At 45.5% G+C, this 288,358-nt stretch overlaps 1 protein-coding gene across 1 annotated transcript; it reads right to left on the minus strand.

Moving 5' to 3' along the window:
- Positions 1 to 51,885: 51,885 nt before the first annotated feature.
- Positions 51,886 to 227,352, minus strand: Zswim6 (zinc finger SWIM-type containing 6). Its single transcript, XM_045138951.1, has 15 exons — positions 226,917 to 227,352; positions 226,515 to 226,838; positions 121,843 to 122,199; positions 104,072 to 104,220; positions 100,652 to 100,802; positions 76,560 to 76,739; positions 72,207 to 72,383; positions 71,787 to 71,933; positions 68,347 to 68,493; positions 66,046 to 66,306; positions 61,552 to 61,687; positions 58,553 to 58,710; positions 57,762 to 57,925; positions 56,017 to 56,098; positions 51,886 to 54,587 (listed from the first exon to the last, which is right to left on the minus strand). The coding sequence occupies exons 1-15, from the start codon at positions 227,350 to 227,352 to the stop codon at positions 53,725 to 53,727; spliced, it is 3,732 nt and encodes a 1,243-aa protein (XP_044994886.1). The 3' UTR covers positions 51,886 to 53,724.
- Positions 227,353 to 288,358: the final 61,006 nt, after the last annotated feature.

Raw genomic sequence — 288,358 nt, forward strand, 5'->3', positions numbered from 1 at the left:
AATGAACAGCTGAACGTCTTTCTGGAAGAATGTGGAGCGATACATATGAATATGTCCCCAGACCACATCATGTTTCTAACAACTGACTTAAAAGCAGGAGAGGCATGGTTTATACTTTTTATATACTCTCCCTGCCCTTTGACCCTCAAATCCTTGTGCTAACAGGGGCAGCTACAAGATTTCTGCTTCTCCTCCTGTGTCTCTCTCTGTATCTCCTCCGATGCCTCCAGTAGTGGTTTCAATGTGAATGTATGCCCCCAACATAGCCTCAGATATTTTTTGATTAAGATTAAGCTTCCTGCCTAAGTGCCCAGCAGCTTGCTAGAAGATGTGTCCCCTGGTGGATGGATCCTGGGGTCCAGCCCTAGGATGTTTAGAGGCCAGATCTTGATTCCAGCCCAAAGGCGGGGAGAGAGTGGGTCTGGTAAGTTTGTACTTTCTTGTGGTGTCGACTGTTGGTGGTGTCTCTGATGGAAATCCCCTGGACTCTGTAAGCTTGAAATAAATCCCTTCCTTTCATAAACTGGGTCTGGTTGGATGTTCATTTCAACAACATGGAACTGACTACAACACCTTCCTTCCAGCCAAGCTACCTGACTCTTCTTTTTTAGAGATCCTCCTCTGTCTTCCTTAATTTGGGGACCCCCTTCCCACTTCCTACTACTTTCAAACATCTGTGCCTTTACCAGGGCCTTAAAAAAAAACCCAAACCACAGCACACCACTCTTCTATAATTTGCTAGGCTAGTAGCCTAAAAGAGAGACTAAACATTCCCTTTTTTGTTCTTTTAAATGATCTGTGAAACAAACCAAAGTTGTGGTTTTGTTTTCCAGAAACAGTTCGGTAAGCCACTTTAATGCAGAAGCGAAGACTATATTCTCACATAACTACATAATTTGAAAAGAAAAAAAAAAAAAACTTCTTCAAGGAACCTAAGATTATATTCACTTCAAGTGCAACCAGACATACACACAAGAATAAAATGGGATGGGTGGGGATAAGCAAACCCAAGCACAAGAGAGGTTAATCTTGGAAAAAATGCAACAGAGGAACCGCCAAAGGCACAAACATGAATTTATTTTCTTTTTCTTGTTTTGTTTTGTTTTTCGAGGTAGGGTCTCACTCTGGTCCAGACTGACCTGGAACTCACTCTGTAGTCTCAGGGTGGCCTCGAACTCACGGCGATCCTCCCACCTCTGCCACTGCAGTGTTGGGGTTAAAGGCGTGCGCCACCACGCCCGGCTAAGAATCTGTTTTCATAGGACCATAGTGTTAGGTATAATTTTTTCTTTTCTCTCTTTCTTTTTTGTTGAGGCAAGTCCAGCAGACTTCCTTTTCTTATGCAAGAGAGAGAGGGAGAGAATTGATGCAAATCTGAACACTACCAGGAGTTACAGCGAACATTTCAACAACACAAGGACCAGGTGCGCTTTTCAATGCTTTATAGTTATCAGCTCATTGAAAGGTATTTGAACTGGGGGCCTGGAGAGTTGTCTCAGTGGCTAAGGCAACTTCCGGCAAAGCTGAACAAGCCGGGGTGGGATCCTCCAGCGCTCATGTAAATCCCAAAACAAAACAAAAGAGAGCACACACGTCTGGGCTTCCTTTGTGGCACCTGGAGCCCCTGATGCGCTCAGTCTCTCTGTCTTCTCTTTATCTCTCTCTGCTTACAAATACATACATTTTTTTAGAAAATTTTATTTATTTATTTATTTGAGAGCGACAGACACAGAGAGAAAGACAGATAGAAGGAGAGAGAGAGAATGGGCGCGCCAAGGCTTCCAGCCTCTGCAAACGAACTCCAGACGCGTGCGCCCCCTTGTGCATCTGGCTAACGTGGGACCTGGGGAACCGAGCCTCGAACCGGGGTCCTTAGGCTTCACAGGCAAGCGCTTAACTGCTAAGCCATCCCTCCAGCCCAAATACATACATTTTAAAAAATCAATTAAAAAAGGATATTGGGGGGCGCTGGAGAGATGGCTTAGTGGTAAAGCTCTTGCCTGTGAAGCCTAAAGACCCTGGTTCGAGGCTCGATTCCCCAGGACCCACATTAGCCAGATGCACAAGGGGGCACATGTGTCTGGAGTTCATTTGCAGTGGCTGGAAGCCCTGGTGCGCCTGTTCTCTCTTTTCTCTCTCTCTCTCTCTCTCTCTCTCTCTCTGCCTCTTTCTCTGTCTGTCACTCTCAAATAAATAAATAAAAATTTTTTTTTAAAGGATATGGGTGCTGAATTGTGAAAGACGTCTAGAAGTTTGCGGGCATAGAAGAGAAGTCAGGGTGGTATTCCAGGCACAGAGGCATGCCAAGGCTCTGCGAACTGTGAGCCCATGTATGAGAGTCAGGAGCTCCCTGCAGGCAGCGACAAGGGTGGTAGGAATCATTGGAGGCAAGCGTGGAGAGAAAAATGCAGAAAAAGCAACACAGCTTTGGAGAAGCGAAGGTAGAATTTCATGCTAACTGCAAAGTAGACTGGCTGAAGCAGAGCTTAGAGCGGCCCGGTCCTTCATCGGGAGCCGCTGCTGAGGCCCGCCAGCCAGTCCAGAGGTCATGGCTGTCTTCTTGGAATTCATGGGAATTGTTGTTGTTGTTGTTGTTTTTAATCTGTCCCTTAGAACCACCCTCAGAAGCGTACGATGTCTACTGTGATCGTTTTCTGTATCAACCTGACTGGGCTACAAGAGTGCTCCTGGCCCTCGGTCATCGCTGTCCCGGCAGCGTTGTGTGTGGACAAACACTTGGTCTGATAGACCGGATAGAGCAGACTGCTGTCCAGGGAGGGGTGGCCCTCAGCCTAGGGTCTGAATGGAGCTGACAGGCTGACCCCCGTCGTGGGTTTAGGGGGGTTTCTCCTGCTGTTGGATTGGAGATGAAGCGGCTGACTTGGTTCTCCAATGTGCCGACTCACCCTGCAGATCTTGGGACTTGCTCAGCCTCAGTCACTGCATGACGCGTACTGCACATCATAAACCTCTTCCTACATACATACACAGACTGTTGGCCCTGCCTCTCGGAAGACTGATACAATCTCTGCTCACCTCTGGGCATTGGGGTGAGGAGGCAAGAAGTGGCAACTTAAGGAACTCAAAAGAAAAAGGAAGGAGGTGGGAATAGGAAGGTCGAAGATGGAGAAACGGGGCCGATTAGCCAGAGAGCTCCGTCTCCAATTCATCCCTAGAGATTTCTTTAAAAAAAAATACTTATTTTTATTTATTTATTTATTAGAGACAGAGAGAGTGATTTGGAGATGGAAAGGAGGAGAGAGAGAGAGAGAGAGAGAGTTAGAATGGACTTCCAGGGCCTCTAGACACTGCAAACAAACTCCAGATGCACGCGCCACCACGGGCATCTGGCTTACATGGGACCTGGAGAATTGAACCTGAGTCCTTAGGCTTCTCAGGCAAGCTCTTTAACCACTTAGCCATCTCTCCAGCCCAGACTACATTTCTTCACAGCACCCTCTAAACCCCAAGCCCTTCCCAAGGACAAGGCTCCTGGCAAGAAAGGCAATGGCTAGCAAGGAAGAGCGCTAAAAACCTTGGAGGGAGATAGAGCACTTCTCAAAGAGGCAGTGTATGTGGGGGGGGGGGGGGCAGGGATGTGTGGCTGGGGACAGCAAACCAAGACCTGCTTTCATCTCTGCCGTCGCTGTGCGTCCTGGGGTGGCTCTGGCTGGCCTGTCTCCTGTGCTCTGTGACACGGTATCTTCTGTTTCCCTCTGGGTCTCATACTTAGCCGACAGGCTGTCCCTGTGCCAAGTCAGATTAATGATCCTCCTGGGAGCACCCAGCTCAGAAGGAAAAGAAAGACAGGACTTTCGGGACGTGAGGATGGGCTGCCCCTGTCTTGCATCTGGGACCTGCAAACGGGACTCCGTGGTTTGCGTGAATGGACCTGTACGTATCTTGAAAGGGGGTTTTGAGGAATCATTGCAATAATAGTGACAACGGTCAGATGAGCAGCTAGCTCATCCAAAGGGATCTACAACCTCTGAATGGCCACAAAGTCTTAAAACACAGAAGAAGCATTGTGTGTGTGAGAGAGAGAGAGAGAGAGAGAGAAGAAGAAGGAGGAGGAGGAGGAGGAGAAGGGAGAGGGGGGAGGAGGAAGAAAAGAAGGAGAAGGAAAGTTCTTAAGTATACGACGTTTACAGTCAGCAATCCTGTATTTCAATTCAATTCATTTGTGGCTCTTTCCCCACAAGATCACTTTTAAAGCAAGTTAATTTTGGGTAAATTACGTCAAATGAGGCTCAAAATACTTACTATGGTAGACTTAAGATGGCCCCAAATTCTCTGCTATTTTTCCCACTGTAGGGGACAGTTTTCCTCCCCCTCATATCAACCCAGCCTCTCTGACCTTCTTGGGCAATAGACTACAAAGGAAGTGGCCCTTATGATCTGCCATGGGTAAATTACACTGTGTGTGGTCTCTTGGAACGCTCATGCCAGGGATCTAACCACTGCATTTAGAGAAGCCAGATCCAGAGGAGAGGCTGTCTTCAGACATTGAGGACAACCACCCCGAGGCCCCAGCCAATAGTCAGAACTGACTGCTGGTCATGGGAATGTGCCATCCTAGATAACAGGCCCTGAGCGTTGCTAAGTTGACCACACAGTAATGGATTATTGGAATACGTAACTTCCACGGCAAGCAGAGAATTCACAGCATGTGAGACTATGGTCATTATTATAGACAAGTACCTCATAAGCCCTGAACATGAGCATAAGCAAGGCTCATTATTAACGTCAGCGTTTCCTACCCTGCTTTCCTGCTGTGTGCAAAAATAGCTCTGGGCCCTTGCCCCGTGTGACTTTCTGCCTTGGTTCTTAGGTTTTGTAGGTGAGTGTTTAAAGAGTGGTCACAACGGCAGAGAGGTCTCTGGGGGACCTTCTGGGTCTGCCTACACAAGGGTCTTCACCTCCCTGCTTCCTCTCACAGCGGAACACTTCAAATCTCAGGGAAGAGGGGCCCTCAGTGCTCAATGCTATGTGTGCAGACGACTCCTGAGGACAGGTGTTTGCTGCCACCGTGCACAATGACACAGATGATCACAGCGACCACAGAGAGGATATACGACTAGAATCTGCTCGCTGTGGTTTCTTAATGACCTTAATTAGCCCACTGCTAGAAAACTGTGAGATTAATTCTCCCACAGAATTAAATCATTGACCCAGATCCCTTGTCCTGAACCACTTTCAGTAGAAGCCTCCTTTATCTTGTAAAATGTTCTCACTATAGAACACCAAACATGAGAAGTGATAGAAGATTTTTATTTTTATTTTTAGAGAGAGAGAATGACAGAGGGAGAACGCAGAGGCTTGCGCCACCTAGTGGGCATGTGCGACCTTGCATTTTGCTCACTTTTGTGTGTCTGGCTTACGTGGGATCTGGAGAGTTGAACATGGGTCCTTGGGCTTTTCAGCAGGCAAGTGCCTTAACTGCTGAGCCATCTCTCCAACCCTCATCTTTTTATTTTAATTAATTAATTTACTTATTAAGGTTTTTGAAGCAGAGTCTCAGTCTAGCCCAGGCTGGCCTTGAACTCATGGTAATCCTCCTACCTCAACCTCCCAAATGCTAGGATTTAAGATGTGGGCCACAACACCCATCCGTTTTCTGCTCCTCCTTTGGTTCTTATGACATGTCACATCCCATAAACAAATACATGCATCGAATTCTGTATTTTTGACCTATCTAACATGGATTATATTTTCTTTATGAGGCTGCTACTATTCAATAGTTCAAAGCAACTCTAGAAGACACTTCTCACTGCCCATTCAACTCATGCTTTCCCCTGTGGTGGTTTGATTCAGGTGAACCCAATAAGCCTAAGTGTTCTGAATGCTAGTCTGCCCAGCTGATGGCAATTGGAAATTAGCCTTCTGGAGGCAGTGTATTGTTGAGGGCGGGCCTATGTGAACATGGCACACTGTGGCTATTGTCTACCTTATGTTGTCCAGGAGGTGATGTCCACCCTCTGATCATGCTATCATCTTCCCTACCATCATGGAGCTTCCCCTTGAGCCTGTAAGCCAAAATAAACCTATCTTTTTCCCACCAGCTGCTCTTTGTCAGGTGATTTCTGCCAGCAATGCAAACATGGCTGCAACAGTAATGTTGGTATAAACAGTGGTGTCATTGCTGCTAGACACCTGACTATGTGGCTTTGGCCTTTTGGAGCTGATTTTCAAGAGGAATGTGGAAGGATTTGAAAACTTGGCCTAAGAAACACCTTGCAGTGCTGTAAGTACAGCTTAGTGGGCTATTCTGTCAGAGTTGAAAGACCTGAATGCAGTAAGAACTATGGACCATGAGGTTTGGCTTATGACGATGAGAAAGAGCTTTTCCTGGACTGGGCTAGAAGCAGTTTGTGTGAGAGACTTGCTGTTATGCCTGTGTCTCAGAAGTTGTGCAGGGTTGCATTGTATAGAAATGGACTGGTGTAAGCAGAGAGATATGGCACAGAAAAAAATGAAATCTTTGGGCCTAAACAACTGTCCATTCACCTGCAAATGTTTGAGAGATTACAACCATTGAGATTGGGCCAGTTGACCCGCTCCGGAACAACAGGAAGAATGTAGATTCTTTTGAAGGGGCCTGAGTGCTCAAGGAGTGTTCTATCTTCAAAGTCTGCTTTATTCTCCCCTGGATTAACAAATTGGCACCCTACCTGGTATTGTGGAGTATAAGAAATTCAGGAAAGAGAGTGTCATTGAGTTTGCAACATGGTTTTCTATTTTGAAATGGCCATGGGCAGTGTGAAGAAGGTTTGCTGAATGTCTGCATGGAGACCAGATGGAGCTGTGAGAATGGACCATAGGTTGCAGTGGAGATGCTGGGACCATGAGATGGTTGCCAAGGAATGCTGCCAGCCCTGGGTGAAGTTTTCCAGGACTATGAGTAGCCTAGCTGGAGGGGCAGAATTGGAATTTCAGAGATTTGTTGCAGGTTAGAATTATTGGACTTAGAGATTTTTCCCTGACTAGAGTCATTGGACTTGAAACTATAGAGTTTGATGTTTGCCCTGTTTAAATTTTGTATTGGTTGAATATTTCTTTGCTATGTCCAATGTCATCTTTTGCAGTGTGAGTGTTTATTTTGTGCCTTTATGGATTTGGGGGGAATTTTTTTTTTTTGGTATGATGGCTCAGTTAAAAGACCTTGGATTAGGGGGCTGTTTGGACAACATCAGGATTGATAAAAATAAAATACAGGGACCCTGTTTTATATCATGTATGGATATCAGTTTATGGGGACCAGGGGCGGAATGTGGTGGTTTGATTCAGGTGTCCCCAATAAACTGAGGTGCTCTGAATGCTAGTCTTCCCAGCTGATGGCAATTGGAAATTGAAGCCTCCTGGAGGTGGTGTATTGCTGGGGGTGGGCCTATGGGTGTTATAGCCAGTTTCTCCTTGCCAGCATTTGGCACACTGTCCTGTTGCTATTGTCCATCTTATGTGGGCCAGGGGGTGATGTCCACCCTCTGCTCATGCCATTGGTTCCCTCTGCCATCATGAAGCTTCCCCTCAAGTAAGCCAAAACTAATCCTTTTTTCCCAAAAGCTGTTCTTGGTTGGGTGATTTCTGCCAGCAATGCGAACCTGACTACAACACCCCCCCCCACCCATCTCTCATATAAACCTCAATGTTAATCAACAAATACTCTCCCAGTATCTTTTTTTAAATTTTTTAACTTAATTTTATTTATCTATTTGAGAGCTACAGACAGAGAGAGAGAAAGAGAGAGAGAGAATGGGTATGCCAGGGCCTCCAGCCACTGCAAATGAATTCCAGATGCATGCGCCCCCTTGTGCATCTGGCTAACATGGGTCCTGGGGAATCGAGCCTCGAACCGGGGTCCTTAGGCTTCACAGGTGAGCGCTTAACCACTAAGCCATCTCTCCAGCCCTCTCCCAGTATCTTTGTAGACAGGGGTAACCATGTGACCATTTTGGCCAATGAAATATAAGTTTTTCTAAAATTTCAAGGGAATTGTTTTCTTTCCTAATAAGATGAAACAGGACTTTTCCAGCCTCTCCCCTAGCTGGAGTAGAAATGTGATGCTTGAAACTACAGCAGCCCCTTACATCCGTGAGTCAACAAACATGAAAACAAAAAGTCATGCTCCGGGGATGTCGCCGTGGAACTTGAGCACAAGGTCGTGGTGGCACGTGGATCACGTCCCTGAGGTCCAGCCTGAAGTCCAGCTTGGGCCTCACTACGTCTTTGTTCCGGTACCAAGCTTACAACAGTCCCGAGTTCCAGAGTCTCCCTTGTATCTGGTTCTTTTTGGTAATTTTCGTCTTACTTTGACCACACAGGATCATTGACATGAATTGCCCAGCTCCTGCTCAGCAGTTTGCGCACACACACACATATACACACACACTCACACTCACACTTACACTCAAGCAAGCATCTTCAAAGAGTAGAAGAGGCAGGGGCTGGAGAGATGCCTTAGCGGTTAAGCGCTTGCTGTGAAGCCAAAGGACCCCAGTTCAAGGCTCAGTTCCCCAGGACCCACGTTAGCCAGATGCACAAGGGGGCACACGCGTCTGGAGTTCGTTTGCAGTGGCTGGAAGCCCTGGCGCGCCCATTCTCTCTCTCTCTCTCTCTGTCTCTCTCTGTCTCTTTCTCTCTCTCTCTGTCATTCTCAAATAAATAAATAAATAATGAGCAAAATATTAAAAAAAAAAAAGAGAGAAGAGGCAGATTGAGAAAATGAACGAGGGCTCATGCCCAGAAGGGAGGTTGCTGTAAAAGGGTGCTCCAGGAGCCCAGCACCCCTTTTCCAGCCTCTCCACCCAACTCTCACTAGCGTCTTGGAGATAAATAGGATGGAGTAGGTCAGGGCCGGAGGAACTGGGTCGCGGCCAGTAAGACAGCACCGTACATCCTTTCCTCTCCACTTCGTTCCTTGTTTCTTTCACCAAAGTTGGCCCAGGAGCCCCCACCCCCACCCACCGCCGGAGGCCACCCCACACTAGCCACTGTTGTTTTTGGCACCAGGTCCCGGGCAATCAGTACCAGCCTTGCCAAGCCAGCCTCCCTCTCGGGGTGACGCCTGCTCCGGCTTTAATTAAGTGCACATCTCATTCTCGCAGAGGTTATACAGCTGTTGGGCTCCGCTAATATCTTGGAGCCAGATTGGAATTTCGGAAACCTTCAGCATTCATGCGCTGAGCTGAGCTAGCTCGTCTCCCCCCCCCCCCCCCCCCGAGGCCATGATGTTCTAAGGAAGCCTGGCCAAGAGGCGGGCAAAGGGTCACTGGTCAAGTGCACATGCCTTGTTAATGAGGGTCCTATTTGTGAAGAAAGAAAGGGAGGGGATGAGAACCCTCATTTCACTCCTTAGATTTGTTGTTTAATCAAATCAAATTCTTAATTACATTTGGCTGGAATGAAATTATGCCTCTGAAGAGCTTCCAGATGGAACTAGGAAAGTGACTTTAGCTGAACTCTGCAGCCATTTGGGTCAGTATTCAATGCTTTTTATTTTTTATCCCCCCCACCCCACCCCGGAAGGAGCTGCTCTGAGAGACAAAGGGCATTTCTTCACCAATGCTCTCTCCAAGGGCTGCTGGGAGACTTGGGTCCTGCATGGGCTGGGAGAGCTCTATGTTCTGCTGGAGGGCACTTTAAGAAAGATTCTCCAGCAAACAGCTTGCAGGGGTGATCTCACAAGTCAGTGTTGAAACCTCTCCACCCCTGAGCAGCTGCGTGAAGAGGCAGAGGGCCACGTCTCTGAGCCTGACTTTCCTCTGTAGACGCTTCTCCCCTCGTAGTACTATTGGGAAGATTAACCCAATATGCTTCGTGATTCGTTTCGAGTTCTCTTTCTCGCCTTATGTTCATTAGAGAGAAGCTGGACTGAAGCCTAAGATGCTGAGCCCTGCCTTTGCGGATCCACTGATCTTGGGACTTCATGAAATGGACAAGCAAACAAGATGTTACTTTTTCTCAAGGGCCTTTGGTCACTGAGCCATCTCTCCAGTCCTAGAAATTTTGGTCTAATAAGGCAAACATAAATCAAGACTACTGATCATGTAGTTTCCAGGATCTCCCATTCCCAGAAGACACTCCAGAATTGCTCCCTATGGGGGTCAGAGAGGTGGCTCAGCAGTTAAGGTGCTTGCCTGTGAAGCCTAAGGGCCCAGGTTCGATTCCCCAGTACCCATGTGAGCCAGATGCACAAAGTGGCTCAGGAGTCTGGAGTTTGTTTGCAGTGGCTAAAGGTCCCTATGCATCCAATCTTTCTCTCTCTCAAATGAATAAATAATAAAAATTAAGATTTTAAAAAGAATTATTCCTTGCTCCATCTGAGCCCACTGAGCAAGTGGGGGGAGGGGAAGCATGAGGGAAGCAGGTCTGGCGTATGGAGCAAAGACAGCTCACATTTGAACCAATGGACTCATGGAACGGGGTGATTAACATACATGAAACGGAGGCGTCCATCTCGTCCCTCCAGCCCAGTAGTGTGCTTCTTAATCAAACATCGTGAAAGGTCCTATTGAGATACCTAGCTGCTTTGGGGTAGGCTATTATTAATCTTTGATGTTAACTCATTAACAGAATAAAAACAGCATGCATGATATGACTCCTTGTCCTTCAAAAGTTCCAAGATGGTTTTCAGAGTGTGGTAGCAGATGCTGTGGGATGGCTTACTAGATATCCAGTCTTTGAAGATTTTAATTCAATTTATTTATTTGAGAAGGAGAGAGAATGAGGCAGAGAGAGAAAGAATGGGCACACCAGGGCCTCTATCCACTGCAAACGACCCCAGTACCTTGTGTATATGGCTTACGTGGTTACTGGGGAATCGAACCTGGGTCCCTAGGTTTCACAGGCAAGCACCTTAACTACTAAGCCATCTTTCCAGCCCTGGATATCCAGTGTTACTCACACTTTCCTTAACTTTCTCTCACACAGTCTAAAAAGCAAATACTGCCTGCACTTGTGTTTCCCAGCCATGTTGTGGTTAGCAATGGCCATATTCTGGCCAAGGAGACACCAGTGGGAGCCATGGGAAGCACTGCTCTTTCTATATAGAAGGATCGAGCTTCTCCAGGGAAAGGCTCTGGCAATTCCATACTTCCTGTCTGGAAGAATGTCTGACTTGCGAATGGGAACCTCAGAGCTGCATGCCAGGAATGGTAGCACGTCAGGGCACAGAGGATCGGCGAGCGTCACAGAGCGTCAGTTCCAGCCCTGGGCAGCTGGCCTCCACACTTCTTGCCATGGGAGTAAAATCAAGTCCAACTCAGTAACTTAAGTGTCTTAAAGCTACTCTTTCTGTTGTTAAAAACAAAACTTGGCTGGAGAGATGGCTTAGCAGTTAAGGCACTTGCCTGTGAAGCCTAAGGACCCAGGTTCAATTCCCCAGATCCCACATAAGCCAGATGCACGAGGTAGTGCATGTGTCTGGAGTTCATTTGCAGGGGCTAAAGGCCCTGATGCACCCATTTTCTCTCCTTCTCTCTAATAAAGAGATAAATAGAATACTTTTTAAAAAATCACTTTTAAATTCTAAAAATATGGGCTAGAGAGATGGCTTGGTGGTTAAGTGCTTGCCTGTCAAGCCTAAGGACCCCTGTTCGAGGCTCGATTCCCCAGGACCCACGTTAGCCAGATGCACAATGGGCACATGCATCTGGAGTTCCTTTGCAGAGGCCCTGGTGTGTCCATTCTCTATCTGTCTATCTGCCTCTTTCTCTCTCTGTCTGTCGCTCTCAAATAAATAAATAAATAAAAACAAAAAAATTTTAAAAAATTCTAGAAGTATGATCCCACAGAGACACTGAAGACTTGGCATATTGCTTCCATTCTGTGCCTTCTTTGTGGAGGATGGATCAAAGAAAAGGAGTCAAGGGATGGAGTGATGGCCTGGTATTTAAGGCACTTGCCTGCGAAGACTAAGGACCTAGGTTCAATTCTCCAGTATCCATGTAAGCCAGATACACAAAGTGGACTCTGTGTCTGGATTTTGTTTACAGTAGCTGAAGGCCCTAGCACACCCATTCTCTCTCTCTCTTTCAAATAAATTATATATATATATATATGTTTTTTTTTAAGTGAAGGTTGGAGAGGCTTAATGTTTAATGTTTAATGTTTAAGGCACTTGCCTACAAAACTTAAGGACCTGGATTTGATTCCCCAGTACCTACATAAGCCAGAATATAAACTGATGTATGCATCTGGAGTTTGTTTGCAGTGGCTAGAGGCCCCATTCTCTCTGTGTCTATCTGCTTCTTTCTCTCTTCTCTCAAATAAATAAATAAAATAATTCTTTTTTTTTAATATCTTTTGTTCATTTTTATTTATTTATTTGAGAGTGACAGAGAGAGAGAGGGAGAGAGAGAGAGAGACGGATAGAGAGAGAATGGGCGCGCCAGGGCTTCCAGCCACTGCAAACGAACTCCAGACGCGTGCGCCCCCTTGTGCATCTGGCTAATGTGGGTCCTGGGGAATCGAGCCTCGAACCGGGGTCCTTAGGTTTCACAGGCAAGCGCTTAACCGCTAAGCCATCTCTCCAGCCCAAATAATTCTTTTTTAACTATATATTTTATTTATTTATTTGAGAGAGAAAAAGAAGGAGGGAGAGAGAGAGACTGAGAGAGAGAGAGAGAATGGGCACGCCAGGGCCTCTAGCCACTGCAGATGAACGAACTCCAGACGTGTGCGCCCCCCTTGTGCATCTGGCTTACATGGGTCCTGGGGAATCAAACTGGGGCCTTTGGCTTTGCAGGCAAATGCCTTAAGTGCTAAGCTATCTCTCCAGCCCCCAAAATAATTTTTTTAAAAAATGTGAAAAGGAGAAAATCTTTTTTAAAAAAAAAAGTCAAAAAACATCCGCAGTCTCTGGAGCTGGGCTTACAGCTGCTGGCTTTGGTTTCCAGCACAGACTTCCTATTCTGGGATTTTTCAATTTTGATCTTTAGAAAGCTGGATGAGATTCAAGTCTCCTGACATAAAAACATGAATGGTTTCACTTCTAAAACATTTCAGTCGCATGTTTGTTCAAGTTTTTATCTCAGGGAAACTATTTGCTGGAGTTCTAATATTGTGCAAAATACTGCGGCAAGAATTCCCCCAGGGGGATTATACTACTATAATGACTATACTATTTAGTTTTCTTTAATTTTCTTTTCTTTTTTGGGTTTTTCGAGGTAGGGTCTCACACTAGTCCAGGTTGACCTGGAACTCACTATGTAGTCTCAGGGTGGCCTCGAACTCATGGCGATCCTCCTACCTCTGCCTCCCGAGTGTTGGGAGCCACCACGCTCGGCTCAGCCTGTGTCTTTGATTGCAAATGACAAGCCATGAACAATGCACACAGTTCTCTAGCAGCGCCTCCCAAGCTACACAGCCTGTTGCCTCTGGACTCTGGTTTAATACTGGAGCCTCAGTGGAGCCTGGTTTCTGACGAGCCAGATGCATTCTGGGATGGCCAGTTCCTGTGACTCTTTAAAGTCAAGAATACCACCACGAAATCTCAACTATCAAGAGGTGACTGCAGTTTCCAAAAGAATGAAACTAGAAAACTCCAGAGAAGACAATCAGTGAGTCTCCTAAGGGTAGTCTTGGTTATCTATAAGTCCAAAAGTAAGTGTCTAGACCTTAATGGTGGATTAATCAACATCTATTGTATGAAAGGATGGAAGGATGGATGGATGGGTGGGTGGGTGGATGGATGGGTGAGCTTCCATAGGAGATTTTGTAGAATGGGCTCAGCAGTTAAAGGCACTTGCTTACCAAGCCTAACAGCGCAGGTTCAATTCTCCAGTACTCACAGAAAGCCAGGCTTACAAAGTCACACATCTGGAGTTCATTTACAGTGGCAGCAGACACTGGCTTACTATTCTCTCTCTCTCTCCTTAAAAATAAAGAAGAGTATTTTTTATTATTTTGTTTACTTATTTGAGAGAGAGAGAGAGAAAGGCAGATAAGAGAGAAAAAGCATGCCAGGGCCTCTAGCCACTGCAAATGAAATGTGCCACCATGTGCGTCTGGCTTACCTGGGTCCTGGGGAACTGAACCTGGATCCTTAAGCTTCACAGGCTTAACTTTCTGAGCCATCTCTCCAGCCCAAGAAAAATAGTTTCTTAAAAAAAATTCTGTTGAAATAGAACAGCCAAGAGTAGAGACAGTAGTAAATAAAAGCTTGATCATAAAATAGTATGTCAGGAGAAACTTCACAGAAGTGGAAGAGGAAATGAACATTACATAGCGAAAGGAGAGCATAGAGATCCCATTTGCTTGAAGCTAGGGCAGGTTCCCTGTCCTAATAAACATTTCCATCATCTCCCTTCCTTATTTGTTGTGAGTTCACAAGGGAATGTTGTGCGTTTACCATCAACACAAATATAGGACAATCTGGCACTCCCCTTGACCAGTCTTCTGAATCTGTTTTCCAAATACCTCATCGATGAGCTGCAAAGTGCAGCCTCCAAGCTCCTCCTATAAGTCACATTATTCCTTGACTGAGGCGGGCAAGCATGGGGGGTAAGTAGTAACCTGGGGTGCCGCCCAGCTGGGGCACAAAGCGTGCTCCCTTCCTCACAAAGCACCTAGCAACCTCTTGGTAACCTAGGACCCTCACCTGCAAGACCTTGCATATGCACCCCACTTGGAATCAGGTACTCAGCAAGCCACTGAAAATGCTCCATATCTCGCCAAACACTTTCCAGGATGTACCTGGGATCGGGAGACAAGGGCCTGCTCTATCCCAGACTGGTTTCAGATGCAGACACGGTAAGGCAAGCTGGATCCTCCGGGTGAGCTTGTAGGGAAAACCCAGTACTTACCATCTTATGCCCGTGCATGATCGGGTGCATAGAAGATTAAAAGCAGACACATCGCGGGCACAGCTGTGCCTAGTAAAGTTCACATGTCCACAGCCTGTCAATAAAATCACAGAACCACCAAATGATGCCCCATAAGAACCAGCTTCCCCTTTGCCTAGATCCCATAGAAAGCAGCCCAAGGGCTGCAGAGATTGCCTAGTGGTCAAGGCATTTGCCTGCAAAGCCAAAGGACCCAGGTTCAATTCCCCAGGACCTATGTAAGCCAGATGCACAAGGTGGTGCATGCATCTGGAGTTTGTTTTCAGTGGCTGGAGACCCTGGCATGCCCATTTTGTCTCTCTCTCTCTCTCTCTCTCTCTCTCTCTCTCTCTCTCTCTCTCTCTCTCCCTCCCTCCCTCCCTCTTTCTCTCTCTGTTGCTCGCTCTCAAATAAATAAATAAAAATAAACAAATTTTAAAAAATTCTCAGGGGCTGGAGAGATGGCTTAGCAGTTAAGGCACTTGCCTGCAAAGACAAAGGACTTTGATTCAATTCCCCAGTACCCACATAAGCTAGATGCACAAGGTGCCACAGGCAATGGACTTTGCAGTGGCTGAAAGCTCTGGTGCACCCATTCTCTCTCTCTCTCTCCCCCTCTTGACCTCTCTCAAATAAATAAATAAAAATAAAATATTTTTTTAAAATTCTCTTGCTGCTTTGCCCTCTTTGTGAACTTACTCAGCTCTTTGAATAGAGACACGCAGGCAGAGGTCACTGCTTACATGACTGAGTTTTAACATTTCTGAGCACTTCTTTGTCTAAAAACATTATTTATGTATTTATTTATGAATAAGCAAAGAGAGGGAGAGAGAAGTGATAGAGAGAAGAGAGACACAGAGAAAGAATGGGTGCGCCAGGGCCTCCAGCAGCTGCAAGCGAACTCCAGGTGCGTGCGCCCCCTTGTGCATCTGGATTTATGAGGGTACTGGATCATGAGGCTTTGCAGCCAAGCACCTTAACCACTGAGCCAACGCTCCAGCCCTCCGGCTGCTTCTTAAATGCCCTCGTGAGCTCATATCTTGATTTCTCTCCACTCTTTTGCTCTTTCTCTTATCCTGTGTCTCCTCAGTCTCTTTCTCGGGTCTGCTGCCTCCTCTTAATGATCTCCTTTCTCTTCCTTTCTGCTGTGACATCCCCCAATGGTCTCGTTAACAGCTACAACTTCTAAGTGCCTCCCCTTTGTAATGATCCCCTTGTGACATCTTTGATTCCAAAGTCTAGACTGAACATCACCATCCACCCACTAATTCATTAATCAAATACTTATAGAGATTTTATCATGCATGAAGTCTGTGGCTAAAAATTGGATGTGCCATATATATATGGCTTTTTTAGAGATATCAAAGTTTAGAGGAGAGGAGAGAAGTAAATTGACACTAACTAATATAGGATGATAATTGCCACCGCAGAGGAGAAACCTCTAAGACCCAGGGGAAGACTCTGAGGAGGGCTGCCTAGCACGTGTGTAGGCGAAGAGCATTCCTGGCAGAGGGAAGACCAAGGATATGAGGATTCAACTGGCACGGAAGGGCTTCCATCCAACGCCGTCACTAGGCCGGGTAGCTTCAGAAAAGCAGTCTTACCTCGTGTTTACTCAGTGATTACTAAGTGTCCAGCCTTCTTTCTTTTGAGTACTTTTCATGTAATATGTTACTCAGTCTTCACAGGACTCTCGAAGATAAATGTTACCAACCCAGTTCACAGATGGAGAAATTAAAATCCATGCATACAGCGAGCTCAGACACTTGATGACAGCTTTCGATCGCGAACCAACACTGACAGGGCTTAGGGACATCTTAGCACTAGGTCACACTCGTCCAGCTAGCGTAAGCAATGGCGATCTGCTCTGAGGTTAGCTTGGATGGCGTGGAGCCCGGAGGGAGAAGCGAAGGACGGATCTCATATGAAGAGAGAACTCGTCAGTGCAGTCTTGTAATTCTAGCTGCTTAGGAGGCTGAGGCAGGAGGATGGCAAGTTCAAGGTCTGCCTGGGACACAGAGGGAGTTCAAGACCAGCCTGGGAAACTTAGTGAGATCCTCTTTCAAAATGAAAGTTGAAAACAAGGGCCTGGGATATAGCTTAGTGGTAGAGTGCTTGCCTAGCACGTGTGGAGCCGTGGGTTCAAATCCCAGTACTTCAAGAAGCATGAACTGGGCTGGAGACCTCTCAGACCAAGGCATTTACTTCTCTTTGCTTTGTCAGATTGTTCATCACTTCTCCTGTCTAACCACACACACACAGGGAAAATGATGACATGAGCAGAGGGTGGACATCACCCCCTGGCCAACATCAGGTGGACAACAGGATCAGGAGAGTGTGCCAAACACTGGCAAGGGGAAACTGAGTATAATACCCATAAGCCCGCCCCTAACAAGACACCACCTCCAAGAAGTGTTAATCCCCCAATCTCCACCAGCTGGGAACCTAGCATGCAGGACACCTAGGTTGATGGGGGACACCTGAATCAAGCCACCACACTGGGTGTCTGCTCTTGATCTCATCATGATCTGTGGCAACATCATGGAGGCTCTGAGATGGCTCCTTGTTACCCCATCTTTCACATCCAGTGGCCACGATGACTGTGCTACTCAGATCTCCTAATTCTAAACTCCAGTCTGACTAGCTCGATTCCTATCAGTTCATAACCCCTGACCCCATCATTTACGGACAGAGTCGGTGGAGTAGGCGAGCCAGGGGGTCAAGCACGGCTGCAGGAGAGGCCACTGTCAGAGAAAGATCCATTGGCTGGGCAAACAGCCCCCAAAACGTGTCTCTTTATGGTTGATCTTCTTGCAGGTATTCTGAGTTTTCCTTATTTTTCCTTTATTTTTTTCAAATATTTTTTTTATTTATTTACTACTTACTTGAGAAAGAGAGAGGGGCAGGTAAAGAATGAATGGGTGAGCCAAGGGCTCAAGGCGCTGCAAACAAACTCCAGACACATGTGCCGCCACCACCTCTTATGTTCATTTTGTTGTTGTTGTTCAATTTGCTTTTGCCAGATGCACAAGGGGGCGCACGCATCTGGAGTTCATTTGCAGTGGCTGGAGACCCTGGTGTGCCCATTCTCTCTCTCTTCCTTTCTCCCTCTTTCTCTCTCCCTCTCTCTCTCTTTCAAAAAAAAGGGGGGGACTGGTTAAGCGCTTGCCTGTGAAGCCTAAGGACCCCGGTTCGAGGCTCAATTCCCAAGGACCCACATTAGCCAGATGCACAAGGGGCACACGCATCTGGAGTCTGTTTACAGAGGCTGGAGGCCCTGGCGTGCCCATTCTTTCTTTCTCTCTCTCTCTCCCTCTCTCTCTCTCTCTCTCTCTCTCTCTCCCTCTTTCTCTCTCTGTCTGTTGCTCTCAAATAAATAAATGAAAATAAACAAAAAATTATTTTTAACAATATGGCATTTAGCTTTTGTCTGTTAGTTAAATGTGAACCAATGAGATGAATGAAAGGAAGAGAAAGAAAATGAGTCAACACTGGAACAGGGCTGGCAGAGGGTAACCAGTAGCCAAGCAAAGGAGCCAGCAAGATCAACGTACTTAACCACAAAGCAGAGCCAGCCAATCTGGACGCCCCCAGCAGTGAGCTGGCAAGTGTGGAACACAGGTGCTCCTGGGACAGGACTAAGTCACACCAATTTCTGTGCTGTGAATGCTCCCACCACGGCCAATGCCAAACTCCCCACTTACTTGAGTGAGGGACCAGCTCACGATGCTTGCACCAGCTCTCGGGAGCAATGGCACCTGATGCCCTACTGGCCAGTCCAAGCTTGCTGGCTGTCAGGAGGTCCAGCAGTTAGAGGGCATCTCATTCCATCCAGATAAGAGCCCCTTATCTGAACCATATGAACCCACAAGGCGCTCTCTTTTATTTAAAATTAAAAGCACTCTAAGATCAAATGCCGCCTTCCATCTTGTTGTAAATCAACTTATGACTCAGTAGGCATGTTAACAAATGTGCAGAGCAGACGGAGGTGCGGAAAGGAAGGACAGAGGACAGAAAAATCCTGTTGACATGGAAGAGTTGGCCTGGACATGTGGACAGGAAGAATGGGAGAGAAGGAGCAAGCGCAGACAGAAATAACAGGTCCAGGCTCCCAGTGAAACAGGGGAGACCTGTCTTGGGAGTGGTGGAGTCAAGTGGCAAGAGACTGGGGAGCTGTGGGTGGGTAGAGAGTGAGCCCCAAGCCTGTCTGTCCGTGTCAGCTTAGCCCGGGGGGCATCCTTTGGCCACAGAGTGGGGGCTGGCTTAGTAGAGATCATTCTGGAAGGAGCGGGGTCATTGGGCAGGGATGGCAGGTCAGTGAGTGTGTGGATACCCATGAGTGTGTGTTGCACACGCATGCTGGAGGTGTGGTGAGAGCAAATGTGAAAAGATGGCTGGCAGAGACATGAGAGAGTGGGTATGAGAGGTTCAAGAGAGACAGAAGGACAGCAATGGATGTTGGAGGCCTTAATCAAACAGCAACTTAGGCAACTGATCAAGATTACAGAAAAGAATAAGACTCTCCAAAATAAATGAAGAGAGAGAGAGAGGACAAAAGTGTCTAACCAAGGTTCCCGAGATGGCTCAAAAGATTGCTCAAGGTGGGTCGCTGAAGGACCTCTAGACGTGGAACATCCCCTGAATCATGTCCCTCGTCATCAAGGCCACAGCCAGGGGTCAGGCTGGCGGAAAGGCATCCTGTGGGTTTGCATCTGGGCACAAATCTTCTTGATTCTTCTGCTGACAGTCAGCATTTGGATCCAACAGCACTTCCTCTTTGATGTTCTTTCTTAAGGTCTACTTGCATCCATAGAAATAGCTGCCTTCTGAAAAAACTCAGTAGCAAAGGCCAGTAAGTTAAAAAGGAGATATAGGGCTGGAGAGATGGCTTAGCGGTTAAGCGCTTGCCTGTGAAGCCTAAGGACCCCGGTTCGAGGCTCGGTTCCCCAGGTCCCACGTTAGTCAGATGCACAAGGGGGCGCACGCGTCTGGAGTTCGTTTGCAGAGGCTGGAAGCCCTGGCACGCCCATTCCCTTTCTCTCCCTCTATCTGTCTTTCTCTCTGTGTCTGTTGCTCTCAAATAAATAAATTTTAAAAAATAATCTTTAAAAAAAAAAGGAGATATAAAGGGAAGAGAAAGGAAGGGAGGAGGGTACTTAATAGGTTGGTATTGTATATATGTAAGTAGAAGAATAGATTAACGGGGGTGACAAGGCCCAAAGTGAGGTCAGGGGAAGAGATTGAGTAAAGGAAAGGTGGAGGGAGGGCTAATCAAAATCTAAGAGGATGCAGATAAATCATATGGAATCCTCCGGTTTCGGACAATGGAACACTCAGGAGCCATAGATTGTTGTGAGAAAATTTTCAGTGCCAGAGGTTTTGGCCAGGGAGGTCCCTGATGCCCCCAAAACATTATAGACCATTGCTGAGGCCCTTGGTTTCCCACGTGAAATAGATGGTAAGACCCTATTGCTGAAGACTCCACATACTTGGGCTGCAAGGCCACTGAGAAATCCTGCAGAAACTGAGCTGATAACCTCCTCCATGTAGACCAGCTGACAGAAAGCTGGAAGAAGCCATTCTACATGTAATTCAATGGGAAAAAGAGATACCACCAGTGAAGATACTCAACAGTGGACACTGCAAGCCTTATAATTGGCCAGCCAAGCCAAATGAGCCAATGGGTGCAATAGTGGCGTGTCTGTCATGGTGGAAACCAACTGCTCTCCAATTGGACTGGAGGCCCACTCCATGGAAGGGAAAACATCCCTGATTCTGAAAACAAAACAGGGGTAGTCATGAGCCCTACAGGTGTAACATCTGCTGATGTCTGGAAAAATGTATATACTATGCTTATCAAACTGCCCAGTAAGCACTTCTCTTAATGTTCATACCCATATATTAATGCTACTCTCGCTTTGAGTAGAGAATCTTCTCTTTGCAGATGGCAGTGACTTTGGGATGACTCAGAAGGTATCATAGTGCTGGGAAGAAGTGACTGGAGTACTGAGTAACATCTCAATCACACCTTCCAAGGCTCAGGGTCTAAAGAAGAGGTGGCAGAAAGAATGTAAGAGCCAAAGGAAGGGTAGGACTCCTTACAACATGCTCCTCCAGAAACAAAATGGCCTGGATATCCATGACCTCACAGTGCCTGACACTACCTACACAAGACCATCATAAGAGGAGGAAAAGATCATGACATCAAAACAAAAGGGAGACTGATTGAGAGGCGGAGGGGATATGATGGAGAATGGAATTTCAAAGGGGAAAGTGGGGGTGGGGAAGGGAGGGTATTGCCAGGGGATATTTTTTATAATCATGGAAAATGTTAATAAAAATTGAGAAAAAAAAATTTTTAAAAATAAAAAAAGAAATAGCTGCCTTCTTCTTTAAACAAACTCCCTCTCCATCTCTTTTTTTTTTTTTTAATTTTTATTTGACAGATAAAAAGAGAGAGAGAGAGAAAATGAATGGGTGCACCAGGGCCTCCAGCCACTGTAAATGAACTCCAGACATGTGCACCTCCTTGTGCATCTGGCTAATGTGGGTCCTGGGGTATCGAACCTAGGTCCTTTGGCTTTGTAGGCAAACGCCTTAACTGCTAAGCCATCCCTCTAGCCCTCCATCTCCTTTTTGTTTAATAATTTCTTTTATTTATTTGATAAAGAGGGAAAGAGAGTGAGGGGGAGAGAGAGAGAGAGAATGGGTACACCTGAGCATCCAGCCACTGCAAACGAACTCCAGACGCATGTGCCACCTTGTGCATCTGGCTTACGTGGGTCCTGGGGAATTGAACCTGGGTCCTTTGGCTTTGCAAACAAGCACCTTAACCATGAAGCCATCCCTCCAGCCCTCCATCACCTTTTTAACCCCACTTCTCACATTCTTGTGGTGGCTTCTTTAGCGTATCACTGCCAGTTGTTTTGCCATTCCATTCCCACTATACCCCACCGTGTGTGTACATTCAACAAACACCCTCACACTCCTGCGTACGGCCAATGAGCACATTCCTTGCACAGTTTGACGCCCCACCACCACCACACACACAACGAAGCCCTCCTGCGGCCAGAGGAAGCTGTCCAAGCCAGGCTGGCCCACGCTGTCTTTGAGCTCACCCTCTTCCCGCCCGCAGCTCCCAGCTCTCTGGCCACTTGATTCCACCACTGCCAACGCGGGCCCTCCCTGATTTGCTGGAAGCCTGGATCCAGTCCCTCTGCCTGGGATTGATCATTTCCCTCCTTCCACCACCTCTTCAGATCAAATTCCATCTCTTTCATGTCAATGGGGCTTTTTTTGTTTGTTTGTTTTGTTTTTAGAGGTAGGGTCTTACTCTAGCTCAGGCTGACCTGGAATTCACTGTGTCGTCTCGGGGTGGCTTCGAACTCACGGAGATCCTCCTACCTCTCCCTCCCGAGTGCTGGAATTAAAGGTATGTGCCACCACGCACAGCTGCTCAACAGGGCTTTTTTAAAATAATTTTTTTTTACTCTGTTCCTCAAGTGTCCTTTTTTGAGGTCTACCCTGCACATTTGGTATTATGTACACAAGGTCACAGTCCCCTCAAATGAAATGAGCCTATGGTGAATGGGGCCCTCCTCACTTCTGCTGACACAGCCCCTATTTGGCATCTCACACATATTGAAGATTCAAGATAGAAACTGCCTTGTACCCCCTCTCTCATATCCGCTCTACTTCCCTTCTCCAAAGCTGACTTTCAGCTGAGCTTCTGGTCACCTGGAAAAGGCTACATTTCCCGCCCCCCCCCCCGCCCCACCGCAATGCTAGGTCATCTCTGGATCTATGTGCATGCCAACAAAAGTGGCCCGAAGGGCCTGTGCCTCTTCCACAGATTTTCTTAGAAGGAGCGTGCTCGCCCTGCCCTCCAATCCTCCTCTTCTCCAGCTGGAATACAGCTGTGCAGGACAGCTAGGCCAGTCCAGCATAGGTGAGCAAAACATGGGAATAAAAGAAGAAAAAAAAAAAAAAAAGCCCAGGGCTGGCAAGATGACTTAGTGGTTAAGCTGCTTGTCTGCAAAGCCTAAGGACCCATGTTCGAATCCCCAGATCCCACATAAGCCTGATGCACAAGATGCACGTATGTACAAGGTCACGCAAGCTCAGAAGGGGGCGCACACATCTGGAGCTTGATTGCAGTGGCTGGAGGCCCTGGCATGCCAATTCTCTCTCTCTCTCTTTCTCTCTCTCTCTCTCTCTCTCTCTCTCTCTCTCTCTCTCTCTCTCTCTCTCTCTCTCTCTCTCTCTCTCAGCTAGCTAGGCTCCTTACACACAGGCCACCAAACAGAAAGCAATACTCTCCACTGGATTTGACCACTATTACTTCAAGTCCAACTTAGAACAGCTGCATTCACATTCCAGCTAATTTGAGGCACTTAATACATGTTTATTGAATGAAATTCATGGCCGGTGGGTTCTGGACTTATATAGGTAGTAAGAAAGCTGAGGAGATCTCAGTTTTAAGTTTTAGGTTGCCTCACCTTGGCCTACCAAACAAAAGACTCTTTGGAAACAGAGCTGATTCTGCACTTTCGTGACTAAAGACCCTCCAAAATCAGACATACCCTTCTTGCACGGGCATGTACTTGACTTTCAGGACTGGCTGAATGTGGTTCTTCTCCTGGCCTGAGAGGGTTTGCCTCTATGGAAAAGGTAGATTTTAAAAAAAAGAAGAAGAAGAAGAAAAAACAGGGCTGGAGAGATGGCTTAGTGGTTAAGGCATTTGCTTGCAAAGCCAAAGGATCCTGGTTCAACTCTTTAGGACCCATGTAAGCCAGAGGCACAAGGGGGTGCATACATCTGGAGTTCGTTTGCAGTGGCTAGAGGCCCTGGCGCGCCCATTCTCTCTCTCCTTCCCTCCCTCTCGCTCTCTCTCTCTCCTTCTCCCTCCTTCTCTATGTGAAATAAATAAATAATATATTTTTTTAAAAAGAAAAGAAACCTTCCTGTCAACAGTGTGACCAAGAATGGCTGTTTAATCAAGGCCCCTGCAAGTATTTTCCAAAAACGCCTTCAAACCCACCAATGTCCTCTGACATTTTTCCCCCCTGTGTTAATCTTTGGTTTTTCTCAAATGATGGATCCCCAGGTGTCTAACCTTTACACTGACAGAGTCCTTCCCTTGTCTATGGAGTCACTGGAGCCCTTACCCTTCAAGATGCTGGAAAATAAACCCACTGAATGAGGAACCAAGAAAAAGACATGTGCCTTGTCTCTAAGAAGAAGTCAGTGAGGCCTTCTGGAATTGGCACCTCCCCTAACCACTAGGCTTGCACCATGCTCCTTACAGTAACTGCACACCACATGTCCGGGGAAAGAGGATATACAGGAAATGAGCTGGATTCCTGGGCTCCAGGGAGGGCGACTCCTCCTTAACCAGAGGGACCAGAGCAGCCACGCAAGGCAAATGGAGCTCTTGGCAAAGAGCACAAAGGGAGGCCATGTCCACCCATTCTAGGGACGGGTTAGGGCTTGGATTCCAGAGAGCTGACTTTGTTTCTTTTTCATTAAGCAGGAAGCATTGAGAAGTCAAAGTGGTTTCAGCCAGCGCGTGCATGGGTGCATGTTTTGAGCATGACTGGGCATCTAACAGTCTGAGGATCCTGCAGATAGTTAAAAGGCGAAAATAAATAAATAAATAAATAAATAAAAGACAAAATGAGCTCACACAGCAGAACAAAGCCGCCAGCTCCAGAAAGATATCCAAGCAGGCAGCCTGGGTGGTACCCTGACTCAGCAACTCAACCGCACACCCAGTGCCGCCCAGTCAGAGCCTCGCCATGGCGTTAAAGTTGGATAGCGGCACCCCAAGGAGACGGGGTGTCAGCCTCAGATGAGGGCCTTCGCTGCCTTATCCTCTCCTACCTCCTCCTCAGACTCTAACCAATTAACCCTGGGCCTCAAACCCTCTTACCTTGAAAAATTATATATATAAGAAGCTGACCTAAGCCCTTGCACTTGTCTGAATTCTTCTCATTGCTTATTAATCTTCCTTTTGGCACCAAAGCATGCATGCACAAGGCCCCGGTTCCCCTAATGGAATTGGAACCTTCTTTTTCTTGTGGTGTTTTTCTTTTTTCTTTTTTTTTTCTGTTTTCCAAGGTAGGGTCTCACTACAGCTCAGGCTGACCTGGAATTCACTATGTAGTCTCAGGGTGGCCTCGAACTCATAGTGAACCTCCTACCTCTGCCTCCCAAGTGCTGGGATTAAAGGTGTGTGCCACCACGACCGGCTCTGGAATCTTCTTTCAACAAGGCTTCTGCCGTCACTGTCTGACTTGTTACACGCTGCCTCACATATGCAACTTAAGAAGTATTGGACAAGCTAGGTGGGTTTTCTGTGGGAGAATTCCTTTCCTGTCTGTGCTTTGCAAGACCAGATGATGACACATTCCAGTCACCCCGGGACTCGATCCTGAGGCCCTTTTCTGCCCGCTGGCTGTGAGTTCCCAGTGTGGGCAGAGATGAGCACAAGCCCAGGGTCACCTTCCTGTGGCCCAGAGCAAACTTCCTTCCCCTCTCTCCCCAAGCCCTCCTGCTTCTGGAAAAGGCCAACAAACAACTCAGCGAGCTACACTGGTAATGGCAGGAAACCGAAATGTTAACAACTTTCTCATTACTAGAAAACTCTAACACCAGAAGTCCTCTGAGATCTCGGCAGAACAAGTCAGTCTTGGGGTAATGTAGGAGAGGGCGTCCCATGGGATCTGCTCAAAAGACTGCCTTCTATAGACACACACACACACACACACACACACACACACACACACACACACACACCCTGTGGCTTCCTGCTCGAGCTGCAGGATTTAGGAACTTTGTCTGGTGGCATCCGAATAACCCTGGCCTCCTGACCTTTCCTCGAAATGACAGAATCCATTTCCCAAGTACGTCCAGAAAGCATGGCCCACAGGCGCAGCCCATATCAGAGGGCGGCCTGGTGTGTTTCCTGGAGGTGTTCCTGGCCGGCCCTCCTCACGGGGCGGCAGAGACCGGGCACCTGGCTTCTGCAGAGGGTGAGCGTTCTGGCACCACTGGGCTCTTGTGCCCAGTCCCACGTGGCGGGCATGCCCTGGGCCCTGAGCCTTCGCCCCTGTGCCCTCTGCCTGGAGCATGCTGCACAGGTGCCAGGGCGTTCCCCTCCCTCACCAGGTGTGGCTCAGATGCCCCCTCCGACAGAGCAAATTCCCAAATTCACCCCTACGCCCTACGCTGGTTCCATCCCCTGTTGCATTGCATTTCTCCCCACAACCCTTCACTGCCTGGTGACTATCAACCACTCACACACGTTCGTTCCTGGTGTCCTTTTCAAGTCCAGATCACAGTTCCACGAGGAACAGCTCACGCCCCTGGAAATCTTCAGTACCTAATACAGAAATAGTAGATGCGCAGGGCTGGCGCAGAGAGCTCCGCCAATCAAGGTGGTTGCCTCCAGAGCCTAACGACCAGGGTTCAATTCCCCAGTACCCAGATGCACAAAGTAGCACAGGCATCTGGAGTTTCCTTGCAGTGGCTGGAGGACTCATTCTCTGCCTTATTCCTTCTCTCTCTCTCTTTCTCTGAATCCTTGCTTGAAAGTAAATAAGATTTAAAACAAATAGTAGATGCTCAAATGTGCTTTAAAAAAAAAAAAAGAGCAAGTAGCGTGGTGGTGCACACCTTAGGAGGCAGAGGTGAGAGGATTGCCGTAAGTTCAAGGCCACCCCGAGACTCCATAGTGAATTCCAGGTCCCTACCTCAGAAAACCAAAAAAAACAAAAAAACAAAAAAACAAAACAATTTGGACTGGAGAGATGGCTCAGTGGTTAAGGCACTTGCCTACAAAAGTTAACAACCTGAGTTCGATTCCCCACTATTCACGTAAAGCCAAATGTAGAAAGTGGCACAAGCATCTGGAAGCGGCTAGCGGCCCTGGTGTGCCAATATTCATTCTCTCTCCGTCTCCCCCTCTCTCTGCTGGCAAATAAATAAATAATAAAATTAACTGCAAATAAATGGGGAGCTATGGGTCCCATGTTGGGTGCGTCAGCAGATGCATTGATCTGTCCCGACGCGCTCTCGGGAAGGACACGCCATGTGATCCAGAGGCTGAGCTTGTACCACGCTGTGTTGGTTCGCCAGGATCACCCTGGCAAAGGACCAGCAGGCACTTTCTGTCCTACAGTTCTAGAGTGGGTAGCTCTTGAATCCCGGGGTTGGCGGGCCTTCTGAGAGTCTGTCCCATGCTTCTGTGAAGCTCCCCAAGTTGGCTGGCAATCTTTTGCCTCCTCACTCCTGGGGGGCATCACCCATCCCTGCCTCTACCTTCACGTAGCATTTATACCCAAGTCTACTTTGCCCCTTTGCATAAGGACACCAGTCATCCCGGATTAGAATCGTCCCTAAGGAGCTCATCCTGACTACTGACATCTACTTCCAAAGGAGGACAAATTCTGGGGTCTGGGAGCTAAGGGTTTGAATTCGTTTGATACAGGAATTTTAGGTGACCCAGTTGGGGTGCGTACACTATTCCACCTATCCCTCCCCATCGAGTGTGGAGACAGAAAGGTTGACTCCGAGCAATGTCTTCTCTACATTTTTTTTTTTTCCCTCTTTATCTCAAAGGAAAGAACGTGGTGATCAGAGTTGGCCCTGGACCAGCCTAAAAGCCCATGTTCATCATCTTTAGACCTTCTCCAAAGATGACATTTATCTGGTCATTGAAGACTTCCAGGGCCCTGCCCCCTGTGGTCCATGAAGAGTCCAACCCCTAGACCAGATACAAACTGGTTGACCAGAAAAGCTGACTCCAGGCCTTTCCACGGCCAGCTACAGCCCCTCCCTGGTTCCCACCAGTGAATCCATCAGTCCTGAAATCCCAGACTTGGGGATAAACTCAAAAGAACCCTGTGGGGAGCACAGGGACTGGGGGGGGAGGCTGACTGGCTACAGGCACGTGCTTGCAAGTTCGATTCCCCAGCACCCATGTAAAGCTGGACTCAAAGTTGCACGTGCATCTGTGACCTCAATGTGTCTATGACAAAGGGAGGCGAAGCCAGGAGACCCCAAAGCCCACGGGACAGCCAGACTGGCATTCATGTGCAGTGCAGACAACTTGAGCTTGTCCTTTGACCCCCACATGTGCACACACACACACACATAGATAAATAAATTTCTTTAAAAATAAAAAGGTCTTGCAGTCAGTGAGGGCTCAGGAAAGCTACTCGCATACCTGTACATGTGGTAACACACACCACTACCACTGGCGACAGACGGGAAATCTACACACATCCTGGACAGGTAAGGCCACCGCAGCTAATGAGGGCATCCACACACAGCCCCTGCCGCCGATGCCTTGAGAAGCAGAAATGACAAGACTGCACCCCAAGCAGCGGCCAGTAAGTACATCCTCTCCGAAATGCCCCCGAGTCTTCCAAGGCCTGGGTGGGGTTTATTACAGAGCTTCGTGCCCGACGGCAGCGGCACCTGATAGCCGTGTTATCACCAGGAGCCCCGGTTCTGGGTGTCATGAAACGCACTGCAAGCCCCCCAAAGCTGCACTCACGCTCTCATCGACCACGCAGGTACATTGGCCTACCCCCCTCCCTGAAAGATCACCCAGATGTTGTGCTCTTACAACATGCGTCAGAAGAAAAACTGGAGCACCCAGTGAGATGTGTGGCCTCAATAAATCCCCAAGCCCCGACGTCCGAGGACCAGCCAGAGAATTCTACCTCCTTTATTCATCCACTCTGGGCGTGAGGCGTCCTGCGCAAGGAGGCACTTGTTAAAGGCAAAGGGGGTTTTGGAAGAAGGGACACGCAGCACCCTGCGCTAGCCCCCTCGTCCTGTAGGCCAGAGGTGCCCACTGCGGTGAGCCGTGCCAGCTTCCCCCACCCCTCTCTCTCTCGCACAGTGAGTTCCTAACATCTTTTCTCCTTCCCAGATTTTTTTGTTTGTTTGTTTTTGTTTTTGTTTTTTCAAGGTAGGGTCTCACTCTGGTCCAGGCTGACCTGGAATTAACTCTGTCATCTCAGGGTGGCCTCGAACTCATGGCGATCCTTCTACCTCTGCCTCCCGAGTGCTGGGATTAAAGGCGTGCGCCACCACGCCTGGCAAGAGTTTTATCAGAATTTCTTTACATTCTTGCCAGTTGTCAAAGAGTTTTCACTTTTTTTTTTTTTTTTTTTTTTTTTTTTGAGGTGGGATCTTGCTCTAGCTCAGGCTGACCTGAGGTAGTCTCAGAGTGGCTTCAAACACAGTGATCAGTGCTGGGGTTAAAGACATGCGCCACCCTCCCCCCTCCAAAAAAATAGCTCTGGGGGAGCCAGAGGAAGCTCACAAGAGTACCAGCATGCCAAGGCCTCGCCCTTTCTTGTCATGGCCGTGAATCTGTAATCGTTAGCTTCTGCGTCAACTCTTTTCCCGCGTGGAGGTGGGCCCTCCTCAAGTCCTGCCCTGGGGAAGGAAAGCTGTGCGCAGTGGTTATAGACAGGGCTTTCAGTGTGAAGTGTGTGTAAATCCTGTTGTCTGTAGACTTGTCTGCAGTACTTTCTGTTGAGCGGGAGCCCGGTGGCTCTTTTAGGCAGTTAGGGTGACTGGGCCCCTGAAAGTAAGAACAGGAATGTCTTTGTGGTCTGTCTGCACGTGCTGGAAATCAAAGGATGATCGCACTTCTTATCTCTTATCTAGTCCCCTAGACTTGTTTTCTTTGTTTGTTTGTTGTGTTGTTTTGTTTGTTTTTTTGAGGTAGGGTCTCGCTCTGGCCCAGGCTGACCTGGAATTCACTATGGAGTCTCAGGCTGGCCTCGAACTCATGGCGATCCTCCTACCTCTTCCTCCCAAGTGCTGGGACTAAAGGCGTGCGCCACCATGCCTGGTCTTGTTTTGTTTTTTTGTTTTTTTTTAATAATTTTTACTGGGAACTTTAATTTATGAACATATTCCTATTTTTTAAGATTTTATTTTATTTATTTATTAGAGACAGAGAGAAGGTGAGGAAAAGAGAGAGAGAGGAAGAATGGGCACACCAGAGCCTCTAGCCACTGCAAACGAACTCCAGACGCATGTGCCAACATGTGCATCTGGCTTACATGGGACCTAGAGAATTGAACCTGGGTCCTTAGGCTTCTCAGGAAAGCACCTTAACTGCTAGGCCATCTCTCCAGCTCACTTTTTTTTTTAAGTTTCTATTTTTATTTATTTATTAGAGACATAGAAAAAGTGAGAAAGGGAGGGAAGGAGTTTTTGTTTGTTTTTCGAGGTAGAGTCTCACTGTAGCCCAGGCTGACCTGGCATTCACTATGTAGTCTCAGGGTGGCCTCGAACTCATGGCGATCCTCCTACCTCTGCCTCCTGAGTGCTGGGATTAAAGGTGTGTGCCACCACGCCCGGCCTATATATATTCTTTTCTTTCTTAAACAACCTGGGCCCTTCCTGGGAGAGAGGTCTTTCCTGGGATTTATATCTAACCCTAACATTGTAGTTGGTCAAGCTTAGATCCCAGAACTTGGCTGGCCTCTTCCTGAGACAGCCCCTAACCCTAACCAGTCAACTGTCCCTGGGGCTCAGCTGAGCCGGAAGGCAGAGCCCAGCACTGTAAAGCTATCAATATGCCTGTGGGAGAGGACACTCTCTCTGAGCGCCTAAGAACCGACAGCTGCTGGTGCGTTTCCCCTTGGCTCAGTCCATGCTCGACTGAGCTGAGCAGAGGGGGGGTCCCCAAACCCCTACTTTCTACATGGGCTGTTTCTCCACATGACAAGAGCTCTTTACACTTTCTTTTCTGTCCTCTGATCCAGGCCTATCACACGGGCTCTCAAGCCAGGAGAGTGTGCTCATTCTCCTGCCCTTAGTTCTGCGCTTTCCTCAGTAAATATAATATTTTTTTATTTTTTTAAAGATTTTTATTTATTTATTTGAGAGTGACAGAGAGAGAAAGAGGCAGATAGAGAGTGAGAGAGAGAATGGGCGCTCCAGGGCTTCCAGCCACTGCAAACGAACTCCAGACGTGAGCACTTCCTTGTGCATCTGGCTAACGTGGGTCCTGGGGAATCGAGCCTCACACCCGGGTCCTTAGGCTTCACAGGCAAGCGCGTAACCGCAAAACCATCTCTCCAGCCCAAACATAATAATTTGATGGTTACCTTCTCAGTCTTATTTTGCTCAATTCTTTGATTGACATGAACCCAGGGCTTAGCATTTGAGGACTTTTCTGAACCCCCAGCACCTTGTTACACTTGGGTTCTCACCAAAAAGTAAGTTTATCTCTGCATTTCTGGAAACATTTCAGTGGTGTCGGCTCCCACGCATTACTACACTACCTTTCTGCCCACAGCTTGTGGACATGGGGAGGAGAAAGCGTCCAACAGGAAACTTCAGTGGGAACAATGGTTTCTTAATATCTTAGATCCATAGTTCAAGGATTTGGAGGGACAAGGAGGTGTTTTTTTTTAATCCCCTGACTTGTGTGTCCCAGCTTTTAGATCCTTGTCCATTCAAAGAACTGAGGAAAATGGATTCCGAAAAGGTTAAATTACAAGGTTTATTTGGGGAAATTGATATCCAGGGGGAAGGCTGGCACGGTGAAGGGGATTTCCAGGGAAATTGAAAGAGGCCAAAACGTATACAAACGTGCTTACATTCACACCCGTGTGGGAAGTGGGGCGGTGGGAAATTGTGAAAGAACACATATACTCCACGTGGGAGGTGGGCCAGAAGGGCGTAGGCGCTTTCTCCTTCACATTACGAAGAAAAAGACAAAGAAAGAAGAGAGAGAGAAAGAAAGGAAGAAAGAAAAAAAGAAAGAAAGACACTAAGAGATCAGTTAGTAAAGGGTCCCATAGCTTAGAAGAGAGTAATAAAAACAAGGATGGCCGGGTGTGGTGGCACACATGTTTAATCCCAGCACTTGGAAGGCAGGGGTAGGAGGATCTCTGTGAATTGGCCGCCTGAGCTAAACCAGAAAAACCAAAAAAAAAAACAAGAAGGAAAAAAAATTTCTCCCCACTCCCAATCCAATCAGCCAGGCTGGGATGGGGGAGGGGCTTCCTGGAACAGGGACCCTGAGGTTCAAAGGGTGAAATCAACAGCCAAGACCCCCCTTTGCCCACCAGGAAAACCTCCTTATAGCTGACTGGAAGGGGCTTTACCTGCAGACCCAGGAGAGTAAGAGAAAAAACTGGTTTTTTGTTGTTGTTGTTGTTTTTTCAAGGTACGGTCTCACTGTAGCCCAGGCTGACCTGGAATTCACTATGTAGTCTCAGGGTGGCCTCGAACTCATAGCGATCCTCCTACCTCTGCCTCCTGAGTGCTGGGATTAACCACCATGCCCGGCTCTCATATGGCTTTTGAGGAGCCTTTCCTCGCAGGGATCTAACCTGCGAGGGGATGGCGTAAAGGACTGAAGAAAGAGAGGGAGCGAAGGGCCGGGCAAGAGCTCTTCAGGAAAGACGAAAATGTTAATTCGAGAACAGTCATGTACTCACCACCTTGAGCCAGACGTCTTTAGCAATTAAAAGGAGGAATTCTGGGCTGGAGAGATGGTTAAGTGGTTAAGCCTAAGGATGCAGCTTCTATTCTCGGTGCCCACGTAAGCCAGAAGCACAAAGTGCTGCATGCATCTGGAGTTCGTTTGCAGTGGCTAGAGGCCCTGGTGTGTTCTCTCTCTCTCTCTCTCTCTCTCTCATAAATAAATAACTACCAGGAATTCCATTTTTTTTTAATTTTTTATTTATTTATTTGAGAGTGACAGACATAGAAAGACAGATAGAGGGAGAGAGAGAGAATGGGCGCGCCAGGGCTTCCAGCCTCTGCAAACGAACTCCAGACACGTGCGCCCCCTTGTGCATCTGGCTAACGTGGGACCTGGGGAACCGAGCCTCGAACCGGGGTCCTTAGGCTTCACAGGCAAGCGCTTAACCGCTAAGCCATCTCTCCAGCCCCCAGGAATTCCATTTTGGCCAGAGTCATACCCAGTCTAATCAAACTGGCATCTATGGGACCTTGAACCAGTCACCCAATCCATGGGAAAATAACAGGAACATTTCAAATTGCTAGTCCTTGAGTCACAGAGGAACCGAGAAGTCACCTTTGTGAACTCTCAGCTGGGATAGACACTGCTCCCCACATGGCATCACAGCTGAACGTTGCCTCTGCCTGAACGTCCTCATGCTGGTGCTGGGGCGGGCTCCCTCACTGCAAGACCTGCCACCAGTGTTAACTCAAAGGTCCTTCCTGGGCTGGAGAAATGGCTTGGAGGTTAAGGCCTTTACCTGCAAAGCCAAGAGACCCAGGTTCGATTCCCTAGGACCCACATAAAATAGATGCACAACGAGGCACATGCATCTGGAGTTCGTTTGCAGTGGCTGGAGGCCCTGGTGCACTCATACTCCCTTTCTCCCTGCCTCTTTCCCTCTCTTGCTCTCAAGTACATAAACTTCTTTATAAGGCCCTTCCTAAAGGTAAGTTACTATGAACTTCCTAGGAGGGTTCACTCATAACTCACAAATTCCCTAGCCACAGGTCACGCTCCTGCTCTTTGAAGGCAGACACTCTGTGTCCTACAATGCCCACCAACCATGGATACTTGCTCACTCATCAGAGAATGTTACTTTTGCGCACTACTGCCAAGCTCTTTCATATACCTGGAAGTATTCAGTTTTCCAAGACTCACAAGGGAAATTGGAAAAGGTTCCACTGGAAAGAGGGATACTGCTTTGAGCCTAGAAGAATGAACAGGAAGTCTCTTATCCCAGAGGAGCTCTACACCGAGGGAAAGGATGTTAGGAGACTTGGTGCGTTGAAGAGCTGGAACTGGCAGATCTGGGGAGAGCAGTGATAATTTCTCAGCTATGGGAAGTTGCTTCTCTGGGGACATTTGGGAATGAATATAAACATTCTTTTTTGTTGTTGTTGTTACAGGTGGGGATGGTTAGTGCCATGGTTTGAATGTGAAATGTCCCCCATAGACTCAGGTGTTTGAATACTCAAGTCCCAGATGGTGGCGCTATTTCAGAAGGCTGTAGGCTGTGGAGCCTCGCTGGAAGAGGTGTGCCACTGGGGACAGGCCTGGAGCTGTTGCAGCCTCTGTCTCTGCGTCCTTCGTGCTGATGCGATGGGTGAGCTGGCCTTCTGTTCTTGTGCCCCCCCTACCACAATGGGCAGGTCTCCTTGAAACTGGAAGTCAAAAGTCAATCCCTTTCTTACCTAAGCTGCTTCTGGCTGAGCATTTTGTCCCAGCCAGCAGCAACAACAGCTGGTACAGATCTGGCATGTGGAGCCAGTGATGTGAACACCCTGCAGTTCACAGGGCAGTCCCCACAAGAAACCACGACAACTCAAACTTTTCAGTCTTGCCAAAGTTGGGAGAGCCTGAGCTAAAGCCTGCAGGAAAGACAGGAATGGGGGGCTGGGGGAGCAAGCACATTGGGACTAGGTTCCAAAGGGCCAGGTTAAAAGCTTTAATATCCTGCATGACCCTACAAGGGCCTAGATTTGGTAAGAAAATTGAAGATTTAGTTTGAACCAAATCCCGAGGCAGGTGGATGCTTTAGGAGAATTTGGGATTGGCCATTCATTTGGGGGTTGTGTTCGTCATTGATTAAGCACTTAATGAATATCTGTCTATTGTGTGTAAATCCTAGGATATAATGATGACTAAAACAGACCTGTCTCTGCCCTTGGGGGGATTTATACTCTGAGTGGAGAAGAGAGGAACTATTGAGATAATCCCATAAACGTGTATTCACACTGGCAAGTCCAATGAGGCAACAGCAAGGGAGCTGAGACCCCTGTCATAAACGAATGACAGTTCTGGGAGATGTGGGGTGAGTAGGCAGACCCCTGGCTCCTGGCTCCTCCCAGCGCCCTGGTCTGCGTTCCCCGTGTGGCTGTGTGCGGGCGGACGAGGGGGAAAGGAGATCTGCTTCTCTGTTTCAGATGGGAGCTGGGCCTGAGGAGATAAAGGACCCAGTGCCCTCCAGCCCGGCCCCAGCTGAAACCACAGAGGAACTGGGGAGATGAGCAAGAGTGCTGCTTTCTTAGTGAGTCTGGTATCAGCCCAAGGGTGAAGGAGACAGACCCTGAGGACACTCAACACCTACCAAACCAGAGATCCAGAGGCTCCTAAGAGCCCATCACTGAAGTAGACTTAAAATGGCTCAGGAAATTTTGTGGAAGAGGGGGCGGAAAGATTGTTAGAGCCACAGGTTGGGACATTTTGCACAGAGACATTGTCTCTCCCTCATAACTGACTGCTGCCCCCAAAATGCATGACCCACAATCCCCACGGGGTTGACCTGCATCCCCAATGAGGAAGAAAAGGTGCAGGGAGGAGGGAAAGGATGGTACCCACGTGTGTTGTTTACATGCTCCATATGTCCACGTCTGATAAAAATAAATTTAAAAATAATAATAACTACTAACAAATGTGGATGAGAAAAGGTTCCAAGAAAGGCTGAAAACGAGCAATCCAGGCAAGAGATAAAGATTAGTCTTCCCTGGAGGAAGTGCTCAGAGGATGTAAAAATCCAACATAATTTGGGGGGGCACAATTTGTGGGGCTTTGGAGTCTTGTTATGGGTGTGTGAGAAGTCAGTATCCTGCTTGGATTTGGTTCCAGCAGTGAATCAGTGACAGCGACCACAGCACGACGTGGCAGAGGAGGTGAGGAAGACATGGTGGCTGGGGGGGGGGGTCAGAGAGGCAACACCCAGCCTGCGAGGGGACTCCCAGGACGCAGCAGGTCCCACACCCCAGTGGCCACCCTGAAGCGATCCAGAGACAGCCACTTGTTAAGAGGGCCCTTTTCCGACTATGGCTTATTTACTTGAAGCCTGTTGTTTCTGGAAAAGCTTGCTTTGACTGATAGGTGAAGCAGTTCCTACGGCCACAGAGGGGAGGGTAACCTTCTGGCTAATGGTACAGACAAAGTGGTTCTAAAAACCTTAACTTGCCAGTCGTGGTGGTGCACACCTTAAATCCCAGCCCTGGGGAGGCTGAGGTAGGCGGATTGCTATGAATTTGAGGCCAACCTGAGACTACATAGTGAATTCCAGGACAGCCTGGGCTAGAGCAAGACCCTACCTCAAAAAAACTAAGACAATTGCCTGGTGTGGTGGCACACGCCTTTAATCCCAGCACTTGGGAGGGAGAGGTAGGAGGATCGCCATGAGTTCAAGACCACCCAACCTCCCGTGTATGCTTGAGGTGGTTTTATTTATGTTACGCTGTCCCACTTCCTAGCAGGATGACTCTAAATTAGTTAATTAATTAAGAAAGAGAGGGCCCAGCCCTGAAAAGTGAAGAGGGCAGGATTCCAACAAGAATTTGGAGATAATGACAAACTTGAAGCTTACCCTGACTCCTGCAGCCTGATGTGACAACTTGGGCCCTTTAACAACTCCCAAATTCAAGACTCAGAGCTAACCGACAACCGAGCAATGACAGCAAGCCTTAGACTAACAGAACCTCAGATAATCAAATACCTCAGCCTCCACGATGCCTCGTTCTCCCACTGCAGAGTGGGGAATGTCAGAATCAGAGATATAAGATGGGGTGCTTTCAAAGCGAGATACCCAAAGACCTGAGTAAATGTTAGTCCTTGAAAGATTTTCTTTTTCCCCAAATTCCAAGTGGCCACTTGAATCTGTAGAGACATGTTTTATTGTTATGAGAAAAAAAGATATGGAGAAAGGAGATGGCCCTGTTTATATCTATAGCTTCAACTTTTTCATTCACCTCATTTATTCCTAAAGAGTCCTGTTCCCACATCAAAATTCTAGGTCAATGGCCCCTGAATGCTCATTGTCTCCCAGGCCAATGAAGGCAAAGAAAGAGGTTCATTTTTACCTTCCGTTCACACGTTGTCATTCTTTCTCCTATCACGTCTTTAGTGCTTGCTTGGTTTTGTTCGTTTGTTGTTGTTGTTTGTTTGTTTTATGTATTTATTTTTATTTTTTGGTTTTGGGAGGGAGGGTCTTGCTCTAGCCCAGGCCAACCTGGAATTCACTATGTAGTCCCAGACTGGCCTCGAACTCACAGTGACCCTCCTACTTCTGCCTCTCAAGTGCTGGGATTCATGGTATGCACCACCACACCCAGCTGTTTTATTTTCTCAGGGGGGCGGGCAAGGAAAAAACAGAGCAAAATCATACAGGTTTATGGTTCAAACCTCCGTTCCTGATTTTCAATTCAATCAGCCCACTTAAGATTCCAGAATAGCACCATGCTTAGGGATGTGTGAGCCAGAAATGAAGTTAATAATAGGTGCCTCAAAGCTCGCTGCAGACAGAGAACGAGATGGTAAAACCCAGTTGAACAAACTGTACATGTCGAGTCAGGTAGGAGACAGACCCACGTCTGAAACTTCTTTAAACCCCAAACACCAAACTCAAGAAATAAGACATGCAATGGGGCATAAAATTCCTGTGCCGTGTCTGGCCTTGATCAGTCTCAGCAGAGCGGGGGAGAAGTGGAAGCCTTTGCAGACATGGGTATGGTGGAGCTCAAACAGCAAGGAAGACATGGCCAACTTGGAGCAGCTGGGTGACAGGGGTCCTCTTGCACACGTCCGTGACTCAGTCTGACCACCTCAGGGCAAGGGTGATCCTGGGTCCAGACCTCAAAAAGTGAGGCATCTCCTCTGTCCTGGATGGAAGCTCCGGCAGGGAAAACGACACACCCACTGTGTTTTCAGCGGGAAGAACGCAGACATGCTCTCCCCGAGCGGAAGCGGCCAGTGGGATGAGTGAGGAGAGGCGGGGGTGAGCTACACACTGACAAGTGCGCGTCACACACGCAGAGGACCCGACTCCCGGCCGTGAGCGGTCGTATTTGACCTTCCTGGGCAGCCGCTGCTCCATGGGCCCATCAGAAAGCTCAGGATTCTGCAAGGCCCATTGAGATGCAGTGTTTGGAACAATTCGCCAACAACTCTTCTGGGCCCATCGGGTCCTGGGAATCAATAAGAAGGAGGCCAGTGCCCACAGCCTAAGTCTATGCGCACATTGGGCCTGCCCCACTATATTGTGGGCTTTCTGCAGAGAGAAGGAAAGAAAAAGAAGAAGGAGGAGGAGGAAGAGGAGAAAGCCATTTTTTTCAATTTTTTTAAAACAATTATTTATTTATTTGACAAAGAGAGAGAATGGGTGCACCAGGGCCTCCCGCCACTGCAAACGAACTCCAGATGCGAGCGTCCCCTTGTGCATCTGGCTAACGTGGGGCCTGGGGAATCGAACCTGGATCCTTTGGCTTTGCAGCAAACATCCCTACAGCCCAAGACAGCCATTTTTATTAGCCCTCTCTGTGGTCCTTAGCTCTTTGCCCAGCTTTCTTGGCAACAAGTAACTTTCATCTAATTGTTCGCATTCATCTCAGCAGCCAGAGAGGAGAGCCTTCCCTTTCAAGGCAGGGTTCCCAGCAAGGGACTCTTGGTGAGCTCACTGGAAGGGTGATGTTGAGACCAGAGAGCCCCACTGCACGTTGATGGTGGATGGTGACCGGTGCGTGTCTCTTCATGTGGGTTCAGGCGGGTCACCTAGAGCCAAGTGAAGGGAGCTCGACTATCTCCCATATCTACGTGCCTGGGAAGCAGAAAACACAGTGACCCAGAAAATGGGTTCAAAGAAGAAAACTGGGCCAGGCATGGTGGTGCACGCTTTTAAGCCCAGTACTCGGGAGGCAGAGGTAGGAGGATCGCCATGAGTTTGAGGCCACCCTGAGACTCCATAGTGAATTCCAGGTCAGCCTGGGCTACAGTGAGACCCTACCTCAAAAAATAAAAAAGAAGAAGGAGGAGGAAGAGAAGAAGGAGAAGGAGGAGGAGGAGGAGGAGAAGAAGAAGAGGAAGAAAGGTGTAGAACTGAGGTTCATGAAAATGTATAAAGGTCTAAGTAAGAAAAAAAGACAAAAATAACTCACTGAGAATTGGTGGCGCACACCTTTATTCTCAGCACTTGGGAGGCAGAGGTAGGAGGATCGCTGTGAGTTCGAGGCCACCCTGAGTCTACATTGTGAATTCCAGGTCAGCCTGGGGTAGAGTGAGACCCTACCTCACAAAGCCAAAAAATAATAAAGTAAAATAAAATAAAAAGTAATCTATTGAATTGTTGATCTAAGGCATAGTAAAAAATTCTGAAGATAAAAGTGAAAAGAAGTCTCTTCTCCTCCTGCATCTTAACCAAGGAGATGTACTTTGTTGAGGGGAAAGCTTATCAGAAATTTCTTATATAGTGTTCGAGATAATCTATGATACTATATTTGTTACTTGTTCATATTTCACGCAAATTGTTCTGACTTGCTTTTTTGCCATTTAACTAAGTGCCTTACAAAGTTATCCAGTAACTAATTACTTACAATTAAATACATTCATACTACTATCATTTACTAGCTTTAAAAACCATTATTTGAAGGCTGGAGAGATTGCTCAAAATTGGTTAAGGCCCTTGCCTGCAGAGCTTAATAGCCCAGGCTTGATTCCCCAGGACCCAGGTAAAGCCAGGCGCATAACCAGGCGCAGGCGCGTGGCCAGCGGGCCCGGCGCCCACACTCCCTCCTCCCTGCCTGTCTCCCGTCCTCTCTGTGCTTACTGAGTAAATAAACCAATACAAATTTTAAAAAGTGAAATGATTTGACTTTCAGCCCTAAAATATTTTTGGCTTCTTTTTCTCTTCCAGCATCTCACACCTTGATGACATAGTATTATTTCCAGATTGAAAAGGCACATTTGCGCCTGGCCTTGTGCATTTCAGCCGTTGTTTTCGCAGGTGTCTTGGTGCTGAGCTCCCAGCTGAACGGAGTGCGCGCTCCACGGTGTGCTTGCGGTCAACAAAAGCTTGGGGCGAGCATACCTGGAGAAGCTTGTCTCCTACTTTACACTGAGCATGTCTGCTGGCTATGACGTCCTCAGAGTCCCGCGTGGTTCCGGTCATGATCTGGAAGGGTGTTGGTGCTGGGGAGCAGTTTGCAACCTCTGACCTCCATGTCGTTTCCTCCGAGTGAGTCAGGATCCTCCGCATTTGCGGTGCAATTGCTGTGTGTGATCTGATGTTGACAGTGTCGGCTTTCCTTGGGCATGGTACGCCCTCGCACAGTGTAAATCCAACCCTTGTTTCTGAAAACGTTCTTGAAGAAACCGAACATTTATTCTCTTCTATTTGCAAGTCCTTTTCTTTCTTTCTTTCTTTCTTTTAAAATATTTTATTTTTATTTATTTATTTGAGAGAGGGAAAGAGGCAGAGAGAGAGGGAAAGAAAGAGAAAGAGAGAGTATGGGCACACCAGGGCCTCCAGCCACTGCAAACAAACTCCAGATACATGCGCCACCTTGTGCATCTGGCTTACATGGGTCCTGGGGAATTGAACCAAGGTCCTTCGGCTTTGCAGTCAAGTGACTTAACTGCTAAGCCACCTCTCCAGCCCCTGAGAGTCCTTTTCTATAGAAAAACTTGTTTGTGGCGCTCAGTGGATTCACGTTCCTTGTTGGTATTTCCCCCTAGTGCCAAACTCATTTCCATTCCAACTGTGCTGCAACCCTTTTCCTTCCTGTCTTTCCTGTGTTTTCTACAGTGTTTATTCCCCCCTGTGCTCATTCAAAAGGGGTGCCGTCTGTCTTCTCTGTAACCACTCCCAAGTCCTTGGCAATGCCACAGGGTGGACAGAGGTGAAAGCTAGGAAGTTAGGGTGGCCAGGGTGTAATTCTGGTCACATTGCTTGATTTGGCTTCTTTATTATTATTTTTAAATATTTTATTTATTTATTTATTTATTTTTAAATTTATTTATTTGAGAGCGACAGACACAGAGAGAAAGACAGATAGAGGGAGAGAGAGAGAATGGGCACGCCAGGGCTTCCAGCCTCTGCAAACGAACTCTAGACACGTGCGCCCCCTTGTGCATCTGGCTAACGTGGGACCTGGGGAACCGAGCCTCGAACCAGGGTCCTTAGGCTTCACAGGCAAGCGCTTAACCGCTAAGCCATCTCTCCAGCCCAAATATTTTATTTATTTTTACATTTATTTTATTATTCATTTGAGAGAGAGAGAGAGAGGGTGAGCACATCAGGGCCTCTTGTTACTGCAAAAGAATTCCAGATGTTTGTGCCATGTTGTGGGTCTGGCTTTTAAGTGGGTCCTGGGGAATCAAGTCCCAGATTGGCAGGCTTTGCAAGCAAGCACCTTGAACTGCTGAGACGTCTCTCTAGCCTGTCTTTACTTTTGAAATGAGCAAAGTGAGACACTCACCTAACAGGTCCTTTGTAAGGGTGGATGAATTCATCCATATGATCACCCTGAACCATGTTAAAAACCACGTTAAAACTGAATTGACAAGAGGAGCTAATAATAATGGCAAGAGCAGCTGCTGCTCCCCCAAGCTTTGCATTCTGTTGTCAGCTTTCAGACCAACGCACTATAGTTTCAGTTCATTTATTTTTTAAAGTAGGGTCATTATTTTTATCTACTTTACCACATTTTTCTGGGTCCTGACTTATTTTTATTTTTTAAACAAGTTATATATTTACTAGATAGATAGAGAGAGAGGGAGGGAGAGTGGGCATTCCAGGGCATCTAGTCCCTGCAAATGAACTCCAGACAAATGTGCCACCATGTGCATCTGGTTTTCGTGGGTACTAAGGGATTGAACTTGGGCCTTTAGGCTTTGCAGGTAAGCGCCTTAACTTCCAGCCCCCTGATTTTTTTTTTCACTTGTCTATTCTCTTTCAAGGAGCCTAGCTCCCCTAGACCACCAGTCTTTTGCAAGAGATTCCCATGGACCAGGCCAATCTGTGCTCCAGGCCAGCAAAAATTCTCTGCAATAATTGTACAGCTGTGGATATAATTCATTTTGGCAATCAGCAGTCATGAGACTGTGTCTTGCTTGGAGTCCTTCTTCGTCATACTCTTCAACAAATTGACTCCCTCAAAAATAATTTACATGTGGGGCTGAAGAGATGGCTTAGCAGTTCAGCGCTCGCCTGTGAAGCCTAAGGACCCCGGTTCGAGGCTTGATTTCCCAGGACCCACGTTAGCCAGATGCACAAGGGGGCGCATGTGTCTGGAGTTCGTTTGCAGTGGCTGGAAGCCCTGGCGTGCCCATTCTCTCCTCCCAGTCTCTCTCTCTCTCTCTCTCTCACTCACTCTTTCTCTCTCTGTCGCTCTCAAATAAATAAAAATTAAAAAAAAGTAATTTACATGTGTTCATTTGTTCTTGTGTCTCTTTAATTGCTGGCACCAAACAGGGGTAGAGATGGGACCTTCTTATACATTCTGTCACCACCGTTTCAAACAAGAGAAACGGTTCCCTTCGGAGTGTGGAGTATGATGACATGAGCTTCATTCTCCCTCCCTTCTTTACCCCCTCTCTCCCTCTTTCTCTCTCTCTTACTTTATTGCTCTTTTCCTTTCCTTTCTTTCTTCTACCTTCCTTCCTTTCTCTCTCTCCCTCTCCTTTTCTCTTTCTTTCTTTCTTTGTCTCACTGCATAACCCAAACTAGAGTTTCCCCTCCCTGCCTCCTCTTTCTTTCACTCATTCTTTTCTTTCTTCTTCTTCTTCTTTTTTTTTTTTTTTTTTGGAGTTAGTATCACTGCATAACCCAGGCTGGCCTAGAATTTTCTACATTGCTCAAACCAGAATCCTTCCACCCCACTTATAAGATTATAGACATATGCTATCAAACCTGGCTATTCTTTTTATTTTTATTATTTTTTGATGGAGGTAGGAATCAAGCCTAGTGCTTTATGCCTGCTGGACAAACACTCTTGTCATTGAGCTCTGTCCCCAGCCTCTATTTCTTGGTTTTCTTCTTTATGCCTGGTGATGTTGTGGCTTTCATGGCTTGAGAGAGGGCAGAGCCCAGGCAGCGACTGTCTCCAACAGCTGGAGTGAGAAAGACGAGAGCTTAGACCCTGCGCTGCGGCTCCATCCGGGAAGGGAGGTGTGGGTGGTTTGATTGTGTGCACCCCACAGGCTCAGGTGCCTTATTAAAGCTCCTAACTTGGACCTCCAGCTACTCGGCTAGAGGAGGTATCACTAGGGGGGGTCCTGGGGTCCAGCCCTGAGGTGTGTTTGGGGGCAGATCTGATTTCCAGCCTAAAGCTGTGCACAGAGGCCTGAGCTCTGCCTGGGTCTCTGCTGCTTGCTGCTTCCTGGTGATGGCCTTTTTTTCTGCATGTGGATGTATGGAAACAGTTTCTTCTGCCACCTACAGAACTTCCCCTGGATCTGGAAGCTTGAAATAAACCCCTTCTTCCCATAAACAGTGTCTGGTTTGGATGTTCGTCCAAGCGCTGTGGAGCTGACTACACCAGGCGGCCTTGGAGGACTCACAAGAGACGGAAGGGCCTCTCGGCACCGTCAGTGAAGGACAGAGGCCTTGACACTGCTTTTACAGTCATCCTGAAAGCCCCACCTGGCCGCCCTGACAGCGCTTACAGACTCCACATGTGAAAAACCATCACTGCTTCAACGGGAAAGGAGACGAGCCAGGCGCCTTGAGTGACTAGGTGTTGAAAAGTTACACTCACCCCCGACTAGCAAACCCAGACTCTTGGCATGCTGGGGAGTGGCTAGATCCAGACACCCAAAGGGGCTGGACAACAGTCAGAGGAGTGTTAGAGTAGATCAGCAGCATCGGAGAGTCTTGGCCACCCTGTGTCACAGGCCAGTGAACGCACCAACAGAATGCAGGAAGTCATCTGTTACACACGGGTGGAAATACCTTGGGAATACAGGACATCTTTCCCTTTTTTTTTTTCTATGAAGGTTCTGTGCACAAGACAATGTCCCATCCTGTGTCCCCAGAAAGGCTTTAGAGGGGGCCAACCCCTGCCTCAAAGTCATTCCTTTATAAAGCGCGGCAGAGCGTCTAAGGGCTGTCAGGCACGCCGCACAAAGAGGCGCGTGGAGGTCGGGAAGGCAGAAGCTCACCTCCCCCACTTCAGATTCATCCGAGCCACCAGGCAGGATGCTTAGGAAAGCCCACGGGGGACCTGAAGGGCAAGGAGACCTTGAGTATGAATCTCTCTGCCCGGCAGTATAAAGAAATGTTCCTCAAGACATCATCATCCATTGTGCGCCCCCTTCCCTTCCCCACCCCCACCCCCAGATCTTCGAGAGTGACAGCAATCAAAATTGATTTGGTGGAATTTCATCACAAATTAAATTTCCCAGTTCCCAATATGGAAGGCTCAGCGGCTTTGTTTAGCTGCCAGGGAGGAGATCTGAGGGGTTGAGGCATGACACGTTTAAAAAAAAAAGACAAAACAAGAAGGCATTTGATCATCAGGCGTGATTGAATTGGATGGCTTGAAGCTGTCGATGCAGATGCGCGCTCAGAGGCAGGCTGGGCGATGCCCTGCACACCCCCTGCGGCTCAGCCGGCCTTCCGCATTTATCCTCACCACACTCACGTGGTTCTCAGGTGCACCCAGGTCGATGCACAGATTGCCCCCAGGAAGCCACCCACCTCAGATGTCGATCCAGGCACGCTTTCACTCGGTGTTTTTTGGTTTCCTCCACAGGAAAACCTGTCCCAGTTGCATCTCTGCATAAGCATGCTCCCTTGCCTCTGGACAGTAATTACTACGTCCCTGGCTGGCAAGTGGGGTACCAGTAGAGAGAAGTGCAGGGAAGACAGCCACGCTCTATGCACAGGGCTACGAGCTGCCTTTCCCCAGGTCACTCTACATACCTATTCGCCCAGGCCATCTTGTTACCTATGTAATCCACCCTGCATGTGACATTTGCAAAAGTTCTGTCAAGAGCAAAATAAAAATGATCCCTAAACTGAGCTTTCCTAGATTTCTGTGTGTTCCTACTAAAAGTTCAAGATGGTTGAGTCTGCATCGGGGTGGGCAGGAATTAGCATATCTGACAAGCTTGTGGGTAGTTCTAATGTAGGTGGTCCATGGGCTGCACTCTGTTAAACTCTGAGGGGACTACGCAATGTAAGTACTGAAAAAGGATGAAGATGTCTTCTGCTAATGTGAAGGTATTTCAGGGCTGTTCACCCCTGCACTCTGGCTGGACCGCAGACATGCTCACCAAATCTGGATTAGTCCAGTCTGGACCCAGCAATGGAAAAGAAAACATGGTTGTGTTCAGAAGTGCCTAGCTGTGGAGTGTTGGGTGAGTTTATATGCTTCTATGTGATTTCAAACACACACACACACACACACATAGGCAGAGGGAGGGATAGGAGAGAATTTTCCCTGATTTGGGACAAGATAAAGAGTTCTATCCACCTTGTTCAGCCATTTAAAAATATATTTATTTATTTATTTGTTTGTTTATTTATTTGAGAGAAAGACACACACACAGAGAGAATGGGCGTGCCAGGGCCTCCAGCTGCTGCCAATTTAACTCCAGATGCGTGCACTCTCCCCTCTTTTGTGCATCCGGCTTACATGGGTCCTGGAGAATTGAACCAGGATCCTTTGGCTTTGCAGGCAAACTCCTTAACCACTAAGCCATCTCTCCAGCCCTTGTTCACCCATTTTAAAGTGTTTTTCTTGTTGTTGTTGTTTTTTGGTTTTCTTGGTTTTTTTGTTTTTTCGAGGTAGGGTTTCACTCTAGTCCAGGCTGACCTGGAATTCGCTACGTTGTCTCAGGGTGGCCTCGAACTCACGGCGACAGGGATCCTCTTACCTCTGCCTCCCGAGTGCTGGGATTAAAGGCGGGTGCCACCATGCCCAGCTTTTAAAGTGCATTTTGTCAGTTAAGATTGGAACCATGCCTTATGCTCCATCTCCCCACAACACTAAAGCCAAGACTGTACATGATCAATAAACATACTTCCAGAAAGAGCATGAGGCACTTATGAGTGTGCTTGGAAACAGTTCCCTGGGCTTGTACCTGTCCCTTACTGTGTCTCTGGATAAGCTTCCTGTCTCTGTTTCCTCATGGGTAAAAGTGCAATGATAAAAATGCATATCTCAAGCCGGGCGTGGTGGCACACACCTTTAATCCCAGCACTCAGGAGGCAGAGGTAGGAGGATCGCCATGAGTTCAAGGCCACCCTGAGACTACAGAGTTAATTCCAGGTTAGCCTGGACCAGAGTGAGACCCTTCCTCGAAAAACCAAAAAAAAAAAAAAAAAAAAAGCATATCTCACAGGACTGTCATGCAGAACGTATGTGTTTATCCATAGGAAGCCTGTCTACCTCAGCCACGACTGTGATTGTCACAACATTGGCAATGAACAAAACCGTATTATAGAACCAAAATGTGCTAGCACTGGTCCCTAACTTCCCCTCGTTGTTTGTGGACATGGGCCACGCACTATTTAAAATGTAAGCAGGGCTCCAACTGTCCTAAAGGATGTTTCATTCGTTTGGAATTTGTACTTCTCCAAGAAACACAGTTACAAGGGAGCAGCCCATTGAAAGAAGCCGTCCACGGAAAATCAAATTCCGCTGAACGGGCCTGTGTTTGAAGGTCTTTATCCTTCAAGGTAGGATTTATCGGTGGAACTAAAGGTTTTCTCTTTCTCTGCTTTATTTTTCTGATTGTTAATACATACTGTATTTTTTTCTCTCTTTTTTCTATTTCTCTCTTCTTCCCTCAGTAGGAAAATATGGTGCTTTGCATGTGTATGTATGTCTCCCACAGCCTCAGGTTGTTGTTGTTGTTATTTATTTATTTACTTGAAAGCAACAGACAGACAAAGAGGGAGAGAGAAAGAGGCAGAAAGAGGGGGGGTGGAGAGGGAGAGAGAATGGGCGTGCCAGGGCCTCCAGCCACTGCAAACGAACTCCAGATGCGTGCGTCCCCTGGTGCATCTGGCTAACGTGGGTCCTGGGGAATTGAGCCTCGAACTGGGGTCCTTAGGCTTCAAGGCAAGCGCTTAACTGCAGGTATTTTTGATTTAGTTTAACTTTGCCGCTTAGGTGTCCAGCTGCTTGAGATGTCACTGCGGGGCAGATCCTGAGGTCCAGGACTAAGGTGTGTTTGGGGATGGTGTCCCCTGGACTCTGTAAGCCTAAAATGAATCCCTTCCTTCCATATACTGTGTCTGGCTGGGTGTTCACCCCAGCAATGTAGAGCTGACTACAATAGAAAGTGTCTCCCGTTTGGCGCTGAGGGCAGAGTGAGTAGGAAAGAGGACATTTTCTTCTTCTGTGTTCTAGATCTGGGCATGTCATGCGGCAGGTACTGGTCTCAGCTGGAGCCTGGTGTCCAGGACTGGTTCTTTAGACCTAGTTAACAGTGTCGGTCACCAAAACACACTTCAGGCAATGTAGTGCATGTGGACATTTAGGAAAGGAAGCCTTTCATTTGGTTCCTCTTTTCACAAGCCTGGGGTTCCGACTGACCTAATACTTGGAAATCACGAAACATTCATTCTCCCTAAACTATAGCTCCTGTTTTCAAATAAAATCCCAAATAAAGGCACCAATTAGGAAGCTCTTTCACCTTTTAACTATCTTGTATGTTTGAAAACTTCAGGATGAAAAGCTGAGAAAAAGAAAAATTAAAAGTAGGGATGAATTGGGCCTATTGCTTCTTTATCATACACTTTCAAGCACCAAAGATTCTCCAACATGTAGAAAGCATAAATTCTCCCCAAATGACAGCAGAGGAAACATTCATCTCCCCCCCGCCAAAAAAAACCCTATAGCCCTTATTTTCAAATTCCAAACAAAGGCCCCAGTTAGGAAGCTTCTTTGCCTTTGACTGATGTTAAGTTTGTTACTACTTCCATTTCTCCTTCCTGTTATTCAAATTTCAAAGTCTCAAAACCTTTTCTAATGCCAGCCCTCTCAAGATGATTAAACACACAGAAAACTAGCCAGTTTGTCTACTGGATGGGAAATAACAAAGAAGCAAAGGCCTGGTGTGCAAGGACATTGGCTGACATGGGGAAATGTTAGCATTATCTCTTTCTGTCACTTCAGAGGGAAAATGGTGATGGTAAGGTCTTCCTATAAAGACAGCTAACGAACACTGGTTCATTTCCACAAGGGATCATCAGTCTTGGCTAGTAGAAGGCACTTTTCTTCTCCCCTTGTAATCAGAGAGAGACAGACAGGGTGGGGAGAGAGAGAAGAGACAGAGAGAATGGGCACGCCAGGGCCTTCAGCCACTGCAAATGAACTCCAGATGCCCACGCCACTTTTTGCTTTGTGTGGGCACTGGGGAGTCAACCCCAGGTCATTAGGCTTTGCAGGTAAATGCCTTAGTGGCTAAGCCATCTCTCCAGCCTCCACACCCCTCCCAGTTGCTTTTTGGCAGTCCTATTCATTAGGGAATATTCCAGTACCTTAGTGGATTTACATACATTGATATTTGCCCTTTTTTTAAAAAATATTTTTGTTCATTTTTTATTTATTTGTTTGAGAGTGACAGACACAGGGAAAAAGACAGATAGAGGGAGAGAGAGAGGGTGGGTGTGCCAGGGCTTCCAGCCACTGCAAACGAATCCAGACGCGTGCACACCCTTGTGCATCTGGCTAACGTGGGACCTGGGGAACCGAGCCTCGAACCGGGGTCCTTAGGCTTCATAGGCAAGCGCTTAACCACTAATCCATCTCTCCAGCCCGATATTTGCCCTTTTAAAAAATTAACTTTCATAAAACTAAGTTTGAAAAAAAAAAGTAAAACTAATCATGACATAAATCAGTACCACAGACACCTACCTCTTTGTTAGCTAACTTAAAAGATGTCATTGTCACAAAAAGAAAGAAAAGAAAGATCATTTGAAAAGAAGCGTCCTGCAGGGGTGGAATAAAGCTTTACTGTAACCATTAGGCTGTTTTTGCTAATAAAGTCTGGTGCCAGGATTGGGTTCCCTCTACCCACTGTGAGCTGTTGGTCAGGGAGGCTCATGACAGCCCTCACCCTTCCCCACTCAAAAAAATGCAGACCTTTGCCAAAGCACTTTGTTACCCAACAGAACTAAAGGTTAAGACCCTATTGCTGAAGACATCTCAGGTTGCAGTGGGAAGACACTGAGGGACCATGTTGGAAGCGAGATGGAAGCCAGCTTCCTGCATGCTGGCTGTCGCAGTGCTGAAAAGCACTCTGTGAGCTGCTGGGGCTACATGTCACCCACAGCATGAGTAAGCAGTGGATCCTGCAAGCTACAGAAGTAAACAGCTAGGGGCCTGGAGAGATGGCTCAGTGGTTAAGGTGCTTGCCTGGGAAGCCTCAGGACTTAGGTTCAATTACCCAGGACCCATGTAAGCCAGATGCACAAGGGGGCGCAAACATCCGGAGTTCATTTGCAGTGGCTGGAGGCCCTGGCATGCCCATTCTATTTAGCTGCCTCTCTTTCCCTCTCTCTCTTAAGTAATTAAAAAAAAAATAAATAACCACCTAGGCAAGATATACCCGCTGGTACAATAGTGGCATACAGGCTACTCTCTGATTGGCTATTGAGGCCTGCTCTGTGGGAGTGAATACACATATGCTGCTTATAAGGTTGCAAACCCTACAGGGAAGCGACCACCATTCTCTGGCCAAAAGCAGAGGTTGTGCCTGTCCAAAGGTCTTCTAAATGTCTATGTTTCTCTTTTGATCCGTGCTTCTCTTAGTCTTGGCTAGAAAATCTGTTTTAAAGATGGCAGCTGGCAGCCAAAGCCAGGGAGACCCAAAACCCATCCGAATGACAACATAAGCATGATACGATAATGACAAGCAGCCAGCTCCGCATCTTCTCTGCCAGGGCCCAGCAAACAGTACGGAGGCTGTGGGGGGTCAAACACGAGGGCTGCTCTCACTGCTGGCCTGACAACCTCCTCCAAGGAGATGGTGGCAGACACTGAGGAGACTCAAAACTCATCACAGACGAAAACCAGAGGCACCACGAGCTCAACACTAGAGGAGACTCCTAACACACCCTCTAGGGCTCAGGGAGTATTGCAGAAGAGGGTCAGAAAGGCACTGTCCCCATAAGGGTGTACAGGAGGGTGTGACTGGTATATTCATGACCCACAGTGAATACCAATAATCATACTGAGAGGATCCACAGTGGAATGGAGGCAGGAGAGAGGAGATACATAGCCCAAATACAACCGATCTGGGGTATGTTCCTATATTAAAGTTCTCAGTTTTAAAGATCATCTATATTCGAGCCAGGCGTAGTGGTGCACGTCTTTAATCCCAGCACTCAGGAGGCAGAGGTAGGAGGATCACCGTGAGTTCAAGGCCATCCTGAGACTACATAATGAATTCCAGGTCAGCCTGGACTAGAATGAAACCCTACCTTGAGAAACCAAAGAAGAAAAAACAAAGACTATCTAAATTCAACTATCAACCTGATGGATAAGAGAAGGTAAGGTATGGGACTGTCAAAAAATAAACTTAAAAATTCTTTTAAAAAGAGGGTCAGGTATGGTGGTACACACCTTTAATCTCAGCACTCAGAACACAGAGGAAGGAGGATCACTGTGAGTTCAGGGCTGCCTTGAGACTACATAGTAAATTCTAGGTCAGCCTGGACTAGTGAACACCTACCTCAAAAAACAAAACAAGGAAAGAAAGGTTGCAAAGTAAAAAAGAACCAACCTCATACCATTTTATAGGTTTTATTTTTATCTCTACTTGGCATCAATTGGATTTTAAATGTCACCATGGATTCATTTGTCTTCTATTATTGGCTTACCCTCCTGACATTTGGAATTTATCTTTAAAAGTAGGTGCTCAGAAACTTTTAAATATTTTAGAGGAGAGATTATTTTGAAAATTAGGGATTTAAAAGAAAAACCTGTTTGTCAATTCCATTTTTGGGCATACATCCACAAGAATCGCAAGCAGGTTTGCAGAGGTATTAAACATCCATGGTTCACTCAGCACTGTTAACTGCAGCCAAGAGGCAGAAGCGACCCAAACGTTGGCTGATGGACTGATGATAGATGACTGAATAAACAAGGAAGATGCAAACTATGGGATACAGTACAGCATTACAAAGTAGGCAATGAGCGAAGATGTGCTGTTGAACCTCCGCCACCCAGCAGCCGTCAGTAAGGACTCCAGAGCCCTGGTACTCAGTGGGGTAGGGTAAGCAGGGCTCAGATGCAGGTGAATGCCAGGGAGACCCAAAATTCATCAGTAAGCTTCAGGGTTGTCACAAGAACAGAAAGCTGACTGCCTAGCAGGACATGAACTGTCTCTGTCATATCTACCAGGTCCCAGGAGGTGTCACAGAGGAAGAGAGGGACTAAACACAAGTGCTACTCTCACTGCTGGCCTGAGGACCTCCCCCAGGGGGACGGTGGTAGACACCGAGGAAATCATTGAGACAGAAAATCAGAGATGTCCCGAGCTTAGCACCCACACGCACAAGGGGGCGCACGCATCTGGAGTTTGTTTGCAGTGGCTGGAGGCCCCGGCACAGCCATTCTCGCTCTCTCTCAAATAAATAAATATATAAAAATATTTTTAAAATATACTATGGTATTCCACAAATCTGGGTGCGTTTCACTTATCTAAAGTAGCTCATTTGTAAAACTAGGAAGTAGACAGGTGTTTACCTGGCACTAGGGGAAGGAACAGTAATTTTAGCTCTGCAAGTGAGAAAAGTAATATAAATACACTGTACTCAACTATATGCTCGACAACAGTTAAAATGGTGTATTTTGTGCTCTTAAAATAAAAACCACACACATGCAAATATATCCATCTTTTTTTTTTTTACACAGATCTTTGATTGGGGAGGGGGTAGAAAAGGTATCCATATTGTATAGATAGAATTTACCCCTTATAATGTAATTTCCTTTTAAACCACATACACACAAAAGCCTTGCACAAGCTTAGCATTTATTAAGCATACCAAGTACTTAGCATACTAAATTATGGTTTATTAGTCAAGGAGAAACGACCAAGTGTACAGACTGAAAGCAATTTAGCCAATTGGGCTGTTTTCTCTTTGTGATCACCTGATTCACATCTGTCTTCTCTAACAAGCAGACGGAAGACCTCAAGCTCCAGCTTTGCTCTCTGCTACATCTCTAGGCCCTCGACAGCGGCTGGAACGCAGTGCAGCCATAGTCACTGAATGAAAGTCTATAGCTTGAGAGAGGTAGAAACACCCAATTCAAAGGTACTAAGAGACATACCATAAAGGAGGCAGAATCAACTTTCAAAAAACTAATTTTAATCAAAAACAAAAATTGTTGATCATTAACAAGTTTATAAAACAGTGATTTTAGTTACATAAATAAATTGATATCAGTGTATCAAATCTTAATTACTTTCAACTTCATGAGCATGTTTACATGAGAGATGAAGTACAACCTTTTTTTTTTCTTTTTACCTATTATAATAAATAAAATGGAGCGCATGAAATAGTCCTTCTAAACAAAAATACCTACAAACATACCTCTAGCATGTTCTCTAATGAAGGAACAGGAGACACTGGACAACTTTTGCACCAAAACAGAAAAAGAAAAGAAAAACTGCTTCAAAAAGCACAAGGTTACAGAACCATCAGCTAAAGAAGAGACACTGTACTGTAACCAAAGTTGGTATTTTAATAATATATATAATGAACAGTTTGGTAGTTAGATCTCCAGTTTGGTTATTTTAAAGCATTAAGACAAGGCAAGATAGAAGGCTGCTTTTGTTTGAGTAATTCTAGAGAAAATAAAATGTATTAAAAAAAAGAAAGAAAAGAAAGAAAACTGAGAAGTAGAACATCATACCTACACAACTTTCTGTCCTGCACAAAGTCAAAATACCTATGCAGAAGAGATATATAATATATATAATGTTATTTGTGCACAAAGGCTAGCTTATTATTAGTTCACTGCAAAGGCGTCATGTATCATATGTCAATTGTTTTGGAGAATGTTTTGCGTTTTGTGTCAAAAGGATATTTAGGTTTCCTAGGCTAGGAGGCACGAACCCCAGTTCTGGCGTACTGCATCTTCTTAATGCTAAGGCTTGCTGCTCTGGCTGTCCACTGTCCCTCTCTGTCCTGGTGCCCGTTACAAGCATGTGTGGTGGGTGGTGGGTGGGAGGTAACTGGGTGTCTGTGTACACGCATACAGGAGCCGTACAGATACCTACACGGACAGAATTCCCCCCAAGGGAGCTTAGTCCAACTCTGCAATCTGAAGGTGGCTCTGCACAGATGGTCACTGCCTGAGCCAAGCCCGAAGCAAGGCGCACTTTTCGTCCTTCTGATAGGTTTTCACTCCGTTTTTTTTAATTTTGTTTAAAACCAAACTACTGCAGCTTCAAGTATTTTGCATTACATAGAATATTTTTTATAAATTAGTTAATGTTATATTTTCAATATTCAGACATATACTATAATATATATACAGTACAATAAATGCTCTCATTCTTTTTTTTAATTTTTTTGGATAAATCCCTGAGAATGCATGTTGACAGTCGCTAAGTTTCCACATGCACAGGCGTCGTGTGCCATGCTTCCGGACGAGCAGCTGCCCAAAGCCACGCGGCCAGTCGGCCGCCACTCGCGCTTCCCTCTGCGGTCTGTGAGATCTGCTGCTGAGAGTGTAGGGTGAGTTACGGAGGAGTAAAGCTGAGCCCATTCGAGGTACTTATCACAGGATGGAGGTGTTTGGTTTGGTTTTTAAAGCCATTTCAATTATTTTGTTTTTGAGGCTGTGAACGTATACAGAAAACAGGAGAGCTATGTGGACTTTTGCCACTTGACAACATATACTCAGTGTAAACCAAACCTTTTTAACTTTAACCTCTCTCTCATACAAAACTAATTTAAAAAAAAAAAAAAGAATTGAAAAAAATCAAAAGGAAGAAAAGGGAAAAACTGAAAAACACACAAACTTCCACAACGTGACAGTTTAGTCTGCAAACGCAATAACTATATACATATAATACCGGTGTGGCTCTGTTCTTTAAGTTAAAAAGGTACAAAGGCAGGCTCAAGTAAAAACAAACCATCCCTCCCGCGCCCACCCCCTCCCATTCACACAAGTTCCATCAACCAAACCTCTCCCGAACCAACATCATCAGTTTCTTTTTGCCTTTGTAGATTTGTTTCAGGTTGTCAATAAACTGTGTAAACTGGATGTGCCCATCGTGTGCCATGAGAAAGGTCTCTCGGGCCTTGCTGAGGAACTCGATGAACTCACTGTAGTGCCGAGGGCTGATGTGGGTGAGCCGGGAGTGCGTCGTGTTGATGTAGGCCCCGATCGTGGCATCCAAGAGTTGCCGCAGGGGGGCTTTGTCCAGCGACATGAGCTTCCCCGAGTTCCTCCGCCCGTGCAGCCCCACCATGCCGGGCGTGGTCAGGGTGCACCTGCGCAAGATGTCCGACAGCACCGTGGCGCACTTGACGCTCTTGACCACCAGAGGAATGACAGCCGCGAGCTCGTTCTTACCCAGCGAGTGGCTGAGCGCGCAGGCCCACAGCACGTCGTTAATGGCAGGGTGTGTGTCCTGATTGTAGCTCAGGTTGAGGTGGGTCATGGCCAGGGTGGCCAGCTTGTAGGCCCGCATGGGGTACCCGCGGTGTTCCATGTACCGTGCTATGGTGAAGAGCTGCGTGTAGCTCATGCCCGTGGCGGCGGCGTCGAGGACGATCTGGTAGGCCGTCTCAAAAGCGATGTGGTCCTTCTCGCAGAGGGTCAGGGCCGAGAGGGCACAGTTCTGCGGGTCCTTCATGGCGCACTGCAAGGCGAGCGTCCGGGCGCTGCTGGCCAGCTTCTCCTGCTGGTGGCAGTCCAGGTGCAGGCGGACGATGGTGCTGTTGGACATCACGGTCGTGGCGACAATGCTCGTGGCCTCGGTGGGGGTGAAGAGCGTAAACCAGCTCTGCATGACGCTGTCCAGGGCGTAGACACCTACGGGGAACCACACGAGCCGTTACTGGCGCCGAGGCTGGCCGCGGGGCGCACTTCCACGTTCGGCCCGGGGCTCACGCTGTTCACCACGCCACACCACATGAACCTGCCGGGAGGCCTGGAGGCCCTGGGCCGGGAGCGGCGCGTGGAGCAGCCTTACCACGGCTCGTTCCTGGGCGAGACGCCTGAAGGGCACCCGCGCTTCCTATCATCAAGCAGCAATCCTCTGGGCGGCTGCTGTTTGCTCTGCCATTTCCGACAGGGCCTGTTTGCTGTAAGTGCCAGTTGGCTGGGGCCTGCTGTGAGCTACCAACCATAGAACTTGAAGGGGAAAAAAGTGCGACTTTCACCCAAATCGGGTTGTCATTTACGTGATGCGGTGTAAGTTACAGAACAAACTAGCGGTTAAGGTGCTTGCCCGTGAAGCCTAAGGACCAAGGCCTGACTTCCCAGAACCCACATGAGCCAGACGCACAAGGCCATACATGCCATGCACGCACAGTGGCACATGTGACTGCAGTGGCTCGATGCCCTGGCATCAATTCACTCTCTCTTGCTCTCTCTCTCTCATAAAAAAATAAAGAAAGAACACACTATTCAAAACCTTAAGGCATATAAGCAAGAAAATATCACCCCATAATCAAGAGAAAACGTTGGTATAAGTGGCCTGCTATGACTCAGATGCTGGAACTGGCTGGCAGATGTAACCACCTCAAGCTCAGGTCTCACATGCCTCGCCCGTGGAAAGCAGCGACGGTGCGGCGCCGGGCCTCACAGAGAGATGAGGCGTGCGTCTCGGTCCAGAGCGGACGTGCACGCCTGCACCGCGCGGGCCTTTACTAACGCAGGCACGGGTCCTACCCTGGGATCAAGCACTCTCTCCCCGCAATAGCACAATATTACACACGAGTAAACGAAAAGTGAGAATGATTTTACAGTATCTGCTGTGTCAGCATCTAGACACTGAGACGGCAGTGTCTTCCCAGCAAGAGGTGTGCATCCTTTTCTGGTGCAAACAGGAAGAAAGACAGACAGTTTAACCAACACGCAGTTTAAATAGCAACTGCTGCGCTGTGCTGCGCTCTCTGTGGGCACATGCAGGTTTCTTGGCCCTATCTACTGCTGCAGAGGGGAAAGCTGGGCACACCAACTCCCAGTGACCACCTTCCTCGGCTGCATATTCAGATGAAGAAAAACCGAGAACAAGTCTCTCATTGTTCCTTTTAAGTGAGACTGGGGCTCCACAGTGTGATGGTTCAGAGGCTGAACAGCACCAATGTCTATGACGGAGGCTGGGGGTGGAGGCCATAAGGAAACGCGGTGGCCTGGGTGGAGCCTCGGGGAGGTCCAGGTGAGCGCGGCACGCTATGACCAACGGATGGAAAGTCTACCGTGCGCACCGGAGAAAGCCTCTCCCCACTTTACCTACCAACTTCAGTAGCACACGTCACCAGCCACCTCACCATCTCTCGCCGTCGCCAATTTAAGGTTGACAGTGTCATTCGCATGACCTGGAAGATAACAATACGTTTTCAGAAGATAATATTACATCAGTAGGAAAGCAAAAAACAAAACCAAACCACCAACTCATTCCAAGATATACAAGACTCGGCAGATTCCACTACCAAGAGGCCAGAAAGCACCTTATTTCAAGTAAAGATCTACATTTCTAAAGTTTGCTCCCCTCCCCTGGGAGGCAGGAGGCCCACTTTCGACTCCTGGTGGTCCACAAGGCAGATAACTGCAGCAGCCTTTCTGGCCTGGGAACCCAAGGACTGCGCTGAAACACTAAACAATCCAGGCCCCTCTCTCCGGCCAGCATTAGTAGTCTAGTGCTTAGTTTTAGGGGATTCTTAGGAATTCATTTTTAAAAAAGGGCCTTCGGTGGGCTAAGAGGAATTTGAAAGCAGTAACTTCAGCCACTCCTTCAGTCTCTGGCTGGGGAGATCACCCAGCCCATGCAAAGAGACCCCCTTCGCCAGCACCAGGGCATCAGTGTGCCTGTGTTCTGACACGCACCCCCAGTGAGCCTGTGGCCTTCACATGTGTTTAAGACTCAGAATACTAGTGACATGATGCCCCTAACCCCTTAGAAAAGCCAGGCAGGGTTCCTTCGTAGATTCTGGAAAGAATAAGGCAGGGAGTAAGCTTTCACTCATCTTACAGAATTCTACCCAGAGTTCCAAAACCCCAGAGAGCTCACATTAGCATTTCTTTCTGCATCATACCTTTAAGATTTAGCAAATGATAACAAAAATAAGCCAAATAAGAATTTACTGTAGCCATTCTAAATGGTACAACTTCAAAACAGCCTCCTTGATGCTTGTCTGTGGAAGCACTTCCTGTTACAGAAGCAGCTGTATTCTCCTATGGCCCAGTTCATTAAACTTTACTGATCTCACTGACAGGAAGAATCCATAAGTTAGAAACAAAGAAATAATCTAATCAGGGAATCTATTTCCCATGCTTTAGGTCATTAGAATAGAATTTTTTAAAATTTAAGGCATCATTTCCCATGCTTCAGGTCATTAGAGTAGAACTTTTTAATCGCTGTTAGATCAACGTGCGAGTCCTGCTCGGTGTGGCCGTCGATCCGAGTGGACACAGGAGGCCACGAGGACGCAGACAGCCACTGTGTGAGCAACGCAGGACATCCTGCGGGCTCCATCCTGCTCGCCCCAGCCACCACCAGCCCTGCTGCCGCCCGGTAACCGTCCTTGAACAATTTTCTCAGGGTCATACAAGAGAGACAGATCAGCCAAATGCAAGCACCAACAAAAACTCATCCTTCCTCTAAAAAGTCAACCCTCACAACAGAGTTGTTACTATATGTACTAGCTTTTACTCATCTCTCGTTAACAGTGATTCTCCGTTCCTTCAGAGGAGAAATCCCAATGAGAAGGTTGTCATTTGAAATGTGTATTTTTTAAGTTGAGGACCACCAAAAAAAAAAAAAAAAGCTTTTAGAAGCTGAGGTGTGCAGTCCTGCACCTCCAGCAGCATCTGGCTCAGCTGAAAGTGACCACAGATCTGAGAAACACTCCTCTGGAAGTCTACGCTGGACTCCACTGAGCCACTTACCTACACTAATAAATCAACACAAATAAAACCGCCCTCAGAGGCGCTGGTCCCCAGCAGTCTTTGGCGCCCCAGGAAAGAGCACGGGCCACATACCTGCAGACCCAGCTCCAGAGACACTTTCAAAAGGGTGATGTCTGGCAAGCTGTCCATGAGAGTCGCTATCTTAAATGCGTCTTGGGCAAGCTTGAAGATGTGGGACGAGGAGTGAATGTTTTTCTGGATGGATTCTAATACTGTTTCCAACCTCCGAACATCGCCTGTAATGAACAAGGGAAAACCACACCAGACCGAATCAAGAAATCCAGATGTCCCCACATAGCCAGACCCGAAGAGGGGAAAGGACAGGAGACAACCGAAAGCTCAGGTCATTCACCTGGCAGGTCACAGCGGCACAGATGGTGGGACTAAGTGTCCCACAGGCTCTGCAGTCTCTGTGACTCTCGGCTCCCCAAAAAGATGGGCCCAGACACAGCCTCAAAGACCAAGAGCGCACGTAAGCCAAGGCCAGCGGGAGACGGCAACCGCTCTCCTAGCTTCTGCCACTCTTCCAAGGGCATCAACTATGAAAGTGCTGGAACCCGCTGCTCTGATTCTAAATGCCAATCATTTAGCTTTTTCTCTTTGGGGCAGAACATGGTGACTGGCCTTAAGTCCACTAGTGGCACGTTTAATGATCTGGACAATGCCAGCCTCTGGGAAGTAGTGTCAGCTTTGCTCCTTGGGCACAACTTGAAGCAACTATCTAAAGAAAAAGATCTTTCAATTTATCTGGCATTAGCACCACTATGGAGAATTGGGATTTACAGAAGACTCTTAGGGAGCAAAAAAAAAAAAAAAAAAAAAAGAATGAAAAAGAACCCAATGAAACCAGGACCTTCCAGTACCTTTGGCTGCAGTTAGCATGGTGGACGCCAGCTCACACTGCTGGGACTCAATGTGGCTCAAGGTGAACCAGCGGGGATAGCGGTTGGGCACCACTGACGCGACGTGGTGGGGGCGGCCAAGGTCTCCCGGCGGAGCACTAGACTCCAGGACCAGTAACCTGCAATGAGAGGCAGGGAGGGCGGCACTGTCATTACTGCCCAAAACTTTGCCCACAGTGACTGGCCAGAGCAGTGGGTAGGTGCCAAAGGAGGCAAACTGGCCAGGGGTTGATTCGAGAAGGACAGTCCTCTGTGGTCTGCATGCATCACCTTGTTAACAGCTGGTCGCTCAAAGCTAAGCCTTCCTTTCTTACTCCGAAAACAGAAATACTCGGAGAAATTAAGACATAAACACTGAAGAATTCTGAAACACAAATCTTGATCTTTTCCTATTATTTCAGAATAGCACTCAATTAAAAAAAATCACCAATAAACAAGAGCAAAATGGATATTTAAGACTGCAGTTATAACAGCCAGGGTTCAGCAGATCAAAATGCTTAATTAAATCCAGTAAATAAGGGGAAGTAGAACAAAAAAGGCTTCCTGTTCATATATTCACCTTTCGAATACAATTAGTTGCTATCACTTCAGAAGAGTGGAGTCAAGAGTGTGTTTCACAAATACATCACAGATGCGCAACTGACTGAAATCATCTGCTCCTTTATGGTTTTACATGAGCTGTGATCTCTGATTTCAATCTGTCTTTGGTTAAGAATATGTTGACGTGGGCTGGAGAAATGGCTTAGCAGTTAAGGTGCTTGCCTGCAAAGCCAAAGGATCAAGGTTCAATTCCCCAGAATGCAGGTAAAGCCAGATGCACCAGGTAGTGCATATGTATGGAGTTCGTTGGTGGCTGGAGGCCCTGGTGTGCCCACTATCTCCCTATTTGCTTCTTTGTCTCTCTCTCTCTACCTCAAACAAACAAAAGAGTATTGACAAAAAATGTGAAAAACAAATGTGATGCTTAGTGGCCTCTTGTAAACTCTAAGTACCAAAGAGAGCAGGGGACAGTATAACAGAAAGGACTCCAAGTAATGGGCACACTGGCCTCATTCAAGCCTCCATCCAGGGTGAGGGATGTAGTGACGGCGGGGTCAGAGCAGTCACTGCTCAGGTTAGCCCATCGGTTCACTCTCCTTTATCTAGGGCCAACGAGAAGCTAGTATTAGAGAGGGTAGCACTCAGGTAGGCCACGATGAAGCAGGCAGAGTTTGGGCAGGCAGCTGGTTTTAGAAGCTCTGAATGCCCGTTTGTGGGCAGATCTCGCTGGAGGTACTAGACAGGAAACCTGACAACATCCTTGGGAGGCGAGAAGAGGCCTGCAGAAGACACCCTTCCTCCCTGTGCCCCTCCAGAGCTAGGACACAGGCAGGGCTCAGCTCTCTTCCTTGTTTCCCTGGCTGCCTTCTATGGTGGGCCTTCCGCTGGGGCAGGGAAGGCAGACAGCGACCGCCCGTGCGTGCTGATATTCCCCAGAAGAACACGTCCAGGGAACAACCCCAGAGCACATGGCGCTTCCAGCACCCACCACACGAGCTGCAGTTCTGCCCGCAGACACCGTGACGTAAGCTGGAACCTGGCGCGATTTTGCCCTCAGTGTTACAGTGGTAGTAGCAACAGCATCTGGTGGCTTCATGACATTAGCACCATGCCTCTAAAATGGGATGGGCGTGTGGCGTTCTTAGGATTGGACTAAGTATAGAGTTGAACATCTGTCCTCAGAATACTTCTGCTATTTCAGCTTCCAATGACGGGAATTTGAATCTACTTATAAAAGTATGTTGTTAAACACAAACCAAATGGTATGAATGAATTTGACAGAGGACTGTTGCTTATCTTAGCTTTTTTTTGGGGGGGGGTACTTTAGAAATCAGAATGCTTATGCTTTTCTGTTACTGAGATCTCCTGCATGTCAAATGACCTATCAGCCTTAAAAGTTACTAACAAACAGACGTGTTTACACACACACATAAACACACAGCCCTACCCATTCCTGCATAAATACAAGACAGATGGAAGAGTCACTCTGGAGACATTGGTAAATTTGTAGGAAGACCTGGTGTTTGAATCCATCCCACCTTCTTAGAAAGTTTCCTCTTGTAAGATCAAACTATTCAATATACTCAAGCTTAAGCAACAAGAACATATTGTAACTGCTATGACTAAAAAGACCAGATGAGGAGATGGAAGTAGGCAGAACTGAGGCCAACAAATCCCTGGATTACTTCAACACAAAACACACCCCCATCTCAGTCTCCAGCTGATCCAGCGTCCTGGTGAGACAGGCAAAGCTTTCCTGCACTATTGCCAGTGTGTGGCATTCCAACAGGTATGAAAGTCTTCCTCAATTCTCACGTCCAATCGAGGACACTGATTATTTTCTGTGGTTTTGAAGTTCAGATTCTTTTAAAAACAACTGCTTATTCAGGGGAGAGTTCAACTGTTGTCTTATGACTAAACACTGAAATTCCCTTTAATCCCAAAAGTTCTAAGTTTAAGAAGTCATGGAGGATGGAAAGATGGCTTAGCAGGTTAAGGTACTTGCCTGCAAAGCCTAAGGACACAAGTTCAATTCCCCAGCACCCATGTAAGCCAGATGCACAAGGTGCCGGCATGCATCTGGAGCTTGTCTGCAGGGCTAGAGGCCCTGATGTGCCAGTTTTCTCTCCCTCTGCTTCTCTCAAATAAACAGATAAAATAAAATAAATTTTGAAAAAAGAAGTCAGGGAAAACCGTGTTGTTTCACAGTACAGAAGCATTTCAGGAAATAATAACTCTCTTCAGAACAAAATCCAAACAGCCCCACCAACAACCCCCTCCACAGCAACCCAGGAAGTCAATCAACAGCATGGTTAGCTCTGCCGCTGCGCGGGAGCAACGTGGGGGCAGCGAGGGCCGTGAGCGGTCGCTTCCCAGCGGGCAGCTGCGCTGTGTCCGCCGGGCTGCCTCCGAGTACGTACCGCATTGCTCTCAGTGCAATTTTGTATGCCAGTTCAGCATCATGAGGTAGGAGAGAGGTGAAGAGATACTTGGCAAATGTGTGCATTGGAACACTCTCCCGATGGATGATTTCGCCTAAACCACTATATGGTCCAGCTGTGGGAAGAGAGCAGACACATTTTATATTCGTAAAATATGAACGAACACTCTTACGAAGTGCATTTAACATTTTTCTGTCAAAGTAAGACATGTACAAGTTTATCTAGTAGAATGTGCACTGTGACAATAGAAATAAAGACCGCATGGCAAAGTTTGTAGTACACTTCAATTTATGAGCAATTCTTCCAGTGTCCCACAGAGAAAATGACAACAAAACCTGGGTGGGGTCCACTCACAAGACGAGCACCTCAGAGAGAGGCCCTCTGATGCACGGCTCCTTCCTCAACGCGTGGAAGATGCCGCGCACGCGCGTGTGTGTGACAACTGAGCGAGCTGCTGGGAGTGCACAGGTGGCCTCTCGCTCAGCTATGCAAGTGTCTTTGGACCCGCACGGTGGCAGGGCATGCGCATGCCAGCTTTGGAGAGGGGGCTTTGTCTCCGGGTCTCAGGCTGACTGCTTCTAGTAAGCAGAAACAGATAGTAACTCCATAAGGTGATTAACAAAGTTATCCATTTGGTACTCACCCTGAGTGAAAGAAAACATCTAAAATAACTAAAATGTACCGCTCTGAGCTCTTTAAACCATCACAATTCATCTCTTAGGGAATCTGGACAGGCAAAGTGGCAGAGGTGACCTCCCCAGAGTACTCCTCCACTGCTGCTCACAGAAGGGAACAGGGACTTAAAATAAATTTTGAAAGGAAACCACAGTGGTTAGTTCAAGCACTCTGCACTTAGGTGCTCCGGGGTTTAGTTACTGTAAACTGCTTAATAAATTAGTTTCCATGTCACCTCTGGTAACATCTGTTTCATGGTTTCGAGAGTTATGAATCATACACCATCACTCAGAGGACACAATGCTCTCGTTTTCCACGAGAAAAATCAGCCTGGCAGAGTTTAGAATTTAAGAAATGCTGCCCAGAAGAAATGGTGAAACGAGTTTACTTTAACTGGGGACTGGGTAGGAAAAGGATATATTCTAGATTATTCAATGGAAATTATATACTGTACCTAAATTTTTACATTATTACTTTTAAGTTAGTCACTATTTAAATATTTTGAAAATCATCAGAACTTAAATTTTAACGTAGACAAACAAAAATCCACCCTAAATTTCTAGTCTTAGGAAATTAATCTTTTTAAATACATTTAAAAATACTTCATAGGGGGCTGGGGAGATGCCTCAGTGGTTACAGATACTTGCTTACAAAACCTGACGGCCTGGGTTTGGTTCCCCAGTGTCTACACAAAGCCCGATGCACAAGAGGCACGTGTGTCTGGTGTTTATAGCAGCAGCCACAGGCCCCGGCATGCCCACTCTCATTCTCTCCCCCTCTCTCTCCTCGCTTTCAAATAAATAACTAAAATTTAAAAAATAAATAAAAATGCTTAGTAATCTGATAGTCTTTAGAAGCTAATAAGAGTATTACGCGTGGACTTTTGTTGGTGTTGGCAAGGCTGCACTGTTACCAGCTGTAACGAGCTAAATGTGTACAATTGCTTCCAACTCATGCACTGAAGTTCCCCAACCCAAGGCGGCCATATTATTTAACTGAGCCCAAAAGAAGATGGCATTCATGCAACAGATCAGATAGTAGCGAGCTTGCTCTGCCTCTCAGCCGTGGCGACAGACGCTCCTTGAGAAGCAGACCTGGCTAGCACCTGGGTCTTGGACTTCAGTCTGAGAAACTGGGAGAAATAATTACCTCTTGTTCAAGTCACCTTATCTATATCATATTTACCTATAGAAACCAGGTGATTAAAACCCGGATTGGAGCCGGGCGTGGTGGCGCACGCCTTTAATCCCAGCACTTGGGAGGCAGAGGTAGGAGGATCGCCGAGAGTTCGAGGCCACCCTGAGACTACATAGTGAATTCCAGGTCAGCCTGAGCCAGAGTGAGACCCTACCTCGAAAAAAAAAAAAAAAACCCGGATTGAAGGACTAATTATAGCATCTACGTACTTGATTAATAATTTCCCCTGTATTTCCTTTCAAGGTTTCCCTTTGGTTAGTAAGTTACCTGTTTGTATTATTCAGAGAGAATCCAGGATGTATATTTGGCATTTCATTATGATATCTCCCAACAAGGAAAACATTAAGCCAGGTATTACAAAATTATTTGGTGATTAAAAATTAATATAATTCCTGATCCCAAGTGTACCAAACAACAAAAATCTGACATATGGCACTAAGTGTCCCCAAAGGTAATTTTCTAATATGCAACCAATCCAGCCAATATCATGGCCAGGAGAGACTAACACCCAGCCACAATACAGTCGCTGCGCACTCTTTCCAGACAGCTAGGCCTGCGCACCCCCACATTAGCAGAGTTGAAGCGCACGGAGAACTCCTTTCCCCAGTGCAGATGATTCATTCATGGAGCTCCTGTCTTCTGGAGTGTGTAGAATGGTCCCTTGCCTTCCACTCCACTGCCTTTGCCCTGAACACCCAATCCTGGCCACTTAGGGACATTAACAGAGTATTTCTTAGACACAGTTCTTATGAAACGTGTTTGATGAAAGGGGTGGGCTAGTTAAAGACTAAGATAATACTTTAAGAGCCATGAATAATAAACACAGACATGCATTTTAAAAGTCGGGTAGGGGATGTAGCTAGGTACTAGAGTGCTTGCCTAACATGCACAAAGTCATAGGTTCAATCCCCAGCTCTACAAAAAAATGGATGAGTAATAAGCAGAGACCACATACTATCAACTTTGAAAATCACGTATCTGCCTGAACTTTACCAAAAGGAAAATCAAATCAATACCAGAACTGGGAGATTGCTCAGGCATTTCCTTGTAAAGCCTGCCAGCTTGGCGCAATTCTTTGTTTTTTCTCTCTCAATTTTTAACATTTTCCATGATTATAAAAGATATCCCATGGTAATGCCCTCCCCTCCCCCACTTTCCCCTTTGAAATTCCATTCTCCATCACATCCCCTCCCCATGTCAGAAAGTGGTGCAAGCGTCTGATGTTCCTTTGCAGCGCCAAGAGGCCTACGTGCACGCACACGAGTGAATGAACGAGCGTTCTCAGTCAGCACAACCACTGACAGCATCAAAACCAGGTCTACAGCTAATAACACCATTTACATATCAAAATGATTTATATGGAAGAAAATAATAAGCAACTCATTCTTGTAATTAACCAAGGTGGGCTTTTTGTCTTTAGGACACAATTAAAAAAAAAATCTACAATAACAACAAAACAAAACAAGACAGAAAACTACTTCTGAAGTTAAAATTTGGAATCTTTACCCAAAATGAAGCATGATACTAAGGCGCATCTTCGAACATTTTCCCTTTTAAAATGCATTTTGAAGAAATAAAATGTGATTTTTTTAAAGCTTTAGACAAATCAGAGACTTTTTAAATGTTCTTTTCTCTGAAGTATTTAAAAATAAGGGGTATAGGCCTTTAATCCCAGCACTAGGGAGGCAGAGGTAGGAGGATCTCCGTGAGTTTGAGGCCACCCTGAGACTACACAGTGAATTTCAAGTCAGCCTGGGCTACAGTGAGACCCTACCTCGGAAAACCACTCCCCCCAAAGTTAGGGATATAAACTGATACTGCCCTTTCTGGCCAGTCAGAGCAAACTTCCATGATCACTGCACATGTCATATTAAGAGAGAGAAGAGCAAGTTATTAATTAGGTCCCTCCTAAATTTGCACACAATTAGGTTACAACAATAATTATTACGTTTACCTTTTTGAGAAAAAAAAATTCTGAAAAACAATACCAGTCAAAAGTTTGTAAGGTCTTTTTAATCTTTCCCTTGTAAACTCAAGAGAATTAGATTATGCTTTAGAACACAGTCTATATAACATTTCCCGTGGCAAATCCACGCCCAACAAGTCCTGGGAAATAATGCATATAGTAGAAACTCATCCTGGTAATCTTCAGCTCTTTGTTGGCAGGTGCAAATAACATACTAAAAAGCCAGATGTCATGTGATAGCCAATAATCTGCAGGAATGCCAACCAATTTCTATTTTAACTCATCAAGCAAATAAGGGCATGGATACCTATTGCAATGCTCAAAAAGTCAACACTGCAATTCTCTCAGGGAATACAGCTTAAATAAAAAACAAATCATTTACAAAGCAAGTGACATCAAATGGGCAGATTTCAAACAGACTATCCTATATGACAAAATAAATCAAACGATACAGACGTAAACATGGGTACTTTAATCTGGTGATCTAATTTTTGGACAGCTGACATGTCTTTGACACTGCAGCCCCATGTTTCAGGACAGCTGCCATCAACACACACACACAGTACTCTTAACATAAGAAAGATCAGCACCTAAGTCAAATTTGCTAAATAAATTTAAAAGCGTCTTCAAGTTACCTTCTAACAGGAAGACTGCTTGCTTGCGAAAAATTTTCACCAGTGTGTCATCCAGTTCAATTTCCTGAAGCTTCGAAATGAGCTGCTCCTCGTTCCGGCCAACCTTCTCCTGCGTGTACAGCCCATCAGGCATGATGCGCTGCTGGCCCAACCCTATCAGGGCCACTTCCACGGCCAGGGTGACGTAGGACTCGCCTTCTTCGAAGAATTTGTGTGCGGGCAAATGCTGGTAGTCCCCAGACTTGCACTGCCCCACGCTTTCTGTAAAATGCCAAAAAAGAAATCGCCTTGAATGACGTCTGTAGGTACTTATACACTTTCCCCAGGACTAGTAAGTGATTAGCTTGATTACAGGAATAACAGAAAATACAATTTTTAAGTGACAATGCACATTTTTTTGAGGCAAGCCCAACAGACTGATCTTTATTTTTTATGAGGGAAAGAGCAAGAGTGAGAGTGAGCACACGCAGGAGAGAGAATTGGAGCACCAGGGCCTCTAGCTGCTGCAATCAAACTCCAGATGCATGAGCCACCTTGTGCACATGTGTGACCTTGCTCATACATCACCTTCTGTGTGTGGCTTACATGGGATCTGGGGAGTTGAACATGGGTCCTTAGGCTTCTCGGGCTAGTAACATAACTGCTAAGCCACCTCTCCAGCCCTCCAGTATCTTTTTTAAAGTGACTATTATTTGGCTGGGTGTGGTGGCACACGCCTTTAATCCCAGCACTAGGGAGGCTGAGGTAGGAAGATCACTGTGAGTTCAAGGCCACCCTCAGACTACACAGTGAATTCCAGGTCAGCATGGGCTTGAGTGAGACCCTGCCTTGAAAAACAACAACAAAATGACTATTAGGCACAGTGCAGGAAAGCACCCAAATCACCAGGACACTGGATCAACTGGAGACTGAGATGCGGTGTGATTGGTATTGAAGGAATCCTGCTGGATCCTCCAGGATCTGCTTGCCTCAGTTCTCACTACTTCCATCTCATCTGTTCTCAGTCACAGCATAAAGCTTAAGTATACTGAAGAATAGTTTCATCACAGAAGAAGAAACTTTTCATAAAAGAGTATATGCCTGCTGGGTGTGGTGGTGCATGCCTTTAATCCCAACACTGTGGAGGCAGAGGTAGGAGGATCGCCATGAGTTTGAGGCCTCCTTGAGAATACATAGTGAAAGCCAGGTCAGCTATAAAAAAGACCATACCTTGAGAAACCAAAAAAAGGGTGGTGAGATGTTTATGTTTTGTGGGATAGAATATTAGAAATATTTTTCTGTCACTTGAAATGAGTTGCCATGGAAGACTATAAATCTAAGAAAGCATTATACAAAGGATAATGAAAAAATATTTTAAACAAAAGAAAGTTATATCTTGTAAAAGTGCTATAATGACACCCTGTACAATTAATATATGCTAATAAAAACACTAACCTTATAAAAAATTACATGATGACTATAGTAACAATTTTTTAAGACTGGCATTAAGAGTCTCCATAATTTAATAGCAACACTGAAATTTATAATGAAATCAGTAGAGAACATAGCATGTGCAAGTCAATTTCAAGGTCCTTTTTGTTATCTAGGAGTCATCAGTTATCACCCAAGAACAATTCTCTTGTCTGTTTAACCATTTCTACTGGAAATCGTAGCTTCAATCAGCCAATGCCCAGCGTGAGTCAATTCAGATTCTCACCTTCGACATGACGGAGCTCAGCTCACCTCTAACCCCTGAAGGAGAAGGGAACCCTCCTTCCAGCTGCATCCCGCCTCCAGGGAGCAAGAGCACAGTCCTCACTCCCACCCTCACCTCTCTGCCTTGGGCAATCTTTTGAGGGCCGATTCTGAATTCTCAGGGGACCAACGAGAAATCTCAAAATACCTCTTTAAGTAATGTGCGATGTCAAACATTTAAATGGCATGTAATGCACCCCTGAAACTATTGCAGTCACTTCTGACACAAAGACAAATGTGAAAAGCAATACAATTTTCTAGCTCTAAATGCTATAAAATACAGCCTACGTTTTTATCTTGCTGTTGGAAAACAGTCATAAGATGCTGATAAATCACAAGTCAGAAGAGAAGAAACATTCATTCAGGTTCTTGACACACACATCTAGCTGTTGACTCAAGCAGGGAAGCCTGCCTGAAGCTTGGTGCCCACTTCCTATCTCTCTTGCTAACAACAGATATTGTTAACTACATTGTTTTATAAAACACACTGTAGAGCAAAACACAGGCTGTTGTTTCTTAGGCTTTAGAAAAAGTGAAAAAATAACAAGAAAGTGCCAATGGCTTTACCTATACAGTCTGAGAAATCAGAGTAGTTTTCCTCATCCACGTGACAAGCTTCCATGAGGCTACTGAATAGAGTGCCCACAGGGTCGAGGGGGTGTCCAACCCAGCCTTCCAGAGTGGTTATCGAGGTTATGCTTTTATGGGGTAGTTCTGTGTAAAAAGGGGAATGAAGAGATGGGGGTAGAAAGGAGATGAAAAGAGAGAAGTGAGAAAAAGGCAGGCGTTGTGATTTAATCGAAGTATCCAGAAGTAACAGTAATGAATTCACATGGAAATGCCTCATTAGATCACCAACTTGTAGACTATTAAGTTCTAAAAGTCCATCTTTAAAATATTATCAATGGTACCAAGTTCCAAGAACAGCTCCCAAACGTCTACTGAATTGGTGTATCTAACATGAACTAACATGCTTCCCCACAGTCTTGTCGTATCGTACGGGGAAGACGCATTCCAAACCGTCAGTCACCTGCCCCCACCCAGGCTTCCTTAGGATGGCAGTAGGCGGGGTAAAGAGGATTGGACTTCCTGGTCAGGTGACTCTACAACTGTGTGGCGGCACTGTCTGTGCGTGTGCAGGCGCTGGGCCATCTACACTGAGAACTTGACGGGGTGGCATCCCAGGTTAGACTTGAGCTCGTATGAGCATCGTCCCGTTACCTATATTGGTTCACAGTAGTCTTCCATACCACGGACCTGTGTGTCTTTTATAAAAGGACCCCATCGCGAAGGTTCCCAAACAGTCCCTTCCCTGCCTTCATGTCTTTGGGGGGAGTGCTGAGGTTCACTGGTGTTCTTTCATGAGCATGGGCGTGCAGCCACTCACTGGAGCGCGGCCAATTCCATGTTAAACCAGAGTGCTAAGAAAAAAGCTGCTAATATTTTAAGATATACTTTTTTATACTTAAGATATACTTTATTATTATAAAACGTTACTTATTTCTGCTTACTAAATAATAAAAACAGTAGCTCCTTTTTAATGAAAATACATGTATTAAAATACAGGGGGCTGGAGAGATGGCTCAGCAGTTAAGACACTTGTCTGTGATGCCCAATGATCCGGGTTCAATTCCCCAGTACCCACATAAAGCTAGATGCACAAAGTGGTGGATGCACCTGGAGTCTGTTTCCAGTGGCTAGAGGCCCTGGCATGCCCATTCTCTCTCTCTCCTCTGTCCCTGTCTCCTTGCAAATAAATAAACAAAATATTTAAAAAATGTACATAAACTGACCTAGTCATTTCACAGTTTAACATTCCTTCAGAAGTCTTATAGTTTCACACCATTAACTATCAGTACATAAAAATGGCACAACACGTTAAATTTGTATTTTTTAAGTGGTATTCTAGATTCCTTGGATAGGTCCTTTCCTTTGGTTTCTGTCATTTTTGGAATAGCTAAGTATGTGTTCTTGGAAAAAAAAAGCATGGATATGGTTAAGGGAACTGTTGAGTTCTTCATACAAATTTACTGTCAGGTAAGAGGAAGTGAAGAAATGGAAGAAATGAGGGAGAATGTTTGCTTTTCAGTATCAAGAAGCTAACAAATCATGCCAAATAGTGCCCAAAATATTAAGACACTGTATTTACTAATCTCGGCCCATAATATCAAATGGTTATGAAAAACCTAGTCTTTAAATATAAATAGCCTGCATTTCTTAGATATTATAACATTTTTATTAACACAATTTTAAAGCCCATTTCAATAAGATGTATGGTATGATTTTAAAAACCAGATGGCCATAAGCTAATTCTTCCTGCATTTTAAAATGCTATACATTCTCTTAACTTGAACGCCATCCTGTACATTACTGAGAAGTAAATACCTTTGATCAAAGATGTGCGTTTAGGGGAAGATGGATTTCAGAAATATTTTCTAAGGGTCTAGCAATATATTACTGAACAACGTAATCATATGTCAAAGCTATTTACATTCTAGTCCCATCTGAGCTTCCCTTTCTTTGGTTCAAATCATAACTTTGCATTTTTTCCCTGTATAAATGACAGCAGCACTATTTAACATTCACAATACTTCCTGTTGAAAGGAATAAAAATTTATAACAATGCATGCTCCAACTTCTAGCCTGTTTCAACAACTTTTCATAATTTATTTGTACAAAAGGTTCTACATATAATTACCAAAAGGTTAAAAATAAAAAAAAAAATATAACAAAGAAAAAGGCCAAACAGTAACTAAATTTATTCTTTTCTTGTTGGTTTTTGGTTTGGGTTCTTTGCAGTAGGGTCTTGCTCTAGATTAGGCTGACCTGGAATTCACTCTGTAGTCTCAGTGTGGCCTCGAACTCATGGCCATCCTCCTACCTCTGCCTCCTGAGTGTTGGGATTAAAGGTGTGCGCCACCAAGCCTAGCTTAAGGTTATTCTTGATAAAGACAATTACAGAGTAAAACCAATCAGCCAAATAAACATCTACCTACAATAAAAACAAGCAGTCCATAGTCAGGAAAAGCATGTGCACTTTGTACCTGGTCAGAGAACTGAGGAAGGACACGACGACACCCACCTACCACTTGTGAGCCCTTGTAAAAGCTCATGCAAAATGCAGCGCTTAGGAACTGTGTCCTACCAGCCGAGAGCTCATCAAGAAGCACTGACAGAACGTGAGAAACGCAGGGGTCTCTTCTGATCATTGCAAGTAACGCTTCCTGGTGCACAAGTTCTTGTCAAGTGTAAAGGAACAGGGTGCTGAGTAATGATGCCAGGCCTTATTTTACACACTCTACAGACAGAAACCAGCCAATCTCAGTAGCTCTGAGAGACAGGCCTGCGGAGGAGGACTCTGAGTCACAGAAGAAGTCAGGTCATTCATTTATCCCCTCACACTGCCCAGCTGAGATCTACCATGGAATTCAAGGACAGTCAGTGTACTACACTGTGTTTTGTTTTATTGTTTTGTTTTATTTGAGAGGGGAGAGAAAGAGGGGCAGGCAGATAGGGAAAGAGAGAGAATGGGCATGGCAGGGTCTTCAGCTGCTGCAAACAAACTCCAGATGCATGCACTACTTTATGTGGGTCCTGGGGAATTGAACCTGGGTCCTTTGGTTTTGCAGGCAAGTGCCTTAACCACTAAGCCATTTCTCCAGCCCTACCACCTACTTCTTACCATTCCATCTAAAATATACTTGCACAAAATATGGTGCTTTACTTTCAGTTGAGATGATCCAGATCCATTAGTATTCAAAAGTAAAAGTATTCTCCTTAAAGCATTATGTGGAAGATGTTTGTAAAAGCCTTTTCTTAAAACATTCAATGAAGGAGGCTTGGGTTTTTTTTTAAAGACAAATTAACAAATGTTGTAAGGAGAGTGGTGAGTAAACTTATTTTTCTGGCTATGGTTTTGGAATCCATCTCTCCTAGAAGAAAACAAAACCCCGTGCCACCATCACCAAGGATCCCATTTCAATGGAAACAGGCGCTTTCACACTCACCTTTCTTTTGAGCGCGGAACATTTCCAGCTGCTTCTGCTGCTGCCGCCGTAGCGTGTTGACGACGGCTATGGCCAGCCTCAGCGCCTCTCTGGGGCACCCGTGAGAACGCAGCGCGTCCACTCGCGCACAGGCCGTGGGAACGGGCTCTAAGACAGAAGCCACAGGAGAAGTTGCCACCGTCAGGCACCTCTAGAAAAGCAGGCCACAACAGGAAGATGCTTCTCCCCCACACATGCGACTAGCCAGACAGGAGAGCCACCTCTGAGCTGGGAGTGGAGTGAAAGCCTCAGCCTGCACTGCCAAGCGTCCAGCCACCAGCCATGGAAATCCCTCAGCGCGCTGTTTCCCACTCCAGCAACGCCATGGGAACCAAACAAAGGAGTAAGTCATGGGAATGCCTTTCCGGTTTGGCCACTTACCATGCCAGAGGGGCCACCCTCGGGAGTCGAAGAGAGAGTTCTCCGTGTCGTCATGGCAACAGTAGCTGGTGTACAGGTCACTGCTGATGATGTGCTGCAAGTGGCTGTCCTGCCAGTGCAGGTCGCACGCCTCGATGGCTCGCGTGAACACTGTCCGATGGGGCCTGCTCGATGAATCTGTTTTCCCCAATTCAGAAAGCCGTGTCAGCTATCATTCACACGTGAGTAAGTCAGTCCCACCATTCTGTGGCCAGAGGCTCATGAGCACACCCCCACACACTGCCCTGCACCCCAGAAAGGGTCAAGGTGAGTAGGTGCTTCGTCCTAAGTGCTGGGAGGCAGTCAGCCGAAGGGCCGCCGCTCACTCACGGGTCTCTTCAAACACACACATTCCGTAGCCGTTAAAGCTCAGGTTAAAAGCGTCCTGCAAAAAGAGCTGTCAAGTCTCATCTCCATGCCAAATACACTCAACAGAGACACTCGGCAACCACAAGAAAACACTGTTCCCCACTTCTGAGGAGCTGTGATGGACTGTCCTGGGGGATCAGCTGCTCTCACAAATGCTATGCAAGAGATGCCACACCAGCCATGGAACCTTTCAGGAAGACGCAGTCAGCCTCAAAAATACGCATAGGGTTGTGCTTTTGGTTGTATTTTTTAACTATATTGTGCGGTTTTGCACAATTAAAACTATTATGCTTCTTGGGATATAATGATTCAATGCCACTTTATATCCCAAAGGGCATAAATGCATATGATTAACGTGTCACAAAGCCACACAACATAGCTACAAAACAAACCAGCGCACTTACCTCACCCTACAGGCTGCCTCCTGACTCCCGGGCAGGTTGCATGACTGGTGTGATGCCCAGCATAGCGTATGCCGGGCATCGCAAGAGAGCAGAAGGGTACGCTCCGAAGGGGATGCAAGTTTCAGGACCTGACAGAGAAAAGAAATGTTTGGGGAATAAAGGATGGTCTTTCTCACCTCAGCTCCGGGGAGTGTTCAATTCCTAGAGTCTCTGACACTCCCACCCCGGGGCCCCCACTGCAAACTTACCTTCAACTATGGCACAGATCTTAGCAAGCCTCACTGAAAATCGGGGAGGCAAACTACCTTTATTCTCGTATGCGTGACTTAGCTCAAGCACCTTCACAGCTCTGAGATACAACTAAATGAGAAGCAAAACCTCAACGGTGCTTCCTTGGGTTAAGACTTCACAGCCCTGTCCCTGGACCTTTGGCAGACGTCAAGCGACAACTGAGCTGAGCAGGACATGAGGGAGCTCAAGTGGTCTCTTTACCCTTCTGTTGGCTGAACTGAATGGCAAAGGAACGAAAATGTCTCCCACGACCCCACAGTCAGGTGCTGTCAGGCTCAACCACACCTTCTAATTTGGCTCATTCGGCTGCTCACAAAGGTTACTGACAAATCTTCAGCAGAAACATGCCTTCAGCTTTGTCTCAGGTCAGCTTAGACATCCATATCTTAATGGCAGGCATAGCAAAGCACACGGATGGCAAATGATGTAAGAGGAACAGACCATGACGCGTCTGCCATGGTCCCTGGCTGGAGTCCTTCCCAGCAGTAGACAGATGTGTACACAGCCAAGTAGAACGGGTGGCCTCTATTTTTAATTCCTTTATGAACCTAAAAACGTGTCCATACCTAAGAAGCAACTAGTTTCATGGCCTTTCACAAAGTATCAAATGTCCTAAAATCCAAGTCACAGATAACTATTTTTAAGTGGCTATGTCACTTATCTTGTTTAGCTCAAATCATGGAATTAGGATGGAACACTGAAGAAAGACTTTTAAACAGTGACTTAGTATTACACATGCCATAAAAGGATTAGCTGGAGTCCTCTCTGACAATCGGTAGTATCTATGATAGTATCTATATACTGCCAGTAAAGCAAGCTGCAAGGCTGAGTTCATTACACAAACAAGCGGCACCCACACGTGGAAACTGTCAAAAGCACCCATGAACTCTAACACCGGCCAGCTCTCAGAGATCAACAGAACCAACACAACAAAAAGGGCTAAATTTTCTTCAAATTGTAGTGAAATGAAGGCTATATGACATAGGAAGCACAAAAACTGATTATGCGTTAACACAGTAACTGAAAAACTGTGCAGGTGAAAATATGGTTTGATTGTCAAACTTGATTTTTATATTGGATGTCGAGTTATTCAAGTTTTACAGAAAGACTGAAAAAATGCAAAAACTATCCTTACCAAATTTTTCAATAAATATAGAAATTTGTAAACATTTGAAAAATATGTAGCATTAAACGTTAAATTGAAAACAAGGAAATTCTTAGTTTTTTTTTTTTACATGACAACCCAGAAATTGGCTTTCATTGTGTTATACATTAAACAAGGCCTCCTTCAGAGCATGTGGGTTCTAATATTGCCCATCCATTCCAATGAAGTGCCCCAGCAGAGGGCTAACCTCACAAGGCCCGCAGGCTCACCCGGGCAGCGCAACCATGTGGCTGCCAGTTATAAATGCCCCCCCAACTCTCCCACTAGAAGACAGTGTGGGGACTTCGGGTACCATTACAGCCACCTCTTCCGGGAGGGAGGGCTCCTCGGGAGGCTACGCATGCCCTGCTGAAAGCAGAAGCCCTCTTGCCTTGAGACACACAGCTATGAACACTGCCTTCAGAAACGAGAACCACAACCAAACCGTATGTGTAGTGAACTGTGGTGCAAGGAAGCCAGACCACTTCTTAACCAACTTTCTAAGGCCTATGGAATTATTTCCACTTAGCCAAGGGTAACACAGTAAATGGGAAGTAAAAAGCAGAGTGTAGTATGCTCAAGTGGCTGTCTCAAAGGCAACAAAAAGAAACTCCAAGCATAAAAATGAAAGATTCATTAATCTTCCTACCTATGTAGATAGATACTCCTCTCTGGCAAGGGAGAATAAATGCTGAACAACTAAACTTGACAATATAGGAAAAACTGGAGGTTATGAGGGCATATTCATTTTCTTTGAAGTTATTAAGTAAAATCAAGAGCAGTAAGGACAGGAGATCTCGAACGTTGAATTCCCAAGGCAAATATCTCTAGACTAAGAAGAGCCTGACAATCATCTTCCCTGAGTCTAAAGCCTTTTTGTGACGGGACAAGTCCCTGGGGGCAGATTCTCTGTGCAGAGGAGCTCTCTGACCACACTCGGACTCAGCACACCGCCCAGCTCTTTCGAAGAAATACCAACTCCATGATGAACACAATACTCCTGACTCTCAGTCTTTATGTCTACTCCCTACCTCGATTCCATCGTGGCTTTAAATGAGACTTTCAAGTCCCCCTTCAAGCTACAAACTCACGCAAGAACACGGGGATGAATTACTGAATTGAAGTATATTTGCAAGAGTTAACTACTTACGACTCTGGTTCTGAAAAAGACCAAAACATTCTATAGCAGCCAGAAGAGAAAGTGAAGCCACAGGAGTGAAGACACAGGAGGTTTGAGATGAATGAATGACTCTCAAAAGAGAGGCTGAAGGGCTGGAGAGATGGCTTAGCGGTTAAGCGCTTGCCTGTGAAGCCTAAGGACCCCGGTTCAAGGCTTGATTCCCCAGGACCCACGTTAGCCAGATGCACAAGGGGGCGCACGTGTCTGGAGTTCGTTTGCAGTGGCTGTAAGCCCTGGAGTGCCCATTCTCTGTCTCTATCTGCCTCTTTCTCTGCCTGTCACTCTTAAATAAATAAATAAATAAACAAAATTTTAAAAAAGAGAGAGAGAGGCTGAAGACGGGAACACAGGGAAAAAAAGATGTCTTCTTTTAGAAACCTCGGGAGCATTTCCTGGCTGTCTCAAAGGTGGAAGCGCGTTATTTGTCACAGATGTAGACAATCCTTTCCAATAAAGAATTTTCCTAGTCCAGTACCTCATGTCCCTCAGTTTCACCATGAACCATTTCTTTGCTCTATGCTAAAACTAAGAAAGGTTAACTAGCTACACAGTAGCCCAAATATGAATTAGCCAACAGAGATTAAGAATACACACTTTCCTAAGTCTCTCAATATTGTTTTGTACACTGATATATTATCATCCTACTCCCTATTTTAATATGAAGAAAATTCAAATTAAGTCATTGATGGGTCATCTTAATGCATACAAATATGAATGAGAGCTAGGTCTACCTGCATGCTGAGAATTCTTAAAATATACAGTGGTCTCAGTTAAAATTAAAACACATGCACAAATTCAGTCACGGCGTTCTGTCCTTGAGCTGAAGTATTAAAGTGGGTAACATCCACTCCCCACATTCACTATGACGAGCAAACAGAGCAAACGCGCACAAAGATGATAGAGCGAGGACGCGGCTGAGCACTCACCTTGGTTGGCGTTCACAGCCTGAGGGAGAGCGTGGGTTAGGTTGGGGAGCTCGCTGCCATGATTCCCGTCTTCCCAGGGGCAGACATCAACACTGTTCCATTTCTTCAGCTGTTTCAGCCAGCTGGCCTTCTGCTCCAACTTGCAGTGAGGGTTTAAAACTATACACATCCACAGAGCACCTAATTTAAAAGGAGAAAGTAGTAAATTTCAAAAAAAAAAAAAAACCCAAAATATGAAAATGTATAATGTTAACAGATAAAGGAATGTTGAATCATTTCAGGTCGGACACAAGCCTATCAATTTTCATAACACAATTTTCTCAATATAAGCCACAGAGCAAACGTAAAAGTTAATAATAAGGAAGACAGCAAAATCTATGTTTGCATCAAAGATTTAGGTATTGCTGTGTAGAAAGACGGGCTGTGTTTCAGAAGTGCTAGCTGTAATCTCCTTCCTATTGTATCAAGTTTCACACATAAAAGTCAACCACATACAACCCTAACGTTCACTTTAAAGAGACGGTAGCCCTTTGGCTTTCTTGCTACCTGGGGCATGCACCCTGCTTGCCTCTCTCCCTTCTTTTTTTTTTTTTTTTCTTCACTCTCTTGCTGTCTTCCTGGAGCACATGGCTCTCCCCTTCCTCCCCCTCCCCCTGCCTTCCCCTCTCTCACTAAATCCTTCTCCCTCTCACTCATTATGATAGTCTTAAACTTAAAAATGTAAGAAAGATTTTATACATGGATGCTGTAATATACTATTTCAGATTCTGTACAAAAATTCAATCTAACTACAGAGTTAATTCCAGGTCAGCCTGGACCAGAGTGAGACCCTACCTCGAAAAACCAAAAAAAAAACAAATTCAATCTACTTTCTAAAATTATCTTTGTATAATAAGGCCACAGAATGGACACAAGTAATTTTCTATTCTTCCTACAAAATTTCAAACTATATTTTATTTGTATCCACCTATATTTCACACATGTACATACAAACATATATCAATGAAGTACAAATAGTTTTGGCTTAAAATGTAAAATCAATCTCACAAATTAAATTGAAAGCCAGGCAGTGGCATACCTGCAATCCTAGAACTAGGGAAGGCAAGGCTGGGGGATCACAGGTTGAGGCCAGACAGCTGGACAGTGAGCTCCTCTCTCAGCACTCAGGGCTGGAGGAGCTCTGGGGTTCCAGTGGCTGCTGCGCGGCACGGGGACCGCAATTCCGAGCCCCAGGCCCCTGTGACTCCCCGAGCCGTGCAGGCAGAGACAGAGGCTCCTGTGTAAACAGCGGGGCTCACTGGGTAGCGTGTCTGCTCATCAGTGAGCTCTTGGTATGGAAGGAGACTCTGTTTCCGACACCCAACACGGCCCCATGACAGCCTTAGGCAGGTACACGCACACCCATGTACACATGAAAATGCAAACACACAAGCGTGCACACCACACCACACATAGGCAAGTACACATGCACACGCGCCATACACACATGAAAACCAAACACACATGCGTGCACACCACACCAAGCATATGTAAAGGATGACAGAACAAAAAATGGAGAACCAAAGTCACTTTAACACATTTTCCTAAACAATTTAGTTACATACAACTGTTGTGTATGGACGTCACGAAATCTAAGTCTTTGTATAAATAAAACATATCAAAATTAGGCTAGGTTTTCAAAGAAAAGGCAATACTAACAAATTCAGAAGGAAAACTTACAATTAAGATAAGGGTTGGTACATTTAAGTATTCCTCTCCACAGTTTTCAAAGTGGTAGTTCACTCAAGCAAATATTTCACAAACTTTAAAATGTTACTTTTCAAACAAGATGACAGTAGCCCAAGCCACCCACAAGACTTTGTCTGTAGAAAGGCATGTGTGCATCTCTCTGGATTTTAATTATTTTTATTAGTAAATAATGGGAATGGCTAAATAATGGGAATGGATACTATCTGTTTTATTTGCCCCAAAGAGATGCTTTACAGTCTTTCATATTTACAGCATGTGATAGTTCAATATAAAATAACTCCCACCAACGTAGGAGTAAAAACGGTCACAGCCTCTCGGCTGTCACCGCCAACACTGGAGCCTCGGCCAGTGAGGAAGAAACAAGGCAGGCTGACCACGTTCACCGACTGCTTGCTTTAATTTTCTTTTCTTTTCTTTTTTAATCTGTAGAGGATTTAAGTAGAACTCTGGCTCTCACAATACTCAAAATGTCCAGGACCTAAAATTATTTGGCTTACAACGACATGGGAAAATGTGACAATTCTCAAAGGGAAAAGGCAACAGATGTCAAGCCAGATGAACAAGATGTTAGATTTATCAAAGATTTTATAGTAACTAATAAACTATGTTCCATGATATGAAGACAAAAGATATGTTCAAGGCCACCCTGAGACGACAGTGAATTCCTGGTCAGCCTGGGCTACAGCATGACCCTACCTTGAAAAAAAAAAGGAAAAGACCGAATGTGAAGTAAAAGTTTCCTGAAGGGAGCTGGGCAGAGGACAGAGGACAGGGGAAAGCCAGTGAGCATCAAAGGTAGAAACTATCCAGCTCATTGGACGAGCACAAAAACACCTACAAGACATGAAACAGGCCCCTGAAAGCAGGTGGGACAACATCTGAGGTTTATTAACATCTGCGACATTAGACTTCAAGAAGAAAATATGAGGTAGAAAAATCTACAAGAAATAGTGACTGAAAACCTTCACATTTCAAGAGATCTAAGGACTTTAGCCAGCCTTACAGGGAGTAAACTCAAAGAAAAGCATTACCAAAACATATGTCAAGCAAAATGAAGAGAAATCTTAAAACTAGAGAAAATGAAAACCACATAAAAAACAGTGATCCAAGCTGGGCGTGGCGGCGCACACCTTTAATCCCAGCACTTGGGAGGTAGAGGTAGGAGGATCGCCGTGAGTTTGAGGCCACCTGAGACTATATAGTGAATTCCAGGTCAGCCTGGGCTAGAGTGAGACCCTACCTCAAAGAATAATTTTTTTTTTTAAGTGTGGATAATACAAATGAGACTTTTTGGGTAATTTTCCCCCAGTGGCGACCATCTTTTTCATAGTAAAGAAAAACAACTGCAAGATGAGAGTAAATAGCTTAATGAAAGAGCTAAACACCTTACTTACCTATAAATCCCATGACAATTTCCTCCCTAATATTATTTTCTACTAATATTTTTGCACGATGTATGAAGAAATTTTTTTCTGGGAAAAAAATATGCTGCTGGGCATGATGGCACATGCCTTTAATCCCAGCACTTGGGAGGCAGAGGTAGGAGGATCACCGTGAGTTCGAGGCCACCCTGAGATTACATAGTGAATTCCAGGTCAGCCCGGGCTAGAGTGAGACCCTACCTTCAAAACAAAAAAACAGTGATCCAAACAATTACAGTTTCTCCTTGGAAATCAGAGGACAGAATACAGTGGAACCATTTCTGTAATGTGTTAAAAGAAAGTGAAAAGCCAATCCTGAATTCTACAGTGAATAAAATGGCAATTTATAGACATTTACAAAACAGGAAAACATGCAGTATTTATTACTAAAAGATCTGTTCTACAATAAATGCTAAAGCAAACTTTTCAGACTGAAGAAAAAGAACATGAAAAGGGAAGTGGAAAATTCTGGAATAGAAGAATGTGATATATGTCTAAGAAAACAGGCTGATTCTGCTTTTGCTCTTTAAAAATAGGTATGAATGTTCAAGACAAAAATTCAAACCTTTACAGATTCTTAAGTGCATATAAAGCAACTCACATAATGCCTGTAACATCTATAACATGGCAAAATGTTAACACATACAGATACATTTACTGTAAAACCATTGAAAAGCTGATGCAAACAAAAAGGATAACTAAAGATCAATTAGATACAAATTAAATTAAAAGCGACATTTAAACTGGGCACGGTGGCACATGCCTTCAATCCAGCACTTGGGAGGCAGAGGTAGGAGGACTGCTATGAGTTTGAGGCCACCCTGAGATTATATAATGAATTCCAGGTCAGCCTGGACTAGGGCGAGACCCTACCTAATAAATAAATAAGTAAATAAATAAATAAAAATAGGGCTAGAGGTATACTGAGCGGCTAAGGCATTTGCCTGCAAAACCAAAGGACTTAGGTTCAATACTCCAGGTCCCACATTAGCCAGATGCACAAGGGGGGGCACACACATCTGGAGTTCATTTGCAGTGGTAGGAGGCCCTGGCACACCCATATTCTCTCTCTCTCTCTTTCTCTGTCAAATAAATATATATCATATGTATGTGTGGGTGTATATATATGTATATATTCATAAAGCAAGAGAAAACAAAACCAGCAAAGTGGGAGATCTAGATACTAAACTAAGATCTAAACTTTGTAAGATCTACATGGTCTGTTGCTAAGGATGCAGTTCATCACTTGCCTTGCATGCTCAAAGCCCTGGGTTCAATCCTCAGCACAGTAAAAACAACTAATAACATACACATATATGTGCTTATAAATATATAAATAAATATGTAGGATTACATTTGACCTCAACCTAATAATTAAAAGGTATCAGATTAAAAACAAAGAACCAATTCTATGTTGGATATAACAAACCCAGGGTAAATATGGCATATAGTAAGTATACAAGAATGAAAAAGATATCTCATGAAAACACCATCAAAATAAAGTGAAATGGCTTATATTATAACAAAGTAGACTTGAGAATGAAGTATGAAATGTGACATTATGTAATAATATAAATTCTCCCTCAAACATAACAATCTTAAAATGAGGGTACTATACTTATTAAAGCTTTAAAACACATGAGGAAAAAATATTTAGAAGTGAAAGGCAAAGACAGACACATGACAATAAACTTGGGGATTTCACTACTCCCTTCTCAAGAGCTGATACAACCAGTGGATTTATATACATGTACAATACCTTGTAAAAGTGGATCACAGACATAAACAGAAAACTTAACGCCATAAGGATGCCACTAAAAGAAAACTGTCATGAGCTCGAGTTGGGCAAAAATATTATAATACCAAAAGCATGATCCATAAAAGAAAATTTGACAGAGTGGGCTGCATCAAAATCAAAATCTTTTGCTCTATAAAAAATACCAGGAAATGACAAGTTATAAATTGGAAGAACATGTTTGCAAATCATGTATGTAACAAAGGACTTCAACGCAGAATACATAAAGCCCCTCCAAGCTTACAGAGACATGAACGAACCAACAACTATGCCCCGCCCCGAAAGAGCGCGCCGTGCAGAGAGAGCAGCACATCTCGTGAACACTGCTAAGTGAGAGAAGCGAGTCTGAGGCCTGAGCCTGTATCAGCACTGTCTGATCCAGCGGCTAACTACACAAAGCCAAACTATGGAGACAATGTTACAAAACAAAAACAAGACAAAATACAAAATATCAGTGGTTAGCCAGGAGTAGCGATAGAAAGGGATTTATAACAGGAAAGGTAGCGAGCAGAAAATCTAGGACAGTGGACCTCGTCCGAGCGTAACATACGCCATTGTACATTCCCCACGCACAAGGCCTAGAGTGGCTGGGAGGAGAAGGGAGGTATCACTCAGCAACTTCCCAGAGAAGAATCATTTCTACTTCCAAGTTAAATTTCTTAGTCAATTCAGATAACTACAACAAAATATCAAACCGGGGGCTGGAGAGATGGCTTAGCAGTTAAGCGCTTGCCTGTGAAGCCTCAGGACCCCGGTTCAAGGCTTGGTTCTCCAGGACCCACGTTAGCCAGATGCACAAGGGGGCGCACGCATCTGGAGTTCGTTTGCAGTGGCTGGCAGCCCTGGCGCACCCGTTCTCTCTCTCTCTAACTGCCTCTTTCTGTCTGTCACTCTCAAATAAATAAATAAAAAGTTTTTAAAAATCAAATGGGATGGCTTATAAATAGCAAGTCTTACACTCAGTTCTAGAAAGCATAAGTCCTGATTAAGGTGCTAGCAAATTCAGTACCCGAGGAGGGCGCATTCTGAATAGACGGTGGTCCCATTGTGACCTGTCCCAGGCCTCTTTCATGAGACCTCATTTACCGGCCCACCCTGGAAAGGCTCAAGCTTCTAATACTGTCACTTTGATGGTTTCAACATGTGAATTTGGGATGCCAGAAACATTCAAACAATAGCAACAACAGAAATAAAACTCAGAGGGCGTCTGGAGAGATGGTTTAGTGGTTAAGCAGTTGCCCATGAAGCCTAAGGACCCTGGTTTGAGGCTCGATTCCCCAGGACCCACGTTAGCCAGATACACAAGGGGGCGCATGCATCTGGAGTTCATTTGCAGTGGCTGGAGGCCCTGGCGCGTCCATTCTCTCTCTCTCTATCTGCCTCTTTCTCTCTCTGTCTGTCCCTCTCAAATAAAAAATATATATAATTTAAAAAACCCAAAAAACAAAACAAAACAAAACAAAAAAACTCAGAGGGGTGGTCTTTAAGGCAAGATCCTAAAATTCTGGGCCAATTTTAACCATGATTTCTATGTGACCAAGAAAATAGTATTTCATGAAACTCGGATTTTCATGCTTACATTTCTCTAATTAGAAAATTTCCATTTTGCAGAAAGAGAAGTTTTTTTTCTAAAGGCAAGTCCTTTGTTAATGTTCCTGCAACATTCTTTCCTTGCTCATCTCCCTAAAGAGCGGTTCCATCCTGAAAGGGTGTTCTTAATGTGGGATTCAGGTTTAGCGCCACAATAGATATGGCCTTTTATCTCAGCAGTCATCATTACAAAAGCTGTAATTAGCCTTAATAACCAAGGTAACCAAACTGAGGAAGTTATTCTCCAAGTTTTATTAATTCAGGGTCTCACTTTGGGAATTTATCCCCATTCTTCTAACATGCTGAGAAATGTGTGGCTTTAAGAAAAAAACTCCTTTGATGAAACACTTCATTCTGCTCTTCCTCTGAAACATTAACCCTTTTGAGAAGAATCTGGTTAGAAGTCAGTGTTTTCAACACCTAACAGAGGTCTTCCCAGGCATGGTTAATGATTTGTTAGGAATTACAAGTTCAGTACTTGTAAATTGCTTTTGAGCTTCAATGCCTCCAAGTCAATAACGCCCACACTCAATCATGGGTGGGTGCATCACCCAGCTTCAGGATTATCCACAAGGCATTTCAGCTCTAGCTTTTATTCACTGCCCAACGTGAACGTACTCTTCCATTGAAGTATTCAACCTCATCTGCACTTCATTACTGATCCCAGCTAAAATATGAACTTCCCCGTGAAGCAAAATCAACCGAAATGAGACAAGCACCCTTCCCGCAAGGAAAAATATAAACACTTTCACGTGAGGGAAACGCTTCTATTCAGTGGTCTTAAGCTTGTTCACATCCACGCCTGGCAAAGAAGTTGAGCTGCGGGCAGGACAGCAGGGACTTCCGCCAGTAGCAGAGTGGTGGCCCTGGATTTGTCTACGCTCAAAGTAGGAGCAAGAGTCAAGTGATCCCGGAAGGCCCTCGGATGTGTGGGTTACCACGGCCACTTTGCCCCCCACCTTACATATTTACTGCTTTGCATTTCCGACAACACAGTTTGGATCAACACACTCTGGTCTACAATGCCAGCGTGTGACTTTGGGCACATTCACTCAGTCCTTTGAGGTGGCATTTCTCTCAATGAAACCATAGGGATAGTAATTTCCACCTACCTCCGAGGTAAGGATTTGGTGACTAATTTGACTCTATCCTATTACCAAGAAGGAGTAAAACTTACTAGTCATGAAATGGAAAACTAAACTTCAGCATTTCATATATATGAGCTTTCTTATTAAATATGTTTTATAATGTCTTTATTTTTATGTAAACACTTATTATGGTCATGTTTGAAATTATAAATTAGCTGTTCATGATTAAGAAATAAATTATTTTATCTATAAGACTTCATAGATCAAATATTTAGTTATTTGATCTATCAACTTACTGATCTGTACATTTACAAGCTTTGTAAGACAAATTATTTCTTCATGATTCATTACCATATAACATTTAAAAATAATAATGCCATCTTAAGATGCCAATTTAAAAAATGTATCCATGGTTAAGTTTTTTAAAAGTACATTAACGGCTGTAGAGATGGCTTAGCAGTTAAGGTGCTTGACTGCAAAGCCAAAGGGCCTGGGTTTGATTCCCCAGAATCCACATAAAGCCAGACACACGAGGTGGCGCATGCATCTGGAGTTTGTTTGCAGTGGCTGGAGGCTCTGGGGTACCCATGCTCTCTCTCTCTCTCTCTCTCTTAAAAATTACATTAATTATAGTACAATTCAAAAAATAACATATCCATATTGACAACTTGAATCTATTTACCATAAAATTAGAATTTCTTATGGTTGGTTTTCTCCCTCTAAAACATGGCCATCACTTTTTTAAAAACTTTTTTATGAATTAGTTTTGTATTCAGCACATACAGTCAGTTTGGTACCATTATTAGGCTCATCCATGACCTACCCTTCCCCTTGCCCCTCCTTGTTGAGGTATATGGGTCATGCATTCTGGAGTTAGCCCACAGTTATGGGTAGAACTGTCTCTGCATATCATGACCCAACACGTGGCTCTGACATTCTTCCTGCCCCTCTTCCGCAAAATTTCCCTGAGCCATGGTGGGTTCATTTTTGGTCTGCTTCAATGACGAGGTGTTGGGGGCCTCTGGGTCTGTGGCTCTCTGATTTGACTTTTATAACCGTAGTTCTCAGTGAGGAGTGACTCTGGCCGCCACCAGGAGCCATTTGGCAGTGTTGGTGTGAGTGTGGTCATGACAGAATGGGTGTGAATAGGGTTTAGTGTGCAGAGCTCACATATGTTACTACCCAACCTATGATACATAGAATGGAGCCTCTCAGCCAAGAACAAATGAGCTGCAGACTCACATAAGAATGTTGTTTGATAAAATAATCAAATCCAAATAAACCATTCAACAGATGAAAAGAGCTGTAAATCCAGCAAAATATCAAAAGGTTCCAACACCTTGTATCATCATTATGTACTGCTTTGTATGCAAATTCTTACCCCTTCAAGGAAAATCCTAACAATATCGTCACATATGTTGGGTTTCTAATTAGATTCTACATTTAAGGTTTTACAATGCCTATCTTCAGGGCACAAACTGCTCCATCTAATTCAACTGACATTTCTAAAAGCGAATGGCACCTATGCATATTATTACCTAACAATAACTGCCGTCCTCTTTACTGAATTTTTAGTGCACATGAACCCAGTTTAAATAGTTTGCATCATCATTCATTGTTATGCTGACAGAAAGCACTGTGTCATAGGTATGGAAAGTGAGGTTCAGAAAGAAGTGGAGGGTTGGTGCTTCTAAAGAAGGGGGCAGGATCTGCTCCAAATCTCATGTCCCCCTCAGATCAATATCCTTAAACACTGGGGTGCTTAGCCTATTATCTAGCTCATGTGGTAACAAGGATTTTTAAGTTGGGATTCACATCTGCAAGTTTCAAGACCAATGACAGTCTGTTGAGATAGAATTTTTACATTTCATTGCAGCAGTATAAACAAATAGTAAATTTTTACTTTTTAAAATTATCAACAGCTAATAAATAACCTGTACTTTATTTAACCATAGGCTCTTATACATTTAGACCATGTCTCTCTCATGTGTAGAAAAGTACATTAAACAAAAAGCTTAGGTCTGGGCTGGAGAGATGGCTTAGCTGTGAAGGCACTTTCCTGCGAAGCCTAAGGACCCAGGTTTGATTCCCCAGTGCCCATATAAGCCAGATGCACAAGGTGGCACATATGTCTGCAGTTTGTTTGCCGTGGCTAGAGGTCCAGAAGTGAACATTTTCTATCTGCCTCTACTCTCTGTCTCTTTCTCAGATGAACATTTTTTAAAAGCACAGGTCCAAGAAAACTGCCTTTTTTAAGGACTGCCAGGTATAACAAATAAGTAATAAAATAGTAGATAAACAAACAAAAGCTGAATTTATGATTCAAGATTGATTTGGCAAGTCAGAGGGCATCTGTTTTCTCTGGAAACATTATGATCAGCTCTGCTAGAGTTAAGCCTGGGTTAGCCTGTCTGGGGAAATGTATGCTTACACACCCAGCACACTTGCTGCCTGGTGGATATTGCTGGATGGAGCCTTATGCTTTGTGATGGAGTAAGTCAGCTAGCCATTCTCTTAATTGCTAACTCCACACTCAATAAACGTGCTCTTCAAGTGCCTTTTCCTGCATGTTCTTTTATGAATATCAAATCAATTCAGTAATTAAAATAAAAGCCAGATATCTTGTGGGGTGTTTTTCTTTGGGGGGCTCATTAAAATAAAGCTACATCTTTTCTGTAACTGACACTGCTAGAAAACTATCTGTACGTATGTACATCTGTACGTACGCTCTTATGTTTGTATGTATTTTGGTGTGTCTGTTCATGTTTGAGGGCAGGCATGCAAATGCCATGGACACATGTGGGGGTCAGGACAATTTCTTGGGGTCAGTCCTCATATTCTGCCTTGCCTGAGGCGGGGTGTCTCATTGTTCATCCTCTTTCACCAGGTTAGCTTGCTGTTGTGGCAATTCTCCTGCCTCCACCTCCCTTCTTGCTGCAGCTGTGCTGGGATGACAGCTACAGCTTGGTACGCGGGTTCCGAGGGCCCTAACTCAGGTACTCAGGCTCACGTAGCAAGCAGTTTACATGCTGAGCCATTGCCAGGCCTGGAGGAGTTTATAAATGTTGTCCTTCCCACCTGCCGGGAGATAACCAAGTGCATATGGTATTGGAGAAAGTGCAAGGGCCCTGAAGTGGGCAGTGGAGCGGGCAACCGACACTCCTTTCTCTAGGGCTGGAGAGAAGACTCAGCAGTTAAAGGTGCTGCCTGCAAAGCCTGCTGGCTAGGGTTCGACTCCCTAGTACCTCTGTAGAGCCAGATGCACCAAGTGGTGACGCGTCTGGAGTTTGCATGCAGCAGCAAGGGGACCAAGTGTTCTCACTCTCAAATAAATAAGGAAATAATATATATATTCTAAAGACACTACTTTCTCTAACAGAAGGAGTAAGAAAGGCCAAGGGTTACATTGTTACAAATTCAGAAAAGTGAAGGCTTTATATGGGAAGTTTAATTTCTACATTTTAGTGCCATGCATATTCTCATGGAGTAATTAAACAATCATGTTTGGTATTTCCAAGGGTTCATCAGTTATAAAAAAATTTATAATATCTATCATATTTAGTTTTATTCTCAGAGGCTATTATAATAGTATACAATTTCATGCATGACCCAATTAGCTAATCATATTTATTTAGAAGCCATGAAATGTTTAATTGCAATCACAAACAGGAGCTCACTGGCATAATTAGTTGTGCTAAAAAAAAAAAAACCCGTAGTCACAAAAGTTCTCAGGTCAGCCCACATGATAGCCATGACCCTAATTATAATATTGTTATCAGTATGATACAGTCTTAATATATCAGTCCCATGTTAGGAAAATAAGTTTAACTGGTAAAAGCATTCTTCTTTAAATTTGACATGCTGGTTCTTAATTCATTAACATTTCTGGAAAAATTTCAAAATCAGACCTCAGAGTGAGTCTTAAGATTGCTTAGTGTCAAGCAGGGCTAAATTCTTAGCTAAGTGGCACACAACTTATTATCATTTAACTAAGCTTTGAGGAAAATTTAAAATAAAGTAGCTTTCATGTTGTTGTTTCCAAGAAAGAAAATAAATATTCTAAAGGGGTTAACTGGTACCCTGGATAATGTTCTTATCTGATAAACCAGTCTTCCCCTCACATCTGGCAGTCAGTATATGCAAGATTCATCAAAGGCAGCCGGGCCTCATTAGGAGCCTCATGCTACGGTTCTAGGAGAATCAGCTTTCACTTCCTTGGAGCCTCCCTCTCCTTCTCAAGAGAGGGAAGAAAGGAAAGAGATAGCACTTAGGGATGAGAGAGAGAGAAAGGCAGCATGGCAGATGGGTTCCCATTCTGAGATGGGCACAGGCGGTCCAGAGGTGGCGAGATGAGGAACCAGATAGCTTTCCACTGTCTCTGCGGCAGGCCAGCATTATAGAAGCCCCACAGTTGCCAGAGGTCCCAACTCCACGTCTACTTCGGAGAAGACTCGATTGACACGTCTTTTAGTAGCAACTGACTTCATTCAAATGTAAGACTTGTATTAGATCTTCCAAATTCTCGGAAACATATCCTCTAGTCTATGTCCGTATTTCTACAGATGTCTTGGGCTGCTGCTTCTTTCTCACTTACCCCTCGTGTCTCTTGACTAGACTGCAAGCTCACCAAGCGCAGACCCACCACAGGGTCAGTAGGCTCTTGCTAATTCGCCTCTGTTCTGGCAAAGCGCTTAATGGCCCACCAGCCATAACTAGGTCGAAATGCCGCTGTGCCACTGCCTTGCCCTGGCCATGGAGAGCCGACTTAGGACAGGAAACATTCAAGAGCCCACTTGGAGTGGATCCAGGTTACCAGTTACCATTCCAGAGTACTGATGGTCAAGCAGACACTTTCATGTCAAAAGAAGGGGGTTCCTGCAGTACTCTTAGACTGGAGCTGTGGCATTCTGTTCACAGAAAGTGTGTCTTGATGCACTGACTTTCCCATGGAGTTCACAAAGAACCTATGATGGGTGTTGGGTTTCCTAGAGAACAGAATGTTTCATTTTGCTCTAATTCATTCTATTACTGAATTCACTCTGATGTATTGGTCTTGACAAGTGCTTCATGCTGATTGTATTGTGTATGATAGTTTAATCACTCCCCATGCATTTCCCACTGGCTGGCTGATTAATGCAATAGATTACCTGCAGCACTGATGAGGAGGAATCAGTGCCCTCTGGACTCGAGCCTGTCTGTGTTTCAGCATGCACACTCGAGTGCCCATGAACAGCCTGGGCAGAGAAGCCCAGAGAATGCAGCCCCAGGTAGGAAATGAGAAACAGGGGCTCACAGTGAAGAGTGATGCCTTTCAATTCTACTATCAAAATATGCATCTGGCCGGGAATGTGGGCATACACCTTTAATCCCAGCACTCCAGAGGCAGAGATGGGAGGATCACTGTGAGTTCAAGAGCACTCTGAGACTACACAGTGAATCCCAGGTCAGCCTGGGCTAGAGCGAGACCCTGCCTCTGAAAAACAAACAAACAAAAAAGCAGCTTAAGGCTTCCAAAGTACTATACGGCTTTACACTTCAACTATCTATTCACTTTTAAAAAATATCTTATTTATTTATATTTATTTATTTGACAGAGAAAGAGGTGGAGAGAGAGAGAGAGAGAATGGGCGCGCCAGGGCCTCCAGCCAGTGCAAACGAACTCCAGACGCATGTGCCCCCTTGTGCACCTGGCTGACGCGGGTCCCGGGGAATCGAACCTTTACAGGCAAACGCCTTAGCCCTCCAGCCCTCTATTCACTTTTTATTCACAAGTATTTACTGATGACCCATTAAATGACAGGCACATGTTTTTGCCTTTACAGGGAAAAAATATCTTTTTAAAAGGTGTTTTCAGTGTTCTAAGTATTGGAACAGAGAGACATAATGGGTATGACATTATCAAAATACAAGGATTAAAAAATTCATCAGGCGTGGTGGTGCATACCTTTAATCCCAGCACTTGGGAGGCAGATGTAGGAGGATCGTTGTGAGTTCGAGGCCACCCTGAGAATACAGAGTGAATTCCAGATCAGCCTAGGCTAGAGTGAGACCCTACCTCAAAAAAAAAATCTTATAAAAACATCTATGACATGAGTGTCGATGCAATGACGACACTATTAATATTTAATGCAGTGAGTGGCTTACTGCTTTCAGAACAAACCTTACAAGATGATTCGGTCCCCGTGTTTAGGAAGAGACACCTTCAGGTATGCGCAGCCTGCTCGCTGGCAGGGCTAGACATGCCTACCTCGTCCATGACGTGTTGCAGAGAGACGCAGGTGCTCGTGGCCGCGGTGTGAAAACGTTCTTCCTACCATGGTTTTCTCTGGTTCGGCCTGGCCCTGCTTGAAATTCGCCCACCGCACGTGGAGGCCTGGTGCCTCCCATCTACCCAAGTCTGCCTGACTCCTACTCTCCATAAGACTCTTCTCTCTCCTCCCGTGCTGAGGCAAAGGGTGAAATGTATGAGAACACCCCTAAGAATGAAAGGGGCTGGGAGCCTTAACCTGGAGTCAACGAAGTCCAAAATCGGAAGTTCAGTTTTATATGAATAAAGGTTCAAATGTTAGCTCTGCGATAGATAGCAGTGTGTTGCATGAGTTGACCACATTTCAACTACTCGTGACTACTACTGATTCCTTTGTTACCAGGCCATAGTCAAAAGCAGTTTTAAGAGGTCTTACTGACTTAAGAAAGTTCATATCAGAACAACAATGGTTAATGATGGAGAGCCCTTTTCCTTCTTTCCTTTTTTCTTTCTTTACGTATTTGACAGAGAAAGAAGGGGGGGAGATAGAGAGAATGGGAGAGAGAGAGAAAATGGGCGCCTCTAGCCACTGCAAACGGACTCCAGACACATGCGCCACCTTGTGCTTCTAGCTAACAGGGGTTCTGGGGAAACTGAACCTCGGTCCTTTGGCTTTGCAGGCAAACGCCTTAACCACTAAGCCATCCCTCAAGCCTGAGAGTCCTTTTCTTATATTTTCATTTGGAATTTTAAATTAAATTGCTAAAGCACTGCTATATAACTACCAGAGAAGCTTGGAGCAGCTGCACAAAAAACTCACATGCAGTGGATTATTTGACCTTTTGCCTTCCTCTAAAGTATACGAGAAGGTTATATAAAGTCGTTCTTTGCTATCCTCCAAGAAGAGGGACTGTCTGGAGGCCTACTGAAAGGAGTGATTATCAAGTACGCATTTCTGGTTTCAGAACCCTTGGTCCAGAAGCTCGTTCACAGAAACCTAGCAAGTGAACGGCAGAAGCCTCACTGCTGGGGCCGGGGAGGTGGCTCGGGAGGTAAGGCGCTGGTTCTCAAGCACGAGAGCCCGGGTTTGGAGCCCCGGAGCCACGTCCAGCTGGCGCAGTAGTGACTGACTGGAATCTCGGCACCACTGTGATGAGACGGACGGAAGCAGGGACAAGGGAATCCCGGAAACTTGTGGGACAGTTCGCCCGGTTATGCAGCAGTGAAGGAAAGACCTCACCCTAAACAAGATGAGATGAAGACAGACCCTCCAACCTGTCTTCTGATCTCCACATGGTGGCACACACACCTGCACGCACACGTCCCACGCCGCGCTAGAGCGCTCGAGCAGGTTAGGAGCTGAGCCTCCTCTCTCGGGTCTCTGCTTCCTTCCTGCACTCTCAGGGCGCTGCTGAGCAGGAACCAAACCTTCCCGGCTCAGAGCCAAGCATGTCTCATTTCCTCAGGCTCTTCCTCTTCTGGACCTGCCCCAGTATGTGCCAGAGTCTTACTTGGTGCCAGCAAGCACCCAGAGCTGCTTCTGCCTGCCTCCAGCTTGCCTTCTTTCAAGCCAGCTCCTGGCAAGCGTGCTTCCCTGCAGAGCCCTTGAGCACAGCACACAGCCCTGGATGGGACTTCTCAGACAGCCCTAATTCTCACATGCTGCACCCCAGGATTAGATGTGGTGGAATGCAGAGGCCCAGCCTTCCTTCCAAAGCTCCTACCTCCCTCCTCCCAGGCCCCGCCATGAGCCACGGTCTAGTGAGAAGGCGCCCTGCACACACTTCTCTTTGGTAGCTGTTTCTTAAAGGATACAAGAAGCAATATTCTCAAGAAGTAGGAAAAGTAGGAAGAGAACTTTTATAGATTCTTTTAAGAAAAAATGAAGGGCATGTTATACCAAGTGTGACATTCCCAGTAGCCACTAATGGATAAGAATATCTATTAATAACAGACTTGTGTTACAGAAATGTGACATACAGTAATTTGAGCCCATCTTTGGTAAAATAATGCTACCAGCACACTGAACATACATGGCTTCACTAAAGTTTACTAACTCCCAGACAAAACTGCCACAGCTGTATTTAGAATAGTTTTAACAAGTCACACAATAAGGTAGGTAATGACCAAGTCAAATTATGTAAACAACCTAAGTTACAAATTATCAAACCATTTGTCTAAAAATTTAGACAGTAATATCTTCAAGAATTTCCAACTGTAATGGGCCCATCAACACCCTGTCACATGTAACAGAGGAAAGGGAAAAGACAGCAAATATAAGCTGGAAAGAAGGGGTCCAGTGGAAGGTGGCCAGAAGAAGGGTAATAATGGGAGGTGTGGAGTTTGATTCAGGTTTCCCCCATAACTTAGGTGTTCTGAACGCAAGGTTCCCAGATGGAGATTTGGGAATTAATACCTCCTGGAGGCCATGTATTGTTGGGGGCGGGCTTATGGGTATTAAAACCAGTTTCCCCATGCCAGTGTTTGGCACGCTCTCCTGGTGCTGTTGTCCATCTGATGTTGGCAAGGAGGTGATGTCCACCCTCTGCTCATGCCATCCTTTTCCCCTGCCATCATGGAGCTTCCCCTTGAGTCTGTAAGCCAAAATAAACCCCTGTTTTTTCCCACAAGCTGCTCTTGGTCAGGTAATTTCTGCCAGCAATGCAAACCTGACTGCAACAGGAGGGGATTATGATCAAAATACATTATGTACATGTATGAAAACTATCAATAAAAAGTTTAGAAAAAAAGTGGGCTGGAGAGATTGCTTAGCAGTTAAGGCACTCACTTGTGAAGCCTAAGGACCCAGATTCAATTTCCTAATACCCACATAAGCCAAGGTGCACAAGGTGGCATATGCATCTGGAGTTGGTTTGCAGTGGCTGGAGGCCCTGGCATGCTCATCCTCTTTCTTTCTCAAATAAATAAATTATATATATTATATATATACAAATATATATTTCCAATGTTTAGAAAAAAGATTCTCCAATTGGTTAAGTAGTACATCCAAATGACCTCAGAACTCTGCAAGGATCTCTGAATCCTGAGAATCTACTATTTCCTATGAATGTGAACTAGCAATTTTCTCTCTATTCCTGCTCATTCCCATGCAGGGTGGACTAGATAACCCAACCCAGAGGCTGCTCAAGAGGAGGACAGCCATGTGCTGAATTACATAGGAAGTACTTGTAGCTCTGCTCAGTGTGCAGAACGAACCCTCTTTCCTGACTAACGTCTGGATCAAACTAAGAATGACTCTCCTTAAAGTACAGAAACAAGTCCTCTTCCATCACCACAGCCAGGGAGAACTTGGGCCCTAATGGCCCAAGAGCACTGAGCCCTGGGTTTAAGAGACAGAAAGCCATAAAAAGGCACAGATCCTGGACCTGGTAATGAGTCGGCAAGCCAGCATTTTGCCAGCAGTGCTGGGGGCACAGTGCGACTGCCAAGACCCCTGTATTTAGGAGGAGCTCGGAATGACGGAGGGAGACAAGGTGGCAAGGCTAGAACACACCAACCCAGGCAGGGCAGGCTGTGTGCCAGAGGGATGCCAGCTTCAGAGAAAACTGAGCTGCCAACTCTGACATTGTGATTAGGGCAAAGTATAGGCCAGGGCAAAGAAAGGGTCTTCACCGGCTCCTTGCCAAAGGGGGCTGGAAAATGCCATCGAAACGCCACTGACTCAGGCAGGGCTTGGTGATAAAGCGCTCACCACTCAGGCCTCAGAACCCGAGCTGGGTCCACCCCAGACTCCACATAAAAAGCCGCCAGCTTCTGTAATCTCAGCATCCTGACTAAGAGATGGAAGGCCAAGACAGGAAAACTTCCCAGAAGCTGGCTGGGAACACGGCCAAGAATAGCAGCAGAGTGAGATCCAGAAAGAGAAACCCTCCCCTCAAATCAGGTGGAAGGCAAGGACCCACACAGAAGCTGTGCTCTGGCCTCCATACTTGTGCTGAAGCGTGCACGCACACACACACTTCACAGGACCCTCCAAGAAGAATGTACTATCTATGAAGCTATTACCTAAAGAGCCCTCAGTAGCATGTATTAAGCTAAAACCCATCAATGTGTTTGCCTTCCCAGAGAATCTGAAGTTAGAATCTCTGCAAACATGGGTGCAGATGGGTGACTGGGGAAAACTCAGCTGACCTACTGCAGCCGGGAGGCCACCATAGGGGGGCAGCAGATGGTAGCCAGGGCTTATTCACACCCACTTTGCTCTGAAAAGTGCACAAAGAGGTTTCCAACTGAATTTTTAAATCAGCTGATGTGATCTAGCCTGGTGATCACTTAAAAAAATCTTATTATTTATTTACTTATGAGAGAGAGGAAGAAAGAATGGGCATCTCAGGGCCTCTAGCCACTGTAAACCAACTCCAGACACATGCACCGCCACCACGTGCATCTGGCTTACATGGGTCTTGAGGAGTTGAACCTGGGCCCTTAGGCTTTGCAGGCAAGTGCCTTAAATACTAAGTCATCTCTCCAGCCCTTGATTATGGCTTTGAAGTCATTCACACATAGGGTCAAACCCCTGCATGGCTACCAAGACCTCAGGGAAGTCTGTGGCCTCCATAAGCTTCCCCTTTCTTACCGGGCAACTAGGACAAGTGGGGCTGAGAAGGGCACCCGCGCCGAGAGCGCTCGGGGTGCTGAGCAGCACAGCACATGCACGTAGGGCCGGACACAGCCTCGTGCGCGGCGGCACGCGTGCTATCGTGACCACCAGCGTGGGAAGTGAAATAAAGCCAGATTCTGGTCTTGTGTTGTCTGCCTCCGTCTGACAGTGGTTTGGAAAAGAAATACCCTTTCCCATGGAGCCCCCTCCCAGCACCAGCCCTCCTTCCTTCCTCCCTAGAAGTCACCACCACCATCTGCTAAGTTCTGCGTGGACAAATCTTCGCTCTAAAGAAACTACTCTACCACAGCTATGGTTTGTCAGCACCGAAGCTCGCACCGCCCTGTCCCTCCTCATCCAGCAGCAAACACTAGGCTGAGCATCTGACACATCTCTTCTTTGGACATGTTTTACACTCGCTGACATAGAGATCACAACACTTCTGGGGAGGAGGAGGATGGCACTGCCAGCCATGTGGAGTCGTCAAGCTTAATTCTCCTGTGCCTGGGCGGTGGGAGGAAGGGAAGCTGGGAGGTGGCAAGCAGGCCCTGAGAGGCAGTTCAGCAGCAGGGCATTCTCTTCTCAGTGTGGCTGTGTGCAGACGTGGTGCCCACCTCTGTGCCGCGAGGCAGCTCTGGGCACCGTCCTCCCCACGCCCCCCCCCTCGGCAGGGCTTTCTCGGGCTCAGGGCGAAGCAGGGACTCTCAACCACTCATTTACCAGCGCCAACTTGAAAACATGGCAAGCTTCAGTCTAGGCATTTACCATACAAACTAAAGGGGTCCACACAGAAGGGGTGGGGAGCGCACTTGTTTAAGCCTGCTGCTTTAAGTGACAGAAGGTGACATCCCCCAGAAATTTCTCCACAATAACCTTGAGAGCAGAACATTCAGAATCTCACTTCTGACTATGCACAAACGCCTTCTACATTACCTAGAATATCATCTCTGAGTGTGACTTAAGCATACATTTACCATCCTGCCAAGAATAATGGGGGTGGGGGATAAAGACCCATTACTTGGGCTGGGAATGGGAGATGAAATGGCACTCTAGGTCCCCGGAACGGGGGAATTTAGTATTTCACAATAATTGTGCTCCCACTGGGCAGGCTGAGTTCCTTCCTGCAGCAGTGTTATGCTGATTCCAAGTGCGCATCCCTCGGTCTAGCTCCTAAGCCTGGAATGTGATGGCTGTTTCTCAAGAGAAACATCTAACTGCATGTTCTGCTCACAGTGTTAGAAGATGTGACAAAGCCCCTGGAAGCCAACATCTCGTTCCTGTAACAAGTGACCATGCTTGGTGCAGCCAGGCCCTTGCAGGGCAGCCTGCTCTCTCCTACAAAACAGGATGCCCACAACAGGGGGCAAAGCACATGACCCAGCCCAAGAGAAAGCTAAGCATGCAAAATCAGGGGCTACTCTTATCACGAACATGAAAATCAAAATTTAAGATCTTTTTGGGGTTTTGTTTGTTTGTTTTTTTCGAGGTGGGGTCTCACTCTAGCTCAGGCTGACCTGGAATTCACTATGTAGTCTCAGGGTGGCCTCGAACTCATGGCAATCTTCCTACCTCTGCCTCCTGAGTGCTGGGATTAAAGGTGTGTGCCACCACACCCAGCTTTTTTTTTTTTTTTTGCTGTGACAAAACTGTAAATCCTATTTAACTCTTTGCTGTAATGACATCTATTTTAATTAGGTGTTAACAGACTGGTAGCTGCCACCCTATAGGTTTATAAAGCAAAATAAAATTACAGCCTAGTAAAACACTGAAGGAAAGAGACCTATCAAAGCAGAGGAGAGGTAACACTATATCCCTTCCTCCCTAAAGTCCCCTGTGGTAATTACATGTGCTGAGAAGAACAGTAGGTGTGTTTGCCTCCGATCAACATTGGGTTGATTTTTTTTTTTTTTTTTTTTTTTGAGGTAGGGTCTTACTCTAGCCCAGGATGACCTGGAATTCACTATGGAGTCTCAGGGTGGCCTCAAACTCACGGCAATCCTCCTACCTCTGCTTCCCGAGTGCTGGGATTAAAGGCGTGCGCCACCACGCCCAACTGGGTTGATTTTTTGAATCCACAAGTTATTTCTAGGATCTGCTTTCCAGAAAATATGCCTGTCGCTAAATAAAGACTGCAGGTCCAGAGTGTGTGTTCACCAGCGTGTACCAGGAGCAGGCTCTGCCCCCACACAGCCGCACACCACACGGGGCTTTCTTCGCAGTGCGGCTGCAGTCCATCCTTTCCCACAACTCTCATGATGCAACACGACTCATCTTGAGAACACCGCCACGTTTGCAAAAATGAGCATCATGTACAGAAAGTAAAATTAACACCTGAAACACCGATTCATGCACAAGATAAATGCACCTGCAATGAAGAGGCTCTGACTAGTGTGCCTCTGTGTCTACTTCGTACCGCGTCGTGAGAACCACGGGGTGAATCACAGAATGAACGCAGACCACATGAGGGCCACAGGTCCTAATATTGGAGAGAAGCTCTGGCAGTAACCAGTGCTGTCACCAGCCGTACAACGGGGGAGGAAATGGGCTTATGGCTACCAAACACAAGACTGCATATGTTTAGTTGAAAAGGAAAACAGTTAAAAATAAGTGCTTTTCCAACTAATTTTGAAACAAACATCAGCATTTTTAAATGTTCACAAATCACATAAAATCAGAAAGTTAAAAATCCTGGGACAGGGGCTAATCTGATCCTCTGAAAAGATTTTTGTCATCTGTTGGCTGACAACCTGACGGCTGCAAGTCCTCCTGCCAAGAGACGGTTACCTGGCTGAGCCGCTCTCACCTGGACACTTGCATCACATGAGAGCCTTCATGCCAGGAGTCTTTTTTTTCCGGGTGTGTTGGACACTGCCAGAAGTGGACCCATCGAGTCCACCGGTGCTAAGGAGTTAAGCATCCGAGATTTAATTTAACAGTTTCGGCTTTATTAAGCTGTCACAGGCAGCCCCACTTTGATAACAGTAGCTGCTCCAATTATGGCTTGGTTTAGGGTTGACAAGTATAATGATTCATTCGTGGCACATGAGAAGCAATAAAAGGTTGTTTTGCATTACAGCTTTAAAAATGTGGGCACTTTTTTCATTTAATTTGTCACTTAGCTTTTGCTAAGAGGACATTTAAATTGCAGTAAAAGGCAAATGGGGCTTTTAGTTTAAATGTAATCCCCATGTTTAAATGATCTGTAATGGTGCAATGTTGGAGTGGGAACACTATTGTCTCACAGTGGGTCCTGATGGTGACATGTGACATTTGTATTCAGGTCCTGTATTATCCATGTGGCTAAAGGGCTTCCAATTTCATTTCACAGCCAGAAGCCTGCAGAAAACACCAATTAACTTGCAGATCCCATTTGCCGACAAAACTCAGCCTCTTCTCAATGCCTGGCATCTGGCAGCGTTCAGCATTTAATTCCAAAGCAGAGCCTTGGAGCCATGTGAGCCTTGTGTGGGGCACAAAGTCAAACTCCACCATTTTATTATGAAGCAAACGCCTTTCCTTTTGTAGTCTAGCAGAAACTTGCGGTGATTTTTTGGGGGGAGGGGGGTAAATGAATATTAAGATGTGGTTGGCACTGTGACTTCCAGATCTTCAGAGAATTTGGATCCCATTAAAATGGCAAGTGACCTCTGCTTGCGATTACCAGAGCATACAGGAGCATTACCACCACCAAGGTAAGGATTCCAAGGTGGGGGTGGCAGAAAGGAGTCAAACACGGGGGACAAAATGTCTTCAACTCCGAAATCGGACATGTTGGGACCTGGCTCTCAATTAGAAAATGGTCCAATGAGAAGATACCACTAGAATCAGCTGACAAAAACTTCCACCCAATGAAAAGCTATGCTGTTTGGTTTTTGAGATAGGCCTTCACTCTGACCCAGGCTGGCCTCCCTCCTGGGCTGAGATCACGGCATGAGCCACCATGTCCAACTGAAGACTCTATACTTTTTTTAAAATAGTTTATTTTTATTTGTTTATTTGAGAGAAGGGAAGAGAAGAGAGGAGAGAGAGAGAGAGAGAGAGAGAGAGAGAGAGAGAGAGAGAGAGAGAGAGGGAGAGGGAGAGGGAGAGAGGGAGAGGGAGAGAGGGAGAGGGAGAGGGAGAGGGAGAGGGAGAGGGAGAGGGAGAGGGAGAGGGAGAGGGAGAGGGAGAGGGAGAGGGAGAGGGAGAGGGAGAGGGAGAGGGAGAGGGAGAGGGAGAGGGAGAGGGAGAGGGAGAGGGAGAGACTCCAGATGCATGCACCCCCTTGTGTATCTGGCTTACGTAGGTGCTGGGGAATCGAACCTGGGTCCTTTGGCTTTGCAGGCAAGTGCCTTAACGGCTAAGCCATCTCTCCAGCCCAGACTCTATACTTCTGATTGAAGGGTGGACATGTACAGTTTTCAAACTATACTTGGAAAAGTGAAGTGTGGCTATGGATTAAATGTGAATGTTGCAAAGTTCATGTGACTACATCACTTGTACTTTTTTAGTAAACAAAATATCCAAATATTGTCTTTCCAATCAGTTATTTATAATTCCATCTTTTCTAAGCACTGAAGCTCTTTACATTTTATTCACTTAATAGTAATCCAATATTTTTCCTTAAGTGAGCCCTGCATTCTGTTTTTTTAATGAGAGTCATTTTTGCCTTCCTAGGCAACAGCTCCTCTTGGTCCAGTCTAAACCTGGGATCAACAAGCATGAAGTAGTAATCTACCATCCGGCCAAGAGACGTTTCACCGAGACCATAGATTCAAGTAGTATTTTCCTCTCAATAAATTAATACAGGTATTGATACAATGTTTCTTAAAAGTTTCATTTGGGGTTAGAGATGGCTCAGCTTGCTTGCAAATCTGATGGCCCAGGTTCAATTCCCCAGTGCTCACATAAAACCAGATGCACAAAGCGGTGCGTGCACCTGGGGTTTGTTTGTAGCAGCTGGAGGATCTGGTGGGCCCATTCGCATTCTCTCTCTCTCTCTCTGTCTTTAAAAATTTTTTAAAGATTTCATTTGTCATTATAGATTTCTTTACAGAAAGACAGAAAACAAATGAATCATTCATTATTCCCCTAGCAATAAACACTGGGTACAAGACTCACTGCAACAAAAACTCACAGTATTCTCACGTGTTGTTGTTTTTTTCAACCACCTTCAATATTTCTATCTTTTAACCACCAGACATGTGAGAACCATTGCATTTTGGAATCTGTTGTAGCTTTTTCATCTCAAAACCAATAGTTCATATAAGACTACAGCAGCCAAGAAAAGCTAAACACCCAGGTCTCTGTTGAGATCTCACTGTGGGAAGAGGAGAAGACAGACTCCCAATTTTAGCGGGAACAAATTAAGTAACAAGTTCTACAATGTAAAATAGCTATTCTAAAAATACACGTTTTAACTAAATATTGAAAAGTGATTCTTATGCTTGCTTTCCTCAGGAACACTAGCCCAGTGTGCTAGCCGCTGTGTGCTGGTGACAAGTGCTGCCTGAGGGCTCCCTCTATGGCAGCACAATGACCCGTCTCACACATCCACCTGTGGCCGCATCCACATACAACTCTGAGGGGACGCGTCATTTACCCAGCTCATCCCACAGCTGCCTGTACTTGTCACTCATCGCAGTGCCTTGCTGCCTCCAGAGGGACAGGCGAGGGTCCGCCATGAACTGCTCTGTGATCAGGGTCAACATGCGGGCCCCGTTGGAGTCCCTCATCTTCAACATCTCCCGCACCTAATGGGAAAACAAGACACAGATGTTCAAAGAATAAAACAAGAGACAAAACCACTTTTTTCGTGTGTGTGTGTGTGTGTGTGTGTGTGTGTGTGCACGCGTGTGTTAAGTCTGTATCCCAGCCCTCTTAAGCAAAAATAGACACCATTTTGTATCCGAAACTGCAATTTGATGACAGAAAGCATAGTCAATTATTTTAAATTATGCTTTAGAAGCTGTGGGAGGTAAAGACATTTCCCTAACTTTTAATCTTTGAATTTCAAAAGTTTTGGGTGGGTTTTGCACATATCATTAAGGTAACTGATTAGGCTGTTTCACGTGTGTCTGGTAAACGTGTGTGTGTGAGTGTGTGTCACTAAGTTGTCACCTTTCTGCTCTGGCGTCCCAACTCAAGATTACAGGTATGTGCCACCAAGCTGGTGAGAATGTTCTAGGTGCACATCAAAGCATGTCTTCTATCTAAATCAGCACACTTTGTGGTCGAGACTGTCCTCCAACAGAATCAGCGACTCACTAAACTCATGCTGCCACACCACAAAACTTGAGATCTGGGCCTGGAAAGTGGTATCCGAACTAACCAATTCACCCAGACACACTCGGGCAAGGTGTTGCTCCTTCACAGGCGGCGTAACAACCTACAGAAAAACAGTCTGTCATGTTCCGGACCCTCCAACTGCTTGTACTTACCACCAGAGTAGCTCAGCCTACCGCAGCCCACTGGAGACTCCTCAGAAAACTTGCAAATTGACTGATAGTAGTATGGCTTTCCTGTGTCCTAGCTCACATATAGAATCATCTAGTTAAACTACACAATGCAACAGCCCTTACGTAGTCCCCGAATTGTGCAAGCCCTCTAACTTTTGAAAAATGAGGAATTTTTCTAAGTCTCTCTCACTGAGTTTCTTTTAAGTATGGGGCAGTAGCATGCATGACTGCCAAGGACCCGTGGTTCCAGGTGCTCTTGAAGGCCCAGAGACGACAGAGCGACTGCAGGCGCTGTACTAGCAGCTGGAGCGCCGCAGCACTCGGGGTGACGGCAGGGAAAGTCTGCACGTGTTCAGTACAAGGGAGACACCTTCAATCTACTGGTGGCTGAATGAGCACGGCAGACCTCCCTCTCAGCACAAGGACTGCGTGCATTTGCTCAAATGAAAATGTCTTTTGAAAGGCAAGAGGAACTGGACAGAGCCCATATGCTTAGCAAATCACTCTGTGGATGATCCTCAAGGCGAAGAGTCTCTGGTATGATAACCTAATGTGGCCTCTCAAGCCAGGCCCTCAAGCTCGACTTCTGGTCCATGGCTGTTATGCTGCACTTCCCAAATAAAATAAAAGAGAAAGGAGATAGAAAGGGAAGCTTCTCTGCAGGACACTGGACATTCCAAATAATCCATCCCAGAGCACGGTCACATAGGATCCCTTAACTGAACACCAGCTGTACCTCGGGAGGTTACTGGAGCATGGACATAAGAGGGGAGAGGAATCCTGCAGTCAAGGTTCTTCATGAGAGGCAAGTCAAGACGATGAGGACTACATCTGAGCTCTTCAAGACCAAACGCACCCCTTCCCCAAATCTCAAAGGTTCTGCTTCCAGGAGTGTCATCTCAATGACCATAAAGACCAAAAGCACCCCTTCCCCAGATCTCAAGTCTCTGCTTCCAGGAGGGTCATCTCATTGACCGAAAAGACCAAAAACACCCCTTCCCCAAATCTCAAAGGCTCTGCTTCCAGGAGGATCAGCTCAATAACCATAAAGACCAAAAACACCCCTTCCCCAAATCTCAAAGGCTCTGCTTTCAAGAGGGTCACCTCAATGACCGAAAAGACCAAACACACCCCTTCCTCAAATCTCAAAGGCTCTGCTTCCAGGAGGGTCATCTCATTGACCGTAAAGACCAAAAACACCCCTTCCCCAAATCTCAAGGCTCTGCTTCCAGAAAGGTCAGCTCAGTAACTGTAAAGACCAAATGCACCCCTTCCCCAAATCTCAAGGCTCTGCTTCCAGGAGGGTCAGCGCAATGACTCTAAAATGCTTCTCTCCACTACAGAGTCACTAACTGGTCTGAATACGGAGACCTGGGAGGGAGGAAGGAGTCATCCAAAATTTACCAAATGTCCTTCTCAAGCCTACAGCTAATAAATTTCTAGACTGTTGACTCTGGGGATTTATGAGTTCAAAATATTTGTGCACTAAGGAATGACTAAGCCATGTATGAAGTCATTTCAAAATTAAATATACTGCATTATAAACTAATTCCTCAAAACATGGCAATCTATCTATAGGACAAATCTTTCTCATCAGAGTATTATTTTCTGGCCATGTTCAATGGCAGAGTCCACCCTAATTCTGCTGAATTAAAATTAACAGAAAACAAATGAAATCCCATCAATTTTTAATTACTGTGACTATTAGAGAAACTATTTAACAGAAGGATCAAGGAACACAGTAAACTGTGCCCTTAAAAACAATTTTAGCACATTATCTATAATGATGACTATAGCCCCAATGAAATACTGATTTCGGACCATATAAAATACATTGTATTCAGAACTGAGGAACGCTGTTACTGCACCTAACACATGTCATCAGTTACGTCATCAGTTTTTAGTAGTCAAGGGGATTCTAGTAGGTGCCGCTGCACACTGCTATCACAGTTTTAGGAGCGGTCACTGTCACATTATAGAAGAAAAGCTGGCATTGTTTGGTAAGGTTTGGACAGTAGTATTAAAACATTGACGCCTACATGACTCTAACTTGTGGTTTTGAAATGAGCATAAACATGCTGACATTACCAAGCTAAATATGTACAATAAGTTTTAAGGGTTATATTTAATAAACGTTATGCTCAACTTGAGAAAATTAACTACAAAAAGAAAACCTTGAAAAGGTATCAAGTAACATTAAGCTTTTTTTTACTCCTGAAAGACGTTTTAAAAATTATACAAGCCGGGCATGGTGGTATACTCCTTTAACCTAGCACTCGGGAGGCATGAGTTCAAGGCCACCCTGAGACTGCATAGTGAGTTCCAAGTCAGCCTGGGCTAGATAGAGCAAGACCCTACCTTGAAAACCTATACAAATTAGCATCATTTTATATGAACTGAGAAAGGTCTAAGGTCATCTAAGCAAACAAGAGCTTGCATCACAACATGAAAGTTTCTCATCTGTTCATTAGCATAATGCTTTTATCTACTTTAAGTGTGATCTTATATAGTGTATATAATGTGTGCACCTGCCTGGACTCTTTTCTTGACAGACAGTGTCGTACCTTTGCAAAGAGCAGATTAAGCTGCTTCCCTGAGCCGTGGTAGCCGCCCTGGGAGAGGAACACCTTCACCTGCTCCTGGACCTGCTCCTCGTCCAGGTGCCAGCAGTTCTCGTCATCCACACTGGCACCTGCTGTCGGGTCAGGAGCGCCTAGGAGAAAGTGAACAAAGAAAACACGTGCTGGATAAACACAAAGGTTTTAGACAATAGACTTAAAAACAATTAACTCTATTTTTGCCTAGACATTTTAAAATCCAATTTCAATTCCAAATGCAAAATTATGACTGAAAATAAATGCAAAATTAAGACTTATCTGTGCCACACCAAGTGCAGATGCCTTCACACTGATCACAGACACATTTTCAGAAAGAGGTTTCAAGGGCTAGGGAGATGGCTTAGTGGTTAAGGGGCTTGTCTGCAAAGCCTACGGGTCCAGGTTCAATTCCCCAGTACCTACATAAGCCAGATGCACAAGGTGGTACATGTGTATAGTTTGTCTGCAGGAGTTACAGGCCCTGGCATACCCATTCTCTCCTTCCCCACCCCCTGATAAATAAATAAATATTTTTTTTAATTTTTATTTATGTATTTATTTGAGAGCGACAGAGACAGAGAGAAAGACAGACAGAGGGAGAGAGAGAGAATGGGCGCGGCAGGGCTTCCAGCCTCTGCAAACGAACTCCAGACGCGTGCGCCCCCGTGTGCATCTGGCTAACGTGGGACCTGGGGAACCGAGCCTCGAACCGGGGTCCTTAGGCTTCACAGGCAAGCGCTTAACCGCTACGCCATCTCTCCAGCCCTATAAATAAATATTTTTAAAAAAGAAATGAGTTTACAGGTATTCTAAACAATTAAAAAGATCACCAAAATGTCACAGTGTAAATGTGTGATGGGAGAACTATGTAACATGCTAGAAAAATCCTTTTCAAGACACTAGAAAATTATGAAACAAGTGAACTCAGCAGCACAGTTCCCTTTCCACCATGATAATCAAGAAGTGTCACCATGATCTGCCAGTACAAACCAGTCTTTAGTGGTAGCAAACTACAGACTGCGGGGAAAGCTCGCCAGGCGGGAGCAGGCAGGGCAGCTGATCACTCCCCACAGTGTGGGGTCACCCCGCGCGGCTGCGTCAATAGTTCACTGCTGAACCACACGGAAGATCACAGCTGCGTGGTGAGCCGTGTCGGCATGCTCGCCACCTGAGAAATGTCAAGCTTACCTGGATATGGAGGGGAAAAACTAAGTTTCATCTGTTTATTTTTAAAAAAAAAAAAAAAAAGCAATGGTATTTTAAGACTCAAGATGTGCAAGAAGTGAAAAAAAAGAAAGAATTAAAAATGAAAAAAACGCTGGGCGTGGTGGGGCACGCCTTCAATCCCAGCACTGGGAGGCACAGATAGGAGTTCAAGGCCACCCTGAGACTCCATAGTGAATTCCAGGTCAACCTGGGCTAGAGTGAGACCCTACATCGAAAAACCAAAAATACATAAATAAATAAATAAATAAATAAATAAATAAATAAATAAATAAATAAATAAAATAAAATAAACTTTTGGCACTGGCATCCCATCTCCTTATAAACCCTTATAAAACTGCAGAAGTGGGGCTGTAGGGATGGCTTAGTGATTAAGGTGTTTACCTGCAAAGGCAAAGGACCCAGGTTCAACTCCTCAGGACCCACGTAAGCCAGAAGCACAAGGTGGTGCATGTATCTGGAGTTCATTTGCACTGGCTGAATGTCTTAGCACACCCATTCTTCCTCTCCCTCTCCCCTCCCCCAATCCTCTCCTTTTTCTCTCCCTCTCTCCTTCACCCTCTTTCTCTCTCACACTATAGAGGTGGTTCTATACTGCTTTGTCTGTCATGTTATGATCCAATGCAAACTCAGATAGCCAAGGAAATAGTAACATCTCCTTAGATTAGGTCTTTTAGAAGGCGGCAGTGGGGAAAGAGCCTTGATAAAAGAGGCTCTCATTCCTTCAGCCAGTCAGCTTATCCACCACAGAGGACTTGGTGCCATCCTGCCCTTCCTTGACCCATAAATAGGATGATATTCACAAAAGACAAAAGTCCTGCTCCCACCAAGTTTTACAGCCTAGCGCTCAGGGGCTTAGCAAACTTTCTAAGAACCACAATCAATACACTTTCCACTACATCTAACGTGTGTGTGTGTGTGTGTGTGTGTGTGTGTGTGTGTGTGTAGATGATTATGGCTATCCACTAATCTGAAGGAGAAATTGACTGGAAAGGAGTATTTCCTAGTGGTCTGGTATTTTCCATCCCCTTCCAGTTTTCCAAAGACTTGTCCACAATCTCTTACACCAATTCCATAACACAGCTGAGCTACAGCGCACTATTTGAAAAGCACTGAGACAAGAATCAATGCCCTAGGAATGAGTACAAATACGTAATGGTAATGCTTGCTTAAAGGAAGAAATGAGTGTTCTGGGAAACTGTATCCAAACCGTGGACGTGAACCTCCGGGAAATGGCACTGTGAAAGGAGCGATACATGTGCAAGTGAGGCTAACAAAAGAACCTGGGCAAAGAGGGCTTGGGCAGGAAGAACGCGGTACACTGAGCAAACAGTCCACTCAGCCCAGGAGCAGAGGACAAGGGGAGGGAAAGAACAGTACAGGCGATTCAAGAAACAGGAACAGGGCTGGATTCGGAGGGCCTCTGCTGCTGAGGAGCTTTCTTCCTCTCTCCTTGACTCAGTAAGTGGGAATTCAGGACAAGGCTGTCTGAAGTGGAAGAGCACTCTAGACAGTAAAAGATGTTCTGTCTAGATATGCATCAATTACAATTTTCCTTCCGTGATGTCCTAATTGTGCAGACTTAAAAACAAGTGGGAAGACTTTCCATGGAAATATGTCCAGGAAACAGTATTGAATGAAAATATCGAGGGGAAAAAAAACATACATCATGTACTACCTTTCATGCCTATGACATTTTTAAAAGAACGCATCCATTAATGTCTCTTCACAGAAACTATCTGGGAAGGATACTGAAAACAAGTAGCCAAATAACACGCGAAGAGATCTTCATTTAGCTGTATTTTCACACTTCACAAATTTGTAACATCAACACATTTATGTGCTTCAAAAAAATCAACTCTAGGGGCTAGAGTGATAGCTTAGCAGTTAAGGCATTTGCCTGCAAAGCCAAAGGATCCCAGTTCGACTCTCCAGGACCCACATAAGCCAGATGCACAAGGGGCGCATGCATCTGGAGTTTGTTTGCAGTGGCTGGAGGCCCTGGTGCACCCATATTCTCTCTCTCTCTCTCTCTCTCTCTCTCTCTGCCTCTTTCTGTTGCTCAAATGAATAAATAAAATATATTTTTAAAAATCACTCTACTTGAAATGTGGGCATTAGGCTGGAGAGCAAAAGTAAAGATCAAAAGCAGCGAGGAAGCTAGTGTGGCGCTCCACAGGGGATGGTGAGGGCACCTAGAAAAGCGTGGTGACAACAGAGGCTGAGAAGCATCAGAACCTCAGGGCATAAATTCCAGACTTACAGAGGAGGCTGAGGCAACGAGATAGAAGAGACTGGGTTCTAGATAACTACTAGACAGAATACTAGACAACTGACTGGCCCAGCGAAGGGTCAGATGGGGGAGGGTAGCACAGTGCTTAGATCGTGGGTCAGTTTAGGACATGGTGAATTTGAAATTCTTTGGCGAAGACACACAGAAGGCAGAGGACTTCAAGCAGGCTTAACAGAGCGTCTGGGAGGAGCTGGCACAAGGGCGACGGGAATGAGTGCTGTGCTCTTCCACAGCGTTGGGGGACTGGCTTTCCCAGACAACACGGGGAGGAGACGTTGGTCACAGCAGGTACTGGACAACGAGGCAGGCATCCAGGCTCCAGAAGAGCAGGGATTTTATCTGCCCTCCTCACCACTGCTCCCTTGTCACCTGATCACTATCTGGCAAACTTAAAACTCACGGGAAGGGAGAAAAGGGGGAGGAAGAAAACACAACTGTTCCCCCCCCCCCGCCCCAAGAAAAGGACTCCTGAAGCCGGGTGTGCTGGCACACACCTTTAATCCCAGCACTCAGGAGGCAGAGGTAGGAGGATCTCCATGAGCTCAAGGCCACCCTGAGACTAGATAGTGAATTCCAGGTCAGCCTGGGCTAGAGTGAGACCTTGAAAAACCAAAAAAGAAAAGGAAAGGACTCCTGCTCTTCTTTGAAAGGCTAAAAACTACAGTAAAGTTTCCTCACGATGTCCCTGGAGACAGCTATAAATATTCATCTCCGATCCAGAGGAGAAACAGCACAATGGTGATGAAATGTCCAGAGCCACAGTGGTAAGTCCAGTCTTCTGGTTTCTCCCCTGCGAATGGACACAGCTCAGAAGCCTGGAGCTCAAACTGAGCCCTGATGATATCAGAACAGGGGCATGGCAAGGCTGCCAGCCTTCAAGACAGATCCATGAAAAAGAGCTGCTGTATTTCTGAGCATGACTCTGTCCTTAAAGGAAACCCAGGACAAATAATGCCATGAAAAGTATATGCCAAAGAAATTTAGAATCCCAATTTACCCATCCTGTGGAAAGACAGCTGAAGATTCTTTATGGACATGAGTCAAAAGAGACTTATAACAACTAAATGCACAGCCTCAAGTTTTTTCTAAAAGATTTTTTTGGATATTTTTTAAGCTTTTATTTTAAAGTTTTTCCCAATATGTTACTAAAACCTCTCGTGGAAATTGAATACATTCATCTTTCCCCTTCATGTGAAAAACTTCCACTAACTACAGATCATCCATCTCCACTATTTCCTCTCATCATCTGAGATAAACAAATCCCATTTCAACTCTCACAATAGATATTTTCTTATTATTTAGGCATTCTCTTTTGGGACTCCATCCCCAACAGAGCCTTGGCCCAGGCCCACGTGAACAGTGTGGATGTGCTCTGCGCGACCTTGCTGAGCTGCTCGGCAGGACTGTAGTCGGCTGAGGACCACGAGCCGCACGGCCAAGGACTGCTGGGAGAGAGGCTCAGTCCTCCAGGTTTCCCCATAAATAGCCAAGTATTGTAAGCAGATCTGAATCTGAATTGGAGATAACCCAGGTCTCTTATGGACTGAATTGGCAAAGAGGTCTACATTCAAACACCCTCTAAAGTTCCCTTCATCTTTTCAAGCTAAGAAGAAGGGGTAGAAGAACATAGGTATCACAGTGCCAGTTTCCTAGAAAACCAGCCAGGGTTTAAAATGTTACACGCTGAAATTTAACTTCACAATGCAGACTCTGATTTTTGTCACAGTAGAAAAAATAACTACTAGCAAAAGTATAAATATATGAATTGCATTTTCTCCAGTTTTGAAGAAAACGGGTTTTGACTTTGGGCATTTTATTAAGCTAGTGTCAGGATTAACTTACTTCTTGACAGTATTAAAGATTAGTATTAGCCTGGTGGTTGGGGTTCAGTTTTCCAGTACCCACTTAACACCAGATACACAAAGTGGAGTTCACCTGCAGTAGCTGGAGGCCCTGGCACATCCATTTTCTCTTTCTGTCTGTCTGTGCTCTCTCCATCTTGCTCACTCTCTCTCTGCTTGCAAATAAATAAATCTAAAAACTTAAGAAAGAAAAGTATAATTTAAAAATAGTAACTAGTGTGTAATAAAAATGTCTTCCTGCCCTGCTGGAGTAGAGAAAGCCTCCTGAAGCTTTAGGTTGTCGCAGGTGGGCCCCAGGCCAGGGAGGGGTCTCTCCCCGTGCTGAGGCCTCTAAAGCAATGCAGGCTATCCCCATGTCCCTGGTGACCACCTGGACTCTGCTTCTGAAGACACCCCCTACAAGCACTGGTCACAGGAGACTGAGAAATGCAGCTGGAGCTGAGCAGGAAGCTGTCTCCCTGCTGACTAGCTACTAGGTGCGGCTAGGGGAGGAAAGGCATCAACAAGCACAAGCAGTGGCTCCTGGAAGCTACACAATAGACCAGCCAGGAAAGATGTGCCCACAGCTGCAATAGTGGCATGAAAGATGGAGGGACCAACTGTTCTCAGTGACAGGAACTCCATGCCTGGTACTGAAAACCAAGTCAAAGCCCTCTGGCTTGGAAGGACATGGGCCCTAGAGAGAAGTTACCACTGTTCTTTAGCTAAATGGATACGCTGAGTCTGTCCGATTACCTCCTAAATGCTTATGTTTGTGTCCATTGACTAATACTGATCTCACTATGGAAGCTTCTTTTGACAGATGGGGGTGAATACTGGGGAGACCCGAGGTGATGGGAGGACAGTCCAGTCCCTGTCGCGCCTGCTGCAGCTCAGGGGCCACGGGGGAGGCGGTGGGCAGATCACGAGTGCTGCTCTAGCTGCCAACCAGAGCAGCTTCTCTATGGAGATGGCGGTAGATGCTCAGGAGAGTCCAAACTCACCCAAGTGCTGGAAAGAAGAGGCTGCTGAGAGCTCAGTGCTCAGGAGACATTTCTACCATGCCCTCCAAGGCTCAGGGACAGGGGCAGAAAGAATGGGAGGAGGAGTGCTTCGGAGCACTCTCATGTGGACCTAAACTGGCTGGTGCACTCATGACCTCAGTGTCTTACTGCCTGCACAGACTTGCACATGTCTGAGCCATCAACACTTCGGCCTAGAGGACAGAGCAGGGAAAGAAGAAGGAGGCACCCCACAGCACTACTTGGACAGAGCAGGTAGTCAACAGAACAGGGGTAGAAGTGTGGGGGGGTATAATTAAGATAAGAATATGATCAAATTACAGATGTTCATGTATTTAAAACCTTAATAGGGCTGGGAAAATGGCTTAGCAGTTAAGGCTCTTGCCTACAAGGCCAAAGGAACAAGTTTTGATTTCCCAGGACCCGTATAAGACATGGTGGTGCATGCATCTAGAGTTCAACTGTAGCGGCTGAAGACCCTGGAGTGCCCATTCTCTGTCTCTATCTATCTGCCTGCCTCTTTCTCCCTCCCTCCCTCTCTTTCTCTTTCAAATAAATAAATAATTTTTTAAATCCCCAAAAGAGTATAAAGTTACTTTATACATTTTTTAATGTGTTAGGAGTAAAGCATATATAAAATATAGTATAGGCCATGAAATTAAGCATATACAACAATATTTTTCCCCAAAAGCCTAAATTCACATATTAAACTTCAGTGCTGGGTTGGGGAGATGAATATAGCTCAATAGTACACCACCTGTTCAATCCTCAGCACCTCTGTCATCCATGAATAAATAAATTAATGTGATATACTTTAATTCTGAAATTTAACTATTTAAATCCTCATATGTCTTGATTGCATGCATTAGTTTCCTAAGTATTATATAAGAAAAAAGATTTGCAGAATTTATTTCTACTTGTAAATGACCATCTGTAATCAGACAATCTCTTAGCATTTAACTTTGAGAAGGGAATGCAAAGAAAACCATAATTCATGTATTTATACACTTGCTATTAAATATCCCCAAGTTAGACAGGAACCAAAATCACTATGTATATAAATGAAACAGCTCATTAAAATGTTTAAAAGTTATCATGTTTTGCCCTTATTTATATTTATAATTATAAATGCTATCATATTTACAACTGTATAATTAATCTTTGTGGGAATTTTATTACTAAAGTTTAACTCTTCAGTTTCAAGCCTTTAGGGAAATTGAAATTATATAGTGGGGAGAAGAAAAAAACCCTGAAATAGCTTAATTGTTTCTCATTCCCAGATGCAGATGTGTGTGAGCTTGTTCTACCTCCGACTTGCGCAGGAAGAGGCAGAGGGAGATTCACGGAGGTGGAGCCCCTGTCTAAGCCTTACCCTGCTGTAGCCCAACACCGAAACCCCCACAGGTCCCCCAGTGAAAGCAAGTCAAAAATTTAAAGGCACATTATGAAAATTAGATACCAGGCATCCCTTGAGACCTACTGAATGGGAGTTTCTTTTTTTTTAATTTTTGTTTGTTTGTTTTTATTTATTTGACAGCGACAGAGAGGAGGAGGCAGAGAGAGAGAGAGAGAGAAAGAGAAAGAGAGAGAGAGAGAGAAAGAGAAAGAGACAGAGAGGGAGAGAGAGGGGGAGAGAGAGAGAGAGAGAGAGAGAGAGAGAGAATGGGTGCACCAGGGCTTCCAGCCACTGCAAACAAATTCCAAACATGTGAGCCCCCTTGTGCATCTGGCTAACCTAACATGGGTCCTGGGGAATCAATCCTCAAACCAGGGTCCTTAGGCTTCACAGGCAAGCGCTTAACCCCTAAGCCATCTCTCCAGCCCTGAATGGGACTTTCTTACTGAGAACAGAGAAGGATGGGAGGAAGAGGATTCTGACTGGGACAGAACGTTAAATACAGTGGTATATTCTGAATCTTAAGAATAAAAAGTATTCAAGGTCTGGCCAGAGGTACTGCACAGGTATCTGCCCAGTGTACTGAATGAGCAGATTTTAAGACACACTTAGAATTTCGTGCCCGGGTACAGTCACTTCTAAGTGTCAGACCACAACAAACCATCCTGCCGATTTTAAGCCGAGCTGGTCAGACACGTTTACAAAGACTTAGGCTGTGCTTGGTCCATGCAGCGGCCACAGCTTGAGGTTCAAGTGGAGAGAGGGAAGGGTAATTCCTTCTCTTCTCTATTCTGTTATCTGCTTCCATAATTCTACCATCCAGATCATACACTTAGCTATTTATACTGAGAAGCAACGTGCCTTTTGGTTGAAACTGTCAAATTTAGTCTATTCAGTTGGAATACAGGCAGGAGAGGTCTGCACTGCTGAGGGTGTTAACTTGGTCTCTTGGACCCACGCAAGAGTGCTGTCTCCTACAGTTTTGGCGCTTGCTGTGAGCACTGGGAGACAAGACACTGAGTAGGGGACACCTGCCTAGCATGTCCCAGGCAGAATCCTGATATCAACCATAGGCGCTGGCAACAAACTAGCGACTCAGACTCAAGCAAAAATCTTTCTTTTGAATAGAAAGAAAACAAGAAGGTTACTCAAAAAAAAAAATTGCACTAGTAAATGTATTTTTTTTAGAGAAATTAAGTCTTATTCTTAATTAAATTCTGATTTCAAGCCAGGTATAGTGGCCATGTCTTTAATTCAAGCACTCCAGAGGCTAAGGTATGAGGACTGCCACGAGTTCAAGGCCAGTCTAGGACTGCAGAGTGAGTTCCAGGTCAGCCCACACTAGAGTGAGACTGCCTCAAAAACCAAAACAAAAAGATTAATTTATTAATCAACCCATTTTGAGGCAGTTAACTAATGCTTTTATTTCAATTTATGAATTTGGTATAGTTAAACAAACAGCCCCTTTCCTCTACCGTCAACTCAGCCCACATAATCTACTGCCCTGACAGATGCGGTGCCGTCGCTGGAAGTTACTGGAGGACAACCTATTTCCTTAACTGTGAGGACGCATGACGGAGGAAGCCTTGGGAGTACCAACTTCTGCCTCGAACAAGTCACCTTCCTTCAGCTAATGCCAAAGAGGTAAGCCAGTGGCCCGGAGCTCAGGAGCCACGGAAAGGCCAGTGAGCATGCACTGTTGTCCTCCGAAAGATGCATTACTTGTCCCTTATACGTATGTGAAAAAGTCATGTATCATATACAGGCAAAAAGCAGCAAGTTACTGGTGTATTTGCCAATGCTCATTAAAAATGCAGAGACTAAAAAAAAAAAAAAAAAAAAAAAAACAAAAAAAAAAAGAGTGTGAGCAGGCAAGTCATGTTCTATTGCTTATCTAATAAAGTGGGTTAACAATTACTTGGTACACATAGAAGTATTTATGCAAGTTCTTAGTCTTATTTTTGCAAACCAAATTCTTCCACTTTATCCAAAAGACCTGTGATATTTGCCAGCTTTCAGCACAGTTTGGGGCTAGGGAGAGGGCGGCAGGTAAAATGCTGGCTGCGTAGGCAAGGGAACCTGAGCTGGGTCCCCAGCGGACATGGCCAAGCTTGCCTGTAACCCAGTGCTGGACAGTGGGGGCAGGACAGGAGAGTCACTGGGCTCACTGATCAGCCAGTCCAGCAGAAAAGCAGGGCTTTAGCCGGGCGTGGTGGCGCACGCCTTTAATCCCAGCACTTGGGAGGCAGAGGTAGGAGGATCGTCATGAGTTCGAGGCCACCCTGAGACTACAGAGTTAATTCCAGGTCAGCCTGGACCAGAGTGAGACCCTACCTCGAAAAACCAAAAAAAAAAAGAAAAAAAAGAAAAGCAGGGCTTTGTGTCCGGGTTCAGTGCGAGGTGTGTCTCAAGGAAACAACAGGGAGGAGCAACAGGGGCCTGCCGGTCCCTCCCCCGGCCGCCGCGCGGACATGCAGTGGCAACCTCTCTCACGCGTGCACGCAGCACACACCACATGAACCGCAGTGCGCCTACATACTACCCACTACATACAAACATACCAGCAATCTGCTCAGATTTCTGTAAGTGATGTTATACAATACTAGTTGTGAACCAGGCATACACACCTACACTCCTACACTTACAGGAGGTTGAGGCAGGAGGATAACATGTTTGAGGCCAGCCTGGTTAAATTATATAACAAGACTCTGTGTCAAACAAACAAACAAAAAAAAAAAGGTGTGCAAATTTTTTCCAGCCATTTACCACTGTCCTTGATGCATCGCCATTGTACATTACAGCGACAGACAGTAAGAATGGGATTCACTTGTCTCACCCGTGGACTAGGTACTCTATTAATCTACGTTTTACAGATAAGAAAAGTTCTTAGTTAGGTCTGAAGAGACCAAGTTGCAGGCCCCCACGCTAACTTGAGAGCAAAGGGGCCAAGGCCGGTGGTCTACCTTAGACTGACTAACTTCAAAGCTCAAATTCTTCAATACGGGATGGTCTTACAGTGGAAAGGTATGAAAAGTCCATTTTGGGGAAGGCGGGAATAAGAAGACAGCCAAAAAGGACAAGCTTAGGGGTCAGTTAAAGGAGACAGAGCCAGATGAGGAAACTGATCACAGCTGGCAGAAATCCTTTATAAAGCATGAGAATGAGGGTGACTATAGTTATGAGAGATGAAGAGGCAGGACGAAGAATGCAGGGCTAAAAGTAGCCTGACTGTCTCTAGATTACAGCACAGTAAATTCCCCACTGGCTAGAGATTTGTGATTCCTCCAAATTAAGACTCAAGTGTTCAGACTACTGTTTTGCTGACGTGAAATGTAAAAATAATGTGGAGGGGGAAATGTGACTTATTTCCTTGACACACACAGAGAGAGAGAGAGGGAGGGAGGGAGGGAGAGAGGGAGGGAGGGAGGGAGAGACAGATAGAAAACGGGCACGCCAGGGCCTCCAGCCACTGCAAACAAACTCCAGATGCAAGCGCTCCCTTGTGCATCTGGCTTACATGGGTCCTGGGGAAATCGAACCTGGTTCCTTAGGCTTCGCAGGCAAACACCTTAACTGATAAGCCATCTCTTCAAGCCCAGAATTGTGACTTATACCTAACCAAAGAGTCCATCAATGTTTTTTAAAAATATATTTAAGCCATATGGTGGAAACATCAAATTTTAGTTACTATTTAAGGGGAAATGTAATTTTTGGAGGAAAATTTGGCAGTCATTGCAAAATACAAAGTGCATATACCATTTGTTCTGGCATTTAGAAAACTTACACAAGCTCACTACATATCAAGTGATGGTCACAACAGCCCTGCAGCTAGGCAGGAAAAGAGAGAACTACTACAAGCTCATTCAGCAGCTTAATAATGAAATGTATCCACACTGGGGACTGCCACATAGTCACAACACAACACAAAACATTAGAGACTAGTGACACATTTAGACAAAAAAATTACAAATGCAGATTTTAACTATTTTTGAATTGTGTTTAAGGTTGTGCGTATATGCACATCTGTGTATGTGGTGTTCAGGGGGGAAAGTCTCAAAGGGTGTAAATTGTGTAGTCATCAGGGATTGCCACTCTGGAACAAGCGAGGTGTTCATGACGAAGGAAGGTGGGAGCGGGGAGCCAGTAAGAACTCGGACTTGCCCTTTTAACCTTCACATATTTCTAGAACGAGCCTAATTTTTCCAAGATGGATCCTTATCTTTAAAGCCACCTCTAGGTTTCGCAGTAGTGCCCCTTTGAGACAGTATAGTTAGATCAGCTTGACTTCTTTCCTGTATAATGCACTTGCTAATTCCATTGAGTACCAACAGATCATACTTGTATTTTGCCAACTGTAGAGTGCTCTACAGTAAAACGGAGATGGTAGTGATATCAAATTATCTCCTAGGGTATTTTCAAACACTGGCTGCTAAGGTAAGCCCAAGCACACTGAATGTGGCCCTCCATGGAGAATAAAGGGGAAGGAGTGTGGTATGAGGCCTGCGTCAGATGACTTCAGCTATCACTCACTGGTGGAACTGAACATGGATGGAGATAGCTATAGTGCCCCAGTGAGATATGGAAGCCCTCACACAGATCTACATCACATCGCTAAACTTGTCCCAACCCTGATGTTATGGAAGATTATGAGCATTTTACATATGAGAAGAAACGAGGCCCAGTAAAGGTCAATCAGGAAACATAAATCAAAGACAAGAGTAAGACATTGTAATATTCTGGCTCATACATTTCCTTTTCTGGGGGATGGAGGGGCATGATGCTGGACCTTACTATATATGGAGCCCAGACTAGCCTCAAACTTGCAATCCTCCTGCTTCTGCCTCACCAAAGTACTAAGATGGGAGGCATACACCATCACTGGCTCATACACTTCCTTAACAGGATACACAGAGGGCTGGAAGTCTAAAAGTCTATCTAAGAGGGAGGTTAGTACTTAGAAATCAACATATATCGAGATAAATACTCAGCAAAGACATCAGCTTCTTTTTAGAATATGGAAGTAGCAAGTTTTATTAGGCTATAAAGACAAGAGCAAACATTTTGCATTAAAAAAAAAACCCTAGCCGGGCGTTGGTGGCGCACGCCTTTAATCCCAGCACTCGGGAGGCAGAGGTAGGAGGATTGCCATGAGTTCAAGGTCACCCTGAGATGACAGAGTTAATTCCAGGGGTCAGCCTGGACCAGCGTGAGACCCTACCTCGAAAAAAAAAAAAAAAAAAAAAAAACACAAAAAAAAACCCCTAAAACTCTGGGGCTACAGAAATGGTTCAGCAGTGAAGGAACTTGTCTGAAAAGCCTAAAGACCTTGGTTTGATTGCCAGTACCCGCATAAAGGCAGATGCACAAAGTGGCGCATGCATTTGAAGTTTGTCTACAGTTGTATAAGGCCCTGGTGTGCCCATTCCCCTTCCCTCTATCTCTTCTCTATCTTTCTGTCTGCAAATAAATAAATAATAAAATATATTTTATAAAAAATAAAAAACTGGTGGGCCATTAACATTAGATATTTTGCAGTCACCTTTACAATGGTTAAGTTTATAATGCAATTAAATATATGTGGGAAATTTTATGATAACAAAAAAATGTTTACTGACAGGCTGGAGAGATGGCTTAGCAGTTAAGGTGTTTGCCTGTAAAGCCAAAGGACCCTGGTGTGATTCTTCAGGACCCATGTAAGCCATATGCACAAGGTGGTACATGCACCTGGAGTTTGTTTGCAGTGGCTGGTGGCCCTGGCGCACCCATTCTCTCTCTCTCTTAAATAAATGAAGTTTTTTGTAATTATTTTAAAAATGTCTACTGACAAGGATTAAATTATTATGAGACTAAATCTCTATTCAATCTATCTTCCCTAGCTGTGACCAGATAAATAACCACATATAAACTAGTGCAATGACATATTTTCAATGCTTCGCTTATATAAGAAAACTGCAAAGAATAATGTGCTTGACAAAAACTTTTTCAATTCCTTAAAAGTTATTTCAAAATAATAAAAAGAAAACATCAAAAAGTTGAATTACTTTTAAGTTGAATTATGCTCCTCTTTCAAAAAGGATTTGGAAAAGCTAAACCTTGTCTGTAATGAGGCTGACAAAATCATTAAGTCTAAGTCTTATTTGAATCCCATTTATCTAGCAGGCAGAAGTGATGCTTCTCAGAAAAAAATTAAACATTCCTAACATCCACATTCAAGACAGTGTTCTCAAAGGACAAATATGTCCACAAAACAGAAGAAAGAACTGTGTTGAAAACAGATGTGATAAAGGGAGAATGTCTCTGTATAGACGTGTGAAGGCAGGTTGGACCACTGCGCGATGTTTTTAACCCCGCCCCCTAAATCATGACTCTACCAGTCACCGAGCCTCCAGGGAGCCGGTTTTCCGTTTTGTCACATAAGGTCATGCCTGTCTCCTACCTCTCCTTCTACCAGTTGTCACACCAGAACAGAAGACAGGAGGGCACCTGGTGTACCTGGCTCGCTTCCAGGCTGGGAACAAATCTGACCATGAATTAAGTGGCGAGAACACTGGTAGTGTTAACTATTCGAGGTCGCTGCACCTGTGAGCGAAAGTTGTTTGAAAATCACACTGAGTCTAAAGCCAACCTGTGCTTCGTAACAGTCCCTTCAGTGTTTTTAACAGTGTGACAAACTCTGAGAGAAATGGCATACGAATACATTCTTGCATTTCAGTAGAGACTCTACTTCAACATTAAGATGGATATTTTAAAAGTTTCTTACATAAAAAAATCTTATATTAAAATCTTGGGGGGCTACTATCCTTCAAAATAAGCAAGACAATGCAGAAAGTATCTAATTACTGATGTGGGACTTTGGTTAAACTAAAATCAGAGAACAATGGTGTTAATGAAATATCTGAAGGAAAAAACAAGAAGCTACATGGGCGGGAGGGGCAGCTCCGCGGAGGAAGGCACTTGCGCTGCACGGGCTACGGCGCGGGCGTGATTCTGCAGAGCCACGTAAACCCCGATGCACACGCAGTCCTGGAGCACCCGACCTCCTCCTCCTCTCTGCCTGCCTTGGTCTCTCTGTGTCTTAAGTACATAAGCAAAATAAAAGAAAAGAATGGACAAACGCCTGAAGAAATGCCGTATCATTAAACAATTAAACAAGAAGCCCTGCAGAGACCCCCGAAGTCTCTGGGGTAGCTGTGGCTGGCCAGGGTCTTCTCAAGGCAGCGGGTTGAGGCAGACAGCAGAGCGCAGAGGCTCCTCGCAGGCCCTCGAGGGCAGGCGCGCTCGGCCGCCCCACGCTCTTCCGCGGCTCACGCTGCTATTAGCGAGCACCGCCAGGCCCCCCAGGACCATGCTTGACGCATTTACGACAGCTGCTTCAGCCACGGCGAGCCCGGTGTGGGCAGCACCAGAGGGAAGATAACTGGACTTTCCCCAGACAGAAAACTACACATCCATTGCTACAAGGAGACTAGTAAAACAATGTTCCTACCAGCTCTATTCAAAACAGGGCCTACCGATGGTGGGGCGACCGACAGACACTGGCAGCATTGTATCTAGACATGGTAAAGCTGTCACCCGGTGTAGCAGCCACGAGTCACACACGGCGAGTGAGTCCGTGTGGCGTGGCTCCCACGGGACCTCGGATGGGTTACGAGGGCAAAAGGGATGCCAGGTTTCAGACACCATGGGGAAATTGTAAAACACACCAGGATTTTTGTGGAAGCAATCTTTGTAAGTGCTGTGTCATTATTAATATGAACATTTTAGATATGTTGAGAGCTAAGGAAAACTTTCAAATTAATTTGCCTCTTTTATATTCTAAGTCATATCTAGTAGAATATTTCAATTAATACATGTGGGTCAGATGACATTTCTAATGGACAGGGCTGTTCCAAATCAATGATAACAAATGAATGACAGGTACGTGAAACAAAACAGGTAAATTCTACTGTCATGATTTTGAGTCAGATGCATAAAATCAAACTCTATGATAAATGAAGCTTAAAAATAGAACAAAGTAGCGTGGTGTGGTGGCACATGTCTTTAATCCCAGCACTGGGGAGGCAGATGTAGGAGGATCGCCATGAGTTCGAGGCCACCCTGAGACTACATAGTGAATTCCAGGTCAGCCTGGGCTAAAGTGAGACTTTACCTCAAAATGGAAAAAAAAAAAGCAGGAGAGATGGCTCAATGGGTAAGGTATTTGCCTGCAAAAACAAAGGACCCAGATTTGATTCCCCAAGACCCACGTAAGACAGATGCTCAAGGTGATGTGCCCGCATCTGAAGTTCGTTGGCAGTGGCTGCAGGCCCTGCCACAACCATTCTTGTTCGTTCTCACTTTCTCTCTCTGCCTCTCTCTCAAATAAATAAATAAAAACATTTTAAAGAAATAGAGCAAGCTCTAGCAGTTAAAGCAGTTGCCTACAAAGCCAAAGAACCCAGGTTTGATTCCCCAGTACCCACGTAAAGCCTGATGCACAAGGTGGCACATGCGTCTGGAGTTCATGTGCAATGACTGGGGGCCCAGTCGTACCCTTTCTCTCTCAAATAAACATTTTCAAAAAATTAGAGCAAGCTAGACCAGCACTGAATGATGCCCAAAACACCACAACTGCCAAGGAAGTGATTCCCACAGAAATCAGGGTGGGCCGCCAAGGAAAAGAGAACAAGGCTGTGGTAGGGAAGGTACACAGAAGCCCTGCAGTGCTAAGAGCTGCTCTGCTGCATTTGTATCATATATACTTTTCTGAGTTTCACATCTCACAATTTTAATATTTTTAAAGATGACCTAAAATGCCTTCCTTTAAATATCTCTATTTCTCTATTAAGGAATGACTTCAAAAAAAAAAAAAAAAGAGGGTTGAATGACCTGTTCTACACCTCAGATCAGTGTGACTGAAGGAGTGCAACACGCTTGGGTCTGTTCCTCACCTCAGATCAGTGTGACTGAAGGAGTGCAACACGCTTGGGTCTGTGAGCTGCAAAACCGTGTTCCTTTCTTCTTCAACATATTTTTAAATACTCAGAAATTATTTTCAGATGTTTTAAAAGCACAAGCAACCTGTATTTTAACAATATTATCTATCCCATAGTGCTTTACTAGATTGAAAAAAGCTTGTAAGGATGCCTGTAAGGTTGCATACATTCTCAAGTTGATAGATTTGTAAGGTATGATATAAATGCTTGAATATACTTACAAATTAGCATGTTCAATCTAAGGCCAACAAATAAACCCTTTATAATTTTTGCATAAAGTAACTATTCATATTCTAAACATCCTCTCAGCAAGTTGCAAGATGTTCCCAAAGATAACTTATTTTCTAAATATGAGGCACCATGACAAAAATGTTCTCACAATGAAAAATAAATTTTAAAATAAAAATTTTGAATATGTACCAGTTAGTTTATTTAAAAATGAGAAATTAAATGATAACACGTGTTCTATTGAACCAGCGTCTAGTGTTTCATGCAATGTGAGAAAATTAACTGAAACAGTAGACCCAATTTAACAAACAAAAGGACGGCTCTGGTCAGATGCAGCATGGCGCAACAGTGACCTTAGCACACGGGAGGCTGAGACAGGATGACTGAGTTTCAGACCTACCTCCTCACGCCCTGCCATCTATCATGAAGTACCTCACAAGAAATGGGTGAAAATACAAAACTATCAGCTGGGCATGGAGACACACGCCTTTAATCTCAGCACTTGGGAGGCAGAGGTAGGAGGCTCATCATGAGTTCGAGGCCAAGCTGAGACTCCATAGTGAATTCCAGTTCAGCCTGGGCTAGAGTGAGACCCTACCTCAACACCCCCCCAAAAAAAACTAACCTATTCTGTGGACTGCATAGGAGCACTGCTGATGACCTACATCACATTTAGTTCACTCTACTATATATACATATGTATATCTAGTATACACTATAAACAGGAGGGAAATATATACAATCAGTGTTCATGCTTACCGTGAACTTGGTTGATCTCTGAATTCTGGGAAAGAATTTCATCTGCCAGTTTCTGAGCTGTGGGCAAAACCTCTGTGTGGTGCACTGTGATCAAATACTGCACAAACTTCTGAAGTTGGTCTCTGTTCATTTGAAAGAGGGTCTCTGAAATGGGAAGATGCAGCTTGACCTGATCAGGCTTGCGGATGCGGTATAAGGACAGCGCCACGACATGCGCGCAATAAAATATGTCCTTGTTTCCACAGCTGCAGGTCACCGAGGTAATCTTGCACCGGTCAAAGCTGATGGCCACGTTGCAAACAGCTTCTGGCTCCGACTGTATCGCAGGTTCTGTCACTGTGCCACTCAAGTGGAAGCCTGTGTGATGAGAGAGAGAGAGACTTTAGCTTCCATGTGCGTGCTCCGGGAAGTTCTAACTCGTGAACAGAAGGACAGCAGCAAGAACGTGACAAAGGTCCAGCTCAATAATCACCACCCATTCCTCCCATTAAGTCAAAAGGAAATAATCATCAAACATTTTCAGGTATGTTTCACAGCCATACGATACTCCAAGCAGTATGACATGGTTATACATACAGCAGTGGTTTAGTCACAAGGAGACGGTGCACTCAATCACATCTGGAGACACCCACAGCAGCTGACAGCCCTCACCATCATCACTACACCATCTGTGGAGACACCAGAGCGGCTGACAGCTCTCACCATCATCACTACACCATCTGTGGAGACACCAGAGCGGCTGACAGCCCTCACCATCATCACTACACCATCTGTGTGACACCACAGCAGCTGACAGCCCTCACCATCATCACTACACCATCTGTGGAGACACCAGAGTGGCTGACAGCCCTCACCATCATCACTACACCATCTGTGGAGACACCAGAGTGGCTGACGGCTCTCACCATCATCACTACACCATCTGTGTGACACCAGAGTGGCTGACAGCCCTCACCATCATCACTACACCATCTGTGGAGACACCAGAGCGGCTGACAGCCCTCACCATCATCACTACACCATCTGTGGAGACACCAGAGCGGCTGACAGCCCTCACCATCATCACTACACCATCTGTGGAGACACCAGAGCGGCTGACAGCCCTCACCATCATCACTACACCATCTGTGGAGACACCAGAGTGGCTGACGGCTCTCACCATCATCACTACAGCATCTGTGGAGACACCAGAGCGGCTGACAGCCCTCACCATCATCACTACACCATCTGTGGAGACACCAGAGTGGCTGACAGCCCTCACCATCATCACTACACCATCTGTGTAGACACCAGAGCGGCTGACAGCTCTCACCATCATCACTACAGCATCTGTGGAGACACCAGAGCGGCTGACAGCCCTCACCATCATCACTACACCATCTGTGTAGACACCAGAGCGGCTGACAGCTCTCACCATCATCACTACACCATCTGTGGAGACACCAGAGCGGCTGACAGCCCTCACCATCATCACTACACCATCTGTGGAGACACCAGAGCGGCTGACAGCTCTCACCATCATCACTACACCATCTGTGGAGACACTAGAGCAGCAGACAGCTCTCACTACCCTCTGTGGATATAAGATCTCCTAGGTAAGGGGAACAGTGGGCTTTTTTGTTTGGTTGGTTTGGTTTTGCAGGTACAGTCTCACTCTCACCCAGGCTGACCTGAAACTCACTGTATAGTCTCAGGGTGGCCTCGAACCTGGTGACCCTCCTACTCTGGACTCAAGGCACGCCAGCAGCATTCTGGGCTTTGAAAGGACAGGCGGTGCTTACTGAGCTTTCTCCTCAGTCAAGCGCCCCTCCTTCTGCCTTTACTCTAGGCCATCTCAAGGCTGTCTGTTATCAACACTGCTCCTCCCTTTGCAAGTTCTAACTGGAGATTCTTAAGATTTAATAGCGGTTTCTTTAGCATGGCTCAAGGGCCCCGTGTTCCGGCTCTTAGCAGCAACTTCCAGCAGCACTGTGCAGTTCACTGAATTCATCCCACGTCCAGCCTAACCACCATCCCGAGAGTTTTCTCTGCTGTTATTCAGAGGAAAGCTGGCAGAGACACACATTAAACATCTATAGATGCCACCAAGCAGAAAAGGTACTGGAGTTGGTGTACCTTCACCTTAGACCCACACACAAACCTTCACAAGCTCCATGACCAGTAGCCATGTGGACACCGCCCATCATGACCCAGACGTTCAGAACCGTCCACCCCGCAAGCCGCGGCCCTGACGGCGCTAGCGAGGTGAGGTGCGTACCAGCAGCCCTGGAGCAACCCCCCACTTCCTTTCCACTAGAGCCACCACTTGTCACTCACGGTACCAAAGGATAAACACCCATTCGGTGCCCCACCCTAAAAAGTCACACTCCTTGGCCCACAATAAACTCTTTAGGAAAAGGCCTAGGATTTTCACCACGATTTCAAGTGCCAGCACCAATGAAGCCTTGGCACTCCTCCACCTTCTGCTGTTCATGTGATTTCAGTCCAACTCTTCAGGCTGCCCACTGTTTCTTCAAGTTTCTTGTCATTCATAAGAAGAAGGCGTTTTGCCATGGGGAAACTCAGAGAGAGGTGGCATACATGCTGGATGACACCAAGAGTTCAGAGGTGAGGCACAGCACCACACGACTGATCCCTCCACACAAGCTCTCATGGCCTCCACTCCAAACAACTAACGCTATCTTCGCAATTCATATTCAGCAACGTTGAAAAGTATCTGAAGTTTTACATAATGAATCAAGTTTTAGAAAGCCCTCGTTTCAGGGACTGGGAAGGTAGCACAGTGATGTTCATGTGACACAAGCATGAAAGCCTGAGTCGAGCCGCTAGCGTCCACATGAAACCCCGGGCACAGTGTCATGCATCTGTGAGTTCAGCACTGGGGAGGCAGAGAGAATTCCTGGGACCTGTTGGCCAGCTAGTCCAGCTTAATGCATGGATTCAGCACAAGACCTTGTCACAAAAGGTAAGGTGGAGACTGACTGGCCTGTATGCCATACTTAAGTGTACCAACACATGCACAGTAATGTGCATGTACATAAACAACACATGAAAATAATCTCATTGTTCACAGTAAAAATCTGAGCATTATTATATAACATATTTGGTTTTCTTCCACAATTATCCCTTTTAAAATAGAGACTTATTCCCTACTCATCAAGATGATCCTCTGAAGGTAAGAAAAAGTACATAAAAAATAAAGTCTAAATTTGTATTTTCCCACAAAGAAAAAGTTAAGTAAACACTTAGAAAATGTTAAAATGAACGCAATCTTTCCTCAGTCAATAAATAACAGATGTGCTACAGATTTGTAATAACTAGAAATCCATGGGCCAGGCAATGATTAAGTCCCAGAAAACGACCCAGGGATCGTAAGGAAGTCCAGGAAGGTCAAGTAGAGTGTATACATTAAGTTCAAGGAAAGCTGTTTTCCAACTTTCACAAATAAGCTTATATGGGAAACAGACCTTATTATGGAAAAGGTTATAAAATTGATGGTTTATAAATTTCACTTCTTCCCATTTAACACTACTACCTTCCTCCTTGTCTACCATGTCAGCATCTTTGTCTCTCCACAAAAGCAGTATTGAAAAAGTATTGCTGTCATACACAAAGCCAAAATAACTGAGGACCCAAAAAGCAACACTGGTTAAAAGAGCCTACAAGGAGGGCGGGGTGGGGCAGGACTCTAATGTGGGTTTTCCCCTGATTTCTTTCGTCTCTACTTTTATGTAGTGCTCAAATTTCTTATCAGTTTTTATATTTTTATGTGGTTGTGTTTCTGAGAGGCAAAGAGAGAGACAGAGAACAGTACACCAAGTCCTCATGTTTACGTAAATAAACTCCAAACTTTGGTGTATCTGGCTTTACATGGTACTGGGGAACTGAACCTGCGCCATCAGGCATTGCACAGAAGCACTTTTAACCTCTATGCCATCTCTCCAGTTCAGGATTTAGATTATGTAAAGCTACTGTTATTTTTAATTCCCTTTCTTGCACACATCTAATTTGGTTGCCTACCTTTCTCATTATTGAGATACCCTTTTTTGCTAATTTTCTTGCATTTTATTTTTTCCAATTTCTAACTCTTTCCTCCTAGTCCATATGTTCTTCCATATTCCTTTTCTATTTCCTTTTATCTAACCTTGGTTTTCCTCTGTTTTTCTTCACTTTCTTTCTTTATCTAATTCCTTTGCTACTTCTATATCTACCCTAAATAACTTTTAGCTTCACAGAACACTCACATTCGTCTTGCCATGTTTTAGTCTCATGTTCACTGGGGATGTATTAGTGGCTTTAATCAATGCTAAGTGTGCCTTGTGTGGTTTTGTGTTGCTGTTAAAACCACCTCTCTGCCTGGCTCTGGAGATTAGACCCTTAAAAGCAGGTTGCTCAGTAAGGTCCACAAACAACACCAAAGGAAATGTCTAAACCAGCAGATGCACGAATTACGACACACACAAACACAAGGTAACAGACTCCTCCCAAAGACTGCAACTTCACAACTGCTTTATTGAAAGAAGCTCATATAGCCAAAGTCCAATGATTTCCAAAGTTCATTACTACAAATGGTCGATGGCTTCAAAGGAGATGCACGCCAGCAGATGAACTCAACTCAGGAAGGTGTGAAGAGGGAAAGCCAAGCCAGAAGAAAGGGGCGGCAGGTCTGATGAGAGGCAGCAATGAAAAGAAAAATGAGCATCATGGAGAAAGACTCAGCAAGAACACCGAGGCTTTGAGAAACACAGAAATGTTGGAAATAAAACTCATTGCATCAAATGCAGACACAGTGGAAAGTGTCACTGAAACAGAGAACAAATACCAGAGAAGGAGGACAAGACTGACAAAATATTACACTCAACTATCAGAAAAGATAAAAACTTAACAAATCAGAGTGACCATGATGGTTCAAGAACTCTGGGATGCAATCAAGACATGAAACATGGGAAGTCAGCTAAGATAAAAACTAAGGACATTTCCAGATAAACACAAGCCAAGACAGTTCATGACCACCAAGCCAACATTTCAGATGACCCTTAAAGGAATATTACACATGGAGGAGAAAGAAAGAAAATCCCAAGTCTGGGGAGATGGCTTAGTGGTTAAAGGCGCTTGCCTGCAAAGCCCCTCTGCCAGGGTTTGCTTCCCAGTACTCACATAAATTCATATCCTCTCTCTCTCTTCCTCCCTCTCTCCTCTTTGCAAATAGATAAAGTGTTTTTTAAAAAGACAGAGACAGGGCTGGAGAGATGGCTTCGCGGTTAACCGCTTGCCTGTGAAGCCTAAGGACCCCGGTTCGAGGCTCACTTCCCCAGGTCCCACGTTAGCCAGATGCACAAGGAGGCATACGCGTCTGGAGTTTGTTTGCAGAGGCTGGAAGCCCTGGCACGCCCGTTCTCTCTCTCTCTCCCTCTATCTGTCTTTCTCTCTATGTCTGTCGCTCTCAAATAAATAAATAAAAATTAAAAAAAAAAAAGACAGAGACTCTCAGTCACAAGAGCATAGGAAAGAATAAAAGTCATGAGAGGATAAATGAAGAAATCCATCATGTCTAACACAAAAAAAAGCCCTAATTCTAATAGGGAAGAGAGCCAACAACAAGCAACAATCCAACTGAGCAGAAAAAGAGCCAACAAAAATAGATGAATAAGTACCTTTCAGTAATAACCTTAAGCAAAAATGACCTCAACACAGCAATAGATGTAGACTAGGACTGGAAAGATGGCTCAGTAGTTGAAAAGCCCAACAACTTGGGTTCGATTCCCACAGTACCCACTTAAAGTCAGGTGCACAGAGTGGTGCATATATCTGGAGTTGGTTTTGCAGTGGCTAGAGGCCCTGGCACGTCCATTCTCAATCATATTCATTCTCTCTCCTTGTAAATAATTGTTTTTAATGTGGACTAGCTGATTTGATTAAGAAAAAAGCTTTGCTTTCTCCAATAAACACCCCTCACTGGCAAGGCACACTAGAATGCATATGGAAATCAATTACCAAACATATGGAAAGTGATATGGGCTTGGAATAGCTATACTGATATCTGAAAAAGTAGACTTCAAACCAAAGTTAGTCAGTAAAAGAGGCCACTCCAGGGCTGGAGTGATGGCTTAACGGTTAAGCGCTTGCCTGTGAAGCCTAAGGACCCCGGTTCGAGGCTCGGTTCCCCAGGTCCCACGTTAGCCAGATGCACAAGGGGGCGCACGCGTCTGGAGTTTGTTTGCAGAGGCTGGAAGCCCTGGCGCGCCCATTCTCTCTCTCTCCCTCCATCTGTCTTTCTCTCTATGTCTGTCGCTCTCAAATAAATAAATAAAAAATGAACAAAAAAAATTAAAAAAAAAAAGAGGCCACTCCATATTAACAAAGGAAACACCTCATCAAGAGTCTGTAACACTTGTAAATGTACACACACTGAAATCAGGGGCTTACTGACATCACAAGACAAACCCTAATGGGTTCAGATGGTCACACAGGTTCTGACACAGTAATGAAGACTTTACCATCCTATTGTCACCTTCACACAGATCCCTCAAACTAAAACTTCATACAGAGAACTGCACAGTTACATTACATTATAGATTTAATGGACTGAACAGATATACAGATACAGATGGATGGATGGATGGATGGATGGATGGGTGGGTGGGTGGTTGGGTGGAGAAGGGGAGGGAGGGAGGGAGGGAGGGAGGGAGGGAGGGAGGGAGGACGGAAAGAAGGGAAGGAAGGAAGGAAGGAAGGAAGGAAGGAAGGAAGGAAGGAAGGAAGGAAGGAAGGAAGGAAGGAAGGAAGGAAGGAAGGAAGGAAGGGTTGGTTTGTTTCATCTAGCAGATATAAAGTATACATTCTTAGCAGCCCAGGTAACCTTCTCTAAAGCAGATCACATTCAAGGCCACAAAGAAAGCTTAAACAACTATGAAAGAATTGATAGCAAGAGAAACTACAGAAACGATAACAAAGACTTGGAGACCGAATAATACACTCATGAATGACCAATGGGTCACTGAAGAACTTAGGGAGGAAAATCTCTAGAAGCAAATGAAAGTACAACTTACCGGATCCTTGAGATACAGATAATGCAGCACTAAGAGGCAAGTTTATGGCTATCATTATTTGCATTAATAAATCAGATTTCCAGCTGGGCATCATGGTGATGCATGCCTTTAATCCCACCACTTGGGAAACAGAGGCAGGAGGATCACCATGAATTTGAGGCCACCCTGAGACTACATAGTGAATTCCAGGTCAGCCTGAGTGAAAGTGAGACCCTACCTAGAAAAAAAACAAAAAAAAGGAAAAAAAAATCAGATTTCCTATAACCTAATGATACACTTCAAGGTCTTAGAAAACAACAGGAAAAACCCCAGAGCATTAAGTAGCAAGAAATAATAAAGAGTAGAGTAGAAATTAATAGAAACAAATGAACAATCCACAGGCTAATCAAACCAAAAGTTAATTTTTGGAAAAGATAAGCAACACTGATAAACTCATAGCCAAAGTAACCATAAAGAGAGGCTTTAATGAAGTTAGAGATGAATGCTGGAGACGTGGCTAGTGGTTAAGGAGACTGTCTGTAAAGCCTGAAAACCCAGGTTCAATTCCCCAGGACCACATAAGCCAAATACACAGGTGGCCCATGCATCAGGAGTTCGTTTACAGTGGCTGGAAGTCCTGGAGTCCCTGTTTTCTCCTTCCCTCTCCTTTCCCTTGTAAATTAGTAAACAAACATTTATTAAGTTAGAGATGAAAAGGGGTGGTTATTAGAACAGATTCCAGGATATCCAGTGGACCATCAGGAACTACTTCAAAACTTACATTCAAGGAAAGTGGAAGGTTTAGAACAAATTCCTAGACATATATAGCCTATTAAAATTAAGCCAAGAAGCTACAAATAACTTTAACAGATTGATAACAAGCAACAAGACTGCAGCACTCATAAAATCCCCCACGTGGAGTATGGAAGGACTGCTGAGTTTTGCAAACCTTGAAGGAAGAGCCAACACCAACATTCCCCAGGAAAAAAATCGAAGAGAAGGAACAATACGAAACTCATCCTACAAAGCCAGCTTTCTATGACACCAATAAGGATACAACAACATAAAGGAAACTATAGGACAATTTCCCTAATTAACATAGATGCAAATATTCGCAAACTGAATTCAAGAACACATTAAAAACATCAAACACCACCATCAAATTGGTTTCATCCAAGGGATGCCAAGTTGCCTCCACAAACCAAAAAATGAAATACAATACATAAGATAGACTTAAGGAGAAAAGATTACATGACCATCTCAATTAATGTATAAAAGGGCCCTTGGCTTGGCAGAACTCAACACCCTTCATGATAAGAGCCCTAAAGAAACTAGTGGCAGTAGGAACATGTCAGCATACTAAAGCGTATATATGATATACTCAGAACCAACATTATAGTAAATGGGGAAAAACCAAAAGCGTTTCCTCTGAGACTTAGGAATGAGATGAAGCTGATCACTCTTTGGTCTTGTTCAATATCCTGCTTGCAGTCCCGGCTGGCAGAGTAAGACAAGAGAAAGAAATACAAGGATGGAAATATTTTGTTTGTAATAGGTAAGAAATGTCACCATCTACAGATGAATGAATAAAGACATGTGGTGTATATACACAATTGAATTTTATTCAACCATAAAGAAAAATGAAGTCATGACATTTGCAGGAAAATGGTGGAAGTAAAGATTCAGTGAAGTTAAGAGATGCTGGACTCAGAAAGGCACATATCCAATACCAATTCTTACTCTTTCGTGCAAAATCTAGGGTGAGTGGGGTGGGGGGAAGGGAGTAAAAGGGGCCTACAAGAGGAGACAGAGACTTAGGGAGGCAAAGAGGAAAAGTAATGGAAAACACGGGTCCTGGACGCAAGCGAGGTGGCTTGGCGACAGAAGGGGGCCAGCAGGCCGGGGACGGGAAGATGCCGGTGGGCAAGGGAAATGGATGGGAACAAAGCGTACTGACGCAAAGTACGCAGATGGCACAAAGAAGCCCACTGCGTTGTCTAACTTAAAAAAGGACCGTTCTTTAAAGTTTGACTTTGGAACGTATAATCTATGGAAAAGTTTGTGCCCAAGAACAAGTCGTAAGGACAGTCCAGCTGGTCTATCAGCATGTGGACACCGAGCCCAAGTAAATACAGGACTCACACTCTCAGTGTGCAGAAATAGAAGGAAAATTCAGTACCGAGAGCACAGCACTGTACTGGCCTTGGTCCCAACTCAGGGTCTGTCCATGCTCTGAGCCTGGGACACATGATTTCGCTGCCCTGAGTCTCACTTTATCCATGCAAGCATGCAGCTAGAAGTGCAGGGCAGGGCTGTTTGGGGACTGACATCAACTACCTGCGTAAGGCACCTGGCGCACAGTAAAAGTGCGCATTGAAGTTTATCTCCCCTTCCTTCCCTTCCCAGCTGGAGAAACGGTGGGCGGGAGACATTCCCTTCATCCTTAACACTTTCTTTTGCTAAGCTACTGGAATCTTGGTGGGGGGAGCGGGGTCACGTTTGTGGGATGACTTGGAAAATATAAGAAATGACTGAGAATGTTTGGAGCAGGTAGTGAAACACTGGAAAAGCAACTATTTGCAAGCAAAACAGAAATTTAAGAGCCATGTTTATACCTCTGTTCAACCCACCTATTCTCCCATTTCTCTACTATGTTCTTTGCATTAATTTTAAGCATAAAACATGAGGAATGTTTTTAGCAACCACATCTAATTTTAAAATGTTATAAGGTAGTGATTCTTACAGTGTAATACTAAATTCCCAGAAATTCCCAAGTCTTTTTCAAAGGACCCACGATAATGAAATTTTTCATAATTAGACCTAAACACCACTGACCTTTTAAGCGATCTCCCATGAGTGCGTATTTAGTTTACCAGAGGTTATAAGATATGCTACTGCAAGAGTCACGCAGAAAAGCCTAACTCTCTTTTGTTTAAGGCAGACATTAAAGATATTTGCATAGGCATAAAGCAGTATCACTTTTTTCATTAAATCTTTTGTTTGTTTGGGGGATTACAGGTTTTTTTTTCTTTAAGAAAGATGTGATTTCATGCTTACCAATGTTACTTAGTAAATACATTTTTAAATTTGCTTCTCAATTTTAATTTCAAATGCAGCAAGCATGGGTGGTTATTATACACAGCCAGCATGAAGGGGCCCTCCATGGAAGTGAGCCCCCAAAGCTTCAGAGTTCAATGCTGCACTGCCAAGCACTCCTCCAAGAGGGACGGAAGGGCATTATTTGCACTTGGGACTTTAAGGCAGCAGGTCACCAGGGAAACACCCAAGGGGAAAACCTCCCAAACATAAATTCCTATCACTTACATTCATCTCTAAATAGCAAAAACTAGAGTTTCTTAAAAGCAACCCTTTACTTTTCACTGATAACCAAAATAAGCTTTTCCTGAAGATGAATTTCTCATACCTAAGGCTCAATCTTTAATTGTACTTGAAAGGGGTTAAGGAGCCCCCCACAGAAGTCACACTGGAAAGAGGACGCTGTAAAATGCACAAGCACGTTCTAAAGTGTGGCCACTTTACACATCGGAGTGTGTGCCCACCTAACTGAGGGACAATTATAAACCCATCAGAAAATTTCTAAGCTAAAGTAAACCAGCAGACATGACATAAACACACAGGCTTGTGGGCTATAGAGATGGCTTAGTGGTTAAGCGCTTGCCTGTGAAGCCTAAGTACCCTGGTTCGAGGCTCGATTCCCCAGGACCCACGTTAGCCAGATGCCCAAGGGGGCTCACGCGTCTGGAGTTAATTTGCAGTGGCTAGAAGCCCTGGCGCGCCCATTCTCTCTCTCTCTCTGTGCCTTTCTCTCTCTGTCACTCTCAAACAAATAAATAAAAATGAGCAACAACAACAAAAAAAAACTACACAGGCTTGAAACTATTCCCTTCCTGGCACATCCTCTTCGGGAGAACACGCAGCCTGTGCATGAGGTGCGCAAGCACCCAATTCTTTGTTGAGGAACTTAACAGAAGCAGTGGGGTAGTCCTTACACAAATACATCGTTTAGCCTTTTCCTAAATGAAAAGAAGCCCTGGGGAAATTGAAGGCAGAAAGCAAGGCAATGCAATGTCGTGGCTGGAAGGGGGGCCAGGGTTGTGAGAGGCTTTTTTGTATCTTCTTAAAAGCTGTGTCTAAAAATGCCCAACTGTTAACGTGTAACACTCTCATTAGCAGTGTACTCACTGGCTAACGAATCCCCCTAGACTGGCTAAACGTGCAGTAACTAATATTTGTGTGTCCCTGGTAAGCCCAACAGTGAACCCTTCCCTGCCCAGAACTTCCACACCCCATCCAATAACCCATAGGGCGGCAGTCAATTTGAAAACACAACATGTTTTAATTCAAATCATGCAGTTTCCAGATCGGCGTGCAGACACTATGGGGCCCGTGATGGAGACAATAAACTCAATTTAAAAACCAACTTATCTAAAATATCATATTCCTTCTTTAACCACATAATTTTCTCAAAGGGAAATACTAAATTAAAGAGACTGCATCCTGTGAGCTAGCTAATTAAATCTTCCATCCCTAATTTCTAATACTAAGCTTAAACAGCTTATAGAAAAACATTAGGAGATTTTGCTGTTAATTGCTAATGAAGCAGTTTCCATCTTTCTAAAGAAAACCACTGTTTTAAAGGAAAAGCATTAGTTTAGATTCACCTTCAAAATGGCTACATAGAGAGGAATCAACCTTACAGCTCATTAATGTCTGAGAAAGACAATGGAAAGTTAATGCAAAGTCCTAACTGTAGACCACCACACACAATACAAACAAAATTTTACAGAGCATGCATTGAATGAGCCTAGCCTGGGGCTCCCAGTAGCATTCTGCTCATTACTGGTTTTGTTTCCTCATTCATGTACTTTTTAAATATTTTATTCATTTTATTTATTTGAGAGCGACAGATAGAGAAGGGGGGGAATGGGTGCGCCAGGGCCTCCAGCCACTGCCAAGGAACTCCAGACGCGTGCGCCCCCTTGTGCATCTGGCTATCGTGGGTCCTGGGGAATCGAGCCTCGAACCGGGGTTCTTAGGCTTCACAGGCAAGTGCTTAACCGCTAAGCCATCTCTCCAGTCCTCGTGTATACTCTCATACTGTTTCATAGTGGGTCAGAAGTCCTATGCATTACATGTAAGTGTCATCAGTTATTTAAAATCATTTCTTAAAGTAAGGTCCATACTCACGAACTGGGCTGTCCTGCAAGGGCAACCAAGAATAGGATCAGTTGGAGAAGTGTGGACATAAGAAATTTAAAAACCAGCCCACACTTCCTCTCACCCCAGATCCTGAAGCATGCTGGGAAGAGCTCCACTAAACACTTAGGTAGAATTTGTGTTAGAATTTCTACAGCTGTAACTCTGCACGGGGGCTTAGGAATGTAAATTATTTGTCCCAATTATTTAAATTTAAGCTATTGTCTCTGATGCCAACCTTTTCTAATACAAGCAAAGACCCTGCCTTTTGCCCTCCTCAAGGGGGATTAGGCAGGCAGCTCTTTGGTAGGACCCGGGCCACCTGCAGAGTCTACACCCCCCACCCAGCATTTCACTGCACCTTCTTTTCCCTCTCCCTGGGGTCTCTTGCAGGTGTCCCCAATTTCTGAAGTGCAGATGAGGTTTATCAGACTTCTTTGTTGCTCAAATGCTGACTCTTAACACATCTGCACACCTTTGGCCTCCCAGGGCCCAGGGGCCAAGGAAGATCCTTTTACCAGCTTATTTCCTGTTGTTTGTTGCTGGTCACCACCGTCCCAAGGGCTTGGCAGTTTGCTCCTAAAGCAGTGGTCAAGGGGCGATGTGAGACGAGTCTATTTACCAGGCCAAGAGCAGAGGAACCTGGGAGCGGACAATGCAGGCCTGTGTAGCCAACTTCCGCCACCCACCCCCCACCTCAGCATGAGCCCCCACAGTGCCACCCTCACCCACTTCTAGGGCCTTACTCCATACCCAAGCCTGGGCCCTAACTTAGTGTATTAAAACCAGTATAAATTAGGCTTAATCCCCTTTTGGCAGCAGGAAACCAGGTTTTCTCAGAGGAGTAGAGGCAGAGCATACTCTTAAGATTAGAAGGAGCATACAGGTTCTGCAATCTAAATGCTCTGTCTCCACACATAAAACCTTGCTACACAGCCCCTAAACGACTCATGGAACAAACTAACAAACTAACAGACACAGACACTATGTTTAGGTCTAGGACCTTGGAGGCTGCCCCATGTTCTGTCTTCCGTCACTGTAGCCCAAGGATCCTTCACAGCCCCCTGAACAGACCAGGCCCTTGACCAACAGCAGATGAAGGAGCCACAGGGCTCTGGTGAGCAGTGCCTGCCTCCACTGTGGAAGTGACAAAAACAAATGTCTCAATCTTCAGCCTGGGGTAATTTAGCAAAAATCTGTTTTAAGAGTCCTCTCCTCTCTTAAACTCCATGCCTGATACTGAAAACCTACAACGGGGGCAGTCATGAGCCCTAGGGGTGTAAGGTCTGTTGCTGTCTGGCTAAATGTATATACTATGCTTATCAAACTGCCTGATAAGCACTTCTCTTAACGTTCATACCTATATATTAAGCTACCCTCACTTTTGGCTAGCAAACCTTCTCTTTTCAGATGGCAGTGACCTTGGGATGACTCAGAAGGCACCATGGTGCTGAGAAGAAATGACAGAGGAGTGCTCAGCACTGAAACATCTCTATCATGCCTTTCATGGCTCAGGGTCCATTGCAGAAGAGGTGGCGGAAAGAATGAGCCAAAGGAAGGGTAGGACTCCTTACAACGTGCTCCCTCCAGACCTAAAATGGCCTAGATATCCATGATCTCACAGTGCCTGACACTACCTACACAAGACCATCACAATAAGAGGAAAAGATAATGACATCAAATTAAAAGAGAAACTGATTGAGAGGGGGAGGAGATATGATAAAGAGTGGAGTTTCAAAGGGGAGAGTGGGGGAAGAGAAGAAGTTACCAAAGGTTGTCTATAATTATGGAAGTTGTCAATACAGATGCACAAGGGGGCGCACACATCTGGAGTTCATTTGTAGTGGCTACAAGCCCTGGTGCGCCCATTCTCTCTCTCTCTCTCTCTCTCTCTCTCTCTGCCTCTTCCTCTGTCTGTCACTCGCACATGAATAAATAAAAATATTTTTAAATTTTTTTAAAAAAAGACTAAACAGCCAGGTATGGTGGCACACGCCTTTAATCCCAGCAGTTGGGAAGTAGAGGTTTGCTGTGAGTTCAAGGGCACCCTGAAATTACGTACTGAATTCCAGGTCAGCCTGGGCTACAGTGAGACCCTACCTCAAAAAAAAAAAAAAAAAAAAAAGTCTAAGCTGGAAAACAATCCGTGTGAAGCTACAAGTTTCGACGCAGCAGAGGGCTGTGACCATCAGACAGGACTCCGGGAGCCGGGCTCTACCCGCCAGTGCTCTTCTTGGCGTGTGGAACGCACGGATGTGGGTCTCACACTGGAGGGGAGAGCGGCACGTGACAGAAGTGACTCGGCCGCACGCACTGGGGATCCTGCTTCGTCCCGGGGGTGCTCGAACTGCCCCTCTGAGGACCAGAGCTTGAGAAGCACTGACTGGAGGGCTGTAATGCAGCCCAGACAAGGCGCTGTGAAGCAGTGTGCCCTTGGGTAAACACAGCGAGGGAGCAGTGGGACACATGACTTCCGCCGTACAGCAGGACCGTGGGGCTGGGAGCGGCTCAGTGGTGACATGCTCGCTCACTGTGCACCAGAGAGACCGGCTGCAACGCCCACTGTCACGAAAGGAAAGAGGGCTGGGAATATAGCTCAAGAGGCTAAAGGTGCTGGCTTGCAAAGCCTGTCAGCCTGGGGTTCCATTCCCCAGTTCCCATGAAAAGCCACATGGCGCATGTGCCTGGACTTCATTTGCAGTGGCACTCTTTCAAATAAATGAATGAAAATACTTTTTAAAGTAAAGATATTTTAAGTATACAATTTCTAACTTGTTATGTAAATCAAAGGTTTTAACTCTAAGAAGTTAGGCATGCTATAACAAACTGGGCAGGTAAGGGGGTAATAATACTTTGTAGTAATATAAACTGTCACTATAATTATTAATACTTACAACTATATCATCTTAAGTAAAGTCTTCATGAAAATCTAAATCAAAATATAAAAATTAAAACATAGTGGATTTATTTTTTACAAAGAGATTGTTTTATTATACCCTATGGGGTTTCCCCAAAATTGAGGAGTTTTGCATGTGTTAGAAACAATTAATGGGAAAAATATTGGCAACTATTAGTAACCCATTCTGTGATGACATATGAGAAAGTCAGGGGAACAAAACACACATGAGGTAGCCTCTTAGAAAGAACCAGAGGGCTGGAGAGATGGCTTAGTGGTTAAGGCGCTTGCCTGCAAAGCCTAAAGACCCAAGTTTAATTCCCCAGGACCCACGTAATCCACATGCACATGATGGCACATGCATCTAGAGTTCATTTGTGTACCCATTCTTTTTCTCTCTCATCCTCTCTCTCAAATAAATAAATAAAATCTATATTTTTTTAAAAAGAACGAACCAGAATCTCCCCTTCAGACCAGTATCCCTCCGAGCTCAACATGCTTCCACTCAAGGACCTCCGGAGTTGACTCGGCCGTAGCTTTCTCTTTTGCCAGAGGGGAGATAACAGCATCCGGCTGCTGCTCCGATGAGAAGGGCTGACAACGCACGTGAAGCGCACAGCTGCTTCCATGGGACGCCTGCTACTGCCACTACGGTCACAGACGCGCCACACGCTCTGAAGCCCCAGGCCCGTGGGAGGCGGTGGGCATGCCGCCGGGAACGTCGGGCGCGGGAGCGGCCCCCATTCTGCTGTGGCAATGGACGGGCAGGTGCTGCACGAATGCGCGTCCTGTCACCGGCACACCTCACAGTTAGCAGACCAGCAGTCTCCCTTCTCCCATTCTGCACAGCACATTCACATAATGGGATCCGACTCCAAACACAGGGAAGAGAAGGGGCGGAGAGCATTTAGTTTTGCCTCACAACAACTTTTAGCTGCAACAAGTAAAGGTTTCGCGTTTTCCTTTGAAGATTTCCCTACTAAAATATGAACCACCTTTTACGCCAAATCTGTCTTTCATGCAGCATGTAAAAATTCTTCTTATAGCTCAAGTCTGGCTTTCACAGAGTAGAAGACTAATCAAAAGTAGGATGTCAGTTAGGAGACTTGCGATTCTTGAGGAAGAAAAAGTGGCCACAGCTTTACATGTTCAGCAATTCATAGCTGGACAAGGCAAGCGCTGCCCCGGCCCCTGCCCGGAGGATCCCAGGGCCATCGCCCCTGCAAGGACTGCCCGCTCCTGTGCCTTCCGTGCCGGCAGAGGCCCAGCAGAGAAAAAAACTCCTGCTCAGTATGAACAGTGAGGTGGATGTATCTGTGCCTTGAGTATGGCACATCTTTGTTCTGAACACACAGTGACCCAAGAGAGGCACAGACAGGTCACCTGTTGAAAACGAGGCTCAAATTTCTAAAGTATCACCACAGATTCCTTACAAAAGTGTAACTACTTTCATCATTTTCCTTCTTTTAGCTGAACTTCTATAATGAACTCATGTTACTTGTAAGGAAAACAAGGTGTTTTCACTAAAATTGTACAGGTGCTCAAGATATTCCTGAATACAAAACTAGACATATAAATGACTTCCGTGATGCATTTGGGGAGCCTGGTAATGAATGGCCACGTGCCCACCAGCTCCAGGTCCCCATGCATGTGCCCTGCTTACAGCCTCACCTGCTTCCCCACAGACACTCCAAGGCGAGTCTCTCTCCTCAGGCACCTCATGGCTTCGCCACAGTCCAGAGCAGACAGACAGAAGATGGCCTACATGACTCAGACAGACAGCAGTGAGTGGCTCCTAACTCCATTTTCGGCTATTATCTAATTCCAGCCCCATGAGCAACTTAATTATAATGTACTTCTTGTTTCCTCTTCTCACACTTATTAAATAAGGGGAACAGATGACTTCTTGAAAACTCTGGAGGCCATGCGGTAAAAATGGCAGGCTGTCCATGGCAAGGAGATGTCACGCATGCTCACATGGAACAAGACCTCTGACTTGCTCTGCTGCTAATCGTCATCTCAAAAGAAAACTAACTCACCCAGCCAAGCCGTGGCGGCGCACGCCTCTAATCCCAGCACTGGGAGGCGAGGGTCGCCATGAGTTCGAGGCCCCGAGACTCCATAGTGAATTCCAGGTCAGCCTCAGCTAGCGAGACCCTTGAGTCCCCCGCCACCCCGACAAAGACAACGAACTCTAACTCAAGGAAAGGGAGAAAGGATAAATATGCAAGAGGTACAGACACAAATAGTCCCTGGCATTTTTAAGCTTTGAAAGTCAATATAAAAACAAGTAAATAGGGCTGGGGAAATGGCTTAGCAGTTAAGGCGTTTGCCTGAGAAGCCTAAGGACCCCAGTTCAACTCCCCAGGACCCATGTAAGCCAGATACACAAGGGTGTGCATGCATCTGGAGTTCGTCTGCAGTGGCTGGAGGACATGGCACACCCATTCTCTCTCTCTCTCTACCTGCCTATTTCTGTATCTCTCTCTCTGAGTCTCTCAAATAAATAAAAATAAAATATTTTTGGAAAGTAAATATTTAGTTTTTACCGAAATAATTTTTACCCATCTGCCAATAATTGAGATTTTTTTAAGGTATATCTTTTTATTGCATCCTATGGAACTGATACAATCCCCCATTGTGTAAATTAATCGGACAGCATGAAGATAGACATGTAAGCTATTATCTATGCAAAATATCTAAAACCCACAAGAAACAGCATAAGGTATCCTTTTAGCTCCCATTAAGATGGAGGAAAACAATGGCCATCCTGACCTTCCCTGCGTACGAAGCTGCTGTCTCCCCTTATCAGCCAGTACAGCACGCGACAGCCAGCCGCTAACACCCTACCCGGGCAAAGGCAGCGAGAAGGCCGCCAGGCAGGCGTGTGTGAGAGACCAAGGTTCCGGCGGCAGGCCACGGGGTGCTTGATAAGGTGGTGGGTGGGAAGTCAGGCTGGAGCTGGACTCAAGGGTAAGTAGAGTCATTTTAGTATAGCCTGCCCTTCTCTCCACCGGGCTGTGCGTGTATTAACAGAAGGTGGGAAGGCATCTCCAAGGAGGTGTAAGTGGACTATGATGCTGCATAGCACCTCCTTTCGGAGGTTCAGAAAGCACATCAAAATGTCTATGCCGATGGGTCCAAGACTTACACAGTACACTACACATATTTATGCAGCACTTAATACACTGAACTCTGCTCACTAGATCGTTAATGAAGCAGTAGCAAAAGAAAACGAAAATGGCTCAAGATGAACCGCAGCACTATGGGCTCAGAGAGAGAAGTAATGCGCAGATGAGGTCGGAGCATTCAGGAGGTACGGCTGTAAACTTCAGAGCACAAGTGAGCAGGAGTCCAAGTCCACCTGGACAGGTGTCTTACAGGCTGGAGATGCCTCAGCATCGCCATCCCCCACGCCACCATGAAAGAGCCCACTGAAGGCAGCTAGGCTAGCCACCAAAACCCTGGGAAAGGTGGACATGTCACTGAAAACTGAACTTAGGCAGTTACAAAGAAAATTCACCAATGCTAGTATTATTTGCTCAGATTATATTCAAAGATTTTTCTAGCATCTAGCAAATATCTTATTTTTATTTATTTGAGAGAAGAGCGGGAGAAGGGGGGAAGAGAATGGACACACCAGGGCCTCCAGCCACTGCAAATAAACTCCAGACACATGTGCACCTTGTGCATCTGGCTTATGTGGGTTCTAGGGAAATGAGCCTGGGTCCTCAGGCTTCAGAGGCAAGTGCTTTAAACCACTAAGCCATCTATCTCTCCAGCCATAGCATACTCTTAACTAGAAATATTCTAGAATATCTGGTTAACCAGAAAGTCATACACTCTTTACAATGACCCACAAAAATGTTTAAAATACTTTACATCCAAACCCTACAAAGTTGAATGGCCAAGGTCTTGTACACCCCTTTGCAGCTCAAATACAACTTTGTGGGAGGACTTGAAGCAGACTAGGCTACAACTGTGGCAATGCTCAGGAACACAAGACACTCCCAGATTCTGTGATAGTTGATCAGGTAGTGATAAGATCCAGGTGGCACTTGAAGTTCCTAGAACTTGACATTTACTGAATGACAAAATTCATAAATAAATGAATATTCAATGGGTTAAACGAAACTAATACTGTGCCAGACTACTCTAATGGAGGTCTTTGCAAAATTGTGAAGGTTGGGAACAGATAACCTTTGTCCTGACCCAGTAAGCAAATGCATGAAGGAGTACTTACCCAGCATTAAGCCTTCATTGTAAATAATGTACCCCATTAAGCATGAGTTCCAGATTTCCCCAAATGCCACTAAAACTACACATTAATATAAGTAACAATTCACTTTTATTTATTTATTCTGAAAGTGTTTATTATGTAAATGAAAAGATATATTCCATTATAGTATGAAAGAGTCTCCTTGTGAGCCAGGCATGGTGGCACACGCCTCTAATCCCAGCTCTCAGAAGGCAGAGTTAGGAGGACTGCTGTGAGTTCAAGGCAACCCTGAGACTACACAGTGAATTCCAGGTCAGCCTGGACTAATGCAAGACCCTACCTCAAAACACATCCCCCCAAAAAAGAATATTCTGTTAGATGTTGGTGATAACATAGAAAAAAAAAAAACTTTAGGATTTAAGAAAACAAGTCAGGGTAATAGAATTCCCATGCCAATTTTTTTTCTTACTACTGTTGACTTTAAACAAGAAATATGAATGCAAATAGCTTTAAATGTCAGTCTAATTCAGTGACAACTATGTACACAGGAGGTTACATTTCAAAACCAAATCTGTGTCTAAGAAATGGCAGTACAATGGGACTTGGAACTGACTGAGAAGAGGCTGAGCTTCATCCCAGCTCTGCTATCATCAGCTCTTTACTTCACACCTTTGAGAAAGAGGCGGGAGGAGGGGATGAGTCCTCCAGGGCCCCCAGACACTACAAGCAAACTCCAGACACAGGCACCACGTTGGGCATCTGGTTTTATGTGGGTACTGGGGAATCTTTTAGCTTTACAGGCAAGCACCTTAACCACTGAGCCGCCTCTCCAACCCTACAATAGGTTTTAATAGGAATGTATAAGAAGGGGAAAAATCATAGAAAGAACTGATATTATGCATATGATCCAATGATTGATTACTACCTTATTGCATCTTAAAACTTAAATTATATACATATTAAATACAGACAAAGACACCATACTTCACAGACATAAGAACCAGTCAAAAGATACATAGGGGGGCTGGAGAGATGGCTTAGCAGTTAAGCGCTTGCCTGTGAAGCCTAAGGATCCCGGTTCAAGGCTCAATTCCCCAGGACCTACATTAGCCAGATGCACAAGGGGGCACAGGCGTCTGGAGTTCGTTGTAAACTGTAAGCTGGAGGCCGGAGGCCCTGGCGCGCCCATTCGCGCTCTCTCTCTCTCTCTTCCTCTGTCTGTCGCTCTCAAATAAATAAATAAAAATAAACAAAATATTTTTAAAAGATACATAGGGCACTTCCCTAATAAAGATTGTTATGTCTACACAAACCACTTTAATTGTCTAAAATTTACATACATTAGGTACATGGTCAAGGAAATTCCAGCTAAAACCAAAACACTATCTTAGAACTGAACTATATGGCTATTTTTCTAACTGAAATTTTTAGGAAAAGGCACAGTGCTCTCATACATTTATAAATCAAACACACATTTCAACATTTCAAATCATTTACCTGAATGACTATGAGCTCTTCTACTTGAGGTAGAAATGTAGTTGAAAGGTAGCCAGAAATTGGAAAAGCTCTAAACTCAATAGAAACTTAATTTTCTACCTCAGAAACCTATAAATGTTAGTAGAATGAAATATAAAGAGGAATAAAGACAAGTGACAGCCAGGACAGCATCTTCTTTCGGTGCAAGTAGATCTCTCACTCTCCCCTTCCCCTAACACTCCTTTCCAAGTCTTTGCACACTTCCCATGTCTGAGCACTGCGGGCCTTGCCTCTCTCTTCTTCTTCTCACCCATCAGTCACCGGCATGTGCGCGTGCACAGCGGGAGGAAATTCACTTGAAAACAGCTGCATTCCCACCATGTCCAACTCCAACCCCTAGCTAGGTTATTACTAATAGTGGAGGCACCACAGTTACTTTTGGTGGGTGTGCTTGGAGGACAAGCTTACACCTACCAAATATATGTGGTCTACTTTATTGTTTTAGAAAATGCTCTTGACATGCAAATTATGTATTAAGCATTTTCTAAAACAATAAAGTAAAAAAAAAAAGTCTGCAGAAACCAGGGAAATATTCTCTCTAAAGTAGTGTCTTTAAAACTAAGGAATCCTTGGGACTGCACAGATGGCTGAGTGGGAAAAGCACTTGCTTTCAATATGCACGACCACTGAGTTCACATCCTCAGCACCCAACTGAAAAGGGCAGCCGGTGGGCACACACCTATAACACAGCACAGAGGCAGGGGGGAAAGTGCATCACCAGGGCCTGCTGGCTGGCTACTTCAGCCAATCAGTGAGCAACGGGCACAGCAAGAAAACCCATTCCAAAAGCTAAGGTAGAGAGTGATTGAGGATGACACACACGGAGACCTCTGGCCTCCACATATACACACAGATATGTGCAAGCACACGTAGACAAGAAGCACGCATGCACACACACATGCACACACACATGCACACACAGGCATGCACACAAGGAAGGAACTTCCTTCATTCTCTTCAATGACACTTATGCAACATTACTCGTGGGGTTTTTTCCTACATTAAAACGTGAAAATCATATTCACATCTGTGTTGAAAATACCTCTCATATGCAAAATCTTTCTGTGAAACTGAATTCTCCTGGTCTTGCTAATGATATAAATTTTAAGGGAGAAAATAAGAAATGAAAGGTTCATCCCTTAAGGGAACACTAAGCTAGCATAATCAGATTAAATGAGGATCTGATTTTCATGACCATGACCTTACTAAACAGCAGTTTCACTATGCTCAAAAACTGGCTCTCAATAATTCTCAATCCAATTTTAGCCGGAACTGAGGAAAAGCTTACTCTTCAAATGGGTGTTTTCATTTTATCTTGAAAATACTCAACACTTCCCTAGCTTCCTAAACAGTATCAACAAAAATGTCTAATTTGACACTTGCTTGGTGACTCAGGATTGTCATTATGAGAAAGTAGAGCGCAATGTGTCTTCCAGCAACGCAGGGACACTTCACTCCACCACAGCGGAAGGAGCTCTACACCACCCTCTGGGCCAAGGGCCTAACCTCTGCTTTCTGGACGCTTCCCCACACAAGTCACACATTCTCACAGTCTTCTCTCTCTCTCTCTCTCTCTCTCTCTCTCTCTCCTTCCCTCCCCCCCTCTCTCCTCCTCTCTCCCTCACTGCCCTCGTTGCTGGCGTGTTGCTCAATGGCTGCAGCCCTGCTGATTCTTCTAAAGAAGCTGGCTTAAATCTTGCAGAAGCCTGAAAACAAGCTAACCAAAGATTTTCAAGTTCTGGATAACTAAACAGTGAGTGTCAATCAATGGACTAGGCGTTCTTCTGCGAGCTAAGGCCTAAGACTCAGCTTGGAGGTTAGCAAATTGGCAGCTTCAGGGTCCTTCTCCTTTGTTCTTGCTTCATTATTAACAACTGTGTCCCAGAAAGAAGTATTTGAGAAAACAAACTGTTTGTCAAAGTTTTCCACAAAAATATAACGAACGTTTAAAAAAAGCAAATTCTAAAATTTCCTCTCATTACTACAACTATGTGCTGATACAGTAACACGCCAACTAAGCTGCCCATGCTAGGAAGAAATAAAGTTATCTCTTCAGCCGTCACCATATAAATCACACGTTTCTTTCTACACAGAACAAATGGCTTTGAAGATAAATATAAAGAGCTGTACTTCTGTTTATCCCCATGGCAAACTACACCTCAGAGAACAATGTAACATCCAAATCTTGGTTTCTAAACACTATTCTTTGAGGTAAAAAGAGCCCAGGCTCCTTACACAAATGGCTGATTTTAGGATTAGTGCAAGAAAATAAGAGTCCAATATAGTCAGTAAGGAAATTATTTTTAAAATTTTAAGGAAATATTTCAATCTGAAAAGGGCAGGCTCCAACTATTTCAATAGCAAAACACACAGCAAAAATATTAGGCTATAACTCAAAAACTAAAATATCTATGGGTCCATACTAAATTAATTACTGGATGAATGAATAAATGAGAATGAACATATCTTCCTCACTGCAAGAATCCAAATTAACACATAGAGGGACTGTACGATATAAAAGCTCATCACAAAACCACTAGTAGTAACTGCAACAGGCAAAAGACATTGATGGTGAGCTACTGCACGATGTAGTAAAATCTTCAAGTATTTGTGGGTGACTGGAGGTGTGAGCTCGCATTCACAAGCGTTTTGACACTCTCCCCTGGCGTGTAGGGCGCCACTTGCCCTCCAACTGCGTGTGGGCCGGACCCACGTAACTCACATCTATTGAGAAGAGCATGACACTCCCAAAAAGCAATGCGGTGACAGTGCTCTACAAAACGGCGACCGCGTGAGGAAACACTTGTTGGCTAGATGTAGTCATTCCACGTGCAATCTTATCTGTCAGTAAAAGATCATGAAACGCCGACTATGGTAACTCTTAGGTAGAGAAAGCTGGCAGCTGTCACCTTGCGCATGTGACCAAGGGTTGACATAACCAATAGGAAGTTGTGGGCAGCTAGTACCCCTCTCCCCGCTGTGACATTCTCAAAAGTACACACATAATTTCTGTGGTAGGCTTGCAAAGAATGTGCCTTGATCTAATCCTAAGGAAAACATCAGATACCTCAAACTGAAAGCCTTCTTCCAAACATCTGCCAATTCTGGTAACTGCCAGGCTGGAAGAGGCTACGGAAACAAGCGCAAGATGGCATCCTGGGTGTGGGCTTTCGCAGAGGGTGAAACATCAGTGAAACTGTGGAGAAATGTGAATACAGTCCACAGTTTGATGAACACAACTGTGCCAGTGTGAAGCTTTGGTTTTGATAAAAAGCAGCCTGGTGCCACTCTAGAATGGTAATGTGGGATGGGGGCTGGGTAAAGGGCCTATTTCCTTGGCAGCTTCTCTTTAAATCCATTTATTTCATTATAAACTTTTACAAAAAGACAACCTGGCCAAGCTACTTAGTTGTAGCAAGCACAAACACCCAAGCTACAACTGTCTTTCAGTTTCCTTAAGGTCCATTCCTAATACCTTGACTTAAAGGTCAGAAGGGTATTTCATGCCAAGGACACAGACAACAGCACTTCTGGATAGTGACACGCTCTCAACAGCTCTGTACGAAAGCAAAGCCCGCCAGCCCAGACAGCCAGGCTCAGGAGAGGGAACGCGGCAGGGCGCTGCACAGCTGTGCGCAACCGGTAATTGTGATCATGGTCTGGATGTGGTTTGTGCCCACAGGCTCAGGTGTTGGCAATGGAACCTGTAAGGGGTGAGACCTAGCAGAAGCGCTTTGGGTCACCAAGGGCACCACCCTTGGAAGGGAGTGTGGGTCTCCTGGAATGAATTCCTCTAACAGCAGGCACGGCCACTCAATCTCCCTGTCTTCACCTGGCTCCTTACTTCTTATGCTTGTTCCCACCATGGAGTCGTCTGCTAGCAAGGCACCCAAGCTACCAGAAGGATGACATCTGAAAGGATGTGAGTGCTCCCTTACCCCTCCTGCACATGGCATCACTGTGCCAGTGTGTGTGTAAAACATTGTCAAAAGGCTAGGGGAGGAAGTTCACCTTTTATATATGGCCTATCTTACGCCAAACAGACATAATTCATTAGGTGCTGAAAATTCTTCCATCTCTGTAAGGTACAAACTTAAAAGTTCATATTCATCTTTCTTGCATAAATCTAGAAACCGGCCATTTGTACACAGCACTGGGCAGCCTGACACCTTTCACAGTCTACCACGCTCAGCTGATTAATGAAGCCCAACGCCACACTGGACATGAAAAGGCCTTTCCCTCATCTTTCCTGTCTTTCACAGTCTACCACGCTTAGCTAATTAATGAAGCCCAACGTCACACTGGAGATGAAAAAGCCTTTCCCTTATCTTTTCTGTCTTTTGGGATAAAGCGTTTTCCCTTAACAAAACGAGAAGTATGCCCGGAAAAAGCTCAGAAGAAAACCACTCAAGCTGCTTCACAGTGGCCACTACTAAGGTCAGACCAAACTTAACTCACTACTTTTAGATCTTACAGATTTTATGTCTTATTTTTCAAAAGCCACAACTTATTCATAAAATACCCTCAAAAATTAGGATTAAATGAGCCTTTTTCCTAGAATAATTGCATGGGTTATTACACATAGATATAAAATGCAATACAAGAAAAAAATCCTAAAAAGGGTATTTGTTGTAATTTTTAGCTATTCCCACAATAATAATAAAACCTATAGGTTCACTCCAGTTACAAAGTCCTAAAGTGGCCTTTGGCTTAATAATCATACTTCTAAACACAGTACTCCCAAGACTAGGGGTTGATTAGCCAAAATTCATCCATAGGACAAGAATGAGCTTTACATGTCAAAATACAACAAAAGCTATAAAGCATAACTTTGGTCGGCATCAATTTTTTAGATGTATACTGACTTATTCTAGGTTTGCTATATCCTGGCTCAGTGAATAATATTTTGTTGCCCACAAAAATAATCATTTATCTGATACATTTCAGTCAGGTCGGAACTTAAAATAATTATTTTTTTCAACCACCCAGAGAGTGCAAAAGTAACCAAGGAGGAGCTTGAAGCTACATTTCCTGTATGGCTTCAAGCTAACTTCAGTGTCTTTGACCAAAAAAAAAAAAAAAAAAAAAAAAACAGTAAATTAAAGGGAAATCAAAACAAAGTAACAACAAGTTATAAAGGATTTCAACCCTTCCTATAGGCCTCTTGAAAGACAAACTTTCTAACACTATCTTTCTAAAAGACTGTAATTTGAAATGCAAACCAGGTTTTGTTTTGGTTTGGTTTGGTTTTTTGAGGTACGGTCTCACTCTAGCCCAGGCTGACCTGGAATTCACTTTGGAGTCTCAGGGTGGCCTCGAACTCACGGAGATCCTCCTACCTCTGCCTCCCAGTGCTGGGATTAAAGGCGTGCGCCACCACGCCCAGTGCAAACCAGGTTTTAAAGACAGCAATCACCTATGACTCTGCCCATCTAGCTACTCCACCTCTTGTGTCCTGATGTCCCGAATCCAGTAAAACATTCCTGTGGTGCCGGCTTCCTGGTCAGTTGGGCTTTCTGAAGGACTAAGAAGCGCAAGTTCCGCCAGCCGAGCAGGATCCAGACGCGGCCTGGCCTCCCGCAGTCATCACCACCCCTCGGGCCCGCAGCCAATCTTCCAGCAGCAGGACCAACTTGGAGAGTAATGGGAGCTTCAAACTAGAGACCCTGGAAACAGACTCCCTGGAACCACATTATCCTCAAATAAATAAACTTCAATTCAGTAAGTAAAATTGCAGATAGCCTCAAGAAACACACTCACCTACTCAAGTGTTCCCAGAAGGACAGACACGTGGCCAAGTCCCTCCTCCCTGGGCAAGTTTATCCTGCCCAACCTTCCCCGGCTCGACTCCTTTGGCTCGGTTCTGGGGGAAGAGCACCTCTTGCTTGGTGTTCTACTAGCTGCTCTGTTGTCTCCTAAGTACACAGCCAACGGGTTAGGAAGCCCAGAGACGAGCGCCAGGTCCCCGCGACAGGAGAGGGCTTCATTTACGCACATTAGGGCAAGCAGGGCAAGCAGGCAGGTCTGCGAAGGGCTAAACCTTCTGGAAGACCATGTTTGGTGTAGTCATCATTATGTCTCAATCACTCAGAGGAGAGACATTTCAAGCCAAAGTGTATGAATCTCTGGAGTTCATTCCCACTGGGTCCCATGCCTCTCCTTGCAGGGGTCTGAAGAACGAAAGACAACGTAAGGGTCTCTGGATGCCAGAACGAGTGTTCTAATGACAGGACTTCGTGAGCTTTTCCAGCATGTCCCCTTGCAGGTAGCGGTCGAGTAGACAATGTCAAAGTATACTTGTCTCCTCCTAGTGTCTATTCTCTGTTTCTACATACGGGAGATTTTCTCAAGCACTGTAGGGTTATCTATCTGTAGTCAAAACTAACTTGACCCAATTGCCACTTCCAAGCAAGGCCATATCCTTTCTCTTCATTCCTAAAATACGCTCACTTGTGACTTCCCCTGACAAACAAATTTTCCCACCAGACCTTCATCAAGTGATTTCTTGGTTTAATGTTTTCATGTTACTGATGCTAAAAGGACCAAGTCAGAACAATAGGCTAAAAAACAAAAATCCTTTTAAATGTCTTTCAAAATGTCAATCATCATCGCCACATCTCTCCTCCCCAAAGAGAACATTTTTTGAGCATATGACTTGGTAAACTAGAGTGCTCTAATCACTTTAAGAAACAATGTTGCCATTCAACAAACTAGCTACAAAGAAGAGTGGACTGAAATAGTGAATGAGAAGAAAACTGACTTAGTACATCTATAGTCATTTGTTTAGAGCACATTTTTTAAAATGGGGCGGGGGGGTACAGGGTGTCTTTCTGCTGCAATTGAATGCCCATCTGGCATTATGTGGGTGGCTGGGGAATTGAACCTGTGTCATCGGGACTTAGCAAGAAGACAACTAACTACCCAAGCCCAACAGCATGGTATTTTAAAAACTGATTTCTAATCTCTGATCACACTGAGTCCATATATCCACATATATAAAGAAAAGGCATGGGGAACAATGAAAAGTCAAGTCCTGTTAGGTGCTATTTTATTTAATAGTCCCACAACTCAATAAAATCTGTTTTTACTCCTGTTATGCAGATATGAGAAGGGCCCTCAGAGGTCAGGCTCTTAGTGTGTCAGGACTCACTGATTCCACTGCTTCATCTTGCCCATGACCCAGCTTAATCCGTGACATGTTTTCCAACCATAATTGCAGTAAACACCAGAAGATGATCCGTAACATACGTGAACCTTGCATACACAGAAATGATGAGTCCTGACCACGTGGAAAGGCCTGGTTCTGCTTGGTCAGAGAGTGTGATCCTGGCATACTCTCAAAGTGCACCCTGCCAATCCTATAGACAGGCTGTGTGAACTTGAACAATTCATTTAACTAAATGGGTTTTATTTCCTACATATAAACTATAGAAAGCACACTAGATTTTTTTTTATATTTTTATTTGAGAGAGTATGGGTATACCAGGACCTTCTGCCATTGCAAATGAACTGCAGATGCATGTGCCACTATACATGTCTGGTTTGATATGGGTACCAGGGATTTGAACCCTGGTCAGCAGGGTTTGCACACACGTGTCTTTAGCCACTGAGCCATCTCCCTATCCCAGACTAGATATTAAGATTGTACCCACCACTCGTTGACTCTGATAATAATGTTCGACTGTATAGTTTTTGTTTTTACGAATATATAAAACACATTTGAGGGAGGATTGAAAATCACAACCCTATAAAGCAGGAACTAAAGCTCTGTATATATTCCTAACCACTTAAGTACTTAATGAGGAGCTCGGAATGATGACGGGTGAACAGAAGGGAGTCTCGCCACACTTCTGGGAGGGTCCAAGTGGAGTCTGCTGAAATGCCAAACCGGCTGAGGGAAAGAACGTAATATGTGTGTGCTTTAGCAATTAAGAAGTGAAGCAAAAGGTAATAAAATTAAACTTGGAAGCACAGCTTAAACTGCCATGATATTTAAACTTTATACATAAAGTAATCTCCTTCATGCCGATTATCTCTCTGCAATCTACTTAAAGAACACAAACCCATCAGGCTTAGGTAGAGTCTTCCGCCAAATATGCCCTTTTCTCCTCTCTCTGCACGTCTCAGTCACTTCCACGACCTCAGCAGAGTGGAGGCCACCATTACCAGAACCTCTGCCCCTCAAGCACATGGAAGATCCGCTTTCTGTTGTGCTCCAAAGTACATTTTGCAGACTATTATCACTGTTAGCACAAAACACTGCCATGAATTGTTTATATGCCTGTCTGTTCCGGAGGACAGTAGGCTGTCTTATTCATCTTTGTGTCCACAGTACCTACCAGGACCAGGCACATGGCTGGCACGCATTAAATGTTCACTGAATTGAACTGAAAAGAAAATTTCCCACTCGCTCACCCAACAGAGCTTGCAGCCTTAGTACTCCAAGCATTCATGCAGGGCCCTGACGGCAACAGCAAACTGCAAGCCATAACTTCTCACAGACCTGTGCTTAAAGGTAGTTTAAAATGCCCTTGTAAGTCCTTCTCGTTGCTTATGGGTTTGGAAGCCGAGCTGAATGTCCTCAGGGGCGTCCATCCTCTGCTGGTTGGGTCGACTGTTCTGACAGCCTTTCCCGCAGGCTGGTTTCAGGAAGCTCCACCACCACCTTCTCTTCTACAACCACGTGATTTGTCCTCCACTCTACTCAACAGTACTGTTTTCTGCTTTTATGCCTTTTCTCCTTCCTTTTTTTTTCTAGGGCAAGTGAAGAGCACCTAAGGGATTCTCATTTATTTTTATTTCGCACAAAATCTGAAAAGAAATCTGGGCCTCCTGCCAGAGTTGTCAATTTTCAAGTGAGATTACCCTACCAATCAGCCACGCTTCTCTTCCACTAGGAAAGAGATTAAAATACAATTACACTCAAAATGGGAGTGCCACATTTTAAGACCACTAAGCTTTGGTAATCTTAATATACAATCACTTCGTTCCTGCACTTTTTGCCCCATAATTAAACAAAACAGTAGAGAGTTGCCAATCTCAGAGATCCTTCCCATATTTCCTCATTTGTCAGACTAATGCAATTCAAAAAGTGAAATACTGAATCACGACTGGCAGTTCAGGTTTGATAGGACATTGAAAGCACATATTAGGTACACATAATAAATACTCTCACCACACCCTAATCAGAAAACCAGAGTATAAAGGACCTTTTAAAAATTATCAATGTGAAGCTGGGCATGGTGGCTCACACCTTTAATTCCAGCACTGGGGAGGCAGAGGTAGGAGGATCGCTGTGAGTTCGAGGCAGGTTCGATTCCCTAGTACCTACACAAAGCCAGATGCACAAGGTGTGTGGGAGTCTCAAGTATGTTTACGGTGGCTAAAGGCCCTGGTGCCCCCATTCTTCTTCCTTCCTCCACCCCTCCCTCTTCTTCTCTCTCTCCTTTTCCCCCTCCCCTACACAAACATCGTGTGTGTGTGTGTGTGTGTGTGTGTGTGTGTGTGTGTGTGGAATCAAGAAGGCTCTTAGCATAATTACCAGTGATAACTGGAAGCAACTCAAATGTCTACCCACAGTAGAACAGATCATCAAAGTCTGCTAGCAAGAGAAAACAAAGTACCACCTGACAATGGAAAAGCTCTCGGCAACACAGATGAATCACATGATGCTGAGTAACAAAAGCAAGCAGAAGGATACAGAAGAAACAATTCCCTCCTTTTGTCAACTTCAGACATGCGTGTCTGCACTGGCTGTACGTGTATTTTATATTTAACAATAAAAAGCAGACTTTTCATTTAAATACCCTACTCTCCCCATGGTCTTTCACTCAGAAGTCTTTCAACCAGACTACAAACTGCCTGAGGGTGGGCACCGGGCTCCCAGACATCATGGTACACAGCAGATACTCAACAAATACAGACTGAATGGGAAAATGAACAGATTACGCACACAAGTCCCACACAGTGAACCAATCTCCATGAAGCAGAAGAATGGAAGTCACTTGTCATCCCCTATGTGCAATTTGTGAAAGGGAGCCCCAAATTTTAACTAGCAAAATACCTTCTCAAATGCCTGCTTCTAATAAATAGCTCCACTTGGACATAGATCATTTAAGTGTGTATTTTCTCAAATGTGCATGAGCTCAGTTCAGCTGCCAAATCCTACTTCTCCTGTTTGCAATACAGCTGCCAGAGCCCTAGTTGCCTAAGTGTATTAATAATTCCTTAAATACAAAAACAGAGGCACAACCTTCTGGATGAATGTACCCCCAAGAGTTATAAAACGGCGTTCCATTAAGACACACATCTCAGCACATCCTGCTGCTCCTAGAGTTGGAATGTTTCCTCCCCCAAGTTCCTTGTGAGTCTCCCAAGGACCATAGGACTGAAATGAGCTCTTCATTACATGTGAATCAGTGCTGGCTGGAGCGAAGCCCTGCAGAGAAAGAGTGCTATTTTACATGTCAATTTCAGCACCAAAGCATCTGCCACCTTACTAATCTGCATCCTTGATGTCTCTGTATAAAATACAGAGCTATATGCTGCTCATCACCTGTTTGTTCAGATGCCATATACTCTTACATAGCATTATTCTAAATTATTCTCTTTGAAAAACATGGGACTTTCATTAGGTCTCTTCCCCGGCACTGTCTGGGAAGGAGGGCACAAATGAATGGCATATGGAATATTAAAAACCAAAAAAGTCATGACTTGGAATAACATAACCAAACCTAAGTGTCTGATCTGCAGTTACTAATGCAATTTACTTTTTATTTTCAATTCCTTACTCCTGCGTATAGATTTACATTATTGCTATGATGCGAGGGGGGAATGAATGCACAAGGGATGCTAAATTTCAACAGCTATAGATAAACCTAGAATATTAAAGCTGTTCTTTTTCTAGACAATCTACACATATTAAAAATCATCTATCTCTCATGTCCATATTTACCAGCAATTCATCCCACATAAAAGATATCAATTTTTATATCAATTGCAACATGTCACCAGGGGACAAAAGCCTTGAAATGGGGGAGTGGTAGCTGAGGGGATGTCTGAGGAAGGAAACAACATGAAGACCAACATTTGAGTGATGTCATCGAAAGATGCAAATTCTAATTGCTTTTGTTCATTAACCTTCAGATTCAGCAGCAAACAATGTTCAAGAATTAAGAACCACTCTGGCTGGCTTTATGAAACTCAGCAACTGGGGAGGCTGAAGAAGGATGATCACTTAAGCCCAACAGTTTGAAGCCAGGCTGGGCAACTCAGCAAAAAAAAAAAAACAAATCCCGAAAGGGAGAGCTGCAGGGATGGCTCAGCAGACACGGCCACTGCCTGCAGATTCGGCCCCCTGCAGCTGCGTAAAGCCACACTCAGGAAAAGATGCATGCATCTGGAGTTCTTTTACAGGGCAAGGAGGCCATGGTGCACCAGCATTATGTTATTAAGATCTAAGCGCCACTAAATTTAAAATAATGAACCAGTGCCTGTATAATTTAAGTGCCACATTGGTACAATACTGTCATTTGCCCAAGTTAGTGTTGCTCTAACTAATAAACTGTTGTGGAAGTGACTTGGGTTACTCTGGTTTCATCCACTTTAGCTCTATGAGGATGTTAGTAGACTTTGTTTTGAGTGCGGTCTGGTGCTAGGTGTAAACCCAGGTAAATAACTGGCATTGCACTATTTGCTTTTATTTACAAGTTGAAATCTTGAGTCCTAAAGATTCAGTAGTAAACTTTAACAAGGCAAGTCTGCTTTTCTCTTTGATGCAGAAGTGTGCAGTGCAGAAGTCCAGGAACCTCCAAGGGCCAGTTCTTCACGCGCCCTGCACCGTCTTTGGGGCTCCCAGGCAGCCTGTGGGTGCTGGAACAGGCTCTGCTCCCCACTGTGCCATGGCCACACCACGTGTGAAGTTCATGCAGCCTTCCCCTCCCATCAGCTGGGGGAGACAGGCAGGGCCAGGGAGAGCATGGTTCTGAGTCAACAGGCAAAAGCCACCAAGGGATCTCTACTAGAATTCTGGCGGTTTTAACACAGCTCCAAGTTCATGTGTGTCACTTTTATCATTCATCTTTCTTCTGGAAGGCAGGCTGCGAAGGGTGAGGCGCACCGATGCGTTAGCACAATGCCTATGCGTTAGCTGGTCAATCAGGGATTAGCTGTTGTGAAGGTGAACGCTGGAAGCAGGCTGAGGACCGGCATGAGCTATGCCACAACCCACTGAAGCCCGACAGTCCAGAAAAGTCAGTAGTAACTAAGGGTTCAACCGACGCATAAGCTAGTCTATGCCAGGAGCTGCAGGACGTTGGTTTGTATACTCCGTAGACGGTGTGGCACCTACTTGGCAAAGGTCTTAAACTATAACACATTTAAGACAAAAAATTTCAACAGTATCACCCTGTAACATTACAGTTAAAACAAAGGTCACTAACGTCGACGTTGCTGCCAGCACTTCATTTGCTGATCAGTAACGCCTAAAGTCACTGAGCTCAATACTTAGTGGCTCGTCTTGGAAACCCGTTCTTGTTCGTCTTGTGGTGCCAGGCATACAACTTGGGGCCTCACACGTGCTAGGCTGAGCTACATGCCCATCTCCAGATATTCATTCCTTCATCTTTTATTTAATTCCTTGCAGAATGAAGAAGGGAGGGAGGAAGGGAGGGAATGTGTGTGCCAGGACCTCCAGCCACTGCAAACAAACTCCAGATGCTCGCACCACTTTGTGCGTCAGGCTGCATGTGGGGACTGGGGTATCGGATACAGGGTGTCAGGCTTTGCAGGGAAGCGCCTACACTGCTGGGCCATCTGTCCAGCTCCAGATACTCATTCGTAACTATACAGCAGAAACTGATTTTTAACTGATGGCTTCCCACTTTTAATCAAACTTTGATAAATAAAAATTAAGTTCCATGCCATTGAAAACTATAATCTAACAACCTTAGAAAATACAATAAATCACTTTTCTATTTATTGAACCATGATTTTAAAATGTGATCCTTAACAGTTGTTTAGAATATGCATAACTAGGTGGGGGATAGCTATTCTCATTTAGAGCAAAGGCACATCTGTTTATGAGTAAGTAAATACAGTCTGACAGCCACTTGGAACGTCTATCAGAAGGAATCAACTGCAACTTAATAAGCACTATTTGTATTCTACATAATACTCTGCATTCCTTGTGGCCACTGCAGTAATAAAATACACTGGAATTCATTTGGTGGCACTAACTCCGAGGTACCTAGTACAACACCGAGAATGTCCCGGGACGGCCCCTCACAGCCAGCTCTGCACAGCGCCACCACCATCTGGCGGCTAGTCTGCATTCGCCACAACAGTGGCTGGCACGCTTCTCTGCAGCAGCTGTGGTCAAAACTTTAAACTCAATCCATTTGGCTAAGTAAGAACTCGCCGAGTGCAAAGTAAATACAGCACTTTGAATGCATATTTAAAATAAATTCCATTACTGTTTTTCCTATCATCCCTCAAGAACAAAAATAACAAGATCTTTAACATACATTTAAAACAGCTTCAAAATACCCATAAAGGCCAGGCGATTCCTCTAAGATCTGACAACGAACAGATGGGCTGTGTCCAGGGTTAGGGGTTCTCCTGGTTTCAATACCCAAGTCTTTTCACAAAATCCTTTCATCTATATTCTGAGGTCCCAGGAGTTGAAATATGTTCAACATATAGCCTATACAACTGCCATACATACATATATATATATATATATGTATATATATGTATATATATACGTATATATATGTATATATATATATGTATATACATACATACATACATACATACATACATGGCTGGATGTATTTTAAGAGCATATAGCATTGTTATAAAACATAACAGCTCATCATGAACTTTAAAACATGTAATTGTACCCCATCTGAGCTAGGAGTAAAGATCCTGTGACCTTGCTAACAGTTAATTTTACAAATACTGTCCTTTTTCATATCTTTCCCCAAAACGTTTTCACAAACCTGTAATTCAATCTTATTTCTGTGGTCAAAATACCAAGCTACTACTTTGAATCCAATGCTGACTTTAAGTAGTACAGGTCTGTCTTCTCTCCCTTCCCACAGCCCCTCCCCCCACACCTTTAAATGCCTTACCACGGGTTCTCATAAACAGAAGGACCTTTCCTAATTGTAACTATCAAATTTCCTTTCCGTTAATTTGTGTGTGTGTGTGTGTGTGAGAGAGAGAGAGCGAGAGAGAGAGAGAGAGAAAGAGAGAAAATGACTTGCTAGGGCCTCCAACCACTGTAAACAAACTCTTGTACCACCTTGTGCATCTGGCTTATGTGGGTCCTGGGGAAACTGAACCTGGGTCCTTAGGTTTCACAGGCAAAGGACTTAACCACTAAGTCATTTCTCCAGCCCAAACATTCTAATGGTATGTTTCCTAAACAAACTTCATCCCCAAATATAAATTACTACACATGTATTTTATGCCTTTGTAGAGGGGAATAAAAGACCAAAGGTACTTATATAATCTTTTGTTGGTACTAGAAATTTCTCTAATAAAACTTGAGAAAAATTAATTTTCTGCACATAATGAAGACTACTTTAAATTTTCTGCACACAATTAAAACTACTTTTAACTTGTTTCTGTTAAGAAGCCATGATTCTTGCTTTGATTGAAATGAATTTAGTTTCCCCTTTCTTCCTTTTCCATAAATGCTTTTTTAATTTTTTTTTTTATTTTAGTTTTGAGAGTGAGAGAGAATGAGAATAGGTGCACCAGAGCCTCTAGCCACTGGAAACAAACTCCAGTTGCATGTTCCACCATGTACAGCTGGCCAATATGAGTACTGGGGAATTGAACCTGAGTCCTTAGGCTTCACAGGTAAGCACCTTAACCACTAAGACATCTCCCCAGCCCCTTTTTCATAATTTCCAAGAATTAAAAACAGAGTAACAGCAATGAAGAGGCTTATCAGTTAAGGTGCTTGCCTGCAAAGCCAAAGGACCCAGGTTCAATTACCCAGGACCCACATAAGCCAGATATACAAGGTGGCACATGTGTCTGGAGGTCGTTTGTAGTGGCTGGAAGCCCTTGCATGCCCATATTCACTCATTCATTCATTCTCTCTCTCATCTCTCAAATAAACAAATGAAATATTTAAACAAAATAGGATAACCACCCACAAAAACTAAGCACATTTTCCACTTTTTTGTGAAATACTACACACTTCTACAAGAAAAAAACCTGTCATTAAATTATCTGGGATAAAGGTAGGGTGGGAATGGTTAATATTAGAGATGGACTGACTGCTCTGTTGACTTCTTGATTCCTGGCAATATTTTGAGAATCCGATGAAAACCCAAACTCAGAGTTTCTATGTACTTCTTGATATCATACATGGCGGAGGTGGGGGCTTCCATTTCAATAGACAATGTTTTAGAATAAATGGGCTACTTTCTTTTTTTTCTTTAAAGATTATTTATTTATTTATTTATTTGAGACAGAGAGAGAGAGAGAGAAAGTGTGAGAATGGATGTGCAGGGTCTGGAGAGATGGCTTGCAGTTAAGCACTTGCCTGCAAAGCCTAAGGAGCCAGGTTTGAGGCTCGATTCCCCAGGACCCACATTAGCCACACACATGTCTGGAGTTCAACTGCAGTGGCTGGAGGCAGGCCCTAGTGCACCCATTCTCTCTCCCTCTATCTGTCTCTTTCTCTGTCACAATCAAATAAATAAATAAAAATAACAAAAAAAAAATTTTTTTTAACTGAAGATAAATACACCAGGCGTGGTGGCACACACCTTTAGTCCCAGCATTCAGGAGGCAGAAGTAGCTGGATCGCCGTGAGTTCAAGGCCAACCCTGAGACGACACAGTGAATTCTAGGTCAGCCTGAGCTAGGATGGGACCCTATACCTCATAAAACAACAACAAAAGCATTCACATCCCTAATCACAGATGCCTAGCGACAACCTGCCCAGAGCTGCTACTGGACAGCAACTCATGGAGGATGAGTCACACATCAGAGGTCAAGGCCAGCGAGCCAGCTCAAAACTGCGATGAAGTCAGCCCAGTGGCCACTCGGCAGCACAGCCTCAGATCGCGTCCACAGACCCCAGCAGTCGGCAGGAACAGCGACACCCGGCTGCCAGCTCCGGCTGCGGCTCGTTTCTCTAATGCTCCAGTAACTTGGGGACCCCGTGCACACAACTAAATCCTATGGATTGTTGTTCACACTGTCAGGACTTCATGTAACCATTTGTGTATGCACAACTTTCTAGTTTAAAATCTAACGCAGGCCGAAATACAATGTTTTGGAAAAGGGGGGAACAAAATTGTTTTGAAATTCTCTTTGATAAACAGCCCGCTGTATTAGAACAAACAGTAGCTTGTTCCTATCAGTCCTTTGTTTGACAAGTCTGGGCTAGCTAGAAAGGTCATTTATGCCTCAAAGCATCAAATTAACATTTGAAGACATGAATTTCCAAAATGGCTATTTGCTTCTGTTCTGTGAATGGCTAATATAGTTCATAAAAGGAGGAAGAGAAAAAGCTTACTGCAGTTCCACCGCCCCCCGAAAAATAAACAACTCAGCTAAGTCCCCTAAAATGGAAAAAACAGAAAAAAAGAAAGCTCAAAGCTTTGCTCTGCTAAACTGCACACGGATTTCACGTACATGCTGACATAAGAGGCCTGTGACTTTAGTCGGGCTCCTTCTCAGGAGGGCAGCTGAAGGGCTCCGCTTCTGCTCAGAGCGCAGAGGGACACTGTCTAAGTGCCCAAGATGGCCGTCTTGCATGTCACAAATACAGCAACAGGGAGGCGTGGACAGGAAACACTCCGGATTCATTTAATAGTATCTTGGGTAAGGCACAGCATGTTTTCCTTACGTTCTTATTTTCACAGCACAGGTCTGTGTTCACACATGCTTGAGTCATAAGCTATCATTACTAACTATAACCTTCAACTGTATCAATATGAACTCAAGATCAGAAAATACTTTATTAGAGTTATCAAGCTAGATATCAAAATTTCCCGGTACAGCTTTAAGGAGGTCACTTTTTGCATACCCCTCCTGGAAGCGGTACAAACACCCTTGTGCAGCATCCAGGAGTCGGTCAGGGCGTGGGGGCTCGGGTCTGCTACCCCAGCATCCAGGAGTCGGTCAGGGCGTGGGGACTCGGGTCTGCTACCCCAGCATCCAGGAGTCGGTCAGGGCGCGGGGACTCGGGTCTGCTAACCCAGCATCCAGGAGCCAGTCAGAGCGCGGGGACTCGGGTCTGCTACCCCAGCACGAGAGGCTAATTCAGAGCACTGCTGTGAGCTCCAGACCAACCTGGGCTAGAGTGCAACCATGCCTCAAAAAAATAAAGTGAAACTAAATTAAAAAGTATACAATTCAGTCAATTTTATTAAGATTAAACGTAACAGTATGCCAAGCATGGTGGTGCACGCCTTTAATCCCAGCACTCCACCAGGGAGGCAGAAGCAGGAAGACTGCCATGAGTTTAAGGGCACCCTGAGACTACAGAGTGAATTCCAGGTCAGCCTGGGCTACAGTGAGACCCTACCTTCAAATAAAGAAGAAGAAGAAGAACAAAAAGAGTTAATTTAATTAGTGGGAAATAAAATGAGAAGAGCTGGAAATATGGTTCAATGGTTAAAGTACTTGCCTCCAAAGCCTAAGGACCCAGGTCCAAGTCCCCAATACCCACATGAAGGTAAATGCACAAGGTGATGCAAGTATGAGTTCATTTGCTATGGCTAGAGGCCCTGGCGTGTCCATTCTCACTCTATCTGTCTCCGTCCCTTTCTCCCTCTCATAAATAATGAAATAGTTTCAATAAACAAAAAAATGAGGATCTAGTTTCTCAAAATATTACAGAAAACTCTGAGATAATTTTTGAAATGAGGAAAAGCTTAAAGCACCATCAACTCAGAGTAGGCCGCAAGTTAGAAGGATGCACTGCTGCACAGACTTGGAAGGGGGACAAGGCGGTGGGGGGAGGCGTTGTGTTCGTGGTATATTGTCTGTACTTACAGAAGCTGCTAATAAAAGAAAAGAGCCCCATGGCCGGGCGTGGTGGCGCACGCCTTTAATCTCAGCACTTGGGAGGCAGAGGTAGGAGGATCACCATGAGTTTGAGGCCACACTGAGACTACATAGTGAATTCCAGGTCAGCCTGAGCTAGAGTGAGGCCCTACCTAGAAAAACCAAAAAAAAGCCCCAAATGAAGGCAGCATGTTGAAGAGACAATTGCAACCCCGTGTTTACTGCACTGTTGTTCGTAATAGCCCAGAAATGGGAACAACCTAAGAGTCCATCCAAACGTATAGGGAAAATGTGGTACATGCACAACGGGATACTATTCATCTAGCCAAAAAAAAAAATCAATGAAATCCTATCATTTGCAAACAAATGGATGGAAGTGGACACCATTACATTATGTTAAGCCAGGCACAGAAAGCCAAGTACCACATTATCCCATTCATTTATGGAATTAAACTGTTGACCTACCAGAACTAGAGAGTACAACGGCAATACTGGAGAATGGAAAAAGCAGGGAAGGGAAGGGAAGGGAAAGAGGAGAGGAGGGGAGGGGAGGGGAGGGGAAAGCTGACCAACAAATATGAGACACGTTTAGACAGGACTAGAACACATGGTGTTCTACTGCTGCGCTATGGGCAAGAACCCTGTCCTCCAAGACGCTGACCAGCCCACCACGACCGTGATGTCTGTGGACACAGATACATTTATCCCGATTTGAACAGGACACTAAGAACATAGGTACTGAAATAGCACAAGGCACCCACAAATTCGTATTGTTTGAGGTGCCAGTTACATTTTAAGCAAAATAAACCCCTAGAAATGTTCTACGATGTCATGAACTTAATACCTAGTTATGCCTTCACACTGATGCTTCCTTAACCACTTCACAATTTTCCTAACCACTTAAGCCCTTCCCATCTGGCTTCTGCTCTAAATATCCGTGAACTGATTCTGACCTCACAAACTGCAGAACCTCCCGCTCATGTCTTGTCCTCCTTGTTGACATCTCCATAGCGGCATCACTGCACCAGGGACACCCTTTGATTTGCCTTCTAAAGCACAGGATTGACACGATTTTGCCCCGGCACCCCCCCCCCCCACAAAGATGTTTCCTGAGAACTTTACTCGTTCGGTGCAGCCACGTGACCCTGAAATGGAGTCCTCTTTGTGGATCTACTCCACTGCACAAGTCCTGGGGTGTCATTCACACAAAAAGACCATGTAACACCCACCCCCAGACAGACTGTGTAACTAGTACCTAATGGCACTGGGCAATGGAGCAGCCCTGTTCTTGAACTGTCCTCCAGCTGCAGCAAGCAGGCTCCCTCCTCCTGGACAATGGGCCTGTCCCCACATCTTCCTGGACAATGGGCCTCCATCCCACATCTTCCTGGACAATGGGCTTCCATCCCACATCTTCCGCCAACAAAGAGACCCTCACCTCTACTTCCTCCTCCTCACACAGCAGATTTCCAAATGTGCATCTTCATCCCTGTTTCCTTCTGATCATCCACCCTCCCTCATCAGATACTTGCTAGCCATCTCCACACGGACACCACCTACTTGCAGCCACCAGTTCCTCGCTCAATGCCTCATACTTGACTGGCACATGGTACATGACTGATTTATGACCTGTCAAAGTTTGCACCATTTATAGACCATGTCAGCCTTCATGACGCAGCTTAACTACAGCAGATGCAGCCGAGGGCTTCTTTCTTACCTGTCAGCTGTTTCCCCACACACACCTCCACCCCCAATGCTATTCTCTAAATCAGGCCTTACTTCCCACCCGAAATCAATGAGCTTTCTGGCCCAACATCTTGCACCCAAGTCTAATGTTGTCACTACAACACAGAGTGGCATGGTATTGCCTGAGCTAAGACTCATGTTGGGGGCACTGCCAGACGTGAAGCTAGCATGTAACGACCTGTTTTCCAGGCTCCTCTCCCTTTCTCTCTCTCTCCTGCTTTCTCTGTGTGCAGTATGTTCAGTATGGTGTGTGTGCAGATACATGTAACCCAGGGGAATGGCAGGTGCCTGTCTCATTTTGCTTATTCGCCTGTTTCCTTGACATGGAGTCTCTTGCTAAACCTGGTGCTGTCATTTCTTCAGTCAGACTGGCCGGGCAAGGGCCCAGCGACTCTCCAGTCTCCTCCTCAAGTATTTTTAGTAAAAGGACAACAGCAACACTGAGGGCCCAGGGGAGACAGGTATCACCACAGGAGCCTTCTTACAAACGCGTTCTCTACCTTCTCACGGGTTTCTGCACCCTTGACATCTAGAAACGTCTATCTTCCCAAAACTGAAACTTCTGAATGAGACCCTTTAGGTGCTGCTGACTGCTGACATAAAGCTGTGCATCACCTTCTACCTGACACACGCAGGCACACACGCCCACAGCTCACACAGCAGGTGAGCTGGCATCTTGGCATGCATGATCTAAGAAAGCCTCCTACAAGAGCTGGTAACGGAGGGTCTCATATGGAAGAGGTGGTATATGCTTTAAAATTTTTATTTTTATGGACTGAGTCCCAAAGACTTGTTTTAAATATAAGAAGTTTGACAATTTAAAGACTTTATTTCAAATATGTTTTGATACTATTAAAAATAAGCAATACCCAGTGGAATATATACAAAACCCTAAGAAATACACAGGTGAATCGCCATACAGCCACTATGATAAAGTGCAGCTCAGGCCTCGGTCACAACAGAAGCTGAGTCTAGAGGGAGTTGTTGATGAGGAGAAGGATCTCCACGGTCCCAAAATGTCTCCACAGAGTGCTCATTAGTTCCCAGAGAAAAATAATAGCTAATTAGCAAAGCAATTGAAGAACATTTTGACTAATGATCACAATTAGTACTACCAATAAGGGGCAGATAGATTTCATGTTCATCCAGTCGTGATACCTTGAAAATGATACATTAATCATACAATATTTCAGGAAAAGAAAATATAATATCAATCCAATCATGATAAAGCATCATTTAAAAAATAAGGAATGTTATTAGAAAAAACTGTAGGGAGTTTATGCATTAAAATGTCCACTGCTAGCCGGGCATGTTGGCACACACCTTTAATCCCAGCACTCGGGAGACAGGTAGGAGGATCTCCGAGAGTTCGAGGCCACCCTGAGACTACAGAGTGAATTCCAGGTAGCCTGAGCCAGAGTGAGACCCTACCTCGAAAATCCAAAAAAAAGTCTACTGCTATAAAGGGCAACTGTCACCACGTGTGGTGGCACACCCCTTTAATCCCAGCACTCAGGAGGCAAAGGCAGGAGGATCACTGTGAGTTCGAGGCCACCCTAAGACTACATCGTATTTACAGGCCAGCCTGGGCTAGAGTAAGACCCTACTTCAAAAAACAAAAAACAATAAAGCTTTTAATAATTCTGTGAAAAAAAAAGGTACATATCTAGAAATATTCTCAAGTAAAGTAAAAAAGAGATTGGTAAGCAAATGCAGTAGCAAATCTAAACTGAATCCTGTTACTGGAAGAAGAAACAACTGGGCCAACTGACAAAACAGGAACCTGGAAGGGACAGTAGATGATAATGTGAATTCACTGAAGACGACAACTCGACTGTCTCTTGCTGTGGTTGTGCAAGAGCATCTCTACAGAACTCACTTCCAAAGTTTTAAGGTGTTGTATATTGAGGTGTGTGTGCATGCGCGTGCATGGTGAAAGCACGAAGCGTGAAGTGATCAAGTAAACTTCTTCCAAGAACCTGATGTGATATTATTCTCTGTAAGCTTAGAATTACCAAGTTTAAAATACACACACACACACACACACACACACACACACACACACACACACTTCCCGTCATTACTCTGCCTGTTGATTTGGTAAATACAGCATCAATGTTAAGGACTATGGTGAAAGTAAGATTGCGTCGCGCGCCCAGTTTTCAACCTGCGAACCACACGGTGCTCGGAGCGGAGCTGCCAGAGGACGCTTTGGTTTGGTTGCTTCAGAGGCTGGTAAAGCAGGGTTCAGGCTTCCACAGGTGAATGCGAAAGAGCAGGTCCAGCTTATACAGGCTGTACCTGGATAGTAACCAGGGAAAAGAGGAGAAATAAACTTGCGCAAATCACTGCGCGGCTTCAGACCTCCATCTGCTCACGTCTTACGAGGCAGCATGTAACATTCCACCCCACCCGCTTGGCAAAGAAGACCCATCACCATCTAGGAGGGGCTTTCTCCTCACATTTATCTGCTGCACCCAGACCCCACCTCATGGGCCCATGCTGATCCCATTTGTAACCCTATGCACATTTTGTTCCCTCTGTCCACATGTCCTTCTCTGATAACTGTCTCTTCCTGGTGGGCAGCCGTCTCTTCCTGGTGGACAGCCTTCTCTTCCTGGTAGATAAACGTCTCTTCGTAGTGAACAGCCTTCTCTTCCTAGTGGAGCCTGATCTCGGGCCTCCCAATTCTGCTTAAATGCCTCTGCCTCTTTATAGTTTGTCTTACCTACCATGACCTTTATACTCTGTTTCCAGAGAACTGCGCCTCTATTTGTAAGCTGTATGAGGATTTCTCTTTTTCTGTGAGCTTCAGCACAACTAGACCACAGGACGTCTCTCAGAGCAGGGACAATGGCTAGAACCCCAGGGTCTTCCAGACTCAGAAGTTCATAAACACTGACGAGATAACTAATGACTTCTCTACCTAACACACATCCAAGAGTAAATAAGAGCTGGGTGCAAGTTATTGACAAACACCAACTTATTCTTCCCAGAAGTCCTGAGAGAGGTGCGTCATCTCTGCGTTTCATCAGTACTATATAGATGAATCTTTTCCTCCATGTTTCCTCAGTCAAACTGAGCTGAGCTACATCCTATAGTCAGTGGTGTGGCACAATAAATGGACAATACTTTTTCTTTCTTAGTCAAAGCAATTGAAAAACACTGTGACTAATGATCACAATTCCTACTACCAATAAGGGGCAGCATTATTATCATTATTTCATGCAATATTCATGTAAGGAAAATATAATTTCAATCTAATCATGAGTCATAAAAAAATGAGGGCTGAAGAGATGGCTTAGCGATTAAGCGCTTGCCTGTGAAGCCTGAGGATCCCCGTTCGAGGCTCTATTCCCCAGGACTCACATTAGCCAGATGCACAAGGGGTGCACGCATCTGGAGTTGGTTTGTAGTGGCTGGAGGCCCTGGCGCACCCATTCTCTCTCCCCCTCTCTCTCACACACACACACTCTCTCTCTCTGTCGCTCTCAAATAAATAAAAATGAATAAAATATTTAAAAACAAAAAATGAATAAATATAGAACGGCTGGCCATGGCGGAGCATGCCTTTAATCCCAGCACTTAGGAAGCAGAGGTAGGAGGATTGCTGTGAGTTCAAGGCCAGCCTAGGACCACAGAGTGAATCGCAGGTCAGTCTGGGCTAGAATGAGACCCTGCCTCAAAACAACGTTAAGGAAAAAAAAGGATGCTATTTTCAAAATATTTATCAATCCCAGATATTTCCTCATATTACAGACACAGAAACTGGGGCAACAGGAATCATGCAGAAACTCACCGAAGTCCATCCCAGGCAGGCTGGCTCCAGCACCCCAAGAAACCCTGAAATGTCATACTGACTCCCTGAGCAAAGGACCTTCCAGCATGCAGGGGCTCCTGGCACCAGGGCTGGAGAGCCCAGTAGATTCTGCAGAGCAGTGGGAGCAGCCAAGGCAGAGGCACGAGCGGAAGTCTCCTTGACCGTCAAGCAGGACGGCCCAAGCTCCCGCTGCCAGCATCCGCTCCCTCTGGGCACGGCCCGGGTCCCAGTCCTGACTTCTTTATCCCTCACCGGAGGAAATCAAGTCTCTTCAGCCCTGCCGCCTCCCAGTGGATGCCCTAAGCTCCAAAGGAATGCAGCTGCAATTCTCTCAGAGCTACCAAAACCTTGACCTTGAAGGCCCTCCTCTGTCTTAACCCTAGGAAGCTCATCACTGATGAGTGGTTATCTAGCCTCAGCTCAAACACTACACTAGAGTAGGCCCTTTCACTTTTGGAAATAGGGAAAAATCCCATCTAAAGTTTGTAACTGCGACTCCCACGGTTGCCTTGTAAGAGCCTACATAGCAGGTCTCCCTTTCCCCCCGCGGCCGCAGTCCCTGTCTTTCAGTAACTTGCTCGTTGCACCATGCCAGCTTCAAAACCCAGGTGGCCACTAACAGAAAGGCACTGGCAAAACGGGTCAACAGCAGCCGCAGCACCTTAGGCAGGGCGCCCTGGAACAGGGCGGGGGAGAGCTCACTCGTGGGAGGGATGTAAGGAAATGGGCGGAAGAGCTGGCTTTCGAGGGATGAGATGTCAGCCTGTGTCAAAGCCCAGTGTTGTATGGAGGGGAATTGTCTTCACCGTGTCTGTCTTTTCCTGTTTTGGTTTTTGTTGTGGTTTGTCTGTTGTAGCGCTGGACATGGAATCTACAGCCTGACACAGCAAACACTCTACCACTACTGAGGTACAGCCCACCCCCGAAACTGTCAGTGAGAAGCACATGAAATGTGTTTGGTTTCCAACATTGCTGCTTTCATTTTATGATTCTGGGCACAAGACTCACAAGCTTGTATGATTCCTGCAGCTCTGAGTGCACAGATAGCCATCCCACTGACAGTGGAATGTAGGGTTGGAATAAGTGAAGTGAAATAACATCTGGAAGGCACCTTCTGATCTGTAGCAACACTGTGTGCCAAAGACGCCGTTTTCATTCCTCACGGACAAAAGGTCGCCTTGGTCACCTGGCTTCTGCTAAGGTAAGAAGCAAGCATAAGCGCCACCTCGTCACTGCTTCTCCGTGAGGGCTGCGGTCACACTAGGAAAACGCCGTCCGCTGTGGTAGCACACCAGGGACGTTCGGAACCCCTACTCCCGGTGATCTTCCGTCCATCTACTGCACAGTGAGGTCCCAGCTGGCCAGGAGCATGAGACATGTCTGTAACACCTCACACTCTGAGGTGAGATCTAAGACGTTGAGACCAAGCATCAATGGACAAGATCTGTTTGGTCATTTTCCAGATGTCTTATTGATCGGTTCGATGTGATACCTTCTAAACAAAAATATAAGAACTTAGATCTATGTTTATAAATTAAAATTTTGAAGGCTTACAGAGATGGCTCAGCAGTTAAGGTACCTGCCCACAAAAAAACTAAGGACTGGAGTTCCATTCCCAGCACCCATGCAAACCAGATGCCCAAGGTGGCACCTGTGTCTGGAGTGTACAATAGCTAGAGGCCCTGGGAGGGGGATCCATTCTCTCTGTCTCTTTCTCTCTCATTTTCTCTCAAATAAATAAAAGTTTTTTTTTAAAGAATGTAAGTTTATTTTAAAAAATTCAAGTGCCTATAGTTCCTACACTAGCTATAAAAATATTTGCAAAGGGGCTGGAGAGATGGCTTAGCGGTTAAGCGCTTGCCTGTGAAGCCTAAGGACCCGGTTCGAGGCTCGGTTCCCCAGGTCCCACGTTAGCCAGATGCACAAGGGGGCGCACGCGTCTGGAGTTCGTTTGCAGAGGCTGGAAGCCCTGGCGCGCCCATTCTCTCTCTCTCCCTCTATCTGTCTTTCTCTCTGTGTCTGTCACTCTCAAATAAATAAATAAAAAATGAACAAAAAATATTTTAAAAAAATATTTGCAAAGACTTACAACTTAGACGACACTTTCCAATTCATTTGACACACCAATTTTTTAAGATATTGTCTTCATTTTACAAGTTCAAAAAAACACCGAATGTGAAAGACATCAAACAATGAGCCCATGTCCCTATTTCTTTTTTTTTTTTTTCTGTATTTTATTTGCTTGACAGAGAAAGAGAGAGAGAATGGGCACACCAGGGCCTCCAGCCACTGCAAACGAACTCCAGATGCGTGCACCCTCTTATGCATCTGGCTAACGTGGGTCCTGGGGAATTGAACCTGGGTCCTGGCTTTGCAGGCAAATGGCTTAACCTCCAGCCCCCATGTCCATATTTCTTGCAAGATGCACAGTTGGCTCTCAATCCAGACCTACTGATTGTAATTTCTTACCTAAGTGTGCACCTGGCGCAAGCCTGGGTCACCCACCATCTGTCATGTGTTCACGCAGGGGTTAGAGGTGCACACTGTTGTAGGGGCATATCCACCCAGAGGTGCAGCACTGATGGAAAAGGAGCAGTGTTCTAGCCCAGTGCTGTGGAGCACAGGTCTCTCCAGCGAGGGAGTGCTCCATAAGCAAGCTGCTCCATACATCAGTCACCTGAAACAAAACTGAGGAACTACACATTTAATGTCACTTAAGGTGCTTGAAATAGGTACAGGTAGCTACTGGCTACTTGGAAGAACAATGCAATTCTCTGCCTGGAAGACTGGAAGGGAGGTCAATCTTCACCTCTAATGGCGCCACCCTTGAGCACAGATGAAAAGAAAATCAACTGAACAGTGAGCTCAGCTCCCAGCACGGGTTTACTCCGTTGTCTCCGGGAATGGGAATGAATGTGATAGCGTCAACTGTAACACAACCAGCAAGATAATGGCAGAATTATCTTGTGATCTCATAAACTTCTCTGGGAAGCCCATGAGTGACTGCAGAAGCCAAGATCTGAGGACAGCATTCGCCTACAAAGGACAAGGAAGTCCACTGGCTGACTCCACAGGCCACACAGCTTTCGTGGAAGAAAACTCATCACTCTGCATGTAAAGCATCCCACATAAATTATAAACATGTGTTGGCAGGTATCAAAAGCAAGGCTGTCTTGGTCGATTAAATATTATTTCTCTGATGACACTATACCCATGCCCCGAAGAACTTAGGGTACCTTAAAGGCCATCCTTTTGTCTCTATCCTTCCAGAACCACATCCACACTTCCCAATGAAACATCCGTTTGTACTTCTGCTTCATTCACTAGTAAGGCACTCTGCCACTGAACAAATTGACAAGACCTAGCATCAAATCCTTGTTTGCGTTCAAACTATTGAGCCTTTCCAAACCTCTCACCATAAGCAGCTGGCACGTCCGATTCTGTCAACACAGTGCACCTCGAAACCCTCCCAGGACTGGCCTGCACGTCACAAGTCCGCAGTCTGCGATCACATTTTCACCTACTAGGCACTCAAAGCTCTGAAAACTATGGCCTCAGTTTTCTCACTGACTCCACAATGATTAAGTCATGCCTACAGTTAAGCTCCATCCAGTTCTAAAACTACCTTTTTGTGATAGTCCCAGTGGCTTTCAGTTGGTTTCAAGGACTTGGCAGAACTTTATAATTACAAACACACACAAACACACAGAGATTATGTAGCAAAACTGTAATTATGTGCTATTTCCCCAAACAGTCCAACCATTCTCCAAAATTTTGAGTATGCCAGATCCTTAAGGGTAGGAAAAGACATTCATGTATTGATAGTACTTGAAAAGCAAAGCCCTAGACAGACGTGTTGGCGCATATCTGCAATCCCAGCACTTGTGAGGCAAAGAAAAGGGCTGGATATGGGGCCAGCCTGAGCTACATATGTAATAAGAGCCTGCTCCAAAACAAGACAAAACTAACAAACAAATACAAAGGTCCTTCCTACCAGAGCAAATTTTAAGAAGGATCTACTTGCCTATACCCTAACCCAGAGCCAAGAAAGGCACATGCCATCACGGACCTTTTGTTGTTAGTTTTCATATTTCATTCATCTTTTATGGCATTTGTACACTGCAGTCTTTAGCCTTTCCAGTTCCTGTGTTCTATGGTTAGAATGTGCCTTCCAAAACCCATGTTGAAATTTAATTACCACTGTAACAGTATTAAGAGGTAGGACCTTTAAGGAGCAATTAGGTTATGAAGTCTCTGCCCTCATGACTGAATTGATGTCCTTATCTTGGGAGTGGCTTAATTATTAAAGTATATTCTTGAGGCTGGGGGTGTAGCTCAGTGGTAAAGCAATGGCTAGTTATGCGCAAGGTACTGGGTTCAATTCTCAGAACCACATAAAAAGAAGTGGTGTCTCTTGCTACCCCCATTTCGCCAGTCACGTCGAAGCCGACTTGCCTCTCTGCCTCCTAGGACCTCCCTGGCTTCGTTGAGTCCACAGCAGGTGTTAGCTGAGCTGTGCGCAACCTCCCATCCTTTTCACTCATCCCCTTCCCTCTGCTCAACTTCAGTCCTTTTACATGGGCTTTGTGTGCTACTGGTCTGAGCAACTTTTCGGTGGTGGTCATCTTTTCAACATAGTTTTGCCATCTAAATAGGGCTCACTTGGAAAGCTGCTGGCTGTGAGTCCACAGGAGGGGGACAGCCAAACTCTAAGCTAACCACTGCGATGCTTATCTCAAGGTTTACCTGTTGTCACTCAAGACTTGTGAGAGAATCCAAAAGAAGGATCCTGTTACAGCCCTAGGAGAGCAGAGAGGCGCAGGCTAGGAGGGAGATAAAAATCAGATGGCATCAGAGAGTATGGCTCCTGGAATGTACTGCTGAGGATATATAAAACTCGTATTAAAATATTCACAACTTCTCATCATTGCTAGGGGACAAACAATGAAACTACACGAAGAGAAAGAAGCTTATAGCGGGGAAATCCCAAGATCTACTAAACAGACACATTATCGTAAAAAGATCTCCGTGAGTTACAAGGCAGAATAGCATGCTGAGAATGAAAGCTGCTATACTTCTCTGTATCCTCCACCCTGCAGGCCCTGTCCCCGAACTTGAATTGAGCAGCGTATGCACGCCCCCCTTTTCCTCATGGTCATGTACAAAGGACCTATCAAGCCCTGGCTCCTTTTGTCCCTGGTGATCTAAGCCCCCCCCAGACTTCATCTAGCCGTCCCTTGTACAAGACAGATTATGACCTGAGATTGTGTTTTGACAAGAAAATCAGATAGCTAGTATTCTAAGGCCTGAAAAGATTACCTTGAATAACTTAAGCTCCTATTATTTTTCATCGGTAAATATTTTATGAAGGCTTTTGCCTTCACATTTTCAGTTGTTAAGTAAAAAACTGAAAAACCTTTAAGCCCCAATCATTCCTTCTGGGGTAGAATTCCGTATATAGGACACTGTGTCTGACACCAGCTCACCCAGCAGCAGACACTGATCAATGGCTTTAAGCCACTGGTGATGCTTTATGAACCATAAAGAAATAGGGCCCAGAACCTGACATGGCCAATCACGCTTCTTACGTAATGTCCATCCCAACAAACACATTGTTTGGGAGGAATTGCTTTGGTCAAGCATGACTTCAAGCCTGGGTATGTGCCCAGCTTTGACATTTGGTAGCTGTGTTTCTCTGAGCAAGTAATAACTTCCCTGCAGCTCAGTTTCCTCTTACACAATTTGAAGATGCAGTGGCTATCTATTTTACAACCATCTTGAGAAGGTCAGCTTAGATATAAGAAGACCAAGCAAGGTATCAGACAGTGCAAGGCAAAGTGTTCAATGTTGATATTATCTCTATCCCTGGAATCGCTTGTTTCTAGTAGGAATGTTTGATCTTGTCACTCTGTGACAAGAAGTCTTATCTCGGGTTTCATTCAGCATTTCCAACCCAATCTTGTCCACATAACTCCACTTAGAGAAAAGACCCAGATGAAGAATTATTGTGAGGAAAAATCATATGGAGAAAGCCTGGGCCTATGAGAACCAGATCCAAACTCCATAGAAATAAAGTGTGGGGAGAGCAAAACTATACTGCAGCTTTTGAAGTAAAAACTCTAATTTAGAGGTCAGCAATTTTTTTTGCTGCAATCTATTAACTCAAAATCTGTTCATCTTCCTTGATATTAAATAACATTTAAAAGGTGGTTGAGGGCTGCAGAGATGGCTTAACAGTTAAGGCACATGCCTGGGAAGCCTAAGGACCAAGGTTCAATTCCCCAGTACGCAGATGCACAAAGTGGCGCATGCATCTAGAATTCGTTGGCAGTGGCTAGAGGCCCTGGTATGCCCGTTCTCTTTCTGCCCTCCATTTCACTCTCTCTCTCAAATATTTTTGAAAAGTGGTTGATTGACCAGGCCATACTTTTATTCAACATTACAGACTCATCCAACAAGACATAAGTCTTTCTTCAACAAAAGGTATCCCAGGAAAGATTTCACAGGAAGGGTGCTGGGGAGTTACCATGGCACAGGGTCACCTCCTCCTGGCCAGACCGACTATACTGTGCCATCACTGCGTTCTTATGTCTTGATCAAAGCTGTTGTGTCGTAAGCTCTATTATGGGAAAATTCATTAAATGTATTTCCTCCTTGACAAACCAAGACACAATGAGATTAAAAGTGAATGCCAAATGTCATGTAATTCTCCATACAGTTAATGTCATTCTACGTAGACTATGACCAAAAGATACTGAAGTCCTTAAAGTATGGTCTGATATGCTCTAAAAGGAAAACGTGAGCCGGGCATGGTGGCACACGCCTTTAATCCCAGCACTCGGGAGGCAGAGGTAGGAGGATTTCTGTGAGTTCAAGGCCACCCTGAAACTACCAAGAGAATTCCAGTCAGCCTGGGCTAGAGTGAGACCCTACCAAAAATAAATAAATAAAATGCCTAACATTATTATACTATGCACTTAGGCGCATGGGCAGTTGACACAATTAAGTACGTTACCTTTTGCCAAAATACATGCATGTTTTTGTTTTATTTTTTTCTTAGTTTACAGGATGCCTTCACATGGGTGAAATGGAAGCCTCTGCAGGTGACCACCTCCAAAGCCCAAGGCAGTGTTCTGGATCCCACAGAAGACAGCCATGAGCAAGGACGACAACGTCTCCCTCTCATGAAAGACTACAGTGTCTCTGTTACAGTTTGTGGTAATATCACTTGTATAAACTTGGGCTTTCTTCAAAGTGCTAGTCAGTCACAATTAACTAACTGCATGAGATAACTTCAGCTGGCCAATCAGGTGGAGGTTTTCAGCTTGGGTTCTGGGCAGGATCTCAGCTCTCCACCTCTGTTCCTCAATGCCCTGCCCATCCTGCACAGAACAGCCAAAGAACTCACCCATGATCACACATGAGCCAAGAACCAGAGACCAACACAACACGTGTTATGCCTAAACAAAACGATCTCGTTCCTAAACTGCCCCAAGACAAATGTTTTTATCAGTAAAATGAGCCATGATAAAAACAGAATGGGGAGAACACAGCCCTACACTCTGTGTAAGATGTCACAAAGTTTATTAGAGCCCACATTTCTCCTTAAACGCTAAAATCTCAAGAGCAATAACTCAACTTGGACAAGCTATCATGTCCAAAGGGGTTTTAATCGAGATCCATTTAATTTTGGCTCTTTTCCACAAGCTTTCTGATGTTTTGTTTTCCATAACTGCAATCGAGAGCTTCTTAGATTTCTTTTTCATACTGATTCTAAAATGAAAATAGCTCTTAGGTAAGAAAACTCAAGAACTCATCCAGCAAAAACCACCAAAAACTTTTACTGTTTTTTTTTTCTTTTCTCAAAAAAGAAAAAGAAATAGACGCTGTAATTTTATGCTCATAATTAAACAGAAATAATAAGGAGCCATCTTTTAAGAAACAGTCTTTCCCCTTACTAAATAAAGAGCATCTAAATGTGAATTTGGTACTAAGGAAAAGCAACCAGAGCCCGCCCCTCACCATCAGCCGGCACCAGGGCACCAGGAATGAGCCGGTGGCACTGACGTCAGCTGGCGGCCAGGCCGGGCAGCATTCCTGAACAGCGCAGACAAGCGCAGGGGTGGGAAGCTCTGAAAGCCCTGGGCTGCAGCGAGGAGCGAGGAGCGCGGGCTTGGCGGGCAGCCAGACTCCTGAGCTCAGCATTTTGTAATGCACTTCCTTTTGACTTAACAGTTTGCATAATGCCCTTAACCCTTCCTTACCTGCCCACTCCTTTAACCCCTTCTCTCAGGCGGCCTGGTTTTCAATGCTGGGGAAGAGGCTCCTCCCTAAACTGCTCACTTGGGGCTCCCAAAGGTCAGGAAATTTTGCAGGTTTTGATGGGGCTGGAATCTGAACCCAGGGCCTGAAATGGGCACCCATGAGCACCCTACCACGGAGCCCTATAAAAAAAAAAACCCGGTGCTAAGTATGTTCTTTCAAGACCCTTCCTTCGTAATTTATCTTTTGCAACTTAATTTTTTTAAAGAAATGCCTTCAAAACAGTCCAAACCAACCCTATGCCCCACCCCATGATAAATGTGCTCTTCTCCTTTCGTGCACCCAGTATTTTTACAAAGGTGTCCTCTTTTCTCCCTGACCTACGTAGGTTCCTGCTCTGCTTCCTTGGGTCTTTTGCAAGGGCAGGTAACCTCACGACCCGCCTGTAGGCTCGCTTATCCTTTTGCTAGTGCTGACGGTGCCACATCATGGAAATGTGTCTCACTAGACGTGGCGGCAGCTGCAGTGGCAGCCCAGCTCCCTGCCGCACTCCCCGCCACCAGGTCGACTGCTCTCCCCTCTTCTCTAGGCTGTAGGAGCTTTTCACGCCTGTGATGGAACTCTGAGTCTTGTCTAATCTATAGTTAACCTAGGCTTTTATGGCTTTTTTTGTTTTTTGTTTGTTTTTTTTGAGGTAGGGTCTCACTCTAGTCCAGGCTGACCAGGAATTCACTCTGTAGTCTCAGGGTGGCCTCGAACTCAAGGCGATCCTCCTACCTCTGCCTCCCAAGTGCTGGGATTAAAGGCGTGCACCACTATACCCATATGGCTTTTGTTATTTTATCTGACAGATTGTCACTTTTCATGTGGTTTATCAAAAAAACTCCAACAGTTACTTCTAATATTTTTATGTTTTCTATTTTCCATTTCATTATTCGGGGTTTATTTCTTTTTTCCTAAACTTTGCCCTTTAATATATTCTTTAAGGAATGTTAAGGAAAAACAAACAGGGAATGAAAATGAACTAGAACCTTCCAACTAATTTTTACCCTTCTTTCAAGTATGTCATAGATAATACACTAAGTTCCTATGAAAGTCCAAGTCTTACATTTTTGTAAGGTATCATATTGAAAAACAAGTTGATATCTTAAGTGTAATGTTAATAAGTACACATTTGCTGCCCACTTTGAGTAGATGCTGAAGTCTTTGATATGTAATGTGTGTCAGTTGCTGCAAACAGCAGAACACTGCCTTAATCACGACTTTCGAAGGCGAGGCAGGTGTTTTCCTGGAGTATGGCAGAATGTTGCGGATCTCCAGATAGAAGATAAAAGAGTCCAAGTACCTCCGTGTTAATGGGAAAAGAGAGACCAGTAGAAGGAGGAATGCTGCCAAAGCAAGAGATGCAGAAATCTGAGTCAGCCCAGGCTGTGCCCTGAATGACAGGCTATCTGTCACACGGACCTCACGGGGATTGCACGGAGCACAGGCAGGATGTCAAGGGAAAGCAACTGAAGGTATTTTTCATGTCAGAATGTGCACACAGAATTTTAAGATTATGAAACTATGATTCAAAAGACTTTAACCTTTTGAATAAGAGTTGCTGCCATAGTCATATTTATAAAGCACTATTTTAAACTCTAAACCCACTTCCTGACAGAAACTATGACAAGGAGAAAAAAGTCCAAAGAGATGATTTTCTCATCCAGTCCTCATATCTTCCACTCTTCTGTTTCGTGGAGACTGGACTTCGGTCCTGTAGGGTTGAAGCCCAGGGTTTCAGGACCATAGCTTCTGACTGTTCACATGGTCCTCTGTATGGAATCTCCTCCCACAGAGCTGTCAACCTAAACCCTCTTCCATCTCCTAAGGTCTCAGCTCAAATGCCACCGCCTCCGCCATTCCTTCTTCTACTGAGAAGTTCAGTCCCTCACCCTCAGCCAATCTCTCCATGGTGGCAATGGTGGTAGAAGTAGTAACAAATGTTTTAAAAAGTCACAAGTTTAGGGCTGGAGAGATGGCTTAGCAGTTAAGCACTTGCCTATGAAGCCTAAGGACCCTGGTTCGAGGCTCAATTCCCCAGGACCCACGTTAGCCAGATGCACAAGGGGGTATACGCGTCTGGAGTTCGTTTGCAGTGGCTGGAGGCCCTGGCATGCCCATTCTCCCCCCCCCCCCCGCCTCTTTCTCTCTCTGTCACTGTGAAATAAATAAAAATAAACAAAAAAAATATTTTTAGAAAGTCACAAGTTTAGCATTTTCATTAATGCAAAGATCAAAGAAACTGAGAAAATGACGTACCAGGTGGACTTGACAAACAAAGAGTATATAGCCTAATAGTCACGTCGGCCTGAAGTCCCACTTATGTTAATACCATATATCTCTATCAATCCCATTGGGGGGTATCAGCTTATATGCCTTGCCTTCAAAGATAGCTTTGCAAATGAAAATGAATATAAACAGGATAAAATTAATACATCTTCAAAAAGGATACCAGAAACTAACTCCACCAGCAGGTTGAGACTGGCTGGATTTCACTGTTGTCTCCCAAAGCCATGGTTCTAGTTCTGAGATGCTGAGTGGGACCTGAGGCCTTTCTGTCACATAGGTCTCATCATTTTAGTTCCCATGCTGACATACAACCTGGAATGCCAAGGGTTAGGGTGAAGCACATATCCCACAGGTCTCAAATCTGAGTATCAAAAATTACTTGTATGAACCAAGAATTATCCAGCTTTTTAGGCTGAAGATGATTAGACGGTAAGCTCCTAAAATCTAGTTTGGGCAAGAGGTGACCCTCCCTAGGTGAACAAGTTTAGAAGCATTTTGGAAAAGATGAAGACGGGGCACGATCATGACCACAGAGAGAGCAAACAGTTTAGCTGAAGAACTCTCCCCTCTCCTCTCCTGTTTCTTCTATCCTTCCCACACGTCTGCCTCTCCCCACCCCAGACAGGAGCAGCCCATGCCCGCGGCGGGGGTTAGGGGAGCTTTCTCAGTCCTTCCACCGTAAGGTAGAGACCGCCAAGAAGAGCAGAGCAGGCAGCTCCCTTTGTGGATGGATGGCGGCCTCCGGTCAGAGAGCGGGAGATGACACGAACTTCCGGGGACAGTCGCTACAGGTGTTCCACCTGCCTCATGTTATGCCATTCTTTGCTCGAGGACTGAAAAGCAAACACATTGTAGCCATTGGGTACAAGAATTCAGCTGACAAATGTGAACACAGCAACACAACGTTTTCCTGTGGCATTAAAAAAAAAAAAAGTCCTGTTTAAAAGTCTCAGGATGGCATTAGAGAGACCAGCAAGAGGTCACCCAATTCACCTCTGAGCAGACAAGACTACAGCTAAGCTATCTATAGAGAAATACTCAAAACTATACTTCAGGGACTGAATTTCACATGATTTAATTTCCTCATTGGCAAAAATATCAATTATCCACAAATTCACAAGATTAGAAACCAAGAACTGGGTGTTAAAATGGTTTCCTTTAATGATCAGTGTCTACAATGGCAAAAATGTTTTCCTTCCCATATAAAGAATCTAAACATACATTGTTGGACAATTCCAGAATCTTGTTGACATGCGTGTTTTCCCCTTGGGTTTTGTTCAAGATTCTCTTTTCTTTTGCAAGTGCCCTTTCTAAAACAAAGACAAAGTGTTCCTTTTCCCTGGCTCCCTCTTCCCCAGCCTCTGCGACAGAGCAGGCATCCATCCATGCAAGAAATAAAGGGCTGTAGGGCCGAATAATCTCACTTGTTAGTCTGTGAAAGACTCAGGCTGCTAGCTGCCCATTGATTAGCATTTTGCAGTTCACAATGGCTCTCTGCTCTGTATCTGAGGAGAAGGGTTGACTTGACCACAGGTCACACAGCTTAGAAACCCTACATCACTTTTTATGTACTAGTTTCATTTTTAAACAACATAGCTTTAACAACCCAAAAGGACTCCTGAACCTAAGAGAGAGAGAGAGAGAGAAAGAGAAAGAAAGAAAGAAAGAAAGAAAGAAAGAAAGAAAGAAAGAAAGAAAGAAAGAAAGAAAGAAAGAAAGAAAGAAAGAGACACAAAGAAATCTAGAGCAAGGATTAGGAAAGCCATGCCCAAAAGAATAATTACTCGTGTTACATGACTGTCTTAGTTGGCGGGTTTTAAAAATAATTCCTGCTGACAGTTCCAAAATTATTCAAGTTCTTTACCAATTCATGAAAGATATCAAAGGCATGTGTCCTCAATTAAGTCCGAAATCTTTGTTTCTTCTAAATCAGATGTATAAACTTGGCAACTTACATGATCTGTAAATGGCACATTATTCCTGACATAATGCTTCATTTGCTCTCTTACTTTCATTGTGGGACCCAGAGTTAGACACATACATTTCCCCCATACTGTCTAAATGTACATTGTAAGAGCAGGGATTTTTGTTTGATTTGTCCAATTCTCTATCTCTAGGGCCTTACTTCAAAGTACACATGCAGCTCATTAGTGATTAATGCTGCACAATTACAGCACATACGAAAACAATTAATTTCTCATACATAAAGCTCAATTGCACACATACCAAAGTATAAATTAGACATCATGCTCTTAACACAAATGCTAAATCTTTGTGTGAAGACAAATAGTTTCAGTATAAATAACAACTCTGAATTTTCTAAGCCGCATCCAACTTGATACTCAACCTTTAAGGTACAAAACCTTATGTATTTAACAATATTGAATACCACGAGAATTCTAATCTCTGTATAGAGCCCAAGAGCACTGTAATCCAAAACCAATACAAAATCTTGTTCTCTGAAGACACTAGCTTGAAACACTACCATTTGGCCAGCCTCTATAAGTTTTCTCAATGAAAAAAGAAAAAAAAAAAAAAAGATTGCTAGAATCCATGCTGCAAAAGCCTTCACATAAGTTTATTTGTCAAGTGATAAATGTTTTATACAGGTTGAAAGACTAAAGTAAAATACCAATTATAATGAAGTGATAAAGTAGCAAAATTCCATTGCATCTTTATATGATCTCTTATAACTACAGTTATAGTAAAATTTCAATCATTTATGGATTCATCTGGAAAATCATTCTCACCAGTGAATCCTTCCTTCTTTTCACCAAACGTAATCCTGATTGTGACAGTCGTGTTTCTACTCACAAGCAAGGTCTTTTAATTGTACAGACTCTTGCTCTGTGGTGCTTTACAATCAGTGAGGGGTCCCATCACAGACCTGCCGCCTCCTGCCATCCCATCAGGATGTGCGTGCACCATGAGACTTCTGTAAGAGTGGCAAGATGGCAAGAAACAGAGCCCTGAGCTCTGCGTATTTTTAAGACTTGCAAAACATCTGTACCACCCTCTGCTTTTACCACCATAGCAAGGGTGGAAAAGGGAGAGAATAAACTGAGCCTCCGAATCTGTGCTCCACATTCTCTTTCTTCTTCTCACCACAAGCATCAGGCCACTTCAAACCTCACCACACTGAAGCATTCTCTTCTTAAGTTCATTGAGATGTGGGAAACAGAAATCAGAGGATCCTTGTTTAAGACAAAAAGTTTTGTTTTTCAGTTCTTTCTGTAATGCCCAAAGGTCCTCAAAGAACCCCAAATAGCAGTCCCCAATGCATGCTGATACCATGGTTTCCCCACTAAGAAGTCAGCTCTCAGGACTTTGCTACCTGACATGCAAGCCTATAAACCCACAAAAAAAAAAAAAAAAAAAAAAGTTCCATGTAACCTGGCGCAGGTTGATGGATCTGGACAAGGCAAAAGATCTTCTTGTTTCCTTTTGCTACCAAAAAACAAACAAACAAACAAACAAACACCCAGGAGGCACTGCAGGAGGCAAAGAAGAAAGACTTGCTCATGGGAGAGAAGCTCGGATGTCAGCCCATAAGTTTAACCCAATCACACAGAAGTTCTAGTCCTAAACCCAATTAAATGTTTTTAATCAAGAAATTATTTTTAACTTACATATTTGCCAGTGTATATGTGCATTTACACACACAGATGCACCATGGTTTCTTGCTACTGCAAAAAAAAAAAAAAAAAAGCCACACAAATGGCCCACATTTGGGGCCAGGCTTCAGGTGGGTGGCTGGGGAACTGAGCCCTTTGTGACAGGCTAGCAATGTGGGACACAATACTTGTGGCAGCAACTGTAGCTCCGCTGATGGCCACACCATCGCCAGATCAAAGAAAAGGCGTTCTGTAGCACACAGTGAGTAAACTGCTCAGCAGGCTATGCGCATTAAATGCATTTTCAGCTTATGGTAGGTTTCCTTAGCCACAACTCCATGGAAAACACCAGAGCATCTGCTCATCCAAGGAACACACAGTGGCACAAACGGAAGTGGACATCGAGCCCACAATTTGTGGCGTGGGAGAGGGGAGGGGAGGGGAGGAAAGAGAAAGGAGGGAGGGAGGGGGAAGTTGGGAGGGAGGAAAGGAAAGGAAGAAGGAAGGAAGGAAAAACTTGCTACATTGTTTAGCTTCCAAGCAATATACTGATTCAGAATGCCTTTTATCAGCTTCTCCTCAAAAAACATTGTAGAGGGTGTGCTGGGGAGATGGCTTAGCGGTTAAGGCACTTGCTGTAAAGCCAAAGAACCTTGGTTTGATTCTCCAGTACCCACATATGCCAGATGCAAAAGGTGACATGTGTCTGGAGTTTGTTTGCAATGGCTGAAGGCCTTGGCACACCCATTCTCCCCTCTCTCCTCTCTCTCTCTCAAATAAATAAATAAAGCTATTACAAGAAAGAAAGAGAGCCAGGTGTGGTGGTGCATACCTTTGAAAAAATGTAGAGCTTAATGTTAATAAGACATTCAAAACAGGCCAATGACAACTCCCCCACACTGAGTAAAGTAATTTTCTTTACTCCAGATGAATAATTTTATAGAAAATAAATTCTCTGAAAATGCTTTAATATCAGGTTACCAATGTCAAATGTGGCCTGTTATGTCTTGTTTAGAAAACTCTGCTTAAAAGGTCAACTGAATAAAATGTCTTAATTTATAAATTAGAAATTCTAAATTTCAATTTCTCCTGATATATCCAAAAACCAAGTGCTCAACTTTTAAAATCCATTTTGTTTTGAAGTCAAATTTTAAGAAAATCAACTTAGTAGTAACTGACCTATTACTATGTGTCTAGCCTTGTGCTCATTTAAACCATTGATTTTTATCTTGACTCTGATGTTTCTTAACTTGGTATTCAAAGATGAAACCCTGACAGACCCTTATCTGGATGAAGGTATGAATAAAGGGAGAAAAAATTAATGCAAGCAAGGGACCTCTTACTACATAAAGATAGCTTCTAGGGGGCTGGAGAGATGGCTCAGAGGTTAAGGCAGTTACCTGCAAAGCCTAAGGTTCGATTCCCCAGAACCCATGTAAAGCCAGATGCACAAATGCACAAAGTGGTACATATGTCTGGAGTTCATTTGCAGTGTAACTATGGCCTGGCATGCCCATTCTGTGTGTGTGTGTGTGTGTGTGTGTGTGTGTGTGTGTGTGTGTCTGTCTGTCTGTCTGTCTCTCTGCTTGCAAATGAATAAATACAAATGTATACATATATTCTTTAAAGAAGAGCTTTGAAAACTCACATACCCTGCTGTCTGTCCAGTACTGGGCATGCCTGTCCAACGGCACACTCTGTACCCACCATGGTGGAGTGCCTACAGAAAAGACTCCCGAGCAAGCACGGAGCATCTATGCCATCTGTCTGCGGTGGGGTGTGCCCGCCCCTTTATCAAGGTTTCTGGTCACCTTCCAAGCTGTGGCAGCAGCACTGTCAGGTAAGTCAGTCACACAGTAGACGTGCCCGTCACCTGCTGAGGCTCAGCAGCTCCCTTAGTCAGCACACAGGGTCTCACCACACCTACACAAGTGAGCATGAATGACTTCCATTTGTTCGTTGCGGCTATCCCCATAAATCAAGACAGACTAATTAAAGCCTGGTGGTGGCAGACGATCAAGTCTTAGCTTGGTGTCATGGCACCAACGGCTACCATGCCCTGGTGCATCTCCTCTGCCGTTTTGTCGCTGCCATATTTCTCCAGTACTAGGATTCAGGCACAGAAGGTACAGAGATTTGTTGTTGTTGTTGTTGTTTTGAGGTAGGGCCTCGCTCTAGCCCAGGCTGACCTGGACTTCACTATGTAGTCTCAGGGTGGCCACTAACTTATGGCGATCCTCCTACTTCTGTCTCTTGAGTGCTGGGATTAAAGGCGTGCGCCACCACGCCTGGCAAGAAGTTTATTTTGGCTCACAGTTTAAGGGGTACTTCCTCGTGGCAAGGAAGGCATGACCATGACACCAGGGCTGCCAGAAGCAGAGCGCTCTGCTGGCAGAGGTGGCTCTGTTAAGTCATCAAAGCCCTGCACCAGCGACCCACTTCCTCCAGGGAGGCCCGCTCCCCACCACCTTCCCAAACAGCACCCTCTACAAAGCTTCCATTTCCACTTCTGGAAAGAACAGCTATTCCTGCTTCCACACAGGCCTTACTGCCCTCCATTCGCCAGTTCTACGCGCGTCCCGGAGGAACTGATAGGTGAGTCCTCCTCCCTGCACCGACCACGCAGGCGACACCTGACAGCGCGGTCTGTCACTCAAGCTTCTTTCTTCGAGACTGTCCTACTTTCCACCCAGTGAGCTCCAAGTCGATGTGGGAAGGTGTTGAGTGAGCTTTGTGTTCCAAGGACTTAGCCAAGACTGACACAGATCATCAATAACGCCACAACACTAACGGACAGGATGGGGCGGGGGCGCCTAAAAGAGGTGATTGGGTCACGTGGGCTCTGCCTTCATGAATGGAACCAGACTGTCACAGGAGTGGGCTCCTGATGACAAGGGGGACTTGCTGATCTTTCTTCTCGGTCATGTGGATGCTCACTTGCCCTCCCACATGTGAGACAAGGCACTCCACCTTCCAAATATGAACTCTCCCATCTTTCAATGAAGAAAAGGGAAAGGCAGAGATGGTTTCATAGGTTAATTTTGTCTTTCAAAGAGTAGCCATTAGGGCTGGAGAGATGGCTTAGCGGTTAAGCGCTTGCCTGTGAAGCCTAAGGACCCCGGTTCAAGGCTCGGTTCCCCAGGTCCCACGTTAGCCAGATGCACAAGGGGGCGCACGCATCTGGAGTTCGTTTACAGAGGCTGGAAGCCCTGGCGCGCCCATTCTCTCTCTCCCTCTATCTGTCTTTCTCTCTATGTCTGTCACTCTCAAATAACTAAATAAAAAAAAAAACGAACAAAGAGTAGCCATTAAATCAAACAAATTGTAAGAAAATGTGTAGAGTGTTCACTGTATGTATGAAGTGTTTTTCCCTTATAGTTCTAGACTTCTCTAAATTCTAAGAACAGCAGCACACTTTCCTAGGCAACTCTAACACAAGTGTTGTTTTACCTGTTTCCTGTATTTCCAGCATTTAAAATATCCTAACTTTAGTGCAAAACAATCACATATTTCTCTGGCATGAAACATGGGAGAGAACATTGAATGGACAAAATAAGGATATGAAGCCGGGCATGGTGGCGCATGCCTTTAATCCCAGCACTCGGGAGGCACAGGTAGGATCACTGTGAGTTCGAGGCCACCCTGAAACTACCAAATGAATTTCAAGTCAGCATGGGCTAGAGTGAGACCCTACCTTAGAAAAAAACGGGGGGGAGGGGGGATATGAGATAACTTATGTAACTATGTTCTTTGGCTGAGGCGGCAGGCTTACTATATCTTATTACTGTTATTATCCACTTGTTGATTTGGGGAATGAATAGATTTTCCCTGAAAGCAGATGGCCGATCTATTGGAGAAAGCTGTTTTCGGACATAAGTAACTAACATCACAGAAACAGACACAAGAGTAGACCCCAAGCTCACTATAAATTTCATTAATAACAGACTTTAAAAGGCAAATGCTCCGCCGGGAAGTCTTAGCAAGTAAAGGGAAGGACTTGTCGTGAGTGAGCCGCACACAGGGCCCTGAGGAGGAGCACCCGGGCCAAGAGCCTCCAAAAGGAGACCGAGAAATGTTCTCTGAGAAGGTGAACTGTTCAAAGGCATAAAAACAACATTTTTAAACCCACACAAAGGACTTTTTAAAAGAGGAAAATCTGTTAACTCACAAGTTGTTGGGTTATTCCCTTAAGTACCCATGTGTCTTGGAAAGCTGGGTATTTGAGATCCACTGCTGGCCGGCAGCACGCCAGCCTGCAGCTGCCGTCCCATGTGTTCCCTGCCCTGCAGCCCCGGGTCCTGGGCAAACAGCAGCTCAGCCCAGCTCACCTTACTGGCAAGCCTCTTTGGGTTTTGTCAGCTGTGCTCTTGATAAGCAGCTGGGGAGTGTGGAAAAACCATTAGCTATTGACTAGAAAAGGAGTATGGACATGGAGTTTCACCATTTGTTGCAGAAGAGGTTAGAAAAAATGTAAATCAAAAAAAAATGAAATTAGAAAGACTCTTCATTGCTCCACACCTGCTCAGAAGAGCTTTTACAATCACCACTCCATGAACAACAGCCACGGTTTTGCCACAGGAAGTATTTATTAATCCTGGTTTAAGCGGAAAGAGGGAACTACCCTCCAAGGCAAATGGGCAAAGATGAGTCACTAAGACGCAGGAAAAGAAATGTCCACTGAGGCACATCTCACTGAGGTCTGCTGTCTGACGTGTATTGCAAACACATGGCATCCCTGGACAGACAGACATTTGGAATGCATGCAGGAGTGCTTTCACAACTTCAAAGCAGGAAAATATATTCCCAAAGAGTATGCAAAGTCGAAACAAATGCAGACCAGGCCTGATGGATTTCCTGTCTTTGTAACAATGTTCAATGGCCGGGCAACAGAGCCTGAGCTCCCGTTATCTCCTCCGGTGTGTGTGACTGCCAGGACAGCCCTCCCTCAAACTACAGAGAATCCGCACTGAAAACTCCTGCATCTAACACAGCTATAAAGTAAGTCCAATCAGGCACCAACAGTCTAGGGCATTTGCCTGTCTTCAAAAGACACTGAGCTAGGTTGCTGCTCCTTAAAACCCAGGCATGTGGACACGGTCATTAGGACTACCTGGGTTATGCAACCCTCTGCCTCTAGGGCACTGGACTGAGGGAGGCTCCCAGAAGGACTTTCAGGTGGCCTTTCAGTGGAGGAGCCAGGCTGCTGAGACAAACTACGCCATGAAGCAGTGAAGTGTGTAAGCCCGATGGACTAGCTCTCTGCACAGGTCAGCTAAATGCAGCTAAGTCCCAGGAGGTAAGGAACTTTCTCCCTAGGTCACAAAGGAATTAAGGGTGGAAACCAGAATCCCAACCCAGGTCTGGTTAACTAAGAAGCAAACATTCTCTCACTCAAATGCGATGTCTTTCATTAATTTTCTCATCTGTCAAGCGGTCAGGCTTTCACTACTCAAGATGTTGGAACGTCTCCCGACACCCCAGCAGGACACACTAAGCTGGGAGAGCACCTCTCAATACTAGCGTGTTTCTGAAGTTTATCACTTCTGATTAAAACCTCAAAATACCTAACGGCCTTCTGCAGTCCTGGGAATCCATACTCTGCTATACACACCATGAACACTACCTGTCATTAGTGTTGGTGAGGGTGACAGCATGGTCCCCCCTCCCATGAACCCTCTTGGCCGCACATGCGCACTGAAAGGGCTGGGCACTCTTCACTGCTGCTTCTGAACACGTGTATGCAGTTCAGGAGATTTCTGAACTGCACCTATCAGAGTTAACCTGGTAGTAACAAGGTTTTCCTTAGAAACATCACAGAATTGGCCTTCTTTTTATTTGATGTTTCTAAACAAGATGTCCTGTTACTTGAACAGATCCCAAGGTGCTTTAGTGTTTCGCAGGTGTAAGAAAAAAGCTCCTATCGTCGTGTCCTGGGTTAGAATTTTAGAAGTTCACCGTCACATTTTGTGCTGGGGTCATCACGCTCCCAGTCTTCATCCCCTCAGAGCAAGACCTCCGCTGCAGCTGCAGCCAGCTGCTGGAGGAACAGAGAGGCACCAGTGCACCCCGGCTCTCACCACCTGCCTGCGGTCGCCCTCCCGCCCCGACCCCAGCCCGGCGAGGAGAGGCTGCCTGTCAGCTGCCCGGCCTTTTTGTTGCCTTTACAAAGTTATTTTTTTATCACTGAGCCTGAAACTTGAAAAGAAACATTAAAAAAAAAAAAAAAAGCTAAATGCAGGGTGTCTGAAAGCCCAAAGAACAGGACAAATTTATGTTAAGTAGAATGCAAGTTGACTTTTTTTTTTTTCTCAGAAAGTACCAAATTGTCACTGTACTTGGACTTTTTAGGTCTCATCTGTTGAACTGCGTTCGGATTAAGAACTGGACCTGCTACTCTGTAACTCGAGAACTTTCACCTGGAAAAATGTTTCAAGGTTAAAAGAAAACTATTCTGAGATGTCATTTGAAAGTGAAACTAACTACTTATGATCAAGTGTATTCTGGGTCTCCTGACTTTGTGGACCCTGCATTTTAATCCACTTCCGTTTGCCTCCTGGAGTTCCCACCCACGTTTCCACAAGTCCGGACCCTGGGGCTTCCTCCCTACACATGAAGCGTCACAACTGGGCTGCCCGACGGTATGACGCTCAGAGGAAACAAGGAGCTGCTTGCAGGAGGCTGTTGGCACCAGCAAAGTCCAGTGAATTTTGTCACTCATTGTTAGGCAACACAGCCGAGTCCCAGATTACAAAACCGCCTCTCTCAATGGTGAATGGTGAATGGTGATGGAGTGCCAAGGCGAGGAGCAGCAAGGGCACGCCCACAACTCCCTTGAGAAATTATAGAAAACGCAGGATTGAAAGGAATATCATTTCCCACTCCAAAATATAAATGTGTAGATTCAGGTTACATTATGACCACATGATTGACGCCCGTGTGTGGAGAAAGAGAAGACACGGAGAGAACACGGGGCGCAGCCTCCCCGCCTGTCAGCGGCCTCCGGGGCAGGACCAGCACTGGGCTGCGGTCCCCCCACGACCTGTGCACCCCCACGACCTGTGCACCCCCACGACCTGTGCCCCCCCCACGACCTGTGCCCCCCCACAACCTGTGCACCCCCACGACCTGTGCACCCCCACGACCTGTGCACCCCCACGACCTGTGCCCCCCCACGACCTGTGCCCCCCCACGACCTGTGCCACCCCCACGACCTGTGCACCCCCACGACCTGTGCACCCCCACGACCTGTGCCCCCCCACGACCTGTGCACCCCCACGACCTGTGCACCCCCACGACCTGTGCACCCCCACGACCTGTGCCACGCTGCGACCTGGCCCTCAGCAAAGAACCAGAGCCCAGCCGGCGGACTCTCGCGAGCACCACACATGTCAGCTACCAAAACGTCATCTGCTCTATCAATAAAGAAAATTACTCTCCACTTGCACATGAGAAGCCGGAGTCAATTTTATGTTTTTCTCTGAGTGGATTGTGTTACATTGATTCACAGTAACTTCTACATAATGTGCAGTAAAGGGGGGAATCTATCCATTCTATTCTACATAAATAACTCAGTTACTAAAGGGAAAAACAGCTTTTAAAAAACTATTGAAAAACCAAAAAATAAATAAATAAAAAATTTTAAAGCTGGGCACAGTGGCACATACCTTTAGTCCCAGCACTTGGCAGGCAGAGGTAAGAGGAGTGTCATGAGTTCAATGCCACCCTGAGACTACATAGAGAATTCCAGGTCAGCCTGGGCTAGAGCAAGACCCTACCTTAAAAAATAAATAAATATAAAACTTACTTATTTGCAAGCAGAGAGATACGACAGACAGACAGCAAGAGAGAGAGAGAGAGAGAGAGAGAGAGTGTATGTGTGTGTGTACGGATGCACCATGGTCTGCAGTCGCTGCAAACGAACTCCAGATCCATGTGCCACTTGGTGCACCTGGCTTTATGTGGATACTGGAGAATCAAACCCAGGTTATTAGGATATGCAGGCAAACACTAACTGCAGAGCCATCTCTCTAGCCCTAAAACTGTCTTTTTTAAAATATGTATTTGAGAGAAAACATGAAGCATGAGAGTCTCTTGCTGCTGCAAACTAACTCCATATTTAAGAGCCACTTTATGAGTCTGGTTTAATGTGAGTACTGGAGAATCGAACCCAGGCTATCAGGCTTTGCAAATAAGCACCTTTAACCACTGAGTCATCCCCTCCACCTGCCAAACAGCCTTCTTCGTGGCATTCAAAAGGCTGACTGTAACTGGAAATAGAAAGGGAAGCTAAGGAGAAGAAGCTAAGGGGGCCTGCTGTGTAGCAACAGTTTTCCGCTCTGTAGAGATGGACTTGTAAGGTTCTGTATTTGTTTGGTGGGAGGGTGTGAGTATGGACACCCACATGCCACAGAACACATGTGAAGGTCACGGGACCACCTTCAGGTCAGTCTTCACCTTCCACTTTGTTTGAGGTAGTCTCTAGTTCATAGCTCCGTTTTCACTACAGCTTCCAAGAATTCTCTTGTCCCCATTTCCCTTCTCATTGCAACTACAGAAGCCCACCGCAGCTCTGGTTTCTTCCTGGGGTCGGAAAACCCAAACTCAGGTACTCAGATTTTCAATGTAAGCAGCCTTATCCAGTAAGCCACCTCCCTACCTTCTAGATGCACCTTTCTGCATCTCTTGTATGAAGCCACGACATACACCTGTTCGATAATTTTGAGTTCATTGCCAAGGACAAATATGCCTTGCCTTAAGTAAATTTACTATAGCAATACATGGAAAAAACAGAAATGGCTTTTCTCTTTACAAAAGAATTTACAATGGCAATCATTAAAAGGTGTGGTGGCACACGCCTTTAACCCCGGCACTCAGAAGACCAAGATAACAGGATCGCTGTGAGCCCCAGGACAGCCTGCGCTACAGTGAGACCCTACCAGAAAGAAAAACCAAAAGTCCCAGCATGGTTCATTTTACAAATGCATCTATTTAACACGCCACGAAACAGTGAACACAGGACGAGGTTATGTTTCGGGGAACAGTTCTAAATGGGCTTGGGAATTACTGGCACAAACAACAGACAGCAAAAGTCATCACAGAAGACTTCACAGTAGCTCCCCAACCTAGTGACCATGTTCCAATCAACAAGTATTTCTTTAGTACTTCTGATGTGCTAGATAACTCAGCCTGGACAGTATCCCATGCCTCGGGCCCCCAGCCCCCACCCAGCACGCAGAAAGGACTCACAGATTGACCCTGGTGCCAAACACAGCATACCCTCAGATTTGTCAAGATTTGGAAATACTAAAAGCTGTGAATTTTTACTCCTTTCAAAACTTAAATTTAAATCTAGTGAAAAACAATCTCCAGATGTTGTTGGGGGAACTTTTACGACTACCCTACAGGCTAGTGCCTGTCCAAATCTTGAGAATAATTCAAAGCTATACTAAGCCTACTGTGGGGACAGAGTAATAAATGGAACAAAATGGTTTCAGGGCTATTCAAAGTTATACAGAATAGCAGACATTCTCGCCTGTTAAATTTATCACGCAACAGGCTTAGCATTTTGCTTACTACTGTGAGGAGGGGCTTGGCATTCTGCATTGCTTATAGTCTTTTTCAAAGTGTACTCACTTCTGCTGAGCCACCCTGGCTGGGTCTCCCGTGTGCCTGCGGGACGCGAGCCTGCAGATCAGCGTGCGCTCGAGCCACAGTGGAGGGCAGCGTATCTTCGCCCTGCAGAGGTCGCCCCACTTTGCTCTAGTTTCCACTTGATACTTGATACTTGATACTCCTGAAGGTCTCCCCTCACAAAACAAGAAACAACGGAAATTTAAAAATCCCCCGAAAGAGCCGTTTCCCCATGAGGACTATAAAAAATGCCTTCACGCTTTGTGGTACTAAATTCTGTGTCGTCACACAGTTATCAACCTCAGCTAGCCAAAGGACCCTCTGGAAAAATAAAGCTGCACACAGCAGTGGATTACTCAACTGTAAGTAAACAGCTATACTTTTACAGTGACAGCAGGCTTCTGTGCAGCCATGTAGACAACTAAGATTTAAAGAAAAGGAGAAGCAATAAAACACACTTCACAAATCCAAAAGACCACTGCCAGGATAAAAGAATTTCCTTCACAAGGTCTAGCCTTGAACTTGCAGTTAGAGGTTTCAAGAATAAACTGAAGATCTTCATTTTTTATTGTTGTTTAAAACCCAGTAGGTAAGTGTCAAACGGTATCCCTGCCCCCAAGTCTCGCTCAAAGCACAGCTCCTTCCATTTGGATGGCAGCACAACACGCTGTTCTGTACCTTGCACTCTTTTTAACTCAGCAAATACACACGACAGTCCACACCAGCAAATGCTCAGGCCTTTTTGTAATATACAGTATTTGATCCTGGATGAGTAATATTTAATTTAACTTGTCTTCTCTAACAACACTTTGGTTGTCTCCACTGTTTTGCTTCGACGAACAATGCTTCTATGAGCCCTGGGTATACTTTATTTCCAGTTATCATAAATTTCTGTGTAGATTTGCTGAGGTGAGTAAGTCTATGTATCTACACTTCCAGTGAGTCCTTGAAATGGTCCCCCATAAAACTAGCACAATTTAAACTTCCAACAGCAATGTGTGAATGCTCCCTTCCACATTCCTGAACCCTCCAGTCTCCTTCCTGATGGACAGTTGCTCACGTTAAGGAAGTTTCTCCATCTTCTCCAATATTGGAAATTGTTGCTTCAATTTATCTTTGGGCTTAGTTGTGGTAGTTTTTTGATATGCAAAAACATTTTAAAAATTTACTTTTACACAGTCTAGCTTATTAACCGTTTTCTTCCAGTGCTTCAAAGCTTTAGAAAAATCTAATTCTGAGCCAGGCGTGGTGGCGCACACCTTTAATCCCAGCACTCAGGAGGCAGAGGTAGGAGGATCAAGGCTACCCTGAGACTACATAGTGAATTCCAGGTCAGCCTGGACTAGAGTGAAACCCTACCTCAAAAAAAAAAAAAAAAAATCTAATTCTGGGGGCTGGAGAGATGGCTTTGTGGTTAAGGCATTTGCCTGCAAAGCCAAAGGATCCCAGTTCGGTTCTTCAGGACCCACATAAGCCAGATGCACAAGGGGTGCATGCATCTGTAGTTAGTTTGCAGTGGCTGGAGGCCTGGGAGTGTCCATTCACTCTCTTTTTGCCTCTTTCTCTCAAATAAATAAGTAATAAAGTATATTTTAAAATCTAATTCTTTATTTTTAAGTCTCCTACTTAGCTCTTTTTGCTGTGACTTTGTTTTATAAAATTCAAGTTTGACTTGTCAACACATTCACTCTAGATGTCTGCAAGTGAGCCCAACACCACCTTTACCCCGTGAGCTTCCTCACTGACTGCAGATGCAACTGTGCGATGTGCGCTTCGGGGCTCTGCCAGTCTTCTGATTTTGTTTTATGGATTTGTACATCTATTAACGACAATAGCGATATTGTACCTCAGTGATATAAATGTCTTATAGACTTGGTTCTAGTTTCCATTTCTCTTCTTTTTCATAATGTGCCTATTAATATAACCTCCTTTTATATGAATTTTACATCAGTCTGTCAAATTAGAAAAAGGCTTATTGTATTTGTATTAGTGTTACTTCCAATTTGCATTTTTTGTAGTTTTTTTGTTTAACCTTTAAGAAAAACCCTAATCTCACTGGAAATACTATTGTGCCAAATTTCAATACTGTGAATTTGTGCCTTAGAGCAGTCATAGTTCAAATCAGCATGTCTGCAGTCACAAGATGGTAGGCTTCCTCAAAGATAACAAGGTTGGCATTAACCCTCCTGTATCAGGAAGGACTGTGTGAAAAAGTGTACCAATGTCACATGTGCTGTTGAAACAGCACAGTTTCCACAAATAAAACATAAATGGAAAATAACTCTATAGTTACAATGCATTTTCTTAATACAGCAGCTAAAGCCTGGGGCACAGAAAACTGAAAGAGACCCTGGTGACGACAGAGGCTCTAAGCAGTCATTTCTTCAAGCCTCTCATTCCCATCACTACAGATGACTTATGGACTATGTCCTAGGTTTCCATTCAAAGGACACTCCTAGTTATAAAACTACGTCCATTCTATCTCAAGATCCCTACAGAATTATTACATGAGTAGCATCTTTTATCATTTAAATGGAAGCAAATGGAATGATGGAACAAAAAACAACAACATTTTAATTTATATTTTAGTTTTAAATGCTTTCACAAAAAACTATCATATTCGATACATATATATGAACTGAGCTTCCTGCCTTAGGAGTACATGAAAATAGAAAAGGTGCCCAGGAAAGTGGATAGAAGAAAGAGGCAGCCTTGTTAGGAAGACTGGCGTCATCAGGAGCAGCAGGGCCGTTTTCTGCGACTGGAGTGAAGATGGGCTACAGAAGCGCTCAGCTGTGTGCTGAGGGCCATGGCCGCTCCCCCGGCAAGCTGGCACTCCAGGGATTCAATGGGACGATGGAGCGCAGAGCAGAAGGGGCATGTGGCTTAAGAACGAACGGAGTAGGGGTGAAGACGTAAGGTGAACACAGTAACTACGGCAGTGACTTAAGAGAACGAAACAGAACAGTGCAATGAAAAGGCTTCGTCTCAGAAGAAGGCCTCCCTGCCTCACAGACCCGCCCTGCAGGCCCCACGTGCCAAGCACATGCTCTACACTAAGCCTCACCTCTAACCTGAAAGGAGACTTTTATCACAGAACCTAAGTGATTGGGGCATTTACATGGCATTTATGCTCACAATAAAATGGTAAAAATAATTCTTTTCCTTCAGTAGTGCCCCAGAATGTAAGAAACAAACTGAAACGTGCTTGCTTCCGAGAACAGTCTTGGGATGGTAGCAAGACACTTCGGCCATCCTTTGATGGAATTTATTAACTCTGGGAGACAACTGATAAATCAGAAAAACACTTCTTACACAGACATAAAGGAGTTTCTAAGGGAGAGCTGCTCACACTGAAGTCAAAGGGATTCTTAGGATACTCACATCAAAGTGGAGCGCAGAACTTCAAGGTCATGAGGCTAATGTACAACAACTGTAAATTCTGAAATTTACCTTCTCAACATAATAGCGAGCAAAAGCCGTGTGTCTACTGGTAGACTTCCCGTGATTCGGCCGTGGATTAGAGGACTCAGACTTCAAAATGGAGGAGAACCGGTGCCTCCAGGAATGGCTTGGTCATTCAGCCCCCTGAGGTGAGGCTCATGCACAGCACACCTAGTGGTCTTCTCTTGGGGCGAAAGACCCCACCCGCTGCCCTCCTCGTTTCTCCCTGGACACTCCACGTACAACACTATGCAACCCTGAAGTATAGATTCCTATAGAAAACTTGCCTCTAAAAACAGCCAGGTATCTCAGCAACTACTTCTAGACAAAGAAGGCTGTTTACAGTTACTCAAAACCTAACAAGCTACCCCACCAAGTATTATTAGCTAATGCTCCTAATAAATTCTCAACTGCTTTTCACAAAAATAAAAGCAAGTTAAATAGATATTGCCTGTTTAAACATTGCCCAATAAACTTCTCAACATTTAGCTGCACTACAAATACAGCTTCAAAATTTGAAAATGAGAAGTATCATTTTTGAGGACTGTCTTTCATGATATGCACAGATGGTTAGAAACATCATCAGTTTTTAAAATGTTTAAAACATTTTTAAAAAAATCTAGGTAGCCAAATGACATAAGAGAATTTTCTAAACAAGAACTGATTAATAAACTCTAGAAGAAAGTCTGGTGGCTCATGCCTGTAAACCCAGAATTACATGAGACCCTATCACAAAACCATGGATGAAAAATTTTTTTAAATATCAACTCTAGGAAAGGCAAGGAAATTTTTTCTAAATTTAGAAATCATGATGAAAAACTGTGTATGAATTCCTGAAAGTAAAATCTTTCCAGTGTCCTAAAAAGACAGTTGTTCAGCCCAACACTGCTCCTCGTCCCTGTTCCTGGAGGCAGATCAGAGGTGGGGTCTCAGACCCTGGCGGCCTCCAGCGCACAGACTCCCCACCTGTCTATAACCTTTACCAGTGAAGAGGAAGCAAGAATAAAATCCATACGCCAGGAAACACAGTGAATAAGAAAACACATGGGAAAATATTGAGTTTCCTGGATACCCCTAAAGTTTTTGCATTAGAATAACAAATAACTTGTTTTTACTGTCAATGTGGAAAAAGGACAAACTATCCAGTGGCGGTGGTCAGTGTGGAAACAGAAGGGAGCCTGGAAATACATACATCAAGTGCCGTGGACCAGTCGTTATGCCTTGGGCAGCAGCTCCGCTCGGAAGCCCACACAGAACAGCCGGCCAGCGGAGCTGCGCTGCATCCACAGGAGGACTTTTATCACCACACTGCGCATGGGAAAACCCGGAAGCAAACCAAACACAACCAAGACAACAGGCAAATAAAATGTAATGAATCTACTGGTTATTAGTCTTTAAAATAATTATAGCACGTAAAATTCAAGAAAAATGCTCTTGAAACAGTGCCAAACAACAACAACCAAAAAAACTACATATAAAATGTACAGATGAGAAAACACATTTGGGAGGGGGATTTTCGAGGTAGGGTCTCACTGCAGCCCACGCTGACCTGTAATCCACTATGTAGTCTCAAGGTGGCCCTAAACTCATGGCGATTCTCTACCTCTGCCTCCAAAGATGTAGGATTAAAGATGTGTATCACCAAGACCATCATAAAAGGAGGAAAAGATCATGACATCAAAATAAAAGAGAGGGCTGGAGAGATGGCTTAGTGGTTAAGCGTTTGCCTGTGAAGCCTAAGGACCCCGGTTCGAGGCTCAGTTCTCCAGGTCCCACGTTAGCCAGATGCACAAGGGGGCGCACGCGTCTGGAGTTCATTTGCAGAGGCTGGAGGCCCTGGCGCCCGTTCTCTCTCTCTCCCTCTATCTGTCTTTCTCTCTGTGTCTGTTGCTCTCAAATAAATAAATAAATAAAATGAACAGAAATAACATTTAAAAAAAAAAAAAACCAACGTTCTACATTTAAAAAAAAAATAAAAGAGAGACTGACTGAGAGGGGGAGGGGATATGATGGAGACTGGAGTTTCAAAGGAGAAAGTGGGGGGGGGAGGGTATTACCATGGGATATTGTTTACAATCATGGAAGTTGTTAATAATAATAAAAAAAATGTTAAAGATGTGTGTCACCACTCCCAGCTGAAAACACATTTTTAATGTAGAGGAAAATACATAAAGAAAACATGCTAAAATAATGATGATGATTGGTTAGCATACCAAATTATTTTTCCCACTATCTTCCAATGTTTCATAATATGGTTTTATTTAGTATTATGTGTGGATATATGCCATGCATGTGTGTGCAGAGGCCAGAGCCCCAGGTCACCTGTCCTCTCTCTCTCTCACTTCATTTCCTTGAGCGGAGTCTCTCTCTGAACCTGGAACTGGCATTGTGTTCAAGTCAAAATGACTGACGAGCCAGAGCCAGCAATTCTCCTGTGCCTGCTACCCCCTCGCTCCGGCGGGCACACGGGGGAATGGCCATGCCCAGCACTACATACGTGCCAAGGATTAAGCTCAGGTCCTTGTGCTTCCCTGCTGAGCCATCCCCACAACCCATGACATGGTTTCTTGATTTCTATTGGCTTAATACAACTTTTCAAAAGGGAAGACAGATTTTATGAGGCACAGAGGTTAAAGGTGTGTGCTTTCCAAGGCTGCCAGCATGAACTCCCTTGCCCAGTACCCACATCAAGCTAGATGCACAAAGGGACACATGCATTTGGAATTGTGAGAGGCCCTGGTACACCTCACTCATATTCATACTCATATGCCCTATCCCCCACCTCTATGCAAACAAATACATAAATAAATAGATTTTAAGTCCACACTTATCCCCAAGGCCACCTAAGCCCAAGGCCAGGCCTCTTCAATCCTGACTGACCACAGGACAAACATGCATTGCTCCAGGTTTGCTTCTGATTACCAGAACGGTCGTCGAAAGTGTGTGCGTTCACTAGGATGTAGCTAGCATAAGGACATAGTTGACTAGTGCACTCAGCAACATGAACTTGCCTTTAACTTACCTATGCACAAAGATAATTCTATTGAACTAACTGTTACATGAGATAAATTCTCCAATAGAGGATGAAGTGTCTAGTTCACTAGGATTACAGTATTTGCTATTAAGGCCCTGGGTCTTAGAGCACAATCTGTAGAAGGACACAATCTTATATTCAAAACTCAATGAGGTGGTATTACATCGCTAAAAGCACCAATGAATATTTGTGTGACTTTGTAGTTTTAAAAAAGCATCTCATATATTATTTGACCCTTATTATAGCCTCCCCTCCAATGTACTCCCTTCACTTATAAATGTACCACTTCCCATACAAACCTTTTAAGTTAAACAAGACAGGTATTATTACCCCACCACAGACGTAGTAATAAAACGTAAGCTTAACTGATCTGGCAAAGACCATGCAACCACTTAACGTCAGGACAGAAACTACATTTTGGAGTAAAGACACACTCATTTGCTATCTTCCCCGTGCCAGATCTCCAACTGAGAGAGCTGACCAACTTGCATCTCCACTGGGCACCAGGATCAAAGAGAAATCATTTCATAATCCCAGACCGAAGTCCTTTCCTGATAGCTGGCCAGCAGTAAGAGTCGTTTCATCTACAGAAACACATGCTTATAGGCCAGAAAGCAAAGTGATCATTTAAAAAGGCAGGGCTCCTGCTAAGACAAATCCTAGACTTTTTACTAAAATGCTAAGAGGCTAAAACCAAGGACCACCACATACCGATCTTTGAGGGGCCTCCCTCTTCCTATCCATAGCTCCTATCAAGCAAGACGACATCAGGTCTCAACCTCCTAGGATGGCAGTGCCAATTATCCTCACTTAACAAGTGATGATCTCTTTCAAGGGTCAATGAGTAAAATGTTTCTACAATTTATTAAAAATCTTCCCAAATAAGGAAAATTGCTGACTAAAGTCTCTGAGTCATTAATTCTCTTTTAAATAAATACAGCAAGAACCATGTGCAGCGTTCTCACCAGAGTGCTTCTGAACGCAAGGCTATGTATATACAAAGTTTCACTGGCTGCTCACAGTGCCACGGTGCTGGCACCAACTTCAAATTCATCCCATACTTGAGACGCAGAGGCACCGAATGTTTGTGAGCGAAGCAGAAACAGCACTGGATTTGAAACCAGCAAAGTCCAAACATTACTCTACATGGCGTCTGTTCTCTTGAAGGGGTTTGGGATCTGGCCAAAGCATGGACTCTAGAATCATCCATGCCCAACTCTAGAGCTTAATGACAAATATTGAAAAAGTAGAGCAAGTACCTCTTACTTCTCAACAAAACAAAGGCAAGTCCGGGTGTGATGGTGCACACCTTTAATCCCAGCACTTGGGAGGCAGAGGTAGGTGGATCGTCATGAGTTCGAGGCCACCCTGAGTCTGCATAGTCAAATAGTAAATGCCAAGTCAGCTTGAGCTTGAGCTAGAGCAGGAACCTACCACAAAAAAAAAAAAAAAAAAATGCTGGAGAAGATGGCTTAGTGGTTAAGGCGCTTGCCTGCAAAGCCAAAAGACCCCGGTTCGATTCCCCAGGACCTATGTAAGCCAAATACACAAGGAGGCACATGCATCTGGAGTTCATTTGCTATGGCCAGAGGCCCTGGCATGCCCATTCTTTTTCTTTTTCTCTCTCTCTCTCCCTCTTTCTCTCTCTGATAAATAAATAGAATATATTTAAAAATAAATAAATAAAGGGCAAGCACAGAAGAGTTCATTTTTATAAGAGTTACCATGCAGTGCATGGTGGTATAATCCCCAGCTACTTGAACGGAGCAGGAAGGTCTCAAGTTTAAGGACAGACAGCATGGGTCACTTAGCAAGATTCTGCCTCAAAATAAAATAAGTAGGGACTGGAGATGTAGCTCTTTGGTAGAACACTTACTTAGTGAGACCTAGGGTTTCAATTCCAGGAGCCCCCCCCCCCAATTTTTTTCCCTCGGCATCATCATGGAAGGGCTGTGAGGAGAGAAGGTAATTCTTATAAAGCAGTAACGCAGTGACTTCGACCCTAGGGGCTCAGTAATCACAGTTAATAACGACACAGTGACTGTTCAGCAGATACCAGAGGACAGTGATGTATTTGGGGCTTTCCTGGAAGCAACCTCAGAGACCCACTTATGAGGAATGTCTGTGGGAAACAGCTCAAGTTGACACAAACTTAACCATCACAGGCCCCATACAAAATGACCTGTTCTTGTGGAGTTCTTGAGACTTTTTCACTTTCTGAAGAATTTTCACTCAAGCCAGCACTAAAAGCTGTAGATATGTGTACCTTCTCCTATTTCTACACCTCGTTCCAATACACTGTGAACTAGAAAGCTTGATCGTATTCAGTTTCTAGGGGAGGAGTTTGACGTGCCTCCTGTCATTAAGAGAAAAACGCCACGGCTAGAGACGGCTTAGCAGCTAAGGTACTAGCCAGGGAAGACGACTAAGGACACAGGTTCTCCAGGTGCCAGAAAGCCAGGTGCACAAGGCGGTGCATGTGTCTGCAGTTCATTTGCAGTGGCCAGAGGCCCTGGCATGCCCACTCTTTCTTTTTCTCTCAAGTAAGCATATAATTTTAAAAAAAAAAAAAAAGAGAGAGAGAGAGAAACACTTCAATGTGTGAATAAAATAACATCTGATTGCTTTTCAGAGGTTTTTGTTGTTGTTTTACTGGTTTCGTTTTTGCTTAGGTGGCCCCTGCAGGATTTGAAGAGGACTGGGGAAACCACGTATCTCAGCACTGTAAGCAAGCTTGATCTTGCTGAAGCGTGCTAAGACGTGGCCCACTGTGATTGCTGTCAACTCAGATACACAAGAACCAAAGGTGAGGAAAAGTGACTAGAGGCTGGAATACTGAATTGCCTCAGTAAGTTGTAAAACATAAGCATTTCTGTTTCACAAAGGTGGGAGCACACGAAAACGACCTCCAGTGAGGAACAGGGTCTGTGTGGAGGAGCTGAGGTACGGGCGCAGGTCCTCGTTCGCTGTGACCGCCAGGCTGACGGCAAGGGTGGCGAGGCGAGCTCTGCCAGAAGAACTCTCGAGGATGTCCAACCTGATGCCAGGCGCACACGCTCGGATGGGGTCAGCAGAAAGCCAGCTCTACCCGAGTGATGAGTCCATTAGACAAACCTCAGCGCCTAAACCACTGAGTGGCCAAAGAGCATGTAGCCGCTGCTTGCTGCACAGCAGACCAGGGTGCACGGGTGCAAATGGAGGTGGGTTCTACTGGTTTGAGATGCTCGAAGACAAGCACGGGGTCAAACCTGAGACAATGCTTAAAATTCCCACTGCTATAGCAACCATACCACACGCTTTATATGTCTGGGCCACGCCACCATAACTGCCATTCCTAAGCATTCTTCAATTCTCCATTTCAAGAATGGTCTTGGTGCTATGACATCAAAATAAAAGAGAGACTGATTGAGATAGGGAGGGAATATGATGGAGAATGGAATTTCAAAGGGGAAAGTGGGAGGGGATATTATCATGGGATACTTTTTAGAATCATGGAAAATGTTAATAAAAATTGAGATTAAAAAAAAGAATGGTCTTGGTGGGCATGGTGGTGCACACCTTTAATCCCAGCACTTGGGAGGCAGAGAGGTAGGAGAATCACTGTGAGTTCAAGGCCATTCTGAGACTGCATAGTGAATTCCAGGTCAAGCTGGACTAGAGTGAGACCCTAAGTCAAACTCCAAAAAACGAAAAGGTCTTCATGGGCTGGAGAGATAGCTTAGTGGTTAAGGTGCTTGCCTGTGAAGCCTAAGGAGGTGTGATTCCCCAGAACACACGTAAGCCATTCGCACAAAGTGGCACATGAATCTGGAGTTCATTTGCAGTGGCTAGAGGGCAGGTGCAACCATTCTCTCCATCTCCCCTTTCCTTCTCTCTCTCAAATAATAAAAACAAATTAATTTTTTAAAATAATAAAGGTCTTCAAACTGTTTTATGGAAGCCAATTTCATGTTTTTAACTTCCAAACCATTTGTATCTGTCTCTGTGACCATGATATTCTCTCCTGAAACTTTTAAAACCAAGTCTGCTGACTAATGATGAAATACATGTGATATTCACGACGGCTACATTTAGGTCAAGGGACTTTTGCTATTCTGGGATCAAAGGTAAATAAATTAGGATTTGCAGACCATAAGCTCTGAGATGACGACTCGGTGACACAAAAGCAGTCACTGACCACTGTGATCTACTTTGGTCTGACGGCCTGTGCCTCCAAGATCCACATTAACCCTAATTACCAAGGTGACGGAGTCAGGAGGCAGCGGCCTTCAAGAGGCCGGGCTTCACCCTCATGAGCTGCGTGAACCGCCTGCCCAGCCTGAGCAGAGCACAAGACAGCAAGCAGTGATGGCTGAAGCGCAGGGAAGCGCCCCTCACAGGTCACACGTTTCAAGCTTGGTTCCCAGGGTGGCACATAGGTATCTGTGGAGTCCTTGGGAGTGAGGCCTATTGGGAAGTCCTTAGGTCACTGGCAGCTTCCGGGAGGGGTGGAGAGAGAGCCCTCTTTTCCCCTTGTTGCCTGACTTGAGGCTAGTTTGTGCCACTGTGAGCTTCTGTCCTAACACATTGCCCTGCCAGACTCAAAGTCATGGGGTAAACTGAGCATAAGCTGGCCTCCAAAACAGCCAGAATGAAGCTCTTGCCTTTGGTCTCCTAGCCCTGAGGTAAGCAGTTAGCTCTGCCACACACACCTCAGCACTGCCATCCAGTATGCCCACCACAGGACCAGAGCCAATCCTGCCTATCTTGGTCTAGAATCTTAAAACTATGAACCAAGATAACCCCTTTCTTTTTGTAAGTTTATTCTCTGGGGCGCAAGAAGCTGTAGGAAGGCTGGTATGACCTAAGAAAAGGGCAAGGAAGAAGGAACAGAGGCTACTGTCATGCCCTGCCCAAGAACAGACAAAGGATGAGCCATTAAAACCAAGACAGGGAAGGAGAAGAAAGGTGGGTGGAAACCAAGGCGACCAAGTTCCCTCTTCAGGTCTCTCCACTGCACGGGAAGCCTACTGAGCAAAGTCCCGCTTGTAAAGTTAGGCGTAAATGAGACAGAAAAGGAGAGGGCTGGCTCAGTGGTTAAGGCACTTGTCTGCAAAGCCTAATGACCTGAGTTTGATTCCCCAATACCCACATAAAGCCACCTGCACAAGATGGCACATGCATCTGGAGTTTGTCTGCAGTGGCTAAAGGCCTTGGTGCACCCATCTTCTCCCTCCCTCACTTACTCCCTCCTTCTCTCTCTGCCAGGCGTGACAGTGCAACACCATCAATCCCAGCACCCTCAGACTATATATAGTGAATTGCAGGTCAGCCTGGACTAGAGAGACCAAAAATTCAAAAAAAAAAAAAAAAAAAGGAGAAAACACATGATAAAAGAAGGTAAAAAGGTTCTTGACAGGGCCTGGAAACTTTCTTCCTCCATAGATATATCTAGGAATACTTGATTGATATTTGTATGGAGAGTACCACATATCAAGAAAGGACACTGGAATCCATTTAAATCATCTGCTTGCATGTATGAAATTAATACATAAGGAATCACGCAGTAGGCATTTGCGTTAGGTCTGGCTGATGGCTTTCAAAAGGTGTCAAAACACTTCACACACAGTAAGTCTTGTCTTTAAAATACGTTTTTCGCTATCTTCTTGCAAATCTCAGACAAAATTTCCTGCAAGGAAAGGAATGCTCTCAATAATGTGGAAGCCAGTGTTCTCAACAGAAGGAATCATGGAATAACAGGGTTGCCCTTTGTTAGACTGGAGTTGCTCCAAGGCTATCAGCATGAGCCAGTCAATAAAAGTCACCGCAGCCTCTAAAGCCCAGGACAGCAGCTTCGCTGCAGGTAATGGTAACGGGCACTCTGGAAATGTCATCAGGGCTACTTTAAACGTCTTTGCACATTTCCTCCAGGGGGAGGATGACTGCCTTCAACAGTGTTTCCTTTAAAAAAACAGTAGCAGGGCTGAAGAAATGGCTCAGCATTTAATGGTACTAGCTTACAAAGCCTGTTGGCCTGGGTTCGATTCCCCAGGACCCACGTAAGGTCAGACGCATGAGGTGGCTCCTGCATCTGGAGTTCGTTTACAGTGGCTGGAGGCCCTGGTGCGTGCACACGCGTGCGTGCTCACATCCCCCCCCCCCCCCGTCCCTCTCCCCCTTTCTCTCTCTCTCTCCCCCACCCAAATTTAAATAAATAAATAAAAGCAACTACTGCTCAGGTCAACATCCTAGAACTGGATGGGAGAAGTCAAAGAGGCCTGCAAGTTATCTTGCCAAGAGGCTGGAAAGACAGTTTAGAGGGCAAGGTTCTCACTGCATAAGCATGGGTATCAGAGTTCAGATCCCAGCACCCATAGAAAAGCCAGGCAGATGAGCCCACACACCTGTAATTCCCACACTCAGAAGTAGACAGAGAGAACCTTTTGAGCAAGCTATACCAGCCAAATCAGCAAACTCTTGGTTCAAGATGAGAGACGCTGCCCTAGAAAGTAAAGTGGGCAGTTATCAAGGAAGATTCCCAAACTCAACCTCTGGCCTCCAAACCCCCGCCCCACAGACACACACAGGCACAAACACAGATTCCATTCACATGTGTACCCACACACGTGAACACCTATGCACAACAAACGTAGGGTATCTTGACAGGTTCCCTCATTTTAACAGGTAAGAAATTAAGGGTTTTCCCCAAGTGGTCCAGATGCCACACCAATGCGATGGGGTTCCAACCCCAGTTAGTTCTCAGCTCGTCAGAGTTCGTTCCTTCATCTTGAAAACAAGGGCCACCACCACTATCAAGCGCTCAGCGCAGTGCGGGCACAGGAAGGTACCTGAGAGCGGTCCCTGTCCTTCACTCTCCGTGCGCTTCCCTTCCTTCCCCAAGGAGTCGTCAGTGACTGCATTACCAATGGAAAAAGGCCACGAAAGAATGTAGACTTGTTTTGATTGGTCTTTATTTAAAATACAAGAATAAACATTAAGGAGCATCTTTTAACTAAATTCCAAGTCAATTGAAAAGATAGCAAGTATTTTATGCAATGTGAATCCCAAGACAATTCTTCATGCGGTAAGGCCCATGGAAGTCAACACTCTGGACACCCCTACTTGAAGGAGAGGGGAGAGAAGGAAGACAACCACGAAGCTTCTTGAGGTGGGGGTGCAGCAAGTCCAGCACAGCAGAGGTCGGAGTCCTGGAAATGAGCAGGCATGAGTTTCAAAAGCCAGGGAAAGAGTCAAAAGAAACAGAAGCCAAAATCCTCCATGAACCCACTTCAGAGTCAGTGGTGACCTTGGAGAAGTTCCAGAGGTGTGAGGTCAAAAGCCTTAGGCAGGAAGAAGTCAAAGAAAACGGAGTGCTCCACAATAAGCAAGATCACTGCAAAGAGCCCTGGTCTGCAGCGCGGAGCAAGGAGCAGGTCCAGAGCGTCGGTGGACGCACCATCACGCTAAGGCAGGCGCCAAGCACAGCCGGACTGCCAAGTCCACAGTCCGCTTCTGCCCGATAAAAACTGACTCTTCCTCACCTCAGTTTCTACATGTGTAAGGATGAAAACAGTACCTGGGCTGGAAATCTTTCAACTTCATATTCTCAACTTCCTTGACTGGCAGGGAGAGGAGAAGAATGCCCATCTCGTTTCCCGTTCGGGGCAGTAGGTATACCCCTGGCTGCAGCAACGGTGCCCACTAGCCCAGCCTCAGCTTGGTGTCTCTGAGCTGGGAGCTTTCCAGCAGATCTGCTACCTGACACATGACACTGCTAACATCCCTTCTTACTGCTCCTCAAGAGCCGCCTAAGGAATGCACTCAAGCGAGCACACTTTACCCTTCCTGGTGACCTAACATGACCGTCCCTCCGTGTGTGAGAGTTCTCTTCAAGTCCCTCCACCAACACTGTAACCAACTTTCTTCATTAAGCACTCCTCTTCTTAAAACCACATTTCATTTGTCAACAGCTAACAATGCCCATTTCTTACAGAGGCTATTATAATAAACATAATTTTTCAATTACATATATATAAAATCTAAAAAGTAAAGAATCGTATATTTAATTTAAAAAGTAAAGAACTTTAGAGCAGTGCTTAGCACCTAGAAAGCAGCAGCACTTGATAAACATTAACAGTTCTTATTCTACAAACTCCTTAAATCCTATGCAAAAGTGGACTCCTAGGGGATATGCGCAGCTCTCTTAAGAGCGTAAAGAGGGCAAGACTCTACCTCCAGCCTTCCAGATACCTCACAAGCCAGGCCAGGCACGACGGCACCCACAGCCCGTCAACGACCCACAGCCCGTCAACGACCGCGTGAGACCAGCCTCGACTATGGAGGGAGAAAGAAGGGAAGGGAAAACCAAAGAAGAAAAAAAATAAGATAAACAGGGGGGTCTACAAATTGCATTTTCCTCTGTTACAGATCTAGCAGTTTAACTGCAAGGGAAACAAAGAGAAAAGTGGAAAATCAAAGGGGTTAAAAATCAGTTAATGGCAACAAAGACATACATATAAAATGGTAGAAGCTAAACAGTGAACAAGAAGGGAAGAGTTGTAAGAGGGCCCGAAGTCTACAGGAAGTAAAAAGTCTTGCAAAAAAGAAAAGGAAATAAAATAACTCCTAAATTCACAGCTGCTAGTTCTTGAAAGGATATCCTTAGCCGGGGGGCGGGGGGGGGCCTGTGATTTTCTGAAGTTAGATGTTCTCCATCATGAAGCGTGTACCCATTCCGCTGAGGAGACGGCTGAGGCAGCAAAGTTGCAGCCTGCACAGCTTAAGGACCCGCGTTTGATCCCCAGAACCAAGGTAAGTGTGGGGGCGGGGCACATGCCTGCAATCCAGCGCTGGAGAGATGCAGACCAGCAGATCCTCTAGCTACTGGCCAATCGAACTTCATATGACAGAAGAGAGAGGAGGAAGGAGAAGAGACTGGAATAGCCAAGCACAGCTGGCCTCCACACACATGCACATGCGCACGCGCACATTAGAGGCTATGCTTACATTAAAAGGCCTCCTAAACTTTTTAATTCAAATTCAGTTCAAAGCATAAGTCGATGTCTTGGTTGTCCCCAGAGCTAGTCTATGAGCCTGTATCTCAGGAGAGCTGATCACTACCAGTGCAGATCACGTGACCCCTGGATCATCCTGCTGGTCCCTCCGTTCAGCCTATGAGGAGCACTGGTGGGAAATTGGCAGGTGGGGGAAAAAAAGGCTATTCCTCTTTAATATCTTATTTATTTGCAAGCAGAGAGAGAGAGAAGACAGACGAGAGAGAGAGGGGGGGGGGAGGGAGAGAGGGAGAGAGAGAGAGAGAGAAAATGGGTATGCCAGGACATCTAGCCACCACAAACCAACTCCAGATGCATGTGTCACTTTGTGCATCTGGCTTTAAGTGGGTACTGGGGCAGGCAAACCATCTCTCCAGCCCCTGTTCTCCTTTTAATTGGACGGTACCACCACCAAACACTCAAACTCAAGGAAACCCCACTTATCTGTCTTCATTAAAAAAAGAAAAAAGAGCCGGGTGTAGTGGCACACATCTTTCATCTCAGCACTCGGGAGGCAGAGGTAGGAGGATAGCCATGAGTTTGAGGCCACCCTGAGACCACATAGTGAATTCCAGGTCAGCCTGGGCCACAGTGAGACCCTACCTCCAAAAACCAAAAAAAGAAAAACAAACTTAATTACAACTTCCTTATGTTATCATAGAAGCCAGCATATTTTTAAGAAATGAGTTTAAAGTAAATGTAGCTTTGTGTATTTTACCTATAATAAAATAAAAATATCAACCTTATGTGCCAAGTTACTGGAAAAAATAAAATAATAAATATTAAAAAGTGATAAAATGAGGTCTGGAGAGATTGCTCCGTGACTGAAGGTACTTGCTTGCAAGGCCTGATGGACCAGGTTCAATACCCCAATGCTCCAATACCCATGTAAACCCAGCTCCGCAAAGTGGTCCACATCTGGAGTTTGTTTGCAGGGGCAGGAGGCCCTGGTGTGTCCATATTTCATCAATTTCTCTGTCTCAAGTAAATAAAAATATTGTAAAAAAAATAATTTGAAGCTTTAAATATTTTCAGACAATGACAAAATTCAGGTAACATTTTGGCTCTGGCTCTTGACATCTAGTACTGCACTGAGGAAAAAGCCCTTCAGGAGGATGGCATTGTAACAAGCAACCACCCACCACCTCCATGCAGTGGAGTCGCAAAGTCAGGCCAGGGCTCAGACTGATCTCTAGCCCAAGGGAAGACCATAGGTCTCCATGGTTCTCCAGGCTAAGGAATTCTCATCTACAGGGTTTATGAAAGGGAGGGAGGTCTTAACTACAACCCAAATCAGCAAGAGAAGTATTTGGTCCTTTGGCAGAGAAGCCAACATCACATGATCACTTCACAGTGCTCAACAGCAGCAGTTAGCTCTCCTGAGGGGGTAGGGGAATTTTGATTTTAAAATACCAGTCATAGTTTAATATAATTAAAGTATTACTTTAGTACTGAATTCAAGGAGAAATAGGCTTAAAGCACTACCTTTAATGCTTCATGATGTATGAGACCAGACATTGATATAAAACTTAAATCTAAGTAGGCCAAGTTTTTACTTGCAGTAGAAAGCCAAAATACAGGCACTATCTTTAATACAAATGATAATCCAAACACAGTCTACATCTATCAAGTTGTACAAGCAGCAGCTGGCTACATGAGAGGCAAGGTGCTTTGAAACAACTCCCTAAACCATCCTTAATATCTCAAATCCAGATACACTGCTGTACTCCAGAATGCAGTGATGTATGGCTTAAACTGTGCCCTAAAGAAATGCAAGGGAATTGAGGTGCTGCCTGTAATACTAAACAATCTCGGATTCCTTAAAAAAGTAAGCGACTGCTCCTTTACTTATCAGTTTTCCTTTGCACATGACACTCTTGCCATAAGCATCAGTGTACTTGTGTATGTGCAAGAGCAGTGAGATAATTACACACCTCTGAGGCTTAAATATGTCTGTGTCACATCACACCTTAGGCATACAGTTATTTCATTTTAGAAACCATTCACTCTAGAGTAATTACTCATCCCATAACTTGGCCATAAAAAGCAGTGCTCACTCAATGTGTCCGTAACCATATAGCAGAGGTGGATTTTCATACAGGGCTTGGGTAAAGCAGGTAAGCAAAGCATGAACCCTCGTAAGGTAAAGTGCAGAAGTTACAACAAGTTATGTGGATTCGCAAAGCTTTTAACAACATGTGACAGACTCAGCTACTGAACACCGCGTCGAGCGCACGGCGGCTGACTATCTGCGGAGGGGGGTACGCTGGAGACTCGAAAGCTCGGAGCGCGGCGCCCGCCCGGGGACCGCCCAGAGAGACAAGGCCCATCCTCCCACTCCTGCCAACAGAGGTGCTTCCTACTACGTACTACGGGAAAGAGGCGTGAAGGCAGACCCTGAGGTCACAGCTCCGCAGCAAGAGAATGACCCCAGCACTTCAGCATCCCACTGAGGCTCTCTTCAACAGGGCTGCTAACGGTCCCCAGCATCCAGAGCCCCTTCCAGTCAGAGGTCTGTGCGCCCACGCTTCTGTTACACCCATCTTCTCCTCGGAGCACCTCCTCTATCTACTGCTCCATGTCGCCCATTAAAATCAAGGAACTAATGAAAGAAAAAATAGCAACTGTTTCAAACCAAACTCTTACTGTCAGCAAATGTGACTAAAAATTTTTTTGAATGCAGCAAAGATAAAAAGACATCTTCAAGTAAGCACAGTATCAGCTTCAAGGAGCAAAGGCCCGCTACCTCAAGGACGGGTCACAGACCCATCACGCACCCAAAGGCGCCCCATCACAGCACGCTCAGAAAGCAGGTAGCATGGTTCTCTCAGTGTTTTCCTTTTGGCCCGTGTAAGATGACAAGCTCTCCCGAGTGACGCTTGGAGGAGCCTGGCTGGGTGGCTGGGCGCTAGGGGACAGGGCACCAACTTCCCGTCTCATGTCTGTTTTATAAAATTTATAAAATGACAGCACCTTCTTCTAACAGCAGTGTAAGCTGGATGCCAACCGTGGTACAAACACTGGCATTCATATGCAACAGAAACAAATGTTTAAAAATTTAAAAAGAAAATTCAAATTAGAGGCGACTCTGATCCTCACCCAAACAAGGCATTGAAAAATTGCTTAAGTTTTTCTTAGACCACTTTTTAAATATTTATTTATTTGAGACAGAAAAGCAGAGAGAGGGGGAAAATGGACATGCCAGGGACTCCAGCCACTGCAAATGAACACCAAATGCATGTGCCCCCTTGTGCATCTGGCTTATGTGGGTCCTGGAGAATCGAACCTGGGTCCTTTGGCTTTACCCGCAAATGCCTTAACTGCTAAGCCATCTCTCCAACACTTAGACCACTTTTTTTTTAATTTTTTTTTTTTTTTTATTTGAGAGCGACAGAAGAGAGAAAGACAGATAGAGGGAGAAAGAGGGAATGGGCGCACCAGGGCTTCCAGCCTCTGCAAACGAACTCCAGACACATGTGTCCCCTTATGCATCTGGCTAACGTGGGACCTGGGGAACCGAGCCTCGAACCGGGGTCCTTAGGCTTCATAGGCAAGCGCTTAACCGCTAAGCCATCTCTCCAGCCCCCTTAGACCACTTTGAATGCACTAGAAATTACTTTATGTGGCAGATACTTGGCTGTTATTTCTGACAGGCATCATTCTAGACTACTACTCTTCAGTGTAATACGAAGAAACAATGATTAAAATGATTGTTTTAAACACAGAAAAAGAAAAGGTCAAGTGAATGCCTGTGTAACTGACAGGAAAAATGATATTCCAGGCGACTTCAGGTGCCCAGTGACCCTGCGTACAGGCTCTGAGGCCAGCGCCCAGTCATGGCCAACACTTCCCATCAAGAGAACTGAGAGAACAGCCGGGCGTGGTGACTCACGCCTTTAATCCCAGCACTCAGGAGGCAGAGGTAGGAGGATCACCATGAATTCAAAGCCACCTGAGACTACAGAGTGAATTCCAGGTCAGCCTGGGCTAGAGCAAAACCCTACACCGGTAAAACAAACAAATTAGAGAGAGAACTGAGAGAAAGCGGGACCAGCAGCAGTGACCTCTATACCGTGGGCAGAAAAGTGACCCAAGTCCTTACAACACGACTTACCGTTCTCGACCTGTGGCTGAAAACACAGCGCTGTTTGTCTTTAGTTACTTAACATGGGTCAAAAATTTCTCACAAATCCACATTGTGGGGCCACTGACCTTGATATAACTAACTACCTGCTCTAAGCAAATCACTTCAAAGTTTCTCAGCCTCCTCAAAGGAAGTCTTTTCCAAAGTTTCTCAGTCTCCTCAAAGGAGGTGAATAGAAGAAGAGTTTCTGGGGAATTTGGGAGTACCCCAAAGTAACAACAAACAGAAAACAAGCCTGTACTTTCAACTGGAATATTCTTGATGTAGTGTGGGGTAAGAGAAAGATGGAGCATGCTTCCCTGTGGAGAGTTAGAACAACACTCCAAATAAGCATACATATATGCAAGTTCTGCCAATCTAATAGCAGAGATAATTTGTAAAAGCCTTACACAGGAAACACAATTTTTGTCAGACTTTTTCTTACAATTTTATGTGCGTATACAATGTATTTTGATCATAATGCCCTCCCATTACTTTCTTCTCTTAACACCTAGCCCCGCCCCCTTCCAATGAACTCCTTCCCAACTGGTCTCTTCTAGTAGGACGCCTTCTTTTTCCCGTGTGTGGGTGCGACCTTCCAAGTTCAACAAGGGTTCGCTGCATGGGAGTAAGTGTGGGATGTTTACCAGAGCAGTGGATCCTAGTAGCGGCTACAACACTGCATAAGATGTCTCCACTCCCTCAGGGAGGGATGGGGCCTCATGCCCTCCTCATCATCTCAGATGGATGCTGACAAGCCCAGTATTGTGTGTTGTGCACGTCACCACAGTCATTGTGAGATCATGCAAACAATGACCATATCATGCCTGAACCACACACAGTGCTCCACAGTGCTCCTCCCCACCCCCTGAACCACAGCGCTGCTCCCCATCCACTGCAAAAAAGTCATTAACAGCTCAGACAAGAGAAAAATGCACTCATCTTTGGATAGCTAGAAAAGAAGGTAGATGTTGCAGTCAAGTTTGCATTGCTGGTAGAAATCACCCAACCAAGAGCAGCTTGTGGGGGAAAGAGGTTTATTTTGACTTACAGGCTCAAAGGGAAGCTACACGATGACAGGGGGAAATGATGGCATGAGCAGAGGGTGAACATCATCCTCTGGCCCACATAAGATGGACAATAGCAACAGGAGAGTGTGCCAAACACTGGCATGGGGACACTGGCTGCAACACCCATAAGCCCGCCCCCAACAATACACTGCCTCCTGGAGGCTTTAACTCCCAAATCTCTATCAGCTGGGAACCTAGCATTCAGAATAAGTAAGTTTATGGGGACACCTCAATCAAACCACCACATTCTGCCCCTGGCCCCCATAAACTGATAACCATACAAGATGCAAAATGCAATACATTCATCCAACTTTAAAAGTCCCCATATTTTTATCAATTCCAATAATGTTCATACATCCCCACAGTCCAAGGTGTTTTAACTGAGCCATAATACCAAAAAAAAAAAAAAAAAAACCTCCCTAAAAAACCCATAATGGCACCGAATAAACATTCACACTGCAAAAGATGACATTGGGCATAGCAAAGAAATACTCAAGCAATACATGATATAAACAGGCACATACCAAACTGTAGCTCCAAGTGCAACAACTCTAGCCAGTGACAAATCTCCCAGTCCGATAACTCTAACCAGCAACAAGTCTCTGGATTTCCAATTCCACCCCTCCAGCTAGGCTACTCGCAGTACTGGAAAACTTCATCAGGGCCGGCAGCTCTCCTTGGCAGCCATCTCATGATCTCAGCACCTCAACTAGGTCTCCACTGCAATCCATGGTTCATCCTCATGGCCCCATGGGGTCTCCATGCAGGCATCCAGCAAACCTGCTTCACACTGCCCATGGTCATTTCCAAAACACAAGACTGTGTTGCAAACTCAATGGCCTTCTCTTTCCTACATTTCTTATATTCCATAATACCAGGTAGGGTGCCAATTTGTTACTCCAGGGGGAATAAAGCAGACTTTGAAGAACAGGACACTCCTTGAACACTCAGGTCCCTTCAAAGGAGTCTACATTCTTCCTCTCCTTTAAAACAAATGGGCTGCAGAGATGGCTTAGTGGTTAAGGCACTCGCCTGCATAGCCTAAGGACCCAGGTTCGATTCCCCAGAACTCATCTAAGCCAGATACACATGGTGGCATATGCATCTGGAATTCATTTCCAATGGCTAGAGGCCCTGGTGCTCCCATTTTCATTCTCTCTCTCTCTCCCCCATAAAAATAAATAAAAGTAAAAAATTTTTAAAAAGGAAATTAGATAAAACCAGTATATTACACTTGCCTCTTGACTCTTAGAATTTAAATACGTTCATATACTCCTACATGAGCCTCTTAACAGCCTTATGACAGAAGTGACTGGGGTGTAATTATTTCCATTTTATAATAACTGAAAGAACTTCAGAACAAAAACGTGCCCTGCCTAGGGACACAAAGGTAGTAAAGCAAGACCTCAAAGAGGACTCTGGTGCCCCGATGGCTCAGACACTATCTCCATGGCCATGTTACCAGCCAACAATACCACGTAGTCTCTTAAGTTCTTAACTACAAGTGCCTAATGAAATGAGCAGTACCTTTGTTCATTAAAGAGCAAGAAATGGGGCTGGGGAGATGGCTCAGCAGTTAAAGGTACTTAACCTGCAAGGCCTGGCAGCCTGGGTTCGATTCCCCAGTACCCATGTACAGCCAGAAGCAAAACGTGGCCCATGAGTCTGGAATTGGTTTACAGGAGGCCCTAGCATGCCCATTCATTCTCATCTCTACCCTCAAATAAATACATCTTTTTGAAAAAAGAAAACCAGATTGTACTCATGGATTTATTATCATAATTTTCTCTAAAAACCATATGAAGGTATACTCTAAGATGCAGACATGATGGCACACACCTGTAACACAGCACACAGGAGGCTAAAACAAGAAGACTGAGAGTTTGAGGCTAGCCTGATCAACATAATGAAGTTGTTTCATTTTTTTTGTCTTTTAAAAGAACCTGGAATATTTTAAATTTATTAAATATAGTTTCTTAAGAGTTGGGCTCACGGGCATGGTGGCATACACCTTTAATGCCACCACTCAGGAGGTAGAGGTAGGGAGATCTCTGTGAGTTCTAGGCCAGCCTGGGAGTACAGAGTTAATTCCTGAGCTAGAGCAAGACCCTACTTTGAAAAATAAATAAATAAATAAAATAAGAAAAAGAATGAGGTGGGCTCAAAAAACACTTCTAAATTGTTAAAAGTCAAACTACAGTTGTATTTTGCAATGAAATTTTTGTTTTCATGCAAGTAAAATAAAATATTTGAATCAAAATCAGCAATGTGCCTAGCTTTCTCTTACCCAAAATGCTGGGCACGTGGTGCACATCTGCAATTAACCCAACACTAAGGAAGCTGCAGAGGAGGGTCACAAGTTCAAAGTCAGCTAGAGCGACACAGTGAGACTGTCCCAATAAATAAATAAAAATGCAAGAAGTGAAAGTATAAAGACCCTCTGAACACCTGTCTTGCTAAGCTACTGGACCAGTGATTCACTTCACTGCTGTTCGACTGAAGCTTTCTTCTTTTCACAAAAGTGAATCCACCTGATAATTACTTTAAACACAGTCAAAGAGAAATCAATTTGATTATCATAATGTGACCACTTAGTTTGTACTACCTTAGGAAAGATGTCAAATCAATACGTTAATAATAACCTGAGACCCCAAAACTTGAAATCCACTTAGCATGTCCTATGGAATTCGGGCACTGTCGTCACAGGTTTGCTGCTGGGCAGTGTGGTTCACGGTGCCCAAGTCACCCCATCAGACTTGGACTTCCTACACACCACGACACACAGGACGCTCACTGGGCTTACAAGTCCCTTTCAAACATACAAACTTAAGCTGTAATGTTCCTTTTTCTCCTTCTCCAGATTATCAAAAAAAAAAAAAAAAACCTTAATTTCAACTTTCAGTACAGTGGAGAATCTTGAGATCTGAAATTCATATTGCCCCCAAGTTTAAAAATCGCTTTGCAGAGCTGGAGAGATGGGTTGGTAGTTAAGGCGCTTGCCTGAAAAGCCAAAGGACCCAGGTTCAAAACCCCAGTACCCAGGTAAGCCAGATGCACAAAGGGGTACATGCATCTGCAGTTCTTTGCAATGGCTAGAAGCCCTGGCATGTCCATCCTCTCTGTCTCCTCTCTCTCACTCTACTTGCAAATAAATAAAATAAATAAAATCACTTTGCAAACATAAGCTACATAACAGCGACTACAGACTGTCCAAAATCTAGACTCATGCAAGGGTATTTTACGTCACAACCCTACTGCTCCCTACAACAGTGTGCATCTTTAGTCAAGCATACTACTAGAGCATAACCAAACCTAAACACAGGGATGTGTTGGCAGAGAGTGCTGACAGCTGCAGAGAGCGCTTTATGTCTGATGACACCTATAATTACATAAATCAATGCAGACTCCACAATTTCAACAGCAATGGCAATTTTTAAAATGCTGAGGCATATTAATAAATCAGAAATTTTTCACACCTCTTGGTGCTACCACAAAGCCAAATTCCTGAGCTAAATATATGTCTGGCCTGATAAGACAATTTTTAAATTTTTCTATCTAAAATAAACTGTGCCATGTTTCACAATGTATTATTTATGATGACTATTAAAAGTCAATCATTTATTTCAAAAAATTCACATTGTATTTCAAAAAAGTACAAGTCAACAGTAATACAGTGCACAGGATGTCTGAAACTTGGTTTGGGTTGATGAAAAACTGCATTTCTGACATTTGCCACCAACCCACAAAGTGCTGGCCCTGTGCCACCATGGCTGGGTGCCAGACTGATGTAGAGCCAGGCTAAAAATAGCAGCAAGGCAGCAGCTGGAACACACAGGTCCCTCTGACCTCAGCTGATTCCCTAAATCAAGCGCGCCTGGCGAAGAGGGCGGCGGCAGGGAGTGGCAGAGAGCGCTTGTTCATATTCTTGGGCCTGTGTAGGGTATGTGTGGGGGGTGTGCACGAGTGTGCCCCATGCCCACACGGGGCAGGGGCCAAAGGAAGACCTCAGGCATCCTGCTCTCACTGCACCTGGGCCTGCTGTTTCCAGTTATACTGACTGTGGTTCCCAGCAACCCTCCTTCCTGGGACCCCATCGCAGGCCCCGCTGTGGCTGCTGGCTGTGGAGCTCGGGTCCGCACGCCTGCACGGCAAGGACTCGCACCCGCTGAGCCGCCTCTCTAGCCAGAAATGGAATGCTGCCTGTAACTGTCTCATCTCTCCCGGGCTGCTTCTCCACATCCTCCCAACTCCTCTCTTCACCCAGCTGATCATCCCCCAAGGAAGGAAAGGAGAGAGAAAAACGGTACGAAGAGAGAGAGAGGAGGAGGAGGGAGGGAGCACAACCTGAGGCGGGCGGCGTAAGCTCTGACTCTCCGTCACCAGGCGCAGCTGCCACGTCCACGCCTGGCTTTCGCCCTACCCAGGCGAGGGGCGCAGCGCGCTCCTGACCACTGGCCACGGGAGCCGGGCGGGCCAGAGACTCAACACGCTCAAACCGCGGACGCGACAGGTGGAGGCCGGTTCACAGGGCTACAAGACACGTCAACAGCGCAAACCCAAAGGGCTGAGGAGACAGTGCAGGGTCAGGCTTCTGCGAGAAGCATTTCTAAAGCCATGGCCACCTCTTTCTAGGAAGCAGGTACTGGGTAGCAGGAACAAGGGTTCCACGTGACTGAGAACAGTGCTGCCTTCAACCTGGGCAGATCTGACTAAGAAAGACTTCGCACCTCGGACCTGAATCATAAAATACCTGCCCTTAATTCAAAAGTAAATGAAGGTTGCCCTCAACAAGAAATTAACCTAAAATCAGCTATCTTAAATTGTACTAATGTAATTAAAGTAATTTAAAATTTTATTCTGTGGGCTCATTCTACATCATCTTTGTAGAAATCTGATGACATCAATTAATAAAAAAAAAAAAACTTAGCTAAACAAACTGTTACAAGCAGGACCAGCCAGCCAGTCACCTGAATTTTAGGCCTATTAATTCACTTAATGAGTGTCCAGTGTAGCTGGCCAACTTCCTGGGTTGGCCAAAGTTCAAATATCCTGAAAGGCCTCAGTTCTGCCCCCTGCAGTCAGCACTGGGCATGGCCACTGCACAGACAAGGACACACAATTACCGCCTTTCACAAAGCCAAATCTCTCTACTAAGCACAGGAAATACCCCAGTTATCTAACCACAGTATTTGAAAGGCTTTATAATAACTACTCCTGGAAACCATGCTCCTGCAGCACATACGTGACTAACTCTAACCTGCAAGCTATTTCCTTCAAACGTTCAACTTCCTGGGCTAGGGAGGCAGCGCGGCAGTTAAAGGCCCTGGCCTGCGAAGCCTGCCAGCCAGGTTTGATTCACCAGTACCCACGTTAAGACGGCACACGAAGTTGTGCGTGCATCAGGAATTCATCTGCAGCAGCCAGAGGCTGTGGCACTCTTTAGCTCTCTCATAAAGGAAAACCTTTTTTAAAAATAAAAGTTCTATTTCTCACAAGAGCTGATCACAATCACCCAACATGACCATCCATCAAAGCTGAAACTAATTCATAAAAGACATGTAAAAATCATTTTTAGCTGTCACTGTAGCTGAGGGGTATGCATGAGGCCAGGTGTGGGAGGGGTGGCGGTAAGACACGGTGCTGTTCAAGTAAAATTTTAAAGTAATATACCGAAACCAGACACAGTGGTACACACCTGCACTCCCAGCACGTGCATGCTGCAGGCAGAAGGACCAGGAGTTCCAGGCTACCCTGGCTCAGCCTGGGATACATGAGACCCTCTCTCAAAAATAAAATATTAAAATCACAGCTACAGCTACAGTTTGAAATTCAGGTCATTACCAAGGTCACTCTAGGTAGAAGCAATAATCTAATGGGGGGGGGCATGGTGGGAAGCACAGTCCAGAGTGCAGGAGCGCCAGCCGTAGATGCCATGCCTGCATCTGCTCTTCACCTGACCTGTATGGCTGAGGAAAACCCACTTGTCCCTTTACACTGCAGTCCCCCATCTTGCATTAGACTAACTAATTCCTGCCTTTGGTTGTTTTTTAGAAATATTGAAAAATGGGCTGTGGAACAAGAATGCTACTTTGGGGCTGGAGAGATGGCTTCATGGTTAAGGCGCTTGCCTGCAAAGCCCAGGAGGCCAGGTTAAATTCTCAAGGTCCCACGTCGGCCAGATGCACACAGTGGTGCATGCTTCTGGAGTTCATCTGCAGCAGCTACAGGTCCTGGCAAGCCCATTCTCACTCTGTCTCCTCCCTCCCTCCCCTTCCCCCCCCCCTCTCTCTGTATGTCTCTAATAAATAAATTAAAATGAATCTTTAAAAAATAAAAAAATTAAATTATTTTTTTAAAAAGAATGCTATTTTGAAGCACTTTTACAACATTCAAAAAATAACCTCATGCTATGTGTGGTGGCGCATGCTTTTAATGCCAGCACTTGGGAAGCAAAGGTAGGAGGCACTCCATGAGTTCAAGAACACCCTGAGACTACAGTGTACTTCAGGTCAGCCTGGGCTACAGTGAGAACCTACCTCGAAAAAACCAACATTCTTGACAATTTACATGCAAGAAAATATTTGTTGTGATTCCTGAGACTATCAAGCCTCCAAGCATACCGTGAGACAGGGCACATGTTCCCATCAGTCCAGCGTTCTAAGTGATGAGCAGATTTTTACACTGCAATGCCTCCAAAGCTCACTTTAACTACCTTTCCTAGACCCAAACAAGGAAGGAACCACCCTATTTTTAACAGAATCAAAACTCATCTCAAAGCATATTCTTGCATGTTCTTATCAGCACACAGATCTCTAATAGCAGAAACTAAAAAGATAGCCCTGATTTTTAAATAAATCTTACTAACACTTTTGAGAATCTGGCTAGGACGGAGAAACTGAAATGTCTTTTTTTTTTCAAATTATTATTTGATATTGATTTCTCAGGAGACAGTCTTCCTATGCAATTAAATAAGGATACAGATCATGTTTTTAATTTTAAAATGATCTTCAATCATATACATGTAAATTAATAAACAAAGGAAAAGTAAACTGAGCTTTTTTATCGTGAGACATCACCTTTTAAAACTTACACAATGCTGGGTGTGGTGGCACATGCCAGCACTTGGGAGGCAGAGGTAGGAGGATCACCATGAGTTCGAGGCCACCCTGAGGCTACATAGTGAATTCCAGGTCAGCCTGGGCTAGAGTGAAACCCTACTTCAAAAAACCAATATATCCTAAGGTACTACCTACACAAGATCCTCATAATTTGGGGGTGGGGGGAGATGATAACATCAAAATAAAAGAGGGACTAATTGACAGGGGGAAGAGGTATGATGGGGAGTGAGTTTGTGAAGGGGAAGGTGAGACGGGAGGGAATTATCATGGTTTACTGCCTATAATTATGGAAGTTGTCAATTTTAAAAAGGTTTTTTTTAAAGTTTAAAAAATACACCAGGGAATTGGGAAGACAGCTGAGCAGTTAAAGGCACTGGCTTACAAAGTCTGCCAGCCCCGTTCAAGTCCCCAGAGCTCACATATGAAGGCTAATGCACAAAGTGGTGCACACATCTGGAGTTCATTCACAGCTGCAAGCAGCCCTGGCACGTGCATGCACACACACACACACACTTTCCTCCCCTCCCATCGGCTAGCATTTTTTAAAATTACACCATGGTATTTTTTTTTATTTCTTTTTTTTGTTCATTTTTATTTATTTATTTGAGAGTGACAGAGAAAGAGGCAGATAGAGAGAGAGAGTGAGTGGGAATGGACACGCCAGGGCCTCCAGCCACTGCAAATGAACTCCAGACGCGTGCGCCCCCTTGTGCATCTGGCTAACGTGGGACCTGGGGAATCAAGCCTCGAACCCGGGTCTTTAGGCTTCATAGGTAAGTGCTTAACCGCTAAGCCATCTCTCCAGCCCACCATGGTATTTTTTTGTTTGTTTGTTTGTTACGGTTTGTTTTTAGAAGTAGGGTTTCACTCTAGTCCAGGCTGACCTGGATTTCACTCTGTATTCTCAGGGTGGCCTTGGACTCACAGCGATCCTCCTACCTCTGCCTCCCAAGTGCTGGAATTAAAGGCATGTGCCACCACACCTGGCATACCATGGTAATTAATAAAAAAATTATTTGAGAGAGAGGGGGAGAGAAAACAGGTGTGCCAGGGCCTCCAGCCACTGCAAATGAACTCCACATCCATGTGTCACCTTGTGCATCTGGCTTACTAAGGAATTGAACCTGGGTCCTTAGGCTTTGCAGGCAAACATCTTAACCACTGAACCATCTCTCCAGCCCCACCATGGTAATTGGAAAGGCAACTAGAAACAATTTTGCATAGTTTTTTATTGTCCTTTAAAAAAAAAATACTGGTCTATAGCCAGGCATGGTGGCGCATGCCTTTAGATCCCAGCATTCAGGAGGCAGAGGTAGGAGGATTGCCGTGAGTTCGAGGCCACCCTGAGACTACATAGTTAATTTCAGGTCAGCCTGGACCAGAGTGAGACCCTAACTCGAAAAACAAAAAACAAACAAAACAATAGTGGTCTATAATCACCTTTGTTTCTAGTACATTCAACATGCCAATAATTTACCTTTTTGCTACAATAGATCTTCTTTATAATGTAATTTAAATCAAGCACACTATGATTCTTAATGCCTCCCCCTATAAAGTTCTCTAACAATAAATGAGTTTAACACATGTATATGCTATAATTCAAGGTACCAAACTCCCTTTGATGCACAGAAGAAAATGTAAGTTCTAACACAAGGATAGAAATCATACAGATCTTATCACATTCTGAAACAGAAGTGCTTAAAACAAATGTGTCCTTTGCTGAAACCACATATTCTTAACCAAACACTGAGTCTGAGAGAGATGCTGGCTTGTCCTTTTCCATATGAAAGAGTCAGAATCGGCAGCATGCCACAAGGGCAGAACACGCGTCTCAAACCTCCACTAGGACGTGCCTAAGAAAAGGCTTCTAACATCTACCACGCCAGCGTTCTTCCAGCTAAGAACCACGGTTGATGCACATCCTCCTCCTAGGGGAAAAGGCACCAAAGCCCCGCCGTCACAAGGGCGCCATCAACACGGGGGGGGGGGGGGGGGGCAGCCGTGGCGGCATTTTAATGCAAGGACCGCTCACACCCCCAGCAGCAGCGGGCGAGAACGGCCAGGCAGGGCTGCAGCGGCGGCACACGGGCGCACACTCGTGTCTACGTTCAAGCTCCAGGTCTAGAGTTCTTGCATTACTGCTGGACTCTCTGAGCCACAGAGTAACGTCTACTGGACACTAGACTTCCCCACTGGACCAATGCCAAGCAATCACCGGAGAACGAGACATTCTGTAGCAGGTGACAGGCTTCTCTCCAAGACCGAGGGTGACGACGATCTAGCCCTTCAAGCATCAACTGTGAACGCATTCAACCTCTTGACAAACACACATTTCTGCACTTTACTTTCTCATTAATCAAAAAGCCAGAAAAAGGCTGGGGATATGGCTCAATAATGAAGCACGTGTCTAGATTGTACAAGAACCCACATTCAATCCCTGCACAAAAAAATACATATACACATATACATATATGTATTAGGCCTACACATAATGCTCTATATGATTTTAACCTAGAAATGCATTCAATATAATGTAGCACGATTTTTAAAAACTCAGGTCGTGCACTCAATCTTTCTATTGCGCACGTATACGCATGTGCCTGTGTGTTTTGAGTGCATACATGTGTCCATGTTAATCTGTGTGTGCAGGTGCATGGCCGGATCAACTTCAAGTGACTTCCTCAATCACTGTTTTGAGGCAACATCTCTCAATGAACCTGGCAAACCCAGGGGTTCCTGGCCTCCACCTGGCCTCGCCTCCCCTGGGCCGGCAGGCCTTTACTATCATGACCCTACTGGGCATCTGAACTCAATGTTTACATGGCAAGCACTTTGCTGAGCCATGTCCCCATCTTTACATATTGTCTCCTTTGATCAAAAGAGTCAAAATACTCAAGGAAAGGTCAAAAATTATCTGATGTAGAGCATGGTAGCACACATCTTTAATCCCCGCACTCAGGAGACAGAGATAGGAGGATCACTGTGAGTTCGAGGCCACCCTGAGACTACACAGTGAATTCCAGGTAGGCCTGAGCTAGACTGAGACCCTACCTTCAAAAACAAAAACAGAATTACCGGATTTAAAATTATATTCATCTTAATTCTAACAGTTTTACTGCCTTGCCTATGGTAGTGATGATGATATATGGGCCATCATGTTAAAATTAGGAAAATATTCTTTTCTCCCAAAAGCAGCTGGCAGACAGAAAAAGAGAGAGCAAGTTACTTTTAAACTAATTCCCTTATTCTCACACATCAGAAAAGATCCTGGATCTGCTTAAATGTGTCTTGCTCCTAAAATGACAGTTTTAATGAAAATAAAGAAACTATGTTTCCATAAAAGGACACTAGTTCTTCAGAAAGGACATGCATTTCACACACCCACACACACAAAACCACACTGAAACAAAACCAAAAAACATAAAAACTCAAGGATAATTTTAAGTTCCTTTATTATAAATATATATGCCATTACTTTGAAGAAAAATGCAATCATTAGATAGGCCTACAGAAAGAAGTAGGCGGCTAGGGAGTTGGCTCAGCAGTTAAAGGCACTTGCTTGCAAAGCCTGCCCACCCAGATTCACTTCCCCAGTACCAATGTAAAACTAGTCCATGAAGTGGGGCGTGTATCTGGCATTTGCTTGCAGTGGCAAGAGAACGTGACATGCCACCCTCCCATACAAAAAGATACTTAAAAAAAAAAAAAAAAGGAAAAGTGAAAGCGCCCTCCCCAAGTTTTGCCCATTCCCTTGACTCTGCTACCCAGGGGTGGCTGGTGCATCCTTGCAGATGCTCCTTGCAGTGATGTCTATCTAACACAAAGGGCATACTACGGGAAGCTTGGTACTTAATGGGTCACCGTTTGCCTGATGCTTTCATGGTTTCACAGTATTTCACTGAGTACTTCTTAACTTGTTCCCTTCTGATAGAAATGAGGCTGATTCCAGCTTTTCACGATTACCAATCATGCAATGAGCATTACTGTGCGGAATGGTTTTATACACTACTGCCAGCAGCACCCACAGGTAAATTCCTAGAAGCAACCCAGGACCTGAACCAAGCAGCACTGTCCTCTCTTCTCACCTTCTCAACCAGCTGAGGGCAATGCTGCTCTCTTCTGAGTCTTTGTCAACATCAACTCGGTAGATTTAAAAAAAAAAAAAAAAAAAAAAAGGGCATCTTGTGAGTGGATGGGTCTCTACGTGAAGATGGTTATGTTTACTAACCATTTGCATTGCTTTGTCTACTTTCCTCCTGTGCTACTCATTTTTCTTAAAAAAAAAAAAAATCCTGTACAGTATGGTGGCACATGTCTTTAATCCCAGCACTGGGGAGGCAAAGGTAGGAGGATCACTGTGAGTTTGAGGCCAACCTGAGACTACATAGTGAAGTCCAGGTCAGCCTGGACTGCAGTGAAAGCCTACGTGAAAAACAAACCAACAAACAAAATCCTGCTAATCCAGAATTCTTTTATTTTTATTTTTTATTGGGGGTTTGAAAAAGAATGGGCACCCCAGGGCCTCTAGCCACTGTAAACCTTGTGCATCTGGCTTACATGGGTACTGGGGAATCGAGCCTGGGCCCTTAGACTTGGCAGGCAAGTGTCTTAACTGCCAAGCCATCTCTCCAGCCCTGCTCACCTTTCTTCTGACAGGCTTCAGGAATCTGCGGCCAGCCTCGGGTCAACGCGGGCTGCACGCCTCATCAAGGTGTTCTCAGCCCTACTACGAGGCTTAGGTTTTTATCCGATTTCATGTATCTGTCTTTTCCTTTACAATTTGATTTTAGGTCATGTAAGAGAGGTTCGGGCAAAACTCTGCTGATGTAGTCACTTCTAAATCATTACTTAAATTAGAAGAATAATGCAGACCAGCATCTTCACAGATAGTGTCTTTCTGGAATCATTACTTGACAAAAACTAATCAAGTACCATTTCAATAAAAGTCTCCCATAACCCACGGATGAGCAGCTCTGCACCAATACTGCTTGTAACTACTATAGTGGAGGAGGGTTGGTTCATTACTTTTTTTTGGGGGGGGGGGTCGTGGTAGATTTCACTGTAGCTCAGGCTCACCTGGAATTCACTATGGAGTCTCAGGCTGGCCTCAAACTCAGTGATCCTCTTACCTCTGCCTCTCAAGTGCTGGGATTAAAGGCGTGCACCACCACACCTGGCCATGTTCATTACTTCTAAATTTCCTAAAAATCTACCCAGCAAACTGACTTTCGGACACACTCTGTTGCCTCAATCCTTAGACTATCTTCAACAGGACACATGTAAACTAGAGTCCAACTACTAGCTCTCCCCAATTGTGGCTGTAATTTTGTCATCTATACAAAATTCAGCTAATATGTCCTGTACAAAACTTGGGGGGGGTGTATGTGTGTGTATGTGTGCGTGCGTGTGTATGCTTTTTTTGTGGGTTTTTTTTTTTTTTTTTTTTTTGAGGTAAGGTCTCGCTCTAGCTCAGGCTGACCTAGAATTCACTCTGTAGTCTCAGGCTGGCCTTGAACTCAGACTATCCCTGCCTCTGAGTGCTGGGATTAAAGGCAGGCGCCACCGCACCCGGACAAAACTTGGGTGTTTTCCAATAGCAGGATAAGGCTTTAGAGTGCTCTAAACAGTATTTCATTCATTTCCATGTCAGGTTCTGGGGGGCGGGGGGAATTTTACCTCAAATCACAATTCTTATGTAAGCCTCTTAAAGTCTACTGATTCAAACCACCACTTAAGATGAATTAGAAGCTTAATCTAGCCACCCTCTCTTCATTCCCCATGGAAGAGAGAAAAGGCCTGGCTGTAAGTTTCCTATGTCAGTGCCAGCTGCAGGCGTTTCCTGCTCAGCCTCCCATCTCTATATGCTGCCTGGTACCAGACAGACAACCGGAACTTAAAGGAAACTGGCATAAGCCCGAGGAGGAAGAGAAGTCCGTTCCACAATTTGCACAGCACTTGCTCAGCGCGTGGGGGTCGGCCTGCGTGTTTCTGAAGCAGTGGCCAGCGCCCCAAAGCGCACTGGAGGCGGCACAGTGCTTCCACTCAGGGGCCTCCTTTCCTCTGGGGACTGCTCCCAAAGTTCCTATTTTCTTTGGCAACTTCTTGCCCTGGCCTCCTCAACTGAAGAAAGGAGGCTCAAAGACCACGCTGCGTGTCTGTCTCCTGCAGACTGCGTCTTTTATTTATCACCCCCTGGCTTTATTTGCACAGTGAATTCCTGGCTTAAATGCAATCAGCCAAGACCCCCTCCCCGTGTGCTCTCCTGTCATTCCTCATTGCCCGCCAGCGGAGGGGGGGGGGCCTCAACCATTACCAGCCCAGCCATGACATTTCAGTCTCCAGTTTGTCACGCAGAGAAACCAGAGCTATGTTTCAATGTTTCAAAAAGACGGGGGGGGGGGGGTAACGCAGGGGAAGACAACTTTAAAGAATGCTGACTAGATGTTAAAAGGGGGAAGAAAAGAAAAAGAAAAGATGGAGAGCCTCAAAGCCGAAGCCCCTTCTAGACAGAAGCGACGGGTGCTGAGCACAGGAAAGGCAGCACTGGAGGGCTGAAATAAATGGCCCTGAAGAAAAATCACATTTGCAGATTGCATTAGAATTAAAACGAACCAGACAGGATTAAAACAAATCCTAATTTTGTTTCGGGGCCACGGTGCAGTTCCCCGTGGCAGTTCTGAGAAGGATAAAAGGAGCGGCTACAGCGAGGGCGAAGGCGAAGTGGACAATCACCGAGCGGCGCTGGCGACCCCCACGCACGGGTGCGGTGCGCTCCGCTGCGGCCGCGGGCAGACCAAGGGGTCAGGAAGATGCCCTTTGTGGTCCGGCCCAAACGTCCCCGCACTGTGGTGGCAAAGCTATCTAGTGGACAGAGGAGAAAGCCAGCCACTGTGCAGGTGGCGGCACCTCAGAAAGTCTCAAGGTCTGTGAGAAAGGAGGCTGCACAGCATTTAAATCACAAGTCCTCCTCGCCTTTGTCAAATACCTTCTACTTTACAAGCCCTGAAAAGAAACAGAGAGACGCTTTTGTTTCCCCTTTTCGGACAGTGACAGAAAACTGAAAAGGGGCGCAAATAAAACCTGAGAACGAGAACAAAGTGTCGGGTCGTGCGTGCGCGGCGGGCACCGGCTGGGGGCGGGGCGGGGCGCGGGGCAGCCGAGCCGGCGGAGGCCGCGGCGCGTCGGCATCACGGGGCTCGTCCCGCCGTCCGGCCGCGGCCCCGGCCCCGGCTCCCGCGCAGGCCGAACTCGGGCAGCGGCGGCGGGGCGCCCGGGGCTCGGGGAAGCCCGAGCGGCTCCCTCCCCGGCTCGCGCCCTTCCTTCCACTCGAGGGCACCCTCGTGCCCCCTCCCGCGGTGGGTGGGTGGGGTGGGCGAGGAGACGGGGAGCCGGAGACGACCGTCGGGGCCCGGCGGAGCGGCCGCAGGCGATCCCCCGATGGAGTGGCGGGGCGGGGGAGGGGAGGGCCCCGGGGACGAGAAGAAAGGACTGGGGACTGGCAGCGCCCAGGCTCCCGGAGCCCCGGGCCGGCCGCGCATTGTCTGTGCGGCTCGCGCCCCCTCCCCCGCCCCGCACGGGCCGAGCGCCCGCCCGTGCCTTTGTCCACGCCAGCCCCCTCCCGCCTCCGCACACGTCCGTCCGTCCATCCGCAGCCCTCGCGGGTGGGGGCAGGAGGAGGAAGGACGTACCGGGAGGCCGGGCTCGACCCGGGCAGGGGGCTAGGAGGAGGGATCGCCCGACACCCGCCGGCACCCACCGGGCCGAGGAGGGGCGCGTCCTGCTGATTCACTGCCCATTCGCGCGGGCCCGTCCGGGGAGGGGTGGCGGACACGCGCGGAGTAAATGCAGTCGGACGCTGCTCTCCGAGGACCGTCGGGACACGGACACACACACGGACCGACGGACGGACAGACAGACAGACGGACGGACACACACACATACACCCGGGACCTGGTACGGTCGGGCTCAGGATTAAAGCGGAGGTCCCCTTCCAGCCCCCCTCCCCAAACAGAGGGACACACACACAAGGACGGACGGACGGACACACATACACAACCGGGACCTGGTACGGTCGGGAGCGGGAGGGGGGGTTAAAGCGGAGGTCCCCTTCCACATCGTGTCCCCCCCCGACAGAGGGACACACACACACACACACACACAAGGACGGACGGGCAGACGGACACATACACACACCCGGGACCTGGTACGGTCACGCGCGGGGAGGGGGTTTAAAGCGGAGGTTCCCCTCCACCTCGCCTACCCCCCGTGCCACAGACAGAGGGACACGCACACGTACAGACAGACGGACAGACGAACACACACACCCACAACACTCGGGACCTGGTACGGTCGTGCGCGGCGGGGGAGGGGGAGGTTAAAGGCGGAGGTCTCCTTCCTCCTCGCCGCGCCCCCCCACAGAGGGACACACACACACACACAAGGACGGACGGACGGACGGACACACGCGCGCGCGCCCGCACACGCACACACACGCACACTCCCCAGTGACTCACCGACTTGCAGGACGTTATCGACGCATCCGCTCTCGAGCAGCGCGATGCCCCGGCGGAAGGGCAAGCGCGTCTCGTCGGCTCCGTCGGCGCCCATGGACGTGATGCCGGAGCCCGCGGCGCCTCCCCCGGCGGCGGCGGCGGCGGCGGAGGTCCCGGTCGCGGCCGAGGCGGCAGAGGAGGCGGAGGCGGCGGCGGCGGCGGCAGAAGCGGCAGCGGCGGAGGTGGCGGCCGGGGAGGATGAAGACGAGCCTCCTCCTCCTCCGCCTCCGCCGCCGCCGCCGCCGCCGCCGCCGTCGTCTCCCGGACCTCCCGCCGGGCCCGCTCCTCCGCCCGCACCGCCGGCGCCGCCGCCCGCGCCGCCTCCTCCCGCGCCGGCTCCCGCCGCGCCGCCGCCGCCGCCGCCGGTGTTGAAGGACGAGTACATGCAGATCTCGCGCTCGCTGCGCGGAAACGACCAGTAGACGATGCGCCGCTGCACGGGCTCCGGGATGCGCTCGAAGCGCTCCTCCACGCGCTGGAACGGCCACTTCTCCGCCACCCGGCGGGCCGCGATGTCCAGCAGCGACTCGGGGCTCTGCGTCCTGCCCGCAGGCAGCAAGCCCAGCGCCGACACGCGGCCGCCCGCCGCCGCCGCCGCCCCCGCCGAAGCCGCCGCCGAAGCCGCCGCCGCCGCCGCCGAAGCCGCACACACGCCCGCCGCCGAAGCCGCACCGACGCCCGCCCGCGGACCCGGCCGACAGGCCGAGCCGTAGCCGCCGCCGCCGCCGCCGCTACTTCCGCCGCCCGGCCGGCAGCACAGCCGCTTAGCCGGAGGAGGCTGCTGTCCGCGCTCCGCCATGACCGCGCCGCTTCTAAGCCCACAGCGGAAGTGCCGGCACCCTATAAACGCCGCCACCGACACGACACACGCACACGCCGCCGCCACGCCACGCTGCCATGTACGGGCACACGCTCCTTATAAGGGCGGCGGCGGGGCGGGGCCTGAGCCGTGACGACATGGCTGGGGGAGGATGGCGAGCTGCCATTGGTCGGACCGCGGGGGACGGGGCGTGGCCTATGCAAATCGCTGGGCTGGAACATAAATAGAGCGCTCTGGCAGACACACGGAGGGGAGGGAGAGGAGGGGGGAGGGAAGAGTGGGACGGGTGGGACGGGTGGGAAGGGGTTTGGGTGCCCCGTGGTGCCGTTTGGGAGAATTGTCACACTGCTTTGGGGACCCTGGAGGGGGTTCCCGGAAGAAAGAGGGGATCTCTGCGGCCCCCCCCTCCGGACCTCTCCGCCTGGCCTGTTCCAACTCACCCCCTCGGGCTGCTCTGGATGTCTGGGGACGGCGGGGAGGGGGGCGAGGCTTGGGTACCCCATGGTGCGTTTGGGAGAATTGTCATGCTGCCTTGCGGACCCAGGAGGGGGTTCCCGAAGGAAAGGGGAGGGTCGGCAGGGCCTAGAAGAAGGGTCGGAAGGTCTACGCGCCCCCCCCAACACCTCTCAGCCTTGCCGGTTCCAACTCACCCCTGCGCCTAGGACGGTTGGGGGGGGTGGCGAGGTTTGGTACCCCGTGGTGCATTTAGGAGAATTGTCAGGAGTGGGGTTCCCAGATAAAAGGGAGGTCCTCAGGGCCTGGAGGAAGGGTCGGAAGGTCTCTGCGGCCCCCACCTCTCCGCCTGGCCTGTTCCAACTCGGGCTTCTCTGGATGTCCAGAGAGTTGAGGACGCCTCGCCTTGGTGGGGTCGCACGGGGAAGGGGAAGGGGGTGTGCACTGGGGAAGGGGGTTCCTGGCTACATTGGGTAGGGGTGGGACGCGAGGGGGAACGGGCCCGGCTCGTCCCAAGCCCCACCCCACACCCCAGTCCGCCTCCCCGCCGGGGACAAGCCTCTGGGCGGAGGAGGCGCTTTTCAAAACAAAGAAATGCTGCATGGACGAGGAGCCCGGCGGCGTTGGTGTGGGGGACGCGCGGGTGGAGAGGAAGGCGGAGGTGGCCGGCCGCTCGGCTCTGCCCGCTCTCCTTGCAGCCGGTGCGGCCCAACTTCCTCCACCCTCCGGTGGGGAAGACCACGGCGGCGCTGGGGAAGGTGGGGAGGAGGGTTCTTGTTTGGACACTTCACTTTTTTATATATATTTTTTTATTTATTTATTTATTTTGTGCACACCCTGGTGGGGAAAAGCAGAGCGTGGGTCCTTCCCTGCCCCGCCTCAAGCTGCGGGAGATTTGGTTCCCCCGGGGTGGCGAAGCTGCGAGGCAAGCCGGCCGAGTGCTGGCCTGGGAAGCGCGCGCGCGCGCCGCGCTCCAAACCTCGCCCGGCTGGATGCGCCACGCGCGTCCCGAGCTGGCCCCTCGCAGCTCCCTCGGGCCACTGGAAGCTGGACCCTCCCTCCCTCCCCCACCCCAATCCGGGCGGAGCCTTTAAGTCGCCCCAGCTTCTGCCGCGCGTGGGGATTGGGGTGTTTTTTTTTTTTTGCTTTTAGCCACCCGCACCTTTGTGAAGGCACCAGGCGGCGGGCATGGTCGCGCGCCGCGCGCTCTCTCCGTGCGCACTTTGGAGCCCGGCGTTTCCCTTGCGGCCCAGGCGGCGCCGGGACGGGCCGGTCACCGGCTGCGCAGGGGGAACGCTGGGATGACCTCGGCGCCGGCGGAGGCGGAATAGGCCGAGCCCCACGTCTGAACCGGGAACCCTGCGGGCCCGTTGACATTGTTTCCTCGTAAGTGAGCCGAGGAGAGCTCGGTTAGCTCTATGGCCAAGCCCCACGGACTTAATGACCACGTTTACACAAGCAGACGGGCAGACAGACACCCTTTCCTCGTTGGTGGCCCCACCCCCTGTGCGTGGACTGGGAGCAGGGTTAGAGATACTGCCCGTATTGTTGAAGATTGCACCAGCGTCCTTTGACACTTTTCGCATTCTTTGTGAGCGATTTTTTTTTTTTTTTTTTTTTTTTGGCTTGGCTGCTGCCTACCGCCTTGCCTCGTCTGGATTGAAAGCAACAGAGCGCGGCGGCGGCGGCGGCGTTTTAAAGAAAATCACCCACTCAGGACCAAGGCTGGAGACGACATTGGAAATGTGCCACATCCGGCATTCAGGAGCCCCAGGCTAGAGGTCCCCGGGGACGACGGCACGCTGGCCGACTTTCCATGGCTGCATGTTAGGAAATTTTTGGTGACACGATGCTTTTGTAATATCCCCTTCCTAAATTATTTTTCTAGGCACCTTCTCAATACCTAAGGAAAGGCCTGGGCAGAAAATTGGGAGATCTTTTTGGGCAAATGAAAGGTGAAGTCTCTCCTTCACCACAGAAGACGTTTCTAGATGTCTCGAAAAAAAATTTTTTTTCAAACATAGGCAATAAGGAACGGGAAGCATGTTGAAAAGTGAAAAAAAAAAGCTATTTGAGCTCTGAAACCATCTTGACGGGATGCGTGTGTGATGTGTGTGTGCGTCTAAACGTGTACACACAGAATCACTGACCTGGAAAGTTAAAGATGACAAAACTGCCGTCCTCAGACAGGACAAGTGACTCATTCAGGGTCAAATGTGCTGGTAGTGGAAGGGATTAACTCACAGGAAAATAAGACACCTTTAGAGAATTTTATATTGAAATGAAGTAAAAAGACTGGATCTAAGGCGTAGCCAGCCCTTCCTCAGAAGAATCCAGGCGGTTGGCATTGTTTTTGCTGGGGTGCTACACCACGCACCCCTCAACCGCTCTCCGGCAATCTAGCTTAATTTTCTAATTCACAGCAGGATGGCTGCTTAATCCCACCCCAATTTGCCACCCTTGCAGTGTGTTGCCGTGACCTCTTAGCATGTCTTCCAAACTTGTCCTTCCTTGGGTTTTCCTGATACGCCCACTGTCTGGTCTCAAGTCGTCTTCCTCCACCTCAGCTTTCGGACTTCCTCCAGACTGTGTAACGTCCCCTGGTCCTGCAGCCTGTGGCGATACCACGAGAAGAGGGTCCAGGTCCATCAGTATGGCCATGGCCACCTCAAGCCCAAACTGTCTTCCTCCAGGTCCAAGTCTCACACCCACACCCACCCCCCATAACACATATTGCTGTGGTCGCCTGTCCCCAGGTCCCCAAGCTGCAGTCCTCTGACTGCTCTTGCCTGCAACTCCCAGAGTTCTGCCTGCCGCCTCTTCACTCTGCAAGTGCCTTGGTGCTGGCTTTCTTTTTTTTTTTTTTTTTTTTTTTTTTTTGGTATAGCCCTTCCTCCTCCAAAGCCTCCTCCACTCAGCTTCTGCGCTTCCTGAAGTGCATTTCTGCTGGTGTCATCCTCCTGCACAATTCCCTTCAAAAGGTCTTTCTGCTGCCTACTGGGAAAAGGCCAAACTCCATAGTGATCTTGACCAAATCCAACTTCCCAGCCTTGTCTCCCACAAAAACCCAAAAGAACTCCCTCCTCCCCCCCTTTCCCCACAGGAATTCCATTGTGTCCCACAGGACTGTCTACTCCACACATTTGCTCAAGACATTCCTAAGGTCTGAAATCTCTCTTCCCTTCCAATTTGTCAAATTCCTACCCTCCCTTCAAGGACTCGCTCTGATGCCGCTTCCTCTGGAAAACCCACCTGGGTGTACAATTACAGACTCTCCTCGCCTTCCTCAAGCCCTTTGAACACGTTGGATCCTCTTTGTGATATTTATACCATTCTGTCTAACATCAGTTATGTTAACACCTCTATGAGCCATTGTCTTTTCTCCAGGATAAAAACCTCTGAAAATTGGAGCTATGTCTCCATCGACGTTGCCTGAGTACTGACCATTCCATTAAGGTTTCTCACTGGATTTGGCCACACCCATGACCCAAGGGGCATTTTGTCATTTTTGGCTGGTGTTTGTGCCACCTCTCAATTTTTGAGGATTTACAGTGCTTGTTTTTGTTTTTTCCCCTGATGTTTTTATAAATCATTACTAACTTACAATTATCTTTTTTTCCAGCCATCCTCTCTCTACCCAAGGGATCAAATCAGGGTTAGGGCCGTCTCCGATGTTTGCTATTAAGCAATGATGAGTACAGAAAGTCGACAGCTTCCCATCCGCAGTGACTCATCATATCACAGCACAGCACCCCACATCAGCCAGTGGGGTCAGAAGCTAGGATCCCCTACTGATTTTGTAAATAGTACCCCCAGGAGGTAAACTGATGAACTCAAGAGAGAAACACATGCCCATATGTAATCATCGTATCCAGCGTGGGGCCCATCACGGATGGATGGATGGATGACAACCAAAAGAACTTAAGAAAGGCACTGGCACTCGGGAGGCAGAAGTAGGAGGCTCGCCATGAGTTCAAGACCACCCTGAGATTACATAGTGAATTCCAGGTCAGCATAGACTAGAGGGAGACCCTACTTCAAAAACAAGGCAATGGAATATTAGAGATCTTTCATGACTCTTCTATCTTCACATGCATGCATACCTATGTATGTATATCTATATACATATATAATCTATGTAACAGACACACTCACACATATATGTGCATATATATATGCACATATACAAATATGTATATATATATATATATATATATATATATATGCACATATACGTATATATACCAGTAACCCACAGAAAGAAGAGGCAATAGGGTGGAAATTCAAGGCCAGCCCAGAATCCATAGCAAGACCCTATCTCAAAAAAAAAAAAAAAATGTTGAATTCAATAGGAGTTAATGATTGCTACAGCACTAATTTTCAGAGGAACCACCCTACCCCTGGGGTGGCCTAGAGCATTACAGGCACAAATTTGGGAACAGAATTCAGAAGTGAACACATGGCAAGCTCCCCACATGAATATTGAAAACTACCGTGTGGGGGCGAAAACTTCACACAGCCCCAGTGATCAGAAGGAGGCCTGCAGGAAAAGAATCCCATCATTTCATCATTATCACTAGTAATCTGAGCTAATTAAGACAATAATTTGCATTAGTAGGAAGATTCCAAGACATGAGAATTGGATTCGATTTAAGGAACTTAAGTCATTTGAGGATGGACCCAAAGTTATGCTCTTTCCAATACTAGGGGGAATATATATATATATATATATTTTTTTTTTTTTTTAAATTTCATAACCAAAACCAATTCTGTTCCATGGCATCTAATTCAATTGTTCAGATGGGAATAAAAGCCTCAAACAGCATAGTTAACCCCTAAACCCAGCATTATTCTTCCTTCCAGTGAAATGGCACACTAGTGGCTGGAAGGCATGAAGTTTACAGCCAGCACTGCACCCATGGAAAATGCCTGTCACAGCAAAAGTGCCCAAAGAGTCTTCCTGGCCACTCGTGTCTACCAAATAGATTCTTGGGCAACAGAAGAGGTGGGTAAGGAATGCTCATGGGCCAAGGGCTGATCCTGAAGCATCGAGCTACTAAATGTCTCGCCGTTGCTGTTTTAGTGCGTGGTCACAGACCCAGAGCTAGTTCCTTTTTTCCACAGAGTAACCCATGGGATGCCCCAGCCCCTTGTAGTGAAGAAACTGAGACACGGAGGAAGTAGCCAAAGATTATGTGGCTCCCAATCAAGCGGGGATTCAAATGAAGTCCGTCTGACTCTAAAGCCAGAACTTTTCCCATTATCCAGCATTTCCCAAATTTTCCAGTTCATAAGAATCACCCTGAGCGCTTGTTAAAGACAATAGGCTTCATTTGTCTCTCCCCTTGGAATTCTGATTCAACAAGGCTGGGGTGAGCCTTAGAATATTTGCTTTTAAAAAAAAATTTTTTTTTTTATTTACTTGAGAGGGAAAGAGAGAGAAAGATGCCAATAGAGAGAAAAGGAAAACAGGTGCGCCAGGGCCTCCAGCCACTGCAAACGAACTCCAGACATGTGCACCACCTTGTGCATCTGGCTTTATGTAGGTACTGGGGAATCAAGCCTGGTCCTTTGACTTTGCAGGCAAGAACCTTAACCACTAAGCAATCCCTCCAGCCATGCTTTGAACCATGTCCTAGATAATTCTTCAGAATCAATGAAATTGGGAAACATGATAGTCTATATCACACTGTCATTGACTAACTCATGCCATTTATTCCCTTTTTATTAAATGTGTTGTGCATATATATGTATGCATATGTATATATGCATATATATATATATACATATATATATATATATATATACACACATATAATTTCAACTACTGAGCAGACAACTTTTTATCTTATTTCTAAGGCAGCATGTTCTACTAGGATGGGAACTTTGACTTACAATCTGGGAATTTTGAAAAGTAAATCAATGCATTCCAACATGTACCAAAAACTCAAAATCTGCATTTTGGGCTACAGAGATGGCTTAGCGGTTAAGGTGCATGCCTGTGAAGCCTAAGGACCCAGATCTGATTCTCCAGGTCTCACTTAAGACAGATGTACATGGTGGCGCATGCGTCTAGAGTTCGTTTGCAGTGGCTAGAGGCCCTGGTGTGTCCATTCTCTCTTTATCTCTCTCTCCCCCTCTTTGTCTCAAATAAATAAATTAATTAATTCTTTTTTAAGAAATCTGCATTTTGATTACAGATTTACTTTAAATTTTGAAAATTGATAAAAGTTACCGTCTCAAGGCTAACTATCTTTAGAGATTTTTAAAAATAGTTTAATTCTTTCTAAAGTATTTTTATTCATTCATTTATTTGCAAGCGGAGAGAGAGAGACAGGCAGACAGAGAAAATGAGCATACCAGGGCCTCCAGCCATGGCCAAAGAACTCCAGATACCTATACCACTCTGTTTACCCTGTGCATTTGGCTTTACGAGAGTACTAGGGAATCAAACTCAGGACGCTAGGCTTTGCAAGCAAGCACCTTAACCACTGAACCATCTCTCCAGCCCTTCCTTTTTTGATTCTTTATTTGAAAGTGTGTGTATGTACATGTGTGTGTGTGTGTGTGTGTGTGTGTGTGTGTGTGTGTGTGTGTGTATGGGCATGCCAGAGCATCCTGCCTCTGCAAATGAATTTCAGATGCATGTGCCCTTGTGTGTGCCTGGCTTTATGTGGGCATTAGGGTATAGAACCCAGGCCATCAAGCTTTGCAAGCAAGCACCTTTAACCAGTGAGCCATGTCTCTAGTCCCAAGGTAAACTATTATATTTGCTTTTATAAAATAGTGGATAATCTACTCATTAGTATTTTTTTGTTATTGTTTGTTTTTCGTTTTTCGAGGTAGGGTTTTACTCTAGCTCAGGCTGACCTGGAATTCACTATGTAGTCTCAGGGTGGCCTCGAACTCACAGCGATCCTCCTACCTCTGCCTCCTGAGCGCTGGGATTAAAGGCGTGCGCCACCAGCCTGGCTGTCACTAGTATTTTAGATTAAAAATTTAGTAAGGAGTTTGTGCACAATAATTTCAGTATTAGGAAAATGGGCCAATTGCCATTTTTCCCTTTGTTCCAATCCAAAGTGCCATGGTGAAGGTCTTATGAATAGAAATATGTCAGAACTGGCTGGGTGTGGTGGCACACACCTTTAATCCCAGCACTGGGGAGGCAGAGGTAGGAGGATTGCATTGAGGTCACGGCCAGCCTGAGACTACATAGTAAATTCCAGGTCAGCCTTGGCTAGAACAAAACCCTACCTGAAAAAAACCGAAAAGAAAGACAAAAAGAAAGAAAGGCCTCAGAAATGGAATATTTATCAGACCTCATAACAGATATAAAGCCTTTATAAGGGTATTTTTTCCCCTTTTAAAAAACTTTTTGGGCTGGAGAGATGGCTTAGCGGTTAAGCGCTTGCCTGTGAAGCCTAAGGACCCCGGTTCAAGGCTCGGTTCCCCAGGACCCACGTTAGCCAGATGCACAAGTGGGCGCATGCATCTGGAGTTCATTTGCAGTGGCTGGAAGCCCTGGCGCGCCCATTCTCTCTCTCTCTCTCTCTCTCTACCTGAATCTTTCTCTCTCTCTGTCTGTTGCTCTCAAATAAATAAAAATGAACAAAAATATTTTTAAAAAGACTTTTTATTAGGTATTTTGTTTAAGATCACAGTTTAGAACACTTTGGATAAAATAAAGATATTTACTGAAATTAATTTCAGTTTTTACTATACCAACTAGAGGGGGGAAAAGCTCCCACTTTTTTATTTTTATTTTTTGTTCATTTTTATTTATCTATTTAAGAGCAACAGACAGCGAGAAAAAGAGGCAGGTATATATATGGAGAGAGAGAATGGGCACGCCAGGGCCTCCAGCCAGTGCAAATGAACTCCAGATGCGTACACCCCTTGTGCATCTGGCTAATGTGGGTCCTGGGAAATCGAGCCTCGAACCAGGGTCCTTAGGCTTCACAGGCAAGCCCTTAACCGCTAAGCCATCTCTCCAGCCCAAAAGCTCCCACTTTTAAATACTATAAAGATAACAATCTAAAAGAATGCCAATTTAGAAAGTTAATAATTTTTCTCAAAATTGCATCAATATGCTCTTTTTAATCTGAGTTATAATATGGTACGAGAAAAGCACATTTAAGACATTAGGAACTACATACAGCATGAACATGTTCTCTAGAAAGTCAAAAGATGCTCTCACATGTGTGAAAGATGTATTTGCAGAAAATAGTGTTCTAAAAATCATCTTGCAAGTATGTGTCGCAAGCATTTTCTAAAGTGATCACACAATATTTTGTTCATTCTCATTCCTATGGGGAGGAAGTAAAAGTGCAGAATTTAAACAACTAGGTTCTTTGTAGGACACCTTAAATAAAGAGCATTTGCATTTAAGAAACAAGCACACAAAAGTTAAAAATGTGCCCATCGTGATAGCATTTCATTAATCCCAGCACTCGGGAGGCAGAGATAGGAGGATCACTGTGAGTTTGAGGCCAGCCTCAGGCTGCATAGTGAATTCCAGGTCAGTCGGGGCTAGAGCCAGACCCTACCTCAAAAACAAAAAAAGTTTAAAATGTGTAAATTGAATTCTAAAATGGATTTATTAAGGCCACATTGTCACCTACAGTATTTCTTAAATATTTTATTTATTTAAGAGAGAAAGAGGAAGAGGCAGAGAGAAAGAGAGAATGGGTACGCCAGGGCCTCCAGCCACTGCAAATGAACTCCTATATTTAAATATTTAAATATATTTATTTGAAAGTAGAGAGAAGGGGGGGCTGAGAGAATGAGAGAGAGGGAATGGGCATACCAGGGTCTCTTGACACTGCCAACAAACTCCAGAGGTATGTACCACTTTGTGCATCTGGCTTTACATGGGTGCTGGGGAATTGAACCTGGGTTATTAGGTTTTGCAGGCAAGCACCTTAACCACTTAGCCATCTCTCTAGTCCTTTTGGAACATCTTGTTTTTTTGGGGGTGGGGGATGATTTCAAGGTAGGGTCTTACTCTAATCCAGGCTGACCTGGGATTCGCTATGTAGCATCAGGCTGGCCTTGAACTCATGGCAATCCTCCTACCTCTGCCTCCCAAATGCTGGGATTATAGGCATGCACCACCACGCCCGGCTGGAGCATCTTTTCAAGACATAATAAACACAAAGAAGGACTTAAGGTCTATGAAGGTAATAGATGATTGTCTATATTATCTTCCGTTTCTTTTTCCTTTATTCACTTACTTAATTTGTTTAGTGTGAATAGGCGTGTGTTCATGTGTGTGTGCCACAGCATGTGTGCGGAGGTCAGAGGACAATTGTGCAGTTAGTTCTAGCCTTTTTCCTTGTTTGGGGCAGTTACCTGCTGCATTCCCAGGGCTACCTGGTCTGGGAGCTTCGGGGCACTGGTTCCTCGTTGTCTGGCCTCATCCTAGGCACACTGAGGCTACAGAAACCCACCACAGCTTCCAGTTTCTACGTAGTCCAGGGATCTGAACTCAGATACGTGGAGCTGCCCAGCAAGCCCTTCTATCCACTGAGCCATTTCTCCAGCCCTTTCAGTTTTTTTCTCCCTCCTTCTTCTCTCCCATTGTCTCTTTCCTCTCTCTTTCTTTCCTCTTGTTTTTTTTTTTAATTTTATTTATTTATTTGAGAGCGACAGACAGAGAGAGAGACCAGCAGAGAGAGAGAGAGAGAGAGAGAATGGGCACGCCAGGGCCTCCAGCCACTGCAAATGAACTCCAGATGCATGTGCCCCCATGTGCATGTGGCTAACGTGGGTCCTGGGGAATCAAGCCTCGAATCATGGTCCTTAGGCTTCACAGGCAAACGCTTAACTGCTAAGCCATCTCTCCAGCCCCTCTTTTTTTTAATGAACTTTCACATTTTCAGTTCCTGATTTTCTTTTATCTCTCTGCCTTTATCATTGTGCTATTCCTATTATCTTTAATTATTTGCCCTGTAGTGATCTATAACATCCCTTCTCGTCCTGAATTATTACCCCCTTCTGCTATGCCATGAAATGCAAAGAACTTGCTTTTTACAATTGTGTATAAAATCAAAATCAACTAAATTCCTAATGAAAATTCCTAGTTAAAATAATCATGATTGTTGTCACATTTATTTTGACTTCTTGCAGATTTCCCGAATCTCAGCTGAGTGCCAGAGAACCAGTGGGTGGTTATTAAATGGCTAGACCGCAGATCTGAGAGGCCAACATACGATGAAAATTGAAGCCTGTGATGCGGCCAAGGTCATGTATAAAATAATATATATTGAACATGACCTAGCTGTGAAGTATTCCGTGACATTTCAGAAGCTCTGGAACTTGATGGTTCACTCCTGGAATCTGTGGTAATGTTCTGACAGACTTGAGATGTCCCCCACCCCCACCCAGGCTTCCTTTGCTTGGCTGCCCTTGAGGCCAGTCTGCAATGCATTTCCATGACAGTCAGGGCTCCCCACCCCTCACCCCAAGAATGGCTCGGGCTGGAGGCTAAATCCCTCACAATCTCACTCTGCAATAACCTTGCCCTGCCCACCTCTCCAACTGGACTGGCCCCAAGTTTATTCCCTTCATACTGTGGGGCCCTGCCAAGGCAGGCTGCTCAGGCCTGCTTTCGGTTCCTTGAACACTCATTTCCTCCAGAAGGCCTTTGCCCAAGAGTTCCCACCGCCTGGATATTGTCCTTCCCCAAACCCTGTGGCCACCCCACCGCTGAATTTTCTCCCACTCAGCTTAATCACACTTCCTCAGGAGACCCTGGTCAGCTTGCTAGGTCAATATTACACACACCAGTAGTTGCACAGACTTCTCCCAGGATCTTTTTTCAGAGTTAAAAATTGGTCATTGAGCTGTGTATAGGACACATTACCTAGAAAATAGTAGGTGCTCAGTAAATATTTATTCACCCCCACGGAAGGCAAAGGGGGGCAAAGGCATTTCTGCCTGCTTGGCCTCCTCCTTGTGGTTAATGTCTAGGTGTGCCAGGACAGCAATTTCCAGCAGCTTACAGACACTCAGTTGCTGCCAAGGCTTATACGGTGCACAGTCAGCAGCATGGTGTGAAGCTGTTATGGCTGCATTCTGGAAATCGTCACATTATTCCAGGCAGAGAAATGAGAAGACAATCTTCCCAAACACATGTCAAAAGCTTTACCACACTGTCATCCACGCTGCCTGTAGCATTTGTCTTTTGTTAATTTTTTTTTTCCTTTTTCCTGGCTTTCGTCTCAAGTGTCTCTCAAGTTTTGGCAATTTTAGGGCTTCTTGTTACCATGGAAATGGGAAACAATTTCTGAGTTTGGGAGAGGGAAGTTATCTGCTCTATTGGGCTTCTGCAGTTTTCGGCCTTGAATCTTGCTCGAGAGGCTGTTGATTTGGGGCAGCGTCTCTGTGTGAGGAAATGGTTTATTTCTGTGCCTGGAATGTGCTGGGCCTCGTCCTCAGCCAGGAAAACGCCATCTCCAAACTGCTCCGCATACTGTCCCGGCCGTGCAGCCTCAGGCTGACCTTTGAGTGACCTTCAGGTGGCATGGACCATGAGTTCTAAATGAGAGCCTTTCTTTTCTCCCTTCAGACACCCTCATAAGCGCTCACGGGGCCACCCTGGGAACTTGGGGTTAGGAAAACAAATCCATAATACATACATTGTCATTTCCTTTTTCTCTTCTATTTCACAGGTAGATCAAAATATCTCACTTTCAGAGCAAGAGATAAGCATTTGGTGTTGCTTTTTTTTTTTTTTAAACTAATGCTCTATAGCCTTAACAACTCAGTCTTAGCTAGTAAAAATTTCAGCCTTTCGGCCCCTCCCTCCTCATGTCAGGGTGTGTGCCTCTGTTGAGCATCATGGTGGGCTGCAGAAATGACTTACTTTACTAGTTAAGGTGCTTGCCTTCAAAACCTGAGGATCCAGGTTCAATTCCCCAGGACCCACAAAAGCCATATGCACAAGGTGGTGCATGTGTCTGGTGTTCGTTTGCAATGGCTAGAGTTTCTGATGTGCCCATTCTCTCTCTCTCTCTCTCTCTCTCTCTCTCTCTCTCTCTCTGTTTTTTCTCTCTCTCAAATAAATAAATAAAAACTTGACCCAAGCCACTGCACACGCCTTTAATCCCAGCACTTGGGAGGCAGAGGTAGGAGGATCATTGTGAGTTCGAGGCCACCCTGAGACTACAGAGAGAATTCCAGGTCAGTCTAAGCTAAAGTGAGACCTTACCTCGAAAAATAGGAAAAAAATTAAAAAAAAAAAACAAAAAACAGAAAACTTGACCCATCGTAATGAAATGTGAACACATGGCCACACACAAGGACAAACCCAGACGAAAGAAGCAGAATCAAAACAAGGCTATGCTTATGTGGAAGGATGTGAAATTAGGTGGGATTAGTAAAACTTGGAGTTTGGGGAAAATCTAGAAAAGAAAATATTTATCTCCTTAATAGCAAGTACCCACAATTTTGGAATGATTTCATTTCTTTCTGACTTTGAATTTATACCCTGTGTACATGAGTGTTGTTACATTAGACTTGGGTTTTCTGTTTTTGATTTTGTTTTGGGGGTAGGCTTTGTTTTCAATTCTTTTTTTTTTTCAGTTTTGTTTTTCAAGGCGGGGTCTTGCTGTAGCCCAGGCTGACCAGGAATTCACTATGTAGTCTCAGGGTGGCCTTGAACTCATAGCAATCCTCCTACCTCTGCCTCCCAAGTGCTGGGATTAAAGGAACGTGCCACCACGCCTGGCTTTTTCAAATATTTTTATTTAACTTGTGTATCTTTGTGCATCTGGCTTTAACTGTGTACTGGGGAATTGAACCTGGGCCAGCAGGCTTTGCAAGCAAGTACCTTTAACTACCAAGCCCCAGGCCAAGACTTGGTTTTTAACACATTATCATATAAAATTTCATTATAGTCCACACCTATGCCTCCAGAAAGTTAAAAAGTTTCCTGCTAAATAGGGAAAGTTCTAAAATTAACTACTGGTTTGTTTGTTTGTTTGTTTGTTTCATAAAAGTTTCAGCCTATTGGCCCCTCCCTCTTCACGTCGGGCTGTGTCACTCTGGTGAGTATCAGCCTCTAATAAATGACTCCCCACTCTGTGGCAGTCCTTCTGCCCTGTCTCAACCACTTCTCTTGTCTGTAACTCTGCCCTTAAAGAACACCCAGAAGAGGCCTCTTCCTAGAAAGTACGTTTGAGTCAAGCCAAATCTTCAAACTAAAAGATGTTTCCTAATTTACAATTTCACCACTATAGACCTAATTCGTCTGCTCTCACACGTCCCCTTTGGGGGAATATATATGTATGGATGGATGTGTATATATATATACACATCCATCCATACATACATGTCTCAATATCCTTTGAAGGGCTTAGACTGGAAGTCAATACCAGTTTATGCTCGCAAGAGATTCCTTAAGATAACACAGTGCCAACGCTCTGTAGAAAACTATCCCAGGGCAGGCCCTGGAGGGTGCCAATGTGCTGAGGGACTGGGGAGTTGGGGACACACTGAACAAACTTAACTAATTTCACACACATCCCAACACACACACATATACACACATGTCCATATCCATATACATGAGACACACACACATACACATGTGTGTAAATATATTGTGTCTATATCCCCAGGACTTTGTCATGACACCAGCTATCTAGCACTGGTAATCGCGATGAATTAATTTCAATTACTTATTGGACAATCTAGGCATTTCCAGCTTCATTAACAATGAGTCACTAACCGATAGCTTACTGAACCAGGGTTTGAATATGACTTCAAGGTGGCTAGACTAACTGAAATGATGGTGTGAGGGGACTTTGGGAGGGTGTCATATACACACAGCTCTCGTGTGTTTTGAGTTTGTCCATGAACTATCTGTGCATGTTTTTTTGGCAAGGCCTCTTTCTAATTCTCCACTCAGTGCCCCACCCCTGCCGCTACTGGCTCTGCCTTCGGATCCCCTGGTCAGGTCGTCAGGTCTCCCTAAGAGGACAAATCCAATGAGGTCTTTAGCACCCTGAGAGGAGTGGTCAATAACCATTGTCAGATGTTGCTAGGGTTGCAGGAGCAATGTTTCTGTTGATTGGCTTAAACAAACTGTATTCCTTAACCAATCCAAATGCTGTGCCTGGGGGAGGGGAGGCTTGACAAGACAGAACAATATCATCACACAGGCAGACGCATTCCCTGGACTAATAAGGCGTCTGGAAAAAAATGGAATTATAGTCTGCAGCATTCCCATGCCGTGGCCCAGTAGCCGTTCAGAATGTCAGCGCCTAAGTCAGTCGTTTCCACTGACTGAAGGATATCAAGATTTCAAAACAGGGGAGTAGCCATTGCAAGGAGGAAGTAAAACTCCTTGTTCATTGTGTTTTACAGCCTCCCTTGGTAAAACTGCTGAATTGTGATTTGAAATATTCCACCCTTTCCAATAAATGGAGCTCAGGCCTTCAAAACAGGAAACGAAAGGGGTGCATTCGTATTGTCAACCAAACGCACCCTCACCTCGGACCACAAAGCAGCGCTGAAAAAAAAATCACTGGACAGTCTCAAGAATTTGTTTCACAATGATGAAACAAACAAGGGTCACCCCAAGGGATGCCTGGCAAGTGCCTGCCCAGGATAACGTCCACGTGCTAATTAGGGAACAAATGAAAGACAAACGTCAGTCTGAAAGGACGTTTGGATCTGGCCCCATCTCAGATTCAGATGGACCTTACGGAACTAAGCATAGCAAGAGTGCCCTTGACCATAGCAAATGGCTGACCCCTGCCTCAGAGAGCAGACCTCCCACGAGCAGATGCTGCGGCTAAACTCAGGTGCACCATGTCTGTTAGAGTAGCATTATCTTTCCTGAGGCCTGTCAAGGTTCATATGAGATTGATTTCCCGTTCAATTATCAAAGTCATCATCAGACTTCAGCATTTTTATTGCCAGTTGTTTTTTATTTCTCATCATCACAACACAAGTTTAAGTTTTCTTGTCAAGCCCCTTGCATGGTTCTCATGCCCAGCCCTCAGAACAATGAAGCTGTCACCCCAAAATACTAATTGTTATGCCCAGTTCTCAGCACCCCCAGTGACCACCAAGGAGAACCAAACCCGTGTGCGAGGGCAAGAAGCTTTATTTCAGGCTTAAGCTCAGTCTCTTGACTTCACCATTGCAGTGGATCCGCACAAGAGCCCTGAGTTGTGGGAGGGCAGGGTTTGCATAGGGATCTGGACATAGAAGAAGGGGACGGGTACAGGATTGGTTGATTTAAACAGAAACTGCACTTGTGCTTTTCTGATTGGCTTAGGATTTTGGCGGGCAAAGTTGGTGGGCAGGGGCTAGGGGAATTGAACTTATCTCTGACTACAGGAATGTATGGCATAAGCAGTTTCCAGTAACTGTTAAACCAGCCCTTACAGGAAAATAAAAACATAGACCTTGCCAGGAAACAGAAACTTAGGCCTACTGAGGACCCTGAAGCCTGTCATGGCATCCATCTGGTTCCTGAGTCCTTCACTAATAGGAGGCAGGGAAGGGAAGGCGGGCCGGAAAGACACAAGATGTACCAGAGCTGTTTTCTCTGCATGGCGTGGCCCCGGTCTATTGTCCATTCCCTTGTCCAATCCCGTCCCTTAGGCTCACAGCCTGGAAGAGGACCTTGAGTTTAGCTTCAGGTCAAAAGGACTTTTCAGAGCTCTGCATTTCACTTCAGATACATTTCAGAAATGACTCAAAAGAAGAGAAAAGGGGCTGGATAGATGGCTAAGTGGTTAAAGCGCTTGCCTGCGAAGCCTGAGGACCCAGGTTCCATTCCCCAGTGCCTGTGTAAAAGCCAGATGCACAAGGTGGAGCGTGCGTCTGGAGTTTGTTTGCAATGGCTAGAGGCCCTGGTTCGCCCATTCTTTCTCCATCTGCCTCTTCCTTCCTTCCTTCCTTCCTTCCTTCCTTCCTTCCTTCCTTCCTTCCTTCCTTTCTTTCTTTCTTTCTTTCTTCCTCTCTCTCTCTCTCTCATTCATAAACAAAATATCAAAATAAGAGAAAAAAAAAAAAACAAAAGATTCCAAGCCCGATAGTTATGCCTCCCTTCTGCTATAATATTTTCTTTTTAAAATTTTTTTTTTGTTTATTTTTATTTATCTATTTGAGAGCGACAGACAGATAAAGAGGCAGAGAGAGAGAGAGAGAGAGAGAGAGAGAGAGAATGGGCGCATCAGGGCCTCCTCCAGCCACTGCAAACAAACTCTAGACGCGTGCCCCCCTTATGCATCTGGCTAATGTGGGTCCTGGGGAATCAAGCCTCGAACCAGGGTCCTTAGGCTTCACAGGCAAAACGCTAAGCCATCTCTCCAGCCTTGCTATAATATTTTCATGTCCATGGGCAGAAGGTCATTGTTGAGGACGCTAGAAGCAGAACCACCTAAGAGGTGCATAGAAAATAAAGCTTTGAGCCAGGCTTGGTGGCGCACACCTTTAATCCCAGTCCTTGCAAAGCCGAAGTAGGAGAATCACCCTGAGTTTGAGGATGTCCTGAGATGACATAGTGGATTCTAGGCCAGGCTGGGCTAGAGTGAGACCCTACCTCAAAAAACCAAAAAATAAAAACAAGTAAAGCTTCAATACTCACCTCATCACCCACATTGCAGGACAATAGTAGCATGCATCTTTTTAACTTTTTTTCTGATTTGACAGAAAAAAGGAGAGAGAGACAGAGCGAGAATGGGCGCACCAGGGCCTCCAGCCACTGCAGACGAACTCCAGACTCATGCGTCCCCTTGTGCAACTGGCTAATGTGGGTCCTGGGGAATCGAACCTGGGTCCTTTGGCTTTGCAGGCAAATGCCTTAACCACTAAGCCATCCCTCCAGCCTAGTAAGATGCATCTTGATAGGATCCTACAGCACCTCATTGGAAGAAGGGCTATTAGTAACAAGAATGACTATTCTAAAGGGGAAAAAAACTCAGAAAGTGTGCAGTTTTTCTCCAGTTGCATGTGATACTAAATGCAGATATGTGTGCTACTGGAACATCTTAAGAAATGATCTGTCAAGGGGCTGGAGAGATGCTCAATGGTTAAGGCACTTCTCTGAAAAGCCTAATGACCAAGGTTTGATTCCCCAGGACCCACATTAGCCAGATGCACAAGGGACACATGAGTCTGGAATTTGTTTGCAGTGGCTAGAGGCCCTGGCACACCCATTCTCCCTCCCTCCCTCTCTCTCTGTCTTCCTCTTTCTCTCTGTCAAATAAATAATAAATAAATAAATAAAATATTTTTTAAAAACGTCAACCAGGGCTTGGGAGATGGGTCAGTGGCTAAGAGCACTTACTAACCAAGCAAAGGGCCTGAGAGATCCTGATTTAACCTGAATTTGATTTCCCCAGAACCCATATCAATAGCTGGATGTGGCCACACATGCAGGGTCACCCCAGTCTTGTGGGGAGCAAAGAGCAGAGAATTGCTGCGGCTTGCTGGTCAGCCAGTGACTGAGAAAAAGATCGCAGCTCTGGGTTTAGCGAGAGACTCCACCTCAAGGAAATAAACAGATGAACAATGGAAGAGGTCACCCAAAATTGGCCTCCACATATGTGTGCAAGGGGCACATGCAGAGGACACACACACACACACTTCTACTAGACCAGTGACAAACAAAAATGTGACTGCTAGCCAGACATGGTGGCGCACGCCTTTAATCCCAGCACTCGGAAGGCAGAGATAGGAGGATCACCATGACTTCAAGGCCACCCTGAGACGACATAGTGAATTCCAGGTCAACCTGGGCTAGAGTGAGACCCTACCTTGAAAAAAAAACCCAAAAAACAAAAAGTGACTGCTAATTTCAACCTGCAATCAGGCAGTAAAATTCATCCACACAAGTTTCAACCTTTTTCTTTCCTAAACATTTTTATTTTTGTAATAGTATCTAATAAAGGAGAAATTTTTTAAACACTCTATTTTATTTTATCTTACAGAGATTTAGGTGTCATTCATGCTAGCATTTGTTGAGTTTTTTTTCTTTTCCACTGTATTTATTTATTTATTTAGGAGAGAGAGAGAAAGGCAAATAGAGAAAGAGAATGGGCACCCCAGGGCCTCTTGCCACTGCAAACGAACTCCAAACTCCATGCACCACCTAGTGCATCTGGGTTTACATGGGTACTGGGGTATTAAACCCAGGTTCTTAGGCTTTGCAGACAAGTGCCTGATCTGCTGAGCCATCTCTCCAGCTCCATTCAGGCATCATCATCATCATCATCATCATCATTAAGAGACTTTGTGTGGATACATCACGCATTGGTACCATCATTGCCTTCCTCCCTGCCCGCATTCCACTAAGGGCCCTCCTCAGCAGGGTTGCTGGCATTCACCACAGGGTTGTGAGTTATGAGATGTAAGAGCAGCAGTCAGTCATTGGAAGGGTGGGGGGCAATGCCTGTGGACATTTCCTTCCATTCTGTGGCTCTGACAATTTTTCCACCCCCTCTTCTGCATAATTCCCTGAGCTGCGGCGGGTGTGTTTTAAGTCTACTTTAGTGTTGAGCTCTCAGCAGCTTCTCGATGTCTGCTTTGGTGGTTTTGAGTATCTTCAGTGTCTGTCTCCAGCGCCCGGGGGTCTGGCTGTCAGGCTCACCACAGAAGCAGCAGTCTGGCTCATCTCACCAATGCCTCTGTTGTTTAAAATCACCTGGGCCCAGGCTGATATTCAAGAAATGGTTTATCTCCTCGGTTCTCACTGCCTTCTGCAAAAGAGAAACAGATTCTCCAGTGGAGAATGGCATCAGCGTAGGTTAAATAGGATAAGCATTGTTCATTAAGAGAGATGTCGATGGGTGTGGCTTCTTGTTTGGCCAAAGACTAGTGGGAACTTGTCGATGGAGTCCATCATCTTGGTCTCCATAGAATTCTGACTTGGGTTCCGGTTCCAGCTATGGGCTCCTTTCCACCAAGCAGAGGCTGGGTGTCTCAATGCACAAATATCGATTAACATAATACACCACATAAATAAGCTTCAACATGAGGGCTGGAGAGATGGCTTAGCCGTTAAGCGCTTGCCTGTGAAGCCTAAGGACCCTGGTTCAAGGCTCGATTCCCCAGGACCCACGTTAGCCAGATGCACAAGGGGGCGCACACGTCTGGAGTTCATTCGCCTGACACACCCATTCTTTCTCTATATCTGCCTCTTTGTCTCTGTCTCTGTCTGTCGCTCTCAAATAAATAAATAAAAATAATAAAAAATATTTTTAAAAATCAACTTCAACATGAGAACCACATGATCATTTCAATAGATGCAGACAAGGCCTTCGACAAAATACAGCATCACTTCATGATCAACGTGCTAGAGAAACTAGGTATGGACCGTTTATGTCTTAACATTATGAAGGTTATATGCAAAGTCCAAATCATAATGGGGAAAGACTTAAGAAGTTTCCATTAATATTGGGAACAAGCCGGGCATGGTGGCACACGCCTTTAATCCCAGCACTCGGGAGGCAGAGATAGGAGGATTGCCATGAGTTCAAGGCCACCCTGAGATGACAGAGTTAATTCCAGGTCAGCCTGGACCAGAGTGAGACCCTACCTTGAAAAACCAAAAAACAAAAAACTATTGGGAACAAGACGGGAGTGCCCACTCTCACCACGGCCCTTCAACATAGAACTAGAAATCCCAGCCCAAGCAATAAGGCAGAGAGCGATACAAAAGGGATACAAACTGGAAAGGAAGAAGTCAAACCAGCCCTACTTGCAGATGACATGATCCTATACCTAAGTGACTTGAAAGACTCTACCAAAAAAACTTCTAAAGGTGGTAAATTCCTCCAACAAAGTGGCAGGATACAAAATCAACACACACAAATCGGTACCTTTCCTATGAGCAAAATATAAATATACAAAGAAAGAAATCAGTGAAGCTGTCCCGTTTTCAATAGACACACACAGACACACACACACACAATCAAATATCTTGGAATAACACTAACCAAGGATGTGAAAGATATATATACTAAAAACATAAAAACCTTCAAGAAAGAAATTAAGGAGGACATGAGAAGATAGAAAGACCTTCTATGTTCCTGGAGAGGTAGAATTAATATTGTGAAAATAGACATCCTCGCATTTTTAAGTGCAGTTTTGGTTATTCCTCTCTTCTCCTCTTAGCCCTCCTCCTTCCCTTCTTTCCCCAGCCCCCCTCCCCTGTGGCACAAGCACCCTTTGCTCTCTCAGTCCCCCTTTCCCAACTCATCTGCTAAGATTCATTATGGTTATGGTTCTATCTTTAGACCTTTTTATTTTTTATTTTTATTTATTTATTTATTTGACAGAGAAAAGAGGGAGGGAGCGAGAGAGAGAGAGAATGGGTGCGCCAGGGCCTCCAGCCACTGCACACGAACTCCAGACACATGCGCCCCCTTGTGCATCTGGCTAACATGGGTCCTGGAGAATCAAGCCTGGGTCCTTTGGCTTTGCAGGCAAACGCCTTAACTGCTAAGCCATCCCTCCAGCCCCTTAGACCTTTTAATGATCAAAAAACACTGAACTGAACGCACGGATGGCCCAGGGTAACCCGCAGCTACAAAAGCACCTGCAGACCACTACATTTGGCAGAAGATGGTATCCAGAGAGCAGGCATGAAGAGTGGAATGTGCACAGCCAGCCCATGCCCTCAAGAAAGCAGAGCAGTTAAGACAATTGCCTGTAAAGTCAAAGGACCCAGGTTCGATTCCTCAGTACCCACTACAGAAAGCCAGATGCACAAAGAGGCACATGAGTCTAGAGTTCATTTGCAGTGGCTGGAGGCTCTGGCGTGCCTATTTTCTCTCTCTCTCTCTCTTTCTCTCTCTCTCTCTCTCTCTCTCTCTGTCTATCTGCCTCTTTCTCTCTTTCTCTCAAAAAAGTAAATAGATTACTTTTTAATAAAAAGTAAGAAAGCAGACCAAAGTAATAAGGCTCTAGGGGAAAGAATTGTGAATTCAGTTTTCAAATGTCACATTTGTACTAAGTGTCCTTTTGGTCCAAAAACAAACAAACAAATGGAGAAATCAAACAGCTTCACAGACAAGCAGCATGGTAAAGCCTTGGGCAAGTCTTTGGCCTGCAGCCCAAGAGCTACTCAACAGGCTGGCTTCCTCTCTGCAGCTTGTCTTCACGGCTCCAAGTCCTGCTTCCCTCGAAGCAGACAGTGACCATGTTCAGTCTGCTCCTCATCTTCTTCTACCGGCCACCTGTGTCTCCCTGTGGAATTCTTTTAGCTTTCAAAGTCTCTTGTTTGTTCCATGTGTTCCTGTCACATCGTCAAGCTGCTTGGTACCACACACCAAACTGGGAAGAGCCCATCAATCGTGTCCGTAAGCATAGGGACCTGATTCCATGCTGACATCAGCGGCTGGTGGTGACTCTTTCTGCCCATCAAAATGGAAGGCTTGTTACCATAAAACCAAGTGATGCAGCCGGGCGTGGCACACGCCTTTAATCCCAGCGCTCGGGAGGCAGAGATAGGAGGATCACCGTGAGTTTGAGGCCACCCTGAGACTACATTGTGAGTTCCAGGTCAGATTGGACTAGAGTGAGGCCCTACCTCAAAAAAAAAGCAAAACAACGCCTGGAGAGTTGGCTTAGCGGTTAACCGCTTGCCTATGAGCCTAGGACCCTGGTTCGAGGCTCAATTCTCCAGGACCCACATTAGCCAGACGCACAAGGGGGCATACGCATCTGGAGTTCGTTTGCAGTGGCTGGAGGCCCTGGTGAGCCCATTCTCTCTCTCTCCATCTGCCTCTTTCTCTCTCTGTCACTCTCAAACAAATAAATTAAAATAAACAAAAATTAAAACAAATAAACAAACAAAAAAGAAAACCAAGTAATGCAGAAGACTTGGCTTCCTTCTTCGAGATGTTTCCACGAGTTTTGTGGATTGCCAGGTTTTTACGGTCTGCCAGTTTCCTTCGCTGTTCCCAAATGGATGTATTTTAGGTAAAAAGTTATTTATTTACCTAGTAAAGCTTCGAATTTTCTTGAACCTACAACAAATTACAGAGATACCATCGATGAAAACCCAAGTGCTTTGTTTAGGTTACTGAAAGCTATACTCAAAAAAGTTAAAAAAAAAAAGTATATAAATCCAACCAAAAATATCAAACCCTCACATCAATGCACACCATATATATTTATGTTTTTTATATATTTATTACCATATGATATATACGGTAAAGCAAGAACAGTGCATTTTTAATGGCAGCATCTATGAAATGGTTGGCATATAGGTTTTCACTGTAAAATTCTTTCAAGTTAGTGTGTACTTGGAACCTTCATAATACAATGCTGGGGAAAATCAATGCGCTTTTGTGACCCGTAGCCTCTCTTCAGTCACTGCTTACATCTGAATGCTCCATGCTTTAATGCAGTATTGTTAGCAGATTACAGAGAAGACAAAGGCTGGGATTGGAAGACTCTCCTATCTGACTTCTTTTTTCTTTTCAAATCCAGGCTTTCATACCTTCTTATTTGAGTGGACAAAAGAAGCCAGGAAATTGTTATTATGAGAGGAAGAGGGAGAGAGAGAGAGGGACAGAGAAAGGCTCATGACCTTAAAAACAGCAACACAAAACTCCTACTGTAAAATATTGAATACCAAGAGCAGGCACTCACTCCAGACTGCAGAATCAAGAAATTAATGAAAACCTCAAGACTACCTCCTCAGAGCCACCGAGGAATGATAATTACAGACAGTATTTCTAGAGCAGACACATAACCTTGGTTCCCAGGATACCCCCTAAAGCACTGTAATAGTATGCTATTTGTGGAAGGTTTTTCCACCTTTAATAACAGAGAAATAATGTTAGGAGGAAAGAAATCCCTTATTTAGCCACTGGGGTGTCATTATTGAGCCCCAGCTGAAGGCCCCCTTTAAAGCATCCATATGGCAAAAGAACATGTTTCCCCATGAAATCAAAACAGAGTACATGAGACTTCTGAACATCTTTTCCCTTGGATCTTAAAATGGATCTGTGCATATTTGTGAGAGAAAAAAATTTGATGTGCTATCTTCCAAAGTGAATGGTTATTTATAATTCATAAAAGACCTGAGTACAGGAAAAATTTTCCCCCTTTTATTAGCCCTGTAAAGTTAGACCAGCTGATCTTTTAGAGCCTATTACCAACATCAAATTCTCCAAATGGTTGGAGTTTCTCTCTTCAGCCCAAATGCAAAAAGGTATTGCTGCCCAATCTGCTCACAGAGCATGCAGCCCAAAAGCTGGCAGGGTCCACAACTTTTTTGATTAAACGTTAAATAAACAAAACATCCTTCTCTGAACCAGTCTCTAAAGACACAGAAGGGAAAATACCTGGAATGCTAAACATACTTTTTAAATCTCACACCACCTTTGTAAAAAACGATGGTACGTTTTAAAATTGATTTTTTTTTTTTTTTTTTTTTTTTTTTTGGTTTCTAGCATTTAACTACACTTTGGTTACAGTTACCACATCATTTCCTTTCAGCTGTGCTAGAGAGTTGACTCAGAGCCCTGATGGCATGAGCAAAAGTGATTTGGGTCGGGGAGTGTGGGCACCAAGGACTTGGACCCACTACAGAAGGCCTGGGGCCAAAGTTTCCCACCCAACTGCACCTGGACATATCTCACCAGCCATGATATCTCTCTCTCTCTCTCACACACACACACACACACACACACACACAAAGTTATTGCCTTCAAAGCATCTAATTTTCTTAGCTCACCCTGCTGGAATTTTGTCCACCTCATGTGCTCATAGCCACACATGAGAGTTGCACATAATTTGTGGAGATCTCAGTTAGATCTGAAAATAGCACTTTTTTAAAACTTTTTTTTTTTAAATACGTTTTCGTTTTATTTTTATGTATTTGTTTGAGAGCGATAGACAGAAAGAGAAAGAGGCTGATAGAGAATGGGCGCGCCAGGGCCTCCAGCCACTGCATACGAACTCCAGATGCATGCACCACCTTGTGCATCTGGCTTACATGGGTCCTTGGGAATTGAGCCTCGAACCAGGGTCCTTAGGCTTCACAGGCAAGCACTGAACCGCTAAGCCATCACTCCAGCCCTGGAAATAGCACATTTTTGCTTTCTTTAAATTTTCCTACCCTCTAATATTCCAGATGAGCCTTGTCGACTCTATTTTAGAACTATCTGGACATAGAAACTCTTTCTGCATGCGGACATTTAAATGGCCTAAAATAGGAGTTGCTAACTGCCAAACACGAAAAGCCAGTCCACGTATACAACGGGATCCTCCTTCTGAAAAGGACTGCCTCGCCCTTCATCCTGAACCGCATTCTTTCCCACTGCTACCTGCCACCGATCAGCTCCACAGTCCCAGCCGAGCAGACTCATTCCTTGTAGGTTGTTGGGACGACTGATTTGTGCAGCTGCGGTCAATGCTAATCTTCCTTGCTTCTGCAAACGAGAAGTCCCATCAGGATTGGTTGGCAAACAAAGAGGATCATGGGGGTTGCCATTTTTGCCAGCAAACCTCAAGAGAACATGTTAGCTTTCTGTTACGGTAACATGCCAAGATAATCAACTTACAAAGTAAAAAGGGTTATTTTAAAATATATATTTTATTTATTTATTTGAGAGAGAAAGAGAATGGGCATGCCGGGGCCTCCAGCCACTGTACACAAACTCCAGACTCATGGACCACCTAGGGCATCTGGCTTTACGTGGATACTGGGGTATTGAGCCTGGGTCCTTAAGCTTTGGAGGCAAGCACCTAACCACTGAACCATCTCTCCAGCCCCAAAAGGGTTTTTTTTTTTTTTTTTTTTTCTCACCATTTTGGAGGTTTCAAGCCAAGTTTGGCTGGCCCATTCCTTCTGGGTCAAAGCAGAGCATAGCTGCTAACTTCATGACCAGGACAAAGAAGAAGAAAGATGGCTGGAAGGATGGCTCAGTGGTTAAGGCACTTGTCTGCAAAGCCAAAGGGCCCAGGTTCGATTTCACAGGACCCACATGAAGCCAGATGCACAAGGTAGCACATGTGTCCAGAGTTCATTTGCTGGAGGCCCTGACGTGCCCCTTCACAACACACATTCTCTCTCTATGTATCTATTTGCCTCTTCCTCTCAAATAAATGGATAAATAATAAATATTAAAAAAAGAAAGAAAGAAAGAAAGAAAAAGAACAGGCCAGTGTCCTATACTTCCCTTCCAAAGTACTACCACAATGACCAGAAAGAAGACCTCCCGACCAAAGCACAAAACCAGGAACAAAGCCCTTGAAGAACATTCCAGATCCAAACTCCAGCAGAGGGAAAGACTGGGAAGAGTTCTGTTCTGTCCATTCCTCCTTACCAGCCTTACCAGGGTTTTGGCTTCCAGAAAGCAGTATGAATGGAGGGAAAAGCGGAATAATCAAACAGAAACGTTCAAGCTCTTTTTGTGTGTTTTTGAGTGTGTTTTTGATCATCTTGAGCTGCCTGACTCAGAAGATGAGAATGGAGAGATCCTCACTTCTTGAGTCTACGCCAAACGCCCCAAGTGGTACCAACAGTGGAGAAGGAAAAGGCAGTAATTCAGAGCGCCCTGACAGCGTTGTTCTGATGTCACCTTCCACCCTTAAGTGGCTTGCAATTTTTAAGATCAAGCGAGAGAGGCTTCATGAGCTGTATGAAGTCTCCATTTCCCTTTCTGCCCCCTCCATGGTTATTATTCAACATATCTGAGCACCGTTTAAAAAAAAAAAAAAGACAAATGACAAAACCAAGTATCTGGTGTGCTATAATAATGCTATTTTGGCTTTCACCCTGCCCGATTTTATTTCCCTATCACAAAAATGAAAATTTCACAAAAACTTTCCTCTTCATCATCCACCACCCAAAACATTGAGCCGTTGCATAATACAAATGGCATTCAAATTATCACGCCTGTCCATGTGTCCATCCATAGTGCAGAGAGAGACTCCTCCCGCAGGCCTTACGGCCGGGGGAGAGCGGACACTCTGCTGTTAGATTGCGCATGCAGTCGGGGATGCTTGCACGCACAGCCACACCCCATGCCACCCTAAACACAGCAGGGGTGTGACCTCAGACAATACTTTGGGTGCATGAATTTTGTCCACCTCCCTTTGGGGGCTTTGTCACCAACCTGCACATGGTCAGTCCAAAAGTAAACTTGATGTGGGAAACCATTTCAGGACATAGCTTGGATAAAACTGTATTTCTACTGCCAAGGGCAGGGATCTTCATTCTCTTTCCAGGCTGCTGATCACTCCTCTAGAAGTAGGCCTGGGGTCCCAGCTCGTGGGTTGACTCACCTGGTCCACTCTCTAGCCCAGTTACCTTTGTGGTCTCCAGAGACAAGCCATGGGATTCTTTCTTTCGGAGGACTCCAAGAACGGATTCCTTATTTCGATTTCAATGAGAGGTGGGTAAAGAGAACATATTTTTTTAAGATTTATTTTTTATTTATTTATTAGAGACAGAGAGAGAGAGTGGGCACACCAGGGCCTCAAGCCACTGCAAACGAACTCCAGATGCGTGTGCCCCCTTGTGCATCTGGCCTACGTGAGACCTGGAAAATCGAACCTGGGTCCTCAGGCTTAGCAGGCATGTGCCTTAATCTCTAAGGCATCTCTCCAGCCCCTCCCCTTTTTAAATGGTTGCAGCGGTTGGGATTGAATCTAGGGCCTCATAAATGCTAAGTGCTCTATCACTGAGTTATATCTTCAGCCCACCTCTCCTTTAAAACAAACGGGCTTGGGCTGGAGAGATGGCTTAGTGGTTAAGTGCTTGCCTGTGAAGCCTAAGGACCCCGGTTCAAGGCTCAATTCCCCAGGACCCACGTTAGCCAGATGCACAAGGGGCGCATGTGTCTGGAGGCCATTTGTAGTGGCTGGAGGCCCTGGCGCTCCCATTCTCTCCCTCCCTCTCTCTCTCTCTCTCTCTCTCTCACTTTCTCTCTCTCTCTCTCTCCCTCTTTCTCTGTCAAATAAATAAATAAACATAAAATATTTTTTAAAAAATAAATAAAAATAAAAACTAGCCAGGCTTGACGGTGCATGCCTTTAATCCCAGCACTTGGGAAAGCAGAGGTAAGAGGATCACTGTGAGTTCAAGGCCACCCTAAGACTACGTAGTGAATTCCAGGTCAGCCTGGGCTAGGGAGAAACCCTACCTCAACGCCTCCCCCCAAATATAAAAATGTATAAAAATAAAAAATAAATTGATGCCAAGATGCCAGTAAATCCCTAAGGTTTCTTCTCTGCACACTGCCTTTAGCCAAGCCTCTGACTAATGCTAGGGTTTGATGATGGCATTTCATAATGAGGCCAGACAAGGCTGGGACTTAGTGAAGAAGTTTCCATCCCCTGGGACAAGGCCAGAGCTTCCTGGTTTGTGGGGACACAGCTCACCGATGGCTGGGTTACAGGTATGCAAATACTATAGATGGGTCCAGATATAACTCCAGAGGCCACTGCCAGGGCCACGGGTGCCGAGGCAGCCACCTGTGAAAGGTAGGCAACTTTGCCCCTCTCCTTCATCAGCTGGGCTGATCAGAGTTCTACTAGAGGGGCTGGAGAGCTGGCTCAAGTGGTTAAGGTGCTTGACTGCAAATCCTCACCACCTGGGGGTTCGATTCCCCAGCACCCATGTAAAGCCAGGTGCACAAAGTGGCGCATGTGTCTGGAGTTTGTAGGAGACCCTGGAGTGTCCATTTTCTCCCACTCTGTCTCCAGGCAAAATAAATAATTTTTTCTTGTTGTTGTTTTGTTTCCCAAGGCAGGGTCTCACTCTAGGTCAGGCTGACCTGGAATTCACTATGTAGTCTCAGGGCGGCCTTGAATCACAGCAATCCTCCTACCTCTGCCTCCTGGGTGTTGGGATTAAAGGCATATGCCACCAAGCCCAGGTGAATAGATAAAATTCAAGAAAACTAAAAGAGTTCTACCAGAGAAGTGATAAAGACAGCACTCCCTTTTAGCCTAGAGGTAGTAAGTTCTTGTCTGTCAGTTCTCTTGTCTGTCAGTCCTCTTGTCTGTCAGTCCTCTTGCTGGCCCTTGAGACCTTGTTCTCAATACCCCGCTCCCAGCCCTCCATCCCTTCTCTTTAAATTTTTTTTTAAATTTTTTAATGTTATTAATTTATTTTTATTTATTTTGGGGGTGGGAGGGAGAGAGAGAGGAAGAAGCAGCTATATAAAGAGGGAATGGGAGCGTTAGGAAATTCAACCATTGTAAACGAACTCCAGATGCCACCTTGTGCATCTGGCTTACATGGATCCTGGGGAATTGAACCTGGGTCCTTTGGCTTTGCAGGCAAATGCCTTAACTGCTAAGCCATCTCTCCAACCCCATCCTTTCTCTTTTTTAAAAAAATTTATTTGCAAGCAGAGAGAGACAGAGAGAGAATGGGGCATGCCAGGGCCTTCAACTATTGCAAACAAACTAAAGATGCACATGCCACTGTGCATCTGGCTTTATGTGGGTCCTGGGGTACTGAACCTGGGTCCTTTGTATTTGCAGGCAAGTGCCTTAACTGCTAAGCCATTTCTTCAGTCCTCATCCCTTTTTTTTTTTTTTTTTTTTTTTTTTGGTTTTCCAAGGTAGGATCTCACTCTAGCTCTGACTGAGCTGGAATGAACTCTGTATCGTCAGGGTGGCCTTGAATTCACAGCAATCCTCCTACCTCTGCCTCCCGAGTGCTGGGATTAAAGGCATGCGCCACCATGCCCAGCTAGCCCTTCTTTTTTTAAAGAAAATATTTTATTTATTTATTTGAGAGAGAGAGAGTAAGGGGGATGGGGAACAATGGGCATGCCAGCACCTCTAGCCATTGCAAATGAACTCCAGATGCATGTGCCACCTTGTACATCTGGCTTACGTGGGTACTGGGGAATCGAACCTGGGTCCTTAAGCTTTGCAAGCAAGCACCTTAACAACTGAGCCATCTCTCCAGCCCTCTAGCCATGCTTGTTCTGCAGCGAAGGTGAGCATTTTTTTTCAAACACTCTTTGGCCCCGTGTCTATAACTTTCTTTATGGAATCACTTACCCTGTACTTCCCAAGCCTCTTTATCTCTCCTTAGCCAAGCAGGTCCAATAGAAATATAATGCCAGCCACTTAGATAATTTAAGCTTCTCTCATAGACATATTTCAGAGATTATTTTAAGTAGGCAAAATTAATGTCCTGCATTCACATTTATATCTTTGTTTCAAACAACTTAATGGAGATAGACTTCACATCATATACAATGCACACATTAAAATGTATGGTTTTAGTTCATCACAGACTTGTACAACCAGTCATAAGGTGATTTGGCCACACCATAAAGAGACTTTATGCTGGACTGGGAATATAGCTCAGTTGATAGCGTGCTTACCCAGCAATCACAAAGCGCTGGGTTCAATCCCCAGGGCCACGTGTGTCTCCGTGGAGACAGCAGGATCGGCAGTTAAGGTGTGAAGTCAGCCTGGGGTACATGAGACTCTGAGGAAGAGGACAAGGAGGAGGAAGAAAGAAAAGAAAAAAAAGGAAGGGAGGAAAACAGAAAAACAGAAATGCAAACTCAATACAATTAGCACTTACTTCCAATTTCCCTTTAAAAAAAAACCTCTCAGCCATTCATCTACCTTCTGTCTCCATGAATTTGCCTATTGGCTCCTTCATATAAATAGACTCATATAACATGTGGCCTTTTGTGTCTGGTTTCTTTGACTTAGCACAACGTTTTCAAAGCTCATCCATGTTGTGGATTTTAATAAGGTATTTACTTAGCCCAATCTACCCAAAATATTATTGTTCCATGTAGTCAAAATAAAAAAATGATTAATGAAATGTTTACTTTTCTCCTATTAAGTTTTTGAATGTTGCGTGTACTTTAGACTTCTGGAACATCTCACCCAGCCACATGGCTGTGCTCAGCGGTCACATGTGGCTCATAGCTACTGTGTTGATCAGCCTAGCCCTAGAGAGTTTTTTGTTTGTTTGTTTGTTTGTTTGTTTGTTTGTTTGTTTTTTGAGGTAGGGTCTCACTCTAGTCCAGGCTGACCTGGAACTCCCTTTGTAGTCTCAGGGTGGCCTCGAACTCACGGGGATCCACCTACCTCTGCCTACCGAGTGCTGGGATTAAAGGCGTGCGCCACCATGCCTGGTTTGAGATTTTTTTTTCTGTTACTCTTTTTTTTTCTTTTTTTTTGTTTGGTTTTTTGAGTTCTCAAGGTAAGGGCTACCTCTAGTCCAGTCTGACCTCAAATTCCTATTCAGGTTGACCTTGAATTCATGGCAATGTTACTACAATCCTCTTACGTATTGGCCTCCTGATGGGATTTAATGATGCCCAAGCAGAGGGAGATAGAGAACGGGCACACTGGGCCCTCTAGCTGCTGCCAATAAAGTCCAGATGCATGCGATTCTTTTTTTTTTTTTTTTTTTTTTTTTGGTTTTTTGAGGTAGGGTCTCACTCTGGTCCAGGCTAACCTGGAATTAACTCTGTAGTCTCAGGGTGGCCTTGAACTCACAGCGATCCTCCTACCTCTGCCTCCCGAGTGCTGGGATTAAAGGCGTGCGCCACCACGCCCGGCTTGCATGCGATTCTTTTATGTATCTGGTTTGCCACGGGTCCCGGGGAGTTGGGGAATTGAACCTGGGTTTCCATGCTTTGCAGGCAAACACCCTAACCACTGAGCCATCTCTCGGTTACTCTTTTTGTTGTTGTTGCTTTTGTTTTCCGTTACGAGAGAGAATTGGCACTGGGGCCTCCAGTCACTGCAACCGAGCTCCAGATGCGTGTGCCACCTTGTGCACATGTGCAACCTTGCACATCTGGCATTTGTGCATCTGGCTTAACGTGGGATCTAGGGAGTGGAACATGGGTCCTTAAGCTTTGCAGGCAAGTGCCTTCACCGCTAAGCCATCTCTCCAGCCCTCTGTTACTCTTAAAAAACAACTCTCTTGTTCACCATCCCACTCCTGGGCACCCTGACTCCTCCCTACTTATATCACGAGACTTCAGGATGGTAAGGCAGCTGTTCCTCTTCCCCACCCCCACCCCACAGGGCCTTAAGATTAAGCTATGGGGTGCCTGAACCACTGCAGCGTGAACTCATCCCTTGCTGACTTTGCCCCTCCTTGGTGAAGGCTCTTGAAGCCTCTTGCTATCAGGAAACTTCCTGCTTAGCTATCCTAAAGAACAATCTTGGAAAATTTAGCAAAAGAAGCTTTTCTTTTTACTTTAAAAAAAAAAAACAAAAAACAAGCTCTGTCGTTTCTTATTTTTCTTCTCGGGGCATTGTTTTGGTAATAATAGCTCTGAGCATACAAATAAAACTCTGTGGTCGAGGCAGATTTGTGAAATCGCTGCAAGAGCCCTTACAGCTTTTCCTGCTCCTGTCAGCCGCCCTCCTCCCCCAGGAAAGCGGACATGTGATCAGTCCAGGGGCTGATCACATTAGTCCCCTCCTAAGCTCTCACCTCCTACGAGGCTCCAGAGAGAAGACAGAACCCAAGGGCGCTGCCAGCCACTGCACAGGACACAGGAATTTCAACATGAGCCAAGCACAGTATTGATCGCAGTGTGACTCTGTCTATATGGTGATGTGGAAGTTACATCTAGAAATCTGAGTCTCAGGATTGGCACCCAGAAACGTGTGGGCAATTACTTTTTCCTTAAAGGAGAAGCTTACTCAATCGCGTGAGCTTATGTAGGGAAGGGGGGGGGTGTTGCAGAGCTGGTGGAGATGGCTCAGCAGACAAAAGCACTTGCTGCTCAAGCAAGGAGCCGAGTTTGATTCCCAGCATCCATGCATATAAAGCTGGGTGCGGTAGAGCATGCCTGCAAACCCAGTACCGAGGGCTGCAGAAATGGGAGAATAATAAATAAATAAATAAAAATAAAATAAAGGGAGTTTCAGGATTAAGTGAAAGGGTCTGATTCCAGGGAAGTACACTAGAAGAGAGCTACAGGAGGACCCCGACATCTTCCTGTGGCCCCCACACATGTGCATGTAGGGTACACATGTCTGCACACACACCACCACACATACTACACACACACACACACACACACACACACACCCAAAACAATAAGAACAAGAAGCTGGAGGCCTAGTCCACAAAATAGAAGATTGAGAGAAAGCCAAGTAGGTACAAACCTGATAAAGAAGTGTGAACAGGGCACGAGAGATGGATAAGTGGTCAAGGCCTACAAAGCCTAATGACCGGGGTTCAGTTCCCCAGTACCCACGTAAAGCCCCAGGCACAAAGTAGCACACACATCTGGAGATCTTCTGTGTACCCATTCTCTGTCTCTCTTCTCTCTCTCTCTCTCTGCTTGCAAATAACTAAATAAATATATTTATTTTAGAAAAAAGGAAGTATGGGGCTGGAGAGATGGCTTAACGATTAAGGTGCTTGCCTGTGGGGCCTAAGGACCCGTGTTCAATTCCCCAGGACCCATGTAAGCCAGATGCACAAGGTGGCACATGTATCTGGAGTTTGTTTGCAGGGCTAGAGGCTTGGGAGTGCCCATTCTCTCTTTCTCTCTCCCTCTCTCTCCCAAATAAATAAATAAAAATAAAAATATTATTTTATAAAGTAATTATTCTGAGGGTGCGGTGGTGCATGTCTTTAATCCCAGCACTCAGGAGGCAGAAATAGGAGGATCACTGCAAGTTTGAGGCCAGTCTGAGTCTACATAGTGAATTCCAGGTCAGCCTGGGCTAGGGGGAGACTGTACTTTAAAAAAATTAATTATTCTAATAGTAGAAAATTTGAGCAATGGGGGCTGGAGAAATGACTCAGCAGTTAAGGATACTTGCTTGCAAAACCTGGGTTCCATTCCCTAGTAAAACCACACGCACGAAGTGATGCATGTATCTGGAGTTCATTTACGGTGGTGGGAGGCTCTGGCTTGCCCATGTTTCCTCTTTCTGTGTCTCCTCTTTCTCTCTGTCTCTATCTCTCTCTCAAATAAATAAATGAAACATATAAACCAAGAATATCTGACCTATGACACAAGCCAAGATGTCTTCAGCCTATTGACCAGCATCCATAAGACAATGGCATTCTGGAAAGGTAGAAACCTTGGGGGCTTAGAGATGTCCCATAAGCTTATTCATAGATATACATTTTTTTAATTTTTTAATTTATTTATTTGAGAGCGACAGACACAGAGAGAAAGACAGATAGAGGGAGAGAGAGAGAATGGGCGCGCCAGGGCTTCCAGCCTCTGCAAACGAACTCCAGACACGTGCGCCCCCTTGTGCATCTGGCTAACGTGGGACCTGGGGAACCGAGCCTCGAACCGGAGTCCTTAGGCTTCACAGGCAAGCGCTTAACTGCTAAGCCATCTCTCCAGCCCATATATTTTATTTTTAATGAAAATGACAACACCATGGCCACTTAGGATCCCCTGTTACTCACCAACAACTGCTTGACTGCCTGGGCAAAATAGTTAACACCCAGCAACCCAGGGACCATTTCCATCTTCATTGACAGCAGATGCAAGGCGTACAAAGTTTTGAACCACTGATTCACTGGCTTCCATTTGAAGTCTGTTTACCATCGTGATTAATGTTTCTTCTGTTGTGTACATTACTGAGATGGAGGTACCTAATATTTCATCTGATTCCACATAACTTTAAAATCACCTCGGTTGTTTCCAAGGCAGGCACTCTTATGTGATCCAGGCAATTCTGCCTCTTAATAGTCTTTGAGACGTCTTAATAGTCCCTTTGTTTTTCCTCTTGCTCATTTTTAAATGGAAGGAATGCTTATGCTGTAATAGGGTGGTGGGGAGACAGTTAAGCTAGTTATCCCAGGCTATGCTTGGGTGGGGTATTTGCATCTGGTCTCTATTTGTTGGCATTAATGGGCTGTTTGCATAACTAGATTCAATTATGAAGGGGCTTCCATTCTGAATGGTTAGTGCTCACAGGAAACACACGCACACACAATCACCACCACCACTAACAACAACCAAGCACCAAGTTAAGAGATAGTAGTCTGGGAACACTGAGCTGGAGGAGGGAAAAAATTTTTTTTGGTTGTTTTCCTTAAAGTTCTCTTAAAGGCCATCAGAAAGCCTTTCTGGTTTCAATTTCCCCTCTCTTTTTGAAATAAGATCCAGTAGTCCTAAAGTAGCTGGGACTTGGCAGGAAGTGGCATGACAGACCACCCAAGAATGGAGGTGTCTGATGTGGAAGGCAAAAGTTCGATGAAAATGTAAAGATGATGTCAAATGGGTGGGAAAGAGTCGCCAGATACGCAGGCTCCCATTTCTCCCCAGTGGAGGTCCCTGTGCTTGGAAGCAGTCACTGCCTCTTCTGTCCGACCAGGAAAGGCTGGGCCAGGTTGCTTCCAGCCCATCCCAGAGCCCCGAGGCAGGAGATAGCTAGTCCTTTCTGAAGCCAGGCTCTCAAGCTCTTGAGATCCGTTCTCCTAACTCCTCAGGGTGTCTTCTGTCAGCAGGCACCCTTTCCTCTTCCACTCATTTCTTGTCACCATCTGGTGTGTTTTGTCACCTCCATTCAACTGCGAAGTTCGTGTAGGCAAGAACAGGTCTTGCTCCACCTGAGTAGCGTCTAGCACCTCCCTGCTGACACCTGGGGCAGGAGCATTCCTGAGCCCACCTTCCCTGGGCTGTCACCACTTAGCACTGGAGTACCAGATCTCAGTGTCGCTCTTTCAGATGACAAAGGGTGGGAAGGCGGAACCTCCGAGTGGATGAGTCGTCAAGTGGCTCCAAGGAAGCCGCTCCCGGGGACCTGATGGGGAAAAACATCCATCTACTCTCACCTTCAGAAATTAGGGGTTTAGTCCTTGCGAAAATGCAAATGCCCCTGGGGGCAGTAACAAGATAAGCTCTCTGTGGCTTCAGAGATAATCAAGGAAGCTGGCGAGCTTGGTTCTTCACAAAAGTGAGAGGGGAGGTGTGCGTTTTCTGGCCCCATTCACACCTAAGCCTTTGTAGTTGTGTGAGACCATGTGAACGTGGAGAAGTCCTCTCGGTACCAAGACTATGAATAAGGAAAGGGGCCCTGGGGGGCGCTGACCAAGTGCCAGACAGAGCTCTGAGCATTTAGCCACAGGCTGACTCATGACCGCCCTCAGCCTCCCAAGCTGGGTTCCCAATTTTACAGCCAAAAAGCACAGAGGACCCCAAAAAGTCATGTAGACAGACTCAGGAGAATCACAGACAGACAATGAAGCTCACCTTCCCCCATCCTTTTTCCCTATTCACTACTCATGGTTTTAATTATTTTTCTTTCCTTTGTAAAGACTTAACTTGGGGGGGGGAGCACTGAAGCGATGGCTCTGTGGCTAAAGGCACTTGCTTACAAAGCCTGACGGCCCAGGTTTGATTGCCCAGTACCCAAGTAAAGCAGATGCAGTTGGTGCATGCATCTGGAGTGGCAAGAAGACCCCCTGAGGAGTTTAGAGAACAGTGGCAAGAGGCCCTGTCACACCTTTATTGTTCCCTCTCCTTGCAAAAAAAAATACATTTTTATTTTTATTTATTTATTAGAGAGAGAGAGAGAATGGGCACACTAGGGCCTCTAGCCACTGCAAAAGAACTCCAGATATGCGCCACCATGTGCATCTGGCTTATGTGGGCATTGGGGAATTAAACCTCGGTCCTTAGACTTCACAGGCAAGCACCTTAACCCCTAAGCCATCTCTCTAGCCGTTATATACATATACATATACATATACATATACATATACATATACATATACATATATATATATATATATATATATTTTTTTTTTTTTTTTTTTTTTTAAATAGGACTTACCTTGTGTAAACCCAGGAATTCTAGATGTGGGAAACGAAGTGGCACCTCACAAGGTAGAAACAGTGCTCCAGAAAGGGCTGGAGGGATAGCTTAGTAGTTAAAGTGTTTGCCTGCAAAGCCAAATGACCCAGGTTCAATTCCCCAGGACCCATGTTAGCCAGATGCACAAGGGGGCGCATACGTCTGGAGTTCATCTTCAGTGGCTGGAGGCCCTGGCGCACCCATTCTCTCTCTCCCCCTCTTTCTCTGTCAAATAAATAAAAATAAAATATATATTTTTTAAAGTCACCTATGATCCATTATCTTAAAAGTCCTCACAATGGCCACAGCCACACTCAGGAGCTTCCGGCATGCCGTCCACTAACCAGAGGCCACAGCAAGACTTTCCACACCTGCACACACAGAGCTGAGGTGCTGCTCTGTGTGTGCGCGGTGGTTAGAAGACACGTAAAGGCACATGTGACTCACCAGACACTTCTTTTCCTTAAGGAGAAAGTTCATCTTGGGGCGCTGACTAGGGAAGTTACACTCTATTAATCTTTGCATTGGAAACAAAATATAATAAGAACTGGAGAGAGGCTCAGCAGTTAAGGCACTTGCCTGTGAAGCCTGAGGACCCAGACTGGATTCCCCAGCACCCACGAAAGCCAGAAGCACAAGGTGGCGCGTGGGGCTCGGGATCGCTTGCAGTGGCTGGAAGCCCTGGTGGGCCCACTCTCCCTCTATCTGTGTCTCTCACGAGCTCCTCTCTCCCTCCCAAGTAAATAAAGAGCGAAAGGAAGAGTAGGGCTGCTAACAAGTCACTCTTAATTTTTTTTTTTGTTCATTTTTGTTTATTTATTTGAAAGAGAGAGAAGGAGACAGAGAGAGAGAGAGAATGGGCACACCAGGGCTTCCAGCCACTGCAAACGAACTCCAGATGCATGTGCCCCCTTGTGCATCTGGCTAACGTGGGTCCTGGGGAGTCGAGCCTTGAACCAGGGTCCTTAGGCTTCACAGGCAAGCACTTAACCACTAAGCCATCTCTCCAGCCCTTTTTTATTTTTATTTTTTTTTTGGTTCAAGACACTCTTCCAGACATAAAATGGCCTGGATATCCATGACCTTAAAGTGCCTGGTGCAACCTATACAAGACCTTCATAATAAGAGGAAAAGATGATATCAAAACAAAGGAGAGACTAATTGAGAGGGGAAGGGCATATGATGAAGGGAGGGTTTGTGAGGGGAAATGGGGAAGGGGAGGGAATTATCATAGCTTATTGTCTATAAGTATCGAAGTTGTCAATAAAAATTCTTTTTAAATATAAGTATTGGGCCCTTGGAATCCAGATGATTGCCCAATAATTAGAATGAGACCGAAGGCAAACAACCACTGGATAAATGGCAGAGCAAGAAACGGGGGGGCCCCATGACCTGGTCTGACAGGCGTTCAGCCTGCACTTGTCAAGCAACGGAATGGTGTGACCATGGAAACTGGATGGATTCTTTTGTTTGTTTGTTTGTTTTTTCTTTTTTTTTTCTTTTTTTTTCTTTTTTTATTTTTTTTTTCTTTTTTCTTTTGTTTGTTTTTAATCGAGGTGGGGTCTCACTCTAGCCCCAGGCTGACCTGGAATTCACTGTGTAGTCTCAGGATGGCCTCGAACTCACAGCAATCCTCCTATCTCTGCCTCCCGAGTGCTCGGATTAAAGGTATGCACTACCATGCCCCAGCTGATTTTGTTTTTATTTATTTGAGAGGCAGATTGGGGGAGGGGGAGAGAATGGGCACGCCAGGGCCTCCAGCCACTGCAAACAAACTCTACATGCATGCACCACCTTGTGCGCCTGGCTTATGTGGGTCCTGGGGACCCAAACCTGGGTCCGTTGGCTTTGCAGGCAAGTGTGTTAACACTAAACCATCTCCAGCCTAGAAACTGGATTGCTTTGAGAATACAATCGCAGCACTGCTCATAGGTAAACATGACTGAGAGGTGACCTCGGGCACCCACACACCCTGCTTGCCGCCCACGAGGACCTCCAGGAATAGCTAGCTTGCTGGAAAGCCCGTACTTCGTCCAGGTGTGGCCAAGCTGAGCAACCAGTCTTCAGGGTGGAGACCAACTGCTATTTGCCTACCAGGCCACGTTACTGGAATGTTCTGCCGGGTGCTTCCTGGGAATGGCTCCTTCCCACACAGTCGGCAGGAGACAGGGCAAATGGGGGGCTGCCGTGCCAAGATCTTCAACTTTCCTTTCCTGCTCAAGTTTAAGGTGGCTTCATGGATAGTGTGACTTCAAGCTCTTTTAATTAATATGAAAACTAACTCTTTGAGACATGCTTCTTTTCAAATATTTTTATTTATTTATTTGAGAAAGAGAGAGAGAGAGAGTATCATGGGTACGCCAGGGCCTCCAGCCACTGCAAATGAACTCCAGAAGCATGAACCATCTTGTGCTTACATGGGTCCTGGGGAACCGAACCTGGGTCCTTTGACTTTGCAGGTAAGTGTCTTAACCGCTAAGCCATCTTTCTAGCCTGAGGAACACTTCTTAAACTTTCAAAAATTGGAACTTGAGGGCTTTGGGTCAACTAATCTGTATAATGAGCTATGCTGAGAGTTTCTCCTCTCTCCTCATCATCACCAGAGGCCATATTTTCTGTCTTTGTACACAGGTGGACTTGTTGATATTTTGGGATACTTACAACTGTCGATAAAATACTGACCATGATTATACATGACCTTTGTACATATCAGTTGCAAGTAGCATATCCTTTAGTTCAAAATGAATTTTTAGCCTTCAAGACAGCTTTGGTTTGTAGTTTTGTCCAGCTCTATAAAGACTGTTGATAGCTCCGTGGGTTGGGCATATTTTTCTCATCCATGAGTAAAGTAGAGCCAGAACCCAACTAGCCCGATTTAACCAGCACTTAACAAATGTTAGGAGAGTTTTCTTTAATTCTGGATGAAAAAAAAAGTTGTTTGTTTGTTTTCTTAAGAATGACTGAACTTACACTTGGTAATAAGCACGTTATGTAATGTGTTCCAATATCAGTTTCTCCTTGAACTGCTGGGAACCCCTAACTGATAGGGTCAAGAGACATCCAACTCCTCACACCCGCTTTGAAGGGCTTGGAACAGCCTAGCCGAATTGTACTGATTCTGGCTTCTTTCTTCAGAGTGCGGAATTAAAGGTCCCCAGTTCCACCATGCCCTCACACACACATATGCCCACAATGCCAGGGGTAAATCCTGGGGCATCACACATGCTGGACAAGTGTTCTACCCCGAATGTATTCCTGCCCTCCCTGCCTGGTTCAGTTCTTCTGTGATGTGCAGTGCTCCAATGCTGAGTCCTTATCCCCTGGTTGTTAGGGAAGCTTTGTGTCCCTCCAATAAAGATATTCCCGAGGAGGCCAGGCGTGGTGGCACTCGCTTTGAAACCCAGCACTCGGGAGGCAGAGGTGGGAGAACTGCTGTGAGTTTAAGGCCACCTTGAGACCACGTAGTGAATTCCAGGTCAGCCTGGGGCAGAGCGAGACCCTACCTCAACAAACAAAAAACAAACAAGCCGGGTGTGGTGGCGCACGCCTTTAATCCCAGCCCTCGGGAGGCAGAGGTAGAAGGATTGCTGTGAGTTTGAGGCCACCCTGAGACTACATAGTGAATTCCAGGTCAGCCTGAGCTAGAGTGAGACCCTACCTGGAAAAACCAAACCAAACAAACTATATGTATATATATGTATAAGTATATCTATACCTATATCTATATCTATAATTCCCAAGGGATGTTGAAGCTCCTGGTATCTTAGTTGGGGACTGTGTTTTCAACCATATTCCTGTGGGAGAAGAAATCAGAGTTTTCAGCACTTGTGACCAGGGGCAGGAACACTTCAAGACCTTAGGTAATAGAGGCGATTTTTTTTTTTTTTTTGTCCTGGAGTTGGAATGTAAAATTCTTCAGTGGAAAAATCTCAAGTTATGTCATGAGTTAGCCTTTGTCTGTCACCCAAGGTAATTGCTGTTTGAACGTTTCAAGCTTGTCATCACAAACACGTATGACCTTAAGGTCACTCTGGCATCTCTCAGAGACAGCCTGGAAGAAGTGGTCAGTGGCCCCAAGCTCAAGGAAAGCCTCCGAAGATCATGATAACCCCGTAGCAATTACTGGCAGAGGAACAGCTTGCATCACTGTAATGTGGCTCCTATATAAATACAAGGAACTCAGGACCCGAGGGACGTCTGCAGAAAGGTTTCTGGAGTAAGCAGTCTTAGCACGTAACTTCATTTCGGAGGCTTTTAGCCGCCCACACGCCTGTTGCTGCGTTAATACTTTGCCAATCACTACAGCCAATGGCTGCGTAGCATTTCTGCTACATTAGCAGCTGTCAGTTCACAAGCGTCTCATTGACAAGGTGAACCGAAGGTCATGACCATGCCAGGGAATTCCAAGAGCATCAGGTGGTATCCCTTACCTACACTGCCGGTCTGGTTGGTGGCAAGGATCAGAACGTTAGGAAGGAGTCACGCAGACAGCTGCAAAGATGGGGGGTGCGGGGGGGGGGGACAGGGCTCAGCCAGATGAGAGGCAAGCTGATCCCTGGCGAAGCTCTGTGTTTCCCTGCAGAGCAGAGCCAAACCCTAGCTCAGGAGAACCTCTCTCTCTTCCCTCCTTGCAAGCAGGAACAGGGCACCCAACAGGGGCCCCAGGAAGGGCCCCGGGAGTATGCCCAGGCGAACTTGAAACTCAAGCCCTGGAAAGCTAAGCCCCAAATCCAAATATGCTGTTACGCAAAGCGTCCGCAGATGGGGCCAGCGCCTGATTATCGTATGATGTTACCCGTTGGCATGCACCAAGCAATTCCCTGGCATGCCCGTGGCTCCCTCCACAGTGACATTCCTTCCTGAGTCAACACTGAGCCTGGCAGCTTGGCTCAGGAAGCATTAGCCCAGTCCATCAGGCTATCATTTTTTCTTACACGTGACCCAAAGCCCCACAATCCCTACTTTGCAGACGTCATCACACATTATTATTACTTTTTTTTTCTGATCTTCAGAAATGACCCAGGTAGGCAACTTCCCCTAAGTGGCTCGGAGGGTTTGAGGAAATAAACATATTGGGGCTTGCATCTAACTGCTGAAGTGCCGAATAGTTATCTGTCATCGGCTGGGAGTGAAAAGTTATGAGCCCTGCCAGGGCTGTGGAGGGCCAAGGGAGCTGGCATCCCTCTCGGGAGCCACATTAGGCCGATTACGTCCGCTCGGCGTCTCTCCCCAGCGCTCTGGGTTCAGGAGCTCTTTGCCATCGGTTTTGTTTCTTTGAGTTTCTTCAACACAACACCACCCCTTGTGGAGCTCCTCTGGGCCTTCACCCAAAAGCTAAACGAGTTCCAAAGAGGAAGAAGAAAAGGTCGTGCAGCCCAGACCCTACCCAAAGGGAGAAACAAAGCCAACCAGGGCAGCCCCTCATTATTCTCCAACAGGGGAGAGCAGGAGAGGAGATGGGGGACCGTGGGCACTGCGGCATTGCATTTAGGCTGCAGACTCCAGAGGGAACTTTAATGACCTGCAAACGGAGAGAGGTCAGCAAGGGAGGACAGTTACAAGACAGCATGGGTTTAGCAGCGGACTTTGTGAATACACATGCACATCCCCACATATGTGAGCATGCAAAGAAAAATGGAAGGCTACCAATACGAGTGCCAATTAGCAAGTTGATGGGCTAGGGTAGGTTATAAATGAGTCTTCTCTTTTTGCTTTCCTTCACATTGTCTACAGATTTGTCTCTTAACTTTTGTTTACATTTGTAGTAAGTTTTTGTTTTGTTTTGAGTTAGGGTTTCGCTTTAGTTCAGGCTGATCCCCGGAATTCATTATGTAATGTAATCTCAGCGTGGCCTCGAACTCGCGGTGATCCTCCTACCTCTGCCTCCCGAGTGCTGGGATTAAAGGCGTGCGCCCACCACACCTGGCTGTACTAAATTATTTTAAAAGGCATGTGCAAGGATAAGGATTAAATAACACAGAAATGTGTCCTTTTTTTTTTCACTTAATGTATGTGGGATATCTTCCCTGCATATGTGTTTTCCTTCCTTCCTCCCTCCCTCTATCTTTTTTCCTCCCTCCCTCCCTCCCTCCCTCCCTCCCTCCCTTCCTCCCTCCTTTCCTTCCTTCCCTCTTTCCCTCCTTCCCTTCCTTCTTCCTTTCCTTCCTGCGGGGTCTCCCTTGTAGTCCAGGATAGCCTTGGAGTTCTACGCCCTTCTGCCTCGGTCTTCCGGGCGCCAGACACGCACTATGAGCAGTGATCTCTCTCTGTTACGTCACTCTGCCAGACCTCAGCTAAACCAGTAGGAAACAAGCCCACCAGAGGCAAAGCCTCAAGCTCGCAGCGGCAGGGGGAAGGGCATGAGCTGGCACTGGAGTCATAACATCAGAGCTGAAAGGGACCTTGAATAGCACTTAATTTGTCCCACTTCTTAAGTGCCGGGAAGATGAGCTCTAAAGACTTCCAATGCTATGTCTAATGTCCTTACTCTACCCTGCCACCCACCATGGAAAAGACTGGAGTGGGTCATTTTCAAAGAACTATCTTGCTATAATTTTTTTTTTAATTTTTATTTATTTGCTTGAGCCAGAGAAAGAGGCCGATAGAAAGTGTGTTCATGAGCATGGGCAGGCCAGCACCTCCCACCACTGCATAGAAACTCCAGACCCATGAAGCACTTTGTGCACCTGGCTTTACGTGCATACCAGGGAATTGAACCCAGGCTGTCGGGCTTTGCAAGCAAGCCCCTTTAGCCACTGAGCCATCTCTCTGGCCCTTGCTAAAAGTTTAGTTTCGGTCTTAGCCATCCCTGGAGGGAACTGAGAGAGGCCATCTCTCTTACTGTATGGGTACTACGAGCCAACATCTGCTAGGCTACAAGCGTCAGGTTCAAAGCCAAACCATTTGTCTGCATTATTTCTCATATTGTCACAAGCACTTTTGGGGATAGACACTGTTATTGGGCCTACTTTACAGATGAAAAAGAATTGAGTTCCTTGTCCAAGAACCCATAAGGTGACAAAGCCATGACTCGAGGCTATGTCCAGCCAGAGTGCTTTCGAACATTGCACTTCAGTTCTTAGACCATTGAATGCTTTGCATAGAACACGTTTCAATTACTCCTTCCTTCCCCCACTACTGCTCTCTGGTTCCTTCTCAAACAAAGAAAAGCAGCAACAGCATCAGAAAATGCAGTCCAATGTCAGGCAGGGTTCAAGGGCCCCACTTGGTGTCCAGGAGTCTGTGCCAAAAACTGGAGTAAAAACAAAACGAAACACCCAGTCCAACCGCAGCAATTCTCGGTTGGCAAAGGAATCACCTGGCATTTCGCCTCCAGGGATTCAGCGTGTCCCATACAAGGTGCCTGCTCCCCACATATTTTTATTTCTTATGTAATTGTGTACTCCTTTCAACTTGGTGGACACGTTAGTGCTTGTAGGTAAAGCTCATCTCTCATCTTCTTCTTGTTTTTTTTTTTTCTCAGACACACAATGCACCCTGGGTCATGTGGCAAAGGCCCTTACAATGCTTTTTATTGTGAACAGAACCCTAGGGGGCCTCATATTACACCGCCCGTGTGTATGTTGTATCACCCTCATGGAGAGAGGGCCTATCTAGTGCTGTGGTCTGGGATCAGCCCCACCGACAGAGGCAGGTATTGGGTAAGCCATGAGCTGTCTGTCACCCAACCCACCCATCACTGGCCTTCTGTCAGGTGGAGGCACGGAACTCACCTGCACAGCTTCTTCTCATCCCCTCCCCCTCTCCTTTGCAGCTCCAGCATTTCCCCTTGCTTGCTGTGAACTCTGTCTCACCTGTTCTCTCCTGTGTCCCAAAGGCTGCACCCCTCCATTATTGTTCCCCGAAGCAAAGTTGTGCAACTTTTCTGGTTTTTTGTTTGTTTTGTTTTTCAAGGTAGGGTCTCCCTCTGGTCCAGGCTGACCTGGAATTCTCAGGCTGGCCTCGAACTCACGGCAATCCTCCTACTTCTGCCTCATGATTGCTAGGATTAAAGGTGTGCACCACCACGCCTGACACACAGTTTTTACATAGATATTTATTTATTTATTCATTCATTTATTTATAAGCGAAAGAATATAGAGAGAAGAGACAGAAAGAGAGAGGGAATGGATGTACCTGGGCCTCAGCCACTGCTAACAAACTCCAGATGCATGTGCCACCTTGTGCATCTGGCTTTGTAAAAAATATATATTTTATTTATTTACTTGAGAGAGAAAGAGGTAGACTGTGTGTGTGTGAGAGAGAGAGAGAATATGGATATGCCAGGGCCTCCAGCCAGCACACACAAACTCCAGATACTTGTGCCCCATTGTGCATCTGGCTTACATGGATCCTGGAGAATCGAACCAGCATCCTTTGACTTTGCAGGCAAAGCCCTTAATCCCTAAGCCAACTCTCCAGCCTGTGCATCTGGCTTGATGTGGGTACTGGGGAATCAAACCTGGGTCCTTAGGCTTGGCAGGCAAGTGCCTTAACCGCTGATCCATCTCTCCAGCACTTTCCTGTTTTGTTTTATTTTTTTTCTTTCATAGGCTCAGAGCCTCCTCTGTACTCGCTGTCCTGTTACGCATGCCTCATTGCACCTTCTTTCTCCCCTCACCAGCTTCTCTTTGTCACAGTTATATCCACTATTTGCAAATAGGTTGGAGGTACCCACTAAACACAGAGGTGGGGTGTGTTAAAATAAATCAATGCACTGATTGAGGAACCAGCAGCCAAAGTTCCCCACCGGGCTACTTACCAACTCAGGAACCTCAAGAAAGCGCCTTGACCCCTCCAAATCTCATGTTCTCTGCAAGCCAAGTGGGGACCATGGCAATCTGACCTTAGAATTGTTGAGAGCCCTACCTTAGACTCTGAAGCCCTGGGCTTTGGGCTCTAGGCATAATTGTGCTATAGGTGGGTGATCTTGACCGAGATACTGAACGTTCCTCTACTTCAGTGTCCTTACAAAATGAGAGTGAGGGGGCTGGAGAGATATCTTAACAGTTAAGGCATTTGCCTGCGAAGCCAAAGGGCCCAGGTTCGATTCCCCGGGACCCACGTGGGCCAGATGCACAAGGTAGCCCACTCATGTGGAGTTTGTTTGTAGTGGCCAGAGACCCTGGAATGCCATTCTCTCTCCCTCCTTCTCTCTCTCCTTGCAAATAAATAAAATTTTAAAAAATAAAATAAAATGAGAGTGAGAGGCTGGAGAGATGGCTCAGTGATTAAGGTGCTTGCCTGCAAAGCCTAAAGACCTGAGTTTGATTCACCAGTACCCGCATAAAGTCAGATGCTCAAAGTGGCACATTTGTCTGGAGTTCACTTGCAGTAGCTAGACGCCCTGGAGTGCCCTATTCTCTCTCTCTCCCCCTCTCTCCCTCTCTCTCTCTAATAAATAAATATAAATACTAAAATTAGGACCTACCTATCTATCAGTGTATCAGAAGATGAAAGCAGTTAATAAGTACACAAATGGGCTGGAGAGATGACTTAGCGGTTAAGGCGCTTGCCTGCAAAGCCAAAGGACCCAGGTTCCATTCCCCAGAACCCACATAAGCCAGATGCACCAGGTGAAGCATGCATCCAGAGTTCATTTGCAGTGGCTGGACGCCCCAGAGTGCCCATTCTCTCCCTTTCTCTCTCATAGATAAATAAATAAACCCCCAAAAAAGATTTAAACAAAAATAAGTAAACAAGGGCTAGAGAGATGGCTTAGTGGTTAAGCACTTGCCTGTGAAGCCTAAGGACCCCAGTTCGAGGTTCAATTCCCCAGGACCCACGTTAGCCAGATGCACAAGGGGGTGCACGCGTCTGGAGTTCGTTTACAGCGGCTGGAGGCCCTGGCGTGCCTATTCTCTCTCACTCTCCCTCCCTCTGTCTGTCACTCTCAAATAAATAAATAAACAAACAAACAAACAAAAATAAGTATACAGCCACCTGGAGTGGTACGTGGCACACAGACACCTTCTCCACAGCTGTACATGGTGACATGTCCTCGCGTTTACGATGCCGCTCACCCGAGCGCGCACAGGGGCTCCTGGTTTCCACTGCTGGACACCATCCCCTTGCTCTCTGACCTTTGCCTTCTAGAAGCCTGATCGCGACCAGGGTCTCTCTTCAAAAGTATTTTGCTCCATCTTTGCACAGGAGAAACCAGGCTGTGGAGAGGCCTGGCCCATGCCCACGCCCATGCCCACGCCCATACCCACGTAGCTGAAGGTCTGAACAGGACAGAATGCCACGACAGGTTTCCTGACACAGCTTTTGTTTCTAAGAATTATGTTTCACTTTTCTTCTTCCTCTTTTTTTATTCTTTAGCTTTCGGGTGGAGGCCCAGAGAGCTCCACAAAGGGTGTTTTACTTTTGTGTGTTATGTGTGGTGCGTGTGCGCATGTACGCACATCCCGTGTGCATGTGTGAAGAGGCCAGAGGAAGACAGTACTGTTCTGCCTTACCTGCCTGAGACAGACTCTCTCACCGAACCTGGAGCCTGCCACGTTAAAACAAACATTGTATTTTTAAAATTTATTTGAGAGAGAGAGAGAAAAAGAGGCAGAGAGCAAGAGAATGGGCCCATTGTGGTCTTCAGCCATTGCAAAGAACTCCAGACGCATGGACCACCTAATGTACCTGGCTTACATGGGTCCTGGGGAATCGAACCTGGGTCCTTTGTCTTTATAGGCAAGCACCTTAACCGGTAAGCCATTCCTCCAGCCCCTGTCACTTAAAAAAAAAATATTATTGTTTATTTATTAGAGATAGAGAGAGAAGGGGGAAGGGAGAAAGTGAGAATGGGCACATCAGGGCCTCCAGCCACTGCAAAAGAACTCCAGACGCATGCACCGCCATATGCATCTGGCTTATGTGGGACCTGGAGAATCGAATGTGTGTCCTTCAGCTTCGCAGGCATGTGCCTTAACTGCTAAGCCATCTCTCCAGCCCCTGCCACTTTTTTTTATTGAGTGTTTCAAATTACATACTGTAATTTTATCATATTGTACCTTATTATCCTTTCTGGTCCCCTCTCCCCTGAGCACCCCATCTGTGGTGGTATAATTCAGGTGTCCCCCATAAACTTAGGTGTTCTGAATGCTAGGTTCCCAGCTGATGGAGATTTGGGAATTAATGCCTCCTGGAGGGAGTATATTGTTGGGGGCGGGCTTATGAGTGTTATAGCCAGTTTCCCTTTGCCAGTGTTTGGCACACCCTCCTGTTGCTGTTGTCCACCTTATGTTGGCTAGGGGTGATGTCCACCCTCTGCTCATGCCATCGTTTCCCCCTGCCATTGTGGAGCTTCCCCTTGAGCCTATAAGCCAAAATAAATCTCGTTTTCCCAGAAGCTGCTCTTGGTTGGGTGATTTTTACCAGCAATGTGAACCGGACTGCAACACCATCTTTCCGAGGAGTTCTTTTTCTTTTGCATTTTTTTTATTAAGTAGAAACTTTGTTTGAACACATCATGTGTTGGTACCATCCTTGCCCTCCTCCCTGCCCCCGTTCCGCTGAGGGCCTCCTCAGTGGGGTTGCTGGCATTCACCATGGGGCTGTGGGCTGTGAGCGCAGCAGTCTGTCACTGTAAGGGGGCAATGCCTCTGGACATTCCCTGCCACCCTGTGGCTCTTAGTCTTTCAACCCCCTCTTCAGCAAAATATCCTGAGCCGTGGTGGGTGCGTTTTAACTCTACTTGAGTGCTGAGCTCTCAGCAGCTTCGGGATGTCTGCTCTGGGGCGTTGTTAGTGTCCTCAGTGTCTCCATCGCCCTGGTGCAGGTTGTCAGGCTGGCCACAGGAGAAGCGCTCTCGCTTATTGCGCCAGTTGCTCTGTGGTTTCTCCTGGGCGCTGGCTGATGTGCGAAGGGCTGATTCATCTCCTGGGTGTTCGCTGCCTTCAGTGCAGAGAAACTCAGAGTTGGGGATCCAGGAGCTGCTCTGTCACGGTGCGAGCAGCCCCACACCAGCGTCAGGGGAACTGGCCACGAAGTCCTATTTCTGCATTGATATCCGAGTCCTGTCCTGCACATCAGCGTGCTGACTAGGTTCACCGTGGTACAAGTGCTGTGAGGCAGTGACCCGGAGGTTCATGACGGAAGGGTAGTGTCCCAAGAACTCCTTCTCATCCTGCGGACTTTACACCCCTTACACCCCTCCTCTTCACTTTCCCTGAGCCTTAGAGGGCATAATAGTCTCATTTTTTTTCTTCTTTTTTAAAAATATTATTTTTATATTTTATATTAATAGATTCTTTTTTCTATTTTATTTATTTATTTGAGAGAGAAAGGAAGAGGTAGATAGAGAATGGGTGCACCAGGGCCTCCAGCCACTGCAAATGAACTCCAGACACATGCGCCACTTTGTGCACCTGGCTTACGTGGGTCCTGGGGAATCGAACCTGGGTCCTTAGGCTTTGCCAGCCAGCACCTTAACCACTAAGCCATTTCTCCAGCCCTATTTTATTTTTAGTTATTAGAGAGAGAAAGAGAGGGAGCAAGAGAGAATAGGCATGCCATGGCCTTCAGCCACTGCAAACAGACTCCAGACACATGCACCCCTTGTGCATCTGGCTTATATGGGTTCTGGGGAGTTGAACCTGGGTTCTTAGGCTTTGCAGGCAAACACCATAACTGCTGAGCCATCTCTCCAGCCATGTCTCATTTATTTTTATTAGACTGGCTGATGAGGGAACCCAGTGATCCTCCTGTCTCTACCCCATCAGCACTTTTTATGTGGGTGCTGGGGATTGAACTCGGGTCCTTGTGCTTTCAGAGAAAGTTCCTGCATGTGCTGCGCCGCTTGCCCAGCCCCCGTTACAGCTTTTGTTCTGATTTAGTAAGTGGAAAACTACGTCTTCCTCAATAGCTTTGTACAACTTTTAAAAATCAAATCATCTTTGATTTTTCTTTGTCTTTTTAAACAATATTCTTATTTATTTATTTTCAAGCAGAGAGATAGAGGAGAAATAGAAAGAATGGGCATGCCAGGGTCTCTGGCTGCTGCAAACGAACTCCAGATGCATACATCGCCTTGGGCATCTGGCTTTACATGGGTACTGGGGAGTCAAACCCTGGTCCATAGGCTTTGCAGGCAAGAGCCCTAACTGCTGAGCAATCTCTGTAGCCCTAATTTTTCTTTTGAAATACGAGAACGTACAGAAAGAGCTTGGAGTTAGGCATGGGGTTCCATAATTGTATGTCTCATTTTTCAGTATTAGAGAAGTAATCCAGGCACATTACAGAAAACTTCCAAGAGAGAGACTGGCTGGGGTGGAATCCCTTTGCTTAAATGTACCACCTGCGGTCATTCTGTAGTCGCCAATTTAAAAAAAACTCATGTGTTAATAAGAATCCCACTGAGGATAATTTTAGAATATAAAGACTCATTCTTACCCTGTTAGGCTCCGTCAGGCTGCAAGGGAAGGAAGGTTGTGCCTGGATTCTCTTTGGCAATGTGAGGAAGGCTGAGAAACATCTTGTCAAGTAGGCTTCGAGCCAGAGCATGTTTAGCACCTGTGGGAGATCTGCAGGGCGGGGGTGTTCCCGTGTCAATGTGCCCCCAACTGCAGGTATTTAGCATCACCCAACTCAAGGCTAGAATGCAGCATCTGATCACCTTGGCAAGACTTCTGCTCACTTGCTGGGAGGTGAGCCAGGGCTGTGGGGTGTTAATAATACAGCTAGGAAAGTTAAGGTCACAAATCCCTTTTCTATTTTTATTTATTTGAGAGAGACAGAGAGAGAGAGAGAGAGACAGAGAGAGAGAGAGAGAGAAAGAGAGAGAGAGAGAATGGGTATGCTAGGGCCTCCAGCCACTGCAAATGAGCTCCAGATGCGTGTGCCACCTTGTGCATCTTGAGGAAGTGAACCTGGGTCCTTAGGCTTCACAGACAAGTGCCTTAATTGCGAAGCCATCTCTCCAGGCCCCCTTTTTATTCTTTTTTCCATTTAAAATTAAATTAAAATAGTAGTCACCTGGGTCTACCTGCTGTAGGAACTCCACTTTTTATAAGGTTATTTTTTTAACTTTATTTATTGGCAAGTAGAGAGAGATAGAGAGAAGAGAGACAAACTGAGAAAATGGGCACACCAGGGTCTCTTGCTACTGCAAATGAACTCCAGATGCATGTGCCACTTTGTGCATCTGGCTTTATGTGGGTGCTGGGGAGTTGAACTCTGGTCTTTAGGCTTTGCAGGCAAGGCCTTAACTGATAAGCCATCTCTCCAGCCCCTAAGATGAGATTTTAAGTGTGATAGTGAGACACCTCATCTGATTTGTGAGGTCTTTATGTTCCCCTTCCCATCCACATGAAAACATTCTCGTCAGGAGCCACTGGAAGATTCTATTTACCACAAAGAAAGGGGGGTGGAGAGATTGCTTAGTGGTTAAGGTGCTTGCCTGTGAAGCCTAAGGACCCAGGTTTGATTCTCTAGGACCCAGATAAACTGGATGCACAAGGTGACGCATGTGTCTGGAGCGCATTTGCAGCTGCTGGAGGCCCTAGCATACCCATTCTCTCTGCCTCCTTCTCTCTCTCTCTCTCTCTAATAAATAAATAATTTTTTTTAAAGATGAAGAAAGGACTATGACTAAGAAAATCTTTCCACTTAGTAAAATAATTTAAATCCCCTAGAGTATAATGTCCTAAAGGGTAAGAAAACTCTACCACAGCAATAAAATTGTCGGCTTTTAATAAGAAGCCACATTCTTCATGGCACTTTGGCATTGGCAAAGCACTTTTACAGTCATTATGTATTTATCCATGCATTTCAATGTCAGGACCACATTACGACTTTCATGGGCTTTGGGCACATTTGCCATCACAGGCCCCTTTCACCATTCACACACACACACACACTCACACACACACACACACACACACACACTCACACACACACACGCAGTGAGGGGGGATTTGCGACCTTTAAAATTTCATATTTTTCTGCCTGTGACCGCAGTGTTAAAGGATCCCAGACAGAAGCATTTCTGGGGCTTCATGGCCAGCCAGTCTCGCCAAATGATAGTGAGCTGCAGGTTCAGTGAGAGATCCCATCCCAAGGAAGTAAGATGGAAGACCAACAGAGAACACCTGAGATTCTTGTCTGGCCTCCACACACATGTGCATGGAGCCTGCACATCTGTGCACACGTGCGTGCATATATGACTCACATACCACATATATTACACACAAAAGTATAAAAGTGTTTTAAAAATAATTTTTATTTATTTAAGAAAGAGAGAGAGTGGGCATACCAGGGCCTCCAGCCACTGCAAATGAACTCCAGACACATGCGCCCCCTTGTGCATCTGGCTTTACATGGGTACTGGGGAATAGAACCTGGGTCCTTAGGCTTTGCAGGCAAGTGCCTTAAGTGCTAAGCCATTTCTGCAGCCCCAAATAAATAAACTTTTTAAAACTTTCTTTTATTTATTTACAAGCAGAGAGAGAGAGAGAAGAGAGACAGGCAGAATTGGTGCACCAGGGCCTCCAGCCGCTGCAAACAGACTCCAGATGCAAGTGTCACTTTGTACATCTGGCTTTATGTGGGTACTGGGGAATCAAACTCAGATTGTAAGGCTCTGTAGACAGTGGCTTAACCACTGGCCCATCACTCCAGCCCATAAATAAATTTAATTTAAGTTATTTATTTTTATTAAGGAGACAGAAAGGGAAGAGAGAGAATGGGCACAGCAGGGCTTCCGGCTACTGCAAATGAATTCCAGATGTGTGTGCCATCATGTGCATTTGGCTTCTGTGGCTTCTAGGGAGTTGAACCTGGGTCCATAGGCTTCACGGATAAGTGCCTTAACCACTAAGCCATCTCTCCAGCCCCACAAATAAATGCTAAATGAGGTAACTGAACATGGAGCATTTGCATGGCCGAGCTGGGATTAAACCTGAGGCTGCCCATGGTGGTGGTTACTCTCCCCGCAGTGCTTGGCTGTTTGCTTCCCACCAGCCTCACATTTCCTCACCCAACCCCGCAGGGCCGAGGAGGAACCCGTTCACCCCTCATCTAAGAAGCCCAGAAGTGATTTAAGACGCTAAGATCCTAGAAGGAATAAATTGACATTAAGATAGACTTTTTAACATTTTTTTAATTTTTTTGTTTTTTTTTAAATCTTATTACCATTTTCCATGATTATAAAAAAATATCCTATGGTAATTCCCTCCCTCTCCCCCCCCCCCCCACTTTCCCCTTTGTAAGATAGATTTTTGAGCTGAAGATTTGGCTTAGCAGTTAAGGCTCTTGACTGTAAAGCCAAAGGACCAGGGTTCGTTTCCTCAGGACCCACATAAGCCAGATGCGCAAGGGGGCGCGTGCATCTGGAGTTTGCAGTGGCTAAAGGCCCTGGTGCTCTCTCTCTCGCTGTCTCTCCCTTTGCAAATAAATAATTTAAAATATTTTTTTAAAAAGGACAGATTTTGGGCTGGAGAGATGGCTTAGCGGTTAAGCGCTTGCCTGTGAAGCCGGAGGACCCCAGTTCGAGGCTCGATTCCCCAGGACCCACGTTAGCCAGATGCATGAGGGGGTGCACACGTCTGGAGTTCGTTTGCAGGAGGCCCTGGCGCGCCCATTCTCTCTCTCTCTGCCTATTTGCCTCTCTCTCTCACTCTCTGTCACTCTCAAATAAATAAATAAAAATGAACAAAAAAAATTTTAAAAAAAAGGACAGATTTTACAGGACCTCTCTGACAGTCCTACAAGATCAAACAGCCTACCACTATGCCCACTGTGAGCATGGGCAGGGTTCGCAGATACAATACAATAAAGGCCAGTTAACTTTAATTTTTCCATAAAAAATTATTACTTTGAAGGAAGGTCTCACTCTAGCCCAGGCTGACCTGGAATTCACTAGGCAGTATCAGGCTGGCCTTGAACTCACGGCAATCCAACTATCTGTCTCCCAGTGCTCTTTCCATATTCTATTTTATTTATTTAGCTATTTATGAGAGAGAGAGAGAATGGGCTCACCAGGGTCTCTAGCCACTGTCAACCAACTCCAAACGCATGCGCTACCACGTGCATCTGGCTTACGTGGGTCTTGGGGAGTCGAACCTGGGTCCTTTGGCTTCACAGGCAAGTACTTTAACCACTAAAGCCCATCTCTCTAGCCCACTAATACCCTTTTAAATATTAGTAAGCCTGAAATATTGCATGATCTGCACTTATGGTAAAAAAAAAAAATGTTTTTTCTCTCTTATCTGAAATTGAAAGTCAACGGAACACGTGTGTCTCGTGAACGTGGCTCTCCTAGGCAGGGCCTTGGCCATTTGTTCTACTGCGGGCAGCTCGTCTTCCCTGATCGTCTCGCCCTGACATCACGAGGACGACGAAGAACTCAGGCTCGCCTTGGCTTCAGCCCAGCTCTCTGGAAACTCAGGTCATGATGCAACCAGGCAAGGGTTTTGCCAGACGGGCAAGGTACCCCCATCCAACCTCAGCCCCCCTGTGGACTGGGACTGTTTCAGTCACCATGGGACCAAAGTTACAAATGAGGAAACCACAGCTCAGGAAGATTCCTATTCAGCAGCTCTCCATCCCAAACGGAAGAGCTTTCTATGCCACTCTTTTTTTTTTTTTTAATTTATTTATTTGAGAGCAACAGACACAGAGAGAAAGACAGATAGAGGGAGAGAGAGAGAATGGGCGCGCCAGGGCTTCCAGCCTCTGCAAACGAACTCCAGAAGCGTGCGCCCCCTTGTGCATCTGGCTAACGTGGGACCTGGGGAACCGAGCCTCGAACCGGGGTCCTTAGGCTTCACAGGCAAGCACTTAACCGCTAAGCCATCTCTCCAGCCCTCTATGCCACTCTTGAGGGACACTTAAGCATTAGTACAATGGCATGAATGGGTTTAGACCATCACTGACTCGGTTCACAACTGCCTCCACTTGTTGGAAGAAATTCCCTGCCTTGCCGTCACCGTCACCGCATACTGTGGCACATGGACTGAGAGAAACTATCTGAAAGCAGCCACAACACTAAAGTGCTCCACAGTCCTGTTTTATGTCAGCTGGAGGGTCAAAGTTAAAATAGGGGGCTGGAGAGGTGGCTTAGTAGTTAAGGCATTTGCCTGTGAAGCCAAAGGACCCAGGTTCGATTCTTCAGGACCCACGTAAGCCAGATGCACAAGGTGGCGCATGTGTCTGGAGTTCGTTTGCGGTGGCTGAAGGTCCCAGCCCACCCATTCTGGCTCTTCTCAAATAAATCAAATAAAATTTTAAAACTTAAAATATTTAGTCTCTAACCTCCATTCTTTTCTTAATTTATCTATGTATTTATTTATTTATCTGAGAGTGACAGAGAAAGAAAGAGGCAGATAGAGAAAAAGAGAGAATGGGTATGCCAGGGCCTCCAGCCACTGCAAACAAACTCCAGATGCATGTGCCCCCTTGTGCATCTGGCTAACGTGGGTCCTGGGGAACCGAGCCTCAAATAAGGGTCCTTAGGCTTCACAGGCAAACACTTAACTGCTAAGCCATCTCTCCAGCCCAACCTCCATTCTTTATAATAAACCTGTGGTTAGCCAGGCATCGTGGCACATGCCTTTAGTCCCAGCACTGAGAGACAGAGATAGTTGGATTGCCGTGAGTTCAAGGCCAGCCTGATACTGCATAGTGAATTCCAGGTCAGCCTGGGCTAGAGTGAGGCCTTCCTTCAAAATAAAATAAATAAATAAATAAACAAGCAAACAAACAAAAACCCAGAAGTTTATTGTTATTTCCACACATAGCTAAATGTGACAATCTGTTCACAGTCATTTCACAAATGATCACTGGTGGCAAAGAGATGAGCGACAGAGCCTTGGAATTGGCTGCATTTACTGTGCATCGGGAGTGGGGTTATCTTTCCACTGCATTTCTACATGATTTAGCCTCTTAAAAGGCTGAAATGGGGCTGGAGAGAGCTCAGTCACTAATGCACTTGTTTTGCAATCATGAGACTCGAATTCAATCCCCCAAAAAGGCTGGGTGGAGTAATTCACACCTATGATCCAGCACTGCAACAGCAGAGATAGGAGGATCCCTGGGGCTTGCTGGGCAGCCAATCTAGCTTAATTCGTGAGTTTAAGACCATGATGAGAGACTTTGTCTCAAAAAAAAAAAAAAAAAAAAAGCTGAGCGTGGTGGCACACACCTTTAATCCCAGCTCTAGGGAGGCAGAAGTAGGAGGATTGTTGTGAGTTTGAGGCCTGCTTGGAACTACAGAGTGAGTTCCAGGTCAGCCTGGGCTACTGGGAGACCCTCACCTCAAAAAAACCCAAAGAAAGGGGGCTGGAGAGACGGCTTCGTGGTTAGGCACTTGCCTATGAGCCCTAAGGACCCAGGTTCAAGGCTCAATTCCCCAGGTCCCACATAAGCCAGATGCACAAGGGGGCGCATGCATCTGGAATTTGTTTGCAGAGGCTAAAGGCCCTGGCGCGCCCATTCTTTATCAGTCTATTTCTCTGTCAGTCACTCTCAAACAAATAAATAAATATTTTAAAAAAATCCAAAGAGGAAAGAGAGATAGAATGGGGCGGGGAGGCTGGGGAAATGAATCAGTCATTCTAGGAGAATTAGGGCTTCCTGGCTAGCATGAGTTCTAGATTCAGGAAGAGAAAATCAGGAGAATAGTGATTGAGTGAGAACCTGGTATTCACCTCTGATCTCCACCTACACTCCCCTCCTCACATATGTGTAAGCCTCCACACATACAAACATGCATACACAGACATGCCCACAACACACACATACATGAGCCAAAAAACGGTGAGTGACACCCAACACTGTACTGTAGCTTCCACATGTGCAAACACACACACACCCCTTTTACTTTATTTATTTTGTTTATTTTTATTTATTTATTTGAGAGCAACAGACACAGAGAGAAAGATGCAGATAGAGAAAGAACGGGTGCGCCAGGGCCTCCAGCCACTGCAAACGAACTCCAGACGTGTGCGCCCCCTTGTGCATCTGGCTAATGTGGGTCCTGGGGAAGCGAGCCTCAAACCAGGGCCCTTAGGCTTCACAGGCAAGCGCTTAACCGCTAAGCCATCTCTCCAGCCCTTATATATATATTAATTTATTTTGGGGTTTTCAAAGTAGAGTTTCACTCTAGTGCAAGCTGACCTGGAATTCGCTATTTTCTCAGAGTGGCCTCGAACTCACAGTGACCTTCCCAAGCCTGGATCTCCCAAGTGCTGAAACCCACTTTTTTTTTTTTTTTTTTTTTTTTTTTTTTTTTTTGCTCCCTTTGTCTACTGGAGGGAAGCTACAAGGAACAAACTTCTCAAGGAGGCAGGAAGATCTTCTCAAGTGTTTGCTGGGCCGGCTCCCAAATCAGCAACTTCTGTTGCTATTTCCAGTGAGGCTTTTCTCACAGTACCCCAGAGGAGTCTGCTGATGGCCTGGGGGACAGGCTCTAGTTACCTATGGCCACCTACCCCACCCTCAGGACGTTCCAAGGCCTCACCTGCCACCTGGCCTGTGACCTCTGACCCTGGCCCTTGTGGGGAGCTGGGGACCAGGCTGTGTGCCCCAGCCACATGCGCGAAACAGCCAGTCGCCCCCATCCCTGTAGCTCTCCGGTAACGTGCTGGGAGCTGCAGAACTGGTGCTTCTTCCAGTCCTGGCTGCCACGTGGCGGTGCAGACGGGCTGTCCTGAACACTTGCCTATGTGCGTGTGTGTGTGTGTGTGTGTGGCACCAGAGTCTCAATCCGTGCCATCAGGCCAGGCTCTGCCAGGTCCCGGCTCTAGGCCTTTAGCGAGCACCCCTGGTCTCTCAGGAGACTGAAAGGGCGCAGATGGAGCCTGGAGGTGCTTGGGAAGGACTGGAGAGAAGGCCGCAGGGTAGGGATTGCTTGGTACATAGGTAGATCTATAATCTTCACCACCACTCTTTTTTTTTCTTGGGGGGGGGTGGTTTGAAGTAGGGTCTCACTCTAGCCCAGGCTGACCTGGAATTCACTCTGTAGTCTCAGGGTGGCCTCGAACTCACAGCGATCCTCCTACATCTGCCTCCTGAGTGCTGGGGTTAAAGGTGTGCGCCACCACGCCCAGCTTTACCACTTCTAAGTCAGTAAAAACAACCTCACTGCCATCAGTTTGAATTTTTTTTTTGTTTCATTTTTCAGTTCTATTTGATTTTTTTTTCAAGCACAATGTCTCAAATTTTTGGTTCTTATACATGTTCTACCACTGACTAAGCTGTATATCCCCAGCCTTATTTATTTATTTATTGAGACAGGGTTTCATTAAGTTGCCCAGGGTGGCCTTAAATTCACTCTGTAAGTCAAGCAGGCTTTGAACTATTTTTTTTTCTTCAATATTTTATTTATTCAGAGAAAGAGGGAGAGAGAGTTAGAGAATGGCCACACCAGGGCCTCCAGCCACTACAAATGAACTCCAGATGTGTGTGCCCCCTTGTGCATCTGGCTAACGCGGGTCCTGGGGAATCGAACCTGTGTCCTTCGGCTTTGCAGGCAAGCGCTTTAACCTCAGTTTGTATTTTCAACGGAGCTTGTCTGTAAAGGTTTCTGTTGTGTTCTACAGAAGAATTGTTTTGCTGTTGCTGCTGTGTGTGCTCCTGGGGAGGAACCCAGGCCTTGAACGCGGGCGGGCAGTGCTCCACCACTCAGCCGCATCCCTGGTCTTTTCTGTTGGCTTCTAGAAACCACCAAAATAGGCCATCCCGAAGTGACCTTCCAAATGTAATATTCAGTTCCCTGGTTTAAAACAAAAACTCTGACTTTGTTAAATACATTATTGAGTTATCACATTGCATCCCATAAGTTTATAAAAATTCATGATTACTTTTTTGTTGTTGCTTTTGTAATTATTTTTTTAATGAGAGAGAGAGAATTGGTGTGCCAGGACCTCCAGCTACTGCAGTCCACCTCCAGACATGCACCACTCTGTGTGTGTGCATGTACAGCCCTGTGTGCTTGCCTCACCTTGTGCGTCTGGCTTACGTGGAACCTGGAGAGCTGAACATGGGGCCGCAGGCTTCGCAGGTAAGCACTTTAACTGCTAAGCCATCTCTCGAGCCCTAATGCTTACTTTTTATTTGTTTTTAAGAAATATTTTCAGATCATTTACTATATGTAGATATTTATCTATAAATAAATATCATTTATTTATTTGTAAGCACAGAGAAAGCAAGAGAGAATGGGTGCCCCAGGGCCTCTTGCCACTGAAACTGAATCCCAGATGCATGCAGCACTTTGTGCATCTGGCTTTATGTGGGCGTGCGGGGAATCAAACCCAGGCCGTCAGGCTTTGCAAGCTAGTACCTTTAATGGCTGAGCCATTCCTCACACCCATACTCTTGTGTGTGATAAGGTTTCACCATATAGCTTAGGATGTCCTGCTTGGAGTTTCTTAGTGTTGGGATGAAAGGTGTGCATTACCACCCCTGACCTTAAAATATATTTTTAACCAAAACAAATTATTTTAAAAAAATTTTTAAAGTGTCACATGCTAGTGAGAAGATGCAAAAGCCATGAAATACATAATGACATATTCATGATCCTGAAGATTCTCATTGCACACTTGCCCCAGGAATATAAGGTTTCTAGAACCCAAGCCTCCCCCTCTTCACAGCACAGGATAAAGGCTCATCTAATTTTAATTATTTTGCCACTAGTACTAACTGCGACAGAATTGTATGAAGAAACAGCCTTGGAAACGTCTCTTCATGGAACAATAAGCCTCTTGCAATTTAAATATTTCTTTCTCTTTCATATCAGCAGTTGTTTTATGGATCTGGGCTTAGACAGCTTAGCAACAAAGGGCACTAGATCGGTGAATTATTCATGTAATCTACATTTCCTGGCTGCTATGGATAATTGACAGGTGTCATGTCACCTTTTACAAACAACCCACAATTATGGGCGATATATCAGTGTTTGACTTCGAAGTAATATTTCCTTTCTGAGCCGGTTTCATATTTTATTTACAGCTTGTTGGCGATTTTTTTTTAACTTGGCCGCCTGTTTCTCTCACTTTTGATTCTAAGCCTTTTTGCTCCACTTAATATAACCAGGAATATTTAAATAATAAGGCTTCCTTTCAGTTTGCTAAAGGCAGTCATTCAGTATGCTGTGTTTGATTCACCCAGCCATTATGTTAGTCAATTTCTTGATTTAAGAAACTTGGGACGAAATGCAACTGTAAGGAACCCGAAATATAAATCTGTTTTTATGACTTGTTTTGTTCACAGGGAAAAAAAAATCTCTGAAAGCAAATCTTCCAAGGGTCTGACACAAGTTGTAAACCGTGGGGAAAGTTGGCTAGTTAAAGAAGATGACTTAATAGGAGCAGTGGAATATTTCAAGCCTCCATTTGTGCTGAAAGGTTTTATTTATTTATTTATCTATTATTATTATTATTATTTGTTTTGTTTTTTGAGGTAGGGTCTCACTCTAGCCCAGGCTGACCTGGAATTCATTATGTAGTCTCAGGGTGGCTTCGAACTCATGGCGATCCTCCTACCTCTGCCTCCCAAGTGCTGAGATTAAAGGCGGGCGCCACCACACCTGGCTGTTTTTTAACATTAGTAACAAAGCCCAGGTGAGCTCTCCTTGACCTAGCGGGAACATGAGGAGAAGGAGAGAAGCCCTGAAATTGATAACCCTTGTAGGCTAATGAGAAAATAGAGTCATATGGCAAACATTCAGAGCAATCCAGAAAGTTCCAAATTCTCAAGCCCCATCTTTCCACTCTGTATTTCCTAGCAGGAAATAAAGGCCCAAGGCAGGCAAGGGCTCATCCTCCACCCTGACACCAGTCAATGAAGACCTCACAGCCTGGCCAGTTCCCACTTAGAGCCCTGAGCTACCCCACACTGCGGGCCATTCTCATCTCCTCCCCGTCACCCATTCACCTCTTCCACTGCCAAAAGATATTCACTATTCTATGGGGGGACGCATTCATCTGTTCCCAATTTTCTGTGTGTAGTTTGTATAGAATTATCTTCTGGTCTGGAGAGATTGCTCAGCAGTTAAGGCACTTGCCTGCAAAGCCTAAGGACCCAGGTTCAATTCCCACGTAAGCCAGATGCACATGGTGGCACATGCCTTTGGAGTTCATTTGCAGTGGCTAGAGGCCCTGGTGCACCTAATCTCTCTCTCTTACCTCTATCATAAGTAAAAATAGATTTTTATTTTTTAAAAAGAATTCTCTCCTACCCATTTTGGGGGTCAGTATAGCTGACTGAGCCATTATCTGCATTTCCCCAGTGGCACGGACAGGACATGAGTGTGTCAGTGACTCTCAGGGCTCAGAAACCAAGTGTTGGAGCTGTTGGTAGAAATTTCCTGTCCCAGACTGGAAAGAATGGCTTAGGAGACACACTTGCCAGAAAAGCCAAAGGACCCAGGTTCGATTCCCCAGCACCCACATAAAGCCAAGCGCACAAGGTGGCACATGCATCTGGAGTTCATTTGCAGTGGCTGGATGCCCTGGTGTGCCCATTCTGTCTCTTTCTATATATCTGCCTCTCTCTCTCTCTCTAATAAATAAATAAAGTATTAAAACAAAATAAATTTCCGGTCCCCCTAGACTGCGTGATGTAAGCAGGTGTGGTCCCAAGCTGCCACAGCTTTGCTTTGTGCCTGGCAAGAGGCTGGAGGTACAAGGAGCCATGAGGTGGGAATGCAACATGTGATCCCAAAGGCGAAGGCTGTCAGCGCAAAAGGACCCTGCAGAGAAAGCAGCCCTGAGTTAAGCAAACACCTCCTCTCTCTTCTAAGCCGGCCCCATTCCAGACGGTGAAAGAGGGCAGG

Source organism: Jaculus jaculus, chromosome 20, assembly GCF_020740685.1.
Source record: "Jaculus jaculus isolate mJacJac1 chromosome 20, mJacJac1.mat.Y.cur, whole genome shotgun sequence".
NCBI classification, from domain to species: Eukaryota; Metazoa; Chordata; class Mammalia; order Rodentia; family Dipodidae; genus Jaculus; species Jaculus jaculus.

Coding starts and splice junctions, on each gene's coding strand:
- Zswim6 (XM_045138951.1), bottom strand. CDS start 227,352: ATGGCGGAGCGCGGACAGCAGCCTCCTCCGGCTAAGCGGCTGTGCTGC. Junction 71,934..72,206: donor AGGGTGGCCCCTCTGGCATG/GTAAGTGGCCAA, acceptor CTTCTGTCTTAG/AGCCCGTTCCCACGGCCTGT. Junction 57,926..58,552: donor CATGCTAACTGCAGCCAAAG/GTACTGGAAGGT, acceptor TGTTCATTACAG/GCGATGTTCGGAGGTTGGAA.